Source organism: Acinonyx jubatus, chromosome C1 (assembly GCF_027475565.1).
Source record: "Acinonyx jubatus isolate Ajub_Pintada_27869175 chromosome C1, VMU_Ajub_asm_v1.0, whole genome shotgun sequence".
NCBI lineage: Eukaryota > Metazoa > Chordata > Mammalia > Carnivora > Felidae > Acinonyx > Acinonyx jubatus.
The window spans coordinates 190,433,514-190,721,871 of record NC_069381.1 but is presented as its reverse complement, the minus strand read 5'-3'; the positions used below and the strand labels follow the sequence as shown (position 1 = coordinate 190,721,871).

At 39.0% G+C, this 288,358-nt stretch overlaps 3 protein-coding genes and 1 non-coding gene across 20 annotated transcripts; 1 reads left to right on the top strand and 3 right to left on the bottom strand.

Moving 5' to 3' along the window:
* Window positions 1-45,923: 45,923 nt before the first annotated feature.
* On the bottom strand, window positions 45,924-174,784 carry PTH2R (parathyroid hormone 2 receptor). Of its 9 annotated transcripts, none has more exons than XM_053215712.1 (14): window positions 171,637-174,784; window positions 158,927-159,015; window positions 104,965-105,073; window positions 96,439-96,549; window positions 96,209-96,330; window positions 87,724-87,821; window positions 83,933-84,122; window positions 82,595-82,748; window positions 74,209-74,269; window positions 66,352-66,418; window positions 57,415-57,509; window positions 49,715-49,853; window positions 48,210-48,251; window positions 45,924-47,157 (listed from the first exon to the last, which is right to left on the bottom strand). In XM_053215712.1, exons 1-14 carry the CDS (start codon window positions 171,659-171,661, stop codon window positions 46,762-46,764), a joined length of 1,698 nt encoding a protein of 565 aa, XP_053071687.1. In that variant the 5' UTR covers window positions 171,662-174,784; the 3' UTR covers window positions 45,924-46,761. The 9 variants fall into 9 exon arrangements, with proteins under 9 accessions (XP_053071687.1, XP_053071688.1, XP_053071685.1 ...); XM_053215713.1 differs by lacking the exon at window positions 171,637-174,784 and adding an exon at window positions 160,760-161,879; XM_053215710.1 differs by lacking the exon at window positions 171,637-174,784 and having other exon boundaries at window positions 158,927-160,748.
* A 149-nt stretch (window positions 174,785-174,933) lies between these two features.
* Window positions 174,934-260,952, bottom strand: PIKFYVE (phosphoinositide kinase, FYVE-type zinc finger containing). Of its 7 annotated transcripts, none has more exons than XM_053215707.1 (43): window positions 260,806-260,952; window positions 251,117-251,297; window positions 248,678-248,830; window positions 248,380-248,415; window positions 245,080-245,198; window positions 244,201-244,372; window positions 239,074-239,281; window positions 236,804-236,893; window positions 234,168-234,306; window positions 232,713-232,870; window positions 231,415-231,526; window positions 230,336-230,483; window positions 229,627-229,794; window positions 221,910-221,969; window positions 220,146-220,275; window positions 219,524-219,704; window positions 218,801-218,875; window positions 216,739-216,846; window positions 212,189-212,329; window positions 211,441-211,567; window positions 209,999-211,158; window positions 206,382-206,482; window positions 205,041-205,112; window positions 204,199-204,370; window positions 202,009-202,187; window positions 200,055-200,168; window positions 199,002-199,110; window positions 198,737-198,891; window positions 197,079-197,169; window positions 194,055-194,115; window positions 192,789-192,926; window positions 191,604-191,724; window positions 189,576-189,671; window positions 187,808-187,891; window positions 186,637-186,734; window positions 184,734-184,898; window positions 182,248-182,307; window positions 181,423-181,597; window positions 180,357-180,462; window positions 179,488-179,616; window positions 178,137-178,398; window positions 177,658-177,732; window positions 174,934-176,535 (listed from the first exon to the last, which is right to left on the bottom strand). In XM_053215707.1, the coding sequence occupies exons 2-43, from the start codon at window positions 251,286-251,288 to the stop codon at window positions 176,420-176,422; spliced, it is 6,336 nt and encodes a 2,111-aa protein (XP_053071682.1). In that variant the 5' UTR covers window positions 251,289-251,297; window positions 260,806-260,952; the 3' UTR covers window positions 174,934-176,419. The 7 variants fall into 7 exon arrangements, with proteins under 7 accessions (XP_053071682.1, XP_053071678.1, XP_053071681.1 ...); XM_053215703.1 differs by lacking the exon at window positions 260,806-260,952 and adding an exon at window positions 254,748-254,885; XM_053215706.1 differs by lacking the exon at window positions 260,806-260,952 and adding an exon at window positions 254,604-254,740.
* A 305-nt stretch (window positions 260,953-261,257) lies between these two features.
* Window positions 261,258-279,201, top strand: IDH1 (isocitrate dehydrogenase (NADP(+)) 1). Of its 3 annotated transcripts, none has more exons than XM_027052212.2 (10): window positions 261,258-261,396; window positions 262,505-262,570; window positions 265,162-265,346; window positions 267,885-268,176; window positions 270,743-270,848; window positions 272,358-272,535; window positions 273,557-273,708; window positions 275,648-275,788; window positions 276,904-277,066; window positions 278,255-279,201. In XM_027052212.2, the coding sequence occupies exons 3-10, from the start codon at window positions 265,225-265,227 to the stop codon at window positions 278,343-278,345; spliced, it is 1,245 nt and encodes a 414-aa protein (XP_026908013.1). In that variant the 5' UTR covers window positions 261,258-261,396; window positions 262,505-262,570; window positions 265,162-265,224; the 3' UTR covers window positions 278,346-279,201. The 3 variants fall into 3 exon arrangements, with proteins under 3 accessions (XP_026908013.1, XP_014918767.1, XP_014918768.1); XM_015063281.3 differs by having other exon boundaries at window positions 261,310-261,447; XM_015063282.3 differs by lacking the exon at window positions 261,258-261,396 and adding an exon at window positions 262,197-262,336.
* Window positions 269,080-269,184, bottom strand: LOC113598323 (U6 spliceosomal RNA). The gene has a single exon (XR_003419000.2). It is a non-coding gene; the product is annotated as a U6 spliceosomal RNA (small nuclear RNA).
* Window positions 279,202-288,358: the final 9,157 nt, after the last annotated feature.

Genomic DNA, 288,358 nt, shown 5'->3' with positions numbered 1-288,358 from the left:
GGAGGTATTGGGCTGCTCTGAATTTTTATCTGTTGGTCACTTTTCAGGCTTCAGTGTACGGCATTTTATTGTTGTTTTGTTGTTGTAAGTGTTCTGATTCGTTTTCTTGGGTGGAGAGGGGATGGAGATACTCTTCATTACCTTGACCACTCACATGTAGTTTTGCTGCGTTTGGCAGGGCACTTACTTCTCTCTACTGGAGTCAGAACCACAAAGGAAACTCAAGCCAGGATGCCATTCACAACAGAATTTCTATTGTAAGACCCCCAAGATTTCATCTTGGGGTCACAGGCCTATTTAGAAGGTTGTGTCCTCATTCACTAAAGAACCTAAGTCTTCTGTTTCAATAAAAGGATGAAACAAATGAAAAGCGAAAAGTAAACACGGCCCTTAGATTAGACTAAATTCAAGTAATGGATGACTTCTCTGAAGCAAAATCACATTGCCCAGCAATGCCTCACTTCCCTCAGGTTCTTTTTTCTTCGATACAGACCCAGAGTCCAACAGTTTTTGAAGGTCATTTTCTTCTTACCAAATGTCATTCGATGAAATCTAATCTTGAATTTTACTATTATATAGACAATGTCTCATTTAGGACTCAGAAAAAACACAAAGATTTAAAATAATTTTTGTGATGCTTTAAAAAAAAACAAAAAATAAATTAACTGTTAAAAAAAAAAAAAAAAGCAATGGGCCCAAAATGTGTGGCACTTGGGCTAGGCCCACAACATCAACCCAACATTTAATACCTGACCCAACCGCAGTTTCAACCTTTCCCCAATATGTAATCCTAACCAGCCAGTTGGAAATTTTCTAGCTAGCATCAATGAGGTAATCTTCCTCATAGACCCTAACATTCTGCCAAAGAAAGGGGACCTTGCCCAAAATAATCCTTTTTTAAATTTGTGACTTCCTTGTCCCAACTTTTCTCTGCCTTTAAAACTCTCTCCCCTTCTGTAGCCCTCTGGAAGTCCTTTCTATCACTACTGAGCCTATGGCCTGATTTGTGAATTATTCAATAAAGCCCGGTGGTTCTGCTGATTTTTGCTGGGCTGGTTCACATGTCTAGAGGAAGTCCAGCTGTCAACTGATCTAGGCTGGTTGTTGTGGGTTGAACTGTGTCCCCTCAAATTTCTACAGAAGTCCTAAGTCTTAGTACCTCACAATGTGACCTTATTTGGAAAATTTTATGCAATTGTCTTTTAAATCAGATAGAAGAAAATAGTTTCAAACTTCCTGTTTGATAAAGGACTTGTATTCAAAACATACAAAAATTCTGAAACTTGACCATGAAAAAATTAAGAACCCAATTTTTAAAATGGACAAGAGATCTGAACAGACACCATACCAGAAAAGATACACGGATGGCAATCAAGCGTATGAAAAGATGTTCGACAACATTTGTTACTAGGGAAATGCAAATTAATACAACAATGAGATAGCATCACACACCAGTAGAATGGCCAAAATCTACAACACCTGACAATACCAATTGTGTGTGGCAATGAAGAACGAAAGGAACTCTCATCCATTGCTGGTGAGAATCCAATATGTTGCAACCACTTGGCAAGACAGTTTGGGGCAGCAAGACAGTTTGCTTACAAAGCTAGAGTTTATCTCACCATATGATCCATCAATTGTGCTTCTAGGTATTTACCCAATGTTCTCTATTAAAACAGAGGTATATTTGAATTATTAGCCTTTATTAACATGAAAAAATAGAATCATCAGGCTCTGAAAAGTGTTAATAATCCTAACATGCTTAATGGACATGGTGAAAACATTTATAATGAACTTAGAAGTCATTAGAGCTTATCTAACCCAAGTTATACATAACACCATTGCTTCTCTTCCTTTCATTAGCAAACTCTTTTCCTTACATCTTATTAGCACTATCTCTAGAGGGGAAATGAAACTTTTTTCTTTTGTTTGTTTTAATACAGTCTTTGGGGGAAGGAGGCTATGAGTACTACTGACAAATTTTACTGATTGCCACTAGCATTTCCAAAGTTTGGTCTTTACTTTCATAAGAATCATATTTGAAGGGCACCTGGATGGTTCAGTTGGTGGAGTGTCCGACTTCGGCTCAGGTCATGACCTTGCAGTTTCTGGGTTCAAGCCCCATATCTGGCTCTGTGCTGACAGCTCAGCCCCCTCCCCCCCTCAAAAAATAAAATGAAATAAAATAAACATTTTCAAAAAAGAGTCATATTTGAGCTGCTTGTTAAAAATTCAATTTTACACAACCCATATCACCCTTCCTAAATCATATTTTTTAAGAAGCTGAACCCTAGGGGCCTGCATTTTTTTATAGGCTCCCAGCCAATTTCAAAGGACTTACATCTGAAAATCAGTGGCCTCTACATTCTTTATGTCCCATACTGCCCTGAATAAACAGGACTTGATTTTAACACAATGATCCTAGGACATACTGAAAATAGACCCTGCTTATAAGTTACTGAGAGAACCTAAATCAATATTTCTCAAATGTGAGAGGACAGTCTTCAAAATTTCCTGGGTCTTCTTGCTAAAAATACAAGATACTAGCCACCACCCCATATCCACTAAATGGGAATTCGAAAACAAGTCTCCTGAGTGAAGTCTGGTGCATACAAAACTACTTTAACTCCTATATTATTAAATGGTACAGTGAAAAGAATTAAGTTTAGCTTTGCTGGGTTCACGGTACTCAAGGAAATTGTCTGGTACTGCGACTCTCCCTTGTAGAGAATTACAATGTTTAAAATCAGGCCAATGCATGCGAACACTTGCCCAAAGTGACATGATAAAAACAGAAATAACAAAAGAGAGATTTAGGTAAGAATGATTAGGTAAAAAAGATTTAGGTAAGAATGATCTAGAGAGGTCAACACAAAGAATGACAGCTTGGAGGATCTATTTACTTGAAATCTATTTGTTACCTCTATATCCATGACCTGATAGGAAGAAAAATATCCAATTGGGAAATAAGGCAAATGTAGGAGGCATGTCCTCCCCGTGTCATCCTGGGACACTGTTTAATAATCCTTAAGGATTAGTTACTTAGGGGATATACCAGTGTTTGACTTTCCTCTTTACTTTTACTATAGCTCAGACCCTGAAGTTACATGTAAACTTGTAGACTTCTGTCCTTTAGAAAAAGATAGCCACACAGGTTATGGTTTTATCATCCTGTAAAACATTAACTATTTTGTATAAACTTAGCAGTCTCATTCTAACATTCTTTTGTTAAAAATGTTTTTCCTAATCCACATATAAATCCTTGTCCCTCAAATGCTCTGAATAAACTTACCATCATACTAGTCTCCTCATTCATTAGCTGAAAAAGGTCTTTGATGACACTGCCCATTCTATATTTGTGTAAGAACCACATATTTAACTTTTGAGAATTACACTTGGCAATTCTCTTAAATGTTATTGTAATGTATGTAGAGGTATTAGTTTTTCTTCCTCTCTCTTACCTGACACTCCAAAAATATTCTCATCCTGAGAATATTTTTTAAATCCTGAGAATCTTATCCTAATCATTCCTTCAAATGTTTTCATTTCTCTGTGTTCTTTACCTTGCCTCTTAGCACCCTTTTTACCTATATGCTGGCACTTTACGTCATCAATATATTTAGATTTTCTTTTATTTTATGCATTCCTCTTGCCTTCTGAGAGACTGCTAATCTTCCAAGTCACTTATTCTTTACCTGTGTCCCTCCCGCTTTTTGTCTTATGCTTTATTTTTACCAGGAGATTTTTCCTAAGTTATATTTCCATTTCCCTGTAATTTCTCATTGTCCTTAAATTTCTTGTTTTCATTTGCTAATGTCTTCCTTATCTACTCAAGGATTCTTAATATGCTTTACTTTTTATTTTTGTTCTGTTTCTACCATCAATCCAGCTTGAGAGGGCATATGCTACTTAGCCGTTATTCCTTCTTCATGATAGCTGTAGTCCTCAGGTGTCTTGTCGTTTGGGATGGTGAGCCTGTGTTTTCTTCTGACACCACTCTGCCTGGTACTTGCCTTTTGTAAAGTGGAGGGGCTAGAGATCCAGCCTAGCAAGGTTTTGCACCGTCCTGATTTTTCCCTGCCGGCAACATAGTGAAGAGGCAGATAATGACCGCACCAGAGCAAAGTCAGGGAGAGAGGCAAGAGCACAACTCAGAAGTTTGTCTCCCTTGACTGCCCTTGTGGAAACAGGTCCTCACAGCTCTCCACTCATCTCCAGCTTCCCCAGGGCTTCCTTCAGTATTGTTGATTCTGTTACTCTGAGTTTCCAGAATTTATACATCTCCTTTACTTCATAGTTTGTTCAGGGTTCATTTGGGGGCAGAGGAGCCAGAAGCCCACCAGCCAGAAGCACCGTCTTAACATGAACCTATAAGCTCCATTCTGTGAAGAGCCTGCTTCTTCAGGGTATTCACTGCCTCACGGAAGCCTTGTGAGTTTGTCTGATTGACAGACCTCAGATCACACGTCTCTGCTCATACGAAAGTGACTCGGAGAGACTGAGTTGGCTTCTAACTTCAGACAGCAACACGAACTGTGTGGGAAATATTTTGTGAAAAGTATTCACAAAAGGGTCAGCAGCTATGAAGTTGACAAAAGTCTGCCGCACTGATGATGTATCTTACAATAAAACTAACTGTTGTATCAGCTCAAAAGTAGACATTTTATTTGAAGAACTTCAAAGAAACATATCTGGAGGGGATGAAGAATATAAAACACCATATATTTGCTAGCAAGAATGAAATACCTTTTTTATAAAGAGACTGACTATTCCAATAATAGACTACCATTTTAAGATAGCATGCAATGAGCTGAAAAAACTAAAAGGTATCATTTTTATCAAATGCAGAATTAACACATACAATTAAAAATTAAAACATTAGTGTGATTAATCAAAATATGTTCCAATTTCTTCCACCTTTCTATCACCTTCTATTTCCTGAATTATTTATTAAATACTTATTTTATGAAAACATGTCATTGTACCAACCAACAGGTGTTTAGAACAAAATTAAGCAAATGATGTAGTATGAATTTCCTAATAAATTTTGTCTCCTCTGAGATTTCTCTTACTCTCTCATGAATTCAAGTATTTAAAGGATGTTAGCTGTATTTTTCAGCACTTCTGGAGCCTATAGCATGTCTAATCTACATTAATGGCACAAAAAGAAGTCATTGTATTGTTTTCCTATATGGGACAGATAATTTTCCACATCTCTCACTGCAAGGTTCCTGCTGCTGTCTCATTTCAGCCATGTATTCTGCATCTTTGTAAGGCCTCAAAAAATGTTTTCTAACATTTTTGTTAATCATAGCAAGGCACTCTCTGAGATCAAGCTTCTCTGGATGGTTTTATTCATCCATTCTAGAACGAGGATAGCCCTATCCAGAGTCAGTATTTGAGAACCGAGTGCCTTCGTCTCAGTTCCCTCTCTCATCAACTTAAGGGCTTAAAGATACTTTCTTCTTAAATCTGTGAAGTGTAGCTTGATTTATACAGCCCTCAGGTCAGTTTGATTGTGATTCATTTATCTGGGCAGGTTTGCTGGACAAAGGTTGGATATTTCCCGATCCAGCTGTCAGAAATTACAGTGATTTGATCATTGCAACATCTGGGGATTCAGGTACACCCAATATGGCAGTGGGTAGGAATTTACAATGACAATTTAATAAAGCAAGAGACAACATGGCTAAGAGAGGAAGAGTTTATACAGAGTTTGTTCAGACGAGTCTAACGAGTCAGAGATCCTACCACTACAGTCTTCCCTTACACCATTTGGAGTGCCTCAGGAAACAGAAGCAGGTGGGCTGCAGCAGACATAGTAAGCCTTAGAAGGAACACAGTGATTTAGAGTCTTTGGGCTGATATAGCCCAAAGAGAAAACAGTGGTTGCCCCTTACCCTCCTTGGTTGTATAACAGAGGATTGGAAGAGAAGGAAGGTCATTGTAAGTGAGGACACAGACTAGGTACATAAATTTAGTTTGCCCTTAGAATTCTTTTTTTTTTGGGGGGGGGCAGGGGGATAGGGGGTGCCTGAGTGGCTAAGTTGGTTAAGCATCCAACTTGGGCTCAGGTCATGATCTTGCAGTCTGTGAGTTCGAGCCTCGCCAATGCGGGGCTGACAGCTCAGAGCCTGGATCCTGCTTCAAATTCTGTGTCTCCCTCTCTTTCTGCCCCTGCCCAGTTCATATTCTCTCTCTCTCTCTCTCTCTCTCTCAAAAGTAAGTAAGTAAGTAAGTAAATAAATAAATAGAATTCTTTTTTTAATGTTTTTTTTAATGTTTACTTATTTTGGGGAGAGAGAGACAAAGCACGAGCAGGGGAGGGGGAGGAAGACACAGAATCCAAAGCAGGCTCCAGACTCTGAGCTATCAGCCCAGAGCTCAATGCAGGGCTTGAACCCATGGACCACGAGATCATGACCAGAGCCAAAGTCGGACACTTAACTGACCGAGCCACCCAGTCACCCCAGTTTTTTATTTTGAGAGAAAGAGAAAGCAGCACACATGTGCACTGGGGAGGGGCAGAGAGAGAGAGGGAGAGAGAGAATCCCATGCTGTCAACTCAGAGCCTGACATGGGGCTCGAACTCACAGACTGTGAGATCATGACCTGAGCTGAAATCAAGAGTTGGATGCTTAACCTCACTGAGCCCCTGCTCTTAGAATTCTGATTGGATTTTTGGATAGAGTAATAATTTTGAGTTCTTCAAGTCATCATCTGATTCAGCCCCTAGGAAACTTGCCAAAGTTCTGGATAACAATGGAGGTAGAGACAATGTGGAGAGGGAAAGTGACAATAAATTAGATCAATCAGTGTTTGAAGAGAACAACATCATGAGAAATATCTGAGAAACTGAAGGCCCACAAACCAAGTCTGTTTGGGCTGGGAGGTGGTTTTATACAAATGGGGGAACAGGGGAATGATTCCCATCTAGTTCGATGCGGTGACCGGGGGAGCACGGCAAAAGAATGGCCACCACAATGAGAGAAAGGTGCTGAAGCAGCTTTAGGAAGCACACACTAGCCATTCAGTGATTATTGGAAAGAAAAGGATGCCCCAACATGGTCAGGAGGCAGGTGCCATTCAACAACACAAAAAAGACACCTCCCAGGATTCTAAATGGCAAAGAATAGTGTTAAGGGACAGGCCATGAGTCAGATGACTGAGGTTCTGGTGACGTTTCCAGTTACCCCTGGGTCAGAAATTGGTTTATGTTTAATCACTACTACTTTCATGTTTCTTATCTGTTCCTCCTCCTGCTTAAAATGGAATCACTGGCTAACTTTTGAGAAGATATGGAGGACAGGTTTTATTTTAAAGTCTGAGGACATCAGTGTGGAGAGTTTGCCATTGGCCTAGGATTTTGGAGTGTTTTATTCACAGCACACTAATGAGAGGCTCATCAAACTCAGAACCATTCACCATGAGAAAAGGATAATATGCCATGAAACAGACTAACTTTGGAGAGGCTAAAATAGAGTAAGAATAGTCAAAACTATGAAATTATGCAATTGTGATTACTGTCCACTGAAAGAAGACAAAGGGGAAAAATCATAGTTTGACCTATGTTGCTCATTAGGAATATAATTTATTACAGTAGGTAATACTACTCTCTCCAAGAAAACAGAATGACATTATAATTACATGCAATAGAGAAGAGATCCCTTTGAACCTGTTCCCAGATGTTCCCTCTGACATGTTAACCTTGCCACACAGACATAACATTTGGTTCAGAAATGCTTATAAATGAAATAAGACATCAACTTCAAGTCCACCCTGATTAATCCTTGTTTGAGGATATTTGACTCAGCATTATTAGTATAATATTATAATATCCTGGGTAATAATGACAAGAGAAAGGGGAATTATGGGTGCTACTAGTTCTCTATTAGCCTAGACCCCAATTTACTATCCATGCAAAATCAGAGAAAATACCTGATGTAGGCAAAACTTACTAATGGTATAAGAAATTTAACTGGTGTCTAAGATCACCATCTTTCCAAAAATGAGTAAGCAAGTTTACTTATCATGAGCCCTAATGTCCCCTAGTTTTTCCTTTCTGGAGCTTAAACACCAAACACATTAGTTAAAATGTTACCACTCCTTTGGAGGGACAGCATGGTGAAATAATATGGTTCCTGGACCCAAAGTCCATTTCCAGGGGTGCCACTTACTGTATCTCCCTGGACAGCTTGCTTAACCTTGATCGACCTTGTTTTCTCAACTACAAAATGAGAAAAGGACACTCATAAGGACTCCAGTAAATTGTAATAGTAGCTGCAAATCTTCATTTCCAGTCCTTTTGCCATATGATTTTTGCAGTTCCTCTTAAAAAACAGGATTCATTTCCTACTCTTTGCATCTGGTCTGGGTTTCTGACTTTCTATGACCAGCAGAATGTAACAGAAGGGACTTTATTCTCTAAATAATGGTAAAGATGTTGACAATATAATTTAAGACAGTGACTTTTTCTATTCATATTTGACAATACTCATAACTCTAAATATTGAGTCAGTAAGTTATTCCAGATTTGGACTATTTACATTAATCAAAAACACAAAGATCTCAAAGCCCTCATCTTCAAGAATCTATTATGTTACACAATGCAAAGCTTTCCCTGGACTCTTGGAAATGATCCATTTCCTTGTCTTTTTATTTCTCCTGAAAGAAAAAAGCATGAAAGACTTTGAATCAAATTTCAAATGGAATGATGAAATCAATGAATGAAAAATCATCCCTTTGGCATAAAAACTTACTGGTCTTGTAGTTATCAAATGCTCAAGAAATAATGAGGATATTATAAACTTAACCAAAGACATGAAAGGCCTGTACTTTAAAAACTATAAAACAATGATAAAAGAAATTGAAGATGACACAAACAGATGGAAAGACATTCCATGCCTACTGGACTGTAAGAACAAATACTGTTAAAATGTCTATACTGCCCAAAGAAATCTCTACATTTAATGCAATCCCTATCAAAATACCAATAGCATTTTTTGTTTTTAGAACTAGAACAAACAATCCTAAAATTTGTATGGGACCACAAAAGACCCTGAATAGCCAAAGCAATCTTGAAAAAAGAAAAACAGGGGTGCCTGGGTGACTCAGTTGAGCATCCGACTCTTGATTTCGGTTCAGGTCGTGATCTCACTGTTCCTGAGTTCGAGCCCCATGTTAGGATCTGCACTGACAACACGGAGACTGCTTAGGATTCTCTCTCTCTCTCTCTCTCTCTCGTTCTCTCTCTCTCTCTCTTCCTCTGTCCCTCCGCTGCTCACACACTCTCTCAAAATAAATTAAAAAAAAAAAAAAGAAAAACAGAAACAAAACTGGAGGTATCACAATTCTAGACCTCAATTTGTATCACAAAGCTGTAGTAATCAAAACAGTATGGCACTGGCACAAAAACAGATACATAGATCAATGAAGCAGAATATTAAAACTAAAAATACGCCCACAATTATATGGTCAATTAATCTTTGACAAAGCAGGAGAGAATATCCAATGGAAAAAAGACAGTTTCTTCAGCAAACAGTGCTGGGAAACTGGAGGGCTACATGCAAAACAAGTGAAACGGAACCACTTTCTTACATCATACACAAAAATAATTCAAAATGGATTAAAAACCTAAATGTGAGACAGGACACCATCAAAATCCTAGAGGAGAACACAGGCAGTAACCTGTTTTACATCAGTGATAGCAACTTCTTTCCAGCTATGTTTCCTGAGGTAAGGGAAACAAAAGCAAAAATAAACTATGGAGACTTCATCAAAGTAAAAAGCTCTGCACAGCTAAGGAAATAACCAACAAAACTAAAAGGCAACCCACCAAATGGGAGAAGATATTTGCAAATGACAGATTGGATAAAGGGTACCAAAATCTATAAAGAACTTCTAAACAAAACTCAACACCCAAAAACCAATAATCCAATTATAAATGGGCAGAAAACATGAGTAGACATTTTTCACAGAAGACGCACGGATGGCCAACAGACCCATGAGAAGACGCTCACCATCACTGATCATCAAAACTACAATGAGCTATCACCTCACACTAGCCAGAATGGCTAGTCAACAACACAAGAGACAACAAGTGCTGGAGAGGATGTGGAGAAGGGGGAACCCTCGTGCCCTGTTGGTGGGAATGCAAACTGGTGCATCCACTCTGGAAAACAGTATGGAGTCTTCTCAAAAAGTTCAAAATAGAATTAACCTATGATCCAGCAATTGCACTGTTAGGTATTTAAGCAAAGGATACAAAAATACTGACTCAAAGGGATACATGCACCCAGATATTTACAGCACGAATTATCTACAATAGCCAAATTATGGAAATGGCCCCAGTGTACATCAACTAATGAATGAATAAAGAAGATGTGGTATGAACATGTGTGTGTATGTGTATGTATATATATATATATATATGTATATATATATATACATACATATATATGTATGTATATATATATATACATATATATATATATATACACATATATATGTATAGGGACATTATTGGGACATTGGGACATTATTCAGCCATCAAAAAGAATGAAATCTTGCCACTTGCAATGACACAGATGGAACTAGAGTGTGTTATGCTAAGCAAAATAAGGCAATAAGTGAAAAACAAATTCCACATGATCTCACTCATATGCGAATTTAAGAAACAAAACAAATAAACGTGGTGGGGAGGGAGGAGAGGCAAACCAAGAAACAGACTCTTAACTATAGAGTGTAAACTGAGGATTACCAGAAAGGAGGTGGTAGGGGATGGGTTAAACAGGTGATGGGCATCAAGGAGGGCACTTTTTGTGAGCACTGGATTTGTATGTACATGATGTATCACTAAATTCTACACCTGAAACTAATATCACATTGTATGTTAACTAGCTGAAATTTAAATTAAAATGTAAAGGAAAAAAATAGTGAGAAACAAAACAAACAAAATAGTAAGAATAGCTCTTATGTTTTTATAAAATCTATTTAATGTCTGGGTTTTAATACCTGCTTTTGCATCCAATTTATTGTGATGTGTTGTTTTGGGGTGATGCATATGAAGAAAACCAGCCTCACCAAGATACATGGTTAGAAAAACCAGAACCTCATGGACCTGAAAAAAAGGTCTTGAGGACATTCCAGTGGTCCTGGGAACTCACCTTGAGAACAGCCACTCTAAAGCCAACTGGTTGACATGGAGGAGTTACCCTAGTTATACAAAATAAAAGAATGTTTTCCATACCTATAGTTCTGACTAAGCCCTTAAAATTCATGCCTGAGAGGCAAACTGTTCCTGGCAGCAAAATTAGAAGGGCCCATATTTTCCCGTATTGTAGTGTCAGTTGGGAATTTTTTTTTACATAAGTCCTGCCCCTTTAGTAAAATGCTTGCTGTAAGAGTGCAGTCCCTGAAACAAAACAAATGAAAAACACATCTTTCTAGCTCCATTCACTTTCTCAGGAATGGGAAGCAATGTGGTTGCACCTGTGTGAATAGAAATAGATGAGAAGAAAAATACATAGAAACAAAACAACCCACAGAAACGGAAAATAAAATCTATAATTTGAGTTATTGGACAATTTTACCTATTAGGGAAAGTGTATTTCCCTGGGAGCATGATAAAATATTATAATAGAAGTATACAGAATAATAGATATTTCCAGCCCTAATAATACCAAAATCTCCTCTTTGTAATGCAGGCTCTGCTCGCAATGATATAATGAACAGCATCATCCCTAAGACTTCTTTGGCTGGTTCATAGTAAGAAGTTACAAACAAAATATTCAGGTATGCTTAACACAGTGAGCATTAAAAGCCTGCATCCATGTACCCTAATTTCATGAGACTTTCCATTTTCCCTACACTTTTAAAATCTTTCTTCCTTGATTTAACAACTATTTTAGAGATCTACTTCATTTTAAAATGTGAGGCTTTTAAAAGATGGAGAGGGGCGCCTGGGTGGCGCAGTCGGTTAAGCGTCCGACTTCAGCCAGGTCACCATCTCGCGGTCCGTGAGTTCGAGCCCCGTGTCAGGCTCTGGGCTGATGGCTCGGAGCCTGGAGCCTGTTTCCGATTCTGTGTCTCCCTCTCTCTCTGCCCCTCCCCCGTTCATGCTCTGTCTATCTCTGTCCCAAAAATAAAATAAAAACGTTGAAGAAAAAAAAATTTTTTTTAAATAAATAAATAAAAGATGGAGAATACATTTAGTCTTCCTCCATGTTTGTAATAAAACATTACTCAGGAGAGCAACACCAAAATACAAACGGCTTTATTTAAAATAGAGAACACATACAATTACATTAACACATAACTTGGTCTTATGAATCCAACTACAAAATACTAAGCTCTTATTTGCCAAGGACCAAATAAGGGCCTGATTGGAGTAATATGCAAATTGACAACAAAGATAAGGGAAACCAAGCTTATCTTCATCCCCTTGAACCTAATATTAACTGGAACCACTTTGCTTCGACATAGAATCTTAGTAGCCCCATATTCCAGGAAGTGGTGTCAAAGGTTTTGTCAGTGAGTTTTCTAAAGGAAATCACTTCTTCTGCATATTTTGTCACAAGAATAGATTCACTGCTTCAATAAGTATAATGTATAATGTATAAATGTATAAAATTATATACAAAATGTATAAATTATATGTACTAATAATATCACATTCATACCTTAAGAATTATCATTGATCCTTTTTTTCATTTTTTTAATCTTTTTAAAAAAATTTTAAGTTTATTTATTTTGAGAGACAGAGAGGGCAGAGGAAGGGCAGAAGGAGAAGGAGAGAGAGAGTCCCAGGCTGACAGCATGGAGTCCAATATGGGGCTCAAACCCACAAACTACGAGATCGTGACCTGAGCCGAAACCAAGAGTCAGAAGCTTAACCAACTGAGCCACCCAGGCACCCCTATCACTGATCCTTTTATCAGGAAATGTTCTAATTAAATTATATTTTATTAATTCATGATTTAAGGCAACCAACAATTTCTGACAAAGTGTTTAATTATTGCTCATCTGTGGAACACTGGGATCATCTAAAAACTAGACAAATGACTGCCTACACGAGAGCAAACCACATATCTAAAACCAGTGCTATCGTGTGATCACTGCCTGCCAGCGTCAAAGTGCCCTAAAAAAGAGGCAAATTGTGCTGCACAGAGCTCCTGCTCTGGGCCCCCACTCCTGGAGGACCCACATTCCACCCCGCTGTCCACCACCAGGGTAACTGGTAACAAAAGTCAGAGCAAGATGTGGAAATAGTCCCCCAAAAGTCATGACAGAACAAAACAAAGCCTCATTAAAAATACATCACTAAGTCCAATCATTTACCGAATCATTTTCCAAATGGAAATATTAGGTATTATCCAGATAGAATATTCTTAGACATGAAGTTTCAGATAAAAAGCTTGAAAAGTGACCTACCTGTTTTAAAATAGAATACCTTGCGAGCTCATGGCGGTTGAATAGCCAGCTTGCTCCAGAGCTGAATTAGAACACAGCCTGTGGCTCCCAGCCCTGTACTGTTTCCACTTAAATGAGGTTAATTCCCTGGCGTTCTGATTTAAGTCCTGTTGAACAAGGAGATTGCAATTAGAGCAAGTCAATTATCATTAGCAATATTATTTATTAATAACCTATGGGTAATGAAGTTTAAATCCTGCCTGGTCACACGGTAGGCATCAATTTCATTATGTGAAGGGGGGTTGTGAAGGATTAGTACCCAGAGAGCACTGAGCCGCTGGCCTAAGGTAGTTTCATAAGAAGTGGTGTTATTTATTGTTCACAAAAGAAATATTTCATTCAAGCTATAGATAGAATGCAATTGTAGTCATATAAACAGTGATGGAAAAGAAGGAAGTTTTTAGGTCTCAGCAGCAACTCCTTGAAACCTTGAGCTTTTATGTAGAGCATAGAACTTTAAACCCAGTGAGAATCCAGTAAGGACTGATCAAAGCAACATGGTAAAAATATTGTTTTCCTTTCCCATATAGACCCTGATTTAGGGACTTTCTGCATTGGGCACTCATTGGTCATCTCTCATATTTAAATATATTTCATGTTTTGCTCCCCCATTCATGTTCAGGCCCTCATGTCCCCCCAAGGTTTCATCATTTTCTTGAATGAAAGGACACCATGAAAAGAAGTGACCAGTTCTCACTGGATTAGAATTCTGAAATGTCTTAAATCCCCTTATTCTTATTCAGGAATAATGATTCTTTTTTTTTTTTTTTTTTTTTTTTTTTTAGATTCTTAATGTCACTGTGTGTGAACGTGCACAGGTATTTGAGTATTGTGCTTTAATATCCTATTTTTTAACAGTGTCTTTCAACAAGCCACTAATTTAACATTATGCACCTTATCTGAGGAGGACACGTCACTTCCCAATACAGTGTCATTGTGACATGCTCTGGGTGCTTCAGGTTTTTAAATCTATGCAGAAATTTTAAAACTAATCACAGTACTTACTTATTTGTTACTTATTTGTACACACAGTTACTGTGGAATATTTTTACTAAATGTGACATCTTTTAAATAAATTCGAATGTATTTCTGTGTTAATTAAGCTTTCTTTGATTAGTTTTTTACTTTTCAGCTTTTAATAAAATCACTACATATTTACCATGTTTATCTAAATGACACTGCATTTGGTAAGTTATGTAAAACTTCCTTATCTATACTTATAACTCTCTCACCAACTTCATTCAAAAGCATACAAATACAGGGTGCCTGGGTGACTCAGCTGAACATCCAACTCTTGGTTTCAGCTGGGGTCATGCTAGGATTGTAGGAATGAGCCCCACTCTAGGCATGGGGGCTGCTTGGGATGCTAACTTTCCCTCTGCCCCTCCCCCGGCTTATGTGCTCTCTCTCTTAAAAAAAAACTAAAAATAAAATTAAAAGCATACAAATATAGACAGCCACACACACACACACACACACACACACACACACACAGTAAAAATGAGAAAGAGGGAAAATGGTTTATGACTGTTTCCTTTGTATCTGAATTCAGGTCTTCCTAATTTAGAGTCATGGCTTTTTTCCATTACTGTAATGATTATGTGTGCTTTTTATGTTACTAACAAATAAGTACATAGGCTTTGAATATGAAACACCACTAGATTTAGAGAGTAACATGATGCTCCCTGACATTTCCTCAAACCTCTTAATCACCTATCCTAACTGATATGGAAATCACCATTCAGTTTTAATACATGATGTACCTACTGTAATATGAATTACACATCCTTTGTAGATGAATTATATACCCATGTTCATCCTCAAGTTCTAAATGCACCAGTACAAAGTTCAGTCCTTCACTGTAATGCAGCTCAGGACACCTCTAACTCACTATTAATCATGATGACATTATATTTGAAGAAAAGAAGAAAACGTCTTATCTTGCCTGTTATCCCTAAGTGAGAGTTGTGGAAAGATTAGTAGACAAACCATCTTATATTTCTTTGAGTTGCAATTCCATGCTTCACTACATCCAATTCCTCTCTAATTTTCATTTGGATGTTTCAAAGAGATATTTTGTTGGTTACATAGCCATTTTTGCTACTTTCTTTTCAGGAAAATTATGCTTTTAAAAAGGTTACCATGGTTACACACGGGTCAGTAGCCAGCTTATTGTGTTTTTCTTAATTTGCTATAAACCAAATAACAATAGGACTGAAATTTACGAAGTGGATGGGTCCTTACATGTTAGAATTTTCAGGCAATGAGTGTTTCTCTTCAAAATGGATGTAACTGCTTGCTGCTTATCTAACTATTCCTATTCTACAATACCTACCTAAACTCCTACTTCTTTCAGAAAGCGTCCTCCCTCTTTGGAATTTTTTCTGTCCATTATCTCTCAAAATGTGAGCCACAGAACTATCTTCAAAAGAAGCACCCAGAATGATTGCTAAGCATGCCAATTCCTAGGTTTTATGATAGGCCTAATCAATCAGACTCCCAGAAAATTAATGCGCACAGTAAGGTTTTAAATTTTTTTATCATTTTATACTTATTTTATGAAGTAAAATTCTACATGTTGTAAATCTTATAATATACTGGGGTGTTTTTTTTTTGCTTTCAACAAATATGTTTTAAGAAATCTTATATGTACAATTTTAACAAATATATACACCTGTATATACCTTATCATGAACTAAAATATTTCCATGTCTCTAGAAAATTCTCTCATATTCATTTCCTGTCAATCTCCCCTCCCCAGAGCACTGCTCTGGTTCTGGGTTTGTAAAAATATTATTTTATGTGGTTTATATTAATGCCTATGCCATGTGAGATTACGTCTCTTATTGAGGCATGACATAAAGGCCACTGTCACAGTTTCCAAGCATATGGCCCTAGCTTTTCCCTAGCTGGTAGGAAAAACTGTTTCCACTCAAAATAAGAATTTAATTAAGGACAAAACCATTTTTAGCAGCTGTGGTGGATTTGGGTGCAAATTGAGTGTGACTACACTGCTCTTCAAATATTCAAAGACACCTGCTTCCTTAATCATTTCCAGATGAAAATCACATGGATTATTAATTAATCCATGGGTGCACCTTAAAATTAAAAGCATCTCCTATGAGAGCCCCAAAAGTCCCATCAAAAAATGTTAATAATGAGTGCCTCAGTGACTAATATTACAATATTCTATGCCTAACCATACAACGTTGATTTAACTCCATATTCACTACAATTAATTCTTTAACAATGGCAGAATTTACATTGTTTCCAAGTGGATGTGGGATATTAGCAAAGATAAGCCACATGACGTTTCATAAAATAAGTCAATAAATTTAAAAGAAAGGAAGCAGAACACATGTTCACTGATTACAATGAAAGTAAATTAGAAATTAGAAATATATCTGAAAAGTCTTCCAAATACTTGGAAGTTAAACAGCACATTTTTAAGTAATCCACTGGTCAAACAAGGAATTACAAGAGAGGGGCACCTGGGTGGCTCAGTTGGCTAAGCGTCCAATTTAGGTCATGATCTCATGGCACGTGAGTTCGACCCCACATTGGGCTCTGTGCTGATGGCTCAGAGCCTGGAGCCTGCTTCAGATTCTGTGTCTCCCTCTCTCTCTGCCCCTCCCCCACTCATATTCTGTCTGTCTTTCAAAAATAAATAAACATTTTTTTAAAAAAATTTTTAAAGAAATTGCAAGAGAAATTACAAAATATTTTTGTTCATTCTTTTTGATATATAATGATAAGTGTACTCTTTAATCCCTGTCACCCATTTCAGCCATTTCCCCACCCATCTCCCCTCTGGTAACCATCACTTTGTTCTCTATGGTTAGAAGTCTATTTTTTGGTCTCTCTCTCTCTCTCTCTCTCTCTCTCTCTCTCTCTCCTTTGTTTTGTTTCTTGAATTCCACATATAAGTGAGATCATATGGTATTCGTCTTTCATTTACTGACTTATTTTGCTTAGTATTATATTCTAGCTCCATCCATGTAGTTGCAAATTGCAAGATTTCATTCTTTTTTATGGCTGAATAATATTCCTGTGGTGTGTGTGTGTGTGTGTGTGTGTGTGTGTGTGTGTGTGTGTTTACACATACATACAAACAGTTTATCCATTCACCTATTGATGGACACTTAGGCTGCTTCCACAGTTTGGCTATTGTAAATAATAGTGCAATAAACATAGGGGTGCATGCATCCCTTTGAATGAGTGTTTTTGTATTTGGGGCATAAATACTCAGTAGTCCAATTACTGGATCATAGGGTAGTTAATTTTATTTTTAATTTTTTGAGGAACCTCCATCCTGTTTTCTACAGTGGCTGTACCAGTTTACATTCCCACCAACAGTGCAAGAGTGTTCCTTTTTCTCCACATCCCTGCCAACACCTGTTGTTTCTTTTGTTAATTTTAGCCATTCTGACAGATTTGAGGTGATACTTTATTGTAGTTTTGATTTATATTTCCCTGATGATGAGTGATGTTGAGCATCTTTTCATGTGTTGGACATCTGTACGTCTCTTTGAAGAAATGTCTGTTCATGTCTTCTGCCCATTTTTAAATTGGATTATTTGGTTTTAGGGTATTGCATTGTATCAGTTCTTTATATATTTTGGATAATAATCCTTTATTGGATATGTCATCTGCAAACATATTCTCCTATTCCATCGGTTGCCTTTTAGTTTTCTTGGCTGTTTCTTTACTGTGCAGAAAATTTTTATTTTGATGTAGTCCCAAAAGTTTGTGTTTTTGTTTCCCTCGCCTCAGGAAACATATCTAGAAAAATGTTGCTACAGCCGGTGTCAGAGAAATTACTGCCTGTGCTCTCTTCAAGGATTTGTATGGTTTCAGGGCTCACATTTAGGTCTTTAAGCCATCTGGAGTTTATTTTTGTGTATGGTGTAAGAAGATGGTCCAGTTTCATTCTTTTGCATCTAACTGTCCAGTTTAGAAAATGTTTTTAAAGAAGAAACTCATTCTAAAAGGCCAGCAACACCCTAATACCAAACCAGACAAAGACATTATGGGAAAAGAACACAGAGCAATATATCTCATGAAAGCAGATGCAAAGATACTCAACCAAATATTAGCAAACTGAATCCAACAATGTGTAAAAAGAATTATATACGAAAGCCAAATGAAGTTAATCTCAAATATTCACAGCTGGTTCAACACTGGAAAATTGATTAATGTAATCTATCATATCAACAGGCTAAAAAAAAATCACACAATCATATCAATAGATGCAGGAAAAGCATTTGACAAAATCCAAAACTCATCTATGATAAAAATTCTCAGTAAACCAGGAATAGAGAGGAACTTCCTCAACTTGTGAATAATAAAAAAAACCTACTAACATCATACCTAATGGTGAGAAATTAGAAACTTTCCCACTGAGATGAGGAACAAGGCAAGGATGTCATCACTCCATGTCAATATCATATCGGAAGTCCTAGCTAATGCCGTAAGACAACTGAATGGGACAAAAAACATAAAACTGCCTTTGTTCACAGATAACGTGGCTATCTATGTAGAAAATCTGAGAGAAGCCACAAAAAGCAGTCTTTGAAATAATAAGCAATTATAGCAAGGTTATAGAATATAACCTTTTGTAGATACAAAAGTCACTTTCCCACATCCATCAATGAACAAGTAAAATTTCAAATTGAAAACACATTGTCATTTGCATTAGCACTCCCAAAAATGAAATACTTGGACATAAATCTAATAAAAATATACAAGGTCTCTACAAGGAAAACTATAAAACTGGTAAGAGAAATCAAAAAACTAAATAAATGGAGACAGGTTCTATGTTTATGGATAGAAAGACTCATTAATGTCAAGTTGTCAATTCTCCCAATTTGATCTACAGATTCAATGCACTCTCAATCAAAATCCCAGAAAATGATTTTGTAGATATTGCCAAAATGCTTCTAAAGTTTATATGGAGAAACAAAAGACCCAGAATAGCCAGTACAATATTGGAGGAGAAGAAAAGAGTTGGAGGACAGATGCTACCTAACTTTAGGGCTTATTATAAAGTGACAGTAATCAAGACAGTGTGGTATGGGCAGAAGAATAAACTAATAGATCAATGGAACAGAATAGAAAGCCTGGAAATAGACTCACACACTACAGCCAACTGATCTTTGACAAAGGAGAAAAGACAATACAGTGGAGCAAAGATAGTCTTTTCAACAAATGGCACTGGATAAACTAGACATCCACATGCAAAAAATACATTCAAACACACATATTATACCCTTCATAAAAAGTAACTTAAAATGAATCACAGACATAAATGTGAATGCAAAACTATAAAAACCCTGAAACATAGCATAAGAGAAAATATACATGACCTTGGATTTGACAATAAATTTTTAGATACACCACTAAAGGCATAATCTGTGAAAGAAGTAATTAGTAAGCTGGACTTAATTAAAATTAAAATTTTCTGTCTATGAAAGATACTGTCAAGAGACTTAGAAGACAAGCCATAGGCAGGGAGTAAATATTTGCAAAAGGCATATCTGAGAAAGAACTGTTACCCAAAATATACAAAGAATTCTTAAAACTCAACAATATGAAAGCAATCCAATTTTAAAAATGAGTCAAAGACCTTAACAGACACTTCACCAAAGCATACAGATAGCAAATAAACATCTTTAAAGATGCTCCACATCATATGCCATCAGAAAAATGCAAATTAAAACAATTAAAAAATATATAAATAAAATAAAGTAACAACAATAAAATAACACTACACATCTATTAGAATGACCAAAATCCAGAACAGGGACAATATCAAATGCTGATGAGGATGCTAGTGGGAATGCAAAATAGTATAGCCACTTCAAAAAAGAATTTGGTGATTTCTTACAAAACTAAACATACTCTTGCCATACAGTGCAAAACATCGTGCTCCTTGGTATTTGCCCAAAGGAGTTGAAAACTTAACTCCACACAAAACCTACACACAGATGTTTATAGCAGCTTTATTTATAATTGCCAAATCTTGGAAGCAACGAAAACATCTTTCAGTAGGTAAATTGATAAGTAAACTGCTGCATCCAGACAATGAAATATTATTCAGAGCTAAAAGGTAATGAGTTGTCAAACCATGAAAAGACACGGAAGGTTTTAAATGCACAATAAGAGGTAAAAGAAGCCAATACAAAAAGGCTATATATACTGTATGACTCCAACTATATGACATTCTGAAAAAGGCAAAATAAGGAGACAGTAAAAGGATCAGTGGTTGCCAGAGTTTAGGCAGCAGAGGGTGGCATGCACAGGCATCACACAGAGGATTTTTAGGGTAGTGAAACTACTCGGTGTTATACTGTGAGGGTAGAAACATGTCCCATATATTCTATGGGTTTGGACAAATGTATAAACACCAAGACCAAATCCTAGTGTAAACTATGAACTTTAGGTGACACTATGTCATTATAGATTCATCAGTTGTGACAAATATACCACTCTGGTGGGAGATGTTGATAATGAAGGGGCAAAGGAAATAGAGGATAGCTCTGAATCATCCTCTCAATTTTGCTGAACCTAAAATTACTCTACAAATTAAGCTCTTTTTTTAAAGAATAAAAATAAGTAAAATACAACATATTAAAATATATGCAGCGCTAATAAGCAGTGCCTGAAAAGAAATTTGTGACCTTAAGTGCTTATTTAGAAAAGAAAGTTCTAAAATGAATGTCTCTACTTTATGAACCTACAAAAATAGGAATAAATTGATCCCAAAATAGAAAGAAAATAATGAAGAGCAGAATTCAATGAAATAAAAAGTGGTCAAAAGATAGAGAAAAGTCGAGGAAATTAAAAACTGGTTCTTTGAAAGCCTTGAAATTTTTTGTTAACATCTAGCTGTACTAAGAATAAAGAAAGAAAATACAAATTAGCAAAACAAGGAATGAAAGAGGGAACATAACTACATAATAACTACAGACATTAAGAGGATAATTAAGGAATTATGAATAAAATTATGCTAGTAAATTTGATATCTTAGATAAAGTAATAAATACCTTAATATTTATTAACACAATTTATTAATAGACCACAAATGATCAAACTGAGTCAAAAGGAAGTAGAGAAGCCAAATTGTCCCATATTGAATATTAAAATAATTGAATTCGTAATGTAAAACATTTTCATTAGTAAATTTCACATGCAGAGACTTAATTAGTAAATTATATCAGACATTTAAGGAAGAAATAATACCAAGACTATACAACTTATTTCAAAAAACAGAGAAAGAAGGAAGACCTTGGCTCATTTTATGAGGCCTATATTGAGTGACCTGATACCAAAACTAGCAAACATAGTCCTCATGAATTCAGTTGCAAGCGTCTTTAAGAGCAAGCTATAAAAATAATAATATACCATGACCAAAAAGGCTTTTTTCAGGAATGCAGTACTGGTTTACCATTAGGGAATTGATTAATATAATTCATCATATTGAAAAACAAAGATGATACACATCTCATTGGAAATAGAAAAAATATTTGACAAAATTTAAAAACCTTTTGCAATAAAAACTTTCAGCAAGGGATTCATTCTGTTAAGCATGGGACTCTGGATTTCTGCTCAGGTCATGATCTCACGGTTCATGAGATCAAGCCCCATGTCAGTCTCTGCAGTGACAGCACAGAGTCTGCTTGGGATTCTCTCTCTCCCTCCCCTGCTTGCGAACATGCATGTTCTCTTTCTCTCTCTCTCAAAATAAATAAACTTAAAAAAAATAAACCCTAACACGTCTAGAAGAAAGCATAGGAGAAAATTCCTGTGACCTTCGAGTAGGCATAGATTTCTTCAGGCCACGAGACCCATAAATCATTAAAAGAAAACATTTTGACAAATTGCATTTCATCAAAATTGAAACCTTCTACTCTTCAAAAGACATCATTTAGGAAATACAAAGGTAAGCACCGACAGAAAATATTCACAAAACCACAAATCTTTTATCTAAAAATGAGTAGTATATAGAATATATTAAGAATTCTTGGGGTACCTCAGTGGCTCAGTCAGTTGAATGCCCAACTCTTGATTTCAGCTCAGGCCATGATCCCAGGGCCATGGGACTGAGCTCAGGTGAAGAAAATATTGCTGAGGGCGGTGGTAGTGGACAGGGCTGAGCTTTTGTCAAAACTCACTTTGTGGCATAATGAAAATAGGTGAATTTCATTTTATGTTAACACAACAAAGTCCTTTTTAAGGAAATGAAGTCACTGGAAAACAGCCTAAAAAATGTGGATTTTCAAAAATTCTGCTTTTGGTTACAGTAATATGGAGTCAGAGACTTTTAAATAAAATGTTACAGGGCGACTGGCTGGCTCAGTCTGTGGAATGTGTGACTCTTGAACTCGGGGTTGTGAGTTGGAGCCCCACGTTGGGGGTGGGGGGATTACTTAAAAATGAAACCTTTAAAAAAATAAAAATAAAAATAAATGTTGCTACAATCACAACGATATCATTTGGCGAGAGTAACAATTTGACCACAAACAAAATAGGTTGTAGTAGCTCATTATGAGTGCAGGAGGGGGTTCTGATCACCACCATGTTCCCTCACCCTGTTACACATGTCCCCACCCGCACCCTAGTCAAGTCACAAGCAGAGGCTGATTATAGCTGCACAGTCCATATGCCTGGCACACTGTTGCTAGGTCATGCTATGAGAGGGCATATCTTTGTTTATCTTTGTTTTTTCTCTCCATCTTGACATGCAGTGTTGATGTTTACACAAACTCCCTATCAAACTGCAGCTTGTGTCTCACAGTTTACATGGTTGAATTTATATGCTATATTTCATGCTTAATCGTTGTTTAGAACGTTATTTATTTCTTTTGAACATCACAAATTTTCACTGTAATGTTATGATGTGCCCCTACTAGATTCCAGTAGAATCAAGAATAACGGAGGTGGCAAGATAGATCACATACTGGGTCACAAAACAGCCCTTCATAAGTACACAAGAATTGAGATCATACCATGCATACTTTCAGACCACAATGCTATGAAGCTTGAAATCAACCACAGGAAAAACTCTGGAAAACCTCCAAAAGCATGGGGGTTAAAGAACACCCTACTACAGAATGAATGGGTCAACCAGGCAATTAGAGAAGAAATTAAAAAATATATGGAAACAAATGAAAATGAAAATACAACAATCCAAACACTTTGAGAGGCAGCGAAGGCAGTCCTGAGAGGAAAATACATTGCAATCCAGGCCTATCTCAAGAAACAAGAAAAATCTCAAATACAAAATCTAACAGCACACCTGAAGGAAATAGAAGCAGAACAGCAAAGATACCCTAAACCCAGCAGAAGAAGAGAAATAATAAAGATTAGAACAGAAATAAACAATATAGAATTTAAAAATCTGTAGAGCAGATCAATGAAACCAAAAGTTGGTTTTTTGAAAACATAAACAAAATTGACAAACCTCTAGCCAGGCTTCTCAAAAAGAAAAGGGAGATGACCCAAATAGATAAGATCATGAATGAAAATGGAATTACTACAACCAATCCCTCAGAAATACAAGCAATTACCATGGAATACTATGAAAAACTATATGCCAACAAACTGGACAACTTGGAAAAAATGGACAAATTCCTAAACACCCACACACTTCCAAAACTCAATCAGGAGGAAATAGAAAGCCTGAACAGACCCATAACCAGCGAAGAAATTGAATCAGTTATCAAAAATCTCCCAACAAATAAGGGTCCGGGATCAGATGGTTTCCCAGGGGAGTTCTATCAGACATTTAAAGCAGAGATAATACCTATCCTTCTCAAGCTATTCCAAAAAATAGAAAGGGAAGGAAAACTTCCAGACTCATTCTATGAAGCCAGTATTACTTTGATTCCTAAACCAGACAGAGACCCAGTAAAAAAAGAGAACTACAGGCCAATATCCCTGATGACTATGGATGCAAAAATTCTCAATAAGATACTAGCAAATCGAATTCAACAGCATATAAAAAGAATTATTCACCATGATCAAGTGGGATTCATTCCTGGGATGCAGGGCTGGTTCAACATTCGCAAATCAATCAACGTGATACATCACATTAATAAAAGAAAAGATAAGAACCATATGATCCTGTCAATCGATGAAGAAAAAGCATTTGACAAAATTCAGCATCCTTTCTTAATAAAAACCCTCCAGAAAGTTGGGATAGAAGGAACATACTTAAACATCATAAAAGCCATTTATGAAAAGCCCACAGCTAATATCATCCTCAATGGGGAAAAACTGAGAGCTTTTTCTGTGAGATCAGGAACACGACAGGGATGTCCACTCTCACCGCTGTTATTTAACATAGTGTTGGAAGTGCTAGCATCAGCAATCAGACAACAAAAGGAAATCAAAGGCATCAAAATTGGCAAAGATGAAGCTAAGCTTTCACTTTTTGCAGATGACATGATATTATACATGGAAAATTCGACAGACTCCACCAAAAGTCTGCTAGAACTGATACATGAATTCAGCAAAGTTGCAGGATACAAAATCAATGTACAGAAATCAGTTGCATTCTTATACACTAATAATGAAGTAACAGAAAGACAAATAAAGAAACTGATCCCATTCATAATTGCACCAAGAAGCATAAAATACCTAGGGATAAATCTAACCAAAGATGTAAAAGATCTGTGTGCTGAAAACTAGAAAGCTTATGAAGGAAATTGAAGAAGATATAAAGAAATGGAAAAACATTCCGTGCTCATGGGTTGGAAGAATAAATATTGTCAAAATGTCAACACTACCCAAAGCTATCTACACATTCAATTCAATCCCAATCAAAATTGCACCAGCATTCTTCTTGAAACTAGAACAAGCAATCCTAAAATTCATATGGAACCACAAAAGGCCCCGAATAGCCAAAGTAATTTTGAAGAAGAAGACCAAAGCAGGAAGCATCACAATCCCAGACTTTAGCCTCTACTACAAAGCTGTAATCCTCAAGACAGCATGGTATTGGCACAAAAACAGACACATAGACCAATGGAATAGAATAGAAACCCCAGAACTAGACCCACAAACGTATGGCCAACTAATCTTTGACAAAGCAGGAAAGAATATCCAATGGAAAAAAGACAGTCTCTTTAACAAATGGTGCTGGGAGAACTGGACAGCAACATGAAGAAGGTTGAAATTAGACCACTTTCTCATACCATTCACAAAAATAAACTCAAAATGCATAAAGGACCTGAATGTGAGACAGGAAACCATCAAAACCCTAGAGGAGAAAACAGGAAAAGACCTCTCTGACCTCAGCCATAGCAATTTCATACTTGACCCATCCCCAAAGGCAAGGGAATTAAAAGCAAAAATGAACTATTGGAACCTCATGAAGATAAAAAGCTTCTGCACAGCAAAGGAAACAACCAAGAAAACTAAAAGGCAACCAACGGAATGGGAAAAGATATTTGCAAATGACATATCGGACAAAGGGCTAGTATCCAAAATCTATAAAGAGCTCACCAAACTCCACACCCGAAAAACAAATAACCCAGTGAAGAAATGGGCAGAAAACATGAATAGACACTTCTCTAAAGAAGACATCCGGATGGCCAACAGGCACATGAAAAGATGTTCAGCGTCGCTCCTTATCAGGGAAATACAAATCAAAACCACACTCAGGTATCACCTCACGCCAGTCAGAGTGGCCAAAATGAACAAATCAGGAGACTATAGATGCTGGAGAGGATGTGGAGACACGGGAACCCTCTTGCACTGTTGGCGAGAATGCAAATTGGTGTAGCCGCTCTGGAAAGCAGTGTGGAGGTTCCTCAGAAAATTAAAAATAGACCTATCCTATGACCCAGCAATAGCACTGCTAAGAATTTATCCAAGGGATACAGGAGTACTGATGCATAGGGGCACTTGTACCCCAATGTTCATAGCAGCACTCTCAACAATAGCCAAATTATGGAAAGAGCCTAAATGTCCATCAACTGATGAATGGATAAAGAAATTGTGGTTTATATACACAATGGAGTACTACGTGGCAATGAGAAAGAATGAAATATGGTCCTTTGTAGCAACGTGGATGGAACTGGAGAGTGTTATACTAAGTGAAATAAGCCATACAGAGAAAGACAGATACCATATGTTTTCACTCTTATGTGGATCCTGAGAAACTTAACAGGAACCTGGGGGAGGGGAAGGAAAAAAAGAGAGAAGTTAGAGTGGGAGAGAGCCAAAGCATAAGATAGACTCTTAAAAACTGAGAATAAACTGAGGGCTGATGGGGGATGGGAGGGAGGAGAGGGTGGGTGACGGGTATTGACGAGGGCATCTTTTGAGATGAGCACTGGGTGTTGTATGGAAACCAATTTGACAATAAATTTCATATATTTAAAAAAAACATTAATAAATATACAGGTCACCCTCAAGAAAAAAAAAGCATAACAGAGGTGGCAGTTAGATAAAGGGCCTATTCATTAAATCCATCTATCTACATGAATATAAAATTTATAGTTACAGAGCTAAATGCATACTACTACTTTATGACATTTTTTAGAAACCTAAAGACAGTTAATAAATGAGGGAAAGTCAGGTGAAGCTAATTAAATTCATATTCATTTTTACACTTGGACAATGGCTACATTGGGGTGAACCACTTGTCTCAGCATTCTGAATGACTACATGAAATCAAATTTGGTATTCCAGAGCTTTCAAACTTTTTCAACATTTGGATTTGCCTCATGATTCTTCAACATTTTGTCTTCTAAATATTATTTTCATTATTATAAAATTATGTCCATTGAAAGGCATGTATCACTTAATCTTGCTCAAGAACTTTGCATAAAGTAACAACTGATAATTGTTTGCCAGTGAAGATTATCTTGTTTGTCTTAATCATCGCTTTTCTGATATTCTCTCTGATATTAATATATAAAGCTGCTTCTAGCAGTGCTAAAACCATGAAGGCTACTTTTTCTGGGCCTCCCCATTTTGATGGCAGATTTATGTGCATATGCAAATTTCTTTAGTTATTTTTCATAATCTGTCAGTCTGGCTTTAAGTTGCCTTAGAAAATCTATAGAAAATCTCATAAACATATAATCTTCATTAACACCATTAGAATAGTTTTAGATTCTGTATGGAATTCCTGAATTTGTTGTTAAAAACGTGAGACAACCTTAAAAAGATACGCATAATATATATTACATTGTGAAGCATGTGTATGCTAAGATCACCGACCACTATGACAACAAATTATATGCCATATTTGGTTGCATTTGTGCTGAGAGCACATCAGTCTTTGCATTAGAAAACTGCTTACAAGTGGGGAAAGTGGGGAGCTCAACTGTAAGGAAAGGTTTAGGTATGAGAAAGTCACACAGAAGATGTAATAGGATGTGAAGCAGAAACCACAGTGCTTGGCAGAGCTAGTGAGGAATGTGAGGAGACAGACCTCAAGTTACAAACCCTGGGCTGTTAACACTGAACAGCAAAGTGCATGAGATTCTAGAGGCTCTGGGTGAAAAGAGATTTTAGAGATGATGAGATCCTCTGAAACAGGAATTCTGAGTTATTAATTCCTTTATTTGTTGTATGTATCCCAGAACCTGGTACATAAAAGGCATAAGTATTAGTCAAATGAATGACTTATGAATGAAATGGAAATCCATCAGGGTTAAAAATAGAGGGTCATTTTTATTCATTAGAGGAGTATACCAAGCCCACCTCTCCAGTCACGCCTTCTCTCTTGCTTGCTCATTATCTTCAATTAATACTGATTTTCATTACATTTTTAGAATACTGAAAGCTCTTTCCTGATAAAGAATTTTTCTCTTGCTATATGCCATCTCCCTCAAACATATTTCCATAGCTTGCTTTTTTGTCTCAACCCAGAAACTACATCCTCAGTAAAAGGCCTTGTCTGACCTACTGTATCTTAAGCATTTCCCCCAACATTATTCTCTATCACATCACCCTGTTAATGTTCTTCATAACAGCTAACTCAATCTGGGGTTATCTCGTCTGTGCAAGACTTCATTTATTTGCAGTCTGTGCTATCTTTTCCCAAAGAATATAATTTTCTTGAGAATAAAGAGCCTGTCTGTCTCATCCGCTGCCTTAATCCCAAGTCCTGGGACACAACCTGGCACATGATAAATATTTGCTGAATGAATAAATTAACCTTCTAAATAAAGTGTGACTTTTCATATCAACATAACTTTGGGTTGAAAATGGCAGACAGCCTTCAACTGGCAAATAAGTAAATAAAATCAGGCACTGATTGGTTTCAGGATTTAAGAGATTATATGTGAGGTAAAGGAATTGCTACCTGAAATAAAGCCACCAGGATACATGCGTCAGCTTTGCCTCTTCGGGGCTGGCTTTACTGTCAAACTATGCTCCCGGCACATGTCTTAACAATCAGTCCAGTAAGGGAGACAGCTTCTTTTTCCTGAGAGCCCAACCGATTTCTCCCTGGTTATACCCTCATCTGGCCAGATGGGATGGCCAATAACCCAATAACTGGCCAGGGGGAAGAAATAAGTTGTTTGATTGTAGCCTAACAGGTCCCATCTGGGACTTGTAAGTAGAGTCAATTCCACCCAAATCACATGACTAAGGATGCAGGAGGGGGTGGTTTCCCAAAGGAACCTGGGGGGTGTTATTACCAGAAGGAAAGAGAACAGGTGATGGGCGTCAACCACAGGATGCCCTCTACAGTATCTTTCTTCTGATCCATTAACTGGAACCAATCATAGCTTGATACAAACCTCTCCTTTTTATGTGAATATTATTTAGGCTGACACAGATCTGCTACTTCTGATCAGAATGAGGAAGACAGAAAGGAGTGCAGGGGCTATGTTATTCAATATTCCTTTGGTTGTTCATGAATATTCATACAGCTCCTAACAACTGGTTGCTACTCTGCCCAAGCCTCCAAAGGGAGGCAGATCATCACTCCCATGGAGGCTCGTTCCCTCCTCTGGCAGCCTTGAATTATTAGACTATGGCTCTTTTTTTTGAGCTGGAACCTGATAGATAATACTTAGAAAAGCCTCAGTGGCATAGCCAGAAGAACTCTGGAAAATGCTTGCTCAGCAGGCTGGGAGGTAGACTTTTGCTGCTGAGGATTGCTGAAGCCACGACAGAGAGTCATGTCGCCACCTTAGAGGACTTTCCTCTGTCTTCTCTTCTGCTTCCATCCACAGGCTCCTTTGACTTACAGAGCTCTCGAACTCAGCACATCCAACTCTGGAATTACCAGTTTTCCTCTTTAGTTCCTCCACCTGCCTTCTACCTCTTAAATACCTTCTCCCCCCATTTCCACTGATCTCCTCATACCCCTGTATCTCTCATACCCCTCAGACTCCTGTATCTCACCTCCTAACTGCTTTTCCTCACACTTATTTAAACTTTTCTAGTTCATCTCATACAGAGAGTTATCTTAGAAATATATACCTGCTCCTTTCCTGCTTACCTCTGTTAGGGATTCCTTTTAGATTATAGATAGAAGGAACAGAAGTCCTTACCAGTATTTTCCCTGCCTCCCTCTGCAGCCACATCTCTGATATCTCTGTCTTCCCAGCTTATACTTCATGAAAGATCCCCAAACGTACCACATTCTCCCACACCTTTGTAGCTTTCCACCTGCAAGTTCAACTGCCTGGAACACCTTCCTCCTCAGAGAAGTTTCTAGCACTTTTACTCTTCTTTAGACTCTGCTTTACTTCCCCAAGGAGGCCTGCCTCTTATTCCATGTCTGAACCAACTACTTCCCCTTTGTGGCCCCATAACTATCTTCTCTCATAACAGTCTTTACATTTGATTGTGAGCTTCTTGAGAGTAGGGACAGTCTGTTATTTCCCTATCTTAAATGTATGGCTTTCAATCAGAGTTCAATGGATGTTGATTAAACCAAAGAGCTGACGTATATCACTGTCGCTCAGGTGGAAATTTCCAAGATTGCAAGGGCACAGCCTAAAACTCTACAAAGAACTTCTACACATTACTTAACTCCAACAGTAGTCACTGAATGTATAAATGTAACTTTAATAACAGAATGTATAAATGTATGTATAAATGTTTTCCTAAGTATTATCTATCTATGAGAATTATAGCAAGAGGAAAACAATGGAATTCTTTTGACCACTTTATTCCAAAGGGGAATATGTGATCTAGATTACAATATAGAAATGGATACCTTCACAAAAGGGGACTTGTCAAATAGGAAACACACAGAAGAATGCGTGTTGTATGCTTGATAATGTTCCAACTGACACAATAAAACTACAGGAGTTGAGTTCCTTTCCAAGTCTCTTCAATGTAACAGAAATTCAACTAGAATAAAGATAGCATTCAAAAGGTTGGGGGAGGGGAGCTTTACCAGAGAGGAAATAGTAACAAAATGAATGACTACTCCAAAAATTAAGGTTTCCAGACCACACTTTCAGCATTTGCTATTTTTCCCCAAGGGTTTCAAAATCCTAAGACTGAATTATAACTAGAAAATTTGCATTATAATTAGTGAATGTGAAAGAGGTAGAAGGTTTGTTATGGGAAGAGCTAAAAACAAATATTTAACATTTTCAGGTAAAGGCATTCAGTAATTATTATTCTCAAAAGTGGGATTAATATTAGATATATGTGTAAACCAAAGATGCTGGTGTGTGCTTTTTGTTATAGTTCAATGAAATCATATTAGATATTTGATATGGAAAATTTCAAGTGGAATTAGATAATATCCATACTAATTTCCTAAATTGATTCCTAATTTATTAAAATGAGATTTTTTGAGAATTTGATTTTGGAATAGCTTTATATTTACAGAAAAATTCACAAAGATAGTACAGAGAGTTCATGTATAGCCCTCACCTGACAATGGGTTTCCCCTTTGTTAACATTTTATATTAACCACCATTACAGAATTGTCAAAACTCAGAAACTAACATTGGCACATTTACTATTAACTAACCTCTAGACTTTGTTTGGATTTTACCAATTTTTACATTATTGTTCTCTTTCTGTCCCAGGATCCCAGTAAGGGTGACACATTGCATTTACTTGTCATGTTTCTCCAGTCTCCTCTGACCAAGACAGTTTCTCAGTCTATCCTCTCTTTTCATGACCTTGACAACCTTGAGAGGTACTTGGCCACATACACTGTAAAATGTCCCCAAACTAGGTTTGCCTATTGTTTTTCTCATGACCGAACTGAGGCAATATGAGATTTTTAAGGGAAATATTACTTGCTTAAGTAGTCCTATTTTAAGAAACCGTTTTCTTTGTGTGCAAAAAAAAAAAAAAAAAAAGACTGTGAAAATCTTCTTGGTTTCTGGTTTATTCTGTCCATAATGAGACCCCCCCCCAAAACGAGATCCAACAAGATTAAATCACACATTGTTATATTTTGATGCACAAATTCTAAAGAGATCTTATGATTTACTGAGGCATTCTTACAACTTACAGTAATTTTGAAAATGTTAGATGCTATGATAGCCAACTGGAATGGAAGGGAAAGCGTCCAGTGCTGCATAAGTTAAGGCAACTCAGGGGTACCGACTCTTTTTGCCTTCTCAGACTGGCATTTTTCTGAGACAGAGATCTCTGTTGACATGCTCTGGGGAGGTTAAGGTGGGCAGACTTAAGAAATGTCTTTGATCAGCATGAACCTGCTGAATCCACTGGTCCTAGAGAGGTGGAAAAAAAGGTTACACAAACTCATGGCTTCATATACTAAATTTGTTTTCCTATTCAGCCATTTAAATCATTAATCAAATGAGCCTGTAAGCTCCCAAAATGAAATGTGGCATTGGAAGAGATTATGGGTCTAAGTAGGAGCAAAATTGAAATGCTAACAACATCAAACTAAGAGTCAGTGAAAGAGGACGTTTGCCATTGTGCCTGGCTTCTGCACCATTTATAGATAGTTCCATTGCTCTGAGTGGTTTCTGTAATAGTGAATAAGTGGAAACCCACATAAAAGCTATCTTTAAATGCCATAAAGATGAGTAATTTGAAGATAAATTGTTCAAAGTCATCTTACAACAATATGTGGGCAAGTTTTCCATGGTCTCATGAGGCAGCTTAAGAACAGGATTGAGATCTCCATATCTGTACTTAGAGATTCTGGCTAGAATTAAAAAAAGAATTGAGACTAAAAAGTTACTTTTTATTCTGATAGCCATAAGATACTGGGAAATTAAAATGTTCTTACCAAAAACTATAATCATGCTATTATTTTTCACATTTCCATAACTATTAATAATTTGCTATCACAACAGTTAAAACGAATTCTTATTTATTCCTTGGTTACTTGGCATACTACTAGTTTGTTGATAAAGAAAGTAAAAAGGTCCATATGCATGAGAGAAGAATCAAAGCCCTTGGAGTCAAACTGAACTGGGTTCAAATCCAGATTCAGCCCCTTTGATCTGGAGCAAATCATCTAACTTCTCTACATTTTTGAAATGGTGGTAACTTCACAGCATGTTATGATTATACAATACAAAATACAGAAAAGGCTGAGCTCAGTTCCTATGCTATTTCTAAACTACCCACAGGGTGGGCCATCTTTTCAGCTTTGAACATCCCTAAATGAGCAGGTGAGAGCTTTACTGAGCAACTGAGTCCCTGTGTGTCTCGTGGAGGGGGACTGAAGGTGGAGGACATATGCAGAGCAGGTCCAAAGACAGACAACGAATGAAATCCAACTCATAAAACAAGATACTTGGCAACTCTTTAGAAAAGATGAGAATGTCCTTTATAGATTAAAAAAAAAAAGAAGTATGTTTCTAAAATGAAAATCACTGGTAAAAAAAAAAAAGAGTTATAATTAAATGGCAAAGAGACAACTTTCCTCCCTGTAAGTGCAGCACATAAAACACCATAAACACTAGCAAAATAAGTGATCTTCATGAAGCAAGCAGACAAATAGCAGTTATTCAGCATAATTCTAACCAACCATTATAATTCTTCCCAGGCAGGTCATCTATATAAAGCTCTGTAATAGGCTTCTATGGGTGCGCCATAACATATCACCACAAACTCAGTGGCTTAACACAATGCGAACTGATTATTTTACAGTTCTGTAAGTTAGAAGTCCAACAAGGGTCTCACTGAGCTAAACTCAAGGTGTCAATACGGCTGCATTCCTGCAGTTCTAGGGGGGAATTTGTTTCTTTGACTTTTCCAGTTTCTAGAGATTGCCTATGGCCCCTTCTGCTATCTTCAAAGCTGTCAACAAGAGGCAGTCCTCATGTTACATCACTCTGACTTCCTCTTCTGCCTCCCTCTTCTACTTTTAAGGACCCCCAAGTAATCCATTTATTTTAAGGTTAACTGATTAGCAATCCTTATACAACCTAATTCTTCTTTGCCAAGGAGCCCCACTTAGTCACAGATTCTGGGAATTAGTGGGCAAATATCTTGGGGGGAGGGGTTATTCTACCTGCCATAATCTCCAAGGAAGATCACCTCTGAATTATATACTTTTAATCTCTAGCTGTAAATAATAGACCCCAACTCAAACATACCTCGTGCATTTTCTTCCAACAATTTAAAAACCGTGGAACTTTTCAGCAACTTTAGCAAAGGTATTTCCATTCTATTTAACAAGAGCAGAAAGAGACGATGCCATGACAGTAAGAGTTATGTGACCAGAATCATTCTTGTTTACACTAGACAATGGAATTTTGTTGTCTCTGATATCAGACTTCCTTCGGCTACAGGGAAAACAGGGTTTCAAAATATAATATCCATGTCAACAAGCCACCCCTGTAACCTACCATACAATTTAGTCCTTTTTGCATCTAGAACTTACTGTATTTCCAAAGAGAAAAATATCTGTTACATTGGCCACAAGTCAGAGAGATGACTTAGAAAATGAAGCTATAAATAGTGTGGTTGGGGTATGAAAGCACAGAAATCGTGGAATGAATTTTTCTTTTAATAGACTCATCTAAACACAGCTGTGGTTTCAAGCCTAAATACCACTACACATAAAAATACTTGGTTGCAAAACAAACAAACAAACAAAAACACACTTGGTTGCTTAACTTTATTAGACAAATTAAAATGATACAGAATTTCACTCCCCAAGAACACTTAAAAATTTTTTTAATGTTTATTTATTTTTGAGAGAGAGAGAGAGAGAGACAGAGTGCAAGCAGGAAAGGGGCAGAGAGAGGAAGACACAGAATCCAAAAAAGGCTCCAGGCTCTGAGTTGTCAGCACAGAGCCCAATGAAGGGCTCAAATTTATGAACCATGAGATCATGACCTGAGCCGAATTCGGATATTTAACCAACTGAACCACCCAGACACCCCCACAAGCACATTTTTTTTAATTTTATTTTTTTAATTACATCCAAATTAGTTAGCATATAGTGCAACAATGATTTTAGGAGCAGATTCCTTAATGCCCCTTACCCATTTAGCCCATTCCCCCTCCCACAACCCCTCCAGTAGCCCTCTGTTTGTTCTCCATATTTATAAGTCTCTTATGCTTTGTCCCCTCCCTGTTTTTATATTATTTTTGTTTCCCTTCCCTTATGTTCATCTGTTTTGTCTCTTAAAGTCCTCATACGGGGGCGCCTGGGTGGCGCAGTCGGTTAAGCGTCCAACTTCAGCCAGGTCACGATCTCGCGGTCCGTGAGTTCGAGCCCCGCGTCAGGCTCTGGGCTGATGGCTCGGAGCCTGGAGCCTGTTTCCGATTCTGTGTCTCCCTCTCTCTCTGCCCCTCCCCCGTTCATGCTCTGTCTCTCTCTGTCCCAAAAATAAATAAAAAAAAAAAAACGTTGAAAAAAAAAAAAGTCCTCATATGAGTGAAGTCATATGATATTTGTCTTTCTCTAATTTTGCTTAGCATAATACCCTCCAGTTCCATCCACATAGCTGCAAATGGCAAGACGTCATTCTTTTTGATTGCCGAGTAATACTCGATTGTGTATGTGTGTGTGTGTGTGTGTGTCTGTGTGTGTGTGTGTGTGTGTATATATATGTATATGTATATATATGTATATGTATACATTATATATGTATATACATACATATGTATGTACATATACATTGTATATGTATATAGTGTATATGTGTGTGTGTGTATATATATATATATACACACAGACACACACACACACACAAACACACACCACATCTACTTTATCCATTCTTCCACTGATGGAGATTTGGGCTCCTTCCATACTTTGGCTATTGTTGATAGTGCTGCTATAAACATGGGGGTGCCTGTGTCCCTTCAAAACAGCACACCTGTATCCCTTGGATAAATACCTAGTAGTGCAATTGCTGGGTCGTAGGGGAGTTCTATTTTTAGTTCTTTTGAGGAACCTTCATACTGTTTTCCATAGTGGCTGCACCAGCTTGCATTTCCACCCCACAAGAACATTTTAGAAAACTGTTGTTAAAGTCTGATGAAAGGTACTGCCTACATCAGGAGATGTAGATTAAAGGGGTCTGGAGCCCAGGCAGGTCACAGAAATAATGGATGAAGCCAGGTGGACATCTGGTGCACTCGCTCCATTGCTGTCCCGTCTGTAGAGGCCAGCCACCACCCAGCTCTAGCAGCTGTTGGCTCATATGATTGTCTGATATTTTCATAATTCAGCAAACATAATTTTTATGTGGAATCATTCATATTTTCAAGGTCGGCAACTTAATAATGGGCCTCTGAATGTAGATAAGACAATCCTTAATAACTACCTGATATTTTAGTTGATAAAATCAAGACTGGTATAACCTATTGTCTAAGTGGATGCAAACATCAAAACCTAGAAGAAACATGTGTGTACACAGATGAGGCAAAGAGCCTTAGCATGTACCTGAGGGGTTCTTTGTTCCTTCCAGGGAATACATTGTGCCTTATGTTCTGTCATGGCCCCAGCACACAGCATAGTATCTGTCACGTAATAGGATTTAAGTGAAGGCTTATTTAATTAATGAGTACCTGAACTTTAAAGAAAACATTGGTGGGACACCTGGGTGGCTCAGTCCGTTAAGTGTTTGACTTCTGCTCAGGTTATGATCTCACAGTTCATGAGTTCGAACCCTGCATCAGGCTCTGTGCTGACAGCTCAGAGCCTGAGGCCTCCTTCAGATTCTGTGTCTCCCTCTCTCTCTCTCTCTCTCTCTCTGTCCTTGCCCCGCTTATGCATTCTCTCACAAAATAAAATAAGTCTCTCAAAAATAAATAAGTAAACATTTTTTAAAAAATAAAAATTTTAGAGGGAGGAGACAAGATGGCAGAACAGCATGGAAGATTTTTGTGTGTCTCGCGTCCATGAAATATAGCCAGACCAACACTAAACCATCCTGCACACCTAGAAAACTGAGTAGAGGATTAACACTACAATCTACACAACCTGAACCACAGAATTCAGAAGGTACGCGGCGTGGAGAGCTGAACTTGGGGAGCGAGAAGGAGCAGGAAGGGAGGTGCTTTGGGCGAGGACAGAGGACAGAGATGGGGTGCGGGGGGAGAATACGGGAAAAGCACCTCTCCCCAAAAGCAGCTGGAGAGAAAGTGGAAAATCGGAAACAGCCGCAGGGGCTAAACTAAAAAGGGAGAAAGGAGAGGGTTTAAATTCCATTAAGACTGTAAACAAGGCGAGCGCAAAGGCTGCAACTCCGCAGCTCCATACCTGGCGGTGCTCTGGTGGGAAGGGTGAATCCCCAGGAACAGAGTGCGGTCCGGGAGGTTCTCAGGCCACACAGACAAAAGTGGTTCCACTGCCGGAAGGACATTTGGTAGAGACTGTTGAAGCCACCTGGTTCCAGCAGACCCCAGAAAACGGCCACATTTGCTGGTGCTGGAACAAGGTCCTTAAGGGTGAAGCCTGGTGCCAGATGTGTGTTGTGATTTTCCATAATCCCTGAAAAGCTGCTACTACACTGTCTCGTGAACTTTTTCTGGGGCGGGCTGGCACCTGGCCGCAGTCTCAGGGCACTGGCAACAGCAGGGTCCAGCGGGCGTTCCTGGGTGCAGCTGACACTCGGCCATTGCTCACTCAGCCATTGCTCGGTGAGACCCTCGCACAGAGGGGCGGAACGGGTCAAAGCCACAGTCCTTCAGAAGTAAGGGGCCAGGGAAAACAGCCACAGCTGAGACAAAACTTGGGCGAGAGGTACTGTCTGGGGCCTGGTCACGGAGAGTGAAAAAGCAAGGAGTGGACGAGAGCTGAAGACAGAGGACAGGTGCACAACTGCTGATCTTGGAGAACAGAGTGGGTGGCTGGGTGACGCCATTTTCATGCTCCCGCGCATGCGCATACCCACACGCACCTACGAGCACTGCAATACTCCGCCCCAGTAGGCTAGCAGCGCCATCTAGTGGAGAGCGGAGCCTTTACCCTGAGCCCCGCCCAACTGGGCCAACTTCCGCTCTTCAAGAACACAAGTCTCCCAGCCTGCTTAGTTTATGGACTATAAAGAGCTACAAGACTGACTTCTAGGGAAAAATGAAGTAATCTCAGTCCTACATCAATCTGTTAGCAGGCCCATCTATACAATTTTCTTTTTTTTTTCTCTTTTACACTTCTTTTCTTTTCCTTGAATACAAAAAGAGAAAAAATTCATTTTCATTTTCAATTTTTATTAAAAATATTTTTCTTTAATTTTTATTAATATATTTTTTACTTTTGGGTAATTTTTTTCAAATTCTATTTTACTTCCATCAGTTTATTTTAGTCTACTTCAGTCTATTCACCGTTTCAATATTTCAAACGATTTCCTTTTTTTTCTTTTTTTCTCTTTTGTTTCTTTTCTTGAATGCAGAAAGAGAAAAACTTCATTTTTACTTTCAATTTCTATTAAAAATATTTTCCTTTAATTTTTATTACTGTATTTTTTACGTTTGTGTAAATTTTTTCAAATTCTATTTTACTTCCATCATTTTATTATAGTCTACTTCTACTTTTCAAATTTTCAAACGATTTCCTTTTTTTTCTCTTTTTCTTTTCTTTTTCTTGAATGCAGAAAGAGAAAAACTTCGTTTTTACCTTCAATTTCTATTAAAAATATATTTTTAATTTTTTTATTATGTTTTCTGCTTTTATGTAAATTTTTTCAAATTCTCTTTCCCTTCCATCATTATTTTAGTCTACTACAGTGTATTCACTTTTCAAATTTTCAAACGATTTCCTTTTTTCTTTTTTTAATCTTTTTTCTCTTTTTCTTTTCTTTTTCTTGAATACAGAAAAAGAATAATTCATTTTTATTTTTAATTTTTATTAAAAATATTTTTCTTTAATTTTTTCTACTATATTCTTTACTTTTGTGTATATTTTTTCAAATTCTATTTTACTCCCATCATTTTAGTCTACCTCAGTGTATTCATTTTTTTCAAATTCTCAAACGATTTCCTTATTTTGTTTTTTTTCTTCCCCCAACCCTTTTTTTTTTCCTGTCAAACCACGTTCAACACCCAAACCAAAACACACCTAGGATCTAGCATCATTTATTCAATTTGTGTGTGTGTGTGTGTTTTTAATTTTTAAATTTTAATATTTTTTAATTTTAATTTTTCTACCTCATTAATTCCTTTTCTCCCTTCAAAATGACAGAACAAAGGAATTCACCTCAAAAGAAAGAGCACAGAGAAATGACAGCCTGGGATGTAACCAACCCAGATACAAGCAAGATGTCTGAACCAGAATTTAGAATCATGATAATAAGAATACTAGCTGGAGTCGAAAATAGATTAGAATCCCCTTCTGCAGAGATAAAAGAAGTAAAAAGTAGCCAGAATGAAATTAAAAATGCTATGACTAAGCTGCAATTACAGATGGATGCCGCAGCAGCAAGGATGGATGAGGCAGAACAGAGAATCCGCGATATAGAGGACAAACTTACAGAGAATAATGAAGCAGGAAAAAAGAGGGAGATTAAGGCTAAAGAGCACGATTTAAGAATTAGAGAACTCAGTGACTCATTAACAAGGAACAACATCAGAATCATACGGGTCCCAGAAGAGGAAGAGAGACAAATAGGGGCAGAAAGGTTATGTGGACAAATCATAGCAGAAAACTTTCCTAACCTGGGGAAACACACAGACATCAAAATCAAGGAAGCACAGAGGACCCCCATTAGATTCAACAAAACCGACCATCAACAAGGCATATCATAGTCAAATTCACAAAATACTCAGGCAAGGAGAGAATCATGAAAGAAGCAAGGGAAAAACAGTTCCCTAACCTACAAGGAAGACAGATCAGGTTTGCAGCAGACCTATCAACAGAAAGTTGGCAGGCCAGAAAGGAATGGCAGGATATATTCAATGTGCTGATCAGGAAAATATGCAGCCAAGGATTCTTTATCCAGCAAGGCTGTCATTCAAAATAGAAGGAGAGATAAAAAGTTTCCCAGACAAACAAAAATTAAAGGAGTTTGTGACCACTAAACCAGCCCTTCAAGAAATTTTAAGGGGGACTCTCTGAGGGGAGAAAAGATAAATATATATATATATATATATATAAAATATATATATATAAATATATATATATAAAATATATATATATAAATATATATAAATATATATATATATAAAGCAACAAAGATTAGAAACGACCAGAGAACACCACCAGAAACTTCAACTCTACAAGCATCATAATGGCAATAAATTCATATCTTTCAGTATTCACTCTAAATGTCAATGGACTCAATGCTCCAATCAAAAGACACAGGGTAACAGAATAGATAAGAAAACAAGATCCATCTATATGCTGTTTGCAAGAGACCCACTTTAGACCTAAAGACACCTTCAGATCAAAAATAAGCTAATGGAGAACCATCTATCATGCTAATGGTCAACAAAAGAAAGCCGGAATAGCCATGCTTCTATCAGACAATCTAGACTTTAAAATAAAGACTGTATCAAGAGATGCAGAAGGGCATTATATCATAACCAAGGAATCTATCCACCAAGAAGATCTAACAATTGTAAACATTTATGCGCCAAATGTGGCAGCACCCAAATATATAAATCAATTAATCACAAACATAGAGAAACTCATCGATAGTAATACCATAATAGTAGGAGACTTCAACACCCCACTCACAGCAATGGACAGATCATCAAATCAAAAAATCAACAAGGAAACAATGGCTTTGAATGACACACTGGACCAGATGGACTTAACAGATATATTCAAAACATTTCATCCTAAACCAACAGAATATACATTCTTCTCCAGTGTACATGGAACGTTCTCCAGAATAGACCATATACTGGGACACAAATCTGCCCTAAGTAGGTACAAAAAGATCAAGATCATACCGTGCATATTTTCAGACCACAATGCTATGAAACTCGAAATGAACCACAAGAAAAACTTTGGAAAGTCAACAAATACTTAGAGACTGAAGAACATCATACTAAAGAATTAATGGGCCAACCAGCAGTTAAAGAGGAAATTAAAAAGTATACGGAAGTCAATGAAAATGATAACACCACATCCAAAACCTCTGGGACACAGCAAAGGTGGTCATAAGAGGAAAGTATATAGCAATCCAGGCCTTCCTAAAGAAGGAAGAAAGATCTCAGATACTCAACCTAACTTTACGCCTTAAGGAGCTGGAAAAAGAACAGCAAATAAAACCCAAAACCAGCAGAAGACAGGAAATAATAAAGATTAGAGCAGAAATTAATCCTATCGAAACAAAACAAAACAAACAAAAAACAGTAGAACAGATCAAAGAAACCAGAAGCTTGTTCTTTGAAAGAATTAACAAAATTGATAAACCCCTAGCCAGTTTGATCAAAAAGAAAAAGGAAAGGACCCAAATAAATAAAATCAAGAGTGAAAGAGGAGAGATCACAACCAACACAGCAGAAATAAAAACAATAAGAAGAGAATATTATGAGCAATTATATGCCGATAATATGGGCAATCTGGAAGAAATGGACAAATTCCTAGAAACATATACCCTACCAAAACTGAAACAGGAAGAAAAAGAAAATTTGAACAGACCCATAACCAGTAAAGAAATCAAATTAGTAATCAAAAATCTGCCAAAAAACAAGAGTCCAGGGCCAGACGGCTTTCCAGGGGAATTCTACCAAACATTTAAGGAAGAGTTAACACCTATTCTCTTGAAGCTGTTCCAAAAAATAGAAACGGAAGGAAAACTTCCAAACTCTTTCTATGAAGCCTGCATTACCTTGATTTCAAAACCAGACAGAGACCCCACTAAAAAGGAGAACTATAGACCAATTTCCCTGATGAACATGGATGCAAAAATCCTCAACAAGATATTAGCCAACTGGTTCCAACAATACGTTAAAAAAATTATTCACCACGACCAAGTGGGATTTATACCTGGGATGCAGGGCTGGTTAAATATCTGCAAAACAATTAACGCGATTCATCACATCAGTAAGAGAAAGGACAAGAACCTTATGATCCTCTCAATAGATGCAGAGAAAGCATTTGACAAAGTACAGCATCCTTTCTTGATAAAAACCTTCAAGAAAGTTGGGATAGAAGGAGCATACCTCGAGATCATACAAGCCACATATGAATGACCCAGTGCTAATGTCATCCTCAATGGGCAAAAACTGAGAGCTTTCCCCCTAAGGTCAGGTACAAGACAGGGATGTCCACTCTCGCCACTGTTATTCAACATAGTATTGGAAGTCTTAGCCTCTGCAATCAGGCAACACAAAGAAATAAAAGGCATCCAAATTGGCCAGGAGGAGGTCAAACTGTCACTCTTCGCAGAACACATGATACTCTATATGGAAAACCCAAATATGCCACCAAAAAACTGCTAGAATTGATTCATGAATTCAGCAAAGTTGCAGGATATAAAATCAACGCACAGAAATCGGTTGCATTCCTATACACCAACAATGAAGTGACAGAAAGAGAAATCAAGGAATTGATCCCATTTACAGTTGCACAAAAAAACCATAAAATACCTAGGAAGAAATCTAACCAATGAGGTGAAAAATCTATACACTGAAAACTATAGAAAGCTTATGAAAGAAATTGAAGAAGATACAAAAAAAAATGGAAAAGATTCCATGCTCCTGGATAGGAAGAACAAATATTATTAAAATGTTGATACTACCAAAGCAATCTACATATCCAATGCACTCCCTATCAAAATAACACCAGCATTCTTCACAGAGCTAGAACAAATAATCCTAAAATTTGTATGGAACCAGAAAAGACCCCGAATAGCCAAAGCAATCTTGAAAAAGAAAACCAAAGCAGGAGGCATCACAATCCCAGACTTCAAGCTATACTACAAAGCTGTAACCATCAAGACAGTATGGTACTGGCACAAGAACAGACACTCAGATCAATGGAACAGAATAGAGAACCCAGAAATGGACCCACAAACGTATGGCCAACTAATCTTTGACAAAGCAGGAAAGAATATCTAACGGAATAAAGGCAGTCTCTTCAGCAAGTGGTGCTGGGAAAACTGGACAGCGACATGCAGAAGAATGAACCTGGACCACTTTCTTACACCAGACACAAAAATAAACTCAAAATGGATGAAAGACCTCAATGTAAGACAGGAAGCCATCAAAATCCTCGAGGAGAAAGCAGGCAAAGACCTCTTTGATCTTGGCCGCAGCAACTTCTTACTCAACACATCTCCGGAGGCAAGGGAAACAAAAACAAAAATGAACTACTGGGACCTCATCAAAATAAAAATCTTCTGCACAGTGAAGGAGAGAATCAGCAAAACTAAAAGGCAACCAGCAGAATGGGAGAAGATATTTGCAAATGACATATCAGATAAAGGGTTAGTATCCAAAATCTATAAAGAACTTATCAAACTCAGCACCCAAAAAGCAAATAATCCAGTGAAGAAATGGGCAAAAGACATGAATAGACACTTCTCCAAAGAAGACATCCTGATGGCCAACTGACACATGAAAAAATGCTCAGCATCACACATCATCAGGGAAATACAAATCAAAACCACAATGAGATACCACCTTACACCTGTCAGAATGGCTAACATTAACAACTCAGGCACAACAGATGTTGGTGAGGATGCGGAGAAAGAGGATCTCTTTTGCACTGTTGGTGGGAATGCAAACTGATGCAGCCACTCTGGAAAACAGTATGGAGGTTCCTCAAAAAAACTAAAAATAGAACTACCCTACAACCCAGCAATTGCACCACTAGGCATTTATCCACGGGATACAGGTGTGCTGTTTCAAAGAGACACATGCACCCCCATGTTCATAGCAGCACTATCAACAATAGCCAAAGTATGGAAAGAGCCCACATGTCCATCAATGGATGAATGGATAAAGAAGATGTGATACATATATACAATGGAGTATTACTCGGCAATCAAAAAGAATGAAATCTTGCCATTTGCAACTATGTGGATGGAACTGGAGGGTATTATGCTAAGTGAAATTAGTCAGAGAAAAACAAAAATCATATGACTTCACTCATATGAGGACTTTAAGAGACAAAACAGATGAACCGAAGGGAAGGGAAACAAAAATAAAAACAGGGAGGGGGACAAAACAGAAGAGATTCATAAATACAGAGAACAAACTGAGGGTTACTGGAGGGGTTGTGGGAGGGGGATGGGCTAAATGGGGAAGGGGCACTAAGGAATCTACTCCTGAAATCATTGTTGCACTATATGCCAACTAATTTGGATGTAAATTTTAAAAATTAAAAAAATAAAATTAAAAAAATAAAAATAAAATAACAAAAAAATTTTAAATACGGAAAACTTAGGTTACTCTCACACTTGTTAACATAAAGAATTATACTCACACTTGTTACCATAAAGAAGTAGTGACATAGCTTTAGAATTTTTTTAATGTTTAATTTTGAGAGAGAGAGAGACAGAGTACGAGCAAGGAAAGGGCAGAGAGAGAGGGAGACACAGAATCCAAAGAAGTTTCCAGGCTCTGATTGTCAGCACAGAGCCTGGTGCAGGGCTTGAACTCATACCGTGATATCGTGACCTGAGCCAAAGTTGGATGCTTAACCGACTGAGCCCCCAGGTACCCCAAGTGATGTAGCTTTAGAATGTGGGGTTGGCTTAGAAAGTAAGAACCCTTAATATTTTCCATGTTATCAAAATATATGTATTCTAAAATTTATTATGTCGCACTGACCAAGGAGGTCTTTTATAATGGGGCAAAGACAGATTTTAACTTGAAAGTATAATATAACAACAACCCAAACCACGTATTTGTATGATATTTTTATGTTACAAAGTGCTTTCAATATATGATTTCTCTTATCATCAGAACATTTCTGTAAGGTAGACAGGTATTATCTTCATTTAATTTTTTAAAGAGTTTATTTTTTTATTTATTTCTTTTGAGAGAGAGAAAGAGAGCACATGGGCAGGGGAGGGGCAGAGAGAGAGAAGAGAGAGAATCCAAAGTAGGCTCCATGCTGTCAGCCCAGAGCCCAACCTAGGGCTTGATCTCACAAACTGTGAGATCATGACCTGAGCTGAAATGAAGAGTCCAACGCTTAATCAACTGAGCCACCCAGGTGCCCCACCTTCATTGTAAAGATAGAAAACTTGAACAAATGAAGTTAAGTGACATTATAAAGACTTACAGAAAACTAGCTATAGAACTGAATCTCTCAGCCCATGATGGTTCTCTCCTGACAAGGAGACAGCACGGCGTGTGACATTAAAGCATAGACTCAAATAAATTAAATCTGCAAATGGCACCTCCATAAACAGGATGAGAAGGAAATTACCTCTGTGTGGCACAGAAGAGGAAGGCAAGAATGAACATAGCAGGAAAGTATATTTTTGAAAAAGTGTGTGGACCTCAGCGTACCTTATTCATCATGACACTAGTGGCATGTTGGGTAAATCATTCAGCAAAATGAGATAGATCAGCTTGACCTGTGTTGTTTCACTTAGAAACGCATTGCTCTGTAATATTTTCATGTCCTACATACATTTGTCTCCTCCACTAGAGTGGAAACTTCATGAAGTTCAGAGGCTAAGACATAATAAGGGTTCTTAAGCACTCTCTACCCAGAAGAAATTAATTGAATGTTTTGATTGGTTAATGGGCAACATATATATTGGTTACAGTGGAGCATAATGGTCATGAACAGGGGTTCAAGTCCGTAGTTCTGTATCTGAAGCCACGTTCTGTCATGACTAGCTGTGCCACTTGTGGGCAAGTTACTCCACCTCAGTGAGTCACATTGCCATCTGTAATAAGGGTGACAGTGACACAACTTAACCGTAAGTTTGTAGTGAGGATTAAATTAAGTTAATGCTTGTAAATAAAAACCAACGGGATGCTGGGTACCTAACATACACTCAATCAATGTTCCACTGCTGCAATATACTGAGGTTTCAAGTTCAGGGACGTGCTGGAGGTACATGCCAGTCTCCATCGATTTGAAGAAAGAACGTTGGGTTGGTTCTCAAAAACAAAGTTAGATGCCGAGGGAAAATTTTTACAATTCACCCAAAATGTATTTTTAAAACAAACTTTTAATTTATCCCACATGCCATTTGGAATGTAGCAACAGAACAAAGAACAAAAGGCACGGATGCTGTGTGTCTTACCAGCGATACAAACGATTACAAACACAATCAGCCTGCAGACACAAGCTAACAGGGAAAACCGTGTGACATGTCAAGCTTTACAGAGGAGTGAAGAAGACCTGAGATTTGGCTGGTCACAAAGGAGACATTCAAAAGAAGGAATATGTGCAATACTTTTTTGAGTAATTCTCCTTGTTCCTAGAAAGAAACAAATATGTCACAAATGTATTATCTTACCAAAGCCCAGCCCCTTATTTTCCAGTGTGTGTGTATTCTTAGCTCACGTTTCAACGTACATCTTCAGACCCTAATTGCTCCCCTGCATCCCCCAAAGAAATGCAACGGTAGAAGTACCTTAAAATGAGAAAGAGAAAAACAGAATGCTCATATCTGAAAAGGGAAACGACACATACTGAATGATCTCTATCATACTTAGGGTGATATTTATGAGAGAAAACCAGAGCCAAGTGAGTGAAAGAAACGTTTTCTACCCAAGAGCAGCAGAAAAATGAACAATCACAGAGCAATTTGTCGCACAATTTGGAAGAGAACTTGATGCCAACATTAAGAGAATAAACTACTCCACTGACACTTCTTCTTTTGTGTCTTTAGGATTTATAGGATCAAATTCATGCAACCTGAAAATTTTTGTGAAATAACACTTTGAACCCTGAATTTTCAGTTCTGGGGCGCAAGCAGAGGAATGCCAGCCAAGCTTCTCTCACACAACCTGAGGGACCAGCTCTTTAAAGTCACAGATGTTGACTCAGAGAACATCCTCCGTTTCTCCTCTGCTTCCTTCAGGGTCTGGGTTGAATTCCAACCGCCTGGGAGACTCCGCCATTGGAATCTCATCTCCTCGCCTGGCGTTCCCTTCCTTGGTCTCCTCGTGGATCAAGTGTGGCAGGCAGTCCTGCTCCGAGTTACTCCAGACATAGCCGGGTAACGTCATGTGGCTGTCGGGCTGGTGGCCGGTTGTCTTGGTGGCTTTGCCAGAGATGAGCACCATGCGAGCGCTGGCAGCCACCTGCGACTGGCTGCTGGTGCTGTGGGTCAAGGTGGTGAGCACGGAGCCGTATCGGTGGCCGCCGCATGGGGGCGTCCTTTTCCAGTCGATGGAGAGATTCCACCGGCCCCACAACTTCTTCACCTCGGACTGAACCTGTCACAGGAAATATTGTGCGTCAGAAACCATCAGGGAGCCTGAAGCCTTGTTAGACGGATATTTGCCCTTCAGTGATAGTAATCGCCGAGTTTCCACTGTGTGCCAGGGAATGATGTACATATTCTCCCTCAACCTCAGAAAACCTCTACATGTTATTACTGGCTCCGAGAGAGGTAAAGGGTCTTGTCCAAGATCAGTATTTTAATATAAGCTGACATGCAGCCCATAGAAACATCTGACTTGTGGGAGAGGGAACAGAGGATTCTGGGTGGAAGAGGAGGGGGGAGGAAAATAGTGCCAGCTGTGCCCGAGGAATGGCATGGAAGGTACTCAACTTGAAATGTAATACTGTGACTTTGCACAGGCATACTGAGGGAGGAAAAAATGGGAAAGAAGCCCGTACCACGAAAAACAGGCACTGCAAATGACTTCTTAATAGGGTGGGGCTCTTGCTCCCAATCCTGTGGTTGAGGTTTCAGTTCCCCTGCTATTACCATTTACCAGAAGAGAGCTTAGTTGGAATTTCCATGGAAAGCAGTGGAAACCTGGTAAGCTGATAACAGCATGGCTAATGCTCTCCAGCCAACCCCTCAATGAACGAAAAGTGTCCCGTCACCATCGTGTGGTTTTTAAAATATCAAAATATTCTCATGGACTTGTCCCAAGAAAACTTATTTTTTAGCTTCTTATGGGACTCGAAATTGAATGTAAGTTTATGTGTTAACTGGAATATGAAATTCACTGTCCTTCCAAGTATCAATTTACATTCCAGCGAGTTGCATGGTGTTTGGGTTTTTGTTTTTGTTTCTGATATCAGGGTTTACAACTGCATTAACATTGAAAAGTGCTAGAAGAGGAAGACTTTAGCTTATTTCCATTCATTCTTGCTTTCTCAAAATAGTTTATGATGGAAATATCCCCTTTCTCCCTGCTCATTTTTTCCTGTCACTCCTGGGGATCCTGAAGAGATTCAGGCCACACTGTGATGGCCATTTACAAGCTGACTCGGACCTATACCTGTGGGGTGTCCGGGGCTCTATCAAACCTACCTCCCCATTGCAGTAGCAGTAGATGATAGACACAAAGAAACCCTGGGGAACAAAACAGAACGTTAGCATGCTGACAATTCATGAAGATCACAGCACTGACGTGTCTTGTGTCAAAATATATAAATTGAAAAACTGGGTGGTGGTATGATTCCTTCAGAAAATTATATGAACTACTCTCTCCTGATGTTTCCAAATCTTTAAGTTTATGTTATATTTGTCTGAGATCCTTCCTTGGTGTCAGCTGAACCAAACAAGTAACTGAATAAAACGCTGTAAGATCCATAAAGAATTGATTCCCATTTTATTAGCTTCATGTATGTTGTCACTCAAGGATCACAGAATAGCACCTGGTGAGTACGAGGTATTTATACATTGTGAATGCTGGAAACTACAGACATAGGCTATCATATGGCAAAAAGACAAAGAAACTTCTGTGTCACTCATTCAAAAGTATTTATTGAGCCTCTACAGTGCAAACTGCTCAGCATGCCAGGGGTGAACAATTTAATCAAGACAAACAGGGTCCCTCTTCCCTTAGAGCTTACATTCTAGAAGGAAATACAGATGGATAAAACATAAACACCTAGCCACGCTGGAAAATTGTAAGATAATAAGGGCTATGCAGACAAAATGTGAAAGAGAGGAATGGAGAAGGTATATTGAATGGGTAACTCAATGAAGAGCGCTTTGAAGAGATAGCATTTAAGATGGTTTGAGCGACAAGAAGAAGCCAGGCCTTGTGAATATTGGGGATGCTGTGGGGAGAGCCCTCCAGACAAAGGCAATGGCAAGTATGAGCCCCTGAGATAGGAATGAGTTTCAGGAACAGAGAGTGTGGAAGCAGGAGCGTGACTCAAACTCAGTGGGTGACAGGGAGCACAGTGTGACGCAAGGTCACAGTCGGGCAGGATCCCTGCCACATAGGGCTGTGCACACCAGCAAATGGCATTTGGATGTTATTCTGAGTGCAATGGGAAAACTCTGGGTACTTCGGGTAGATGAGTGACACGATCAAATTTATTTTTAAGATCCTCCAGACTATATAGGGAGACTAGATTTAAGGCGACCGGAGGTGGAAGCGAGCGAGTGCCCCGGAGGAGGGAGGTGTCCGCAGTAAGCCATGTAAGCGATGACAGTAATCGTATTTTCAAATGAGATAAAACGGGTAGCAGCTACTTCTCCTTTTTTGTCTCCCTTTCCCTTTTTTGCCTCCTCCCTGCCTTGTTTTTCTTTGACTTTCGTTTATTTTCCATACACACACGCAGAAGTCCCTGCTCTGTACGTGTTCCATATTTTACAGCAATATGCTTTCTTGTCTCAACACCCAGACTTGGTGAGAAGCAGCTCCTGCTGTGGGCAGAGGTTAAAAGCATAGGCTCCAGAGAATAACGCCCTTCCGTGGCCCCCTGGGAGACAGGTGCATGAAAGTCTGAGAGAGGAGCAGAGAAAAAAGTTGCGGGGTGGGGGCGGGGGGGTACCACAATGCAAGAGCCGGAGCTGTCTACCTGAAAGGAATTGAAGAAGAGCTCACAGTGCATCCGGACCTCCCAGCCCAGCCCGGCGAAGGAGTGGGGCAGGCACAGGAACACGATGTAGTGCACTCCAAAGACCAGCACCAGGACCAGGGTCGATTTGGCGAGTTTCCTGAAAGAAGCCTTTTTATTAACCAATTTAGAGTGCCGGTCCGTGGAGATGGCTTGCAAAAAAAACCAAGCTTAGGAGAGGCTGACTTTTTCCCCGTCTCTTTAGATCCCGTGGCTTCTGCTAGATATTTTTCCCCCTCCCTCCTCTTCCTGTCACATTTATACTAAATAGAAAAAACGGAACGATTAATTCAAGCTCGAGAGGGACTGAGAAAGGCATAAGGGAAATAGTACTTTTTTTAAAAGCTAAATTTTTTATACTAAATCAAATTGTTTATTCTTACTTCCCATGATTATTATCCCTTAATTCTCTCTAATCTCATTTCCACTCTCCTGGATTAACAGATATTGTTTTCATAAAGCTATGAAATGCCCTTTGTTGCTGCCCTAAATTTACTGTAACTTCTATGTTTGAGACTTAAACAAGTATTACTTCCATTCATGTTGATTATCTTTACTTTCCACAGACCACATTTTGATTTGTTTTGTTCATTTTAAAATTAACTACTCCCAGGGCACGTGGGTAGCTCAATCACTTAAGTGTCCAACTCTTAATTTCCGTTTAGGTCATGACCTCACAGCTCAGCTCAAGAGCTCACTCCCTGCCTCAGATTCTATCTCCCTCTCCACCCCTCTCCTGCTTGTGCTCAGTCTCTCTCTCTCTTAAATATAAATAAACACTAAATTTTTTTTAATTAAAATAAAATTAACTACTCCCTAGTTTCTTCATCAGTTGGATCTCCATTAATCATTTCATATTTTCTTATAAGCTGCATATGGCCAATGTTTTTTGCTGTCTGTAAATATTCTACAAATTATCTACAGTTCTAGGTTTTGTGCCTTTATTTGGCAAGCTAAGCAATTTGACTTTATTTCCCTTAACTACTTTTTTCATATATATTTTCTTGTGTATCTGGAGGAACCCCAGGTTTCCAGTATGTTGGTTGACTCTAAAATGGCCCCCAGTGATTCCCCACCTAATATTTACATTCTTGTTAATCCCCTTCCTTTGAGTATAGACAGAAACCTAGGACTTGTTTCTAATTGACAGACTACAGGCAAAATGATGGGATGTCACTTCTGTGATTACATTTCATAAGATTGTAACTTTCATCTTAATAGCAAAGCTCTCCCTTGTTTGGTCCAATGAAGCAAGCAACCATGTTGTGAGCTAGTCTACTGAGTGGCCCATGTGGCAAGGTGGGGTGGCATCAGCCAACAGCCAAGAAAAAACTGAATTCTGTCAATAATCTCATAAACTTGGAAGCAGATTCTTCCCCAGTCCAACCTTAAGATAAGCCTGTAGCCCTGATTGACATCTCAGTTGACCCTTATAAAAGATCCTGAGGGAGGAGGTCCATGTAAACCATGCTCAGATTTCTGACCTACAGAAACGTTAAAATAGCAAGTTTTTTTTTTTTGTTTTAAGCCACTTATGTTTGTGGTAATTCATTTGCACAGTAGATAACTAGTACACCCCAGCACATCATTTTCTGGTGTTTGGCTTTGGGGTTTTGGGGGGGAGGGGGTTCTTTTGTGCTTTTTATCCAAGAATCTGCCAAATCTGGCTTCTTCTTTCTTTTTTTTTAATTTTTTTTAACGTTTATTTATTTTTGAGACAGGGAGAGACAGCATGAATGGGGGAGGGTCGGAGAGAGAGGGAGACACAGAATCTGAAACAGGCTCCAGGCTCTGAGCTGTCAGCACAGAGCCTGACACGGGGCTCAAACTCACGGACTGCGAGATCATGACCTGAGCCAAAGTCAGATGCTTAACTGACTGAGCTACTCAGGCGCCCCTGGCTTCTTTCTTATTCCTCAAATATTCCCTTATTTGGAAATCATTTATGCCCCAGTAATCTCAAACAATTGTAACCTTCTCCCTTTCTTACTGGTCTTTCCTCCAGCTACTTTTCTTTCTCCCTCCCTCCCTTCCTTCTTTCTTTCCTTCCTTCATTCCTTCCTTCCTTCTTTATTTGTTTACTTATGTATATACTTACCTAGTTTCCTTCTTAGAAATAAACAGTGTGGATAAGCAGAGATCACAATGGACTAAAACTAAACAGAACTGGATTCAGATTCCAGATTTGCCATTAACTTCCTAAGTGACTGGGATTCGGTTTTCTTTCCTCTAAAATGAGTTACAGAGCCCAGAAGTTTATAAGAGCTATAATAGTCTAAGGCTTTCATAGGGATCATCTTCCAGACACATCCACTTTCCTATCATAACCATCTTATCAGTTCCTGCAGGACCTGGGTGTCCCACAAAATCATATTCAAAAGCCTAACTTAGACATTTAGAGTTGCATATGTGTCCCATCTCATTCTCCTCTGCCTCTTGTATCTCTCAGTAGTGCCTAGACCATCTGCTCCTCTTGTCTCAGAGCCATCTGCTCTGCCTCAGGTTCACAGTTTCCCCAGTGGCCTATGGGCTTTCCCCTGTGCTGTTCTAGCCCCACACTTCATACTTTGACTCATTTACAGTCTACTTAGTTTGAAAATTCTACCTTAAGTCTGTTTCATTCAAGGCAGCATCCATGGTAAGACCATGGATTTCTCTGACCTAACTAAACCTTTCAACTTTCAGAGGCTCCTTGGGATATGCCTGTCCTCCTGAACCCTGACAAGTGACTATCCTTTTCCATCACTGCATAAATGAGCAAGACAGTGTGAGTAACTTCATGACATCGGAATTCAGTCTAATCAGATAAAGGGGGACAGCACTAACTACATTTGCAGAACTTTACAAGTCTTGTTTAACATGACCCTGAAAAGGAAATTGCATTTCCTCTTTTAAGATGATTGAATAGGGGCACCTGGGTGGCTGAATCCATTGAGTGTCCAACTTCGGCTCAGGTCATGATCTCACAGCTCGTGAGTTTGAGCCCTGCGTGGGGCTCTGTGCTGACAGCTCAAAGCCTGGAGCCTGCTTCAGATTCTATGTCTCTCTCTCCCTCTGCCCCTCTCCTGCTCACTCTCTCTCTCTCTCAAAATAAATAAACATTAAGTTAAAAAAATATTTTTAAGATGAATGGATAAATCCCCCTGGAGATATTCTCAAACTCAAGCTAACTTTGATTGTTCCTATTGTGTGTGACTAGGAGCCATAAACTAGGTTAAAACAGGAAAGAAAAAGAAGAAAGAAAGAAAGAGAAAGAAAGAAAGAAAGAAAGAAAGAAAGAAAGAAAGAAAGAAAGAAAGAAAAAAGAAAGAAAGAGAAAGAAGAGGAGAGGAGAGAGGAAAGAAAGGAGAGGAGAGGAGAAGGGAGGCGAAGGGAGGGGAAGGGAAGGGAAGGGAAGGGGGAAGAAAGAAGTGAAACACATTGTGAAATGAGCACAAATATAAAAATTTAGGGACAGTTTGGTTCAAAGCAGAGCAAGAAACAGTTGTCAAAGACTGCAATTTAGTGGGAATCCTGCTAGCTCAGCCATCTGTTTTTTCTCTTTTTCTATGACTAGGCTCTTTTACAACTCTGTAGAGGTAAAAGTTAATTTGTAGCAAACATGATAATTGAATTTATTTTCTATTGCTATGTAACATATTATCACAAGTTTAGTGACATAAACAATATCCATTTATTCACTCCCAGTTTCTATATGCCTCACGTCCAGGCATGATGTACATAGATCTTCTGCTCAGGGTGTCACAAGGCCAAAATCAAGGTGTCAGCCACCAGGATTGTGTTTTCATCTGGACCTCAGGGCTCTTCTCCAAGTTCATGCATACTGCTAGCAGATCTCAGCTCCTTGAAGTTGTAGGACTGGGAGCTGGCTATTGGCCAGGGATCATTCAGTTCCTACAGGCTGCCCTCAGACTGTCCTCAGGTCCTAGCCATATGCCTTCACAACATGTGGGATTACTTCTTCAAAGCCAGCAGGAGGATCTCTCTCCAGGCTGTCACTCACAGGAGTCACTACCCCATCACTTTTGCCTTATAATGTAACCTAAGCAAGGGAGAAACTGTCCTATCACAGGTCTTGCTCAAGAAGGGGTATGGAGGATGATTATAGAGGCATGTACACCAGGGGGAAGGTAATCTTGGTGGAGCAGGGGAGGGGGTGGGGAAGGTGAAGTATGTATCTTAGAAATTGGCCTACCGTAGTAGTGCAAATAATTCCTGTCCACAGAAATGTAAATTGTGCCCAGTGGAACGTCACTAATTTTAGCCCTGTTGATATTAACAAGTTTTACTAATTTGCATCCATTTGTAAATTCATTTCAGCCTTCATGATTCCCTTTTAAGCGTGTGTAATGTCTTACCAGTTCCTTCATTAATGACTTAAATAAGATCTTTGAAGTGTGTTCATTTATATTTGTATAAAAGTTATGATTACATCCTCTTTGAAAATTTATCCTCCAGTGCCAGGGGTAAGTTGAAGCAGGGGCATGTACCAGGCCGATGGATACATGGGTCATCTGTTCGCTTAAAAGATGGATTTTTGCACTCGCATCAAATCATTCAGCAATCCTGGGCACTGATTTGTTCGGCGTCCATCTGGTCACTCACGCACACTGTACATCTTCGCAGCCCGGCTCTCTGAAAAGGCACAGCTGCCTAGTGAGATGATCAGGGACACACCAACTGAACGTGGCCTTCTGGCTTGCTGAAAACACGGTGGCGGCTCTGCCTCCAAGGGCAAAGCCATGAGAGGAATGTAAAGGAATCGAAGGGTCTGTGGGACTCAGTGTCCTATTTAGAAAATAGATACTCAATTCTTGCAACAGCTCTCTCCCCAGGTGAAAAGTGTTGGAAGATCTCTACTTTCCTTGTCAGAGTCAACTTAGCTTTTTGAAAAAAACTACTATTTCCCTGAAGCCTTTTTCGATCCCTCTTGAGCTTGAATTAATCTTCTCCTTTTATCTATACACCTAACACTTTGTAAGTGCATCTCTACTGGGTACTGTCCTCACTTTGTTTAATTAAATCTCTCTCTCTCTCTCTCTCTCTCTCTCTCTCTCTCTCTCTCTCACCACTCACTCAAATTTTTTGCACACAGAAACCATGTCTTCTTATACTTTGAATTCTTGTGTGGCACAAAAAGGGCACTCAATCAATGAAGCTGTTGCCTATGACGCCCCTGTTACATACTATACTGGCTGCCTCCTTTTATTCTGCCAACCATGTAAAAGCCGTTATCATCCCATAGCCTGATGAGGACAGAGGCTCGGAAAAGCAAAGTATTCGCCTAAAGTCAGACAATGACTACAGGATTCAGCCTTAAAATCTGCCCTCTTTACTATCATACTGCATAATAGACATTGGTTGAATTTATTCCAAAAATAATAAACAATAAATACGATTTTTGTCTAACATTGAATGGAAAGTCAAATTAGCCAAAACATTCCAATGTTCTTGTCCGTTCAATCTTGCATTTCTCATAGCTCATGTTCTTCCACTTCTGGCAATCTTTTCTTACTTTGCAAGGGGATTGAGTTCTAATTTAAAACAAAAAATGCAGGGGTGCCTGGATTGCTCAGTCAGTTAAGCATCTGACTTCAACTCAGGTCATGATCTCACAGTTTGTGAGTTTGAGCCCTGCTTCAGGCTCTGCGCTGACAGCTCAGAGCCTGGAGCCCGCTTCAGATTCTGTGTCTCCCTCTCTCTCTGTCCCTCCCCTGCTCATGCTCTCTCTCTCTCTCTCTCTCTCTCTCTCTCTCTCTCTCTCTCTCTCCCTCCCTCTCTCTCGAAATTAAATAAACATTTAAAAATTTTTTTAAAAGCAAAAAATGCATCAGCCTTGCTGTTAAATCTGATATATTATTTAATTTTCTACACACCAGTCTTGTTTTAAAATAACTGATGTGGTAAATAAAAAGAAAGACAGAGCCTTTCCTCACCACATTTTGAACTTTGGACACTAGTAAGAATACGAAGGGTGTTTCAGTTATTAAAAAAAAAAATGTATGTGGCTGGAAAATACTTTCCCTGACTACCTGACATTAGTCTAGACTCTGTTCAAATTAATCACTTCAAACTTAAAGCACTTCTGGGCCCCAGATGATTTAAAAATTTGTTCTGAATTCTAAATAGATTATTTTAATCCTTGATGAATTTTTCTCTTCCATTGTTTTGAGAACTACTCCCCCCCATGCATGAACTCAAAATATTGTCTATTCAAACTATGTTTTAAGATAATTCACCCTTTGTTCTCTCCAGAATTTTTTCTCAGGTCTCTTTGGTAACTTTTAACTGAGAGTTCAAGTTCACATCATTTAGAACTATAAAAATAAGGAGCTTTTATTCAGAACTGGAGAAATAAGCAGCTTTCAAAAAGCTTTGTACTTTTCCACTTTATGGAGAAAATTGAAGAGCTATTTACATTTTCCACTGTTCTGTCATCCCCTGGCCTTTGTCTTCATCAGTGGGATGTGACAGGAGACAGGCTATATTAGTATGGCAAAGGTCCTTCACTGTAAACTCTTAGGCACAATTTATATTATAATAATACCGCTTGCAGCACATTAAAAATAATTGGAGCCTGCAGCTACTGGTTTGTTCAGTGTGTGTCTTATCCCAGACTCCAGTCTATACCCGTCATCTTTTCTGCCTGACAGTGAAAGTTGCCTACACAGTAGAGGGAAATAATTCAACAAAGGGCTTCGAGAACAGTTGTGACACTGAACCAAAATACTGACTATGGTTTCTTCCTTTCTGTGTCTCAGACAGCATTTCCTAACAATCCAAGACAGAAAGAAGTGGTTATTACTTTGGGATTATAAAGATCAATCCACATCCACCTGACCACTGGATGTGTGCACAATTGGATAGAGGCTGTTATTATTTGGGACTCCCAAAATTGTCATTGGGAAAAGTGGGAATACCCTTAAGATAGCTTGATAATGATCATAAACATTCAATTTGCCCTTTTCTTCATGAAAGACTGAATAATGTGTCTTGCTCAGTGTATTTGAACGTTCTTAAAAATTTATATTTGGTAGGGGCCAGTTTGATGGACAGATTGGAAACGATACAGCAAACCCACCTTCTTGATATTTTCAGTTATGACATATTATTTTAAGAACACAGAGGGGCCCCCGGGTGGCTCAGTCGGTTAGATATCCGACTTCAGCTCAGGTCATGATCTCACGGCTGGTGGGTTCGAGCCCTGTGTTGGGCTTTGTGCTGACAGCTCAGACCCTGGAGCCTGCTTCAGATTCTATCTCCTTCTCTCTCTGCCCTTCCCCCACTTGCTCTCTCTCTCTCTCTCAAAAATAAATAAACATTTAAAAAAAAAAGAACACAGATAAAATTGTCTGCTAAGATCATCAACAAGAGATTTTCTGGGTAGTCACATTGTTTATGGGAAAATCCCAATCTGCTAAGAACAGATAAAAAAAATTATACTTAATACTTAAAATGTAAGCACATTAGGAAGGTTCTGGATTACTTAGATTTTCCTAAAATATATCTATGCATTTCTGATAAATGGCATAACTAAACCAAGTGAAAATTCATATTCACAAATTTATCTCTCAGAGACATTTCAGATCAATCAATACCTGTTCTTTACTCTAAATAGTAACCAAAATATTTCCTCTGGTAGATGCCTGTCCTGGAATTACCTGTATTGCTTTTTTGTGTCATGCCCAACTGCATTGGTCTCCCAGATTTTGGTAGCCAGAACTCTAACCGTATTCAGAAACAGAATAAAATTGAGCTGAAAGAGAAGGTAATATTACAAAGAATTATTAACTTAGCCATCAAGATGTTTATAAAAAGTTATACAAATTGAACTTCTTTGTATTCAAAAACCATAAATTACCCATTCCATATATGTGAAAGAGGGACTCTGAGATAAGATACTGGACAGCTAGTGATTCTTGAGTTGCCCTCATGAAAACACAGAGATAAAAAGTTGCAACAGCACTGGAAACTAAAAATGCCAGAGGATGATCTGCCAGAATCCATAGGGAATTTCCAAACCCAAGTTCAGATGAAGTCCTGTGGCAGACTGGCAGAATAAAGGATAATAGTTATACAAATGTAACTACCTGCCCTTTTTGAAATGAGTTCCCAGCTTCTGTATAAAGTTGTTATATAGTTGTTATACAGTTCTGTATAGAGTTGTTTGGGGGATGCTGTCCTTCTTATGACATATGAAAAGTATTGAGTGAAGTATAAAGGTTTAAAAAAAAAAGCAAATGATGTGGGGCATGGATGAAATAGATAAAAGGGATTAAGAGCACACTTATCTTGATGAGCACTGAGTAATGTACATAATTGTTAAACTATTAAGTTGTACGCCTAAAACTAACACTGTATGTCATGTACACTTCAATTAAAACAATATTTTAAAAACACTTCTCAGGCACACACAAAACAAGATGCTGTCTAAGAATAGGCCCCCACTGGAGGCAGTTAGATTGAATTTGAAATATTACAGGTGTGAGAACCCCAGAGACAATCAAGTTCTGGTTTTAAAAATGTTGGGGAGGTGCTGGTAGGATAAGCCCTTTTATGTCTGAGAGCCACAAGAATCACAAAAGAGATCCAAAATGAAGAAAAAGAAAAGATCTCCAGGTCTAGGGTCATAGGCAAGTAGAAGCCTGAGGCCCTGGAGATGCCTGCAGTCCAGAAAGTGTCACTACTTAGGAATAACGGTAATGTGGGTTGCCAAGAGTGGGCTTGTGTTAGCGGCAGATGAACAGCAGGAAGAGAGGACTGATCAAGTTCTGGATCTTGGAAAATAAAACTTGCCGAGTTTTCAACCATTTCTGGAATTCGAAGAATTTGGGTTGTGGGGTGATTCATGTGCCCCTCTCCTGGGTCCAGCTGATCGTCTCCATCAGCCCTCAGCCCCCTGCCACCTTCTTTGCCATCCTACCTACTGACTATGCTCTCACCTCTCACTGATTTCACACTTCTTACAAGAACTAGGGGCTGAGACTTGAGCCCCATACCCTGGAGGAAGGACACAGGTGCACTGTGAGCTGGTGGAAGAATAAGGATTTTTCAGGCCAGTAACAGCTGCCATTTATTGAACACCTGAGTTTAAATGCTCACAGGAATATGGGACAAGCATAGGTCCCTTTATTACGGATGAAGAAACTCCAGCCCAAAGAGATCAATTGATTTGACCTAAGCTACCCAGCTATCAGGGGAATCTGACCCAGGTCTGTGTGGGTCTGTACTGTGAATTCTTAACCACTATCTTATACCTTCTCTTCAGGAGGATAAAAAAAATGCAAAACATGAGAGCTGAGGACCTCCATTCATCCTCACCCACCGCAACACCTGGCTCCAGACGTAAAATCATTTTCTCTTTTTTTTTTTAATGTTTGTTTATTTTTGAGACAGAGAGAGAGAGAGAGAGCATGCATGAGCAGGGGAGGGGTAAAGAGAGGGGGACAGAGACTCCCAAGCAGGCTCTGTGCTGACAGCAGCAAGCCTGATGAGGGGCTCCAACTCCAGAACAGTGAGATCATGACCTGAGCCAAAGTCAGATGCTCAACCGACTGAGCCACGCCGGTGCCTAAGACACAAAATCTTTTTCAATAAGAGGGTGAGAGCTGCTCACAGATGTCACATGAGTGCTACTTTGTGAACAGCCACTCATGTCAGGCCTCATTAATTCTACTCTCCCTATGACTACAGCCCCAGGCGATACAGTGCAGCTGGGAGTCAAACTGGTGAGAAGCGATGATGTGTAATTACCCTTAAAGGACGAAGTGGTAGGAACTAAAGCTGGCATAGCTATGGAAGCAATGCCAACTGGGGACTATCACTTGTCATTTCCCGTTCCTGGAAAAGGAAAAATTGTAGATGGCTTCAGGCAGGCCAACCTTAAACTCCATCCATATTAAAAAGCTCACGACCAGGAATTGGCCAGCGGACCACACTAAATAAATACTGAAAACTCCCAAGAATTTGACTACAGAAAATACACACATCCAATACATCAGTTTAATAACTAAGACGATGCATTTAAGGACAAGGAAGTGGATTATGGAAAGAATTAAGAAAAACTAAGATTGAGTAAAACGTGCTGCCTTAAAAGATCAGCTAACGAAATATGCCGATACCTGCGACAATAGTTGGGTGACATTCCAAATAATTACTGTGAATAATTTAGGAAAGTATAGAATAAAGGGTAATTAGAAACTAAGTTATTGACCACTTAAGTGTATTACGCGAAGTGACTCAGTCTTCACAGGAGATAGGCATATTATTGCCCCATTTTACAGATGAGGAACCTGAGTAACAGTTTACACAAATTATTCCCAGTCACACAGCCAGCACGTGACAGAGGCCTCCTGAGGCCCTTGCCGCCTGGACGCAATAGCATGCACTCAACCACTGCACCGTACTGTCCGTAAAATAGAGTTGAGTTACCGCAGATTGAGATGGAGACAGAAACTTAAAGAGCAGGGTGGATTAAGAAAAGATCGTAAAGAATCTAAACCATAATCAAGTTTGGGGAGCCTGGATGGCTCCGTCGGTTAAGCATCTGACTTCTGCTCAGGTCATGATCTTACGTTTCATGAGCTCGAGCCCCACGTCAGCCTCTGTGCTGACGGCTCAGAGCCTGGAGCCTGTTTCGGATTCTGTGTGTGTGTCTCTCTCTCTCAATCCCTCCCCCACTCATCCCTGACTGTGTGTGCGTGCGTGTGTGTGTGTGTGTGTGTGTGTGTCTCAAAAAATAAATAAACATTAAAAATTTTTTTTAATAAATTGATTAATTAATTAAAACAAGATATAATCAAGTCTTAAAATCAGTATTTGAAACAGCAAACAGCAGATCTAACAAAGCAGGAGAACACATCCAGCAATGTGGAAGACCACTGAAGACGCTTCCCACACCGGAGGTAAAGAACAGAGAGAACCACCCACACAATGAGGGGAGAGGTGCCTGTGTGGACGACAGGGAATTGCAAGTTATCATGCAGATTTATTTCTCCTTCTGCAGAAAAGATAATGATAAATTGAACAAACCAATAAAAATATAAGAGGCAGAAGTCCCTGCGCCAAAGGAAGATCTGAGCCTGTGGACAGAAAAATGACGTTATACGCGGGGCAAATGGAATGATAAAAGAACGAGACCAAGAAGAAGCGTCCTGGTGAGATTCTTCAATTTTATTTTAGAAGATGAAGACACGATTCTAAGAGAAAATTAGAGAGTCCTCGCATCTCTCATGTGAACCTCTTGTAAAATTTTGCTTAAAGGTCTACTTCAGGCAGAGCACAGATAAAACAAAGAAAAAAACCAAAACCGAGAAGGTGAATAAAATGACCCCCTCGTCAGCATTAAAACCAGTCACATATAGAATCAATTTTATGCAAATGTGGTTTTTAAATAATGCAAATGTAAACATTAGATTCTCTCTCAATTAAAAATTTAAAGATGGATTCAAAGTGAAGCACAGATGAATTAAAACAAAGAACTCAAAACTTCAGCCTGGAAACCTCTGGCCCCGCAGGCTATCTCTGAGACTTTGTTCCCAGAGCCCTCTTGGCCGGGATCCTTCTCTCACTCCCTCTGCCTCCCCTCCCTCACGAGGGTAGCTCATTTTCCTAGGCTTCAGGCTGAATGTCAGCTTTCCTCTGAAGCTGTTCCAACCTCACCCCAGCACTTGTCACGTTTAAATGTTTGCCTCACCCACTCTGCTTGAGCTTCAGGAGGAACTGGTGTCTGTCGCCCCACCGTATCACCGCCATTGCCTCACCCAGCACCCGCAATGTTCTCGGTGTTTAATCGGGACTTGTTAAATGAGTGAATGAATAATTGCATGAGATATGCCCTCTCCAAGCCCTGGTTATATTCTGGGAAATCAGCATATCCCCCTTTCATGTAGAGTGTTCACTTCTATGTGTCTATCATAAAAGACATGCTCAGAGAAAGAAGTCAGAATTTATGTATAGGAAAGCCCACTGTTGTAAAACCTCTATAAACCCATCTCTGGGCCCCTGCAATTTTCATCTCTGCCTTTGGACACATGCGGGGGAGGGGTGCTTTCTCCTGGTCCCGATTGTCCCTGCCAGGGGGCGCTGCTCAACTGACGTGCACTTCCGTTCTCCCCTTCACTCTCTCCAGCCCTGAAGGAGACAAACCTAAGTATTTAATGAGCAAATGTGGGAAGAATATGGACTTTGTTTGACCTGGCCCAACCTTCTTTGCCTTGGGAGCTTGCCACAAGCACACTTGCCCTGCAGCATCTCCAGGGTTAGGAGTCTGCCCCTTAGCCTCCTGTGTGAATGTAGGTCCTCCTGTCTCCGGGGGCGGTGGCCCCCTTGGTCAGGATGGATTACATCCGCCAACTAAACCTTTACCACTTCTTCCAGGCCATGCTGCCCTGCGTGCCCTCTTCTTCCTTCCATCGATGTTCTGGAAGGCCCAGCACCAAAACAACGCTCCGTCTCTGCTGTCGACCAGGAAGTATTCCTTTCAGAGTTTGATGTTATACAGAAGAATTTTTTCTTAATCATCCTCAAATCAACAGCGTGTTGCAGGTGAATAACAAATTGTTATATTGGCAGATGTTTATTTTCAGAACAAAAACATGAATGTTTTCTAATGTTTTCTGATGTTCTCTTAAACATGGTTTTAACACTTGTGAATAAAACAAAGCCAACAACAGTGCTATAATTTTAGATTGTGTGATTCCAAAATACAGTAGTTCATCCTAAATTTATACTAAAGTCTGATGATCTCTAAAATTCGATTCTCTCGATATGACTTCTTCAAGTTAGAACCTATAAATGCTTATTCTCTATAAACTCCTATGTTCTCTTAAATTCAGTTTGCTTTATATATAGCTTAGAACTTCTGATCACATTTACTCCCAGATTTTACTCCCAGATACACAAAATTCCAATTAATAGAATCTCTGCTATTCCAGTATCCAAAGCCAGAATTAAGTGAGGGATCCAACCTATATTTAAAATTCTTGGCAAATAATTTCTGATAGTGTATATGGAGCATATCTAATTACATAAAACCCTGCCACATGCAATGCAAGTTTGAAAAACAAATATTTTATCCAAAGTTAATATATAAAAACTATAAATATTGCCTTAAAAATTGAAAGACCTTTTTCCCATAAATTCAAGAAACAATCTTGACACGTTTTGGAGTGCAAGTGACAAGAACATGGTCAAAACCGTGCTTAGTCTTATTTTGTCACACTATCTGTGACCTTTATCTGCGTGCACTCTAGTTACCTTCTCTGGAAATGAAAAGGTTACAGGAAATGCAGAGGTTCTATAATTACACAGCACTTTGCTTGGTGCTCTCATTTCACTTCTTGCCTCTTACCAGTTCCCCAGGGCATCTACTTCGCACACAGTTTTATTTTTTCAACAAATATTTATTGTGTGGCCACTCTGCACCAGGAAACCTGCTAGGCACTAGAAATATAGAAGTTTAGGGAAAATATGGTTCTTGATCACATAATCCTTGTAGCTTAGAGGGCAAGATGGACGCTCAACAATTAGGAGCTTCATACATTGTGATGATCTTGAGAAGGAAAAAAACCTCACCTTGCTCTGTGGGTTATGACAGGTGTGACCTAATTTAGACTGGAGGCATCAAGGAAGCCACAATGAAGAAGTGGCATTTAAAGTGAGGAACGGAAGAAAGCACATCCCCACCTTCCAGGGGTACAGAGCAGAATGTGGGAAAGCCCTGAGGAGGCAGAGGTGGACAAGTTCAAGGATCTGAAAGGAAAACAATGTGGCTGAGGTACTGCATGTAAATGGTGCAGGCATGAGTGACCGGGGGCTTCTCTAGACTATCAGCAACATTAGATTTTATTATACGTGCAAGGAGTTCATTGGGTAGAGACAGTGGGCCTGAAGTTAGAATCCCCACTTACTAGCCACTTACTCCATCACTTACTAGCTGTGTGACCTCGGGCAGTTTCCTCTTCTAGAAGATTAGATAAATCTATGTAAATAAAGCACTTAAAACAGTGTCCACTGCAAGGTAAGCACTGTGCAGTGTTTGCTGTTATTTGTCATGCTTCCCAGCTTCAGGACACTGAGGAGCTGAGAGGAGGGAGCCTTGTCACTCAGAACACGAGGACAAGGTTCAGGCACACCTCTTTCCTTACAGACTGGTTCTACAGTGAAATGAGAGGATCTTAAAGGGAACTGTGATAACTGAATTGTAATACTAAAACAAAATGGTCGCTCAAAGAACACAAAGCTTCTCTTGAATCTTCTCTGATTCATGAGAATAAATGGGTGTTGTGATATTGGAAAAACATTTAAGAAGTCTTGCTTTGGAGCTGTCATAATTTTAGTTCGAGAATATGAAAGTGGCTTCCCCCTAAGTTTTCTTCAAAATGCATTGAGTGTACCATCATTTCTAGCTCTCTTTCCCCAATGGGGAATCTTCTAAGAACCTCCATAATCACCTAACTTTACTGTTTTACTTTTCAGTTTAGAAACCTCAGCAAATAAACTTCTCATCCATGTTGACAATGTAACTAAGATCTGCAAACAAACACAAAAACACAAAGCTTTGGCTAAAAAATCAATGGTTTTGGGGGTGCCTGGGTGGCTCAGTTGGTTAAGCATCCCACTTTGTCCCAGTCAGTTAAGCGTTCCCAGATCAGGTCATGATCTCACAGTTTGTGAGTTGGAGCCCCTGGTCAGGCTCTGTGCTGACAGCCTGGAGCCTGCTTTGGATTCTGCATCTCCCTCTGTCTCTGCCCCTCCCCTGCTTGTACGCTCTCTCTCTCTTTCTCTCTCTAAAATATAAATAAACATTAAAAAAATTTTAAATCAACGGTTTCAATGGAAGACGTCCTATGATTTACTTGTCTCCACTGTCCTCTGCTTCAGTTATTAATTTTGCGAGGATCTCTTAGACTTTTCACAGGTCTTTTCTTTCCAGCAAATGAAAACTCACACTTGATGTTCTTAAACTCACCTACATTTTCATATAATGTTTAATTATCTCTTATTTCACAATTCTAGTACAGAGCACTGAAGACACTAAAAGTAAGAAGACCCCTTAAAAAGAGGATGGTAAGTGATGGATGAGCGAACCCAGTAGAGGAGGAACTAGGAGGAAAGAAAATGAAAGGTGGGGAAGCACAGATGAGGATAGAGTATTAGAGGATAAAAGGGAAATCAGAGTGGTAAACACCAGACCCTACTTCATAAAGTGAATTTGTATCTTTAACTTCATTCATGTTCCCCCAGGGATATAGTTTATCACCAAATGGTTTGATGGGGTGGTTTATCCCCAGACTAAGAAAGCAGCCCTTCATTAAAATTAAAATTAAACGATAAGAGTTTATAAATGTAAGTCGTTCATTCATTTACCCACAGTCCGTTTATAGCTTCTCCTATGACATAGAATCTGTTCTACTTTGCTAATATGCTGTTTTCTCAAGGATACAAACTGGCTTCTCTAAAAGTGTTCTACATTTTATTTCCCCCATAAGCACTTACACCAATGGGCTTTTGAAATGAAGAGTCCTTTTCAATCTTTTCTGTTTTTCTTTCTGCATTTTTCCTATGAGATAAACAAGCTTTTCTCTGAGTCTGGATAAATACTACAAAACCTCAGTCCCATTAATAGCTGTCCCTCTGTATCCAGTGTGGCAACATAATGACAAACTGGGTGATGCATTGTGCTACAGAAAACAAAATGAGAAAAGTAAGAAACTGGAGAACAAAGAAAGACAAAAAAAAGAAAATCATTAAGAATTAGACTCCTACATTACTTTCAAATGATTTAACAGTTAATATGGGAACATAAGTCATTGTATTAAGATGTTTATAATCTTGAATTAACACAAGAAACATGAGATGGTATAATTTCTTCATCAAACCACAGAGAAGCGATAAAGCCTTCAAGGGAAGTCAAGAGTAAACATTTTGGTGAGTTTTGTCAGACACAAAGAAGTGTAACTTTGTTTTCTTTCACAACACAGATATAATACACCCGTGAAATATTATAGGCAGATAAGGTCCATGCAATACACATTGCCTACTCCAGTCTTTTTCTATTACATATCAGACAGGATTCTGTGGAATATGTCTCCACATAGCATCCTCTTAACTACTGGAAGACATTATGCCAAGGAAGAGGTTTAGTCAATGCTTTATAATGAAGCGTCCTATCATTTTTCTTTCTCCCAGTAATTCCTCTGTTCTCCCACTATTTGTCCTCTCCTCCTGACCTACTTACTACCAGGTGATCAGAACAGTAAAGTGGAGCTATAATATAACAGATGTAAAGAAAGAAGAGTTTTAGGACCTTCCAACTCCTTGAACATGTAAATGGTCACAGATATCTTGAAGCCCTGGAATTTAACCATGTGCTAGCTGATTAAAGCAAGGTCTGTGCTTTCTGCATAGATCTCAGCATCAGCCACAAGTACTGGTATGATCCTAGCCCAGACTCTCCCAACAGCTATTGCTGTAATGTGCGAGTCTCCTAAACCTTTGTAGAAGAAAGAGACAGACACACTCTCTCTCAGTTTTAGCAGCAACTTAATTATGCATCCTATTCCTTTCTTTCTACTACACAGGCTTTTTACACTCACCCCGATAGCTGCTAAGATTGGAGCTTGATAAATCCACTTGATGTTTCCAGCACTAAGTTCCCAGCATCTGAGATATGAAAAGAATTTTCATGAATAAATTGACAAGCAAATAGGCAGTGAGAACCAAGCAGCATTTTAAGTTTTACTGAACATTCCTGTCCCAAGCTTTTTTTTTAATGTTTATTTATTTTTGAGAGGGAGAGACAGAATGCAAGCAGGGGAGGGGCAGAGAGAGAGAGGGAGACACAAATCTGAAGCAGGCTCCAGGCTCTGAGTTATCAGCATAGAGCCTGATGTGGGGCTTGAACTCACCAACTGTGAGATCATGACCTGAGCCAAAGTTGGATGTTTAACCAACTGAGCCACCCAGGCGCACCACCCCCCCCAGTCCCAAGCTTTTGATTGAAAGATAAGTAGACACACACACACACACACACACACACACACATCTCATTAAATACCCAAACTAGTGAAAAAATGTGTAATGGGTCTTGGTTTCCATATGATGAACTGTGGAGCATTATAAATATTGTTTAATTTTATATCAACAAGAGTCAAAACCACAGTTCCAGAGCCACAAAAAATTATTGTCTTCTAAATGTGGTACACCTGATACTTCATTTTCTTATCACTGGAATGAGAAAGTCTTCTCACTTCCGAAAGTTCCAGGAATTCTGTAACTCCACATGCTGTAGAATACTGACAATAATGTGAATCATTCTTATCCATCGAAATGCAATAAAAAGCTGACAGTGGGTGGCTCAATCAGTTAAGCATCCAACTTTGGCTCACGTTACCTGCTCTTGCAGTTCGTGAGTCTGAGTCCCAAGCTGGGCTCTGTGCTGACAGCTCAGAGCCTGGAGCCTGCTTTGAATTCTGTGTCTCCCTCTCTCTCTGTCTCTCCCCTGCTCATGCTCTTTCTCTCTCAAAAATAAACATTAAAAACTGACAGTAATGCAAATGATCCTTGTTGACAGATATGCGTTAGAAAACTAGAAGCAAGTGATTTTTATACATAGAAATGAAAACTAGTTGTGTTTGGTGGAATATGATTGATTATTGCCTTATGAAGACTGAATTTTTGCATGTATTTATAAATTTATTCAGTGTTCATTTTGCTAAATATAATACGCGTGTGATTCCTATATTTCTTCTTTGAACCAGTTATAACATCTTACTCATTCCCTCATTAATTAGTGAATTAAAGATCTTTGACAACGCTCATTTTACATTAGCATAAAATCCATGATTTTATCTTTGACTGTAAAAAGCTTGTTTTTAGCAGTACTTAATAAAAACACTATATGATTTACCTATTTGTTATGTTTATCTTCTGCTCAACTGCCATCCCAACTAGAATTTAGTTTCTACATGAACAGGGAACGTTTTTCTTATTTTCTGATGTAGTATAAGTGCCTATAATAATATGGAGCATGTAGGTAGTTGACAAATATTTTTGGATTGAATTGAATCGAAAGTAAGTTCACTCAGTCTCACCCAGGCTGGTTTGGGATTGGGTGAAACTGGAATAAATGGAACAGTGTTGAGAAAAACTAATTCTGCTTGAAACTTTAATGTAGCACTTTAAACAGTTTTTATACATTAAAGATACATAACTAAAAGCTTCTTTCTTGGGTTTTCTCTCCTTAGACAAAACCTAGCATCAATTGTAGGGACAATAAATGAAATTATATAAAAAATATTAGGGATATAAGGATAATTTTTTAATTCTAGATGATAAACTTATCAAAAAGTTACTTTTAAATTAATGAATAAGTTATGGATAATACAAAGCAATTTCAACTACTTCTTGAAGGTAAAACATTTTCAGTATATATGTAATGACCATATAGTTTTAAATTTTAACATTTTCATACAGGTGATACATTCCCATTTGAAAAATCAAACTATATGAAAAGACAGCCATTGAGACATCTCAGTTCTTCCCATCTTCCTATTTTCCTCTGCCCGTCTCTCTCCGTATATATCACATCTTTTATTACTTTATTGTATATGTTTCTAGTGTTTTCTTATGCATATTCAAATCCAAATATTATATCTTATTTTCCCCTACCCTATGAAAAGTGCAACGTATACTCTGTTCTGCAACTGGCTCTTTCCTTTTAACAGTACATTTTTTATTTCTTTTCCTATCGGTACCAAGACAGCTCAGTAGCACAGCATTCCATTAGAAAGATGTACCGCAGTAGAATCAACTAGACCCCAAAACCAAAGTATAATCCTGACCCTGATACACTGCAATCTGCAGAATCAATGGACTTGAAGTTTGAATAACATGGAAATCAAAGACAGGGAGATTTTGCACTCGCACATTATTAAACCTTTCCTAGCATTATTTGCATGCATGTATTTTTCACATTATTCAACCATACAGGAAAGATAAGCGTGACTGAGTTGTGCAGAATGTCTATCACGCTACCCGAAAAACGCTTCCTACTAAATGGAAAGTGGCATATATTGTATGAATATAAATTAAACACTGATTCACTAGCTGCAAGGCTCTTGAATTCTGTAAATTTTCTTTTTGCTTTGACTTTTGGTAATATCTCCACAATCTTCTTTCTTTGCCTCAATGACATTTCATCACGGTGTCTCCTAACACACTTCAGTTCAGTTGTACAATTGCAGCTCTATAAAATACTTCTATTTGGAACTAGGTCAAAACCAGCTACCTCTAGAAACGGGAAAAACTTGACTTTGATAATTTTCAATGTCAAAGTTTCAAATTCACCCTTTGATATGAAAGGCAACTGAGATGTCAGATTTTTTTTTTAAGAAAACACTATTAATCCTTGCTTTTCATTCATTCATTCCTCAATGTCCCAGCTCATGCTGTGTTTGTTAACATGGCTCAGAAACTACCCTCTGTTCAGACTTCACAAATTAAATTTTAACACTCTCAAAAATGCGGAAATGAATGTAACTAAAAATGCAGTTCTGAGTAGTGAGCATGAGGCACAAGGGTCTGACTAGAAACTAGGAACTAGGACTTCCTGGAGCCAGAACCGGGAATAGGAGAGGCACTGTTCTGCCAGAACAGATCCAGGGAGTTGTGCTGACCGAACACCACATTGTACCCACAACTCACAATGTGACAAGAGCAGGGGAAGTGCAGAAGCCCTGGGAACCATGCAGATTTCCTCGAAATGGTAGAAGCTATCTTTCTTGGTTCTTTGCACCACTGGGTCCCACCTTGCCTGTTGGCATCTCATCTCCTTTGAATGAGCAGGGAGAAGGTAATAAGGTAGCTAATGGGGGGGGGGGGTTGCTTTCATTAAGTAAAAAGAAAGAGAAACAAATATACTCACTTTTTAAGCTCATTTGTCCAATCAAAACTACTCAATTATCTTACCCTAGCTTAGCCAAATAACTTGATAGAATTTTAGAACTGTAAGACTTCTTTTGTGTATTCAGTAGCATTTAGAGGATCTTCCAAAACTGAGTCTGGTCGGCTTACCTCTAATAGGCAAGGCTCCAGAGAAAATCAGAGTTCTAGCTTTGGAAGGCCAGATTAGAAAAAAAGAAGAATCTCAAATATTAGAGACAGGAGCAGAGATCCCATTCATCCTTTGAGGATGCCCCAAGCTGGCTCCAAAGCTGAACTTTGTGGCAGAGCACTCTCTGTAGGTCAGATTACCCTCAAGAAAACCCACAAAAACTTTCTATCCAGAGACAAGCTGAATTTCATGAAAAATCAAGTTAGGCAACTTTGAAATCATGCTATGTATGTGATAATACAGTTTTATTTTATATGCAAAATAAATATAAAATGACCCCTTAACCCAATTATCACGTTCAGATCAGGACACTATAAAATTCAAAATTTTATTCTGAGTAAGGCAGGAATAAATGTTTTGCACAGAGGAGTCACATGATCTAACTTATATTTAATTTTTTGGCATTAATTCAACTGTTTCAGAGCAATATTCAGTATCAGTTGTACTTTTTGAAATATTGTGTACCTAAAGGATGTTTTGCCTCAAAAACAATAGACGTATAATTCTTTTTTTTCTTAAAAAAAATACATATGACTGTTAATGGTGTATGATTCAGTTTATGATTTTCAAGAAAGAATAAAAGATCGCTAAGAAAACTAATTATCTAATTCAATATAAAATGCATTGTGAATATTTTTGCTTGCTTTCTATGCTCAAGGCTTGGAATATCTGTTGAACCGATGAATGAGTCAAAATTGCTACAGGCGGACCGTAGGTTTTGGAGATGTAACCTGATGTCTCTGGGAGGCATTTTATTCATCTCTCAAATGAGAGGATTGAACGAAAAAATATCTTAGGATCTATTTTCTCTAAAATTCCGAATCTAATTTATATGGTTACACATCTCAGGGTAAAATTATTTAGCATTATTTAGTACCTCTTTACTGACTCAACCCACCCCGCAAGAAATCAAATAGCAGACACTGTAAGTTTTCTTTGACATTTCCAGTATCATCGTATACATATAGCAATAATGATAATGCTGATAACATTAACCCTCAATTATTAGCAAATTTAATGTTTGCATAGAAGTTGGAGTTTGCAAAGCCCTTTCATAAACGGGCTCTCATCTGATTTTCAAATCTACCCCCTGCAGACTCACAACCTTACTCATCACCAAGAATATTTTCATTTTACAAATGGGAAGTCTGAGGCTAAGGGAAATGGCCACAATTAACAAACGGACAAGAAAATGCATCTCCTGGTAACTCACAGTTTGCATCGAGTCAGACTTTATCTTGCTTAAGAGACACTTAGCAAATGGAGGAAAGTGGCCAAATAGATCCATAACAACTGATCAGCAAGCATTGAAGAGTTCTCTATTATAAAACAGAGACATTCACTCCTACCCATTTGTAATTCTTAGGTTTTTTTTTTCAAATCTGACAGTTATACATGCACATCAAGAGAAATAAGATAGTATGTAAGAAAGGGAAAATAACAGAATATACATACAAAATGCTACAGGAATTTGATAAGGAAGATTTTACATGGTGGGATAGTGAGTTCAAACATACTGAAGTTGCAGACTACTTGTAGTTATGGTTTTCCTTTCTGAACACCATGAAATGTAGATTTAATCGTATCATGTGAATGAGAGAAACATGTGCTAGTAAATAGCTCTGTATGTTTACATACAACACCGATGCCCCAGCATGAGCTCATACCTTGCAAAAAAATGTGAACTATTAAAAAGTCCATCATAGGTGATGAATTATTTCTGATTTAGAGAATAGAACTACAAGTGGTAGAAGGACAAAACGCAGATATAATGAAGGCATGAAAAACTGCCCAGGGTACAATGGGCATTGTCCCCTCTGCATCCCTCATTACCAGAGGTGTTGAAGCAACTGAAGGGTGAGCAGCTGTCAGTGATAATGTAAAAGGAATCCCTCTACAACACTCCTCCCCCACAGAAAATAAAAATACCACTAGTCTTAAAAGAAACATCTACTCTGCTCATGGTATTTATTGACAGCCTCTGGAGCCCGACTGTCTAGACAAATTCCTTCTCTACCACTTGTGGCTGTGCAATGTTGGGTACAACTATTCTGGCCTCAGTCTCATAGAGTTGTTATGAAGTTCAATTAAACTAATAGTTACAGAACCCTTAGAAAGTGCCTGGAATGTGGGTATCATTCAAAAATGCTAAGCTACTGGAGTGCCTAGGTGGCTCAGTCAGTTACGCATCTGACTGCTGATTTCAGCTCGTGTCATGATGTCACGATTTGTGAGATCGAGCCCTGCGTTGGGCTCACCCTAACATGGAAACTGCTTAGGATTCTCTCTCTCCCTCTCTCTCTCTCTGCCCCTCTCCCCACTCCCCTCAAAATAAGTAAATAATTTTTTTAAAAAATGCTAGCTGTCATCTTTATTATTACTTTTCTCCCATTTTTCCTTTCATGCTGGTAATGATCTTTATAAAATGCAAATCTGTTGTCATTGTCACTGAAAGGAAAAAAAAAGAAAACAACCATCCTAATGTAACCTATAAAGATCTGGAAGATGTGGCCCCATCTCTTCTCCAGCCTCATTTTTAAGCTCTAACTTTAGCAGAATCAAGGCTCCGCTGGCTTGATAGGATAAATACCATCAGTTAGGATTAATGAAAACATAAGTCCTGCTTTCTAATGGGATAACATAACAAAAACATTATTTTTGGTCAGACATTACATATAGGTATAAATTAATGAAATAAGGGAATAATACTTGCTAATAAGTATTTAGTACTTACTATTCCAAACTCTTTTCCAAAACTATAGGTATTTTACATACATTCCCATTCAATCTTACAACAATGCCGTGAAGAGTAATATTCATTTTACCTGCACTTCATTGATGAGAGAGGCCAGGTAGTACATCTGTTGTCACAGACCAACAAGTAGTAGAACAGGCCTGTGAGTTACCTGCACCTGAACCCTTCCTCATTATGTCCGCATTTAGTGCCTGTCAGCTACCAGGCTGTGCTAAGCGTTTTGTCTGTATTAATGTCATGTATACATTATTATCTCTGTTTTATATTAAGAAATGGATGTACAAAGAGGTCATGTGTGTTTCCCATGGTCTTGAAGCTAACAGCAGCTAAACCAAGATTTGAACTCAGGTCTGTGTAAGTCTAAAAATAAGGTCTTTTACCATCATTCACCATCACTGCACTGTACTTTAAAATGCTACTTCAGGGGCACCTGAATGGCTCAGTTGATTAAGCATTCGACTTCATTCAGCTCAAGTCACAATCTCATAGTTCATGAGTTCAAGTTCCACATTGGGCTCACTGCTGTCAGCACATAGCCTGCTTCAGATCCTCTGTCTTCCTCTCTCTCTGCCCCTCCCTCATGCACTCGCACACACTCGCGCTCTCTCTCTCTCTCTCAAATAAACATTAAATATTAATAATAATAATAAATAATAATAATAATAAAATGCTACTTCAAATTAGCCCCAGGCTACTTGGTAATCCTAGTGAATCACTTCCAATGTGCATTTATTTTTTGAAAACATTTAATTATGCTATAAAAGACCAAAAAAACCCAAACGGGTTGGATGAAACCCATAGTTTGCATCAAATAGAGATAAGTATGTAATAAGTGGAGCCCATGCATGTTAAACATAAGTATAACTGGGCACTATATATTCATGATACACCATATATATGAGACACAAAATACCCCTGATAGACAGGAAGTGCTCAATATCCTTGACATCTTAATTCCACCACTGATTGGTGAAACCCGTGCCCATGTATTTTTTGCCCAAGGAACACAAATAAAACCCAAAGCTGTTTAGCAGGCTAACTGGCCAGCTATAACTATGAACAAGTATACTTTCTTCTCATCAATACGAGAAAGCAATTGTGTGTCATTGGCCCAGGGCACCTTCTGTCTGTGGGTCTCCTTGCTGCAACCACATCTCTGGTCTTCAAAACCACACCATCAAGTGGGGACGGCTGACATGGACAGATTGAGAGAGGAGATCTGAATATTGCCTGTCCCATGACTCATGTGGTACGATCCTTCCACATGCTTGCACCATTATCTTAAGCATGTTAACATACCTATCTCCTTCCCCCTTGAATTCTTACAATATGTTTTAAAATGATATTACAAACCAGAGAGGTCAAGCATCCTAATCTGGTCTGTGAGTCTTTCTGTCCCAAGACCTCTGGGATGGATAGCTTGCTGGTAATGTATCAAAGGCTATAATTCCACCAAGGTAATTTCCTACATGATGTCCATAAAAGGAAATGTGGTCCCCAACAGCAGCCAGTGTAAATTCCAGGCAGGAAGACTGAGTCTTAGGAAATTTTAGGCTCTCTCTTTACCTCTTCTTTTTCACTCACCTTGCGTCAGCCAGAGTTGCTCGCGCCACAGCCCAGGTTGCAACAAATGCTGCCGGGAACCCTGTAATCAAAAAGGGATTCAGGGACCATACTTGCTTTAAGATTAAAGGAATTTTTAATCTCATACTCAGCACACATAAAAATATACTACTAAAAGTTTAGAGAGGAAAACAGACACGAAAAAATATGGGTATATCAACACAAAATTCTTCTTAGTTTTCCTCTTGACCCCCCTGAGAAATGAGCCAGGTACATTGCTGTCATTTGCCCCTGAGAGTGTGAAGATTTGAAGATTGGCCCAATGTCCCCTTGAGGGATGTAGGATCAAGCCATATGGGGAGGGGACAGAAGTTCCTGGAGTCAGAAGCAGGTAGCAGTTGGAGCTTTGGACTTTGATTCTTGCCAAACTGATAGCTACAAGCCTTCACGGAGGAATGAAGCCACAGACTTCATGAGATGCTACAGGGAGGCTATTATTGTTCAAAATTAGAGCTTTGCCATTCTAAATGTGCAAGCCATTAGAGAAGCTATACTGGGAAGTTTTAATCTGTGTAGCCTCTTCTTTTGAGGGGGGGTCATGTTGGCTCAAGACAAGCATATGTATGCATTAAGACCATAGCGAAGGGTGAACCCTATGTTACTTTGAGGCTTTGAGCGCTGAAATATGTGTCCTTCATAAATGATAAACACCTCGTGAGCTTGCAACGTCAAATCTATTACACTGACTTTCCACAAGTGTATAAAGTGTGCCCACAGTAAAGGCTGACTGTTCAGTCCATGTAATAGTTGATTAGACTCTGACATCACAAAAAAAATCGCAAACCATAACTTTTATGGAACATGACAAAACAGGACCAAAGGCTTGGATGGACAGCTTCTCATTCTGTGGAATTTATGAAAGTGGTTTGAAGAAAGGAAAGACAGAGCATAATGAAAACATTGCAGAAGTTAGGAAGCACTTTACAAGGGGAGAGAAAAAGTTTTAATCTAACTTAGGACATTTTTATTAAACACAATATTAAATTCTTTACTTTTAAAAACACATTTGTAATTTTTTGAGTTTTCCTTTTTAGCAAAAAAGTGAAAAAGAATAGGTTCAGATGAAGAAAAATGCCATTAAAAGTGAAAATAAGATGGTGCCCTGTAATAGAGAAAGTTTTGGCCTCCCTGGTGATCATCTCATTGAATTTAACCTCAGCACTGCAGCCTGACTGTGTGGTTATTTAATTTTATAACTCCGTATTCCAATTTTATTTATTGCTTGCATACAACATCTAAATTTCAAATTCTATGTTCCAGAAAATTGTTTTTATCAAAATAGATCTACTCAGGGGGCACCTGGGTGGCTCAGTCGGTTAAGCTTCCAACTTCAGCTCAGCTCATGATCTCATGGTTGGCAAGTTCGAGCTCTGCGTCAGGCTCTGTGCTGACAGTTCAGAGCCTGGAGCCTGCTTGGGATTCTATGTCTCCGTCTCTCTCTCTCTGTCCCTCCCCTGCTCACGCTCTGTCTCTTTATCTCTTTCTCAAAAATAAATAAACAAAAAAAAATAGATCTACCCAATTCTGATTATTTCTTAGGTTCAGTTCACATATTTTATCTATCTCTCCATCCATCTATCTACTCATCTACCTATCCATCCATCCATCCATCCATCCATCCATCCATCCAACCATCCTTCCAACCATCCACCCAGTAAGCATTTATTAAGTGCCCATGTATGTGTCAAGGATTATTCTACTTTCAGAAAATAAAACAATAAACAGATCAACAATATTCCCATTTTTCTGAGGCATATTCTGTAGGGAGATGCAAAATCAATAACATAACTTCAGTTATCAGTCAGCACCCTGAGGAGGAAACAAGAATGATGCTGTGTAACGAAGACAGCCTGGCCCCTTCTACCAGGGTGGTTCAAAGAGCCCTGACATAGCTCTCTTTACTGTTCTGCTGCCTTGGCTATTTTAAAAAAGTGTCTGCCTTTGATCAGAATTTTCACATTTTCTCATTTACAGGTCTTTATCTTTTGCTTCCTTTACAATCTCCCAATCAAGCAATTTCCTGAATAATGTTCTATACACATCGATCAAGGACGATTGAGCTGGAAATCTGCTTTAGATGATCATTATAACAAATATCTTCTATCAGACACTATGCCCTCATGAAATTACTTTTCTCATCCTCTTGGAAGACTCTCACTCACAATGCTAGCACAGAGGCAACCATGGAGGAAAAAAGAATTGAAACCATTTTGGGGATTTAAGGATTTTTGATTACCAATCTTGGTATCACATCATTACATAATTGGGAACACATAAGTATAGAGGAAAATGCTTGAAATTCAGATGTTATTTTGAGTCTGAATGCCAATTTAAGTAAATTTACTGTAAATTCAAATGTTACTCAATATATACATTTACCTTGAGAGCTGAGTAATCTTCATAAAATGTCAGTATAAATAAGTGACTCTGAGAGGGAAGCAATCTCTGGTCTAAAAATAAGTAAACACAGGGGTGGAGGGCGCCTGGGTGGTTCAGTAGGTTGAGTATCTGACTCTTGATTTCAGCTCAGGTTCTTGAGTTCAAGCTCAAGATTCCTGAGTTCAGCTCACAGTTCTTGAGTTCAAGCCCTGCATTGGGCTCTATGCTGACAGTGCAGAGCCTGCTTATGATTCTCTCTCCCTCCCTTTCTCTCTGCCCCTCCCCTGCTCATGCTCTCTGTCTCAAAATAAATAAATAAATATTAAAAAATTTAAAAAAAATTGACATGGGTTCTCATATGGCTCCATTACTATTCCCCTTTAAAATGAAGTTTTGGGGGCACCTGGGTGGCTCAGTCAGTTGGGCAACAGACTACACTCAGGTCATGATCTCACAAATCATGAGTTTGAGCCCTGCATCAGGCTCTGTGCTGAGAGCTCAGAGCCTGGAGCCTGCTTTGGATTCTGTGTCTCCCTCTCTCTCTGTCTCTCCCCCACTCACATTCTGTCTCTGTCCCTCAAAAACAAATAAACATTAAAAAAATTTTAATAATAAGAAAATTAAAAAATTAAAAAACTAAAATGAAGTTTGGGACTAATTAACAGTAGTCAAAAATGCTTAGGCAATTTAAACCTTTCTTCAAATAAAAACTTGGGCAGCAGTCCACACATAAAACAGGGAGGCTTTGAAGCCAAAGGCAGTAAATAGGATCTTCTCGTCTTGGTCTATGGAGTTTCATCTCGTTTTGGATACTTCATAGGCTTCATAAAGCCCTGCCTCATCCTTATTCTCCTCCTGTGGTGCCAGTACTATTTTACAATAGTAAAATAGGTTGATCATAAAGTGTAAAGTTAGTTCTAAAAATTAGAGACCCATCGTGACATGGGATTCCTGGAATAGCTATAGACGCACAATATCTTAATAACCAGAAATCTTGATTCCCAGGGAATCTAGTCAACATATTGACTGCTCAGACATGAAGTTCCAGGCTATACTTCCAGTTCCCACTCTACCCACCACAGAATGCTGGAATTCCATTTCCATTGCCTATCTATCTCTTTAAGGAACTTAGAAGTGGCTCCATTATGATTTTGGCAGAATCGTTCTCAACTCTGAGGAGATTTGAAGCCAATACTGAATGAGCACATCTTTTTGTCAGGAAAATTGCAAAACCTTTGAAAGTCTTCCATTGTTACAAGGAAGAGTGTCTACTTCTGAAACTTTAGAAGAGCTACCTCCTCCTGAGATGGAATTGCTACAGGAAACAGAAGAATTTTTTTAAGTATATTTTATTATTGGGGCGCCTGGGTGGCTCAGTCAGTGAAGCGTCCGACTTCACCTCAGGTCATGATCTCACAGATCGTGAGTTCAAGCCCCATGTCAGGCTCTGTGGTGACAGCTCAGAGCCTGGAGCCTGCTTCAGATTCTGTGTCTCCCTCTCTCTCTGCCCTTCCCCTGCTCATGCTCTATCTCTCTCTCTCTCTCTCAAAAATAAATAAAAACATTTAAACAAAATTAAAATATATATATATTATTGCTAAATATATATAAAAATATATTTTATTATAATCCAAAAAATGCAGTAATGTACGGCAGGAAAGGACAGTCTGAAATAAAAGAGTTACAATAAAAAAGAAAATATGCTTACTGAATTAAATATTGCCAGTGGGCAGAAACTGTAGATCAAACTGGTGGAGATGAGGTGAAATCTTAAAACCAGGTGAACCCACTGAGATAAACCTACATAATCGCTACGTACGGAAATCTAAACTTGACTATAATTTGTTTTCTTTTAAAGAGGTAATCATCCACATAATTTTAATTTTTTTTAATGTTTACCCATTTCTGAGAGAGAGAGAGAGAGAGAGCCAGGGAGGAGCAGAGACAGAGAGAGGGAGACATAGAATCCGAAGCAGGCTCCAGACTCTAAGCTGCCAGTACAGAGCCCGACGTGGGGCTTGAACTCACAAACCATGAGATTGTGAACTGAGCTGAAGGTGGAAGCTTAACCAACTGAGCCACCCAGGCGCCTGTAATTTTAAATGGTTAGGAGTAAAACTTCAAATTACATCTGAAAACCTTGTTCTGTATCTTACATAAGGTAAGGCTAAAATATAGATCTTTTATTGACTCTGTTAAATGTAATTTTAAGACAATCTTCAGTAGAAATAATAAGGAAATTAAAAATCATGAAGGATGGGAGAAATGGCTTTTCTAGATTTTTAATTGTGTAAAGGTATCATTTGACTACAAAAATAATTTTTGTGGAGAACAGGTCTTATAGATCAAATATTTTGAATATAATACATCTGATCAGAACAGGCAAACACAAAACAAAATGACCTACTGGTCAGACTGCATGTTTCTTGTGTAGTCTTTACGACATATCTCTGTATTTCAATTATATTTACTGCCAACTGGATAATCAAAAAATATTTGCTGAATTGACATCAGCTTATACAGACTATTCTCCTGATTGTTTTCAGAGAATACAGAATATGAAAATATTCTACATGAAAGCTTGGCAAAAGAGACATGACTAATTGGTAGAACCAGGATAGGTGATCTTATATGATAATATGTACATCCTGGCACCTTATCTAACAGTTGAAAATTAAGAATGGTTGCTACTAGGGCCACCTGGGTGGCTCAGTCAGTTGAGTGTCTGACTTCAGCTCAGGTCATGATCTCACGGTTTGTGAGTTCGAGCCCCACATCGGGCTCTGTGCTGACAGCTCAGAACCTGGAGCCTGCTTCCAATTCTGTGTCTCCCTCTCTCTCGGTCCCTCTCCCCCTCATGCTCTGTCTCTTTCTCTCAAAAATAAATAAACATTAAAAAAATTTAAAAAAAAAAGAATGGTTGCTACTATAGAGGTAAATGACTACATTCAATAAGGATGAATGAATAAGACGGATACCTTTTCAATATAGAATTAAATATATAGAAAAATAATGCATTCATGAAAGAACAAAATGGAACCAAGAATAAAGCGCCCAGTTTATGAGAAAACTGAAGCAGGAATAGGAAAAATTACAAATGTGGTTGGCTGAAAGAAAAGAAATATAGTCATCATCAGAATTTGCCTTTACTCCTTGGTATACATCTTGTTTTGTGATGAAGATGTGTAAAAACAGTTATTTTAAACATTTGCCTTCAATTTACTAAAGGTCAGATATGGCATCTCTTCTTCTTTAGACTGTAATTTCCTTCCTTTCCAATTTATTCTTAAGAATCAGCAAAATCAATGTAAATGATAGAGCTGCACACATCACCATAATGTGAGCAATAATGTTCTGAGTATTTATTTAGCCGAAGAGAGCTTAAAGTTATAATGACTGGGTCCAATGAGTAACATAGGAATCCAAGCAAGTTCTCTTCTCTAATGAAGCTCATAAGTCACATCAGTGGAAGAAAGCACAAAATTGGATTCACTCTAAACTATTTCCAGCCAAGGATCCTGCAAAGCAGCTATGATGTTGTTGATCATTGTTTTTCTTATAGGAATTTAGAAAAATGAGTCAGAAATAAAAATGATATTTTCCAATCAGACTGTCAGCGCTAAGGGAAAAATAGTCTATTACTTAAATGGTCTTAGTCATTTACTTCATTAAATGGTAACTGCATTTAAGTATTGGAGAGAGATTCTTAAAAATATACACCTATAATTATATATGCCCTAGACTAGAGCATTTTTTTTATTATATATTATTGAACAAGCAAGACGAGTGACAATGAGGAGAGCATTTTGAGGGTTAGAGCATTTTTTTTAAATGGAGTTGCAAAGAGAGTCAGAAGGTAGACTAAGTGGAGAACTATAATTCTATAACGATTGGTTATTAGTGTTTCAGACTGTGGTTAAGTGCACATGACATATCCATGTAAAATGCTTTTCAAAGAAAGTTTCCATGTGAAGCCTACTTGATTTCATGTTTGTTCTTAAACCATTCGATAAAAAGAAGATTTCAAGTAATGATGCTTCTCTACTGTAGGTATAATTCCAATGTCAAAGTTCTTGTGGACAATTGAATAAGAGTTGTAAAGGAAGGTATGAAATTCATACTTGCATGGAAGCTCACTGGACTGTTTTTTAAAATTCTGTTTTTTAAAATTTTTTTAATGTTTATTTATTTTGGAGAGAGAGACAGAGACAAAGACAGAGCATGAGTGAGAGGGAGAGGGGCACAGAAGGAGACACAGAATCCCAAGCAGGCTCCAGGCTCTGAGCTGTCAGCACAGAGCCCGACACGGGGCTCAAATTTACAAACTGCAAGATGTTGCTCTGAGCCATAGTTGGAGGCTTAACCAACTGAGCCACCTAGGTGCCCCTGACCAAATAAGAGTTAATGGGGGAGTTAACCATCAAACCAATAAGTAAACAGAGAAAAAGAATTTATTATGTGTGACCAGTGGTGTTGAAATCCAAAATATAAAATGTAACTCAGACAAATGTTTTCTATCAACACCTTTACCAACTTCTAGTAATTATGTACGTACCCAGATGTAATTTTGATTTGAAGGCAAACTGCCGAACACTATTGAGGAAATTTCCAAAGTACTCTAAAAAAATAAAATGGCATCTTTTTTTTATTTTTAGTAACTGCTAGTCAAAGGGAGAGCTTTAAAACAGACAAGCTTCCTTCAGAAATAAAACTTTATTCACAACAATCATTTCATAATAAATGAAATTTTATAGTAAATAGACCCTTTGCTTTCTTAAATCTTATTCCTTAACTAGCAGGAAATTCAATATTCCTTACTTCACATTTTCAAATGTTAAAACAATATTAAGGCAAAACAAGCAAAGAAATATTCTTATTTTGGACGAGGGAAAAAAAAAGCCCTTCAAATGTAATCTTGAACCACCTAGTTAATTTTTTTCCAATGCCAAGCACCTCATAATCTGAATATTAAAACAGCAATTGAAGGACGCCTGGGTGGTTCAGTCGATTAGGAGTCCAACTCTTGATTTCGGCTCTGGTCATGATCTCACGGTTTGTGAGTTCAAGCCCCACATAGGGCTCTGCACTAACAGTGAGGAGCCTGCTTGGGATTCTCTCTCCCTCTATCTATGCCCCTCCCCCACTCTCGTGTGTGTGTGTGTGTGTGTGTGTGTGTGTGTGTGTGTGTGTGTGTGTGTTCTCTCTCTCAAAATAAATAGGCTTTAAAAAAATAAAATAAAATAACAATTGAGATCTGCAATTGTTGATCATGAGGTTTCTTAATTGCAGCCACATAAGAGTTTTAAGTTCTCTTAAATTTGGACAAAAAAGCAACATCCTTTTCCCCATGTCATGTTGAGTTAGTGCCTAGTCCAGTCTAGTACTGATAAGGCATTTTTGGAATGTGAGCTGATTATCCTTTTTTTTTAATTACATATGCATAAAGTAATTTGAATATTTTTTTCCAAAAGATATGGTAAGTCCACATAATTAGCTTGTAATTTGTATCATTAAATGCAATGGAGATGCCATGTCATAAATCCCTTCCTGGAATTCTCACCAACTTACCAATGATGTATCAGTACAGCTTCGAAATTTAAAAATCAAAATATTTAGAATGAAATTATTGCTAAATCAGGACATTGACATAAGACATGAGCATAGCAGTTCTAAATGTCTATGGCTAACAATGTGGTCTTTTATATTCCTGCCAAAGAATTCTCTCAAGAATCTGGCCTAAGAACACCAACCATAAGTTAAACACGAAAAGTTTCTTACCACTGAGGGGCTTACAGACTTGATCTTAATAACTTTCCCCAATGAACAATGGAAGAGAAAAAAGGAGGTATAAAGATAAAATGGGGAGAGATTTCAGGAAAATGGCTGAAAGTATGCTAAGGATAGGCTTAACAGAAAGTCCTCAAATCCACAATCCAGTTTAAATGGAAAGGAGACATAAATACCTTACCCCAGCCTATCAAGGTGAAGCCCCACAGGTATTTGGTGTCCGAAAAGAATGCCACAAAGATTAGACTATGCAGGTAGAGACCTTCCACCAAGATCCAATAGTAATTTGTAGCCAAGAAGTAAATAAACATCACAACAGCAATCTTGCACCCAATCTGTTACAAATAAACCAGAATTGCATCATATTAGAACCCTAAACTGTGCTAGATGCAATATCAGACCACCAAAAACAGTTCTCCATTTCTTTTTTATAATCTATTTCCTGTGTCTAGGAAAGCCAAGACCGCTGGAAGAGAGAACAAAGTTATTTTAAGACCGCATCTCTAAGACTATGGGCTTGATTCTATTTTTTTAAAATAAGATTAGAAGTTACCAAAAAATCACTTTTCCTTAATTTCTCCTGTTTATCAAAATAAGACTTAATCATCAGAAAAAATTAGGAAAGTACAGAAGAGCATAAAGAAGAAATATTAGCCATTATTCTACCATAAGTTTATTTTATTCTTGTCTTTTTTATGCCCCAGAAGTCAATGGCTAAAACAATAAACATTTAATACATCTTATGATTCTGTGGACTGACTACGTGATTCTGCTGATCTGGGCCAGGTTCAGCTAATCTTGGCTGGGCTCACTCACAGAGCTCTACCCTCGACTGTCACACTACCACGTCTACTTCATCCTATTGGATAAAACAAGTCACAAAGCCAGCCCAGAATCAGAATCAGGAGGGCCTACAAAGTTACAGGGCAAAGGCCAAAGACACAGAAAAGGTATCAATTCATACCATCAAGGCATATAAACTAGTATCCTTGATTTCCAGATATATTGCATCAGTGATCTAATTAACTGAATTATTGTGTAATATATTGTGTGATTCTGGTCACTAAATAACCCCGGGACATTTGAGAACAGAATCAAGTACTCTGTCGTCTTATATTTGAACAAGTCTTTGAGTCTACAATAAAGAAACTAAATGTTGTGGGCTTTTAAATCCCACACTTCTGGTTTTGCAAGTGGGCTTTTTACTTTTGAAAGCCACGACAGCGGCTAGAAGCCATACACCGAATGCACTCCAGTCATGTGATTTTTGATGTTTCCATGCCAGAATGTTCTGGAGGAAAGAGCCCAAACACTTTTAATAGTCTAAGATGATGAGTAACTAGGTGTGAAGCTTGAGGACAGAACTGAGGTAGTAAACATTATACAAATTGGTCATCTATTTTTGTTAACTCAGAGATGAGATAAGCCCAAACAAGTTAATATTTAGTGGACTATAAAATGTAACGTATCTATAACGTTACATGAATCAGTAATGAGAGAAGATGGTGAAAACACTTACATACTGTGACTTGTCCACAGAAGGCACTTCCATGGAACTCTGCAGGTCACCCTGCATTACCAGAGACTGCAGCTCCTTTACTCCTATGTGAGTATGGACCACTTTGTCCTTGACGAAGATGCTTACGGCTCTCAGCATGAAAGACACAAACAGGTGCATGTGGATATAGTTCCTAGTGCAATGTAATCGTCTATGGAAAAAAAAATATTCAGTACTTCGATTTGGATGAAATTAGAAATGGGGAAAGAAAATACATAAATGAGCCCACACTCCTCCACAAAAGGATAAAATATAGTACGCGTGAACAAAGACAGAAACCCATTACTATATATTTCCAATAGAAACAACTGGGATCAAAAACTAAAATGTAACTTTTTGAGATAATGATTTCAAATTTATCCTGATCTGCTACCATGTTTCTTCTGATCTAGCAGTTAATTATTATACTATATTATACTGTAGCATTATACTAAACTATATATTAAAGTAATAAATGGTTAATGAAGAACCATTTTGAAAAGGGATAAATATTAACAGTGGAACTTTCACATTCTCAATACATTCTCTGTAAGAAAAAGTAAAATATTTTGCTAGCATTACACAACTTTATTTCCAAGTAATGTTAAAGAGTAAACAAGCTTACTTTAATAGAAAAAGCTTTGAGTTCATAAAAGAATCTTAGACACAAGTCATAACTTACTTAGAAGTAGGTACCGTACTACTAATTTCCTTTGCAAAAAGCTAACTCCAAAAGAGACCTTTTTTTTTTAAGTTTGATGGAGAAAAAAAAACGACACTTAGGAAAGGATGTATAATCTGGCTCAGCTCTACCATTGCTTGACTGTGAGACAGTACAATCTCCCTGTACAATGGACACAATCCTACTTCTCTTACAGAAAAGACAAAGTACACAAAGGTAAGGTAGCAAGACATTTTTAATCCAATAACATATTTTTATATTTCATAACATAGGAGGGGGTAGGCCAAATAAGAATGAGCTAAATTTGGACATTTTGGAAGTGTTTTGTTAGGATGTTAGGGACATGTATGCATGTCCTTTCTGCCCAGATAGTCCTCCTCAACTGATTCTTTTGGGAGAGTTTGTTCACAAGCAAGTGGGATTTGACCAGATAGGTTTTCAGGTGTCTGTGGAAACCACTGACTGAGAATAGTGCCATCAGAGTGTATAAATAGGTATTGACTTTTAGAAGACTCAACATGATTTACTATCCTATAAAAAAGTACTTTGTTTTGTGAGACAGAGTTTCTCAAATTTTTGTATACCATTCTATACAGTACAGTAACTGTATAAAAAGTACTATCTAGAAAGAATTTGTTAAATAGAGTAATAAATTACCATGTAAATTGGAGAATTACTACTTAGTGATTTGTATCCTCCCGAAATTCTATGTAGCTTTTTTCCTCATAAATATTCACCTATTATTCTAAACAACCAGAGCTACACTTAGTATAATGGAATGGACTCTGGATAGGAGTTGGAAGATGAAGGTTCTGGTTCCAACTGGACCACCTGTGACCTTGTGACCTTGGACACTGAGCTTCAGTTACTTGGTCTCTAAAATGGGATAATACTGCCAAGCCAATTTCACAAGGCTGTTTTGAGAACCCCTTCATAATTTTACAGATCTTATTGTGTTCCCTTTCTACTTTAAAATTGTCATTAGCTCCCTATTCTCTACCCTTACAAGACAAAACTCAAAGCCTTTGACAAGGGCCTGCAAAACCCAGTGCCACTAAATCTAGTTTCTTCCTGGCCATTGCTACCTGGCCACTTCTCCCTATGAATCAAATGCTGCAACACATTGGACTCTTCTATGTTCCCAGCATCTACTCTGCTCCTCCTGTCTCTGAGTTTTGCACATTCCGTTCCCATCTTCTGGAATGTACTGAGTTCCTTCTCATCATTGCAATATCAGTTCACATGTCAGTTGTTCTGGGAAGTCTCTCTCTGTCATCTAGTCAGTTTTGGACTAGCTCCTTGGTGTTCCCAATACCCTTTATAAAAACCTGTATTATAGTATTAACGTTATTTGATTTGATAATCATTTCATGAGTCAGTCTCTCTCAATGGTGTATATACTCCTTTTCCAGTCTGCAACATATCTTAACTTGTCCCCCATCAGTACTAAAAAGAGTCTATCATATGGTAGAGAAAAATGCTTGTTGAGTAGATGGCCTAGTGAATCAATAAAGAAAAAGTTTTGAAAATGTAAACTATACTACCATAATAGGAGTAATCATTTTAGAAGAAGTAGTTGGAATATTAAACTAGTCATTTATTTATTAATTCAACAAATATTTACTAAGCACCACTACATATCAAGTACATCGCAGCTACTAAGAATGCTACAATGAGCAAACAGAAAAAAATTAATGCTCTTATGTAGCTTTACATTCTAGAGGAAGAGATAAATAAAAGATAAGTAAAACATCAGATAGTACATTAGATAATGATAAATCAAAAGAGAAAGACAAAAAAGGAAATACATATGAGAAGTTTCAAGGAAGAGGGGATTGTAAGATGGTCAGAAACATAAAATATTTTGTTTTTTAAATATGTCATCTACCTTCATCTCTTTTCCCACACACAACTTAGCACTAAATTCTTAAAATCGTATTGTCTTAATGAATGTACCTCAAAACCTTCTATTTCTAGCCAATCCTCAAAGCCACTGCTGTTGGCCAGGCCACAATCTTCTTGTCCGGAGTTATTCTGACAGCCTCTTCCAAATGAGCTTCCTATCTTGCTTCCCACCAACTCACCCTCCACCTTACAAGTGACCTTTCATGTCACTCTTCGGCTTAAAATTCTTCAATGGCTCCTCATTGGTCTTTGGATAAAGTTCAAATTTCTTCATATAACCTTCAGGTCTCAAAACATCCTCAACCCTGCTTACCCCTCCTGTTCACTCACTGCCCATCACTTACCTATACCACAACTCTGAATTCTCAAATATTCCATGCTTTTCTTGATATAATCTTTTCTTGATAGAAACTCTGTTCCCCAATGGTCCTTTTTGGTTAAATCTTATTTATACTCCTGTGTCTTTTGAGATTTCACTTCATTTGGGAGGTCTTTCCTCCTCTTCTTACTCTGCCCTCCCAAATTACCATCCACCACCTGAATCATAGCACTTCTCACACTGTATACTAGTTGTTTTCTCAGCTACTTGAGTCACAAACTAGCTGCAAACATCATGAGTATACCTTTCCCATACATGCTGTGCACTGTTTAATCTCCATACTGGTGCTCAAAATTTTGTATTGATTTAGATTAAGTTGAATTGAATCGGGCAAAAGTCCCAGTGGATAAAAAATAAACCACAACAGAAGCAATAAATATGATTATCTCATCAGATAATTTGGGAAATCATTTTAAATGAATTTCTGTCCAAAGGCATGAAAATCATTTGGGAAAAATGAAGTCTTTGCACCAGGAATGAAAATTTTTGTAACTCATTCTGCTCCACTTTGCATGCATCACTTTGCAAACAATACACTGTCCTGCAGATCTGTTGGCTTACTGGTTTCATACTGCTTTGATGCTTTTAAAGATTTTTTTAGTTTTTAAACAATAACAAAAACAAAAACCCTGAACTTCCTCATAAAAATAAATCTTCAAAGCCAAATGATATCATAACACTAGCCTGAATTCAAAAACTTGCACTGAGAAAAATATTTGGGGGCAGAAATTTTGACACCTTTACATCTTCTATACATAGGAAACAGAACCTGTCCCTTCACAGAAAAAGGGGTAAGGGATCACTCACCTGAAGTAACCAATGATGAGAATAGCCACAGCCAAGGAACCGAAGGAGACAGAATATCCAATTGTGTACATGACATAGAGGCGTTCGAAGAATTCTTGCTGAAGGGGAAGAGATTTAATTAGAAAAACAGGTTTCAACAAATAAGTAGATGTGCATAAACTTAAGAATCATGTCTTCCCCTGTTTACAGACAGGCAATGTGTTATCCCATTTACAGAACATTGATTATCCATCTGATCTTTCTTTTACTTCCTAAATTCAAGTCAGAGTTAAAGATACAATAATCTTTGACATTTCTTGCTTAATTGAGGGAAAATTAAATGTTGCAATATTTACTTCATGAATTTTTGTGCTGTCCACTTTAATTAGTGGAGCTGTATATCTAATGTGATATTTGAAGTAAACAAAACACATATTACATGGCTATTCTAAGAGGAAACTGGTAAAAATGATGTCATTTTTGGAATACTATTTCTAGCTTTCTTTAAGTTTTTATTGAGCTGTCATTTACATAAAATACAGATCTCAAATGAACTGTTTGATGGGTTTGACAAACCAGCTGTGCTGTGCCCCTTGAGAGTCCAGAAACCCACCCACCATTCATCCCCTTGTAACTACTGTTCCAATTTCTGTCATCACAAATTGGCATCATCTGTTCATGTACTTCATGTATTTTTTGACCGTTCTTAGACTAAGAATTAAATAGTATATACTGTTTTTGTCAACATACTGTTTTTTATATTCACCAATATTGTTACATGAATCAATGATCCATTCCTTTTTAATTTTTTTAAATGATTATAAATTCACAAAAACTGGAAAAGATAGTAAAAAACGTCCAATGTATCCTTCACTCAGTATCCCCCAGTGGTTACATCTTAACGTAATTATATTAAAATGTCAAAGGCAGAAATTTGACATGGTGCAATGTGTGTGTTTATAATTCTACATCATTTTACCACATATGTAAATTTTTGTAACCAGCAATGCAATCAAGATACAGAACTATTCTACCACCACAGAGTGGGGTCCCTTAGAGTCACATTTACCCCCCTCTTCCCCAGCATCCCTGACACCTAGCAACCATTAATCTGTTTTCTACCTTTATAATTTTGTCATTTCAGGGGCATCTGGGTGGCTCAGTCGGTTAAGCCTCCGACTTCGGCTCAGGTCATGATCTCACGGTCTGTGAGTTCAAGCCCCCGTTCAGGCTCTGCGCTGACAGCTTAGAGCCTAGAGCCTGCTTCAGATTCTGTGTCTCCCTCTCTCTCTCTGCCCCTCCCCAACTCGTGCTCTGTCTCTCTCAAAAATAAATATTTAAAAATTTTTAAGTTTAAAAAATTTTGTAATTCCATGAATGTTATAGAAATAGAATCATACAGTGTGAGACCTTTTGAGATTGTTTTTTTCACTCAGAGTAATGACCTCAAGATCCATTCAAGCTGTTGCATATATCAAGTTTGTTCTTTCTTATGCCAAATAGTATTGTATGGTACGTATGTAACCTATGTATAGCATTATATTTGAAATGTTCCAAACTTTGTAAACAGCATACATTTGGATCGTGTTTTTTAATAGATTTCTTCAATCTCTGTTAATTGGTATATTTAAACCATTTTTCAAATATAATATTGATATGTTAAGGCTAAGTCCATTATTTTATTTTTTTTGTTTTCTGTTGTTCTATTTTTCATTTCTCTGTTTTATTTTTCCTGCCGCGCTGTGGGGTTACTTGAAAATTTTGTAGAATTCCATTTTGATGTCTCCTTTTGTTGTAGGTATTACTGTGTACAGTTTAATGTGGAACTTTTGATTATTGAATGGTTACCTTTCTTCTTTTCTAATTAAGCATTGAATGCTATAAAAAAGCTCTGTTTTTACTGTTTCCCCCAATTTTTGATATATTCAGCTTTGATAATTATTCAGTTTAAACTTTTGCCATGGGTCACATATTTCCAACACATATTGTCAACTGTCTACATATTTTATTTTAGTTGAATTCAATTAGTTCTTTTGTGTTGAGAAAATAGACTCTGTATGATTTTAATCTTGAGATTTATTGACACTTGAACCTTTGGTGTGTAATTTAAAAGAATGTGAATTTTGTAGTGTTTGGCTATTGTATTCTATAAATGTCATTTTAATCAAATTATTTGAAAGATATTCTATGGAAGTTTTTACCTAATTGTTTTACCAATTACTGACAGAATGGCATTTTTATAAATTCCAATATGATGGGATTTGATGATGTCTCCCTTTAGCTTTGACAATTTTTGTTTTATGAAGCCCCTAGATGCATGCATATTTAGGATTGTTATTTCCTCCTGGAAAATGGATTCTTTTATCATTCTTATATGTCCTTCCACATAGATAATACTGTCTTAAAGTCTACTTAGTCACACTCTTAAATATGGAGAATAAACAGAGGGTTACTGGAGGGATTTGGGGAGGGAGGATGGGCTAAATGGGTAAGGGGCATTAAGGGACCTACTCCTGAAATCCTTGTTGCACTATATGCTAACTAATTTGGATATAAATTTTAAAAATAAAATAAAATAAATTAAAAAAATGTGTCTGAAAAAACCCTGACTATAAACACATTCAGCATGAATTTGTGCTGGGTCTTTACCCATAGATATGTGTCAACCATTTGGGAGGCTACAAGGTCAAATGCAGAGTGAGGAGAAAAGAACCTTTAAAAACAAATAAAATTTTGTTTGGTTAAAAAAAAAAGTCTAGTTAGTCACACCAACTCTCTTATGCTTAAGGTATGCTCTGCATATAACTTATCCCCCTTTTTGATACCAACAAATCTATTAAATTCACATTCATCTGTATCTTTCTATTTAGAGTACATTTCTTTAAGACTGTATATAATTAAGCCATACTTTTATTACCCATTCTGCCTTTTAAGTGACTGTTTACTTCATTTACATTGAATACAATCATTGCTAAGGTTGGGTTTAAATATAACACATTGGTATTTGCATTCTGGATGTCTTACCTTTTCTTCGTGCCTCTATACCTACTTCCTTACCTTCCATTTGGGGAGTGGGGGTCCAATTATTTCTTAAAACTGCACTTGTGTTATTTTTTAGCAATTATGCATCTGGAACTCATCAGAGCCTACATTACATAATATTGAACTATCTCACAAACTAAAGTTTCCAATTGTATACTCAATTTTGCTTCCCAGACTATGTCCCTTTTAGATTTTGTCTACGTAATTTATAAACCCTAATAAGAGACTATTATGTTTGCCTTAAGCAGTCAATAGACTTTTAAATGAATTAAATTATAGATACAGATACAAAGATTAGATATAAAACAGCAATAAATAAGAATAGTTTTGTTTATTGATTTAGTCTGTCATTTTAAAAAAAAATTTTTAATGTTTATTTATTTTTGAGAGAGAGAGAGAGAGAGAGAGCAAGTTGGGGAGGGGCAGAGAGAGGGAAACACAGAATCTGAAGCAGGCTCCAGGCTCTGAGCTGTTGGCACAGAGCCCGACATGAGGCTCAAACTCATGAGCTGTGAGATCATGACCTGAGCCAAAGTCAGACGCCTAACCAACTGAGCTACCCAGGTACCCCTAGTCTGTCATTTTTATCCACATTTATACCCATTCCGGTACCTCTCATTCCTTCCTACCTATCTATGCTCCCGTCTGGTAAGGTTCTCTTTACCCTAGAGAACTTTCTTGATTATTTCCTATACTGAAGGTATGAGAAAGATTCTCTCATATTTTTTGTCTGCAATGTATCATTTTCTTACTTTTATCTTAATGCATATGATCACTTTAAAGATGTTATCCCATTGTATTCTGGCCTCCATTGTTTCTGACTAAAAGGCAGGCATCTTTTTTATTGCTATTCCCTTGGATATAATGTGCCTTTTTTCTTTTTCTGCTTTTAAGATTTTCTTTTTTTTTTTAAGTTTACTTATTTATTTTGAGAGAGAGAGAGAAAGAGAGAGAGAGCAAGTGGAGGAGGAGTAGAAAGAGGGAGAGAGAGAGAATCCCAAGCAGGCTCCATACTGTCAGCACAGAGCTCAACTTGAAGCTCAAAGTAATGATCCCCTGAGATCATGATCTGAGCCAAAATCAAAAGCCTGACGCTTAACCTATTGAGCCACCCAGGCACCCCTAAGTGCATTGATCCTTTACCATGCTGTATCCAGTATGTTGTTGAATATCAAATGAATTCATTTTGGAACTGAATATTTCAATTTTAGAATTTGTTATTTTTTTTTAATTTTTTTTCAACGTTTTTTATTTATTTTTGGGACAGAGAGAGACAGAGCATGAACGGGGGAGGGGCAGAGAGAGAGGGAGACACAGAATCGGAAACAGGCTCCAGGATCCGAGCCATCAGCCCAGAGGCTGACGCGGGGCTCGAACTCACGGACCGCGAGATCGTGACCTGGCTGAAGTCGGACGCTTAACCGACTGCGCCACCCAGGCGCCCTTAGAATTTGTTATTTTTTAAAGTTTTTATTTATCTGATTTTTCCATCTGTTATGTACCTTTTTCACTAAATCATCTAACATATTTCTAATAGTTATTATTAAGTACTCATCTGCAAATTCCAACATCTGGATCATCTGGGGTTTTTTTCTTCTGTTATTTTTACTAGAGATTTTGGGTTCCTGCCTTATAATTTGTGTTACATTCCAGGCCCCGTAAGTAACTGAATAACAGGTACTAAAGTATATGATGGTAACAGCCTGAAAAGGGCAGGCCTTTTCCTCTGTCAGGGCTCTTTAGGGAGGCTGAGTTACTCTGTTGCTAAGCTGAGTTGAGCTCTGTTGTAGTTTTTTGTTTTATGTTTTTTGTGATTCCTTTTTATCCTGGTTTTAGGTTTCGAGAGCAGAATCAAGATTCCTTCAGCAGACCTGGAGATCTTAGCACCAGCAGCCTCTAGTGGCCATTATATGGATTTTAGCACACTTGACATTTTGCAAGCCACAGAACTTGTGCAGCTATTTGAACCATCCGTCAGCATTTTGAGTTGCTAGCGATCTTGCTTTGCTCTCCTGCCCTTCCCTGGCATATGGGCGGTACAATTATGCATCTAGTGAAGGCCCCACGGGGCCTCTGTTCTGTCCTATGCCTTTGGCTAACTGCTGCCTCTCATTCTGAGAGCCCTATACACTCTTGGGGGATCTCCTTTAGCCCACTTGTGCTACCCCCAGCCTTTGGCACACAGCCTCCACACACTCAGTGAAGCCCCATGGGAAACAACTGGTTGCTTGCTGGGTGAAAGCTCACTGTGAATGTGGCTCACTTCTTGGAAATCTAAGCCCTCGTGCCAACCCTTGTCTGTTAAAAGTTGGTTTAAAAGCCTGGCTCTTTTCTTTCTGTCCCCTTCGATGGTGTGGTTGTTCTTCTTCTGCTACAAACCCAGCGATAAACAGCAGTCACAGGTCTCTTATAGGAAGGGCTTTCCCACTTGCAGAATTAGGATCATTTAGAGTTCTTGGCATCCGTAGCTCATCATGAGTTATTACAAATTAACAATTTTGCATCTTATTCAATATATTCCTACATCCTACAGCTTCCTACATCCTAACTGGAAACAAAAGATTTTGCCTCTTGTTCCTTTTTAAAAATGTTTACTACATTTTATTATCAATTAATAAAATATTAAAACCTTCTATAGAAAATATTTGGATAATGTGTAAAATATAAAAGAGAGGGGAGGAAAAATCTCCTGAATTCCTACCAACCAAAAAGAAGCATTGTATTTTGTGTATTTCTTTTCATTCTATCTCTATGAAGCATTTTCTATTGTTTTGAACATCTACATTCTTAATATACATACAACTTTATTACCTGTTTTTTTTTTCTGTGAACTGTATAACAAAGGAACTTCCTAAGGCTACAAAGTCTTTACAAAAAACATTTATATAAGCTTATTTAACCTTCTCTGGAAGGTGCTTCACTGAAAGCTTATATTCTTCAGAATATTCACTATAATAATTAGCGGTTCAATGAACATTTTGTGCATTCAATTCCCCCCAGTCCAAATCTTTATACTCAAACCTTAGACATAACATTATAAGATGAAAGGTTATGACCACTTTGAAGTGTTTTTCATATATATTGCTAAATTGCTTCCCAGAAGTTCATTTAGCCTTTAGAAATGAGATGTATTATATGGTAATTTTTAGAGTATACTACTATTTTAAGTATAATACTCTCAAAAATTTAATAACCTTATGGCTTATCATAAGAGTTCCTTCCCATCTTTTTACTAATAGTAACTGTCTCATTTTGTCAAGCCAACAATAAGGAAATTATTTAAGGAACAAAACAATAGATGTGTAAAATATCTTCATCTTATTTTCCTCAATAAAAATGTTTATTCTTAATGCACACTCTTTTGGTTTTTACTTCTTATTCCTTATAAAAAGCTCTCCTTACAACCATTAAGAATTAATACCTCATAAATAAGTAATATCACTTTGCCCTAGCGTATATCAAAACTTCAGGAGATATCCAGTTTTCTTAGTAGGAGATATTTAGTTTTCTTAAGTTTTCTCAAATTATTGCTTAAAGGTTGTAAACAATAGAAAACACTCTTTATATTTTTAATTAAGGAGATAAAATTATTTATGCTAACAAAATTCATCAAGATTTTTAGTTAATTTTTAAGCTTATTTTTTATTTATTTTGAGAGAGATAGCAACCAGGGTGGAACAGAGAGACAGGGAGACAGAATCCCAAGCAGGCTCCCCACTGTCAGTGCAGAGCACAACATGAGGCTCGAACTCACAAACATTGGAGATCACTCCCTAAGCCAAAATCAAGAGTTGGATGCTTACCTGACCGAGCCACCCAAGTGCTCCTCAGTTAATGTTTAGATCATTTTCACATGAACTAGTACATAGTTGGGTGTATTACCATCCTTGGCTACTTTGATTGTAGGAATATATAGTAGTCACAAAGAGTGGTTGTAAGAGTAGAGTTCAGTGTAAATAAAACCATGATTTAACTGAATGGCCATTTAAAACCTGTGGAAGATTTGCATCATAATTTAATGCACAAATAAATTCATCACAGTAAATACTGTTTACTTGTGTCAATGAAATTAAAATTATTTTGAAGCATTTAATATTAACTCATTGTTAGTTTTAGCTCCATAGTGGAATACATCATCTCCTCACATTGACTAATTTTATGCAAGAAGCTTGTCAACAATGAAATATAAAGCTGAAGTTCTTTCAGCAACTTACTAGAGTTCATTAAGGTGATAGCACTATGTGTCAGAAAAGAAGAAAGTTAAGAAAGGAAATCCTAGTAGTGCAAAATCAAAGACATCTTCAACTCACCGCTTCCCTTACTGCTCTCCCTACTCACCACCCCCGACCAAAAAAAAAAAAAATGAAGCATAAAGGAAAATGTCTAATGCTGGCAGTTTATGTATTATAGACTGTTCTCAGGTCCACCATAGAAATAATTTATACATCCATTTATCATATTCACTCCTAACATCATATGCATATACGTCAAGAATTTTACTTACGAGGGCTGAGTGATAGGAATTTAAGCATGACTTTTACAGCATATATATCACTTAAAATTGATTATCTAGAAGTTTCCAAAGTTTACATATGATTGCTATACTGTAAACAGCACTGATGAGAAATCTGGAGAACAGGATTCCACTTTAGATCCTGTCATCAGCGAGCTGGGTCAATCTAACACCCAAAGTCTCTGCTTCTGAGTTGACTCACGTGTAAAATTAAGGTGTCGTCTGGAAGACCTATAGGATGCCCTTGCTGCTCCGTAATTCTACAACTCTAATCTTTCATATACTAATGAAATCATCTACTGGCTAATCTTATGAAATGAAAAATACACCTTAAAAATACAAATCTCCTTCAGGAATATAGAGTGAAATGAGATGGAACCATTCATAGGTAACAAAACAAGTCATGAATCTTGCTGCTGACTACCTATCTCAATTTTTACACATAATATAATGTAATATAGCATAATACAATATAATATAAACATAATGTGCTATAACATAATAGACACCGACACATATTTATTAGTATATATGCCTGTATCTCAGCCAGATAACTCTAGCCTAAAGAAAATACAGAATGTTTTAGGTCCTACACCTTTCCTTAACTAGATATCTAAAAAGATTCCAAACTTACTTTTATCTTTTATAATCTTTGTGTCCCAGAATAAAAAGGTTTTTACATATAGTAGTTGACAACCAAGAACTGCATAAAAATATTATTCTGTTTTCCCTTAGGGGTTTGCAAATACAAAAATATGATTACCTTTCCCTTTTTTTTTAAGTTTATTTATTTTGATAGGATGGGGAGGAGCAGACAGAGAGGATCCCAAGCACACTGACAGTGTGGAGCCAGACACAGGGCTCAAACTTAAAAACCGTGAGATCATGACCTGAGCCGAAATCATCAGATCCCTAACCGACTGAGCCACCCAGACACCCCAATATCATTACCTTTCCTATGCTGATATCTGGCTGCAGAAAGCGAAGGCACTCTGAATAATTAGCCCATGTTTTATTTAAACTGTACATAAAATCCCATGTCCCATTGGGGTTACAGTGTCGGAAAGCAACTCCTGTAAAGACACGAAGAAAAACATTGAGATTGCTCAGTTCCCTTGGCATCCATTAGGGGGAAAAGTACATTTCTATTCCAAATTAATCATTGCAGAAAAATTCAATACCTTTATGATTGAAGTCATAAATATAAGGAGGGCATGGGACAGCCAATATTTTCCCCACTGTTCCTCTGGGCCAACAAATGAGTCCATCCCATTCTGGGAAACAATTTCCCTCTAATAAAGGAAAAAATTAAAAAGCAAATAAACAAAAATGCAATTGGAACCAGACACTAAATGCACTCAAAATACCTGCAGCAAAATGTAAAACAAATTAGTAGTTGTGAAACTAGGTGCAAATGTCCTAAGATTCATCCACACAGCCTCCTTAAAGGTCCACTAATAAGAACATTTGGTTTGCATAAATTAAAAATATTTTAGTGATTCCAGTATATATGAGTTATAGCAATTACTATATATAAGAAACATTGGAATTCATTGTGAACAGCTTCTACAGTTGTAGCTACATTTTTTTACCCTAGATTTTAAAAAATTGATGTTAAAAAATATGATATATGAAACAGATTGAGCTTCACAGATAAGCTCCAAGATTTGGATTTGCCTTTTTTTTTTTTTAATTTTTTTTTTCAACGTTTATTTATTTTTGGGACAGAGAGAGACAGAGCATGAACGGGGTGGGGGGAGGGGGGGCAGAGAGAGAGGGAGACACAGAATCGGAAACAGGCTCCAGGCTCTGAGCCATCAGCCCAGAGCCTGACGCGGGGCTGGAACTCACGGACCGCGAGATCGTGACCTGGGTGAAGTCGGACGCTTAACCGACTGCGCCACCCAGGCGCCCCTGGATTTGCCTTTTTACCAGTGATCCTTTTTTTTTTTTTACCAATAATTCTAGACATTTGTTTAAGTCTAACACTCATCTTAAACAAAATACTCACAAAATCTACTTTCTTCAAGAATCAAGTATAAAGATACAGAGTGGGGTGGTGGGGCGGGGGGGGGGGGGGGGGGGGCAGGGAGGGGATTGAATGGACAAAATGCATCCAGAACCCAATCACTTCTCACAATCTCCACTGTCACACCCATGGTCTAAACTTGTCAAGCCATGATATTTACACAGAACAACCTAAAACTTGGAAACTCCTGGGGCACCTGCATGACTCAGTCAGTCAAGCGTCCAACTCTAGATTTTGGTTCACGTCATGATCTTACAGTTGGTGAGATCAAGTCCTATGTCAGTTTGTGCTAACAGTATGGAGCCTACTTGGGATTCTCTCTCTCCCTCTTTCTCTGCCTCTCTTTCTCTCTCTCTCAAAATAAATAAATAAACTTAAAAAAAATGAAATGAAATTTGGAGACTCCAACTTTCTCTTTTCAGTTCTATAGTTACTCACAACACAATATAACCACACATTAGTGAAGTCAAACTGGGATCAATATTTGGGGTTTTGCTTTTAACTATTTCAATCATTTTATAACTAGGTTTTTGCATTTCCATTTTCTTTTCTTTCATACACATGAGGAAAATGCTTGTTCTCTATTACAATTTTTTTCATAAGTAAAGCAGACAATAGTGTATATATGTGTGTGTGTGTGTGTGTGTATACATACATACATACATACATATATACATCACCTAGAATTAACACTTGCTAATAGTTTACCGTATTTATTTCATCTAATTTATTTTTTGCTATGGTATTTTAATGTAAATTGCAGACAGCATAACAGCTGACTCCTAAATATTTTAATATGCATCTCAAACTTTAAGAGAATTTAAAAATTGAAATTTCTTAAATTAGCTAGTGAATTCAAAATGCCATTCTAGTTTTTTACACATAAATTGAAGAAATTTTTCATTGAAACATAAATCTGGCTTCCAGATTCGTTCTTCCTCTCCTTTCAGTTATTCTCAAAACAGGCCAAAATCTTCCAAAAGGCTTCCCATCTCACTCCCAGCAGAAGCCAAGTCTTATAAAGACATTATAAATGTTTGAAAGCCCCTCAAGATCCCACTATTTATTTATCTTAGCTAAAGTCCTCCTGCTCTCCTCTCAGTTCAATTCCCCCATGGCCCCAACACTTAGCACCCTCCATCCTACCGACTTTTACTCACATTGTTACTTCTGAGTAAACTTTCCCCATTTAGAATTACATTCAAAACACTCCTTATCCCCTTTCCTGCTATATTTTTGCCTGAGCTGTCATTGCTTTCCAATATGAAGTGTTATTTTATTTATTTTTTTTAAATTTTTTTTTCAACGTTTATTTATTTTTGGGACAGAGAGAGACAGAGCATGAACGGGGGAGGGGCAGAGAGAGAGGGAGACACAGAATCGGAAACAGGCTCCAGGCTCTGAGCCATCAGCCCAGAGCCTGACGCGGGGCTCGAACTCACGGACCGCGAGATCGTGACCTGGCTGAAGTCGGACGCTTAACCGACTGCGCCACCCAGGCGCCCCTGAAGTGTTATTTTAGTATTGGTTTCTGAAACCACAGGGACCCTGAAGGTGGAGAATTCTGTTTTATTCCACGCATTAGCCACCCAGCACTTGACATGGACTTGATAAAGTCAGTCAGTGCCAACTCTGTGTTCTTCAGGACTCCTCTCCATTACCTGTGTGGAAACTTCCAAGAAGAGAACATATCCTCCATTTCAAAATAAGAGTACTTTTAATGAGTGCTGTATTCATTTTTCTATTGCTACCAAAATAAATTACCACAAGCGTAATGGCTTCAAATAACCCAAACTTACTATCTCACTGTTTCTTGAAGTCAGAAGCCCAGTGAGTTCAACTAGGACTGAGCTCCCCCTTTCCTTGCTGGCTATCAGCTTCTAGCAGCGACTTGCATTCCTTGGTCATGACCCCTTCCTCCATCTTCAAAGTCAGGAGGCAGGTCAAACTCTTCTCACATTTCAAGTGTCTCCTCCACTCTCCTTTTCCCTTACTTATTTGCCCACCTTCTCCTGCCACTTTGAAGAAACCATGAGATTACACCGAGCCCACCCAGATAATCTAGGATAATCTCCCTATTTTTAAGGCCCGTAACCATAATCCCACCTGCAATGCCCCTGTGCCATGTAACATAGCACACACAGGCATAACACCAGATATTAGGGTATGGACATCTTTGGGTACCCTTATTCTGCTACTACAGGTACTATCCATTATAACTCTCTCAATTTTTCAGTTACCAGTTGCACTAACTGTAGCTGAGGAATTTTGTTCTAGCTAATGTTCATGATGTCAACTTGTTTGTTCAGTTTTGAATAGTCATGCAAACACTGATCTGTACAGAAAAGAATCCAGCATAAACCTGAAATTATCTTCTTAGTGTCCTCCATATCACATGGAAACAAATGACTTGATTTGCTTTGGGGACCGCTGAAGCAAGAAGAAAAAGAAAATGTCTTCCCTCGCCCACACTGTTCCTATAAAAGAGAACGTTTTCTTGGAAACAGCCTCACTTTGTTCACATAATAAAAGCCTGGCCTTTACATGTCACAAGCAACCCAGGAACCCATCACACTGGCTCCTGCTTCTCGTGCACAGCTTCACCGGCTTCTTTCTACCATTACCTGCATTTTGTTTTCCTTTCTTGTGTAAGCAGAGTGCAATGAATCAGTCTGTTTTATCAACTTTACCCTAAGCACTCTTCTGTATTTTGATAACATTCCACATGGCTTCCCATCCATTCACTTTGTCTTTAACGAGTCATGCATCCTTATTTATCTGGACTGTCCGATCCTTTACTGGATATCTATTGTGCAATCTACATAAATTGGACGTGGACAAACATTTCTTGTGCGTTCCTGTGTTCTGGTAACAAGTTGTCCCTATAAAATGTATGCTGCAATGCCATTTGATATTTTCTGGCAAGAGTTAGTCACATGATGGAATAAGGTCTTACTATAAGTTTAAAATCCAATGACCAGTTTATTCTATAATTATGTAGTTTTTAAACTGCTATGGAGCCAAATCTGCTGACATTTTCTTCATGCTCTAAAGGGGACACTTTTCTAGTTCCCTGCAAGATACTACCCGACACACATACACACATACCCCCCAAAATTCAGAAAACCAACATCCCCCAAAAATAATGTTTCTGTAGATTGTGTTCATCTCTCTGGTGGCCCTTTGACAAAGATAATAATAAATATTCACAAAGGTTGAAAGGATTGGGGAAGCCATGACCTCACAAAGATAATACAGAGAGATTTTAATTAACATCTCCTCTTTGATCATCAGTTCACATTTCATGTGAGTAAATACTTTCATTAGTTAGCAAGAAACTAATTAATTGCCTGATGACTCACTTTACAAATTACACCATTAATTACATTCCTCGTAATCTTTTCTGTATGCCAGGACAAACTACTTATTAGTGAAGCTCCTCAAACCGTGATATTTACACAGAACAATCTAAAATTTGGAGACTCCAACTTTGTCTCTTTTCAGTCCTACAGTTACCCATAACACAATATAACCCCACATTTGTGAAATCGAACCAGGACCATTAATATTTTGAGTTTTGTTTTTAACTACTTGAATCGTTTTATAACTAGGTATTTGCATTTACTTTTCCTTTTCTTTCATAGACATGGGAAAATGTTTCCTTTTATTACAAAATTTTTTTCATAAATAAAACAGGGAATATTGCATATATATACATTACCTAGAACTGACCTGTTAATATTTTACCATATTTATTTCATCGAATTTATTTTTTGCTGTGGGCTTTTTAAAGTGAATTGCAGACAGCATAACACCTCACTCCTAAATATTTTGATATGCATCTCTCAACTTTAAGAGAATTTAAAAATGGAAATTTCTTAAATTAGCCAGTGAATTCAAAATGTCATTCTAGTTTTTTATACACAAATTGAAGAAATTTTGAGTCAATTTACATATAATTACACATAATTTTTCACTGAAAAGTAAATCAAAGTTTGACCAGATTTAATTCTATCCTATTTGTATGGGAAAAGGTCTCAAAGAAAGGATCTTTTCTCTTCTGATATTTATTCATCTACATGTTTCACATGATTCACACCTTCAGAAATTTTAGATGTTACATAAGTTTATATCCAGATCATTTATTCTTTTTATGTGTCACTCACGTGATATGTCACCAATTCATACTTGCTTGCCTTTGCCCATCCTATTCCCTCTGCCAGGAATGTCCTTTTACTCTCCTCTACACATCTAATTCCTGCTCCTTTACTCTTAAAATGAGATGATTATTCCTCCAGGAAGCCTCCTCCATTCATCCCCAATCAATTAAGATACTTTTTCACTGGTTCTGTAGTTAGGATGCTTCTGTTGTTAAACTCACACACCATACTGAAAGATGTCTACCTCCCTTACTAGGTCATCATCTCATGGGGCAAGGACATCATCATGGGGAAGGACAGAAACAATTCATTGTTTCCAGTGCTTACTACAGAAGCAATACTCGGTAAGCACATAATATATTTCTTGAACTCTTAAAGGGACACTGAAGATAACAATGTTGGACTAGCTAGTCTCCATCTTCCAGCTCAAAATTTCATGAGACTCCATAGAAAATAGCTCATTTAGCCTTGATAGATAATAATCTTTATAAATCCCTTTATGGTGATGTCACTTCTTGTTAGTAGCCCCGCATGTTTGAGATATCAGAATCAGTGTTCTTCACAGGTGGCATGAATAAATCTCTTTTCTGACACTTTTAGTGTCAGAGAGCTCCTTTCTAGTATAAGGCAACTACAAAGACTGGATTAATACAAAAACTTGCTTTCTTAAAACACAGTTTTGCTAGCTATAAATGAATGGAATAAGGGGCACCTAGGTGGCTCAGTCGGTTAAGCATCCAATTTCAGCTCAGGTCATGATCTCACGGTTTGTGGGTTCGAGCCCTGCGTCCGGGTCTGTGCTGTCAGCTCAGAGCCTGCTTTGGATTCTGTGTCTCCCTCTCTCTCTGCCCCTCCCCCACTTGCAGTCTGCCTCTCTCTGTCTCTCAAAAATAAATAAATGTCAAAAAAATTTATAAATGAATGGAATAACACTGAGGCTAGAAATTATTCCATAGGCTCAGCAGGCATTGCATTTGGGGCTTTACCCTGGAGGCCTCTACTGATTTGCTGGCTTACAGCTTGGATTATGATTGTGTTCAGGTAACAAAAGATGAGCCTGAAGCCTGATGTAGTCAAAAAATTGAACAGAAAACCCCTGTATAACAGGATCCCCCCCCCAAAAAATGACCCCTTTAGTGAAGGAACAAGAAACAAAGCTTTCCTTCAGAAAGAGATTGGCTTGTTTCACTCCTGGCTCCATTTAGAACTCGAATAGAAAACTATTATAATAATTTAAAAAAATGAATAGAAAACTATAGAAAAAAATCTTTGAAAATTTCTAACCACAAGCTCACACTCATGTGTAGCCTAAATATATTTTAAAATAGACATAGGTAGGTCAATAGGCACCTCACAGAAGCAGACAGAAATTGTCTCTGGAAAAATGTGCTTTAAATGAGGACCTCATGAGTTCTTTATCATAAATCATTGGACACACAGGAAATAAAGCCACCATGTATGATAATACGCATTGACAAGCAAAGTCTATGGATATTAGAATTATCAAATGCAAAATATAAAATATGTTTAAGAAAAAAAGAATAAGTTGAAAAGATATTGAAGATAAAAAGACTATCAAAATTAAATATGAAGATTCTAGAATGCGAAAAATGGATAATCAAAATTAACTTAGTAGATGGATTAAACAGCCATTAGACAAAGTTGAACAAAGAGTCAGCACACTGGAAAACATATCTGAAGAAATTCCCAAAATAGCAGCAGAGAAACAAAGAAAAGGTAAATACATAAGACATGAAGACACAAAGAGTAGCATAAGAAGGTCCTACATTTGTCTAAATAAGGAGAACGGGGGAAAACAAAGTTTCAAAGACAAAATAGCAAAATATTCCCACCACTGAATAAAGACACAGACCCTCAGATGCTAGAAATCAAATTAATCCCCAGGTAGATACAGAATAAAACTGTAGAACATCAAAGTCAAATAGAAGCTCTTAAAAGGAGCCGGAGAGGAAAAACTAACCATCATCAAAGACCAAAAACTGATTTGTCACCAATAACAGTGGAAGCTAGGGGGAAAATGAAATAGTATTCAGGTGCTAAAAGTAAATAATTCCCAACCAAGGGTCACATGTCCAGAAAAAGTGTATCTTTGAAGACTGAGACTGAAATAAACACCTTTTCAGCCAAACAAAAACTGAGAGCATTTGCTGCAAGTAAGTTCTAACAGAAAGAAATTTTGCAAGACATATTTCAGCTTGAACAAAAATTATAATATACAATTAATATAAAATCATATGACTTTATTAACATAAGATAATATGACAATACGGGGCGCCTGGGTGGCTCAGTCAGTTAAGCAGCCGACTTCAGCTCAGGTCATGATCTCACAGTCTGTGAGTCTGAGTCCCGCATCAGGATTTGTGCCCACAGCTCAGAGCCTGGAGCCTGCTTCAGATTCTGTGTCTCCCTCTTTCTCTGCCCCTCCCCCATTCACACTCTGTCTCTCTCTCAAAAATAAAATAAAAACATAAAAAAAAGTTTTAAAAATTATATGACAATAGCATACAATTTGGAAGCAATTAAAGTATTTCAAATTGCTTATATTATTCAAGCAGGAGAAGTTATTGATAAACTTTAAACTTTCTTAAATATTTGGAGACTAGAATGAAGTAGATCAAACCAGATATTTCCTATAGGGCATAGCTTTAAAGATATTACCTGCTGCATTCAGAATGTTGGGAATTTAGGGAAGCTCAGTAAACTGCAGCTCCCTTTATTAAAAAAAAAAAAGACTCTTTAAATATATTCAACTATTAAGGCAAGGCATTTTCCCATATAAAACATTATAGTTTTCCCACTCCTCCAAATATTCCAATAAACAGCTTTTCTCAATGGCCCCAGTGTAAACTATGAGTGACCACCAGGCTGTGAGGACCACCATGAGCCATAGTTCCTGTACAGCTCCAACAGTAGAGCAATCCAAGAGCGTCAAAGCCACTGCAAGCTCACCTGTAGTGTTGTAGTTCTGTTTTTTCAGTTTCCCACTTGAATTTGGAATTAATTGAGAAATTGCATAGTCAGGCAGATGGAAATTAAATGATCACCTTATTAAGGAGAAAATGTTTTTTGAGAACAGGGCCTAGGTACATATAAAAGGGCCTGCTTGTTTGTTCTTCTGATCTTTATACGTACTACCTAAAACTGCAAGCAATACCCACCAGAACAGAGCCTGCCCCTCCAAGCTTACGTTAAGGGCAGACCAGTGAGCACACTCTCTGCAGGCAAACAGATCCCAAAGAGAGGCCTGAGAAAGAAACCGATGTGCACATGCTCAGAGGCTATTCTGAAATTCAGAAACCAGGCAAGTCACTCCATCCATTGGAAGGGAAGAGCTTGGAGTGAAGGAGATGAGAAGAACACGATTCTGCTACCACGCCCTTCCACATAGAAACATGCAATGAGTGATGAGGAACTCCCTACTACCAACTCCAAAGGGGAATTTGAAGTCTTTGGGAGGACTGAGGTAGGGACACAAGGAGACACGATGTTTTCAGCACCTTTACCTCCTCCCTGGGGCTGAGCTGTGATGTTGAGCTCACATTGTACTTTAGCTTTCAGGACAAGGACAATCTGCTCCTCCATGGTAATGGTGCCACCAGAATCCAGCTGTAGAAATGAACAAAATACAAACAGAACAATATTTCCATTACATTTTTTAAGCCATGATATAACCTTTCATTATATACTGATACAGTTGAAAATTAAAGTTTTGATAGCCAGCTATCTGAAATAGTCTTTTATCTGAGTCAAACTTTCTACAAGATATCTTTAATCAGTTACATTGATACCGATTCCCACCCTGAAACATGCTTCTAACCTACAGCAAGTGAATAATAAATTCTTCTTGGATGAGTTCATCTAGATTTGGCTTTAGCACCACCAGTAATGGAGAGGAAATTCTACTATTGGAAAACCTTATTTCAATGAAATATATTTTAAATATGACCAAATATTCATAATTGTTTGTTCAGATTCTATTGCTTGGACAACCTGAATCTGATGCATATATAAAATGTAGATCTTTATGCTGCACATCAGACTCAGTGAGTCAGAATTTATTTCTGGAGGTGGTGGACTGGTAATCCTTGTGTTTCCCAGGGACACTTTGTGGTTCTTGCACTAACTTTAATGGGTTTGACAACCAACATACTTGAAGGTACAAGATAATGGTGAAGATCATTCTATTAGTCAAGTTTCAATCAGAGAAGCAGAACTATAAGAGATTAGGATTTATAGAGAAATAGAAGTAAAGATAGAATAGAATAAGTAAGTACTTGTTACAAGGATTTGACTAAACAGTTGTGGGAGGTGACTAAATAGTTTCTAGAAGGCCTTTTTTTTTTTGGTCTGATGCTGGAGCTAGAAATCTGCAGGTCAGGCAGTTAAAAAGAGATGAATATAAAGAGAGGGAGAGAGTAGGAAGAACTTGGAACCATGAGGACACAGTAGAATGCACGTGAGTTCTCGGGGCCTCCAGCCTTCATGTTGTAGGTGTCCCACAGAAACTGGCATTCTTTATCATGGACCTAAACACACTTAGCCCAGGAATCAGAGAAGTTAAAGAAGAAGCCAGGAAAATATGAATCTGCTGCAGGCCTGGCTGCTATCCCCCACAATGAGATGAGCCAATAGAGAGCCAACAATGCATGTGAGATACAAAAGCACCTGCCTTGACCATCTGAGTGTAAAAAACAAAATGGCTGCTGCCTCACTTCTGCCTTCCAACACTCATGAAAGCATGTCTTGTGTGTCACCCTAACCAGAAACATAAAGGGAATGGGGATTCTGGGAAATGCAGTTTAAACAGCTAAGCTGACACATTACAAAGCCACCAAAATCTACCTCTGTCAACTTGGCACCCACACATATCTCTTTAAACCACAATTAATTTCCAGAAAACTCAATACAAAGTCACGCTCCATCTAACATGATACAATTCGTTTGGTACTGAGAGTGATTCCAAAAGAACAGAATTTAAGGAGCAAAAAAATCTGTATTGGTCATCTCTAGCTGTATAACAAATTGACCCAAAACTCTGTGGCTTCCAACAAGCATTAATTATCTCACAGCTTGGGATAAGCTTAGCTAGGTGGTTTTGGACTCAGTCTCTTATGAGGTTTCAGCCAAGACTTCAGCCACAGATGTGGTTACCTAGACTTGATTGGGACTAGAGGATCCACTGCCAAGGTGGTCCACTCACACAGGTATTGGCAGAGGGCTTAAGTTTCTCAACGGCTGAGAGGAAACATTAGTTCCTCACCCTACGGTTCTCTATGGGTGCTTAAGTGTCTTTACAACATGACAATTGGCTCCCACCAGATGAGTGAGTCCGGAGAGAAAGCAAGGAGAAAGCCACCATGCCTTTTATGATCTACTCTCAGATGTCACTCATGGTCATTCCCATCATATTCCATTAGCTAAAAAGCAAGCCACCAAGTCTCACTCAGGGGGAGAGGAATTAATCTGTACCTTTTAAAGGGAGGTGTCAAAAAATTTATAAATGTATCTGTAGTCAACTGCAATTTTCTGCAGGTGCTCATCTATTTTCCAGAATGAGAATACTGAGTATTGTGGTTTTTGTAGATTTATTAACAATAGTAGGGTCCAGAACTTTGCATTTCTGTTTTCTCCTAGGGGCTTAGAGATTTTATTTATTTATTTATTTATTTATTTATTTATTTATTTATTTCAAGTTAATTAACATGCAGTGTAGTATTGGCTTCCAGAGTAGAACCCAGAAGTGATTCTTCATTTACATATGACACCCAGGGCTCATCCCAACAAGTGTCCTCCTTAATGCCCATCACCTATTTAGCCCATCTCCCCCGCCCCGACAAGATGTTAGTAATTTTTCCTGGGCAAGTGATCATTTACAATGTGAAAGAAAACGATGTATTTTACTGAAAGTACTTAACGTTCTTGTTACAGATACTGACTGGTTAAAGTCAGAATATGCAAATCTTCATAATTTCAATATTCACATTTATTCCATTTTTAAGTAAACATGCACCCATAAATTAGATGTTTTTGAAAAGAAGCATTCTGGAACTTCTACTTCTGGCATGATGGGGTAGATATACTTTTCTCTATTTCTTTCAGTAAGTACAACTAAAAACCCTAGACATTATACATAAAATGAACATAAGATAAAATTCTGAAATGTGAAGAGCAGAAGGCAGACCAGCTAGGGACCTCAGATCCCAAAGAACAACACAGTGGTGAATTCTCTGGGTTTTCTTTTTGCCTCATGTATTTGGGACTTGGAGGTGAGAAGCTGGTAACTCAGAAACACCAAGAGACACTGACCAAAAAAAAAAAAAAAAGAAAAGAAAAAAGGCCTCCAGAAAACCTTGCTCTCTATAGCCAAGAAGGAAAGGAGGAGCCTGACGAGACAGAAAACTCTCACACAATAATAGCCCAATCTAAGCCAAACACCACAGAAGAAAAGCTGCAGTTTTATCCTGACACCTCAAAGGCCAAGTGGAGCGCCTAGTCTTCTACCCTTGGCAGGCTGTAAGGAAGTGACCCTACACTCTCTCCAGAGATAGTTTCAGAGCAAAGTAGAGAGCCAGGACATTCACCCACACTGCTCTGGGACAAGTGCCTTCGCCTTTCCAGTGTTACTGGGGAGCCTGGACTTCCACCCCCTGCTGGCAGTAACAAGGTATCCCTCCATCCGCCCTCTGGGGTGCTGTCAGGAAAGACTGAGTAGCGAGTAGCAAGTAAGTCAGCCTGCAACGAGGCCACTCCATTGTGGTGTCAGTGGAGACCACATGGGGCCTACAACTCCCATCCCCACCCATCAGTAACAAGGAGCCCCATCTTAGGTGCCAACAGCAGCTGGCTGGGGAACCTTAACTTCTATTGACACCCTTATTTCCCCAACTATATTAATACCAGATAAAGTATACTTCAGAGAAAACAAACTTACCAGAGACCAAGACGGACACTGTATGAAGACAAAAGTGTCATTCCACCAAGAAAACACAGCTATCGTAAAAGTGCATGCATCAAAAAAAAAAAAAAAGTGAAGCAAAAATTGATAGAATTGAAAGAGGAAATAGACAAATCCACAATTACAGTTTAAAATTTCAATACTCCTTTCTCCATTGATAGAACAACTAGACAGAAAAGCAACAAAGAGATAAAAGAACTCAACAAGACCACCAACCAAGAGATCTAATAGACATTTATAGAACACTTCACTCAACAAGGCAGAATACACATTCTTTCCAAGTGCTCACAGAATATGTATCAAGGCAGACCACATCCCTGGCCATAAAACAGATCTCAACAAGTTTAGAAGAACTGAAATCATACAGAGTATGTTCTCAGACCACAATGGGATCAAACTAGAAATCAAAAACAGAGAATAACAGGAAAATCTCCAAACACTTGGAAACTAAACAACACACTTCTAAATAATCCATGGGTCAAAAAGGAAGGCTCAAGGGAAATCAAAACAATACACTGAACTAAATGAAAATGAAAACACAAAATATCCAAATGCATAAGGCATAGCTAAAGCAATGCTGAGAGAAATTTACAGCACTAAATACCTACATTGCAAAAGAAGAAAAGTCTCATAACACAATGTTCCACCCCAAGAATCTGGAAAAAGGAGAATCTGCAAACTAACAATAAAACAAGTAGAAAAAAAGACATAATACAGATAAAAACAGAAATCAATAAAATTAAAACAAACAAAAAAAACACAGTAGAGAATGTCAATGAAACAAAGAGCTATGTCTTGGAAAAGATGATAAAATTGACAAACTTCTAGCAAGCGGACAAAGAAAAAAAGAGAGAGGACACAAAGTGAATTATAGAAATGGAGAAAAGATTAGTGGTTGCCCCAGGGCTGAGGAGAAGGAGATGTGAGGGAGGCTATAGAATGGCAACAAAGGCAATTCTTTTGGGGATGGAATATATCTGTATCTTGACTGGATCAATGTCAATATGCTGGTTGTGATATTGTACTATAGTTTTGTAAGATGTTACCACTGGGAGAAATTGAGTAGAGGGTACAGGGTTCTCTCTGTATTATTTCTTATAAATGCATATGAATCTACAATTATCTCAATAAGTTAATATTTTAAAAAAGAATCCACCTAACTTGAAAAAACACAATATAATATTTTAAAATATTACCTCATTCTAGTAAATGAAGATTTGCCACAAGGTGGTTGCAAAAAACAAAGGTAAGTAAGACCTGTTAAAATATGATGATTTTATAATTTTGCAAAAATATCTCCTTTATAAAATGAAGTTTCCTTAATGTATATAATGCCTTCTTAGGAAGTTATTGTAATATTTATATACCAAATCTGACTCTAAGTCAGAAAGGATTGAAAGAATGTTTAAAGAGAATGAATTTCTTTAGACATTCTACTTTCCATACTCCAAAAGGAAGGTGAGCTTGTCTATAATAAAAAAATTTGTTTGGAATTCAGGACTTTTCATATAGTCTAGTTTCCTGGGCCAAATAATAAATCAGTTTTATTAACTTTCTACTCCGTGTTTTCACACAGGCCTCAAAAGAGTTCATATAGACCTATTAATATTTTATTTTACTTTCTTAAATACTGATTTCACTCTCAGGAGTGTGCGTCCCTGAGAGCAGGCAAAGTTTTTATTTTGTGAAGTGAGATGGAGAATGAAACATGTTTTTAATTATTTAGAATTTATTGTCTGTAATATTGGGTTCTAACAAAGAAAAGGAAAATGATAGCTTTGAACCATCCACCTTTAATTAAAACACCAACTATGAAAGCGTTTCCCCATTTGTCCTTTTTTAATTCAAAGTAAAACAAGTTATATGGATAAAATACACAGAATAAACACACACACACACACACACACACACACACACACACACACACACCACAACATAAGCGTCCAGACTTCTCAAGATTTTTGTTTGTTTATTTATTTCAAGAGAGAGAGAATGAGAGTGAGCATAAGTGGGGGAGGGTCAGAGACAGAGAGGGAGAGAGAGAGAATCCCAAGCAGTCTCCACACCATCAGCACAGAGCCCAACACCGGGCTGGATCTCACACCATGAGATCATGACCTGAGCCAAGATCAAGAGTCAGACGCTTTGTTGACTGAGCCACCCAGTCACCCTTCAAGATTTTTAATCCTTTCACAAACTGTCCTCTAACTCAGAGCTAATCCAAAGTCCAGTCCATTTTTCACATTAGGCAATAAACCATAAAACTTCCCATGACTCTGTTCATTCAGGAAACAAACTGAAAGCAGTTTAAGAATATAATGTATCCAGGAACACCTGGGGGCTCAGTCAGTTGAGTGTCTGACTCTTGATCTTGGCTCAGGTCATGATCTCACAGTTCATAGGATGGAGCCCCACATCGGGCTTTGTGCTGACAGCAAGGAGCCTGCTTAGGATTCTCTCTCTCTCTCTCTCTGTCCCTCCCCTACTCTTTCATGCTCTCTCTCTCAAAATAAATAAATATTAAAAAAGAATATAATGTATCTATCTGTGATGTGGCTCAAAATCAGTTAAGAAGGCAACACTAGAAATGTGATCACACAGAACTGTCATTTTTCACACCTGTCATTCACCCTTTCTCTTTCATTTTAACCACATGAATTTATTAGGTATTTGTAGAGTCCAATTACTACTTAGAAAAAGCAATGTGAATTTCTTAAGTAATTTCATGATGATAGAGGTAAAGAACAGATCAGCCATTGCTAGGTATTGGGGGAGGGAGGGACAAGGGAAGAGAAGGAAGAGGTTGTGGCCATAGAAGGAGAGCAGGAGGGATTCCTGTGTTGAAACTGTTCTGTATTTTAACTGTGGTGGTAAGTCTCATGTATCTGCTTTCGTGTGATAAAACTACATAAAACTGCCCCCCACACGCACATGCCCAATGAATATATACAAAACCAGTGACATCTGAATTAAAGAGGCAGATTCCATCAATATCAATTTCCTGCTTAGGTTATTGTACTATAGTTATGAAAGATGTCACCACTGGGAGAAATTGGGTGAAAGGTATACAGTATCCCTGTATTATTTCTTACACTGCATGTGAATCTACAATTTTCTCAAAATAGCTTTTTAATTCATATAATAGTTTTTAGTGAATTGTATTTAGTTTATTAGTGATTATAACCATGACAGATCAACTAAATGTTAAATGAAACATAATAGAATCTATTAATTTGAGGAAATTAAGTTCAAATATAATAAGACTACTTGGCAAAGAATGTGAATGCAAAAGAAACCACGCATTAGGTAGCTCCCCATAATTTACAGACTTCTATAAATATGAAAGGTTCCCTATTATTCTCAATGAAACCCAATTAGAACTGAGAATTTTTAAATTCCCACCCATTACCAGATCTCCTAAGCAAGAAACTAATTGTCAACTATTACTCATCAACTAATTTAAAATAACTCCCTTGACAATCAAATGAAGTAACTATGTGTATCTTCCTCAAAAGTAATTTACTTATTTTACGCAAAGTTGCCATCAAAACATAAATTCAGAGGTAGCCAAGTTAAAAACTATGCACATAAGATCAGGCAGGTTTGTGCAACATTCAATCCTCAAGGCAAAGGCTCCCTTTTCAAATCTCAGCAAAGTTGGCTCAAGATTTTTAGTTATTTAAAAACCTAATTAGTTAGTTACATCTGAAATGGCTTTCAAAATCTTTCCACACTAAGAATTTGAGAAGTTTTCTATGAACATAGAAAAGCTGAACATTTCCTTTGAATGAGGTCTCTGCAATTAGGGGAAAACACATGATTTCAAATACAGGCATACTTCACTTTATTGCGCTTCTCAGATACTTTTTTTTTTTTTACAAATTAAACGTTTGGGGTGACCCTGCATCAAGTGAGTCTTTCAGCACCATTTTTCCAACAGCATTTGCTCACTTCATGTCTCTGTGTCATTCTGGTAATACTTGCAATATTTCAAACTCTTTCATTTATTATTATATTAGTTATGGTTATCTGTGATCAGTGATTATGACTCACTGAAAGCTCAGATTATGGTTAGCATTTTTTTATTAATAAAGTATTCGTAATTAAGATATGTACATTGTTTTTTTCAGACATAATGCTATTATATACTTCATATACTACAGTATAGTGTAAATATAACTTTTATATTCACTGGGAAACCCAATAATTCTTTTGATTCACTTTATTGCAATATTCACTTTATTGCAATGGTCTGCAACCAAACCCATAATATCTCCAAGGTAAGTCTGTCAATCTTAAGTGTTTCACCATAAAAAATAAAAATAAAAAAAAGAATGAACGAAAAAGTGAGTGATGGGTGTGCTAATGACCTTGATAATGATAATCATGTCACAATGTAGACATACATGAAATCATCATGTTGTACACCTTTGAAAGAATCACATTGTACAACCTAAAAAAAACAGTACAATACAAAATAAATAAGCTACCTTCACCCAAAAAAACAGTGTTGCCCTATTTGGGGACATAACAAATCATCAAGAAGATGACTGTTTCCTTCAAGCAGTTGGCAACAAGAATTTGAGATACAGAAAATCAGGCTGCAGGCCAAATTGCATTGGCCAACATTCCATCCATTTGCATCTATGGTGTCACCACCCAAGGCAACACATCTGTCATGCAGCATAGCTGTGGATTCCTGGGAAGGAGTAGTGATTGGGAAAAATACATGGTTGATATCCAATGAGAATGAGAAGGCTAATTTCCAGCAAAAGCAATGAGGTAAAAATCACCATCAATAATAAGGCCCACAAACTATAAGGTAAGTTTCACATAGTAGAAACTCTGTGCACTCATTAGCTATAACAATTATGCATGTACATTAAGAGAATAAAGGAAAATTACTATGAGAGCTTGTAAATGAAACCATCTATGACCCCTCAAAAAACAGGGGGGATGAATGTTGGAACTAAACTCTGGTTTCCTTGATTTCTGATACAAGGATGTAACCACCAATCACATAATAGCTGGCTTTATGGATGAAAGAGAGGAGGCAAGGTGTGACTGTTCTTAGTTGAATGAGTAATAGTGGGGAGGAGGAGGAGGAGGAAGAGATAACAAGTAATGAGGAATTTACTCAGCAGATACGGGAATAATAAAGGGTTTCTAAATCAGGAAGAAGTGTGAATCCACATGGTCTTATTGGAGGTAAAGTAAAATTTAACCCAGTGGGGTGGGGGTGGGGGGATAGGGGAGTGGGAGAGAGCTATATTTGACAAGACAGTGTGAGATCAGTGTAGTTTGGGACACAAACATTTGGACAGATAAATGGAGAGACAGGCGGAAGGGCCAAGAAGGCAGAGCAGCAAGGAAGTTCTTGGCTTCTCTCATCCCTGAAATGCAGTTAGATCATCACCAAACCATTTTGCACACCTAGGAAATTGATCTGAGAATTAATACAACAATCTGCATAACTTGAGCCACAGAACTTGGCAAGTATGCTGTGAGGAGAGGTGAACTGGGGGAAAGAGAAGCCACGGAGGGTAGGGAGCTGTTTCGTGTGGGTTTTTTTTAACGTTTTGTTTTTTATATTTGAGAGAGAGAGAGAGTAGGGGAGGGGCAGAGAGACAGAGACAGAATCTAAAGCAGGCTCCAGGCTCCAACCTGTCAGCACAGAGCCCGACGCAGGGCTTGAACCCATGAACCATGAGATCATGACCCAAGCCGAAGTTGGAGGCTTAACCGACTGAGCCACCCAGGCGCCCCAAGTAGGGAGCTGGTTTTGCAGAGAGAGAACAGAAAAGGGGAGAAGAGTGCAGGAAAAGCTCTCCCTCCAAAAGAGTGGAAAGAGAAAGAGTGGAAACACTTACCAGGGACTGAACAAGAAATCTGTTCCCCAAAACCATTGACAGGGAGAAAGAAGAGGGTTTCAATACCATTAGGACTCTATAAACAGGGGTGCACAGAGTCAGAAATTTCAGAGCTCAGAGTTCCTGTGCCAGAGACTAGGAAGCTGGGTGAATCCATTTTCACTTCTCCTGTGTGTGCGCATAGATGCATACGCACACCTCACTGATCCACCCCAGTAAGCTAAGAAGGGCCACCTAGTGGAGAACAGAGCCATTACACCAAGCCCCGCCCAACTGCACCCTCACAGCAAATGCCCTAGAGGACCATCACAAGTCTCTCTGCCTGCTGAGTATATGGACTATAAAGTGATTCATAGCTTGAATTTTAGGGGAAACTAGATGTAACTTCATTCAGGTTTCATTCTGTTTGCTGGTCTATTTTTTTTTCTTTGTTCTCCTCTCTTTTCTTTTTCTTGGATACAGAAAGAAAAAATTTATTCTTTTCATTTTTTTTAATAATTTTTTAAATTCTACTTACTATGTTTTTGTTTTTGGTAATTTTTTAATTCTATGTCACTTTCTTCATTTCATTTTATTCCATTTTATTGTATATACTTTTTTAATTTTTAAACTTTTTCTTCCTTTTTTCCTTTTCTTTCCCTGTTTTCTCTATTCTATCAAGTTTCTTTTAACAAGCAGACCAAAACACACCTAGTATTTAGCTTCCTTTATTTGATTTTTTGTGTTGTTTTTAATTTTTTAATTTTCATTTTTTATTTTATTAATTCTTTTTCATCTCCAAAATGATAAAACAAAGGAATTCACCCCAAAAAAAGAACAGGAAGAAATGACAGCCAGGGCTTAATCAATACAGATATAAGCAAGATGTATTCTAGAATTTAGAACCATGATAATAAGAATACTAGATGGGGTAGAAAAAAAAGCATAGAATCCCTTTCTGCAGAGATAAAAGAGGTAAAATCTAATCATGACTAAATTAAAAATGCTATAACCGAGATACAATCTCAAATAGATGTCACAGTGGCAAGGATGGATGAAACAGAGCAGTGAATTAGTGATATAGAAGACAAAACTATGGCGAATAATGAAGCAGAAAAAAAAAGAGGGAAACTAAGGCAAAAGAGCATGATTTAAGAATTAGAGAACTCAGTGACTTATTAAAAAGGAATAACATCTAAGTCATAGGAGTCCCAGAAAATGAAGAGAGAAAAAGGGGGTAGAAGGTTTTTGTGAGCAAATCACAGCAGAAAACTTTCCTAATCTGGAGAAAGACACAGACATCAAAATCCACGAAGCACAGAGAACTCCCAGTAGATTCAATAAAAACTGGCCATCAATAAGGCATATCATAGTCAAATTCACAAAATACACAGACAAGGAAAGAATTATAAAAGCAGCAAGGGGAAAAACATCCTTAACCTACAAGAGAAGACAGATCAGTTTCACAGCAGACCTATCCACAGAAACTTGGCAGGCCAGAAAGGAGTGGCAGGATATATTCAATGTGATGAATCAAAAAGATATGCAGCCAACAATTCTTTATCAAGCAAGGCTGTTATTCAAAATACAAGGAGGGATAAAGAGTTTCTCAGACAAACAAAAACTAGCAAGGGGAAAACTTGACAGTGACAAGCAGAAGAATGAACCTGGACCACTTTCTTACACCATACACAAAAATAAACTCAAAATGCATGAAAGACCTAAAAATAAGACAGGAAGCCATCAAAATCCTAGAGAAGAAAGCAGACAAAAACCTCTTTGACCTTGGCCACAGCAACTTCTTACTCAACATGTCTCTGGAGGCAAGGGAAACAAAAGCAAAAATGAAGTATTGGGACCTCATCAAGATAAAAACCTTCTGCAAAGTGAAGAAAATAATCAACAAAATAAAATGCAACTGATGGAATGGGAGAAGATATTTGCAAATGACATATCAGATAAAGGGTTAGTATCCAAAATCTATAAAGAACTTACCAAACTCAATGCCCAAAAAACAAATAATGCAGTAAAGACATGGACGAAAGACATGAATAGACATGTCCATTCCAAAGAAGACAACCAGATGACTAACAGACACATGAAAAAATGCTCAACATCACTCATCACCAGGGAAATATAAATCAAAACCACAATGAGATACCACCTCACACCTGTTAGAATGGCTGAAATGAACAACTCAGGAAATGACAGATGTTGGTGAGGATGTGGAGAAAGGGAACCCTTTTGCACTGCTGGTGGGAATGCAAACTGGTGCAGCCACTCTGAAAAACAGTATGGAGATTCCTCAAAAAATTAAAAATAGAACTTCCCTACAACCCAGCAATTGCACTAATAGGTATTTATCTAAAGGATACAAAAGTACAGATTCAAAGGGGCACATGCACCCCACTGTTTATAGCAACACTATCAACAATAGCCAAAGTATGGAAAGAGCCCAAATGTCCATTGATGGATGAATGGATGGATAAATAAGATATGGTATATATATACACACACACACACATATACATATATGTATATACATACATATGTACATATATACACATATACATGTATGTATATGTGTGTGTGTGTATATATATATATACACACACAATGTAATATTACTCAGCAATCAAAAAAGAATGAAATCTTGCCATTTGCAACAACATGGATGGAAATAAAATGTATTATGCTAAGCAAAATTAGTCAGAGAGACAAATATCATCTGACTTCACTCATGTGGAACATGTTGTATTAGTTCCAGGTATATAGCATAATGATTTGTCATTCCACAATATATACAAATATCAAATCATACAGTTAACATCCATTACCATACATTTACAAAATTCTTTTTCTTGTGATAAGAAATTTTAAAATCTATCCTCTTAGCAACCTTCAGATATTCGAGACAGTATTATAACTATAGTCACCATGCTATACATTACATCCTCATGACTTACTTATTTAAAAGACTTTTTTTTTTTCAAGTAGGCTTCATGCCCAGCACAGAGACCAAGGCAAGGCTTGAACTCACAACCCTGAGATCAAGACCTGAGCCAAGATCAAGAACTGGACCCTCAACAGACTGAGCAACCCAGGAACCCATGACTTACTTATTTTAAAACTTATTTTAAAACTTTTAAAACTTATTTTAAAACTTGTTATTTTGACAACCTTCACCCATTTTGCCCTGTTTGGGGTTTTTTGTTTGTTTGTTGGGTAAGGTATTTTGGTGTGTTTTTTTTTTTTAACAGCACTATTAAAATACAAAGAACTGCATATATTTAATGGGTACAATTCAATGGGTTTGGACATATGCAAACATTTATGATACCATCACCCAAATCAAGGTAATAGACGTAGCCAACATCTTCCAAAGTGTCCTTGTGATTCTTGTTTGGTTTTTGTTTTTTGTGGTACAAAGAGTTAACATGAGATCTACCCTCTTAAACTTTGAAGTGCACCATACCATGTTGCTGACTATAAGCACTATATTGTCCTGCAGACCTCTAGAACTTGTTCACCTCACATAGCTGAAACTTAAATAGAAAGATGTTGTTCAATGGATAAGGTATTCTTTGTTTTCCTGTATCTGTATAATTAAAGCACAAACCTTATCTTGCTTTCAATGTAAAATTGTGCCAATATACATCTGACTAGATAACCTAGGGAAATTTCTTGGCACATATATCTGAAACCACAGGTAGAGCAGGCTTCAAAAGAATGACAGAATGTAAAGTTCACAAGGGTAGGGATTTTCAGGTTTGGATTTTTTTTTCCACTGTGCATCCTTCCTCTACCACTTGTCTTTGTTTGCCACAAAGTTGCTGAGGAATTAAATGGATGTTGGAAAGGTAATAATAATGCTCCTTGCCAGGGCGCCTGGGTGGCCCAGTCTGTTGAGCGTCCAACTGTGTCTCAGGTCATGATCTTGTGGTTTGTGAGTTCAAGCCCCACAATGGGCTTGCTGCTGTCAGCTCAGAGCCTGCTTCCAATCCTCCGCCCCCCTTTTTCTGTCCCTCCCCAACTTGCAGTCTCTCAAAAATAAACACTTTCCAAAAGTGTTTCTTGGGGCGCCTCAGTGGCTCAGTCAGTTAAGCGTCCAGCTTCAGGTCAGGTCATGATCTTGAGGTCCATGAGTTCAAGCCCCACATCAGGCTCTGCACTGACAGCTCAGAGCCTGGAGCCTGCTTCAGATTCTGTGTCTCCCTCTCTCTCTGCCCCACCCCCACTCACACTCTGTCTCTCAAAAATGAATAAATGTTTAAAAAATGTTTTAATAAAAATAATTAGTTAAATGCTTCTTGCCTTCCTCTTAAAGTTGTTGTGAGGATTAAAGAAAGTAATCCATATAAAGCATCTAGTTAAAGGCCTTTATATGGTGAACACTGCATAAATATTAACTAGTATTATGAAGCCTATACTTTTTTAAAAGATTTTATTTCTTAAGTAATCACTACACCCAATATGGAGCTTGAACTCACAACCCTGAGATCGAGTCACACGCTCCACCAACTGAGCCAGCCAGATGCCCCACCAAGTCTATACTTTTATCACTTTCTACATATATTTGACCAAAATAAACTTAATGAAGCAAAAAAGAAAAAAAAAGTGCTGAACATGAGAACCTTTGGCAGAGATCGGCAGGCCTTTCCCATCTCTAGTTGAGGACCTTCTGTCTACACTGCACAAACAACTGAAGTCAAAGACAAATACACGCGAGAAGGAGAATGGACAGATGCCACCGGATGGGAGACAGAAAGCACAGAACTCCTCTTTGCATTGTTGGCATTCAGTCTCCTCTAGAGTGGAAGCTCCTTGGAGAACGAGGCCATGTCTTAATCCCTTTGAGAGCCTGCACCATAAAGGTAATACCTAGTAGCCCACTGTAATTTTGCTAAATTGAAAACAAGAAGACCTAGGGAAAAAGAATTTTATTTGGAGGGTACCTCCTTCTGTTCACAGAAAAGAAAAGATGTCAGACAGTTTTCTCTACTCATTCGACACCACTCATTGTGCTGGTTTTGCAGCGAGGATTGTTGAGTATATTTATTCTACAAGTATCTACCAAGACCTTTCATGGAAAAAACACTACTTATAGACACTGTGGCAGAAGATAGAAATAAAAGAAACCCTAGCCATGGATCTGGCCCTCAGGTAGGTCAGGAGCTACAGTGTGGCTCTTGGGCACTTACTACACAATTAGCATGAGTGGTAAAAAAAAAAAAAAAAGAAAGAAATGTGATAGACCCACAGACAAAATGCCATTACTTATATATGACCAATCTGGTGAGAAACAGAAGTATATTGCATTTTGTGGATTGATTTTTAAAAGGCATTTTTAAGACTGCGGGAAAGCCCCATGTGTCCACCTATGGTTTCTTCTAATTTTTAGATATCTCTAACTTCAATTAATCCACATGAAAACTGTGCTTAACTTTCACTTACATGACTACCCAAAAGCTTCCGGATGTCATGTCTTACTGATTTTATTCGTCTAGGAAATAAGATGCCAGAATATATGCTCAGAGGAGAAGTTCCACCTTGGGCTCATTATATGCATGAGTGCCTTTCTGAAGGTAGATTCTCTTGTAGTGTGGGCAGAAGGATATGCAAGCTTAGACATATCTCATGCCCACAAAATTGGTTTAAATGCATTGTTAAACATAATCTTTGCTCTCAGAAAGTGTATTTTTAAAAAATAACTGAATTTTTTTTCTCATAGAAAACAGCACTAGCCTCATTATATAAGTAAGGAAAGTGACAAGTAATATAAACTATTCTTATTCAAGAAATTGCCACCAGTTTGCAATTTGATGTAAATGGTTTCATAAAGGAAAGACAGAAGTTTGCCTTAATGACACATAGAAGTCCATTCCAATCTAGTCACACGAATATTTGGCCAGAGTGTTAAGCAACACTTTTGTTTGTTTGCTAGGTGTTTAAATATATTATAGCTACGTATCTTGTTTTTTTTATTTTTTTTTATTTATTTATGTATTTTGAGAGAGTGAGAGAGAGAGCGAGCACCAGCAGGGGAGGGGCAGAGAGAGAAGGAGAGAGAGAGAGAGAGAGAGAGAGAGAGAGAGAGGAGAGAATCGCAAGCAGGTTCTGTACTGTCAGTGCAGAGCCCAACGCAGGACTCAAACACATGAATTGTAAGATCATAACCTGAGCCAAAGTCAAGCGTCAAACACTTAACCAACTGAGCCACACAGGGGCACCCAATACATATGTTATCATTAACAAGAGTATTTGACTTATTTGCTAATTCAAGTAGCAATATATAATACTTCTTCTATCTACGATCATGCAAACACTTACCAATATTCAATGAGTATCTACTAGGTACCATATTCTGTAGAAAGTTACTAAGAATCAGTTCTTGCCCTCATGTAGTCCACTATCTGTGGCAGAACATCAAAACAGCTATTTTTAGACATTTTTTAAAGAAATAGCATATCATTTATGATTTTAAAACAAAAATCATACATGATGTAATTCAGAACTTTCTACATGAGCCATACATTTAACAAACCAATAAAATTAGCACTGATGAACACGAGCAAGTATTATACTTGATAAAACTTTAGAAGAAGTCCCAGTTGAAGTAATAATAATAAAGATAGAATGCCTATAATAATTACTACCATTCAATATTACATTGGGAGTTCTAACTAATGCAATAAGACAAAAGACAAAAAGAAGTAACAGATATAGTTATTGGAGAAAATTGTTACTGCTCCAGAATAAACTTGGTAGGTATGAATCAATAACTAAAAATAACAGTTTCTCTATACCAACAGTAGCTAATTAGAAAACATAATCAAAATGATGATGATGATGACGATGATGGCAGGGACAATGAGCAAACTCTGTGACATGTACTACATTAAATGCTTCTCCTGAGGTTTTCATGATGTGTAACCCACACACCAACTCAATAAATTTGGCCTTAGGTCATCCCCATTTTTCAAATGGAGACACTGAGTTTTTGAGATGCTAAGTGATAGCTAGAGAGTAGGAAACATAGATTCCAAATTCAGTTCTTATATCAAAGTCGATCATCTTAACCATTTTATATACTTTTGTCCCCCTCCAAAAAGCTATGATTTACTTTCTTTGATCATCTATAAAATTCCATCAGCCAATGGAATAACAGTCAGACTCAACACTGAGCCTGCTTGTTTATCACTTATTAGGACAAGAGAGCTCTGGAAACATTGAACTCTCTTAGAGACCAACAGCACTTTTCTCTCCATCTCCATGACTAGAAAGATGCAGGTTCTGTGACATCCTTTGTACCCAGGGCAGTTACTTCTGTCCCTTAGAAGAGAGTGATTAATTTTTAAAATTAAAACTGAAGTAAATGCTTAGAGACTTCAGTTCCAAGTGGAATCAAAGAGGATGAGTTTTCTTAAAATGAAAGAAATACAAATGATCTCATTCAAACATGTATGCTACCCAAAGGCACCATGCTAATTGTCACAAGGTGTTCCAAATTGTTTATTAGTCCCTTGTCCCCTGTGAGTTTACAATCCAGGGGTAATCTTACAAAAAAACCTATCTGCATACCCTCTTTTAAACAAGTTAGCCGGCCCTTTTAATTCCATTGTAGTCTCGTTGAGAATATCATTCACACATGTGGTTTCAGGGACCCCCTATGAAGTGCTGATGTTAATCCAGAGCTTTTCTTAAGCTTTATAATATCCAACCATCTACTAAATAACTCAGGTACCTCACACACAGCTTATCTAAAAATTTCACTCATCATATCTGCCCCGACCCACTCTTCCTTCACCTGAATGTACCTTCTAACTACCTCTTGATTCCCTCTGCTTACTTGCATCTCCAATTCTACAAAGACACACCAGTGTTATCAGAATGAGTGCAACTGCCTTCTGATTAGCTGCTCTGTCTTCAGAAAGGTTTCTTGAAAGGGGAAGACAGATATTAATCAAGTACTCACATTAATAAATACTCAGAAGATAATTTGTTAATAAATTAATAAACACTATGAATAAAATGTCCAATTGCTGTCAGAATGTAATTGGGTTCTGAAGGAGAAACTGAATAGAAGGAACAGTGTTGGAGGCAGAAAATAACCTTGAAAAATTCACACACACACACACACACACACACACACACACACACACACACACGTAAAGCCTTTAGTGGCTCCCAGTCATGTTTAGAAATAATCTCAATCTGGGGTGCCTGGATGTCTCAGTAGGTTGCTCAGGTCATGATACCGTGGTTCGTAGGACTGAGCCCCATGTCTGGCTCCACTCTGACAGGGTGAAGCATGCTTAGAATTCTCTCTCTCTGTACCTCCCTGACTTGCGCTCCTGCGCTCTCACTCTCAAAAATAAAAAATAAAATAAATTTTAAAAATCTCAATCTAATAATTATCCAATAAAAAGCCCTTAGCCAATCTACTTATAGAAAAGATCTGGCATTTTCATTATTAGATGCCTTAAGGCTTTTGCATGTTTGCATATTTTTCTTTTTTTTCTTTTTTCAAAGAAAAAGTTTATTTTTTTGAGACAGAGAGAGAGACAGAGAGAGCATGCGCAGGTGAGTGGCAGAGAGAGAGAGGGACAGGGAGAGAGAGAATCCCAAGCAGGCTCTATGACGTGGGACTCAATCTCACACCGTAAGATCATGCCCTGAGCCAAAATCAAGAGTCAGTTGCTTAACCAACTAAGCCACCCAGGCGCCCCGGTTTGCATACTTTTCAATTCAATATTCTCACATCCCATGAGATAAACACCATTATTGCCCATCACTTTAGAATGGAGGAAACGAAGACTCAAAAGGTACAATGGGCTGCCTAAAGTCACATTGCTGTTAAAAGATATAAAGAGTAACTCAGGAAGAAGGCAAAAACCCCAGAAGAAAGAAAGAACATGGATTCTAGTACATGACAAAACCATCTGAAGCTCAAGACGGGAAAATAAATGGAATGTGTGAACGTCAGTGAAAGATAGTATTTTTATTCACAAAGAATTGAGGAAGTTCCAAAGACATGAAACCTCTCTGTGCATTGGCAGGAAAAGGCCGTATCTAGCTCCCTTCCATCTTGGAGCTTCTGGGCTGCCAGGGCTGAAGATTCTACCCACAGTGCAGCAACAGAGAAGTCCACCGCCTTAGGGCTACAAGGCTTCGCCTATGACTAGAAGACAATGAAACCATCCTGGCTGTCAACAGGACAGAAGGAGAACCAACCAACCACTGGATCTTTAACTACAGTAGTGCTTATGGAAATAAGTACAATGCAGACATAATCCAGGCAAGTTTCAGCTTGATTTTGCTAAGAACAGTCCCTTAGCTTACCATCTTGGAGAAGCTGCCTATGTCCTCATTCTGTCCTCCTTCTTAAATCTACCAATGATGGCTTCTTGTAGTTACATCTGTTATCACCACAATCTCCAACTGACACAGAGATTGACATACAGGCTGTAGGCTTACTCATTTTATTTATTTATCGATCTATCCCCTTTTACCTCTATACCCCACTCCTACTTCTCTACCTTCCCAAATGCAACCACTTGTGTGAATAGACATATACACATATATCTTTTATCTCGATGTTTATACAATATATATTGCTGCTTCGTGTGCTTGTATTTAAACGTATGTAAATGGAATTATGTCATAGATCTCATTGTTTATATGCCATATCTTATCCTCTTTGAAAGGATCTCATATATGCTATTTTGTGTACCTTGAATCTACTGCTTTTTAAGTTTCACAGTATCCCATTAAGAACACCCAGTTGACCCCAACACCACAGAATTATTGCCATAACCACTATGGACTTATGTGAGAAATTCCTTGGGATATATACACAGGGGTGAATACTGTTGGGACAGAAAGTATGAATAGACATAATATAGCTAAGCAGCGCCAAACTGATCTCCACAATGAGAGCATCAATCTGGGGGGAGTGAGAGGGAGAATTTCAGAGTAGAAGCTAGGGTCTAAATCATAACTACTCTACTTGTTACCTGTGTGACTTGAGAATATTACCTAACATATTTTAGCTCCATTTTCTCATGAAATGGATAATTACAGTGCCTATCTCATAAAGTTACCATGAGAATTAAATGAGATTATAATAGATTAAAATGTTTAGCACAGTATTTAGTACTTGGTAGGTAAATAAATATTATCACTGATTATCATCCCCTCCCCACAAGTAAGAGATTTGATTCCCCAGTAGACTCTGAATCTTTACACTAGAAGGTCAGTACAGCTTATCCTTCTTAGTGAACAAAATAAGAGTAGAAAGAATAAGTTTCATGCCCAAGGAGGTTTCATGTTATCAGAGGAGGAATTTGAACATGGTTTTTGGGTTCCGAGGCTACTGCTCCTTCCCCCACACCAGAATGTCCCTGAAATGATTACTGAAAAATAAAACCTGCCCATTGGTATCTGCTCAAACCTAGTACTCTATAGAACATATATACTTCCATCTACTATGTCATGATCTTCTAGGAATTTTCTCCAGTTGTGATGATGGATTTGCATTCACTTCCCTGCCCATACACTGTCAGAGCCACACTGATCTGCAGCCATGGAGCCTGGTGTAGGTGACTGAATCATGTGGAGTCAGCTGACTCTCGAGCTCAGCAAACCCAATGTTGTTCCTTGATAATTTTGTAAGGAAGGCAGACACTGAGATAGTCATTCAAGAAAGAATCAACCATTTGTCTGTAAGAAGTATGGTTGCCTGACAGCCTCCAGCTGCCGGACTTTCAAACGCGCCTCAGATCTGGGGCCAAGTATACAATTACACAAACAACCCTGAGCTAGTAAATAAGCAACAGTGGGAGTACTAGGAGCTGGCCACTTTATCACCACGTGGGACTCCTCCGATGGGCAACCTTTACCCCTGAGGTCTGTGTGAGGTTGGCCGAGACTCTGGCAGATTTGCATCCTGATGTGAAGCTCTCCCTGTGCGATCCTACTTTCTCACTCCCTTCTCTTTCAGAGGCATTATCCCCCTACCAAATAAATCTAATTGTAACACTAGTTCCATCTCAGATCCTGTGTCCAGAAGGACCCACTGACACAGTAAACAAAATACTACACATATTTATACAGTGCCCCCCATTGCCACATGATCAGCTGCCTTTAGGAAAGGCATTACTGGGCACTGTAATAACACCTGGGGCGTGAATGCATGGGTTTTGAACTGTGCATTCAGGCCAAGGCAGCAATTTCACCAACCAAAAATCACAGAGATATTTAAAAACAATTGACAGATACTAGTCTATATTATCTATTTTGGGATGTGATCCAATGTTTACTGAATGTTAAACATTTGTTCTACACAAGCTTTTCTGCTTTGATGCATTCCCTTCAATATATTCTCTAAATTCAATATACATATTAGCTGGGAATGAAGACGAAGAAACTGAATATCAGAGAAGGTGTCAGTGTGTTGACCTAAATCACTTTCTTTTCACTTCCAGATTTCGCTTAACCTTCAGATTTTGCTTAAGGGGCCAAAAATGTAACATATTATCACAAACTGTCATTTCATACAATTCTTAATTTATAAATATAAACTGAAGTCAGTTTAAAGCAATGTGTCTTAACCAGAGCTAACTTTGCCTCCCAAGGGACATGTGGCAACATCTAGAGACATTTTTGGTTGTCAAAACTGGGCAGGTGTCAGGGGATGCTACGGGCATCTAGTGGGAAGGACAGGGGCGCTGCTAAATACCCTACATGAACAAGACACTCCCCACAACAAGGAATTATATGGCTCAAGATGTAAATAGTTTAAAATTACAGAAAAAGCATCCAAATGTCCTTATTGTTTTATTGAAAGCTAAAAGTAAAGGAAAAATTCTTCCCACAATCCCATAGTGATTGGGGGTGGGGGTGGGGGGTTGTGCTAATCGATATCTCCCCATTCCCTTAGAAAAAGCAATCTAGAACACTGAATAAAACAAATGGTTAATTTTTCCTTTATACAAGGAAGCAATGTTTTTAAGCACATTATTCGTATTTTATGAGACAGAAACACAGGAAATATATTAGAGATCACCAGAGTTCCATAACTGTCACCAAATTCTTAGCGTGTCTTTTTTTCCCATTTGCTCATATTCCTTCTGTTGTGTTAGTGAAAATTTTCAGGTTTGAGCATACCCTACAATTGCTAATAGTATTAGTCAAGATAAAACGCACATATTGTTTGACTGATTTTTTAACATAAGTAGTTTGCATTAGACATCCTGGTCATGCTAGGAAAAGCCCAGTATTTAGCAGAACACTATTCCCTTTACCTTAGCGCTGTTAGGATAATTGACATATAAACTGGTCATCTGAAAGCCAAAAACATAGTAGTAAGTTTGGACAGTATCAGTACATAAATCAATGCCTTGATTTTCTCATGGTTAAAGAACGTAAAACAAAAAAACTAACAAAAAAAACAAAACACAACACAGAAACACTTGGGGCTCCATTTGATGGTCAAGGTGCGCCCCCTGCTGAAAAGAAGAGAGAAATAATGTTGATACAGCTTAAATTCACAGGGCTCTTCTGCATTACACCCACAACTACACGCATCTCCTTACAGTTCATCTGAAAAGCTGAGTGTAAACCCTACATTTTATTTGACTCAAAAAAATGTGACGTTGAATTGTAATTTGCACATTATAGAGGTTCCATTCAAAAAATTCACCCAGAAAATCTCTAAACAGTACTAGCGGTACAAACTGACAACTATCACTGATTCTTAACATTAGCAAACTGAGCCTTATTTAACACTGTATTTCTCTTCTATCTAACATCTTCGCATTAATGATACGTGATTCTCTATCAGGGAAAGCCGGTTATCCCGGCTTTCAGTAGTAGTTACTATCAATCCTAGAAGTTTAAATTCTCCAAAGTGACAGTAAATTGCCAGCAGACAAAAATAATTTGGATTAATTAAATGAGAACCAAGGAGTGTAAGGGGAAAAAAAGTTCATTCACCTCCCAGCGTCGCTTCCTGATCCAGAACCCGTGAATATCCCTTCACCTTGCATATGCCAAGACGGTGGTCTGAATAGTACCCACCCCAGGACCCTCACCTAAAGTAATTCTTTGCAGCTCCACTAAATGCCTGTCAAACCCTGCTGGGTGCACGTGTGTGTGTGTGTGTGTGTGCCCGGATGTGTCAGCGTGAGCCCAGCGCGCCTCGGTCTCCGTCTCCCTAAAGCCTCGCCGCGAGGCTCCGGGAAGCAGGTGCCCCGGGGCACGGACTCTTACCTGGGCTCCGACGAGAAGGCAACCTCCGAGCAGCAGCCACCCCCAGACGTGGGGCGACGCTCCCGGCCCGGCCATGCCCGGACCAGCCCGAGCGAGAAGACGGACGCTCACCCCGGAGCCCGGAGAGGCTCCCCACTCGCAACTTGGCCAACGCGGGGCAAACTTGTGGCCGGGAGCGCGGCGCAGCTGGGGCGGCGGGAGCGCGTCTCGGATCCCCGTCCTGCGCGCCGCCGCCCGCGCCTCGGTCGGGTCTGCCGGGGAGAGCGGCTCGGCTCCCGGCCTTGACTCACCGCCCCGCGAGGCCCGCGTGGGAGAGGGGGGCGCTCTCGGACCACCACCACCCCCCTGCCCCCGATCCCGGCGCGCCCCGCGTGGAGGCAGGAGGGGAGGGGGGACGCTCGCGCTCCTCCTGAAAGTCTCTGCGTCCCGCAGCCCAGAGGACCCGAGGGCCTCGGACCCTGGGCGCTGCTGCCGCCACCCGCAGCTCCCGCCGTCTCTACTTCTGTCCACTCTACCGGCTTCCAACCCGCTGTCTCTTGGGGCGCCCTGGGTCCTCGGGGAGTGGTCTCAAAGTTCCCTGCTGTCCAGAAGAGCCACCAGCCAAGGCAGGCCCTGGGTAGTGTGGTGTGCTGCACCTGTGTGCTAAGCACTGTCCACAACCCTCTCAAGTTCTCTGCTTGCCTTTCTCCTAACCACTGTTTATAATAATTGTGGGGGGGTGGGAGGGGGAGGGAAGGAGAGGGAGGGAGGGAGAGAGGGAGGGAGAGAAGGAGAGGGGGGGAGAGAGAGAGAGAGAGAGAGAGAGAGAGAGAAGGAAGGGGGAAAGGAGGAAGAGAGGGGGAGGGTGTGGGAGAGATTCTACTCCAGCAGAAATCTCTGGGTCAAAATTTCTTTGCATCATTTTGAGTTTTGGGTCCAGACATTAAAGAAACGCAACTGACATTCGTTTATAGTTGTGTGTGTGTGTGTGTGTGTGTGTGTGTGTGTGTGTAAACATCTTCATCTGGGACAAAACCTGTTCCTTATTTTTCTTACAGGCATAAAAGATGCCAAAGACCTTGCTTTACAGACATTGAGTTCAGGAATATTCAGTCTCCCAGGATCTGACCCAGTTGAGAAAGAATGATTCTTATAGAGGAAACAAAATAATTCCCTCTCCTCTTGACAATGAAGATCTCAGATTTGTCACAATTGGCTTTCACAGGAGTGCCAAAGTGAAAACTGGGTTTGCTTTTAAAATTTGTAGATTATTAATGGTTGACCACTGTAAAACACTAGAAAGGGATAACTTTTATGTCTGTTTCTACATGTCTAAAAATGTTTACTCCTATCTATTTTAATAGCACTGTTTATATTATGTATACGTATTGTGAAAAATCTCACGTGCTCTTCAGAAGCAGCAAAATCTAAATTATACAACATACACACAGGCACACACCTGTAAAATTACCAAGTATAGTTCACTTCCTATTTATTCTATCAAAGATTTATTCACTCTCTGTGGTGATTATTATCTAACATCTTCAGTTTGATTAAATTATTTAGAATTATTACCTGTTATATTATCCTACTCTAGCAAGAAATAATGGCAATAGCAATAATACTGATAGATAGCATTAAGTCATTTATTCCATTCCCATTATTCTTCTAAGAACTTTACCTAAAACTAATCTTTCCATTAACTGTGAGAGATAGGCATTATTGTTAGCCATATTTACAGATAAGGAAACAGACAGTAAGTCATTTGCCCAAGGTCCAAATATTCTTATTTTCTTAAGTGTATTTATTTACTTTGAGAGAGGGAGAGAGCATGAGTGCAAGCAGGGGAGGGGCAGAGAGAGAGGGAGAGAGAATCCCAAGCAGGCTCCACACTGTCAGCACAGAGCCCAATGCAGTGCTCAATCTCAGGAACTGTAAAATCATGATCTGAGCCGAAATCAAGAGCCAGATGCTTAATCGACTGAGCCACCCCAGTGCCCCAAGGTCCAGATATTCTATTGTTGTGTCACTACTAATCATGTGCCCCTCTATTTGTGCAAAAGTATTATTACAGATTTTTTTCCATATTCCTTAGAATTGACAAAACCAGAAACACTTTTCCAGCCAGATTTTATTTTTCTTTGTTTGCCCTCCCTAAACTTGAAAATGATTTACTGCACATTACAGCAGTGGTTCTGAGCCAAGGATAATTTTGCCCCCCAGGGGACACCTGGCCGTGTCTGGACACATGTTCCGTGTGGCACACTACACAGTACTAGCATGCAGTGGGTAGAGGCCAGGGATGCTGGCACACATCCCACAATCCACAGGACAGCTTCTCGTGACAGACAAATCCCTGTCCCCAAACGTCAATAGTGACAAGGTTGAGAAACCCTGCATTACAGTAAAAAGGGTACCCAAAACTGTCAGCTGTTTATTAACTAGATGTTCAATAAAATAAAACAGGCCTATATATTGGAACTTACAATCAATTTGTGTAAAACTTATGCTATTTAAATGGTTCATTCATACAAACAGGTAAAAATCCCCAGGCTCTAGACTAAATTTATTCAAAATTTTGAAGATATTAAATCATGCTACATGAAAAAGTTAGGTAAAATAAAAAATAATAACACAAACTGCTATGAGATCATCAGGATATTTGTGACCCTTGCTGGAAAATATATAATTGCTGATATTGTGGGTAAACTAGAAGCAATTAGTTAAGCTCAGTTGTAAACCAATAACTTAAAAAAAAACAAAAACAAAAAACAAAAAAAAACCCTTTATGTTGAGTTGATGGAGTGACTTACCCAACAAATCTCTTTGCAAATTATATCTTGTCAAGCCTTAAAATCAATGAAAGGTAAGTGACAGCTCTGATCATCCCACAATGAAAAACAGGGTCTTGATCATTAAAGGGATTCAATCCCAAGCAAATCATAGCCCCAAGGAAATGATCTGACTTCTGGCAGTTTTGTTTTGTTTGTTTTTGCAGTTGTTCATTGTTGTCTTTTGTAGGTCCCCTATGTCACATACTGACCTGTGTCAGAATTAGCTGGCATGCTTGTTAAAAAATGCACATTCTTGACTTTACCTCAGACCTGCTGAACCCCTATCTCCAGGGATGGCACTTGGAAATCTACATTTTTACAAGCTCCTGGTAATTCTCATACAAGATAAAGTTTCAGCACCACTGTTTAGACTGGTACATGCAGCTGGCGCGGGCTCCCCGGGGCAGTTGTGAGGTCTGATAGCCCAATACTTACCTCTCTTCCATGAAAAGCGCACTATCCTCTGCGACAAAGGGGCCGGGGTGGTGGCTCAACAGCCTACTTTGTTTTGTTTTGTTTGTTTGTTTTTTAATTTACAGGGAGGGGGACAAAACAGAAGAGACTCACAAATATGGAGAACAAACAGAGGGTTACTGGAGGAGCTGTGGGAGGGGGGATGGGCTAAATGGGTAAGGGGCACTAAGGAATCTACTCCTGAAATCATTGTTGCACTATATGCTAACTAATTTGGATGTAAATTTTAAAAACTAAAAAAATAAATAAGTAAAAAGAGTCTCTTATGTTTTGTCCCCCTCCCTGTTTTGATATTATTTTTGTTCCCCTTCCCTTATGTTCATCTGTTTTGTCTCTTAAAGTCATATGAGTGAAGTCATATGATTTTTGTCTTCATCTTGTTTTGCTTAGCATAATACTGTCCAGTTCCATCCACATAGCTGCAAATGGCAAGATTTCATTCTTTTTGATTGCCGAGTAATACTGTGTGTATATACACACACACACACACACACACACATATATTTATATATATATATATATATATATATATACACACACACACATACATACCACATCTTCTTTATCCATTTATCCATTGATGGACATGTGGGCTCTTTCCATACTTTGGCTATTGTTGATAGTGCTGCTATAAACATGGGGGTGCATGTGTCCCTTTGAAACAGCACACCTGTATCCCTTGGATAAATGCCCAGTAGTGCAATTGCTGGGTCGTAGGGTAGTTCTATTTTTAGTTTTTTGAGGAACCTCCATCCTGTTTTCCAGAGTGGCTGCACCAGCTTGCATTCCCACCAACAATGCAAAAGAGATCCTCTTTCTCCGCATCCTCACCAACATCTGTTGTTGCCTGAGTTGTTAATGTTGCCATTCTGACAGGTGTAACATGGTATCTCATTGTGGTTTTGATTTGTATTTCCCTGATGATGAGTGATGTTGAGCATTTTTTCATCTGTCGGTTGGCCATCTGGACGTCTTCTTTGGAGAAGTGTCTATTCATGTCTTTTACCCATTTCTTCACTGGATTATTTGTTTTTTGGGTGCTGAGTTTGATAAGTTCTTTATAGATTTTGGATACTAACCCTTATCTGATATGTCGTTTGCAGCCTACTTTGTAAAGCGGAGATATGGGGACAGGAGGGTGTTAGCCCGACTTCCTCAATTGCACAAGAACAGCCTTATTGTAAGGAAGACCACTTTTGTTTTGGTTGTTGTTACTCCATTTCTGAGTGTAGGTGTCTTCCCATGTTCTAACGCTGTGCTTCTGTCTTTGTGTTCGTGGAGGAGGACCACAGGATCTGAAGCTCTGCTCTGCTTGCTCAAGCTCCAGTGCTCCTTTCTGAGCTGCTCTTGAGCAAACCCACACACTGTCTCTAGGGACTAACTGGAAAAGCTTTATTCTAGGAGCAAAGATCCCTGCTATCAGCTGCTCTAGATTTGGGGAAAGGGCAACGAAAGTGCTAAAATAATTAACTAAATTGAGATTAATTAATGTGATTTAATTGCCTTAATGACTTGTTTAAGTCCCTTCAAGCTTTTTGATCCCAAGTTTGTGTATGGTTTTTGCTGTTGTTGCTGTGTCTCTGATTGTGTCTGTGTCTCTGTGTGTCTGTGTGTATGTGCGTGTCTGTGAGTGTGTGTGGGTCTGTGTCCGTGTGTGTATTTGCAGTTGTATCTGCTTTCAGCATTCCAGGAATTTCTCAAAAACTCTAGTGTACCAATCTCAGTCTTTGATGTTTTCCAGTAGGATGAAGTTTGATTCTTTAAAAACACAGGGGCACCTGGGTGGCTCAGTGGGTTAAGCGTCCGATTTTGGCTCAGGTCGTGATCTCATGGTTTGTGGGTTTGAGCCCCACATCAGGCCCTATGTGGACAGCTCAGAGCCTGGAGCCTGCTTCGGATTCTGTGTCTCCCTCTCTCTCTGCCCTTCCCCACCCATCATCTGTCTCTCTCTCTCTCTCTCTCTCTCTCTCTCTCTCAAAAATAAATATACATTAAAGAAAAACAATTTTAATGCAGAGTTCACCCCTGTACAATGCAGGGGTTAGGGGCACTGAACCCTAGTCAGTCAAAAATCCATGTATAACTTTTGACTTCCCCAAATTTAACTACTAATAGCTTAAACAGTCAATTAATGTGTATTTTTGTATATGTATTAAATACTGTATTCTTAACAATAAAATAAGCTAGAGAAAAGAATGCTATTTCACAAAAGAATGCTATTGAGAAAAGGAAGGAAGAGAAAATACACTTACAGTACTAAATTGGATTTACCAAAAAAATCCACATATAAGTGGACCCTTGTAGTTCAATCATGATGTTCAAGGGTCAATTATATATATGTTTTCTCTCGTTTCAATGAGGCTTTACACAGGAAGTAGAAACAAATATATATTCCCAGCCTACTATCGTTTTCTGGAAACCCAAGTTAAAATATATTTTAAAATTCTTGGGGCACCTGGGTGGCTCAGTTGGTTGAGTGTCTGACTCTTGATTTAAGCTCAGGTCATGACCCCAGGGTTGTGGTATCGAGCCCCATAACAGGCTCCGTGCTGAGTAAGGAACCTGCTTAGAATTCTCTCTCTCCCTCTTCCCCCTTCCCTGAGTCTAATAAATAAATACATATATACATACATACATATTCTTAGTCACACTTTTTTAAATAATATCTGCTCCAAAAGCAAATTTTGAGAATGCAGAAAAATCATAAAGAGAATAAAAATCAACCAAAATTCCTTTATCTAATTTTGTGTCTACACATAATTATTTTAAAGTAAAATTGGCCTTTTAGTGTATATAACATTTTTTAAAGGAGGAGAAACAAACAGACTCAATAAGAATGTTGGGCTGGATCAGTTTTATTATTTAATTTTCCATACTTTCTATATGTTTATTGTATGATAACATATTCTGGAAGCAAAAAGTTATAAAAAATATTCTAGAAACAAAAATATCACTGTGGTAACTTCCTTGAACAGGTATTTTAATGTAAATCATTGAATATTATCTTAAAATTTTAAATCAAAGTTTTTGTTAACCATATGCTTAAATTTAAAGTTTATCGTATATACATGTATTTACAAAGTGAACTTATTTGTAATCTCAGTAGAGCATTTTCCTACACTCTTGCTTTCATTAGTATTATTATTTTTTTAGACTCCCATCCATTTAACAAGGATGATATGTCATTATTGCCTTAATTCTATTTTTTAGTTTGCTAATACAGTTGACTGTTGTATATATTTATTGGGTAATTAATTGCATTCATTCTTTTGAAAATCTTTTCTTTCCTCTTGATGGAAGAAATGAAGTGGCATTTATCTGAAGCCAGATAGCCTGCGTTTGAAATCCTAGCTGTGTCTTAGCTGTGTAACCCTGGGCAAAAGTTTGTTCGAAAAGTTAAATGAGTTAACAAACACAAAGTATGAAAAGCAAAGTCTAATCCAGGGGAAATACTTAATAAATGTTAGCTATTATGAGTAGTATTGTATTAGTATTGATTAGTATTAATCATTATTGTTATCAATGATTTGTCTTGTGACCATAGTTTCAGAATGGGCAAAGGACTCTGCTGAGTCTGAATTTTCCTACTTATGTAGAAAACCACTGTCTATATTTAGACTATTGAATCTTTCTCTGGTATAAATAGCAAAATATTGTTCTAACGCTATATTCAGCCTAATTATTTGTACAATTAAACACTTATAATGCTTAATCAGTGCAGAAATTTTTAAAAAGCTTTTATGTATCTGAATCTATCAATGTTTTCTTTGATAGTTCCTTCCTTAGTTTCTATGCCAAGAAAGAAATTGCACACTAAAAATTAAAATATCTTTTCATCAGGGGTACCTCGGACACTCAGTCAGGTAAATGTCAGACTTCGGCTCAGATCATGATCTCATAGTTTGTGAGTTCGAGTCCGCATCGGGCTCTGCACTGACAGTGAGGAGCCTGCTTCAGATCCTCTGTCTCCCTCTCTCTATACCCACCCCCGCCCCCATCCCTCTCTCTCAAAAATAGATAAACATTTTAAAAATAAATAAATAAAATATCTTGTCATCAGGTTTTTTCTAGTTCTTTTTCACTATTTCATAACTCTACACTTAAACTTTTTTTTGAAGTAGCAGATATTTTAAATGGTGATTTAACAGTTTTCCCAGGTACCTAATCTGTTAACATAGCATGATGTGTTCAAGAATCCATCTTTTTAATGGGAAAGACATTTCGAAGGGGGGACAGAGGGTGAAAGTTTGCTGATGGCTCTAAAATCACAACCTCAGCACCACATAAGGCTGCTATGTTAGAAGGGGCTTAGAAATTAAAGCAGAGCTTGCAGAGAGTTTAAGAGAGCATCTCTCCATTTTACCCAGGATAGAATCCCATTCATCAAACCCAGATGTCAGAGGCCCCTGTCAAGCTGTTCGCAGTGTTCCTTCTGAGCATGTAACAGTTCGATTTGGGAAGCTGGAAGAAATGAAGCCTCCAAGGTTTAGATCAGGGGACTTTCGGGCTGGCATTCAGGCAGTAGGCAGATAGCAGCAAGGAAAAGCCTGACCATCTATACACAGGTGTAGGTCAGCTACTCAGAAGAGAAAAAATGTTCCACAAGGAGGGAGCCTCTGCCTGGACCCCAAGCTGATGTGCAAGGGCTCATATGCATGTGGCTTTCCGTCTGTTTAATCTGGGATGGTTGTTATTATTAATAACTGGCTTCAAATGTTCATGTGAGAATTCAGTGAGGCAACGATGTCAAAGAAACTTATCAGCTGTACAAAATTACACAAAGGACAGTGAGACAGTATTTACAGGACACTTTCATACAGCGATCACATTCGAGTTACAGTTGTTAATATGCAAAGTCTTCTAAAATATTCGGTAATTAATTTGTAGCTTAAGGGAAAATAATGAAAAGGAAGCAACAGCAAATCTTAAGTTTTTCCTGCTGAGGATTAAAGGGAGTAATTAAAAAACTCAAAGCCCACCTCAGTCAAGATTAAGCCTAAGGAAAATTAAGAAGTTGGACAATTATGTGTGTGGCACCATCCCACTTCCTCTCTCTCAAATTTCCCTTTGCCCTCGCTTGTTAAATGCCCAGTGGTTTTCACTTGTTTCTTGAAAATTAGATGCGAACCTCTTTCCCAGTATCTAACTCATACCCCGAGCTCTTCCTCCAAGACTTCTGCCCTCTGTTTTTTCTTTCTATATGCTCTATCTGTAGAGGTTTTAAAATATGTCCCCAAAATTCTTTGAAACATCTGAGAGGTTGGGGGCCGGGGGGGTGGGGTTCTATGTCTCCTTCCCTTGATTCTGGGTTCTGTGACTGTTCAACAAATACAGTGAAAGTGAACCCTAGCCTTAAGAAACTGGAAGCTTCCACTTCTAAGGACTCCCTTTCACTCTTGGAATTTAGCCACCATGCTCTGAGGAAGTCCAAAAAGCCCACAGCGAAACTCACATGGAGACAACTGAGGACTTCAGCTCTCAACTCTGACTGACACTCCGGGCAACAACTGTCACCAACTCAGGAGCCACAAGAGTGAGCCGTGTCCGAAATAGATCCTCTGGCCCAAGGCGAGCTGCCTCAGCTACTGCTCTGTGAAGCAGAGATGGGCCCTGATCAAATTACAGATTTCTGAGCTCATTAGTGGTGGTAGTTCCTTTAAGTCATTAAGATTTGGGTTCGCCTGGGGCGCCCGGGGGGTTCAGTCAGTTAAGCAACCGACTTCAGCTCAGATCATGATCTCACTGTTCGTAGGTTCAAGCCCTGTGTTGGGCTCTGTGCTGACAGCTCAGAGCCTGGAGGCTCCTTCAGATTCTGTGCCTCCCTCTCTCTTTCTTCCCCTCCCCCACTCATGTTTTCTCTCTCTCTCTCTCTCTCCCTGTCAACAATAAATAAACATTTAAAAAAAAAAGAAAGATTTGGGTTAGCTTGTCACAAAGCAATAACTGAACACGATGCCACCATCAACTGACCCAGAATAGCCTACAAGATATTGAAGGAGAAAAAAAGTTGGAGAACACAACTTTAAGACCTACTGTAAAGCTACAATAATCAAGACAGTGTGGTATTGGCAAAGGAATAGACAATACATCCGTGGAACCCAATAGACAGCCCAGAAACAGACCCCCACAAATAGGGTCTCACTGATCTTTGACAAAGGAGCAAAGGCAATTCAATGGAGCAAAGATTGTCTCTTCAACAAACAGAGCTGGAACAACTCAACAGCCACATGCAAAAAAATTAATCTACACACAGAACTTACACCCATTTCAAAAATTAGCTCAAAGTGGATCATAGACTTAAATGTAAAATGCAAAATCATAAAACTCCTAGAAGATAACATAGGAGAAAACCTAGATGACCGTGGGTATGGTGGTGGCTTTTAGATGCAACTCCAAGGACATGATCCATGAAAGAAATAAGCGATGAGCTGGACTTCACTAAAATTAAAAAGTTCTGCTCTGAAAAACCAATATCAATGTCCTTAGGAAAATTCAGGGGAACCTGGGTGGCTCAGTCGGTTAAGCATCCAACTCCTGATTTCGACTCAGATCATGATCTTCCAGTGTGAGCCCGCATCAGGCTCCAGCTTTCTCCCTATCTTTCTGCTCCTCCCCCGCTCTCACTCTCTCACATACATAGGTACTAAAATAAAATAAAATAAAGTAAAATAAAATAAAATAAAAATTATAACAATGAGATAGTCAAAGTATAACAATGAAATACATCTTTTAGAATAGCCAAAATCTGGAACACTGAAAAAACTGAGGCTATGCATGTGTGGGGGAAGTGGGCATAAGGGAGATCTCTGTGCCTTCCTCTTAAGTTTGTTGTAGACCTAAAACTGCTCTAAAAAAATAATAAAGTCTTTTAAAATTTTTCATCTAGCTGCCGGCATGGGATATGAGAACAATTTGGTTTCATTGTTAGCTCACTTGTGACCATGACTCAACCCTGGCCAAATGTTGACTGGACAGGTAACCCCTTCTGCCCTAACACTCCATTTTGTCTTTTCAAAATCATATGGCCTCCTCAGAATTGACTCATTCTTTTGTCAAGAATTTCTAAGAACTGAGATTCTTCTTTAGAAATGCCACAGAATATGAGTAGTTGAAAAATCTGAGAACTTCATCCTAATATATAAATCACCTCTACAAATCTATAGCCATATTTCCTCAATAAAAGGATACCTGGGGTAGTGAGATTTACATGGAAAACACCTGACTGGACTAACCAACAGCATAGATTAAATGGCCACAAGTGACGATGACAAGGACTTGTATTTTATAGTGCTCTATAAAATATCTACACATTTTATAAATTCCCTTCATACATCCATATCTTGCAAAATGTTTGTGTCAGCAAAACAGCCCAAACAGCCCTGCGGGCTGTTGGGACCCCAAACAGCCCTACGAGATGAGGACTAAGGCACCCATTTTGGTGACGGTACCATTTAAACCAGGAAACTGCAACACAGAGAGAGGTTAAGTGACTCGCAGAAGGACACACAGCAGGAGGTAGAGACCACAGCCCAGGTCTTCTGTTTCCACATCCATCACTTTGCCTACCAGCTACCCTACCCTTCTGCAATGCACTTTAGTATCTGCATAAAACTCCACAGACCTACTAAGTGCCTCCTCATTCATCTTCTCATTTCTCCCACAAAGACAATTTTTTACGAGAATCACATTGTTTTTAAAGAGATGCTGGTTAAACTAAAGAGTTAGTCACACTTCAGGCAGTATGTCATATCTATGAGTGATTTATTTTTTGAGTCTCTCAGCAGAGGGAGCCATATGCTCCCAAGAATGTACAAAACAACACTTAAAAGAGAAATTTAACCTTGATAAGAAGAAGAATGACCCTTTAATTTGGAGACGGATTAGGAAAGAACATTGAGATGTTTCATGTAATTGTTTCTCTATTTATTTAAAAAAAGGGGGGGTGCTCAAAAAATCTTGAAGAAGGTAATCTCATTAAAACTTTTAGGCCTTCAGGAGTCATGACAGTTTGTTAGCAATCTACACTACCTGCTTTCTAGACACTGATGCTCACTGTTAAGAAGAAAATATTGGGGTGCCTGGATGGCTCAGTTGGTTAAGCATCTGACTTTCGTTCAGGTCATGAGCTCACGACTTGTGAGTCCAAGCCCCATGTCGAGCTCTGGGCTGACAGCTCAGAGCCTGGAGCCTGCTTCAGGTTCTGTGTCTCCCTCTCTCTGCCCCTTTCCCTCCCTCCCTCCCTCCCTCCCTCTCTCTCTCTCTCAAAAGCAAAGAAACGTTAAAAAATTTTTTAATAAAAAAAGAAGTAAATGTTGATAAAGAAATAGAACATATTCTTTGTGGCCTAAAGAATGTATATAACAAAGCAAAATATCAACATAGCCAAAATAATGTCTTACAAAAATAACTACAGGCTACAGAGCGAGGGAGTAATCGGGTTGGGGCTAAGGATACCTGAAGAAGGTTTCTAGGAGGTGCGAAGATTTGCAAAGCTTCTGAGGTGATATGACAAAGAGAGAGGACATTTATGTGTTTCCCATGGCATGAACTCACCACGAAGCTGGGTGGATTTATAATATTTATATCATATAAATATTACAGAATAGAGCCATATTATAGAATGTGTACAAGGAAACAAGAGGAAAATGGCCTTGCCAGTAAGGACAGGAAGATGAGAAGTAGCAGGGGCTGGGAGTCCCTCATTACCTGGCTAAGACACGGAATTGGGAATGGCATGGCAGCCAGTCACGTGCCACTGCAAAGTTAAGACACAAAAACGTTTGCGTGGGAGGGGTGCCTGGGTGGCTTAAGCCTCCCACTCTTGATTTCTGCTCAGGTTGTAATCTCATGGTCATGAGATGGAACCCTGCTTCTGGCTCTGCACGGAGCATGGAGCCTGCTTGGGATTCTCTCTCTCCCTCTCTCTTTCTGCCCTTCCCCACTCATCCTCTCCCTCCCTCCCTCCCTCCCTCTCTTAAAATAAATAGTTTTTTTAAATGTTTGCATGGCAAAAGTTCCGTTTGCTCTGTGTAGAACGGATGCAGTGAGGGGGAACCATGGACTGGTGTCAGCGGGCCATTCCTAGGAGGAACTAGAACAGAGCAGGCACTGTGTGTCGGGCACGACAGCTTCAAAGGAAACAATCCTGTTGTCTCCAATGCTTTCCCAAGAGGGACACCAAACCCTGTGCAGGTGACAGAGGATTTCAGAGGAAACATGGGGACTGAGCGTGCAGAGTGGCTATGCCTGAGTTAACAGAGGAGGCCGAAGAGGGTAAAAAGGATGATGGGGTTAAAAACAATCCCCTTCAGCAGGAGAAGGAGCCAAGAGGGCGGAACAGCATGGAAGTTTTTTGTGTGTCTCGCGTCCATGAAATACAGCCAGACCAACACTAGACCATCCTGCACACCTAGAAAACTGATTGGAGGATGAACACAACCATCTGCACAACCTGAACCACAGAATTCAGCAGGTACGCGGCGCGGAGAAGTGAACTTGGGGAGCGAGAAGGCACAGGAAGGGAGGTGCTTTTGCAAGCGAGAGAGGACCGAGAATGGGGTAGGGTGGGGGGAAGAATACGGGAAAAGCACCCCTCTCCAAAAGCAGCTGGAGAGAAAGTGGAAAATCAGAAACAGCCGCAGGGGCTAAACTAAAAAGGGAGAAAGGAGAGGGTTTAAATTCCATTAAGACTGTAAACAAGGGGCGCGCAAAGGCTGCAACTCCGCAGCTCCATACCTGGCGGTGCTCTGGTGGGAAGGGCGAATCCCCAGGAACAGAGTGCGGTCCGGGAGGTTCTCAGGCCACACGGGCAAAAGCGGTTCCACTGCCGGAAGGACATTTGGTGGAGACTGTTGAAGCCACCTGGTTCCAGCAGACCCCAGAAAACGGCCACATTCGCTGGTGCTGGAACAAGGTCCTTAAGGGTGAAGCCTGGTGCCAGATGTGTGTTGTGATTTTCCATAATCCCTGAAAAGCTGCTGCTACACTGTCTCGTGAACTTTTTCTGGGGCGGGCTGGCACCTGGCCGCAGTCTCAGGGCACTGGCAACAGCAGGGTCCAGCGGGCGTTCCTGGGTGCAGCTGACATTCGGCCATTGCTCACTCAGCCATTGCTCGGTGAGACCCTCGCACGGAGGGGCGGAACGGGTCAAAGCCACAGTCCTTCAGAAGTAAGGGGCCAGGGAAAACAGCCACAGCTGAGACAAAACTTGGGAGAGAGGTACTGTCTGGGGCCTGGTCACGGAGAGTGAAAAAGCAGGGAGTGGACGAGAGCTGAAGACAGAGGACAGGTGCACGACTGCTGATCCGGGAGAACAGAGTGGGTGGCTGGGTGGCGCCGCGTCACCCCTCCCGCGCATGCGCATACGCACATGCACCTATGAGCCCTGCAACAATCCACCCCAGTAGGCTAGCAGCGCCATCTAGTGGAGAGCGGAGCCTTTACCCTGAGCCCCGACCAACTGGGCCAACTTCGCTCTTCAAGAACACAAGTCTCCCCGCCTGCTTAGTTTATGGACTATAAACAGCTACAAGTCTGACTTCTAGGGAAAAATGAAGTAATTTCAGTCCTACTTCAATCTGTTAGCAGGTCCATCTATTCAATTTTCTTTTTTTTTCTCTTTTACACTTCTTTTTCTTGAATACAGAAAGAGAAAAAAATTTTCATTTTCAATTTTTATTAAAAATATTTTTCATTAATTTTTATTACTATATTCTTAAATTTGTGTAAGTTTTTTCAAATTCTCTTTTACTTCCATCAGTTTATTTTAGTCTACTTCAGTCTATTCACCTTTTCAAATTTTCAAACTATTTCCTTTTTTTCTTTTTTCTCTTTTTTTATTCTTTTCTTTTTCTTGAATGCAAAAAGAGAAAAACCTCATTTTTACTTTCAATTCTATTAAAAATATTTTTCTTTAATTTTTTTCTATATTTTTTGCTTTTGGGTAATTTTTTTCAAATTCTATTTTACTTCCATCATTTTATTTTAGTCTACTACAGTGTATTCACTTTTTCAAATTTTCTTTTTTTAAAAAAATTTTTTTTCACGTTTATTTATTTTCTTGAGACAGAGAGACAGAGCATGAATGGGGGAGGGTCAGAGAGACAGGGACACACAGAATCCAGAACAGGCTCCAGGCTCCGAGCTGTCAGCACAGAGCCTGATGCAGGGCCCGAACCCACGGACCGTGAGATCATGACCTGAGCAGAAGTTGGACGCTCAACCGACTAAGCCACCCAGGCACCCCGGATTTTTCAAATTTTCAAGTGATTTCCCTTTGTTTTTTACTTTTTTCTCTTTTTCGTTTCTTTTCTTGAATATAGAAAAAGAAAATATCCATTTTTATTTTTAATTTTTATTAAAAATATTTTTCTTTAATTTTTTTCTACTATATTCTTTACTTTTGTGTATATTTTTTCAAATTCTATTTTACTTCCATCATCTCATTTTAGTCTACTTCAGTGTATTCACTTTTTCAAATTCTCAAACGATTTCCTTTTTTTTCTCCCCCACTTTTTTTTTCTCTAATCTGTCAAACCACTTTCAACACCCAGACCAAAACACACCTAGGATCGAGCATCATTTATTCGATTTGTGTGTGTGTGTGTTTTGATTTTTTAATTTTAATATTTTTTTAATTTTAATATTTTTTTAATTTTTCTACCTCATTAATTCCTTTTCTCCCTTCAAAATGACAGAACGAAGGAATTCACCCCCCAAAAAAGAACATGAAGAATCGACAGCCAGGGATTTAACCAACACAGATACAAGCAAGATGTCTGAACCAGAATTCAGAATCGTGATAATAAGAACACTAGCTGGAGTTGAAAATAGATTAGAATCCCTTTCTGCAGAGATAAAAGAAGTAAAAAAAATAGCCAGAATGAAATTAAAAATGCTATAACTGAGCTGCAATCACGGATGGATGTAGTGGCGGCAAGGATGGATGAGGCAGAACAGAGAATCCGCGATATAGAGGACAAACTTATAGAGAATAATGAAGCAGAAAAAAAGAGGGAGATTAAGGCAAAAGAGCATGATTTAAGAATTAGAGAAATCAGTGACTCATTAAAAAGGAACAACATCAGAATCATAGGGGTCCCAGAAGAGGAAGAGAGACAAACAGGGCAGAAGGGTTATGTGAACAAATCATAGCAGAAAACTTTCCTAACCTAGGGAAACACACAAGCATCAAAATCCAGGAAGCACAGAGGACCCCCATTAGATTCATCAACAAGGCATATCATAGTCAAATTCACAAAAGACTTAGGCAAGGAGAAAATCATGAAAGCAGCAAGGGAAAAACAGTCCCTAACCTACAAGGAAGACAGATCAGGTTTGCAGCAGACCTGTCCACAGAAACTTGGCAGGACAGAAAGGAGTGGCAGGATATACTCAGTGTGCTGAGTCAGAAAAATAGGCAGCCAAGAATTCTTTACCCTGCAAGACTGTCATTCAAAATAGAAGGAGAGATAAAAAGTTTCCCAGACAAGCAAAAATTAAAGGAGCTTGTGACCACTAAACTAGCCCTGCAAAAAATTTTAAGGGGGAATCTCTGAGGGGAGAAAAGATGAAAAAAAATTATACATATATATTATATATATATATTATATATATATATATTATATATATATATAATATATATATATATATATATCAAAAGCAACAAAGATTAGTAAGGACCAGAGAAGACCACCAGAAACTCCTACTCTACAAGCATAATAATGGCAATAAATTGATATCTTTCAGTATTCACCCTAAACATCAATGGATTCAATGCTGCAATCAAAAGACACAGGGTAACAGAATAGATAAGAAAACAAGATCCATCTATATGCTGTTTACAAGAGACCCACTTTAGACCTAAAGATACCTTCAGATCAAAAATAAGGGAATGGAGAACCATCTATCATGCTAATGGCAACAAAAGAAAGCCAGAGTACCCATACTTCTATCAGACAATCTAGACTTTAAAATAAAGACTGTATCAAGAGATGCAGAAGGGCATTATATCATAACCAAGGGGTCTATCCACCAAGAAGACCTAACAATTGTAAACATTTATGTGGCGAATGTGGCAGCACCCAAATATATAAATCAATTAATCACAAACATAAAGAAACTCATTGATAGTAGTACCATAATAATAGGAGACTTCAATACCCCACTGACAGCAATGGACAGATCATCTACTCAAAAAATCAACAAGGAGGGGCGCCTGGGTGGCTCAGTTGGTTGAGCAGCCGACTTCGGCTCAGGTCATGATCTCGCAGTCCGTGAGTTCGAGCCCCGCGTCGGGCTCTGTGCTGACAGCTCAGAGCCTGGAGCCTGTTTCGGATTCTGTGTCTCCCTCTCTCTGACCCTCCCCCATTCATGCTCTGTCTCTCTCTGTCTCAAAAATAAAATAAACATTAAAAAAATAAAAAAAAATTTTTTTTTTTAAAAATCAACAAGGAAACAGTGGCTTTATATGACACACTGGACCAGATAGACTTAACAGATATATTCAGAACATTTCATCCTAAAGCAGCAGAACATACATTCTTCTCCAGTGCACGTGGAACGTTCTCCAGAATAGACCATACACTGGGACACAAATCATCCCTAAGTAAGTACAAAAAGATTGACATCATACCGTGCATATTTTTAGACCACAATGCTATGAAACTCAAAATCAACAAGAAAAAATTTGGAAAGGCATCAAATACTTGGACACTGAAGAACATCCTCCTAAAGATGAATGGGCTAACCAAGCAGTTAAAGAGGAAATTAAAAAGTATATGGAAGTCAATGAAAATGATAACACCACAACCCAAAACCTCTGGGATGCAGCAAAGGTGGTCATAAGAGGAAAGTATATAGCAATCCAGGCTTTCCTAAAGAAGGAAGAAAGTTCTCAGATACACAACCTAACTTTACACCTTAAGAAGCTGGAAAAAGAACAGCAAATAAAACCCAAAACCAGCAGAAGACAGGAAATAATAAAGAATAGAGCAGAAATTAATGCTATCAAAACAAACAAACAAAAAAAAAACCCAAAAAACAGAACAGATCAACAAAACCAGAAGCTGGTTCTTTGAAAGAATTAACAAAATTGATAAACCACTAGCCAGTTTGATCAAAAAGAAAAAGGAAAGGACCCAAATAAGTAAAATCAAGAGTGAAAGAGGAGAGATCACAACCAACACAGCATAAATAAAAACAATAATAAGAGAACATTACGAGCAATTATATGCCAATAAAACGGGCAATCTGGAAGAAATGGACAAATTCCTAGAAACATATACCCTACCAAAACTGAAACAGGAAGAAATAGAAAATTTGAACAGACCCATAAAAAAGGAAATTGAATTAGTAATCAAAAATCTGCCAAAAAACAAGAGTCCAAGGCCAGATGGCTTTCCAGGGGAATTCTACCAAACATTTAAGGAAGAGTTAATTCTTCCTTATTCTTCCTTATTATTATCCTATTCTCTTGAAGCTGCTCCAAAAAATAGAAATGGAAGGAAAACTTTCAAACTCTTTCTATGAAGCCTGCATTACCTTGATTCCAAAACCAGACAGAGATGCCACTAAAAAGGAGAACTATAGACCAATTTCCCTGATGAACATGGATGCAAAAATCCTCAACAAGATATTAGCCAACTGGCTCCAACAATACATTAAAAAAATTATTCACCACGACCAAGTGGGATTTATACTTGGACTGCAGGGCTGCTTCAATACTCACAAATCAATCAGTGTGATACATCACATTAATAAAAGGAAGGATAAGAACCATATGATCCTGTCAATAGATTCAGAGAAAGCACTTGACAAAATACAGGATGCTTTCTTAATAAAAACCCTCAAGAAAGTCCGAATAGAAGGAACATACCTTAACATCATAAAAGCCATATGTGAAAAGCTCACACTAATATCATCCTCAATGGGCAAAAACTGAGAGCTCTCCCCCTAAGGTCAGGAACAAGACACTCTCACCACTGTTATTCAACATAGTATTGGAAGTCTTAGCCTCTGCAATCAGGCAACACAAAGAAATAAAAGGCATCCAAATTGGCCAGGAGGAGGTCAAACTGTCACTCTTCGCAGAACACATGATACTCTATATGGAAAACCCAAATATGCCACCAAAAAACTGCTAGAATTGATTCATGAATTCAGCAAAGTTGCAGGATATAAAATCAACGCACAGAAATCGGTTGCATTCCTATACACCAACAATGAAGTGACAGAAAGAGAAATCAGGGAATTGATCCCATTTACAGTTGCACAAAAAACCATAAAATACCTAGGAAGAAATCTAACCAATGAGGTGAAAAATCTATATGCTGAAAACTATAGAAAGCTTATGAAAGAAATTGAAGAAAATACAAAATAAAAAATGGAAAAGATTCCACACTCCTGCGTAGGAAGAACAAATATTATTAAAATGTTGATACTACCAAAGCAATCTACATATCCAATGCACTCCCTATCAAAATAACACCAGCATTCTTCACAGAGCTAGAACAAATAATCCTAAAATTTGTATGGAACCAGAAAAGACCCCGAATAGCCAAAGCAATCTTGAAAAAGAAAACCAAAGCAGGAGGCATCACAATCCCAGACTTCAAGCTATACTACAAAGCTGTAACCATCAAGACAGTATGGTACTGGCACAAGAACAGACACTCAGATCAATGGAACAGAATAGAGAACCCAGAAATGGACCCACAAACGTATGGCCAACTAATCTTTGACAAAGCAGGAAAGAATATCCAATGGAATAAAGACAGTCTCTTCAGCAAGTGGTGCTGGGAAAACTGGACAGCAACATGCAGAAGAATGAACCTGGACCACTTTCTTACACCATACACAAAAATAAACTCAAAATGGATGAAAGACCTCAATGGAAGACAGGAAGGCATCAAAATCCTCAAGGAGAAAGCAGGCAAAGACCTCTTTGATCTTGGCGGCAGCAACTTCTTACTGAACACGTCTCTGGAGGCAAAGGAAACAAAATCAAAAGTGAACTATTGGGACCTCATCAAAATAAAAACTTCTGCACAGCGAAGGAAACAATCAGCAAAACTAAAAGGCAACCAGCAGAATGGGAGAAGATATTTGCAAATGACATATCAGATAAAGGGTTAGTATCCAAAATCTATAAAGAACTTATCAAACTCAGCACCCAAAAAACAAATAATCCAGTGAAGAAATGGGCAAAAGACATGAATAGACACTTCTCCAAAGACGACATCCAGATGGCCAACCAACACATGAAAAAATGCTCAACATCACTCATCATCAGGGAAATACAAATCAAAACCACAATAAGATACCACCTCACACTTGTCAGAATGGCTGACGTTAACAACTCAGGCAACAACAGATGTTGGCGAGGATGCGAAGAAACAGGATCTCTTTTGTACTGTTGGTGGGAATGCAAGCTGGTGCAGCCAATCTAGAAAACAGGATGGAGGTTCCTTAAAAAACTAAAAATAGAACTACCCTACGACCCAGCAATTGCACTACTGGGCATTTATCCAAGGGATACAGGTGTGCTATTTTGAAGGGACACATGCACCCCCATTTTTATAGCAGCACTATCAACAATAGCCAAAGTATGGAAAGAGCCCACATGTCCATCAATGGCTGAATGGATAAAGAAGAGGTGGTGTGTATATATATATATATATATATATATATATATATATAATGGAGTATTACTCGGCAATCAAAAAGAATGAAATCTTGCCATTTGCAGCTATGTGGATGGAACTGGAGGGTATTATGCTAAGTGAAATTAGTCAGTCAGAGAAAGACAAAAATCATATGACTTCACTCATATGAGGACTTTAAGATATAAAACAGATGAACATAGGGGAGAGAAACAAAAATAATATCAAAACAGGGAGGGGGACAAAAACATAAGAGACTCTTAAATATGGAGAACAAACAGAGGGTTACTGGAGGGGTTGTGGGAGGGGAATGGGCTAAATAGGTAAGGGGCACTAAGGGATCTACTCCTGAAATCATTGTTGCACTATATGCTAATTTGGATGTAAATTTTAAAAAATAAAAATTAAATCCAAAAAAAATATATATATATATATACACACACACACATACATATATATATATGTGTGTGTGTGTGTAAATATATAAAATCCCCTTCGGGGATGCCTGGGTGGCTCAGTTGGTTAAGCATCAGATTCTTGATCTTGGCTCAGGTCATGACCTCATGGGTTTATGAATTCAAGCCCCACATCCGGCCTCATGTGGAGTCCCAAATCGGGCTATGCACTGTCAGTGCGGAGCCTGCTTAGGATTCTCTCTGTCCCTCCCCTACTCATGCGCATTCTCTCTCTCAGAATAAATAAAAAATTTTTTCAATACCTTTTGCAAGTCTTGGAGCCCAAAAGTATGGGAAGAGTGTTGAAGGCAGGAAAGGATACTGCTTTGCCAGGGGAGAAATGCTCATCTTTAACACTTGATGTTGTGTTTTGGGACCATTGGAACATACGGGTGGCAGAAGGGGGAGAATGGCAACAGAGGAGAACGTGGAATCGGAGTGGGGCCACCATGACAGACCTGAAGACAGATTTAGGGACAGTCCTGATACAAGCGGAGGCTGAGACCACAGAGTGGATGAATTACTTGAAGAAACTCAATGTACGCAAGAACACAAATGACTTCCTTGTATAATTTGTATACACACATCCAGTATACCCAAGCGTGGCATAACCCTGTTATGCATCGTTCACACACCTGGGGTAATGGACGGGCGAGCAGAGTGCTACAAAAACAGGCCCACCACCTCTTGTATCCTATCCAGTTGGTTTCTACTCTACAAACACGAAGTCAACACTTGTCAAATATTTATTAAGATTTACTACGAAATGTGCATTTATCTTCTCCAAAAAACTTTGTTTTGCTTTTTAGGAAAGATACGAGAGATACAAATACATGTAGTTAAATATCCATTTAGACACCAAATATCTTTTGATAAAAGACTACCTTGCTCAGATGAACATAACACACATACATCCTATTTCCAATAAAACATAAATAGGCTGAAAAATTAAAGAAATTATTCTTAGCAATTATTTATTGAACTCTCATTGGCTTAATTTGAAAATATTTAGATAAAATTAAGTTATTGTCTGATTTTTTCCATATCTAAAATAAGTTTCCCTAAATTAAATCAATGGGGTCTGTAGAAAAAGTTATAGATAATATAATAAACCTAATACCAATGTAACCACTAATATAATTTATTCAGAGCCATCCCTTAGCAATCTGGGCAATGTTGCTGTTTTTACTGCATTACCAGGCTAAACTAATATTAGGGGGAAAAAGGTTCTAATGAGACATTCAAATAGCTCTTGCCATTTTTGAAAATTTAAGAATATCCCACTGCAGTATAAATAAATGTATCTTTTCATTTTAGGTGGTCCCAAAGATAGGTACTGTTGACTAATTTAATAACTAAGCAGATTTTTTGGGAACTGCTTCTCAGGATATTATATTACTAAAGAGAAAAGTCTACTGAAGTCAATTCTATCCCCTTACATTTCGGGAAATTCGAACATTACTATTTAGAATTCATATTTTGTTTTGTTGGCCATAAGCAAGTATGCTACCAGCCTCTGGACATATAACCACCATAATATTTATTTTAGTAGGCTATAAAAAGCAGCATTGTCTGCAGAAACAACATGGGCCAAATAACTAAAAGTAATAGCTAGAGATTGAGGATCTATTGAAATAAGTGCTTTTTTTTTTCCCCCTATGGGATTATTAATGAAGGTTTAGTCTCTAGAGACAGAGTGAGTAGAATGTCAATATAAAGGGCTGGAGGGATATTACACAGGGATTTGGAGCTCCACGCTGAGAAAGAAAAGGTTAAGTTGAAGGCAGGCAAACTTTCTATCAGAAAAGAAAGTCGGGGGAACCTTGGTTAAGTGTCTGACTTCGGCTCAGGTCATGATCTCATGGTTCATGAGTTCAAGCCCCAAACTGGGCTCTCCACTCTGAGCAGGGAGCCCGCTTCAGATCCTCTGTCTCCCTCTCTCTCTGCCCCTCCCACGAGCTCTGTCTTTCTCTCAAAAATAAATAAACATTAAAAAAAAATTTTTTTTGAAAGAAAAGTCAAACCTCAACTCTCTTTCAAATGTGCTGTGTTGGGGGTCTCCAAGCACACCATCTTCACTCTGGATGATTTGCTAGAAGGACTCAGAGGACTCAGAAGCTGTTATACTCATGGTCTCAGTTCATGGCAGTAAAAGGATACAGATGAAAGTCAACAAAGGGACACAGTGCAAAACAAAGTTCAGGAGGAATCAAACACAAGCTTCCAGGCGTCTTCTCCCAGTAGAGTTGCACAGACAAGCTTACTTCTCCCACAAATGAAACGTGACAACTCATGAGGAGCACTGGACACTCACCCAAGGGCACTCAACCAAGGACACTCACCCAAGCTTTGGGGCCCATGGTTTTTACTGAAACCTACTCCAGCCTCCCACCTACTGAAGCAAAAATAGGCATTTGCCTGGGATCACATTTTTAGCATAAACTATCTGGTCAAACTAAGGCATACAAAACCACTCTTATCCAGAAGAACATTCCAAAAACTCAGATCTCATCTCCCAGGAACTTTTTTGGGAATGTGCAGGGTTTGAGCACCCCAAGCCTACTGAGTTAACCCATTCCTGCACATACACTGATGACCAGACTTCCCAGTAAACTTACTAATGGTACTTACTAGGAGTGGAAAGATGATGATCTGTATCTGCAGAATGTTTTGGGAGGACATGTCTTAATTATGTAGGTTGTCTATTATAAATACACTTAGCATTTGCAGATTTATTGGTGGCACAATTCGTTGCAAAACAAGGGCTGTTCATGCAAACAGTTAATCAATGGGCTATGAAGAAGAGATGTTCCCTAACCCAAATGACTCCCTTTGTTTGAACAATGTTTCTACATACCCTGCTTAGGAAGAGTCTTGTCTATTACATCTAAACCAAAGCTCCTCCTACTGCATAAGAGTAGGACCATTTTAAAAGCCATACTGAATGGTCTCAAACTTCTCCAAGAAAAGACTATTTTATTTGTGCCTGGTGTTCGCCTGATCTTTTGAATCATTGGTCAAGTTTAGTGCCGGTTAAGAGCTAGTATTCAAGACGGTGTAATGTGATAATTCAAGCCTTTGCTATGTTATCACAAGGGACACAGGTCAATGAGACAACTCTTCTCTGCCTTAAGAACCAAATTGTCCCAGGTATGTTTCAAATGGCACAAAATCAAGATAGCAAATTAATTAGTAATATAATAACTTTGGGGAAGAGAGAAGTCCCCTTAAATATTTTTAACAGAGCAGTCTAATTATGTTCCTAAACCACGTCCATATACCTCATATACTGGCTCTAAAAGGACTCCCTTAATAATGATATCATGAGCCTTAAAAAGCTTTTCTTTTTGAATGCTTTCTTCCTTTTTTCAGGCTCTATGTCTAAGGACATACATCTAACCCATCCACTAAATCACCACAGTAATTGGAAATGGGTGGAACACTGATCTAGCTGCAACAAACAAATAAACACTTCCAACCAAGCATTTCTATAAACCCACAGTGAATTTGTCAGTCCATTTCTTGCACAGGACGTGTTTGGCTTTCACGGCCATCCGGCAACAGATCCTTCTAGACAATACCAAGGAGTGCTAAGTGTGGGACCTAAATGCTACATATTAAAAATTAAGTAAACATTACCATTTCAAGAAGATACATGTGCACTGAAACTTAAAATACATCATTCTAAAAGAAAAAGAAACTAGTATCTTTGAATGAAGTGCTTAGGGTGGTAAATTCAGTGTTTTCCAAGATTTCTATGGCTTAAAGAATCTTAAGAAACAAAGACCCCAAAAATTAAGTTTCTATTGTTGAGCATTATTTTTAGACTGGATGAATAAATTGCTTTCTAGTCATAAATCACATGTATTACAATGATTATTATTCATTGGATAAAAAATATTTACTTTCAACAACTATTTTCTGGTACATGGTATTTGGAGACCAAGAAAAATATTAGTACCCTCTCAAAGACAGGACTAAAAGCAATGTGTTCATCTTTCCAACAAATATTTCTTTAACACCTACTATGTGCTGATGGCTATTCTAGATTATTGCAATATAGCTATTTTTTTTAAAAATCTTCTTTCAAGAATCTTAAAATTTTTCTCTTTGATGATTTGCAATAAAACATCAATGTTAGAGGCATGTGGGTGGCTCTGTCCGTTGAGTGTCCGACTCGATTTCAGCTCTGGTCATAATCTCGGGGTCATGACTCAGAGCCCCGCATCGGACTCCACACTGGGCGTGGAGTCTGCTTAAGATTCTCTCTCTTCCTCTAGTGCTCACGCTTTCTCTCCCTAAGAAACAAATACATCAGTGTTGAGAACACTATGTTAGCCAGAGTCACCTTAACCCTGATACACTAACTTCTCCTCATGGGCCACATACAGCTTAGACTTTGAGGAAAGTGCCACTCCAGAGTCAACCTGCTTTCCATTGACAACCTGCAAACTAACATGCGCTAAATTGTATTTGTAGGCTAGAAATTAAAAGATGCATTTAATTATCAGTCCTCCAGTGCTTCTGCTATCTTTCGGCATTTATGAGAGTTAATAAACTGCCATGGTTTCTGCAAACAGAACTGGCAGTAATCCACAATTGATTGAGTTAATTAAGCAGAACAATTGGCAAGAGCTAAAAATAATGAGAAGAATTTTAATGAAATGGTGCATAATGCTGTAGACCTACACTAAGGAGTATAGACAATCTATTTAGAGATTTTTTTTCCTAATAAATTATGTGTGTGCTTGCTTTTAATGTACCGCTGTAAAAAGCATGGCATATTTCTAACATTCTTAGTGATGGAAAATAGCCTAATAGAAATTTAGTCTTTTCTAACATCTTGAATGTGTAATATTCTCTAATGCTTAAATTCAGATATAATGAGACCATCTCCATTATGAACACCCTATAATTATTAATCAGAATCTCTTGATTCTAAGAAGAAGGGGGCAAGGATGTTGATGCTAAGGCTACTTAATTCAATTCAACATATTCATGAAATGTTCAAATAATCTTCCATTGCTTTTCTAAGTGTGTGCTATGCTCCAAGGAGTCTGTGCTACAGGATTTTGCTGGTTATGTCCATGAGTACCAGACTGGGTACCAGACCCTGGGTTTGTATTCTCTCCTCTAAAAATTGCATTTGAAACTGCTGGGGGTAGAATTTCAACCAAACATCAAGAGAAGCAGAAATTTAAGGATATTGAGCAGTAAGCTGCAGTATCTTCTCCTAATAGTTTGGCCACGGTCTTTGACAGCTTTCTTTCTTCTTTAAAAAAAATTTTTTTTAAATGTTTACTCATTTTTGAGAGACAGAGCATGAACAGGGGAGGGGCAGAGAAAGAGGGAGACACAGAATCTGAGGCAGGCTCTGGGCTCTGTGCTGATGAGCCCAATGCAGGGCTCAAACTCACGAACCATGAGATCATGACCTGAGCTGAAGTCGGACGCTTAACCAACTGGGCCACCCAGGCATCCCTTGACAGCTTTCTTTCAAAAGTCGTGTTTAGTACACCATTTCCATTTTGCCTAAATAATGCGATTCTTATGTCAACATGTCTGTAGCAGAGAAATTACTATTACTTGGACATTCAAAGCACACAATTTATAATGATGCATTTTATGCAAAGATAGAGGACTTCAGGATTTACAATAGCTATGTACCCACATAGTAGTAGGTAGATAGGAAAATAAATACGATCTAACAGGTTATTTCAAGCCTTGATGGAATGGAACCCAGGAGTGGACGCAACAGAAAAAAAGCTATCTATGACAGACAGTGTTGAGCAATGGCCCGGAACATCACCCAAGGCAACACCTTACAGAAATCATATGTGGAATTGTAGCTTCGATGGTGTTGGGACCAACGCAGACTGAAGGGTGAAGTCTTCAACTGTTACGAGTTCACTCATGGCCTCCATCCCCAGCCGTGTAGCCTATGTTCTGAGGAAGCATGGCATGGTATTGGGGGACTGACTTTGAGTGGGATAGCCCTGCACCCACATCCAGGTTCTGCCACTGCCGGAGTCATCTGTGATCCTGGGAGAAGTTATTTAACACCTGTCCACCGGTTTCCTGTTCTTTGTAAAATGAAGGGGTGAGGGGGTGGGGAGGGACGTCTGGATCAGAGTTGTTGCAATGATGTAATTAGTGACTGAGACAGATGTCGTTAATTCCCCTTCAGAGAACAGTCAAGTGAAAAGATTTCAATAGTGTGACATCCTCTAGGTAATAACAGTATGATGGCAGAATAAAGAAGCAAAAGCACCTGAGCGATATTTTGCCTCAGTCATTTTCATTATGGAAAATGATCATCTAATTGCAAAGAATGGAGCCACACTTTTAAGAGGGGGATAAAGTTCTAATGTAATTAAGTGACTCCTCATTTCTGAGGCCCTTTTCTAAAGGAACTAGAACAGTAGTCAGGGGCTTCAGCAATCAGGAAGGTAGGGACAAAGAGTAGAATAGGGTAGAGACTTTCAGGAGGGTGTTCCTTTGAGGGTGCAATGTACTGCCTCATGGGATGGGGACACACAAATGTGCATTGGGACAAAGGCCTGTTGATTTAGGATTTAGCACCACTATGTTCTAGCTGTGTAATCTAACGCACCCTGGACTCCACTGGGAGCTTATCTGTGAAATAAATATATATGTCTTTTCTACCTCATAGAACGTTTCATGAGAAACCAAATTTGACACAACATATAAAACTGTTTTTCGGGGCGCCTGGGTGGCGCAGTCGGTTAAGCGTCCGACTTCAGCCAGGTCACAATCTCGCGGTCCGTGAGTTCGAGCCCCGCATCGGGCTCTGGGCTGATGGCTCAGAGCCTGGAGCCTGTTTCCGATTCTGTGTCTCCCTCTCTCTCTGCCCCTCCCCCGTTCATGCTCTATCTCTCTCTGTCCCAAAAATAAATAAACGTTGAAAAAAAATAATAATAATAAAAAAAATAAAACTGTTTTAAAAATACAAGGTGCCATCTCTGCAAATATAAGACTATAGGATGCTCATGATTATAGTAGTCCAAATAACAATCCAGATCTCAAAAAGCAGAAACATTTAGTCAAACTGTTGTTCCTTTGCCTATGGAAGTTCAAGAACTGAAAAGTAGAAGAATTTTTTTTAAAGAGAGAACACAGACTACAAATTGCCATTTAACCTTAAAATTAAAGCCTTATCTGCTATGGGTTTGAATGTTTGGTCTCCCCAAAACTTATATGTAACCCCCAATGTGATGTATTTGGAGGTGGAGCCTTCAGGAGCTAATTAGGTCATGAAGGTGGAGCCCCCATGATGAGATTAGCTCTTAGACACAAGAAAGCTGATATCCATAGATAGACAGATTAGATTAGATTAGATTAGATAGATAGATAGATACATGATCATTGGTGAACAGATAGATAGATATCCGCCATGTGAAGATACAGCAAAAAGGTGGCCACCTACAAACCAGGAAGAAGGAACCAAATCTTCCAGCACCGTGATCTTGGACCTCCCAGCCTCCAGAACTGAGAAATGTGTGTTGTGTAAGCCATTCATTCCATATTTTATTGCAGCAGCCTAAATTAAGATATGACCAAATCAATTACGTTTATTAGCAGGTTCTCTCTGTGTCTGTCTCTCCCTGCCTCTCTCTGCATCTATCTTTCGGTCTCTCACTCTTTCTCTAAATATTATTGATTGCAATGTGCCAAGTGCTATGCTAAGAGCTTCACATGCATCAACTTATTTATGCCTCACAACTCAATAAGGTATTGGCGTGGATACAGTCTAGATGTATATGAAATACATATGTAATTACACAGTTGTGCTGTATCTATGTCAATACTATGCCTACATATACTTGTATCATCATCTGTGTGTACCTCCATCTAAATACATCACAATACAAATACAATGTCATATATGTATACACATGTCAATGTGAGTTAAGTGAGTACACCTCATCAGGGCTTAATTCATATGTCCAGAAGATGAATACAACAATGAACATAAGTCTAAATCTCACTCTCTCTGGCATAAGATAATGAGAACACCTCTTTGTGCCAGGTATATGAAATGAATCAAAGATTTGATGATTCAAATATTTTCAGGAACTTTCTGTATCTGAAGAGACACAGGAGAATCGCGAGTGGGGGAACAGTGATCTAGCTGCTAAAAGTCATTACTCACAGAATCTGGTGAAAATGAATGCCCAGAAATTTGGGTCTCTGAGTCAAGGCAAAAGGGTGGTCGGTTTCTTCACGTGTGTTTCAAATGGGTAGAGTTGTTTTGTTTAATAAGAGAAAGCTTGTTTACAGTTTGTCCTCCGTTTCGCCCTATTGACCAAGTATTTAGTAATTTTGGCAATAAATTATCTGTCAAGGATTCTTGTTGGTTTGTTTTTTGTTTTTGTTTTTTTATCTTCTGTGTCTAGCTCTTCAGAGGTTTTTTACAATGAAGCCGGGAGAAGCCACAGCACGTTTAAGAGCCTGATTCGACTTCAAATCCAGAGTCCTATAAAAAGATCTGACTTAGGAGCTTGACTGGTATTACTGAAAATTAGAGGATCAACCACTGCAAAAAAAGATTACAGCCCAGGGGAGGGAAGGACTGCTTTGCTCTGACACCTCTGGACCTCATCAGGCTTTCTCCCAGATGACCACAGAGCAAAGTCTAGAAGTAGGAATGCTGAGTCAAAGCACAGGAACATCTTTAGAGTTTTTATTATGTGCCTCCATTGCCCAAAATGTGTTGGCTTGCAATCCTAGCCATAAAATTTATGCAACAATTTTCAGAAATATTAATTTGACAGGCAAAAATGGCATGTCATTATTTTAATTTGCATTTCTTTGAGTATTAGTGAAGGAGCGTTTTTTAACACGTTTATTAGCCACATTTACTGCTTGTTTTGTAAGTGACCTGTTCATATCCTTTACTCAATAGGCCACTTTAAAAATAATCACAGCACACACACAGTTGAGTTAAAGGACACCGTTTCTTGGAACAGGTCACTTCCCCTGTATTTTTTAAAGAAGGGTACTAAACAAAAGTATTAACACTATCAGGTAGTGATTGTAACTTGGAGAACGGCAAGTACAAATAAAATTTCTCTATCCAATATTTTAAAGCACAAGTCTTTTATTTCTGTTCTAGGAAGGGAGTGCCGGAAGAGAGATGTGTGGTTTTCAAATGTTCCTGCTGTTTTCACTTACGCTCTTTTATTTCAGTCCAAAACTCTGAACCAGAATCCGTTTGCCATACAGACATAACAATAATCTCTCCTTTGGGGGTGAGCACCTAACTGCTTCGTTCTTTTATGGGACTATGTCACTTTTTAATTTAAAAAACAATTCATCTAAAAGAAACATTCTCAAGAGAAAAATGTGTGTGTGTGTGTGTGTGTGTGTGTGTGTGTGTGTGTGTGTGTAAATAAAGAAACTGGGAGACTCAGCAGTAGCACTGAATCAACAACTGTCTTTACACCAACTTGTTATCAGGGGTGCTATTCCTCGTGGGAGAGGTAACAGAAGGGGCAGATGTTTGGGGTTTACTCATTCTGCTGACCAACTTCAGACTTTGAAAAAGCTTTCACAGGTCTCTCTTCAGATCTCCAGAGCCCCTCGTCAACATGCCTCAAACTGGATATCGAGCCTCCCTACTTTCAAGGATTCCATATCACCATGCCCTACTTTTACTGGGTTTTCTGACACAAATAACTACTCACTTGTCCTCAAATCCACTGGCATGGCTGGGTTTTGGCATGAGACACCTACCCTTTCTTCCCACCAATCCAAACCCTGGTCAAGCACCTGGCCACGCCCTACCTGAACCAAAACACCTGCTCATACCTGTGTGCCCCACACAGAGCTCACTCTGCTAACAGGTTTGTGCACTTATTTCCATGCGACACGTGCAATTGCTTGGTCAGATGCTCTCTGGTTTGGACAGCTAGTTTTCACAGTAAATGTTAGGTGGAAACATTCATTCCTTACTATTAGCTGACACAGAAAGGGTCCTAATTAGGTGGAAAAGCCTGACTTTTTCCCATGTCTCACTCTCCATTTGCTCCTCTCAGAATACTACCTTCATCGCGGCAAATAGTCATTCAACATGGAGGAGATCAGTCTTGCCCCGAGCATGTGGGTCCCCCCTGAGGCTCAGTATGGGACTGGGATGCGCCCCGGGTCTCAGCAGGGAAGTGACAGCAACCCGTTTTCACAGGGATGATGAACACCAGTCCTCACACTCATATAATCATGCTCAAGTTTAGCTGTTGGCAAGCTACATGTTCCCGATTCATTACTTCAGTGGAACGTTGTATTTCTAGATTGCTTTCCTGGGATCATTTATAGGTCAGAAAAAATTTTAGGTAAAGAGGTTAAAAGTACCCGTGCTTTTCTATGCTGCAAAATGTGGCCAGAATAAAATCAAGCTTTAGAGGTGTTAGAGTCATCACAGCATGAGGTATGAGTTTCAGAAGAATCTAAGCATTTCTACCTTTTGCAGTAATTCTACCAGAAAATTTAAGGAATTCCTTACATATTCTAAAGTGCCGTGGGGTCCCTGATAATGTTATCTCTCTTCAGCTGTGAACACCACTCCCCTAAATTTCTCTTCGTGGTGACCAGTGAGCAGTTCAACAGAGACAGCAAATCGCTGGAGGAGGTCATCGAGACCACATGACCACCGGCTGACATGCAAGTTGGACCCACAAAACTCACCATCTCTCATATCCTTGAAATGTACATTCTGCCCCCCATTCCCATAGCTGGAGCCATTTCAAGGATGCAACCTTGAGAGAATAATGTGTGGTTGAGAGCATTTGGGTGGTATACACGACCGAACCCAGTTAAGGCCTCTATATAAACTTTTAAGATTCTGGTGGGCACGGTGAGAGTGGGGAGTGGGGGGCCAGGCTGTAGAGATCCACTCATCTTGCAACTGCCCAAGAGAAGCCCCCTATGTAAGTTTCCTCGAGTATCCAAACTGCCACCTACCAACGTGAAGTGGTCTGCCCCTTTCTTCAGTGTCTTCTTGTATCCCATGCACGGGGCCAGGTTCAGATTCAGATAGGGAACTCCCGAGGCTGCAAACCAACACAGACACACCTTCATTTCACATCCGTACCCTCTGACAAATTTCTGCCCAAGGTTTAAAAACCAATTGATAAACATTACACTTAAAAGAAAGAAAAATATTTAGCACCTTACAGCTTCTGACTACTTCCCTTCAGGTATTTTTCTCACTGATGAATTTCTAGACGACCTAACAGTTTTACTGCAGAAAGGTTTCCATACTTCCCTAAGTCTGCCCATCAGGGTGAAACAGAAAGAGGGAACTGATTAGTGTGTAGGTGCAGTTCTTGGGCAGAAGAGACTAATAATAATGATAAGCCGAAGCCCCAGGCCTCCCAAGGGGACGGCAATGGGAAGGTGCAGCAAGGAGCTTGGCATGGAGTCACTGCTGAGGACCCAGCCTTATGACCCAGGGCACACACCAACGGCAGGAAGCGAACCTCAGACAGTAACAGAATACTAGTCAGCACTGAACTAATAAATGTCCAGCTGAGTTGGCAGCTGGGGTGACCTGTACAGCCATCCAAAATTTCCCTGGAAGAGCTTACGATCTTCCTGCCTCCATCTGATGGTTCAGTTACTAGAGCAGAAAAGGGCCTGAAGGCTGAAGACCCCGTCTGCTTGTGAGTAGAGATCTGACTCTGGAATGCAGCGGGATAAGGAAACTAAAGCAAAACTTTCCAGCCCAAGTTTCCTGTGCACCTGCTTCGTCCATCCACACTCTCCATGCATTTCCCACACAATTTCCCACACTGATCGGGAGGCTATTTGATTCTCTAAGGTGGTGGACATACAGCATCAAAATAGCTAATCTATGACTTCTTTTAAAAATCAAGTGTGGTAAAACCATTGTAAAAAACAGTTTGGTAACTCCTTCTCGTTATAAACATATACTTAACCACAGGACCTAGCAATTCCACTCCTACGTATTTACTTAATAAGGTAGCTATTATTGCCCCCATTTTATAAACAAGTAAACCAAGGCTCAGGGAAGGTAAGTGACTTGCCAAGGCCACAGCTTTCATCTGTGGTGGGTGCTGAAATCGAAACCCAGGGGTGCTGTCCCCTCCTCCCTACCAAACCTGGCATCCCATCATGCCATCCCGTCCCATCATGTTATGGTGCCTCCTTAGGAAAAAAAAAAAAAAATTTCAATCTAAGTTTAGCTTAAGAAGGAAGTAGTCAGAAAAATGAAAGGAGACGTCCTTTTTAATGCTTCATTATCAAGTAAACCATATTTTTCTGAAGATTTTCAGTGTACTGATTTTAACACCATTCATGTTTGTTATTTTATTAAAGCCTGGAAATATTTAATATGCCTAATCAATTTTCTATGATGGTGACTTCATGAAAATGGAGGCTGTACAATCATTACTGGAAATATTCTGCTCAAGCTTAATGGAGACCAAATTCTCCTTTCAAGACTGGTTTGGGAACAAATAGAACACAGTTACTTGGGTCGATGTCATAAGTTAAACAAGACCTCCCCCCTCCCTCCCGGAAAACAATTTTACATTCACTTGTAATTTGTTTGCTAGCATAATATTATACTGTAGAACCTACCTTCAGTAATTTTACTATCCTCTAGACAGGTTTATGTTTATGTCTACAGAATAGAGAAATTACTAAAGGTAGGCTATACAGGTCTGTAATATTATGCTAGCAAACAAACAGCAAATGAACACAAAATTGTTTTCTAGGAAAACAACAAAATAATTATACACTTTGATTAATATAAATAGGCCGTGATTTTACCTCTAATTTAAGATGGAAACTATCTTAATGATTTATGAAGCCGATGGTTGGTTAGAACAAAAATCTTGATTGCACCAAAGGAATCTTTTGCATCCTTTGTAGTAACAACTGGTTAGAATCCAAAGAGAATAGCTGAGAACAGGTGTCTCTATAATGTACTGCTAGCATTACTCCTGTTTGAGAGGAAGTAGCTATTATTGAATTTTATTGGAACAGAAATAACTTTTCATTGCAGAAGAGGGTCTTCCTTATATGTGAGTCATTATTTTCAGTCAGTAAAGATTTGACAACTAGATGAATCAAAAACAAGATACCAAACAAAAAAGAGAAATGCCAAAATCTACACAATGATAGATTGGGCTCTATTTAGAACGTCCATAGTCTTAACTTAGCCGTAAATGCTTGCCTGGGATTTCAGGATTTAAGCTAATTTAGCAGGAGCCCAATACAAATCTAGGAGCAACTCTTAATAATTTGGCTACCTTCTTGCCTTCCTGTATTTTTTTTTTAATGTTTGTTTATTTTTGAGAGAGAAAGAGAGAGTGTGTGTGTGTGAGTGGGGAAGGGGTGGCAGGGGAGAGGGGAGGGACAGAGGATCCCAAGAGGGCTTGCCCTGATAGCACTGAGTCCAATGCAGGGCTGGAACCCACGAACCGTGAGATCACGCCCTGAACCGAAATCAGACACTCAACTGAGCCACCCAGGCACCCTGCCTTCCTGTATTTTTCCATGTCATTATGAAATTCTTAAACTTCCATGAAAAGGCCACTATATTTCCAGTGTATATACTTATATATTTTTTAATTTTTATAACATTTGCATGTGAAAAGCCTGGGTTGATCATTTTTAAATGTTTGCTAAATGTTTTTAAATTCACAGAGCAGTGGGGACTAGGGAAAGCACATACATTATCAGATGCCTTGCAAAGTCAATTCTACCTGGAAGCCCTAGAATGTCATGGCCACTGAGTTGGCTCTATACTTAAATTAAAAGAGATCTGAATTCTGTTAGAGTTCAAGTCAGTCTTTAGCACTAAGGAAGGATACCAGCTCTGTCTGGGAGACCAGATATAGCTGAATAACTGAATTTTCCCTCATTTTACTCTGAATTCCTGGTTTTATGTTCATGGATACTGCATTAAAAAAAAAAAAAAGGGTGGGGGCGCCTGGGTGGCTCAGTCGGTTAAGCATCCGACTTCAGCTCAGGTCACGATCTCGCGGTCCGCGAGTTCAAGCCCCGCGTCGGGCTCTGGGCTGATGGCTCAGAGCCTGGAGCCTGCTTCCAATTCTGTGTCTCCCTCTCTCTCTCTGCCCCTCCCCGTTCATGCTGTGTCTCTCTCTGTCTCAAAAATAAATAAACGTTAAAAAAAAAAATTAAAAAAAAAAAAAAAGCACATGTTCTCAAGTTCCTGAGAGAGGAGGCGTTAGGTGCTGAACTGAAGGTAGTAATCAATGAAATGTAATTTAGATATTTGAAAGAGGCATTTTTATTCACAAGGAGGTGGGAGGGAATGGGAGTGCAAAATAAGGAAAGATAGAAGGAGAATTGGAATACTGCAGAAAACAGAGCCCATACATGTGAATATGACCAACACATATGCTAAATATTATGAGATCAAAAAATAAAATGTTGTGTCTTAGAGTGGAACCTAGACTTTAATAGAGGATTCAGATGAGTGTTTCCTTTTTTTCTTACTCTTACTTAATTGCCTGTGTGGGCTGGGAAGCAATTCCAAAAATAGTTAAAACCCTGCGGGTACTCTTTTACAGATCAATTTCCTGATTGTACCTGAGCTTCTGCTGATCAATTCTTACAGAAACATGAAATTTCAATTTCAAACAAGGACAAGTGTTACAAAAGCATTTTCCTATCTGATGAAAATCGTTAGATTTTCCAGTCCTGATTTAAATTTTTTTAATGTTTATTTATTTTTGAGACAGAGAGAGGGAGGGAGAGAGAGAGAGAGAGCAGGGACCGGGGCAGAGAGAGATGAAGACACAGAATCCAAAGCAGGCTCCAGACTCTACGCTGTCAGTACAGAGCCTGATATGGGACTTGAACCCACAAGCCAGGAGATTATCACCTGAGCCAAAGTCGAATGCTTAACTAAGTCACCCAGGCGCCCCCAGTCCTGATTTTAATTAAATGTACAAAACGCATTAAAATAGAACAGCAGGCATTTTGATTTAAATAAAACTATTCTAGGGGCGCCTGGGTGGCTCAGTCAGTTGAGCGTCCGACTTGGGCTCAGGTCATGATCTCACAGCTCGTGAGTTCAAGCCCGGGTCGGGCTCTGTGCTGACAGCTCAGAGCCTGGAGCCTGCTTCTGCTTCTGTGTCTCCCTCTCTCTCTGCCCTAACCCATTCGCATTCTGTCTCTGTCTCTCTCAAAAATAAATAAAAATATTAAAAATATTTTTTAATAAAATAAAACTATTCTAAAATAAGATGGACAATAAAATCCTTTCTCAGGCTTACCTGGTTAATTTTGTAATACTTTTTAAAGTGCTAGCTTACATTAAAATCACAGTATTTCAAGCAATACAGTTTAACACTCTTTTAAATTGGCAAAAATGCAAGCATTACTGATTTGCAAACACAGAGTCAGCATAAGGCTAAATGTGAATAGGATAGAGAGGTCGGCATGTTGTTACAATGTGTAGTATGGTAATGGAAGCATTAATAATTCCTTTTAGAATTATCACTGCCTAAATATTGTGTTAGCCTCTTACAGACTATGAGGAGTAGGCAATGCCCACCTCATCTGATGGGCATCTGTTATGCACATGCCAGAAAGAAAGGAGACCCTAGGATCTTTATGGGCTTGCAGAGCTAGAAAAGTCATCCTTATTCATGAGAGAGTGGCCGCTCAGACAACTCGAACAAGTGCTCGAGACACAACATCCAGTCAGCCCCTCAGAAGCCAGCTTTCTCTCACCCCCTCCTCTACTGAGCCCACTATATTCATGACCCAGACGCCCTCTCAGTTTCCCCCTCTGCTGCCTCAGCTCACACACAGTCCCTGCTTCCACTGCCTCCTCTGCAAATCAAAATGACCAAAAAAGAGAATCTGACTGAATCCACTGGGTACCATCCAACATGGAGTCTTTCTACTGGGTAGACTCCTCAAACTAGATCATCTCCTAGGCTGGTGGACTCTGTACATGTAGCCTATTTGGAGAGTTGCTTGGGGCATAAAGACGTGTTGGGTCAACCGGTAAGGGTCATGATAAAAACCAAGTCAAACCAGGGGAGCTCACACGGAAGAAACCGTGGGTGCATATTTAGCGCTCTGTCCTGAGAGTGCCATGGCCTTGTCTCCAGTTCAACTATGCAGAGAACTGCTTTGGAGGACACAAGAAGCAAAGAAAGGTCCCTGCCTTCACAGGGACACTTAGGCATCTTCACAAGGGTTTTGAGTTATCCTCCTGCGTTAGCCTAGAGAACCTTCCTCACTGAGCAACTCAGGTTCCATGACAGATGCTTAAAATTAGCTGTTCGTGTTAAGCTTTCTCTTCCTTGACATTCACATGGGGAAACGCAATACTTTACAAGGAAAACTGCCTCAAGTGTACATCTTCAAGAAAAAAATAAAATATTTTTGTAACTAACATTCTCTAAAATTAAAAAAGTAAGGGGTGCTTGGTGGCTCAGTTGGTTAACCATCCGACTCTTGATTTCAGCTCAGGTCACGATCTTACAGTTCATGAGTTCGAGCCCCACGTCGGGCTCTGGTCTGACAGAGCAGAGCCTGCTTGGGATCCTCTCTCCTCTCTCTCTCTCCTCCTCTCTCACTGTCCCTTCTCCACTTGCACACATGCACTCTTCCTCTCTCTAAATAAAATAAAGTCATTTTAAAAAACAGTAAAAACAAATCTCTTCTCAAGTCACTTAAACATAGCATACCTCAAATCGGCAAATTTGCATGTAGCCAATTGAATAAACATTCCCAGAGAATAAAGTTCACCTCCACTAACAAAACAGACATTTATCCGACTTTACTCCAAGTAATCATCTGGTTATTTGTTTTATATCCATTTCCACCACTGAACTGTAAGCTCCTTGAGACTGAGAGTGGGGACTCTTATCTCCGCAGCAGCAGGAACCAGTCCAAAGTACATGTTCCATGCAAGTTTCTTGACTGAACAAGCGAAAGTATTAATTACCAGCAGCAGACAACAGAAATGTGTGGCTGATTCACTATTGTGAATTGCACACACCACGTTCATGGGGACTAGCAGATAAAAGTCCCACTCCTGCAGCCGCCAGACAGAATGTACCGGACAGCAGCTTCCAGGCTTGGACTAAGACGAAGGTGGTGAGTGTCCACCTTCTGTTACAATTGAAGAGCTTGGATCTCTCAGAGCCATCACATCCATTTTATTTAGCATTACTTACAATGCATTCACTTCTGAAAGGCAGGAGGAAAAGGCAAGATCTCTGATATTAAGAGCAAAATCTCTCCAATTTCCGCCGATGGGTCTTTAGAGGTGGGCACAGAGAAGATAAAAGAAGGCCCCTCTACACTGGTGGTGTGAAACCAGTTGAAACAGATGTTGCTACAGGAATCACTTCTAGAAAATCAGGGTGTTCTCTCCCGCTAGCAGTTTGAGCTGGTCTCTCCTACGGAGCACTTCCTTAATGGTATGTTATAGTTTGGCACTTTATGTGATATTACCGTAGGCAATGATGACAATCAGAGTATGGGGGCGGGGGGGCTGGCTGGAACTGCCAGATGGGTTTCTTTCCGATCACGCGGCACGTTAGCAATAGAAATGCCCATGAAATTCTCTGTGGAAAAATCTAGAGGTACCTACCAAGGTCTGTGGCCAATAAGCTACAGAGCAATTAGTTATGCCTATATATTCTTAAACAACCTTGAAGTTCCCCAGCATTTTCAAGATGAGAAGCTAAAAGGCAGACATGGTGGCAACACCAGGAATCTGGCTCAGGTTTCTTTGCTCCCCGGAACATGCTCTGCCCAGGTGATAATGCGTACCTGTGTACAGGATCACAATTATCTGCTGGTACCTCAAGGCATATAATTGCACACTGAATTTAAATCTTCTCTCCTAGTTACATTATTATCTCTCTATTTTAATTTGTTGCAGATAATAGGACTTCAATTAGAAGAGATAGGGTTTTTTTAAATCATTTTTAAAACAGTCATAAATAGGGTATTACTTTTTACTTTGACAGAGGAACATTGTATCAATTTCAACACAGCACTTAGATATAATCTTTATAAATTCCATCTGCTTTGGGCTCCTGCTTCCACCAAAGTGAGGTAGGAGGGTCCAGATTTTCTGAAGCCATCATGAAAACCAGGAAAAATACATAGAACAATGTTTTTCAAAACTGGTTATCAGCCAGCCAAGGAAAAGGAAAAAAAAAAGTGGATCCTTTTTTGTTTTTAAACCATTTATTTAGAATTTTTAAACATATTGAATGGTTTTTTATGAATATAATTTATTGTCAAATTGGCTTACATACAACATCCAGGGCTCATGCCAACAAGTACCCTCCTCAATGCCCATCACCCATTTTCCCCTCTCCCATACTTCCCCCATCCACCCTCAGTTTGTTCTATTTAAGAGTCTCTTATGGTTGGCCTCCCTCCCTCTCTGTAACTTTTTTTTTTTCCTCTTCCCTTCACCCATGGTCTTCTGTTAAGTTTCTCAAGACCCACATGAGTGAAAACATTTGATATAGGACAGCGGATCCTTGAGAGGTGAGAAACAAATGAGGTTGAGCCCAGTTTATCCCAGATTATGCTCAAAAAGCTTTTAGGTCAAAGCAGAGAAAGGGGCAACTGAGGAGGATCCTGTTCTAGTCCTTGGGGGAAGACCTAAGGCAGCTGAGTTCATGGGACAGAGTCTGGAAGGGAGAGGGCCTCGCAGCGAGAGAGCCCCAGAGATCTGCAGTTGATAGGTACCCAGCACAGCACTGCTCTTACCTACACGAGGAAACTGCCCATGGCAAGATGGTGGGAAGAAGCCATCAGAAATGGAAGTGTATTCTCTTTTCACTTGCCTATATCCTTCTAAAGAACAGTTTAGAACAATTCTTTGAATTGGGGAAGGAAGAAAGTATTTTAATAGGATAATAGCAGTAAAGGACAAAAAGACCTCCCCTCCCCATTTAATTTCATTAAGATCACATCTCTAAAGTGAGGTTATTCCTATCTACAATATCATCACTTATTTGTTTTGGATTTTTTGGTTTTTTGTTTCAGAAAAATAATTACAAAGGTAGTATAGACAGTTTCCATACCCCCAGCTTCCCCTACTGTTGATATCTTACATTTACTAAGGGGCGATTGTCACAATGAACCAATACTGATATTCTTATTAATTAAAGTTCATATTGTGAGATTTTCCTAATTTTTCCTAATGTCCTTTTTCTGATAGTCACTCATTTGTACTTATGACTCTATTTCAGTGGTGTATGGACAGCAAATTTATCAAATACGTGCTCTTTCAAATGAAAAGCTGTTAATGCTACCTTCATTTGAAAAAAAGAATTACAATTCTGAGTAGAAAATATTAAACTATTTCTAACTTACACCTCCATCTGAAAACTAAATATTCTAAGATATAACAGACTCTTGTCAAAAAGTGGCTTAGAAGGCACTTGGGACTCTGGTAAAGATTTTTGGGACTTGGGTCCCCTTGTCTCAGGGGTTTCCTATTGCTCTAAAGAAAGAATTCAGAAATCTTAGAACCAAGTACTTCAGAGCCCTCTACTGGCCTCTCCTCACCATTGCAACCTCATTTGGGTTCATTTCTAACCCTAGCCAACTCCCTGAAAATACCTTCCTCCCTCAACCATAAAAGCAGGGGCAGCTTTTATGATACCTTGCTAAGAGCCATATAAGTGCAATCAATGTCTTAAAGGTGAGAATTTATAAAGTTAAAAGTTTTCTCAGTCCTGTTACACATATTCTGACAAACTTGAAAAGTTTAAATGTAATCAGTCAGTAAATAATAACCGATCAGAGCCAAATTCAAGACAGCTAACTCCAAGGATGCATTAAAGGACATTTACTACAGTAAAATTATCATCTCATAGCTTTTGTTTTCAGTTTTAAAAATCAGGAATAGAGGGGTGCCTGGGTGTCAGTCGGTTAAAGCCTCCAGCTTCGGTTCGGGTCATGATCTCATGGTTCGTGGGTTTGAGCCCCGTGTCAAGTTCTGTGTTGACAGCTCAGAGCCTGGAGCCTGCTTCAGATTGTGTTTCCCCCTCTCTCTACCCCTCTCCCACTCATGCTCTGTCTCTCTTTCTCAAAAATAAATAAGTATTTTAAAAAAATTTTTTAAAATCAGGAATAGAGATTTTAAAAAAAGGAAAAGAAACTTCTTTCAATAGGTGAAGACACTGGGGAAAATTCCTGGGCTAACAACTGGTAATTTAGTCACTTTCTCACTCCATGACATTCAATTTCAAAACACTTTCCTTGGATATCTACCTTCTCTTTTGTTTTAACCTAAGACATCAGAATACATGTTCTAGAACAGAAGTTCTCTTTTGGGCACAAATTGTTAAGATTGGAATCATACCAAGTATCCTTGTCAACCACGATGGAATAAAACTACACATCAACAGCAGTAGGGAAACTGGAAAATTCATAAATACACAAGAATTAATAAACAGCATGCACTTGAACAACCACAAGTTCAAGGAAGAAATCACAAGAGAGATTAGAAAATATCTTGAGACAAATCAACAGGCAGACACAACATACCAAAACTTATGGGATGTAGTGAAAGCAGAATGAAGAGGAGGAAAGTTCACAGGCATGAACATGTACACCGAAAAAGGAAGGTCTCACATCAACAACATAGCTTTACATCTCAACGAACTAGAAAAAGAACAACTAAACCCAAAATTGGCAGATGGAAGGAAATAAGGATTGACAACAGAGATAAAGTAGAGAATAGAAAAAACCCCACAGGGGTGCCTGGGTGGCTCATTCGGTTAAACATCTGACTTCAGTTCAGGTTATGATCTCACAGTTTGTGAGTTCAAGCCCCGCATCGGACTCTACGCTGACAGCTCAGAGCCTGGAGCCTGCTTCAGATTCTGTGTCTCCCTCTCTCTCTACTCCACCTCTGCTCACGCTCTGTCTCTCTCTTGCTCTCTCTCCAAATTAAATAAACATGAAAAAAAATTGTTAAGAAAAAAACAAAAGGGCTGGGTTTTGGGAAAGATCAACAAAATTGACAATCCCTTAGCTGGATTAAGAAAACAAGAAAAAAGACTCAAATATGTAAAATCACAAATGAAAGGAGGGGCATTACAACTAATGTCACAGAAATGAAAAGGATCGTAAGCGAATACTATGAACAATTATAGGCCAAAAAACTGGGTAATCTACAAGAAATGGTAATTTCCTAGAAATATATAATCTACCAACACTGAATCAAAGAGAGTCTGAACAGACCTATAAATAGTAAAGAGACTGAATCAATAATCAAAAACCTCCCAACAAAGAAAATCCAGGACCAGACGGCTTCACTGCTGAATTCTACCAATGATTCAAAGAAGTAATGCCAACCCTATACCAACACTTCCTAAAAACTGAAGAAATGAAAATATTCCCAAACTGATTTTATAAGGCCAGCATTACCCTGATGTCAAAGCCCAAGAAAGACATAACAAGAAAAAAAAAAAAAAGCTATAGGCCACTATCCCTGATAATATAGATGCAAAAATCCTCAACAAAATATTAGCAAACTGAATTTAACAGTACATTAAAAGGATCAGACACCAGGACTAAATGGGATTTATCCTCAGGAGGCAAGGATGTTTTAATTAACACAAAAATCAATCAACGCACTATACCACATTAATAGAACGAATAAAAACCACTTAACCATTTCAATCGATGCAGAAAAAGCATCTGACAATACTGAACACACTTTCATGATAAAAACACTCAACAAACTGCAAATAAAGAACTACCTCAACATAATAAAGGTCATATATGAAGAGTCCACAGCTAGCATCACTGAAACCTTTTCCCCTAAGGTCAGAAACAAGGCAAGAATGTGCACATTCACCATTTATATCCAAAATAGTACTGAAGCCCTGGCCAGAGCAATTAGGCAAGAAAGCAAAAGAAAAGCATGTTAATTAAAAAGGAAGAAATAAAAAGATCTATTTGCAATTGACATCATCTTATATGTAAAAAACCCTGAAGAGTATATACACACACAAAACATGTTAAAATAAATTCAGGAGAATTGCAGGATATGAAATCAACACACTAAAATCAGTTGTGCTTCTACACACTAACAATGAACAATCTGAAAAGGCAATTAACAAAACAAGTTCATTTATAACAGCATCAAAAAGAATAAAATACTAAGAATAAACCTAACCAAAAAGTGAAAGCCTTGTACTCTGAAAGCTACAAAACACTGGGGAAAGAAATTAAAGGCAGCAAAAAAAGGGGAAAGACATCTTATGATCACAGGTTGGAAGATTTAATATAGTTAAAATGTCCAGGGGAGCCTGGGGTGGCTCAGTTGGTGAAGCGTCCAATTCTTGATTTCAGCTCAGGTCATGAGCTCACGGTTCATGAGATCAAGCTCTGCATCAGGCTCTGCGCTGACAGCCTGGAGCCTGCTTGGGATTCTCTATATCTCTCTCGGCCCCTCCCCAACTCACACTCACTTGCACCCTCTCTCTCTCTCAAAATAAATAAATATTTTTAAAAAGAAAAAAAAAAAAGATATCCATATTACTCAAAGCAGATTCAACATAATCCCTATCAAAATGACAATGGCATTTTTTTTACGTAAAAATAGAAAATTTCATCTTAAAACACATTTGGAATCTCAAAGGACCTCAAATAGCCAAAAGAATTTTGAAAAAGAAAAAAAAGTTGGAGATCTCACACTTCCTTACTTCAAAATATATTACAAAGCCACAGGAAGCAAACAGTGTAGTACTGGCCTAGGGACAGATACATAAATAAATGGGATACAATAAAGAGTTCAGAAATAAACCCTTGCTTATATAGCCAAGTGATCTTCGATAAGGGTGCCAAAATCACTTAATGGGGAAAAGACAGTCTCTTCAACAAACGGTATTAAGAAACCGGATATCCACATGCAAAAGAGTGAAGTTGAACCCTTATTTTACACCATATAAAAAAGCTCAAAAGGGTTGATAAGACCTAAACGTTAAGACCTAAAACTGTGAAGCTAGAAGAAAACAGGGGGAAAGCTTCAAGATACTGAATTTGGCAAAGATTTATGGGTTATGACACCAAAAGCACAAGCAAGAGGAGACAAACGGGACTACATCAAACTTAAAAACGTTTGCATATCAAAGGACACAATCAACAGATTGAAATGGCAGTCTATGGGGTGAGAGACAATACTAACAAATCCTATGTCTGGTAAGGGGTTAACATCCACAACATGTAAGAACTCCTACAACCCAACAACAACAAAAAATCAAGGAGTCCAATTAAAAATGGCAAAAGGACTTGAATAGACATTTCTCCAAAGATAATGTACAAATGATCCACAAGCATATGAAAACATGTTCAACATCACTCATCATGAGAGGAATGCAAATCAAAACCACAATGAGGGGCTCCTGGGTGGTTCAGTGGGTTAAGTGTCTGATTTCCTCAGGTCATGATCTCGTGGTTCGTGAGTTCCAGCCCTGCATCTGGCTCTGCCTTGATAGTGCAGAGCCTGCCTGGGATTCTCTCTCTCTCCCTCTCTGCCCCTCCCCAACTCACAAATGTGCACATATACGCGCGCACACACACACACACACACACACACACACACACACACCCTCAAAAATAAATAAATAAATTAAAAACAAAACAAAACAAAATAAAACTTAGAGGGGCACCTGGGTAGCTCAGCTGGTTAAGCATCCAAGTTCAGCTCGGGACATCATCTCGTGGTCCGTAAGTTCAAGCCCCACATCGGGCTCTGTGCTGACAGCTCAGAGCCTGAAGCTTGCTTTGGATTCTGTGTCTCCCTCTCTCTCTGCACCTCCCCTGCTCGTGCTCTGACTCTCAAAAATACAGAAATTTAAAAACAAAAATTAAAAAAGAAAAAACTTAGAAAAAGCACATGAGATATTATGTCACACTCAGGATGGCTACCATCAAAATAAGTATCTAAGTGTTAAAAAAGGATGTGAAGAAATTGGTACCCTTGTGTACAGTGGGTGGGACCGTAAAACAGTAGGGCTACTAGGGGAAACAGTGTGGAGGTTCCTCAAAACATTAAAAAAAAAAAAATAGAACTGCCTTGTGATCCAGCAATCCCACTTCTCCATATTTATCTAAAAGAAGTTTTTAAAAGAATGTTGCACATACATTTGAATTTCCATGTTCGTGATAGCATTATTCACAGCAGCCAAGAGGCAGAAGCAATTTCAAAGGTGCACTGATGATGAAAAAAGAAATGTGGTGCCTACATACAATGGAATATCATTCAACCTTGAATAGCACTTAACAGAGGGAGGAAATGCTACAACATGAATGAATCTTGAGGATAGTACACTAAGCAACATAAGCCAGCCCCAGAGAGACAAATCCTGTCTGATTTCTCGTAAAGTACCCGAAGTGGTCAGATTAACGGGAACAGAAAGCAGGATGGTCACGAGAGACCAGGGTGAGCAGGAAGAGTTGTTAAATGGATACAGTTGCAGGCCTGCAAGATGAGTACGTGCTGGGGGTATAAAGTGCAACGTGAGTATAGTTACCACCACTAAAGTATAAACTTAAATGCGGTGAAGATGATACATTTGGGATTGTCTTAACCACAGTTTTTAAACATGGGTTAACAATCTTAACTTTGTTAAGCACTGACCCAGGAATTGTGCAAGAAATGAATTTCCAACACAAGACACTTCGTTCACGTTAGTGGGAACAGAGAGCACTGGCTGGCAGGTGCCTGCACCGTCTCTTTACCCGCAGGGCAGAGGCGGGGCCGCAGGAGCCGACGCGGCGGCCGCCAGGTGGCGACGCTGTGCCCCGGGGGAGCCCAGGCGCGGTGAAGGGGAGCGCGCTTCCACAGCTGCGAGCTTGCAGCACAGCGGTTCCACCGCAGGCAGGCGGGTCCTGTCTGAACACTTCTGCGAGCAGCCAACAGCTGAGAGCCTGCCAGAGAGGCGAATTCGGCCCTCCCTGGCTTTCCTGAGCGTCCCGCCAGGAAAACGGAAACACATGAAGACCAGGAGGAGGCCAGAAGAGGCGAGGCCATTAGTGGTAGACGCAAACACACAGGTTTAAGACCCCCTTTCTGAGACTTAAGAAGGAAGGGCTATTTACTAGTGAAAGACTTAAATTCTCCAGGGGGAAAAATGATGGGGAAGAGAATGATCAGAAGGCAACGCTTTGAGGCTAGAGGCCAGGGGCGAGGGGCGAGGTTTGGGCCCCAAACTCCATCTCCCCTTGTTAATTTCCTGAAGCCGATTCAAAACAAACTGAAGTTGATTCTCAGTTTATTGTAAGTGTTCTTTATTTATAGTATGTCTCCAAAAGGTCAAGGCAGTTTTATCTCTTAAATAACATATCATATAAAACAGCTAGAACCAAGGTAGAGAAATATATACAATATAATACAGTAAGTATTTTCAATATTGTTAATTGAATTTTTCATATTAAATTAAAAGAGGATATTGTGATTTACAATGTCATTTCTCTAGTTAAAATTAAACCTGTCAAAAGGCATAATGTACATTTTTTACAAAACCAGCACAGCAGCATTAATAAAACTGCTCATGATTGTAATCTTTATTTTTCTATAATACACTGCACCCGTGTTACAAAAACAAACAAACAAAAAGGCATTGCACTAGATGGTCTGAATACTGCATAAGTCAGTATGTTAACACTTGAGGAATAATGAATGGCCTGACCTGTTTCCCCACCAGGCTCATTCACAACAGTTTCACTCTGCTAGCTAAGCAAACTTTCTACAGGTAGGTTACTTTTCCTTGGCAGTTTTATACAGGCCCACTGCTAATGGGTAAAATGCCAAGGAGACACTGATGCCACCAAAACCAATACGACCCTATTTACAAAACCCAATAAAAGCCAAGGCTAGAAAAGCACTCACAACTGGATCAAGAAAAAAATTATAAGCAGCATATTTTGTAGGAAATTATAAATGTCTAGAAATTTAAATTATTCAACAGACTACAAAAGGGCTTGCAATAGCTGGTTCCCCTTATTTTTCTCAGGCTTGGATAAGAAAAAAGGAAATCCTTTTTATTTTTCCATAAAGTTTTGATGGCATCAACAACCTTCACATTTATAAATAGTATTTTTATACAATGCAACACATTCACATAGTTTTCTTGTGCTACTATCAGTTATTCTTAGGATTCATATTTTATTCTAAGGAAGAAAGTACTCTGGTATCTTCCTCAGTCGTAACTTTCCAACATTAACATCCTCCAAGCCTCGAAAGGGAATTCAAGAGAGGCAAGCAGTCATTCAATGCTTACCACTGAAGAGCATGCTATTTGAAACACCTTATATATATATATATATATATATATATATATATATATATATATGTATATATATGTATATATATATGGTAGTGGCCTCAACAAAAGCAGCAAGGGCTGAGGATATAGTTCTACCACTCATGACAAATTAATTTCCCTTGCATTAAGACAGTTTTAAAAGGACAGGTCACCCTTGCAAGGCAGCAAGTATTGCTTCAAGATTATATTATCCTGGAATTTTTTTAGCCACAGAATTATCTAAGAGGCAGCAGTGCTTTAAAAAATAATCTTTCAAGTCATGAGCAAGCCAAACAAAATCAACATGACATATTATTATCAGGAGTTATTCCAGTGAAGGATCCAAGCTACACATACACATAGTGTTGAGACTAAAACTGAGAAACAACCTCATTACAGCTGAGGGAAGATACCTTGTGGAGGTGTGCGTGACTGGGGGTGCAGGAAACGGACAAGATAAATACTCCCAAGTATCCTGACAGAAAAAAAGAACAGAGACAAAACGTGTTTACATTCAGAATGAGATGCACGATCCATTGTTCCTGGACTCACAAGAAGTTAACAATGTTCCAATGTTTCTCTTGCAGGACGCAGTCCTTTTCTCCTCTAAAACCACCAGTGTTCTGTGTGTTTTCAAAAGGCACACCCAGGTTTTTGCGGGTTTGTTTTTTTTTTTTTTAAGCTTATCATCAGTTTTAAGTCCTTGGCCAACTTGTTTCTAGTTCAAAAGAAACCACGTTTCCAATAAGCACCAAACACCAAACTAATGTTTTCATTCTCTAAAGCAAACTTTCCAAAATGTTCCTATTTCACATACTTATAAGTCTCTGTAACCGGAATGTACCCAGATTCCTTTTTCTTGTTTCGTGAAAGTTACAATAGAAATGTGCTCTTACAGGAAAGCCTGAAAAGAATAGAACTTTATATAAAACTTTATAAATCCCCCAAGTATCCTTGTTAGGGAAAGAAGCCACGAGGAAATATTTGGCGTTCTGTTATTTCCCCAAAGATAGTTAGTTTAGTACTCTATCTGATCATATTTTAAAACAAACAAAACTCTATTAAACAAGAAGTTCCTTACTACAAATATTTTATCTCTTAACATTTCTCAATAATCAGAACTGGCCTAGAAACTGGCACAGAAAGTTAAGAAACAGGGATGTCCACACTACAAACCTCTTAGTTTTATAGATGCCACTGAAATTGCTTTCTGTATTGAAAAAGACACTTTACCTTTACAAAAAACAAGCAAGTGCCTACCTCTCACCCAATTTCTTGGATAAGGTCTAATTCATTTTTTACATTAAAAAAATCCTTAGTAATTCTCCCTTTGGGAATTTAGTCACTATAGACTCATTTACTGTTTCCCTGAAAGTGGAGGAAAACCTACAAGATGAGCAGGTGCAGATAAGTGTAGTTGAACATATTAATTGCAAAAAAGTTACAAACAAGCTTAAAAAACAGCTCCAAAAGAAGGCTTCGAGTATTATAATAGCTATAGTCTCCTGTCATCCACAGAGAAGAGAGAACCTAAAAAACATCAAGCATACTGAAAACCAGAGCAAGATAAGAACACACAACAGGGTTCCCAATTTAAGTCAAATTCTTCAATAAAACAAGAACAGATTGTGTCAATCTGTTTGACTGGCCATTAATAGTATAATTTGGAATTTTTTAAAGATTTCATAAATTCTGATAATACATAACATTATATTGTCACATAAGAAACACAAAGTCACCAGCTCTACAAATGCTTGCTAAGTAAAGAATACGTCCAACATGATGCCAGGAAACTCACAATCTAGGAGACGTTATTTTCTTAACAGGATTGTTAACAAGTCTTACAACCCGTTTTTTACCCTATCTCATCTCTGACCACACGTTTGTCTTTAATCCTTTGAAATGGGTCTATATTCCCGCTTAAGTGGAAAAATGTTCATGCAACCTCCCGGCCTAAGGACAGCTAATTTGTACGTATCAAAATCAAAGTGCAAATCCATGGAGTTTTAACACTTCAGGTACACGGAGCCCACACAACCACAGAACGGAAAGGCCTTGGCATACTGTGGAGAATGTGATGAAGAAATAAAACATGTAGCTTATTTTTGGTCCTTTGTTCCAGGCACCTTTTCACTCATGGTCTATTTCAGCAGTTCAGACCTAAGCCTGTCCAGTGGTCTGGTACCATCAGGAAGTACTTGTCCATTGCTTCACAAAATCTAGTCCTGTACAACTCTGGAGAGACCACGGTGGGCATTTTACCTGAGATTATGAAAAGAGCAAAGGGAAAAAGCTGTTACATAGTTGATCAACAACTGATCTGAACAGCTATGTTCTTTCATGAAAACTGCCATAAAGACACACACACCACAGCAGTCTCAGAAAGGACAGAGGGGTGTTCACTGTGCCCCATGACATGGGACAGGTCCTTCCTGCTAGGGGGTTCCATTTTAAAAGACTGGCTCTTGCCTAGAGATGAGAAATGTTTGAAAGCACAAATGGAGCTGGCAGTGCTCAGAGAACTTTGAAGATTGAAGCGTTAATTAGAGACAACCTCTTATTCAGAATCTATGGCCTTTTTTGGGTAACTTCTCAACTTGAGAACCCTTGGCAACTTAACACAAATTTAAAACCAATTATTCCCCCACCTACGCAATTCCCTTTATTATTTCATCATCTGGGAAATGATAAAATCAGAGATAACCAACTTACTTTTTTAGAATTTAAAAAAGTACCCACTTTTTATTTCTGGGGGGTTTAATTTATTTTTTTTATTTTTTTTTATTTTAGAGAAAGAGTGAGCATGAGCAGGGAGAGGAGCGGGAAGAGAAAGGGAGGGAGGGAGGCAGCGGGGGGTGGGGAGAGAGGGAGAGAGAGAGGAAGAAAGAGGAAGAGAGAGAGCGAGAGACAGAGGGAGGGAGGGAGAGGGAGAGAACCTTAAGGAGGCTCCATCCATGCTCAGCACAGAGCCTGCCACAGGACTTGATCCTACAACCCTGGGATCATGACCTGAGCCGAAATCAAGAGTCAGATGCTTGGGGCGTTTGGGTGGCTCAGTCAGTTGAGCATCCGACTTCGGCTCAGGTCAAGATCTCATGGTTCGGGAATTCGGGCCCCGCATCAGGCACTGTGCTGACAGCTCAGAGCCTGGAGCCTGGAGCAGGCTTCCGATTCCGTGTTTCCCTCTCTCTCTACCCCTCCCTGCTCGTGCTCTGTCTCTCAAAAATAAATAAACGTTAGAAAAGTTTTTTTTTTAAAAAAAAGAGTCAGGTGCTCAACCAACTGAGGCCACCCAGGTGCCCCAAAAAAGTATCCATTTTTTAAATGTTAACTGATAAGGAAGGCAGAAGAACAGTTTAAAGAATAAACAAAAATTCTGCTCACCTTGTCCCCCTAAAATTCCTGTTGATTTCACAACCATCTCAAGCTTTTTGTCCCATGTAAATGTTCGAATATAATCTGTTACAGGAGGCAATATTGGCAGTAAAGCTACGTTAGTAAGTGTGAGAAAATAACGACAGGAATTACTATTACTTCTACCATGTTTACTGAGTGCTAACAATACTGCCAGGTGCTGTCCCCAAGGTTTGTCTCCATATTAATTCATTCAATCCTCATTACAACTTCACAGCGCTTCATTTACAAGTAACTTTTTCAATACAGATTGTTTTTGGTAAAGATAATGAAAATGAAAATGAGGACACTGAATAGAAGGTAACTAGAATTTAAAAGCTATTGACTGTGAATTTTCAAGTGTAAGTTGGTGAAAATATTTAACAAGCTATTACGAGACCAGGCTGAGTATAATCTTCAAATATACTCTGGCTTCAATCATGAACTAGAAGGTATGCTTGCCGACTTACCTATAATTCCAACTACCAGCTCATTGCTGGTATCATCTCGTCCAACCAGCAAAGAATAATCTATAATGAGGTGGCTAGAAAGGAAGTGGGAATCACTACGGATCGAGGCTCTCAGCACGGCTTTGGAATGAGAACGGATATACAGGGGGTTGTCTCGAACCATCTTTAAGAGATTTTCATCCAACAGGACTACATCACAGCTCTCTTTCCCAGTATCAGTTTTTACATTTCTATTCCTAAGTGAACCCTTCAAATCAAAAACCTAGCAGAAAGGAAATTCTCTGTTATTTATGCATGAGTTGTGCAATGAATTAATGTAATTAAATTGGAAATGCAGAAAGACTCTTTACAGCCCATACCATTATATACACTGTTAAATTTAATTTTAAAACTTAATCATAACTTATAGAAGCCATTAAATGCATGCACTATAACTGTTCAATACATAAAATAAATGGTGATATGATTCATCATTGAAAATTAATACCTAGGTAGTCAACTACTCAAACATTTCAGAAATATACTAACACACTTAATCAACTTTAAGAAACATTAACAAATAACTCCAAAAGTATATCACTGAATCGTAAAGCAGTTAAAATACAGATGCAAACAGTCTTAGGAAACTTACAGCTTTGATACCAAAACCCTATGCAATACTTACGGCAATGTAGAAGCAACAGCAGGTCTCTAGAAATTTTGGGGTAGTAAAAGCCACACACTCAAAGGTCAGGGGACTTAGGTCCTAGATCAGTGCAACATGAAGTGTATTCTGCAGACTAATGCTAGTCAATTGTCGCTGGCTCATGACAACATAAGGAGCTAGTGCTAGAGTGTGAAACAGTTGCATCATTAAGCACACTGTTCATTCAGCACAGCACCACACTCTCAATGAAGAAAGCAGTGCATTGAATTATATTCTAGTATAAGCTCCTTACCTCACCAGACTAGGGACAAACAGTTCAAGGACCAACACTCTTGAAAGGTACTTTTCTAGAATCTAAAACAACCTGAGTGCTGGTAGTATCTGTGTGACTGTCAAAAACTTAAATTTTTCTGGGTCTTAGTTTCTTCATCTTTAAAACAGAGATGATGGAAACAGATCTGCCTTCTAATTCTGTAATTCTGTGTTTCTAGGATATTGGAGAGGTTAAATTTTAGGACCCATCTACAATATTCCTCTTTATTCTTTCCTACAGGGTTCAACAATTCCAAAGTTAACAAACTTTGGCCTAGCAACAAAGGCTTAATACTATTAAATAAGATGTTATTCTCTAACTCCTTATAATCAGGAACCAGAAGTGTCAAAGTTTCCAGTAGCTAAGTGGCTTGCATAGTTCAATATCCTTACCTGTGCCATCTTTCTCCCATAGAAAAGATTTTCCATGACAAGGAGATCTAACTTCTTCTCAGTATTGTTCTGAGAATTCTTATAACCAATTCTGTAAACTCCAAGAATTTTGGCCAATGCAGTGGGCCTCTGATCAAGAAAAAAAAAAAAAAAATGAAAGTCAACTCTTATCAAAAATGATTATTTGTAATTTAATACCCATATCTGGATTATCCATGTAATATCCAAACTAATGTTCTATTAATAGGACCAGAGGGCCTTGAAAGAAACTTAAACCCTTGAATCTCAGAAGCAAGTGAAAAGTAAAACAGCAATGCCAATAAAAATATTAATGATCCTTAATATTTGCCCAAAGGATAAGGCTTTACAATTTCTCAAAATTACAAATTTTACTATGACATATAATTTCCCCTAAAATATGCAATAAACCATAAGTGAAAAACAATCTATGTGACTCCCTTATACACTCACTGGGAAGATCATGGCTAAATGTCAAGTGGGCAAACCTGAACCACTGGTTGCCTCTCTTTCTACCTAAGGATCCATACACCTGTCTTAACAAACACTTCTAGTTTCTGTCTTAACAAAATTACAAATTCTAATGTGCAGGCATTATCATTCAATCTTAATGTTTCTACACACACACACACACTAAATGCAACCTGCTCAAGATCTCTTGGTTCCTGGCTGGCAAAGGTAGGAAAGAGGGTTTGAAATGACTACATTCTCTCACACTTTAATAACATAACAGAGATCCAGTCATGTCCTGTCCCTATTTTAGCATGGAAAAGACTGCCATTGGGATGAATTCTCAGGATATGAAAAAGCCCAGAAAACTCTAATTACGGACCAAGGTTTGGGATTTCTACCTTTTGTTGAACAGCATTTGTAATATAATTGAAGTAGTGTGGTGCAAAGTCAAGGAAAGACTGGACTTCCAGACGAGGCATCTGCTTCAAAATGAATCTATCATCTAAAAGGTAGAAGTGTCATATGTGTTTATTCAGTCACAGTATTTCCTGAGGTAATCTATAATAAATCATTCCAAAGATCCCAAATGATTTGTTTGCTTCATAGCTTTAAGGGATATTTTCTAATGTCAAGAGAAAATTTTAATCAGAATATAGTTCTCAATGGGGCGCCTGGGGTGGCTCAGTTGGTTAAGCATCTGACGTGAGCTCAAGTCATGATCTCACAGTTCATGAGTTCGGCTGTCAGCATAGAGCCACTTCGGATCCTCTGTCTCTCTCAGTCTCTCAAAAATAAATAAACAAACAAACAAACAAATAAATAAATAGAATATAGTTCTCAAGTAATTGAGGGCTCAACAGGTTCCTGAGGATTTATGTAGTCAAGAACCACACGTAAATTCGTAACTAGATACTAAGTAAAACTACTTACTGAGTGCTAACTACTAAGTAAAATTTTATAAACTCCTTTGTTAACAGTGCAGTAAGTCACAGTTATGAAGCTTGTATCAAGCAACATTCCCCCTGCGGCATTTTCTCAAATAATTTTGCTCCCAGAGTATGGAGAACGGAACATAAAGTACAAACGGTCATCACCTTCTATAATACCTCTGCAGGTGAAGAACCTGGCCTTCCGATTTTCAAGTTAAGTATTTGTATTTTTATCTTTCTCTCACCAGCTCTGAGGTACCCCTTTTGACTCTTCTAGAAATTCTCTGTTACTATTTACATTTGGAGAAGTCAGGACCAGATCAGAGTTTAGCAAGGATCGGATCAATGTCTGTCTCTAAATACACACCACACATATGTACACTCTTAAAAATTATTACATCCTTTCAACCATAAAAAAAGAAACCCTTGCTTGACGACTGGCAGTATCATACAACCTCAATTTAAGTGAGTCCTAAATTATCTGAGGGCAAAAGATAGCTACTACTCAGTCAGTAGAAGATAAAAAGACTTCCCTTCCGTGGCATAGAAGGCAGCTCCTGATTTGCCCCCACGGGCCTGCCAGGGCGACGAGTGGGAAAGAGAACGAATGAAATCTTCTTCACTGCTCCCCAGAATCACCTCACGCATCTTATGAAACTCTCCCGCATAGTAGAGCCGACAGTAAAACTTGGCATTCGCGTCAGAAAATTCTATAAACAGAAGTGTTAAAGATAAAAGGGGGGTGAGGGGCTTTTATGAGCCAAAAATCTCTCTTCCTTCTTGCTCACTCCCACCACCAACAAATGCGACCATTTGGTTTTCTTCATGACGGCATTTCTCACGCCACATCTACATCCCTGTTCATCACAGTTCTGTTAAAGTAACCCTCAAGGAAAATTAAAATGCACCTTATGACCTTACAGAAAAATCAACCATGAAATAAGACCCATTTCTAACTTTATAGGTTACTGTATTTTCCTCATTGTGCTTTTACATCTTAAATTTTACTACATATTCTGGATGATACGTTTTTGGTGCGCGTGCACACACACACACACACACACACCAGGCTAGACACCTGGTCACGGCTATAGCTCTAGACTACATAATAATTACTTAAACGTTAGAAATCAAATCATTATAAATTAAATTATAATTTAAACTAAGTTTCTGTATAAACTAAATAATGTTTATTTTATAAACTAAATCTAGATTAAATAAAGCTTATGTCAGGACACAGACTTAATATTTATTCTAAGAAACAGGATATTTATCTAGTATAAAACTAGAAGCCTTAAATAACAGTTTGCTCAATTACAGTCCCCATCCCTGCACCATCAGTATTTTATCTCTTACTTACGTAGCTCCACGTGAGGATTTATGAGTTGTTTCTTTTGTGTATCTCCTCCATCTACCTCATCTACAAGGTTTAATATCGTTAGTTAAGCCAAAGTTTTAAATGGGTTACCAGTTCATTTTGCTTCCCCCCCTCCCCGACATAATAATAAAAACTAACAAGTCAACCCCCTGTTATCCTGGTCAAATCACTCTCAAGCAAGTATTATATGTACAATTAAGCTTGTGTAGACTATTACAAAAATATAGGTACCTTTGGAAACATCAATTTTCATATGAAAAATAGAGAAATTCAGGTTGAAGAATAATTTTCTTGTATTTGATGCCTCTGATAGTAATATACTAACTCTGCTCTTACATCAAGTTTCCATTACTTCTTTCTCAGTTTATGACTGTCTTCCCTGTGTGTGGAATAATGCTTCTCCAATAGCCTGAGATGCTTTTTTTTTTGATGGATAATCTTTTTTTAATTCCAGTGTAGTTAATATATAGTGTTATATTAGTTTCAGTTGTACAATATAGTGATTCAACAATTATATTACACAGTGCTCATCATGATAAATACACTCTTTAATCCCCCTCTCCTATTTCATCCATCCTCACACCCACCTCCCTTCTGGTAACCATCAGTTTGTTCTCTATAGTTAAGAATGTTTGTCTTTTTTCTTTCTTTCTTTCTTCATTTGTTTTCTTAAATTCCACATGTGAGTGAAATCATATGGTACTTGACTTTCTCTGACTTATTTCACTTAGGATGATAGCCTCTACATTCATCCATGTTGTTGCAATATATACATATATAAATGGTATAGATGCTACTTCTTTATCCATTCATCTGTTGATGAACACTGAGCTACTTCCATAATTTGGCTATTGTAAATAATGCTGCAATAAACATAGGGGAGAATATATCTTTTAAAGTTAGTATTTTTGTATTTATTTTGTTTTTTATTTTTTAAAATTTACATTCAAATTAGTTAGCATACAGTGAAGCAATGATTTCAGGAGTAGATTCCTTAATGCCCCTTACCCATTTAGCCCGTCCCCCCTCCCACAACCCCTCCAGTAACCAACCCTCTGTTTGTTCTCCATATTTATGAGTCTCTTCTGTTTAGTCCCCCTCCCTGTTTTGATATTATTTTTGTTTCCCTTTCCTTATGTTCATCTGGTTTGTCTCTTAAAGTCCTCATATGAGTGGAGTCATACAATTTTTGTCTTTCTCGGACTAATTTCACTTAGCGTAATACCCTCCAGTTCCATCCATGTAGCTGCAAATGGCAAGATTTCATTTTTTTTTTGATTGCCAAGTAATACTCCATTGTATATATATCCCACATCTTCTTTATCCATTCATCCATTGATGGGCATTTGGGCTCTTTCCATACTTTGGCTACTGTTGATAGTGCTGCTATAAACATGGGGGTGCATGTGTCCCTTCGCAACAGCACTCCTGTATCCCTTGGAAAAATGCCTAGTAGTGCAATTCCTGGGTCGTAGGGTAGTTCTATTTTTAGTTTTTTGAGGAACCTCCATACTGTTTTCCAGGGTGGCTGCACTGGCTTGCATTCCCAGATGCTTTCTTTGTTATACGCTAAGATATACATATAATACATAAAATATACTAGTGTCTACCTCAGAGCAATTTTTTATATTTGATTTGTGTGTCTAGATCTACTCTAATTATTGCAAGTTTGGAACATACTTTAATAGTTAGAAGAAACAATCCTCTATGTCTCACATTTCAAAATTAGTTTTCTAAGCACCAATGTCTTCCAAGGATTACAGCCCAACAGAAGCCTACAGAATCCTAAACAGATAGCTTAAGTACTAATGAAAATATATTATGCTATCTTGTAGACTACTAATTCATGATCTAACCCAGGGTCACCGAACTATTTCTGTAAGGGCCAGATGGTAAGTATTTTATTCAGTCAAAACTATTCAATTTTTCAATATAACACAAAAGCAGCCAGACAATAAGTAAATGAATGGGTGTGCTTATGTTCCAATACAAGTTTACTTACAAAAACAGGTGAGCATGATTTGCCTATGTCTGGTCTAATCTCATATCCAAACACAATCAAGCAGACATATTTTAAAATATCAAAATGAAGGCAGACATCAATGCCCTCAACCCTATAGAGACTGGAAAAGAAAGGAAATGTCTAAGGGGGTAGTGGAGTGAAAACATTTGAATAGATACTGTGACTTACATGTTTTACGTGTGTAATGTCACTCAGTCCTAGTAAGCCTCAGAAGACATTGCTTTTGCCACCTTACAGGTATGGAAACTAAGGATTTCTGATTCTACCACACAGTAAGTGACAGCAATAACATCTGGCCTCTATCAGCACCATGCTTTTTCCACTCTGCCATACTGAGGCATGAGAAGACAGCGAATGTCTGAGTTTCAGCAGTAAGAATTAACTACTTAAGGCTAGAAAGAACACAAGCAGCTAAAATAAGCTCATTTGGTTTCCTTTAACACACCTTGAGACTCAGCACCTTGATTCTCCGTCCCCTCCTTGCCCGTCTGCCCAACCTGGTAGTAAGCACTGTCTGCTCCACGTAAGGTCTCTCTTTTCTGGGAAGAGAGATCAGGGCTTTTCCCTGCTGTCCCTCGGAAGAAGGACAGCATTCCAGAAGTCTTTTTGGCTAAAAATAAAAGGTAACATATTCAGTACAGGTCACTACAGGTGAAAAGAAAAAAACGATTTTCAACTCATTCCTTTCTTAGCAAGAACCCATTACACGAAGGTAATAACATTATTCCATATGTTTTATGGGTTTGGGGGGGAGGTGGTTAGTCAAGCACGTTTATTATCAGAAACATAAAAGAAGAGCAATGTTCAGGTAGCTATATATCAAAATGAGAAATTCTACAGAAAAACAGAATTCAGAGTTAAAGGTAATATCTCTGTACCATTTGTGTTCCTATATTTTAACACAGCAAAATATAAGATTTTTTCAGCATTTTTCAGAAATTAGTATAAGATGGCCAAAGCTTACATACCTTTTTTTAATGTATTTACTTGGGGTGGGGGGAGAGGAAGAGACAGCGAGGGAGAAATAGAAATAGAGAATCCCACGCAGGCTCTGCACCATCAGTACAGATCCCAGAGGCGGGGGGCGGGGAGGGAGGGCAGGGGCTCAATCCCACCAACCATGAGATCATGATCTGAGCCAAAATCAAGAGTTGGACATTCAACCGACTGAGCCACCCAGGCGCCCTAGCTCACTCTGTAATTTTATTCCTAGTTTTGAATTTGGTATATACATATATATCATCTATGTATCATGTCTGAGCTTAGCATATATGATTCTAATCTTGTTCAATTTACCATCTATAAAATCCACATAAAATGTCATTCATAAAGTGCTTATTAGTTTAGGGTGGCAGACCCCATTTTGGCCTCCTTAATATCCAAGCCCACCTTGTTCCTTGCTGAAAGAACTGCAATTCTGGTTGGGGTGGCAATGTGGAGAACCCCAGAAAACGAATCACGATTTGTATAAGCAACCAGGACAGTGCTGTTGTTCCTTCCAGGAAGGGGTGGTCACAAGACTCCTCACTAGCCAATGAGACTGCAGGGGAAGCCTCTGTATTCCTCATCACAGGAAACAGCTGCAGCTTATACCTACTTCCCTTCTCTCTGCCTTAAATGGAGACATGAACTGGAACATTCTGATCATGAGGAAAATTTAAGAGAATCATAAAGAAACTACCCCCTCTACCGTCATGACAATGCTGACTAACTGAACCAATGCCAGCAACTGCCTGCCTCCGGATGTTGCTTTTTTAGAAAAATAAACTGTTATTTGGTTAAGCCCAAGTAGTCACTTGAGTCTTCTGCTATTTGTAGTGAATAGATTCCTGACAAAGCCAAAGAGATCCATGCTCAAATCCCACCTTCCAGCTACTTCTGTAATCTTGAGCAAGGTACTTAAGTTTAACTTTCTGAAAACTGAGGATATATACAATAATTCTTAGTAGTTATTATGGGGATTAAAGGACATGACACATGAAAAGTTCTTTTCACAATGCTAACAATACTGTAAAAACTTTTTTAAATTTCAAAACACAAAAGTTTAAGTTTTTTAAAGCCACTCTTAGCTTGTATACTTCAAACTGAAAACTCTAAGGCAGATTCTGCTTCTTTTTGCAGAGACCTATGAGTTTCTAGAAGTTTCAAATCCAATAATCAGGTAAAGATCAAACAAAAGCAAAGTATGTATAAAAGAGGGCATACAAAAATTTATTAACGCATATAATACTGTAAAGACCAGAAGTAATAAATTCTTGCCAGATGCTATTTCTTATTTAATGTTTTCTTTTTCAAACCATAATTATAAATAAAACTAATAATAACTACTCCTCTATGTATAATCTTACTTGGCTGTGGTTCTGCTTCTGCTGTACGGTTTGTCTGTCCTCCGCTGACCTCAGGTAATCTAATAGGGCTGCTGCTCTTTGGTCGGCTGTCCAAAGTACTGAAGAAAAAAAAAAAAAAAAGGAAAAGTTAGATTCATACTACTCACATAGAAAATGGTTCCTACATTAATTGACTCCCCACCTAACCCCACCCACAGTATCCAAAATTCAATTCATAAGTCATACAAACACAGGTTATAACACAGAAGAAAGATCTTCCTCTGAAGCAAAATGTTGTAACTATGAAAGTATACAGAAAATATATGACAGCAGAGCCTTTTATAATACTTTCCCCAAGTCCATTAGAGCTATATTAGCACCTGTAAGTCAAACAATTACAGAAAATACCAATTTCGTATTTCTCAGTCTAGTTACCACATTAATAAATCAGATCAAATTGTGTCACATTAGTGAAAGTCAAAAACCTATTTCAATAAGAAAATAATGAGCCTACGACAATTTCTGTCTACATGTGCAAAATAACGAATATACTAAAAGAACCAGTTTGGGGGGGGGGGTTTGTTTTTGAACTATTAGAACGTTTAATTATTATTGAAAATTCACAAGTAGTTTAAATTACAAAGTAAAGCAGTGGGTTACTAATTTCACAAGTTACTATTATTTAAATAAAAACAATAAGGAGAATTTTAAATGCTGAAAGTTTAAATCTGCAATATACACTGAACGTCTATGGCCATGATCAGAAAACTACTATCCAAAAGCACCGCTGAAGGCCTTTTGCTATCCTTGAATTTTGTTCTGTTAATTGTTGCCTAAAGTTTGAATGCCACTGTTGGTATCCTAGAAACTTTCATGCTGATAATCTATTACAATAAAATTGAAGTATGAGCATTTAAAAAATGATGACATAGGGGCGCCTGAGCGCTTCGGTTGGTTAAGCCTCTGATTTCAGCTCAGGTCACGATCTCACACTTCGTGAGTTCAAGCCCCATGTCGGGCTCCGTGCTGACACCTCAGAGCCTGCAGCCTGCCTCTGATTCTGTGTCTTCCTCTCTCTCTGCCCCTTCCCCACTCGCATTCTGTCTCTCAAAATAAACTTAATAAAAATAAAAAACTAAAAAAATGATGACATATAGCCAAATTAAATAAATTCTACTCAATCACAGATTACCTATTTGTTGGAAGCCCTTCTTCGGCACTGTTCCGCTGAGTCGCTTTGGATAATTCCTCTAAGGCATTTCGGTATTCTTTACAACTTAGGGTAGAAATAGGTTGCAACATGTTGAACATTAAACTTCTCTTCAAAATAAATCATATACTTTAGAATAAGCTCTGCATTACAGAAATACAATCGTTTTGTGTACCCATAACTAAACATGTTTGAGTCAACTAACAAAAGTTATCAAGTAGAAGCTTCATGAAGAAGGTCATCTTCACAGATAATACTGCAAAATACAAACCAACACACCAACCAGTATCAATATCCTAAACGGTGATTGTGAAAGCCTTTGTATTAATATTTAGACCAAATATCTTCAGGAATACAACAGGTAATTTAAAGTATAAAACTTCAGACTTTAGTGTAACTGTGAAAAGGGACGTGAGAATGTTTTTCTACTTAGAGGTACTAAACTTGAAGAAAAAAAATTCAACTCTTAGACTAGCAGTCTGGGAGCCCTGATTTAGACAGATGTCAGGGAACAAGATAAGCATGTATTATTTTTCCAAGACATTAGAAGAAAGTGACTTCTACTAGTATACTCCATTCCTAACAGTACAATAGGAATTTTTTATTTAGTTGGCTTTCTTACCTTTCTATCTATTAATGTAGCAAGACTAAGCAATAAAGTAAGAAGCAAATACTAACTTCATAAAGGCCAAAAGGCAAAACAAAACAAAAAAAATTGTCATATGGAATCTCCTAAAGGAAAGAAATTCCTCATTACCCAAACGTGTGAACTCTAATAAATGCTAAGGCATATAAATCTACCTTGTTTACTTCTACATATCCAATACCTAGTATACCACATCTTATAGACATTTAAGTATTTGTTGAATAAGCAGCCTTCTTGTAAATAATATATAAAAAGAAAATTTTAAATTTCAGTGCCTTCCAACAGAAAAAAAATTTTTAATTAAACATCTTAGATTATACTTAAACTAAGTTCTGTCACTACCAAGATATTGTCTGTGCTGTCTTTTTAGGGGCGCCTGGGTGGCTCAACGGGTTAAGTGTCTGACTTCGGCTCAGGTCATGATCTCCCAGCTCTGTGCTGACAGCCCAGAGCCTAGAGCCTGTTTTGAATTCTCTCTCTCTCTCTCTGCCCCTCCCCACCTTGTGCTCCGTCTCTCCCTCTCTCTCTCTCTCAGAGATAAGTAAACATTAAAAACATTATAAATAAATTAAATTAAATTAAATTAAAAGTGCTGTCTTTTTAGACAGAAGATATAAATACTTTTATAGAGGAATGCTTGTTTAAAACACATGATAACTGTGGGCATGTAAGTGGGTTAAGGCATAGGAACGGCATTACTCTAGTAAGGAAACTACCTGCTACGTGTGGGAAGCAAGAAGGAAATTGAGAGCACAAAAAGGAACTCAGACGACATAAGACATTCTAGTGTATCAGTAAGTAAATGTAAGGAAGGAATACACAGTAGAACAGAGAATGTTTAGAGGATATAAAGGTGAGTAAATAACTTGCCTAGTCAATTTACTAAGTAGAAGCTTGCTTAAGAATCACCCTGTTATTATCTGGGTACAGAATACACTTTCATACACAAAGAGAACAAGCTATTGTGCCCTAAGAATATGTATTTTTGTTTATATTTAACCATTCTTCCCTACTCTCTATAAAAGAACTCAACAATAAGATGGTTAGTAAATATACATAAAATATAAAGATCTAATCACAGGTGAAAAGTCCCATGAATAATACCTGAGAGCAAAAGCAATGATGGAGCTGGGCTCCTTCTCACAAACAGCAATGGGTACCCGTTCGTGTTCATACATTAAGTAGTGTTTATCTGGATCACTGTTCAAAATTTTCAAATAAAGAAGAACAAAATTAGCATAAAATCATCTACACAAACCACTAACACATTATAAGTAAATCTCATGACAATTTTAAGTTAGGTAAATACTGCATAATTACAAGAATATAACTAAATAAGCCAAAATGTATGTAGAATTTAACCAAACAGCCAAGGAAAATGTTATCAACAGAAAGTTTTTAAAGGTAATTGGAAATTGTCAGATCGGTTTTCAAATCGGAGGGTTCCGGAATAGTTACTCTATACAACGCTTTCCACGTTTCCAAGAGGAAATAATATAACACAGTTTCTACAAGACTTTTTGTTCAGGCTTATAGTAGAACAAAATCTTTCACACTTCTGCTATCCATTATAAATACTTTTTGAGATGAACACAGCTCCAAGTCTAGTAGTAGTCCAACAAGAAATAATTTAACACAGCCATTCTCCTATTTATCATATGGAAACTCAATGGTGTGACTCCATTTTAACCCAAATCTTGATCCCCTGACCTCCACCCTAAAGCTCCTAGGGAGGCATTCATTTATTCGTGTTAACAGCTATTTGCTGTGCCAGAAACACAATATTAAGAAAAACTATTACTGGGGCGCCTCGGTGGCTCCGTCGGTTAAGCCTCTGACTTCAGCTCACATCATGATCTCGCGGTTCGTGAGTTCAAGCCCCGTGTCAGACTCTGTGCTGACAGCTCGGAGCCTGGAGCCTGTTTCAGATTCTGTGTCTCCCTCTCTCTCTCTGCCTCTCTCCCACTCACGTTCTGTCTCTGTCTCTCAAAAAGATAAATAAATGTTAAAAAAAAAAAAAAATTAAAAAAAAAGAAAAGAAAAACCATTACTAAGCACCTAACATGAACAAGATGTGAAAGCATCAAATAATCCTGCAAATAAATACAATCACTATCTGTGGTAAGCGCCACGAGGGAATCATGAGAGCATGTAACAAGGAGACCTAATCTGGCTGAGGCAGGGAGCTAGTGGGGACAGTCTAAAGTTTCCCTGAAAAAGAATTCAGAGTAATGACAAAAGAAGAAAGTGAGGTCATGGGCAAAGGTCATACAATAGAAGGAACAACAACCTAGTCAAGAAACTAAGTCAAGTCTGAAGTAGAGAAAACAGGGACTTTCACAGACTGTAGTGTAAATCTCTACTTGTCTCCTCCCTGAGACGGTGAGCTCCCAAGAGCAGTGATTTTCCTTATTAATCTTGTTCTACATCCTGGGGCACGAGAACTGGCACTCAGTACATTTAAATATTGACTAATAAATTAATACAAAGTTAAGAACAAAGGTCTTATGAACAAATGTCCACCTTTTGGATGCACTTGCAGCAGCATAAAGGAGCAGCATCTGATGGCTACACAGATCAACCAGTGGGGAAAAAACTCACAGCCAAACTGTTTTCTTTCCTACTCAGTGAGCCCAGTACAAACAAGATCACATGAAAACTTGTACAGGTCATTGTAATTCATTGACCGAAAAGTACCATGTCCCAGAAAGTTGTAAGTCAGTACTGTCATCTTCATACACAACCAGCAGTATGTTTTTATGACTATGGGATCAATAGATGTAGCAGTACGTCTTTAATATAGACAGATAGATAGATATAGATAGATATAATATTTATATATAGGTATAAACAATTATTTTCAGAACTAGTAATCTTAAGCATTAAGCAACATTAATGTTTTTCTCACCCATTCATCTACTATATGATGATGGTTGCTATATAATAATTCTATAAATTACATTATACCAAAAGACACTTCTTTTACTATGATGGAAATGTAATTTGAGAAGTATGCATAATGTTAAATAAATATATTTAAATACATAAAGAATAAATATTTGGAACAAGGTGTTTAAAAGTAAGTGAAAACAAAACCACCCAACAACAGCCACTGACTTTTATAGTACTTACAATGGAAATGGAATAGGGTTGTAGCTATTTCCTGGAAGCAAATTTGCAAAGATGGCTTTCATGGTTGATTTTTCCTTCACCTGGCTGTCTGTGGATCCCAGCAAATGCCCATCAAACACATCTAGGATAAAAAATATTCTACTTATAAGTTAATATTCAGAACAAGTAAAAAACAGTATAAAGTATCAACATTATTTCTTGCCAGTTTTGGAATACAGACATGTATTCACACCATAATTACCAATTATGGTACAAAATGTCTGATCTAGGAATAAGGACTCTTTGGGGATGAAAGAGGAAACAACAGTGAAGCATACATAGCACTGACTCCAAAGATCACACTGTTTTACATTTCACCCTCTCTGAAATTGGAACCATCCCATAATTGATGCTTTATCATTGCAGGGGCCGGGCAGCAGCCATGATGAAATTACTGCCTGAGCATTCGTGAACGTAGCCACAGCTCTTCTTATTATCACTTCAACTCAGTTATATGCACTGTGGCTGTGACATCAGAGTTTAACTGCAGTTTAAAAGTTATTTTGGGGGCACCTGGGTGGTTCGGTCAGTTAAGCGTCCTACTCTTGATTTCAGCTCAAGTCATGATCTCAAGTTCACAGGCCACGAGGCCTGAATTGGGCTCTGCGCTCACAGCATGCAGCCTGCTTGGGCTTCTCTTCTCTTCTCTCTCTCTCTCTCTCTCTTCTCCTCCCCCAGTCGCACACTTGTTCTCTCTCTCTCTGAAAATAAGTGAACTTTTAAAAAAATTAAAAACTAAAAGTTATTTTTAAAGTTTACACTACTTAAGTAGTTACTGCTTTGAACAGAAAGCAAGGAAAGAGAGAAACGAGGCATAAATTTGCCATTAGTGAAATAAACAGTTGTTGTGGGAGAAATGGCTGCAATTTCTCCTATTTTCTTACAAGGCAAAAACCATGTGCTTTGTGGGACTCAAGAAAGTAATATTCCCAGAAAACAGATGAAGCAGAATAACATTCTGCTCCTTAGATATTCCTATGTCAAGGAGCGCCAACTGAAGAAGTGATACGGTAAAAAGCTGGAACTAAAATAGCACTTCCAGGAAAGATAAAACGTACAAACTCTAAGAGATAAGAAAGCGTCGTATCAAAGCATTCACAGTGTTCTCTTTCAGATGAAGTACAGTAAAAATGACTTCAACTGTACCTTCGGAACTGCTGGCTGTATCGAGCTCAGGGGGTGCTCCCGCCAGCTGCTCGGGCAGGGCTTCCGGGGGGGTAGGCAGCTGCAGATGCGCCGAGCTGGCGGGGCTCTGGCTGGACAGGGTGGTCAGGAAGCGGTCCTCTAAAGAAAAACAGACTTCAGTGAGTCATTCAAAAACGCTGAGCCCATGTCTACCTAATAGGAATATTTTTTAAATGCCAACTCATATTTCTGCCTCCTAAACCAAAGAATTTTAGCTTCCTAAAAATGACTTAGGCCATTTTAGCACACATTTTACAAATAGATACAGGGAATCGCTTCTCGGCCTTTTGGCTAAGATCAAGTGTAGAAATAGATATAGGGGCGCCTGGGTGGCTCAGTCGGTTAAGCCTCCAACTCTTGGTTTTGGCTCAGGTCATGATCCCGTGGGTCTGTGGGTTCAAGCCCTGCATCAGGCTCTGCGCTGACAGTGCAGAACCTGCTTGGGATTCTCTCTCCCTTTCTCTGCCCCTCCTCTGCTCATGCTCTCTCTCTCTCTCTCTCAAAATAAATAAATTTAAAAAAAAAATTTTTTTTAATAGACATAGCTACAAATATCCAAACAGGTTACATGAGTTGACCTCAGTCAGCTCTTAGTGACAGCACTGTGGCTGGCCACCCAAGTCTGATTCCTATCAATATTCTTTACGACTAGACCATAACTGGTTACCTAAATCTCAGTTCATTCAACTTAATAGGGAATAAAATCAAGACACCATTGGAAGAAAAAAATCACGTGCTCATTCTCAGGGGGAAAGTTTACTGAATCATAATAGAAAAATATCAAGAATTATGAGTTGAGCTCACATTCCACAAAGACGATCCAAGGTAATGTCCCTACAAATTTTCTAGGATGGCACCAAGTTATTCAACGAAATACTGTGAAAGACAGCTTAGGTCTAGAAAAAGATTTTAGTGACATGAAAACAGAAATTAAACTTTCTAATATTTTTGCAGTGAAACCTGCTGACTTGGGAACAAGCAAAACAAAAATTCAATTTCTTTCTTTTCTTTGCTCTTCCCCTAACAGATTGTGTTATTTCTACCTCCTCATTGATCTTCTTGCTATATACTCTAAGATACACTGACAGTGCTATAATACAGGAAAGGAGAAAAAAGTCTGTAACAACTGCATCAGAAAATCTTCTCAAAATTAGCCATGGAAACAACTTCTAGACTAAGGAATCTCTTTAAATCCAGTGGCAAGTGATTACAGAGTCAAGGACCCACCTTTTTCTCCATTTTGAAGTCCTGGAGAAATATTTCGTGGAGCCGCATCCATTGCACTTATCTGCAGAGAAGTAAATACCTTACTCTTAAGGAAACATTAAAATCACATTTTTAAAATTTTCTAACCTTAAGCCTCTTTTTTTGTCTAATTTCTTTTTTTTTTTTTATTAATTTATTTATTTTAAGAGAGAAAGAGAAAGAGCACAAGGGGAGGGGGCAGAGAAAGAGGCAGAGAATCCCAACCATGCTCCATACCACCAGCACAGAGCCTGATGCAGGGCTCAAACCCACGAACCATGAGATTGTGACCTGAGCCAAAACCAAGAATCAGATACTTACTTACGAGGGTCAGATGCTTAACCAACTGAGCCACCAAGCGCCCCTTATCTTAAACCTCTTAAGAATTAAGATACTCAGCTTTTGTTTATGTGAGCTATAGCTTTTGATTTTTACCTTATTAGAAATGAAAACTGGGACACCTGGGTGGCTCATTCGATTAAGGATCTGACTCCTGCTTTCAGCTCAGGTCATGATCTCACAGTTTGTGAGTTTGAGCCCTGAATCGGGCTCTTTGCTGACAGTATGGAATCTACTTGGAATTCTCTCTCTCCCTCTCTCTCTCTCTGACCCTCCCTTGCTCTCTCTCTCTCCCTCTCTCTCGAAATAAATAAATAAATAAAACTTTTTTAAAAAAATTAAAACGGAGAAAGTTTTAGAATATACATTTATTAGTTCATTTTAAAAATAATAAACCCTTACATGTTAATGTAAACATTTAATTAAAAAATACCTATCAAAAAATTGGTAAAAATGGCATTGTTTGACACTTTTACAAATACTTTAATGTCTAGCAGACAGCTAGATATTATCTCTGGCTTCTGCACTTCATCTATTGAGCTATATTATCATGACTGAAAAATATAAAGAAAATCTAGCCTCACACAGATACATAATTGAAAAAGGGAAATCTTGCAGAGGCCATGGAAGGAACTTAAACCCTCAGGAGTCCTTTAACTACACTCTGTGAACAGTGCTCTAAACAGTGGCTCACTTCCTAGCATTAAAGCATCTAAGAACTACTTAGGATTACCCATTAAATTTAGTAATCTTTTATTTTCCACTGGACTTACTCAAGTCCCATTACACATAGGTGAAATATATTTAGAATCACTATAAATCCTGTGTACAATTTGTTTACAAAGTCATTTCTTAGATGGCTATTTAGAACATTCTTAGATTTGCTCACCATTCCAGAGAGACCCCCGGCCACCCTATATAAAATAACCCACCACCACCCACTCCCTTAGCAATACTCTCCATCTCCCTTATTTTTTTCTTCGTAGCCTTTTTTCCATTTTTTTAAAAAGCTTATTGTCCACTGGTTTATCATCAGTCTCCTCCTAATCAGACAAATGTTCCACAAGGATAGTAACTACGGCCTTTGTTCATAGCTATACGTCTTGAACCTAGAATAGTGCCTAAGGTATTCAAAAACTAGTTATCAAGTGAAAATACAGGCAGTGCTACAGACTTTCAAATCAACTTTCAAGTCTTCAAAAAGATGATCATCTACTAAATGATTTTGTATTTTTAATTCTGCATGTACATATTATAATCAAAGGTCTTACACAACTAGCTTTGCAGTTTCTTCTGTGGGCAAATGGGAAGGCCATTAACAGTCTGTGTTAGCCATTAATAGCCCCAGATTACTTCGCAAATACTAATACACAAACCATCTTCAGTAACCCTCACTCTTACTCTCACCTAACTTTAAGGGAAAGTAATTCCTACACAGCTATGAGACAAAAAGGAAGAATTCATTTATGTATTTCTAAACAACACACAGATCTAAGGCACTTGAATTTATCATTCCATGAAAATACTTCTCTACAGATATTATTACACACTTGTACAAAAAAAAAAAGTTCTTTCAAAGTCCCTCATCGTATTATTAAGTCCTTATACTATACTAACATTAGTAGCTTATCTGAAAATATGGTTACTTAGTATGATAGGCAGAATTCTAAGATGGCCCCGGAGAATCCTGCCCCCCCCCACCATACACATCCCCCATCCACTGTTATTCACACACTAATCTAAATACTGCTGTGAAGGGATTTTGCAGATGTAGTCAAGGTCCCAAATCGGTTAACCTTCAAATGGGGAAAGATTATCCAGGCAGTGATCTGATCACACAAGTCCTTTCAAATCTGTATCTAAAGGTCAGAGAAGAGGAACTAAGGAATCTGAAGCATGAGGATTCCATGCATTGTTGAAGGTGTGAAGATGAAAGAGGGCTCACGGCAAGGAAAGCAAGCAGCCTCTAGGAGTTGAGAATGGGCTCTGGTCAACTGCCAGCAGCAAAAGTGAGACCTCAGTCCTAAAACAACTAGGAACTAAATTTTACCAACAGCCTGGATGACCCTGGAAGATGACCCTGAGCCTCAGATAACGGCCCTGAACCAAATCTTGTCTGGAGCTATGTGAGACTGAGCAGAGATCCCAGCCACACCGTGCCAGACTCCTGACCTCCATGAAGATAAATTTGTGTTTTAGGCCACAAAGTTTGTGGTCATTTGTTATTAACAAGAGAAAACTAATACAGTTAGGAAAAGCCAATGAAATCAATGTGCAAAACTACCCCTCATGAAAAACTTCCCACTTAAGCACAGAAATAAAGAACACACAAAACTACATATTAAAATAAATTAGGACTCTATTATACACTCAGGACGTCCAAAATCTCTCCTTTAGAGACCTACTGCAACCATGATGCTCTCTCCAGTGAAGCCCATAGACAGTAGCTTTTGACAAATGTTTGAAATGAACGAATTATAACAATTTTATTTCAAGCAAGATAAAAAAATTCATCCAGGTCATGTCTCTTGGAAACCTCACAACTGCAAAATGAAAAACTATTTAGTATTATTAAATCTACGTATTAAATTACTACTTGTGAGCGTCTTAAATGAAATTAACTATAATATTTATATCAATGGAAGACCAAAGACTACATTTCATTACCTTGCTTTCTTCCCCCTGTCTCAGTCTTCCAGGACTTGGAGGAACTGAAGGTCGCTTTCTACCCTTTTCCTGCTGGAAAAGGTCCTGCAATCTATAATTAAAGGGGTTGGGGGGAAGAGAATAGTTTGTTTCTAATATCCTGAATAACATTTACAAATTTTGTGAAACCAAAACAATTAGATTTCCTACTTTGACTGCAATAGATATGAAAATTATGTATAACTAAGTTTCTGGTTTTTTTCTAATCAACTAATCAAGAGCTATTAGTGATAGGACTATAGTTATAAAAGAACAGCAAGTTATTATAAGAAACAACATAATGTAACCAAAACACACTAGCTTGAGTGACCAACAGACCTGAGCTCCAAACCAGCTCTGATAATTAGTGACTACACAACTTGGGTAAATGCCTTGGTCTCTTAGAGATACTGTTTCCCCCTCTGTAAAATGGAAACAGTATATACACACTGCAGGATTCACAAGACCAAAAAAAGATTAAACGTCCACCTAGTGCCTTACTTATTGCTTAGCATAATGCAAGTGCTCAATAAATAAATGCTATAATAATCCAACTCGACTTTTAAATAAGCATTAAAGGGAAATATCTCCCCAAATAAACATTTAAATAAAGGTATAAATAATAACATACTTGAGGGGCACTTGGGTGGCTCAGTCGGTTAAGCGTCCGACCGGCTCAGGTCATGATCTCACAGTCCGTGGGTTTGAGACCCACGTCAGGCTCCGTACTGACAGCCTAGAGCCTGGAGCCTGCTTCGGATTCTCTCTCCCTCTCTCTCTGCCTCTCCCCTCTTTGTGCTCTCTCTCTCTCAAAAATAAATAAAGAAACATTAAAAAAGAAAAATAATAACTTGGGGCGCCTGGGTGGCTCAGTTGGTTAAGCAGCCAACTTCGGCTCAGGTCATGATCTCGCGGTCCGTGAGTTCGAGCCCTGCATCGGGCTCTGTGCTGACAGCTTGGAGCCCGAAGCCTGTTTCGGATTCTGTGTCTCCCTCTCTCTGACCCTCCCCCGTTCATGCTCTGTCTCTCTCTGTCTCAAAAATAAATAAACGTTAAAAAATAAATAAATAAATAACATACTTGAAAGTCCTGGCCTAAAAACCAATAATCACTCCATGGAATACTAATTCAGTTACATCACATGCAATAAGCACACACACTCCTCAGTATCTGAAACAGCACTGAAAGCTGCTCTCATCTTTGTTTCTTTATCTTTACAAACTACCTAAAGATAAGCATATATATTTTTTAAATTTTTTTTAACATTTATTCATATTTGAGAGATAGAGAGCATGAGGGGGGGAAGGGCAGAGAGAGAGGGAGACACAGAATCCGAAGCAGGCTCCAGGCTCTGGGTTGTCAGCACAGAGCCTGACCTGATGAGGGGCCTGAGCTCACGAACCGCGAGATCATGACCTAAGCCAAAGTCGGACACTTAACCAACTGAGCCACCCAGGTGCCCCATGACTAGCATATATATTTTAAATAGTGAAGGGGGGTGGTGACAGAAAAACAAAACCTTCTACAACTTGAGAGCAAAATGTAACATCCCTTATTAATAAAGGCCTTTACATTAAAAACATCACGGCAGAGCAAATTTTGCACAAACATTAAAGAAGCCCCAGGCGCGCAAAGCATACCTGTTGTTCCAAGCCTGAAGCACTTCACACAGACTCTGCTTCTTGGCAATGAGGGACTCGAAGATAGACTGCAGCTGCTGTGGGGCGTCCGCGGAGGAGGACATGAGCCTGGCTTGCATCTTCTCCACCCAGTTCTTGAACTCGCCTTCCTCCATCTACACGGAACAGAAACAATTCGGGCAGGTGAGGACACACACCCCCAAAAGAAACTTCTGATTAACAGTTAACAGTTAACCTTTGAGTTTCTGTCAGAGAAACGAATTACCTCTTTTTGTGCAAAGATATCTTCCATTTTTTCCTCTCTTGTTTTGCTAAACGTATCGGTTTTCAAAGATGCAAGTCTTTCATCAACAGCAAGATATACCTGTGAAACTCTGATAAAAACACGGATGTTAAACACTTCAGAAAAGTTGGAATTAAATCTTCTAATCTCTTATCAAAAGAAAAATCACACACACAAAACTTTTTTTTTTTTTCTTTTTAACGTTTATTTATTTTTGAGACAGAGAAAGACAGAGCATGAAGGGGGGAGGGTCAGAGAGAGGGAGACACAGAATCTGAAACAGGCTCCAGGCTCTGAGCTGTCAGCACAGAGCTTGGCGCGGGGCTCGAACTCACGGGCCGCGAGATCATGACCTGAGCTGAAGTCGGCCGCTCAACCGACTGAGCCACCCAGGCGCCCCCACACACACAAAACTTTAACTATATTTAACCTAATTAAGAATCATATACAATTCTGCAAAACAAAAAAGACCTAAAGGGATGTACATCAAAATCTTAACAGTTTTTATGTCTAAGATGGTTTGATTTTTTTTTTATACTTTTATGCAGTCTTACTTCTTTTTTGTAACAGGCATATATGCAACATGTATTTAGAAAAATATTTATGTTGGTATTATGCTAAGTGAAATAAGTCAGAGAAAGACAGATACCATATGTTTTCACTCATAGGTAGATCTTGAGAAACTTAACAGAAGACCATGGGGGAGGGGAAGGGGGGAAAACAAAGTTACAGTGAGGGAGGCCAATCGTAATAAGAGACTCTTGGATACTGAGAACAAACTGAGGGTGGATGGGGGTGTGGGGGAGAGGGGAGAGTGGGTGAAGGGCACTGAGGAGGGCACTTGTTGGGATGAGCACTGGGTATTGTATGGAAACCAATTTGTCAATAAATTATATTAAAAAGTAATAAGTAAATAAAAACTTTAAAAATATTTATGATTTCAAAAAAAGCTACATGAATAAACCTGACATTTTTAAATATTTACAATTTTTTTTAAATCTGTAAAAAAAGATGATCGAAGAAACTAAAACTTACTTTTGAAAGAAGTCCTTTAGATCCTGAAGAAGGGACACTTTTAATGGGGCCTGACGTTTAATGAATATCTTAGGGAGTGGAACACATACTTCAAGAAGCCGAATGGGAGAATAACTGAGAGAAAAAAATACAAGTAATAGTAGATAAGTAAAAAATACTTTAATATCTTGAGTAGAGGTAATCATAAATCCTATGAGGCAGAAGAAAAAGTTTCTGTAAAATAGCATTTTACAACAATTATAAAAATACTGAAGACAACTTCATCCATTATAATACCCTCCCCAATTCTAGAAGGGTTTTTGTCTTGTTTATTTCTTCACTGTACTGTGATGTCATCATTTATCCCCTGAGGCTAATAAAAAACAATGGCTGGGAAAGAAACTTTATGAATGAGAGGAATCCCTTTCTACAATTAGCTCATGAGCACATCACTTTCCCAGCTCCTGAGGATTCCTCATCAGTCTTTATTCTCATGAGTCCCTTAAGAGTCTTTCCACCCACGAGTTTATGTTGTCTAATAAATGCTATAACCTGTCCACACAGTAGGTTCACGGTTAAAGCTCTTGCTCCCAAAGGAAATAAGCTCTAATTCTAAGTATTTCCTGAAGGCCTATTTTGTGTCAGATGTTATTTTAGATGCTGAGGATACAGCATTGAACAAGGGCCAGAATTCCTGCCCTGATTCAGAAATAAGGAGATTCAGGAATAAACAAATACTTAAAATATACATTATTGCAGATGGTAAGTGCTACAGAGAAAAATAAAGCAGGAAAGGGAGACAGGGAGTGCTAGGGGTGAGGAGTCAGCTCAGGTAAAATATGAACAAAGACCCAGGAAGTAAGGAAAAGCAGGCAGATATCTGGGGAGTAGGCGGTTCAGAGAAGGAAGGGCAAGCACCAGGCTCCCAAGCAGGATCCTCCCTGGTACGAATGAGGCTGCAGTGAGGGGACAGGAGGAGGAGGTGAGAACCCAGAGGAGGTACTGAGCAGTCAGAGCTTGCAGGAGCTCACAGGCCCATAAATAGGCTCTGGCTTCCGCCCTCACTGAAACAGACACCCAGAAGAAGGCTCTACAGCAGAGGAGTGGCCTAAGCAGATTTTCACTGAGGGAAATCACCTGACTGCTGTTGAGATCAGACTGCAGGGGGCAAGGCCAGAGGGAAACTGGTTGAGGCCACTGCAATCATCTATCAAAAGGCAACAGAGGCTCAGTCCAGAGCGGGAGTGGCGGAGATGGTAACAAGTGTTCAGATTCTGGATATATTTTGAAGGCAGAACCTGAAGGCTTTCTCAGATCATTCAGCACCACAGTGGACCCATTCTTTGAACTGGTGATTTTAGCTCTATCTGGAATATCCAATCAACCTTATGCTAGTTAATGTCTCAACAAAAATTCTGACAATGCTTCCATGTAAAACAGTGGTTAAGATTAACATGTACAGGGGTGCCTGGGTGGCACAGTTGGTTAAGCGTCCAACTTCAGCCAGGTCACGATCTCGCGGTCCATGAGTTCAAGCCCCGCGTCAGGCTCTGGGCTGATGGCTCAGAGCCTGGAGCCTGTTTCCGATTCTGTGTCTCCCTCTCTCTCTGCCCCTCCCCCGTTCATGCTCTGTCTCTCTCTGTCCCAAAATAAATAAACGTTGGAAAAAAAAAAAAAAAAAAAAAGATTAACATGTACAGCAGATCTACTAGTTCACATCACAACTTCATCCCTTGCCAGCTCTCTAGGTGACCTGTAAGCTCAAAAGTGAGGTTAATAATAATACCTATTTCTTAAAATAAGGATTAAATAAAATGACAACACTGAAAGCTCTTAGCACAGAGTATGACCCCCTGCATTTGCAAGGGTGGGAGTGGGGAACAACACACACCACAAATTAATTCGATCTAGTTATAGAAGAAATGTTACAAAGCCTTTAGGGACTAGGTGACTATGTATAAGGTCACTTTCCTACCTGAAAGATGCCACCATCTGATTATAGGAGAAATACTGGTGATAATCATGGTGGATGGAGTGACCACATGGCTCAGCATTGGCTCTGCGAGTGTACTGGTGCCCATAAAACCTAAGTTCAAGGTATTTTGCAAATGACATGGACCAGGACTCGTTGGAAAGAGCAACAACTGGTGTTACCTGAAATTCATATAAATCACTTGTTATGCAACCACATACTGAGAATCTCTTTTTTAAAAAATAATTTTTCTTTTCTAGTACAAATCTAATACATTTTGACTGCAGAAAACTGGAAAAAGAAAGAAAGGTTTAAAGTGGGTAGAGTTAGGGATAGCTGGACATGCAGTATCATTGGTGATCCCACCACCATCAATATGCTAGTATTTTTACTTTCATGATGTATATACGTACAAATACACATAAATGAATTCATAGAAGGTACCCAGCCAGCATATTTGTAAATAAAAAGTCTTTCCTATAATTAGTTTCAAAACCCTGTATTATTTTTACTTAACAATGTATCATAAATATTTTCCCACATAAAATACTCTTATACAACTTGATTTCAATGGCCACAGAATATCCCATTATATGGACACATTAAACCAATCCCTATTGATATACATTTAAGACATTACAAGATTTTCTTTATTCTGATGATGCTCCGATGAATGAATGAATATATATATACATATATATATATATATACACACACACACACACACACACATATATACACACACACTTACAAATATCCATAATTATTGCCTTGGAATAAATTAAGAAAAGTGGGGGTTGGTAGGTCAAATGGCATGAATATTTATGCAGTCTTGGAGACTTTTTGCCACACTGTCTTCCAAAATTGGTGCACTGGTTTACACAATCTCCAACAGTATCTGAGAATACCAATTTCCCCACTTGCTTACTAATCTCAGGAATTATAAATCTTTGAAATGTGATTTCTTAAAAACAAAACAAAATAAAACCGCACTTCACTGGTTTTATTTACACTTCTCTACTAACAACTCAAATTTATTTGCATACGTCTACTGGCCATTTGTGTGAAACTGCTTTGTGCCCCTTTTTTATCATGCCTTACAGGAGTTTAATATTAAGTATATTACTGTTTGGTCATATTATAACTTTTTTACACATGGAAATCTTTCATCTTTGTGTAACAAAAACTGTTTACCTTTTCCTTTCTAACATAGCCCCAAAGGCAGAAGTTTTTGTTTTAAAATGAAGAATATACACCAAAGCATGTAAGATATAAAAATCAAATTTAAGTTATTCATTTAATTCACTGCTCAATCTATAGAAGTTCACATATTCCGCAAATATTACCAGCTGTCTAACAGGAACCATACTTGTTCCTGTAAGAACAAGTATAAAAAGTAAGATCATTGCAAGAAATGATCTCACGGCTATATGTGTGCTACTGCAGAAGGAAAAGACTTTGATTTTGGCTTCCTCAACCACTGATGCTGACATAGGTCACACTATTATTTTATCTGTAATTCTCATATGTGTCTTCCGAAAGCACACTCCAAAATAAGCCAATGAGGTTAAAGTTGGCATAAGCTTGCTGCAAATAATTTGGATAAAAAGTAAATACTGAAAGTATAATATTGTCACCAAGTATTTCCTCCAGAGTTAAACAAGAAAAGAAGAAATAAAACACATGCTCCTTTTTCTCAAAAATGGTCCTTTTCACATGGCACATGAAAACCAGCAGAGAGCAATTTAAACATGGTCTCAGCTGTATCTCTTAAGATAGAAATGTTGATATAGGCTCAAATAGCCACAAACATCCTGGCGTGCTGTAATTACTGTGTTACAAGTCTTTCTCCTCCCCAGAGGACAGACGCCATGCCAAGCCCTTACACAGTCCCTGGCACATAGATGGTGCTTAAATAAGTGCTGAATAAATAAGCATAATTGAGAATTGTCAAAATATAATCTCCATAATTTTACCAAACAAGGTATTCATATTTTGTATAATGACTGATAAATTCTAAAATGGAACCTTCAATAAACAAACACTAAATGGAATACACAGCACGGGAAGATAAAATAAATAAGAGCCCAATGACAAATCCAAAGTAATACAGACCACCCCCTCCCAAAAGAACTATGCAAATAAAAAAAAAAATAATGTTGTATGAAATTTACAGTAACAGGGCACGTTTACCTGTTTGCAGATTCTGCACCAGGAATAGGTAAGAATTGTATGTTGATATCCAGGTACTGGAGAATCTAACTCCTTCAGAATTATCTGCACACAGCCTTGGCCATGGACAAAGCGCCGAATATGATGCACCATGGGGGTATCACAGAACATGCTAGGACACTGATAAGAAGGCCTTTGACAAAAAGAAAGTCCTCACATTAACCATGAAACCGAGGAGCAATGTAGAATGAATACTGGCTAACTGGACCCCATCTCCAGAAAGAGCAGCATCCTCTCCGGAGTCACGCTGACCGGTGGACGATCCGCACGGGGTGCCACCCACACTGCTTGGAGCCTGCAGCCGAGCATCCTGTCTTCAGCTACAGCTCAGTGATAGTTTCCAGTTATTGAGCACCTTCTATTTGCTTAGCATTTTTAAAATAGCAACTCATTTTTTTACCTAGTCAAGCCCATGACATATCTGGAGCTTGTTATTCCCTGTAAAGGGGGCTGGTAAAAATCACTTGTTCTTGATCATGTTAAGTGGCAGGTGACAGCACTAAGACTCAAACCCAGGTCTAGCTGTTCTCATGCTTCTCCTGCCTCTCATTTCAATCACTCTCTAGATAAACATCCTAAAATAAAGTCTTAGGGATGGCAGTGTAATTAGACAAAGACTGAGGAACAAACTGGATAAGATATCCTGGAGTTGAATGTGAAATAAATTCCTTCTCTGTAGGGTATACAGAGTGTGGTATCACAGTGAAGGCCACACAATACTCCAACTAATGTTCACGTTTTAGGTTGAAATCCTGGGCATCTGAAAAGCATACATGAAACATAAGGAGAAAATTTGTTCTTACCTGAAACAGTATCTCTCTAAAAATATGCCTAATGTAAGATCATTCTTTCCATAAAATTCCATTGTTACAATCCTAAAAGAAGACAACATTTCTCAGGAACATATCGTAAGAATTGCCACACAGCAAAGATACTTCATGAGACTACGAACTGATTACTTGTTAGATGTGACTAGAAGGCAGTATTAGAGCAGATAATATTTTGCTGTTCTTCTAGAACAGGTTTGACCTCAGCTGATAAAACAGGTTTGGACTAGCTCCTTATCCGTTCCCAGTCCATTAGCATCTTATCAAACTACATCAGGATGCATAAACAATAACATTAAATGAGTAAAATAGATATGAGTCAGGAATAGATAAAAGCTTCCTTCACAGAGCCCTCTGCTCTATCACCATAAAACAGAACTCCTGTCTCTTGCTCTCTGGTCCTCATACCTTTACTGAGCAAGAACAGCAGCAGCTCATATTCTTCCGGGAGAGCCAATTCCTGACTTATAAATGCCCACAAATAAGAGAATTTGGTTATAGCCCTGCTGTAGCCTAAATCTTATTCAAGCCTTGACCTAAGGAGTCCGTAAACCCCCAGAGAAAATTCCTGTGGGTTCCCCAGCCCCAAGTCAGTCTGCTAGAGCTATACGGGAACCAGAAGGATCCCTGATCTCACTGGAAGCAATAAGTGTTTCTGGAGACCAAGATTAAATACAGAACACATTTTGTCAAGGAAACGGTGCTCCACAAACAAGCAGCTACATTCCAGAGTACTTTTAAAACTAAAGATAAAACTATGCAATAACTAGCCTTTTTCTATCAATCTACTTAGAATTAGGTTTTAGAACAAAATCCGTTAATAAGGCAAAAGACTGACCACTTCTTTGAAAATGATGCCTTATGGAAAACTTGCCTAAATTGTACATTATCATCAAAATGCTTAAAACTAGCTTTTACAGGCACACCTGGTGGGCTCAGTCGGTAGAGTGTGTGACTCTTGATCTCCAGGGTTGTGAGTTCGAGCCCCATGTTGGGTGTAGAGATCACTTAAAAATAAAAAATCTTAAAAAAAAAAAATAGCTCTTATGTATCAACTTTCTCACTTTTACAAGTACAAATGTCCTTCCATCCCTCACATCCTTTTCACTCTTACTCAAGGTACCTTTCATTTACTTCTCATGAACCAACACAAATTTCATATTTAATTCACAAGTTTAAAAGTTCTCTCAATTCATATACAACGAGCAGCATGCCATGAACCTAAAAACAGATCGTAATGGCTGATTTTTTTTTCTTTTTAAGTTGCTGGAATTCTGTTCTTAAATACAATGCAACAGTGCAAGAGGAAAACCCTACCAAGGGCTGACACAGGCACTGGGGGCATTGCTGGACTGGGCAGAAGAGCTGCTGAAGAGCACGCACAGTCTCTGGTGGTTAACAGGGTTCAGACAGTCCACCTGAAAGGGAAGAAACGGATGAGCACCCCAAGTGGCACCACGCTCCAACCCCAACGCAAGCTTCTAATATCCAACACATTCCTCTTGACTTGTGAAGCCTCCAGTCCTCACTGTAAGGGTTCCACAGAGGACTGAAAACTACCAGAAACTAAATATAAGGAAGAAGAGCAGCTCATTTTTGAGACAAACCAGTGCAAAAACCTTAAGCTAACTTAAAAATACACACAGATGTATAGCTTGTTTTCTTCAATACTCTTTTTTACTTATAAAAGTGCATTGAATTATTTTGGAAGTAAATAGTTGACTAAATAGTCCATATGATACAGTCTAAACTGGGGCACCTGGATGGCTCAGTCGGTTGAGCATCAGGTTCTTGATTTCATCTCAGGTCACGATCCCAGACTCATGAGATTGGGCCCGTGTCAGGCTCTGCACTGAAGCATGGAGCCGCCTGGGATTCTCTCCCCCTCCGCCCCCGCCCCTCCTTTGCTCACGCTTGTACCCAAGCGCATGCACTCTCTCTCTCAAAATAGATCAACATTAAAAAAAAAGTCTGAACTGATGGCTAGATATAACATCAATCTGAGAAAAACTCTCAGGTCTTTATTTACTTATACTTTATACCTGTTCTTGATCATTACAAAGGCAACAGGTGCTCTCTGTCAAAAATCAAATAGTACAGAGTTAAGTGAAGAAATTCATGAAGTACATAAAGCCTCTCCTCTGTTGAGGCCACCCTACCTCCCAAAGTGATTGCTTTCATTATACAGTTAAAAACATGACCTCTTTTTGCTAGCTCGCACGCATGTACACACAAAAACACCCACATAAGAATACACAGGTGATAGTGTTTTTATAAAAATGAGAGGATTCCGCATATAACACTACTTGCTTTTTAACCCTTGAAAATGTATCACAGGCTCTACCTGGGTTATTCAATGAGATCCAACTCATCCTTTTTATTGCAAAAAACTAGAAACAAGGCTTCAGCAAACATCCTCGCATATATATTCCTACAAACTGTAAGCATCCTTACATAAGATGCTTACTTATATCTGCAGAACAGGTTATAGAAGATGGGAATCCTGAGAATGGCTACAATTAACAACACAGGAAACAACAGGTGTTGACAAGGATGTGGAAAAGGGGAACCTTCTCACACTGTTCGTGGGAATGCAAACTGGTGCAGTCACTCTGGAGACTAGTATGGAGGTTCCTCAAAAAGTTAAAAATAGAACTACCCTACGACCCAGCAATTACACTACTAGATGTTTACCCAAAGGATACAAAAATATAGATCTGAAAGGGCACATGCACCCCAATGTTTATAGCAATGCTATTAACAGCCAAACTATGGAGAGAGCCCAAATGTCCATCGAATGATAAATGGATAAAGAAGATGTGGTATATATACATATATATACACATACATATATTTATATATATGTACATATATATGTGTGTATGTATGTGTATATGTGTGTATACATGTATGTGTGTGTATGTATATATATATATATATATATATATGTATATATAAAATGAGAATGTTACTCAGCCATCAAAATGAATGAAATCTTGCCATTTGCAACAACATGGAAAAGCTAGAGTGAATTATGCTAAGCGAAATAAGTCAGAGAAAGACAAAGACCATATGAGTTCACTCATGTGTGGAATTTAAAAAGAAAAACAGATGAAAACATGGGAAGGGGGGCGGGAAGAGTGAGCGAAACAAACCATAAGACACTCTTAACGACAGAGAACAAACTAGGGTTTGATGGAGGGGTGGTGGGTGGGGATGGGTTAGATGGGTGACGGGTATTAAGGAGGGCACCTGTGATGAGCACTGGGTGTTCTATGTAAGTGCTTAATCACTTCTGAAGCCAATATTACACTACATGTTAACCAACTAGAATTTAAATAAAAATTTGATAAATATAAATTAAAATTTTAAAAAATTGGAATCCTGGACCATAGGTATGTGTATGTGTGTATGTATATACACATACATACACACACACACACACACACACACACAGAAACTAAAACAGATCTCCCTATCATTTTCTATAAATTTACATAAATGTATATAAACACAAATTTACATAAAATTTATTATAGCTATTTTCCACACCATGTTAACCATGACTCTTACCACTTTCTTTTTTTGCCAATCTCACAAACAATAATGTACCGAACAGAAAATAGTATATACCATTATTATTTAGCACTTCCCTACCAGTGAAATTAAACATCTTCTTATTTATTCTATTAAACAACCTCATATCCTCATTTAGAGATGGATGTTTTCATTAGTTTTATTACAACCACCATCAGTATGTCCATAAGCAAATCTTAATTTCCCCTCAATTTCTGTTTAAAAAGAATAAGGGCATAGGGCGCCTGGGTGGCCCAGTGGGTTAAGTGTCCAACTTCAGCTCAGGTCATGATCTCATGCTACGTGAGTTCAAGTCCCACGTCAGGCTCTGTACTGACAGCTCAGAGCCTGGAGCCTGCTTTGGATTCTCTGTCTCCCTCCCTCTCTGCCCCTCCCCCATTCACACTCTATCTCTGTCTCTCAAAAATGAATAAACGTTAAAAAAAAAAGGGCACTATCACAGTTAAATAATGCAAAGTGTTTTATGCTAAATAAATAAATCTGACATTTTCTAAAAACACATCAATTTTCTATAGTAACCTTCATCTTGCTCTCCCTCATAATCATTAAAAGGATCAAGGATGCATCACACCACACCCAAGTTACCCTGCCACAAATTTGACATGGCTCCACCCTTCTCCCTACAGCAAAGCTCTTCCTACTTTATTGTGAGCTCAGCATGAAACGTTCAAAACTCAAGTTTCATTACTTTATACTCTTTTTTTTTTTTAATTTTTTTTCAACGTTTATTTATTTTTGGGACAGAGAGAGACAGAGCATGAGCGGGGGAGGGGCAGAGAGAGAGGGAGACACAGAATCGGAAACAGGCTCCAGGCTCTGAGCCATCAGCCCAGAGCCTGACGCGGGGCTCAAACTCACGGACCGCGAGATCGTGACCTGGCTGAAGTCGGACGCTTAACCGACTGCGCCACCCAGGCGCCCCTACTCTTATTTTTTTTTATGTTTATTTCGAGAGAGAGAGAAAGGGAGAGAGAACGAGCAGGGGAGGGACAGAGAGAGAAGGAGAGAGAGAATCCCAAGCAGGCTCCACACCCAGGACAGAGCCCGACCCAGGGCTCTATCCGATGACCGTGGGATCATGACCTGAGCCAAAATCACGAGTCGGATGCTCAACCAACAAGCCACCCAGGTGCCCCGTCCTACCCTATACATTTGAAAGCAATACATGACCCAACAGACTCCAGGCAAAAAAAAAAAAAAAAAACGAAACTAAAAGAAGAAATACATAATAAATCTGCAGGCAATCTGTCATATTCATGGGTTTTTTTTAACCCTGCCACAGCAAGTTTTTCAACACTTTCTAAATTTGCACAAGCTCCCAAAGTGGTCTGCCTCACCTTTGTTGACCACACTGCATCACTCGGAATCAACCCTTTCTCCTCGTCACCATCAGTTTTGCTTCCTGATCTGCCACTTGAAGTACCAGGTACATCCTTTGAATGAGCAAAAGGGTCTACATTTTTTTGCTGAATTCTTCCTCCTCTGGCCCGATAATCAGCCAGCATTCTACCCAAGCTCTGGCTATCCCCAAGATGCTCAGCAATTCTAGTGCTCACTAGCTCGTGCGAGGGCAAGACTTGAATAGCCTTGGCCTGAACACTTCCGTTCATGCCTTGAAGACCAGAGAGATCCCTAAGCAGCTGCTTCTTCCGCCTGCTTTCCACTTCTTTGAACTCTTTATTGAGGAGAGGAGACCAGTAAACCTGCTCTGCGAAATAATCTCGGGTAGAGCATCTCATCCCTTTTTCAGTTAAAAGGAAGGGCTCCCGGAATGTGATTACTGGGGAGATACAGAGGATCACGTCTTTCAATTCCTGTTTAAAGGCCAAAGAATAAGTCTTTCGTTTATCTTCAGAAGAGGTAACCTCCTCAGTAACATACAATCCAGTGTCATCCTGCAAAGGGTCTCTAAAGGCTCTCATCTGGCTTTTGGGATCCTGTAGCTCATCTGGGTGCTGCAAAGCCTCCGGCTGCTCCAAGCCCACAGCATCCTGCTGGTCGTCCACGTGCAGCGGCAACAACGATTCTGGGACCGATGGAAAGAGAGCACAGGGGATCCCTGTGGGGCAAGCCGTTGTGGCATACTCTTGATGCTTCAAACAGGCAACATCCTGTGGAATGCTTCTATTCTCCTGGTCACCCTTCTCAAACACAATCCTTGATTCTAGCAAACTGCTATCATCGGAGGACAGAAATTCTGAAGGAAAGTCAGGCTCCCGGGGGAGGGGACTTCCGCTGAACGGCTCTTGTGTGGTCCCTTCATCCTCCCGCCCCTCAATCAGAGAATGGAAGGAAGGGTTTTGTGTTAACGTAGGAGGCATAGCAAATTCATCCATGAGGAAGGAGATTTCTAGTTGAGAATGATAAGCTACACAGATCATAAATATTAGGATCTCTTTAACTCGAGCCAGCTCATAATCAGAGCCTCCTCTAAGCTTGATTGTACAGCCCAGGTGCTGTGGACAGCCTTCAAAAAACATCAGTGTTTTGGTTTGCTCTACAAATAAACATATAAAAAGTTTAAGAAGACATAGTTGGCATTCCACAAGCCCAGACAGAATTATTTCATTATCTTGACCTCTACAAAAGAAAAACTTTCAAGTAAGACCAAAGTTACCAATCCTCATTTAACAAACACTGCTAATAGATATTAGTATTATAACTAAACACTATTAATGGATTATTAGAAATTAGGACAAAGTAAACACTGTAGTACTGATGAGTTTACTCATTTCTTCAATTCTCCAATCTCAGGTCAATCTATCTAACGATCACTCACCATTAGGCAACTGAAAGATCTGCATATAAAATTTGTGACAGGTGCCCAGGTGGGGTTTTGTAAGCAGCTGGTCCATCGACATTACTAAATCACCTTGGGTCATCCGACTGATTCGTTCTAAAACTTGCTAGAACACAGAAAAACGTTTTATTACAAAATTAGAGAATAAAATTCTTAGTAAATTTTATCTGGAAAATAGGAAAAATTTAGACATAAACTTCACAATTAATTTTCTTAATTTTAATTATATAATAATTTTTGATTCTAGATTACACTATAAGTAGTTGCTCAGTGATCAATATGTTCCCACGAGAACAAACCAGAGTCATATTAATAACATTATTAAAAGACATGTGAGCATTGTGCATTGGCACAGGACTGGGGGAAACAGGAAATTTCCTAGAAGTGGCCTCTATTCTGAAGAGGGTAGCTTTTCAGGAGAAAGAGCATCTTCTACTTGTACAATTCCCCAAACAAAACAAAGGCTCAACAAATACTACTCATTACCAATTATCTATTACATCTTTGGTGTTACAACTATAATGAGTGCTCTATAATTTATTACCCTTTCCTCCAGTCTGAGATTCTCTAGTCTTAAATAAAGAAACGACTGTCGTGCTTACTGTCCTACTTTCAATATATATGGAAGACCAAACAGATAATCAAAGATCCCTGCATATCAATATGATGCATATAAATTTAAAAACAGAGTTTTTTTTTTAAATGATAGAAAAATAGGAACACTCACTGATTTTACATTAATGACCAAAGTAATGCCATGTTCTAGTAACATGTCTTGGGCAATCCGAGACACTGTTTTTTCAACTAGAACCAATGTAGGTCGAACATCAACTATTCGCTGAACATAATTCTTCAAGAATTCCCTTTCCTAAGGAAAAAAAAACATCAAAAATATTATACCTGCTTCAATTTAAGATCTACAAATATTAAAACATCAGGAGGGTTTGACTAAGTCTCTTCATCTCCAAATAAGTCTATAAGCAAGTCACTTCAAACACAACCAAGAATATTATTCATAAATCTGAACTGTTGGTTATGCTAATAAAAAAGGGTTTTAGGAGAAATTCCATTTTCTGACTCACTAATTGTACTGTGAAGGATTTTCAATTCTTAATAACTAATAATGTGAAAGCCAAGAATCCAATTAGTTTGCTCTTAGAGATTAAAAGAAAACAAACAAACCTAACCTCAGTGAGCCTAACTCCCCAATGAAAGCAATTTCTCATTCTTTAAATATAGAATCCCCCTACTACATTCTGAAATTAACTAGAGTAGCTCTTCTTTGGTATTGGAATAAATAACTCTCTAACAGATGCTATTTCAGCTTCTTCCTCATTTCAATCTCCCAGAAGATCATCTTCTACTTAGAACAGCTATAAAGACCTAAAACAAACGACTTAATACAATTTCTTGACGAAGGCTTATTTTCAAAGCAAATGAATACTACCAACAATGACCAGAGTTAAAACAATACAAATCACTGACTGTTTCATAAAATTTATGGGCTCCAGAAAGGAGACACTTGAATGTGTGTGCATGTCTGTCACTTCTGCTCCACACGCCCGAAGTGTCTTTTGAGCAAGTCTGTATTCATGGTCAGTGCCGCCAGCAATGGATGAGCCTACTCCCTGCAATGAACCCACCACTATGAAGTACATTTCTACTGTCTTCTGTTTACTTCTGTTTACTGTATGTTTTCAACATCTCCAATTATTAACGAAATGGATTTTTTCCCTTGAAACGTGTTAATTTCCTACTCTACTTACCAAATGGTCATTTAATGGCATTTTCAATGATTTTATCTGTGCAGCTTCAAAAGTGCAACTATAATAAGTTGATTTTTTTTTTTTTTTTTTAATTTCTGGCCTTTGGCACAGGGATGGCAAATACACTTCCTCTCAGTCCCAACTATAATCAGCTATCGTGACTGCACATGAAGCACCATGTTCAAAGGAGGCCTGGGCCAGGCCCAGCAAGGACAGAATATCAGGAAGTGGGCCATGAGCATGGAATGGAGCAGAGGCACACCAACAGACCTAGTAGTGATGAGGGAAACAAAGGCAAAAGAACTGTAACTTAAATTAAATTTCCTAACAGCTTACAGCACACTGATACCTGAACATGCAGAGTGTGACCTTCTTCAAGGAACTCAGGGCTACCTTAGTGCCTCAATGTTTATGGTTTACTAAAGACTAAATGTAACCTTATCTTAACAGCAACTAGCCTGTCAAGGTCCAGAAAGTCTTGCTTCCAAATTCCTTAGAGACTTCTGCTAACCCTAACCCTCACTAATTAAAAAGTATATAATCAGTCACTCCTCACAATCCCAGGGCAGCTCTTTCTGCTCAGTTACTTTTCTTTTGCCTCTGTTTCCCTCTTTCTCCCCACGCTGTAAGAAAATCACCTCTTTACACCGAAAACGTCTCAAGAATTCTTTCTTAGCCGTTTGTTCTCAAACCTAAAACTTCCAAATATCATAATTTCACCAGTAGTGCCAGCTTTGTGAAGACACTGTAAAGCCCCAGGGTAATTACCTGCTTGGCCTCTGTCACTCATCCTCTTTCTAATTACAGGCATACCTTGTTTATTATAGTTTGCTTCACTGTGCTTCGCAGGTACTGCACTTTTTACAAATTGAAGGTCTGTGGCGACCCTGTGTCAAACAAGTCTATTGGCACCATTTTTCCAACAGCATTCGCTCATTTCATATGTGTCACATTTTGGAAATTCTCGCAGCATTTTACACTTTTTCATTCTTACTATATCTGTTATGGTACTCTGTAATCAGTGATTTGGAACAACTCACTGAAAGCTCAGATGATGGTCAGCATTTTTTAGCAGTAAAGTGTTTTTAATTCATGTATACTTTTTTTTTTTTTTTAGATATAATGCCATTTGCACACTTAAAAGACTACAGTACGGTGTAAACATAACTTTTATATGCACTGAGAGACCAAACAAGTCACCTAAGTTGCTTTATCGCTATACTGGCTTTACTGCAGTGGCCTGGAACCGAACTTGCAGTATCTCTGAGGTACACCTGTATGAACCAAAATTTCAGCTTCTTCTTTGCTTATTCCACATTGATTGGACCAAACAAAAAAGGAGAAAAAAATAAGCTGATGCTTTATATTAATTCAAACGAAAAACTTCTATAGGGTAGGTATTAGAGGTATAAGAAACTATGTTTCAAAGCACAACCAAGATGCTTTAGGTTATGTGAATTAAATCATGTCTCTTAGATACATGTTTGCCCAGAGCAAACTTCTCTAACACAAAAAGACTTTAGTATGTTAACCTACTTGCAAGAATGGAGTTAAAATGGAGTGAACGAATTTAAGTATAAATGTTCTGTAAATAATTACCTGTGGATTTCAGCTACCCAATTCATCAATTACAAGACCTATAATTTTATACATTTTAACAAATGCAATCAGGATAAGCCTTACAATCAACGCAGTTGTGATCTGATCCTATAAAAGTTTTCCACGGACCGCTTCATTGAGATCAAGAAAATTCCCAGCATTAAAGAATCTGAGATTCCACAAACAGTAATTGTGTTTCCCCTAATTCCTTATTTCAGGTCACCACTGAGAAGGCACAGTACATCAGAGCTAGTAGGGAGGGTATGATATAGGCAGAACCCCTGATTTGCCCTTATTTCTAACTGAATTCTAAAGAGGAAAGAGCCCAAGTAACAGAGTTCATCAAGCAATAGAGCAGAGTTCCATAAACCACAACGAAGTTTCTTCTGTTGGTGTCTATGAATTCAGTACAAAAGTGACTGCTCCTACCACTCTCAGAAAAATGTGCCTATCACCCACGAATTTTCAAGTTTCTCTAAATGTTTCTGGAACTGAATGTGTTTCTACTATAATATTACAGACACATTCCTGAAAACCTCCCATTTTGAACAACTGCTGATTAAAATTAATAGTACTTATGGTAGAAAAGAAGTCGGGGCAAAAAACTTTTTAGACCAATATAACTTCATATCCAGTGCGCTAACAAAAATAATCAGTACTTTGAGAGCGAATGTGGACAGCCCCAATGGGTAGCTCAGCACAGCTGGAGGCTGCCTCATGCCTCAAGGGAAATTTTAAGTGTACAAAAGCAACTGCAACAGTACAACCACAAAAGGAGCTCTGAGCAGTGGAGCCATTAAGAAACACCCAGGGCTAGGGGTGCTTCCCTCCAGGGAGAGTCCTTCCAACAGCAGAGCACTTTGAATTTCTTAAAAAGAGCCAAAAGGGTTCCTGCCTTGGTAGCAGCCAAGCTGAGGCGGATTCTTCTTTCCAGTTGAGGGTTATGAGGGTTATGATCCTACTGCAGCCATGCTGGGTCCCCTTAGCTAAGAAAAATCACATAGAAACCAACACAACTTCCATCTGATGCTGCTCCCCTTTACCAGCTGTGTACAAGGTAACTGGTGTTCCAGAAACAAGTGTTTTAGTAGAACAGACTATATGAAAAGCCAGGTATTGCCACTGGGAATCTGGTAAGTTAGAAAAATACTTGAAGTAAATCAACAACCCAAGTGCACACAGAGGCCAGAATTCATATTTTCACTTTTTCTTCCGTATATTCCCAAAAAGTTCTAGGTTCCCCTTAACACTTTGAAACTCTAAAAATAAGGAATGACAGGGGTGCCACAGTGTCTCAGTCGGTTAAGCATCTAACTCTTGATTTCGGCGCAGGTCATGATCTCATGCTCACATGTGAGCATGTGAGATCATGCCCAGTGATTAAGATTCTCTCTCTCTCCCCTCTCTTTCTCTCTCTGCCCCATCCCCCGCTTGCAAGTGCCTGCACTCTCTCAAAATAAATAAACATTTAAAAAATAATATAAATAAAAATGAGGAGTGACAGAGGTTTTGGTAAGCTTCCAAAGTAATACATAAAAATGTCTTTTATAATTATTTAATAAATTTAAAAAAAATTGTTTTAAGTTTATTTATTTATTGGGCGGGAGGGGAGGGAGCATAGGCGGGGAGGAGCAGAGAGAGAGAATCGCAAGCAGGCTCCGCGCTGTCAGTGCAGAGCCATACAAGAGGTTTGATCCCATTACCACGAGATCACGACCTGAGCTGGAATCAAGAGTCAGATGGTTAACCAGCTGAGCCACCCAGGCGCCCCTATAAAAAATGTTTTTAATGAAACAAATGCAATCGAGTTTCTTTGCCCCTCCAATTTAAGCAGCTGGAGAGTTCTAAGTGTTTGCAGGCACTACAGTACACAAACATCCCTCCAGATCACTGTTCAGTGAGAAGTTCTTACCTGAAGCACAATAGGATCAATGCAGGTAAATTTAGTTTCTTCTCTGTAGAGATACTCGATGGAACATTTCAACAGAAGAATTTTGGGATTTTTAATACAAGAATTCATCTACAAAAGATGAAGTTTGTTAAAAGATTTTAAAGTCTATTACGTTACAGACCTCCTTTAATCACTAAACTCACACTGTTTATAATTCCTCCTAAATAGATTATTTCCTTATATTTGTAATGAAATACTCTCATTTAGTTCTTTTGTGGTATTCTCTTATATATTTTTTCAAAACAAATAATGAGCTCAGAGCAATGCAGACTTCTAAAAACTTGGCTCTATACTCTCTTAAAAGGTTTTTGTTTTTTTAATATTGCAAGAAAAGATATCAAGCCCTGGGTATGGAGGAGAGGAGCTTAAAGACAGGATACTTTATAAACTCATAGAAATCAGCAACTTTGAAAGCCTAACTTAACCTTTCTAAAATTCAAGGACAGAGGAGGGAGAAAAGAATGAAAATGCCCCCTGAATAGATTCCAAGAAAGTATAAACTGGCAAGCCAAAGTGGGTAAAAAGTTTAAAAAGGAAAACCTTAAAGCATATCCAGGAGCACAGATTCCAACAATACACCCTATCCATGTAACTAAAACCACAGGCAGAAGAGCCTGGGTCCCGCAATGGAGGTTTCAGACTGACTGTGCTTATAGACTCCAAACTGGCAAATGATCTTGAAACAGTGACTCATCAGATGGGGAACTACATTTAGGGATTTTTTACCAACTACAAATTAAAGACTACCTCTAAATATGGTCAGTGGAGCAAGACAGTCATTCATGCCTATGTTTCTACCACACCCACATATAACTTTCAATTCTGGAGATAATCTCAACATACTTACCTTTTAATTCAACACAGATCATTTCATTTGGCTTAAATTACTACTTTGGTGGGTAATGTGCCTGATTTAATAAGATTCTATGTAGAAATACTGACAATAGTTCAAATCCAAGCGTACTTTTATTTATCGATGGTCACTAATAATTTTCAGGAGCCTAATGCCTTTACCAAAAATGAATTAGTCTCTGCTTAGAAAAGAGTGAAGATAGGACTGCAGTTCACCCACCTAGTCGTTCAGGCTAGAAATCTGCCTAAGCTCTCATAGTAACCAAATCAGTATTCCCAGAGGTGGGGGGTCAGGTTATCTCTATTTGCAGTAAGCTCCCATAGTGATTCAGAAGCACAGCAAGTTTGAGAGCACTGCTAGACTGATGGCTTCTCAAAATGTGAGGAGCAACAAATGACACTGGAAACATCTGGAACACCTACTTTAAAAGCAACCCCACCTCCCCACCCCACCAACTCCCTTATACTGAATGAGAATTTCTAGGGGTTGGGCTTAGGACTCTACATATTTAACTATGTCCACAGGTGACCCTAATGTACTATGCACTTGGAGAATCAGTGGCCTTCAGAATAAAGTTCAAGGCCCCTACTGGGATACAAAGCCCTTGCCTGCTTCCTCCAACTTCATCTCCTTTCTCATCTTGCACCTTAGGATCTCAGAGATTCTTTAGCACACCAGGTTATCTCACCCCATTTCTTTGTGTTAGTGCTAGAAAGAGGCCTCAGGCCTGAAGGCAGAGATAGAAGGTAAGAAAGATAACAGAATATCAGTGATAATTCTGCAGCTCAGCCCTAAAACAGCAAAGTTTTAAAATTCTAGGCCTCTGGAAGGACTCCAGGCTATTAGAGAAACCTTGTCTCCCTAAGATGTGGCAGGGTCAAGGGAGAAATGATACTAGCATCCTATCATTCTGTTGGTCTGGAAGCCTGACCCAGCCTCCCCCTACCTTCTTTTGTCCGATGAGTTCCTATTACCCAAATCCTAATCATCATCAGCTCTGGGAGACCTTTCCTGAACCTCCAAGATTTCACCCCTATAGCAGACACTGCTAAACTACTCCTTGATATCCATTCTCCTTCTCTTCTATGATTAGAAGTTAGTACCCCAACTTGTTGGCTTGGTACACAATCATAGTTTGCTGACCTTCACTGTCGGAAAAGATCACATTACCTTTTTATGTGCAATATTTTTGGTACAAACAAATCCATTGACAACCACAGAATCAAACTTCTTTCCACCTGGAATCTAATGAAATAAAACAAAACTCAATAATATATCCTTAGAATCCAGTCATTTGGATGTTATTATTTAGTTCCATTTTTAATTTTAACTATTATGTAATCAAATCAGAACAGAAGTTCCAGAATATAGCTCTTCCTTTCAACCAATAATTAATGGCATCTAGCACGACTGTCTATTTACCCATTTCCCACTCTCTACAGTATTAGCTGGTGCTCTAAAATACTAATCTGACCGAACAAATTGGCAAGTAAAACCATTACTAAGTCAAACGTCATAGGCAAAAAATAGATACAGGACTCCATTACCAGCTAAATAAAGCAATTACACACTGCTTTTCCTCAGAACAGTGACAGTAATCTGTGGGAAGAGGTCTTCTCATAGACGACACATCAAGCAAAAGGAAGCAAGAAAGGAAGAAACCGTATTTGCTTGGTTTCCCAATTCACTCCATGCCCAACTCACCCCTTCCATTCACCTCTCACTTCCTATGAGTGGCTTCCATGACCACTGAGTTCATTGTTAACAAACATATCAGGCAGAAAAACCTTCCCCTCCTCACCGAGAACCCCCTTTAGATGACCATTAAGAGCCAAATTACTGCCAGGCCCCCCGATCAGCACCTAGCATTAGAAAAGCATTAGCGGAACTCACTTTTTTAATATGGACAAACTGACGGATGTCCATGTCATCATCCCGGTTCTTGACATCAGGTCGGACTGTCTGAACAACCTGGCAGACCAGTGATACAATGATGTCCCTCCAAGATGGTGACAATGACTCATTATGGAGCAACTGTTGGAGTAGTGCCATCATGTGGTTATGATTAGCTGAGCTACAAAAATGTCACAAGAAAGAAGTTTGCAGAGTTAATACCGCCAGAGACAAGAATTCTGAAAATCTACAGGCACTCTACAAAGAAATAAGCATGTGAATTAGGGCTTGAAGATCTGTTTGAGTCAATCTTATTTTATCTGCGCCTTAATGATCTTGCACATGAATGAAATCTGTGAGTATATTCAATTAAGAAATCTGTGAGTATATTCAATTAAGATAACCCCTTTAATTCAATGAAATTTTACCCCACAAATTACAGTGGGCACAGACAATCACAGTTGAGGACTCTTACAAGAAAGTTCATCAGAATAGGCTTTATTTCCTAAGTAATCTTAGTATTTTTGATTTCATGAGGAAGAAAAACTACTATGCATATGCCCACCAAGTCACCGAACATTATAAAAATGGAAAATTAAAATCAAAAAGCTCACTGCCTTACAGCAACCTCTCCATGGCTTGTTTCTCTCCATTCTCCTCCCTCAGCAGCTCCAGGTTGTTATGATGCCAACCCAAAGGTGTGAAAGGCAGCTCTTTGGATTTTTCCTCAACTCGACGATTAAATAAGGATTCTGAGTATAAAATAAGAAATTGTATTTCGCTGTTGCATTTTATACCATATACTTACAGGTTTAGAAAGTGCCAAGTCATCCTTTAAAATTTTTTAAAGTCTGTCAGTTCAAACTATTGGTATAAAAAGGCAAGGACGTGTCAATACACAAATAAAAAAATTAAGTCTGACTTAGATCATCAACTCATAACAGCCAAAATCAGAGACAGAACACCAGAAAGCAAATTTACGTAAGTGACTAGGACTCTTAAGCCAACAATTTTAAATATGGCTTCTGAGAAACAAATGAGATTTTTTTATAGTCCTTTTATTCAGCTGGGGACATTAAAAAAGGAGGCCAGCTTTCCTTATAATAACGCAAACTAAAAACTACATTCAGCACAACTCTGAATGCTGGCAGAACAACATGTGACAGTGTGGGTGCTGAACTTGAAAGAGAAAAGCTCAGCTCTGATACGTCTGAACCAGCATGTGACAGTGTAGAAAGTTTATCCAGACAATTCTTAATAGTGTTTCTTTCTCAATATAAAAAACAAAGGCCTTTTTTTAAGCCAAATTTTTATAAGTCAGACCCAAAAATGAACTACAAAGAAACATTAAAACATGGTAACAATCTATGTAAAATTTGTAAAATCTTTAAATTTTTAAAAAGAATGAAAGTGGATCTAAACAATAAATAGGTAACATTAAAAGTTTTGCAAAAAAAAAAAAAAATGCTCACTATATAACTACTGAAAAATGTGACTGAATAAATGGAGAGAGGTGGGAAACGTTTACAAAAATTCTCTCATCCTTCCCCCCTCTTAAAGCCAACCAACCAAACAAAACAGCTTCCAACATAACGATCCAGCACTATGAAGTAAAGAACATGTCCACATGCAAGGAACAAAAACTGTACATTTTAATTATGTAAACAGCGGGCCTATCAACTTCTGGTTGAACCAGGTGTTCAGAGGTGAATATAGAAACCCTGCTAAATTTTGAGATCAGCTGCGAATGGCCCCCCGTGCACCAGTCTGCCCCACCTTTTCTCTTTTATTTGAAGCCCTCCCACTGTCTAAGGTCTAGGCTGTGGAGGGTTATGAACTAATTAAGCATGTCAGTACTCCACAGTAAGCTAAGTAGGGAAGGTGTAAGAGAAGACTGTACTCTTCCATACTGCCTTCCGTCCCCAAGATATGGACCAGCAGAATCAGTTCTTTATCTCCTCTGCCCACTTCTCTTCCCAGTTCCACAGGGCAAGCAGCGTCCTCAATTGGATGAGATCTCCTTGGAGGCTTTCTGACAGGTTTGAGAATCCTTGATGATATGTATGTCAATACTTAATATTATATCCATGATTTGGAAAGCATAAGCTATGTATGCCTTTAAAAGAATAAAATGCAAATTCTATTTAAAAGCTTTTAAACAATTACCCTTCAGATCAGATAGCCTGTCTCAAACCAAGTCCAAGTTTATATTCTTCACTCCCAACATTCTCAGAGTCACCATACATATCAAAAACTGTGTTCCCATTATATTAAAACAATCAAATTTATTTGCGGTACCTACTCTGTGCCAATCAGTGTGCTAGGCCCTAAGCACATCCTCACAAACAAGACACAATATCCCGTGTACAGCTTTTGAGAAAATTACCTTTGATGAAGGCGTCACTTATTGAGAGTTGTTGTCCTCCATTGTCAGATATCAAATACTCTGCATACCAGGGAGAGAGCAGAGAGAGTGGGAAGAAAAGCAGAGACTTATGACTGTAACTTGCCAGCGTAATTATACAGAGAACACACCTACACACGAAGTATTACTCATACTAAACCCAACACTGCCCAGCCAATTCAAGAGAGCGTTAGGCTAAAAAGCATCTTTAGACTTATTCCACACACTTCATACTAAACTTAACAGACTTGAAAGACTTGAATTAACTCAAAAGAACCATGAAGCAGTAAAGTCAGATAATCTTTTAACAGATTGCTTTTTCCTTATCAAAGCTGAACCAGTTTACGAAAATTGAGATCTTCAGTAATTTAGGCATGAAAAGCCAAAAAAGTTACACTATTTTTCTCATGAACAGCTGTATGATTTCACAGATAATGACTCTGTCTATACACAAAGTAGTTCTTGGGTAGAGAAGCCACCTGAAAAAATATATAAGGTGTTTTTTTTTTTTTAATTTCAGACTACAAGCTATAAAGCAAATTAATAGACAAGTGACACTGGCAGGGAATAGAGATAACTCATCAGGATTTCTAGGAGTTTATGAATTAGAGTTTCAGTTTTTCAAAATTCTAACCAAACACTGCCAAATAGTTGCCAGAAGATAACTGAATACACGCTGTGTGCTTTTAGAACTTTCAGAATATTAAATACTTCTCTTACAAGTGAAACTTATTCTTCACTTCCCCTGTAACTTTTCTAGGTTCTTTCTACTATGCAAACTAAACCACAACGTATTTTAAGTGTTTTAAATAGATTTCACTTATAACAAACAAGCTTCAGAAGTCATTATGTTTATAAGCCAATATGATCATCCTTTGAACAAGAAAGCAGAGAAAAAGTTTTACATAGAAAATTCATGTGTGCCAACTCAAATACAATAAATCAAGTATGTGGACAAATAAAAATAGATGTTATACTTCATTTCTGTACCTCCCACACAGAATGAATAATGCCAACCTGTTTGTTCAACTAATATGTTGGCTTTGCAAGCTTTACTTTTCATATACATTTACTTTTATATATACGTACGTATGTAATATATATTTCCTAACCCCTCCCAGGAGTGATCATTTTCAAACATACAGAATATCCTGTATACCCTTCACCCATATTCAACAACTGTTAACTTACCACATCTGATTTCTTTCTACATATATGTATGTTTTTCCCCAACCATTTGAAATTACACACATCATGACACTTGACCACTAATACTTCAGCGTGCATCTCTTAAAAATAAGAGCATTCTTGGGGGCACCTGGGTGCCTCAGTTGGTTGAGCATCTGACTTTAGCTCAGCTCATGATCTCACAATTCAGGGGTTCACATCGGGCTCTGCACTGACAGCGCAAAGCCTGCTTCAGATTCTGTCTCCCTCTCTCTCTGCCCCTCCCCTGCTCGCTCTCCCTCTCTCTCTCAAAAATAAACACTAAAAAAATGTTTAACATAAGGGCATTCTTCTCATAGCCACAATACCATTTATACACTCAAAAAAATTGACAATGTCTTAATATTGTCAAGTTAGTGAGTTAGTGCACATTTGAATTTATCTGTTCCTAAAATGCTTTAATAAATTTTTTGCCTCAAACCTGGATCCACTAAGATTCACACATTGCATTCCCTTCATTCTCTTTTAGAACAGAGCAAACTCCCTACCTTTTTACTTAGTCATGATATTAAATTTTGAAAGAACCCAGGCCAAAGGTCCTGTGGAATGTCCCATATTCTGGATCTGATCGGAATGCTTCCTCATGGGGCAGTTTAACTTGCTATGTTCTCCTGTAAATGGGAAGTTAGATCTAGAGGCTTATGGAAGCTATGATTTTCACTTCTCTAGGTTCTACTCACAAACTTGTCAAGACTCGTTCAGAATCCTGCTTCAACACAAAATAAAATGTATTTTAATTGTACTACTCTCCAAATTTTACCACCAGTGAATAATTAATCAAACAAGATCCCACTGTTTCAGTTTTATGAGCTTATGAAAATGAGGGGTTTGCTTACATAAGATAAAAAAAACAGCAGATAGTTTTTTAAGTGCAGATATGTCAATCAATTTTAGAAATCCAAATTTCCTTAGCCTCAGAAGATAGAGGATGATTCCTAAGAAAAGAGTTAATAAATATTACCTTTAACTTCAATGGAAAGCTAAAAAACCACCCATTCCCATTTGTATTTTTAGAGGAATGAAAACCGGAGGCAGAGGAGTGTTTTATTCTTTCACTTTACTACCAGTTCACTCTGACGATATTTACTTTCTGGTAATCAGTGTTAATCTTAACCACAATGCAGAAGAAACACAATACTGTATTTCAACTTCACAAGAAAAGCAGACAAAGGATAATTCTTGTTAGTGTGCTAAAAACTAACAGGAGAGAACTGTGAAAGCCAGAAACATTTATTAAGTCCATAAACACCTAGAAAGTCCTTAAATTTTAGACTCTCTAGGTTGCAAATGACCTTAATAATTACCTTCTTTCTGATGCTGAATCTCTTCTATTCTGTTCTTACTGAATAGGCTGAAGGATTCCTTACATTCCTTACCATTCTTTTAAAATGTCAAATCTAGATTTCTCTTTTCAGATTCAGAATTAAAAGGAAACTTAGAAGTCACCAAGGTACCTAACCTTTCATCCAATGTAGGCATCGATCCTCAATAACTCTGAAAGGTGGACATTCAACACCACCTGGGCACCCCCAGCGCCCAGCAGCAAGAGCTCACTACTCCTAACTCCTGAACCTAGCTTCTCCTTCAGCCATATACAAAAGAAATATAATTTCTCTCAGACAACATCACACGAACTATTAAGAACAACTTTCGGGGTGCCTGGGTGGCTCAGTCGGTTGAGCATCTGACTTCAGCTCAGGTTATGATCTCACGGTTCGTGAGTTTGAGCCCTGAGTTGGGCTCTGTGCTGACAGCTCAGAGCCTGGAGACTGCTTCGGATTCTGTGTCTCCCTCTCTCTGTGACCCTCCCCTGCTCACGCTCTCTCTGGTCTCTCAAAAATAATAAACATTAAAAAAATTTTTTTTTAAAAAAAGGACAACTTTCTCCAGAGTATGAATAGTAGATGTTTTAAGCCTAATTACATTATTTTTTGTTTAAAGGTGTTAAATTTCATCTTATTAGCCTCAGTCGATTGCTTAAGAAAATAAAGATATTTAGATTTCAATTCTGCTATCCAATGTGCTAGTTATTCTTTCCATATTTTAAAAATTTGTGAATCTGGAAAACATTAAAAGTGCTGACCAAAAAAAACAAGCTTGTTGAGCAAGAACTGAATACAGATAGACAGCCCTACAGCATAACCTATGAGCATCCCTTTTCTGTTGATATCAGGTTACTCTTTCAATATCTGGCACAACCATTAAAGTACAAATCCATGTGTTATATTAAGAGTGACATCCTTAAGTTCCTACATTTGCCAAACACACTAATCTCTTTATGTGTGTTTTTTGTACAGAGACTCATAGAGACTCGAGTCTGTGCTATTAACAGGTAAACATGACTATTGTCTATAACTACCTCCTTAGTATATAAGTGCAAAACTGTCCTCTTTGTCCACAAAGTTATTGAGACCGTTAAATGTCTTATTAACATCAAAGACAACAGGATCCACCACAGTCTCCTGACCTACCAATCTCCTACTACCATAAAAGAAGGAAATAGGGTTGTTTTGAAAAGACTTATTATAGTAAACCAACACTGGTGCCCACTCACCACCACTCCCCTTTCTAAATACAACAGTACATTCTTTTCATTAAATTTTTCTACAATTTTGCCAACTTTTTTTAAAATTTTTTTTTAACGTTTATTTATTTTTGAGACAGAGAGAGAGCATGAATGGGGGAGGGTCAGAGAGAGAGGGACACACAGAATCTGAAACAGGCTCCAGGCTCTGAGCTGTCAGCACAGAGCCCAACATGGGGCTCGAACTCACGGACACTGAGATCATGACCTGAGCCGAAGTCGGACGCTCAACCGACTGAGCCACCCAGGCGCCCCCAATTTTGCCAACTTCTAATGTCAAATCAAGAACCTACTTTTTCAAAAGTTTATTGCCTCTGTCACTACAGTCATCCTTTTCTCCACCCTCTCCTTTTCTCCACAATTCTAAGATAACGAACTCTGGCCCCCATGATCACAGCTCTAAATTCTTTAAATAATCTGGTATATATTTTGACCGAACCTGACAAAAGACTAAAATAACCAGGCATTCTTGGGGCACCTAGGTGGTTCAGTCTGTTAATCATCCAACTCTTTATTTCAGCTCAGGCCATGATCTCGCAGTCTGTGGGATGGAGTCCCATGTCGGACTCCGCGACTACCTCACTCTCTGCCTCTCCCTTGCTTGTGCTTGCTCTCTCTTGCTCTCTCAAAATAAATAAACTTTAAAAAAATTTTTTAAAAACCTGGCATTCCCTATATTCTCATTATCTTGGACTTCACTTTCCTTTTAACCATGTAAGTTCTTTCCTGATAAGATTATCTCAATGGAGGCGAGGGGGGAAGCTTAAATTAATATTACATAAACTTCCTCGTATCACTGGCATTATTTTTTCTTTCTTTACACCACAACTTTAAAAATCTTTTCTGAGGGGCACCTGGGTGGCTCAGTCAGTTGAGCATCCAACTTCAGCTTAGGTCATGATCTCATGGTTTGTGAGTTTGAGCCCCACATCCAGCTCTCTGCTGTCATCGTGGAGCCCACTTTGGATCCTCTGCCCCGCCCCCCCGCCCCTCCCCCCATCCCCCCCCAAAAATAAAAAATAAACATTAAAAACCAAATCTTTTCTGAGATGTCCTTGGCATTTAGTCCATCCATCAGCGCAATTTAGACTTCTACTATCCCTTTTTTTTTTTAAGTGCTAGCCCCCACTTTCAGATTCATCCTCATATAAAGGTTATGTCTCACAACTTTTGCAGACCATCTTTTTAAAGGGTTGAGAGCAGAGAGGTTGCAAAAGATTCATGGTGATTTTTTTCAACTGCAGATGCTTCCCCTTTAAAATTCCTTAGGGATACAATTTGAGGTTGTAAAAATACTCTACAAATTTCATTATCGAAGTTTCTTATTTCATTCCTCTCCCAACATTTCAAGGTCAGGCGTCTAAAGCAAATTGTCTAACTGCCCAGCAGTCCACCTTTTGCTATAATGAAATCTATAATGACCGGTAACTTTCTTCATGGTTTTCATAATTTCCTTAACTTTCCAAGATGTGAAATCAACATCAAGTCAAACATGTATTTCACATTCTACTTTCAGCAAAACAAGACTGCATCGCCAACACACTCGTCCAGAGAAGAGCTATCCTCCGTCACAACAGATGCCACCTCTGACCCACGCCTGTCATTTCCAATACAAAAGCATCACCCAGTGTGCTCCAGGGGACCAGACTACCGTTCATGTCACCAGAATGTCCGTGTCTAGTGGACTGTCCTTTCACACCTCGCCCAAATGCTCTCCACCATTTTTATAATTTTTGATGATTCCCATAAAGACCTGTATCTTACTCATGTTCAATGCCAGTCAGGTCTCCTCTTTTACCGCATCCTCTCTAAACTTCTATTTTTGAATAAGACAAACATTTTTATTAATGTAACTTTTTTGTTGTTGTTTCAAGTTTTTATTTAAATTCTAGTTAGTTAACACATAGCGTATATGAGCTTCAGTAGAATTTAGTGATCCGTCACTCACATACAACACAGAACGCTCATCACAACAAGTGTCCTCCTTAATGCCCATCACCATGTAGCCCATCCCCCACCCACCTCCCCCCACCAACCCTCAGTTTGTTCTCTATCGTTAAGAATCTCTTATGGTTTGCTACCCTTCCCCCCCCATTACTGTAACTCTTAAACGCTATTTTACCACTCCTTGAGGATAATGGTTAATACTGACAACGATGAGGGGCATGTAGGTGGCTCAGTCAGTTAAGCACTCAACTCTTAATATCGGCTTAGGTCATGATCTCACAGTTAGTGAGTTCAAGCCCATGTCAGGCTCTGCACTGACCGCACAGAGCTGCTTATGCTCTCTCTCTCTCTAACTAAATAAACTTGAAAAAAAATATTGACAACCATGAGAAATTTGTTGTAGAAATGGGGGTTTGTTTCCAATTATTTTAGCATAGATGTTTAGGTTCAAAAATTTCTCTTTTCTGACCATATTTTTACACTCAAAATAAGAAGTAGCAAGGAATTACACAAGCATTTCCAATCTGAGGCAACAATTCAACTTCAGAGAGCTAAATGTTAAAATCCAAACCTCAGGTGAAATCATAGAACAAATTGTTTCATCTTTATAATAATGATTTTTTAGTTACTACAACATAATGAAACCTCACAATTATTTATTTACTTACGTATTTTTTACTTTTACATAATTTATTTACTTTTACATAATGCCTCTTTAGGGCTAAAATTTAATTTGGCTTTAAAAACATTTTTTAATGTTTGCTTATTTTTGGGGGGGGGGGGGCAGAGCACGAGCGGGGGGAAGGGCAGCGAGAGAGGGAGACACAGAATCTGAAGTAGGCTCCAGGCCCTGAGCTGTCAGCACAGAGCCCGATGCAGGCTCGAACCCAAAAACCATGAGATCATGACCTGAGCTGAAGTCAGATGCTTAACCGACTGAGCCACCCAGGCACCTCAAATTTGGCTTTTAATTATATCCAAAAGAGTAAACCTCAACATCCATTTTAAAAAAGCATTTCATTTCTTAGGTACTGCCACTAATGGATTTTAGCAATGCTTTACCTTATTTTTCCTTTTATACCAAATGTCTTTTGAATATGGCCATTATTGTTTGTGAGTCAGTAGAATACAGCTTCAAATAAGACAGCTAAAAATAATGCATTCATTTTGTATCACTCAGAGAAGAAAACTTTTTCACAAATATGGCATAAACATAACAAGCATTTTTTCTGAGGTGGACACAAGAATGATATTTACTAACAAAGGGAAATAATAACTAGTACGTGGCCTGGAAGTACACGTGCGAGTATGATCAACACAATCCTTCCCCGCAAACAAATATCTGTGAGAAGCTTCTTCACAGTTAGAAACCATGGAAAAAATACAATGATATCAGGAAATAAATTTGCATCCTCGGTCTGTTCTTTCCATAATAAGCATTTTAAATTCTAGTAGAAAGATGTTTTGGAATGTGTGAATATCCCCCCGCCCCCCACCGAATATAGTTCAAGCACCTGAAAAGGTTTAGTGAAATACTACATTACTGGTTAATAGCACAAGCATATAGGCTTTAAAACGTTAAAAAAAGAAAGAGAAATGAATAGAGCAGAACGTCCATGTTATAAATGCCAAGAAATGCCACCTTGGAAGTTGCACATTATGCTACAGGGAAGAGCAGTCTGATGTAGTTCCTTTGAAAGACTACAAGCTTTATTTAAATTGGGTGTGGTGGTACTGAGGGAGAAAACGAGAAATAAAAGGAACCGACCAAAAAAAGTGTGGGGAGGGGGTGTGGGGAAAATGAGAAAGGGTGGAACAAAACCCACACCACGTCCCCTCCGCCGTGTGGGACCGACGAAGCCAGAAGGACAGGCTGGCGTGAGATCCTACGGCCCAGCTCTCCAGCCTGTGCTTGGATTCCAGACGGTGACTACCTCCTACCTTTTTGGTCAGCAGGGTGAGGGGGCACATGTGGGTACTTGGAGGGCTTCTTGATATGGAAGTTCACGTTGTCCAGCTCCACGTTCAGGCTGATGGACGCGGCTGAGTCACTGTCCACTGTGGACTGGAAACTGCTGACTGATGTGCGCTTGCTAGGACTGGCAGAATCTTTTAGTGTTGGGGAGGGGAAAGAAATATAGGGAGAGGAGGGGAGTAAAAACGGGTTTCATCAGGGTATTGGAGGAAAGGAGAAAAATGTTTTTTTAATATACAAGCCCAATGTGCAATACCAAAATGGATACAGTATTTTCACGTACTTCTGTGTAGCCTTAATAAAATTTGAACATATTAAATATAAAATGAATTTTTTAAATGGAGAAATATATTGGAGGTTCTGCAGAGAGAAAGTCTGATATCATAGTGAAGAGGTGAGAAAGTTGTCTGCTGCGATATTATTAGCTCAGAGTTATTTTTAAGCTGCTGCAAACTAGAGACTATGGCAAAATCTGAAAACGCCAGTAGCCTAACAAGTTGGTTTCTTAAGAAAATACTGTATCTAGAACAAGGATTGCTATCAGATGTTTACGTTTAGTTGGAGCCAAAATACTTAAAGTAGGATTCTTTCAACTAAACAAACAAAACATTCATTTTATCAGACATACACAGTAATGAGTCATAAAAATTAAAATGTTAGAAAGTTTAAACTCACTAGTCAAATTATCGTCACCTTCTTCAGCTATCTGTTCCGTGTCACTGTCATCAAACTTTATGTCTTTAAACCATGATGGCTCAGAGTGTCCTTCCACAGAGTTCACGGAGTCACTGTCTGGAGAAGGGGTCTCGGAAAATTCTGTACTCTGGAAAGATCAAGACAAAAGCCAAGTCATTCACTTTCAACGGCAACGGTGTGAGGCTGTCACACTACAAATAAACACTAGCCCAATACTTCTACAAAGCTAACCACTAAAGAGATTTACATAAAAATAAGCTAATTAATACAAACTAAGTTGCAAACCAACATTATGCTGACAATTCCACTCTTAAAATTATAATTCTCATTAATCAGTAGATTTAGGCAGCACATTATGAGCAGAACATAATATACAGATTTTACAGTGTTTCATTTCATCCTTTTTAGTCCTGAGAGTGAACATGGCTTAGAATTTATTCTAATCCTATGTCAATGCTAGGACATATTCTGGAAAGCAACTGTTAAATTTTAACAAATAATACCATACCTTTGTCTTTTCTGACCTTTGAGTTTCCACTTTTAGCTCACAAAGGTACGACTAAACATTATACACAACAAATTAACATAAACCAAAAGTGAAAGCTTATCTGCTTAAAAAGTTCTATTTTAAATAATTTCCACTTCCCTAATTAAAAGACATATACACACCCATCATTTTACCATTGCTATACAATACTGCTAATGCGTCAAAATCTACTGCATGGGTGATACTAAATTTTTTCAATCATTTAATTACATATACTCTCTCTTAGTCCTGAAACAACAGGCACAGTAAAACTGAAAACCATTAAAGGTAAATAACAGGCAACGATAATACAGGGTCAAGCTTAAGAAAAGCCATACCAATTGAAAAGTGTCTCATTCCAATTGGTTTTTCATACCACTGCTACCAAGTAAACCTGTGTTTAACTTTCAAACAACAGAGAAAACATGTTAGGAAAATGTATCTGTGAGTAATTCAACTACTTTTTATTCCCACTGATCAAGAAAGACTTCCCAAGCGAGCTATGTGCTCACTGGCGGACACGGAAAACTACCTGCAATGGCCTGTACAGCGCATACTCATCCCTGAAAAGCTGGTCGTGATGACTGACACAGTCCAGCCAACGTCCATCGACCATGGCTTGTCCGATTGCTATAGCTTGTGCCCTGAATTAAGACCAAAAAATTAAAACTTTTAAAAGTTAGGATAATTTCACAGGTACAAGATGAGACACAAGATGAATTTTCTTTCCATTCTAATCATTTGAAATTTCAGATGGTCCATGGAGAGGTGAGGGGTAAAAGAAGCAAGACCTGGAGCTATATTAAAAGATTTTTCCAGATACCAGAATAAAGGAGAACCTGCTGATAAGGCAGTCCTACCAAAAACTAATTTTATTTACAACAAACACGTATGAAGTGCTCAAGTGCTCAGTGCGAGCATACCTCTGTACTTACTAGAATAAAAAAAAAAAAGGATAACATGGTTCCTGCCCTCAAGGAGCTTACAGTCTTGATGAGATGACAATACCATGTATTACAGACATTGGTATTTCATAGGTATGAAATATATATACATAAATGCATGAAATAGACACATTTTATTTATATGGCATTTCACAATTTATAAAGCTCTTTAGCCCATATTATGAAATAATATCCTCAGGGCTTCTTCACAGGACCATATATTTTCCTCACATTGGAATTGAGAGCTCTAAGTCTCAGAGAGATTAAATAAACTGAGTAAAAGCACAAAACTAAGAGAAATACAGGCACAACTGGAACCCAGGGCTTCATTGCTAACCCTTTTACTCTCTCTTCCTACATACTTGTTTCTTCCCAGGAAAGGAGCAACAGCTAATCTAATCAAGTAGAACAGCTTAGGTATGTGATATCTTGAAAGGTAACAGGACCTGTCTCTTCTTCACAAATGAATCATGAGGCGAGCTAGGACACTCCAGGCATGACTTATGGCCTCAATTCCCAAGATAGGTTGTAATGTCCAGATTAGGGAACAGTAGCAGGAGAATCCACTGTGCTTTTTAATATCTAGCTACATTCCCCCATCCTGCTTAATCAGAGAGCTTTGTGTTGTGGGAATTACTACAAACTTCTGCTTTTAATAAATAAGGTAAATTGCGACCCCATTTGGCTCCTTGCATCTATTTGCTACTATCTAAAAGCCAGGAGGGAGAAGGGGTGACTAATTAGCACCCTAAGCACCAAATGCAGAAATAGCACCCTATTCACAAAACACAACATTTGCTCCTCTTACTTATATCTCAATGTTATAGCCTCATAATTAATAAATAAATAAATAAATGTCAAAAAGTCTTTCTTAAGATTACATTACCTTGTAGCAATGTGCCCATTTCGGATCAACCAGTTGACTAATTCTTTTCCCACAATGCAGTTGGGATGCGTTCTCAGCCAGTAACGGTGATCCTGAAACTCCATTCCACTACTGTGATGGCAGATTTTCTTCCACAGGTCCTTTAACTGAACACTGTCCTAAAATCACATTATAAGCAAATAATTACTCCTGAGAAGGATATGACATACCTTTTCAAATTCTCTCCTGTGATTTTTAGACTCATAAAAGGAAATTCAACTTGAATTTGTCAGAGCTAACTCCCTTGATTTAATAGAAATGACATGTGCATGGGGAACAGCTTGAACTCAGCTCATCTAATTTCAAACATAACATTTTCTCTTAAAAGCCACCATTCCTAATCAATTTTTTCAGTCAATGGCGTGTATGATCAGTCCCCTAGTTATCTAAGTACAACACTGCATACTCCTCGCTGGAGACAGGGCAAGGGAGAGGACACAATCATCAGTCACACTAATCTGTTTCTTGTGGCCTTCACTCCACCAGCTTCTCACCATTCTCACCTATACCTAGCTGTCTGGTGAATTTTCCTGAAGAAAGGCCTTCAGTGCATTACTCCCTGCTCAAAAACACTCCCAGCACCTACAGATTCAAAAATAAACTTGTAAAGGCTGAATTCACCCACCATGTTCTACCAGGTGACCCCAAGTAACTTTCATTCTCACTGCCCACAGACTCTAACTTAATCTCTCCCCCAACCTCACCTAACTAATAAACCCTACTTTGGTCCATGGAAAATGTCATGTTCCTTTTCACCTCTATACTCTGTCACACCTTTAAATAAGATTTATTTTCCTCATTGTCTTACCTAAATCCATTCCATCCTTCAAGGTCCGGGTCAAGCCCTTCAGTTGAAAGCCTTTCCTGACTCCCTCACTACTAAGGATCTTTGTATTTCTTATTATTAAAGTATTACTTGTTTTACTATTCGGGACCTGTCCATCAGCCTCAATTCTACCTTCTGAATTGTAAGCTTGAGAACAGAAGCCATTTTCATTTCTTTAAGTCACTCACAGGATGAAACACGGTTATCTGACACACAGATAAGTTCAATAAACAACTTATTATTATCTCATATAAACATACAATAGTAAATGTACGCAAAGCATTTCATGTGTATGCAAAACATCTTTCAAAGTTTAAAAGCAATCTGGGACCTAACTAAAAGTGGAACTCTTATTATATAGATACCTGAATTCTGATCTTCCCAGATGAAAGGGGTCAAGCAAATATTAATACAAATATATGAGCATGCAATGCTTAACCACTTTCTTAGGTGAGTATAATAAAAACTTTATTTCCTCTATTAACTTATATGCTAAGTAGCTTTTTGTAGGTTTCTTAAAAAGAAAAATCAATAAAATAAACAATCTTCATGCTCAAACTAGCAATGGGTCAAAGATACTGGACCAGTACCAGAAGAATTTTGCGTTCATCCTCAGTGGTCTCTGTCCTAACGTATGTCCGGTTAGCCTGGGGACTGACAGATGTCTCATATGAAGACACCATGGGAGAGCCAGATCGATCCAGTGACAGGTTAGTAATGCTGGCTGATCTGGAAATAAAAACAAAAAGTGAAAACACAATTGTAAATTTTTCATCGATCAATTACAGCGAAAATTCATTTTTAAATAAATGCTTAGTTGGCAACATTAAGGGTACTTTTAAATGCAGTTATGATGGCTATGTATGATATTATCATTGGGAGAAGCTGACAGAAAAGTTATCTAAAAATTCTCTATACTGTATTTCCAACTTCTATGTTAGTTTAAAACTACTTCAGAATAAGTGTAAAGGAAAGGCACTATGGAAAGATTACAGGAGAGTAATGACAAATGTAGTTCATATATCAGTAATATTTCAAAGAAAACATATACAAATTCTTGTTAAAATGCTGAAAATTCATGTGCGGTTTTTTTGTTTGTTTTTGTTTTTTTAGCTGACAAATATAAAGAATCACAGACTAAATGCAAAAATAATATTGCAGATCAGCGACAGCAAACTATGGCCTACAGACTAAATAGTTTTTGTTATACCTGATAAACTAAGAGCGTCTTTAGATGAACATCTATAATGTTCTTATAAAATACTAATTTGAACCCCACTAAGCAAATGTTACCCCCCAAAATAATTCCTTTCTTCTTATTAGACCTGCGTTGTTATCCTCAATTATATTTTGAATTTGATCAATTAAAAAATGAGTGAAAATTTGTTTCCTCTCTTATTATATTCTGACATAATATCCTTAATTTTGTCTCTTGGCAAAGTTACCAGATAAATGATTTGTAAGTGGAATATCAACAGCATCAAGCAAGCTTCTATTTATTAAAAAATTATAGCTAGAAATTTAGTTAGCATCTACTTAGAAAAACTGAACCCAAATTTTAGCTTCTATGTAAAGGATAAAAAGGCAGGAGCATCTACAGTAAGATAGATACTATATGACTCATTTAATCTGCACAGGCACACTATGGAGTAGGTACTAGTAAATCCATTCTACATATAAAGAAATCAAGAATCAGAGATTAAGTAATTTAAGAGAACTCAGCTAATAACAAGGCTGCCATTCAAAACCAGGTGTTAACTGAAAAACTGCTCTCCCCAGGTCAAAGATAAAGATCCTTTCAAAATAACTTAAGGGGTGGAACGCCTGGGTGGCTCAGTTGGTTAAGCTCCAACTTCTGCTCAGTTCATGATCTCAGGATCCATGGGTTTGAGCCCTGCATTGGGCTCTCTGCTGTGAGCATAGAGCCCGCTTCAGATCCTCTAATTCCTTCTCTCATTGCCCTTTCCCCACTCATGCTCTCTCTCTCTCTCTCCCTCTCTCAAAAATAAACATTAAAAAAAAAATTCTTTTTTAAGTTTTTTAAAACAGACTCTCCAGTAGCTTCCCATTTCACCCAGAGTAAATGACAAAGTCCTTACACTTAACTGTAAGAACACTGTAGTCCAGGTACACGGGACCTCTTGTTACCCTTTGCCAGGTGTGCTCCTTCTAGGAATTTGTCGTTTCCTGTTTTTGCGGTACATTCTTCTACATGGTGAACATTCCACATGGTTCATTCCCTCACATCCTTGAGTTTTTGCTCAAATGTCACCTTCTCAGTGAGGTCTTCCCTGACCTCACTATTTAACATCTCAACCTCTACCCCTATGCTTTATTGCTTATTTGTGTTTTCAATTTTTGTGTTTGACTCTCTGCTGTATTCCACTATCTAGTTTATGGGTACTTAATGATACTTGTCGAAAGAACAAATTGAAAGTATGTTAAACCATAGTCATTCAGATGTCTAGTTCTCCAGGTTTATAACTACTTAGTCAACACTTAAGCTTGTAAAAAAAGAAAGCATTTTCAGTGAAGAGGTGTGAACATTAGTAAGATCTAGTAAGGTGAAAACTGAGGAGGAAGTTTGCAGGTATAGAATGACTACAGGCAACTATTTCAAGGACTTTGGCTAAGAAGAAAGGAAATAATTGAGAATATAGGCCCTAGAGATGAACCATAAAGGAGAAATTTTTGTTTGTTTTTAACAGGTGACCTGAGTTTGTTTAAATGCTAACAGTAAGAAGTCAGCAAAATGACTATTAATGTACAAACATCAATAGGATAATTAATAAAAAATGAGCAGGGATGGGATCCAGAATACAAATGGAGAATTAGCTTGGTCAAGAGGTAGAAAAGAAAAAAAAAAAAAAAATGAGCTCTAAATGTAATCAAGTTGGTAAGTGGTGGTAAGAGTTAAGGAAGTGCCCATCTGTTACCTCCTCTCTTCCCTATGAAATAGAAAATAAGGCCATCTGCTAAGCTAGAAGAAAGAGGAGGCTGTGGGTTCCAAGATCTGAAGCCAGTGGAAAATACTAGAAAAGAGATACTGAAGAGAATGCAAGCCAGAGCTAACTAGCAAAAGGGAAAACAACAGTTTAATTCCGCTTTTAGAGCTAAGAAAGTATAACAATCAATCTCACCCATTTTCATCTGTTTGTTCTTCTCATTACTATGAAAAAAAGAAAAATTCAAACACAGAATATAAAGCTTTCATTTGGCAGCTTACCTATTTCGAGCAGGAGATTTCCCAGCATCTTCTTGAACAGATACAAGCCTTGTTGAAAGAGGAGTATTTGAGGAGTCTGGATGAATCAAACTATAAAGAAAGTAGAAAAATATGGAGATGCTTTTGTGTTTTGGGACAGTAACAAGCAAATCCAATTTCAATGAAGTGCTTAAACATTTAAAGGCTGATTGTGGGGCGCCTGGGTGTCTCAGTAGGTTGGGCGCCCAACTTCGGCTCCGCTCAGGTCATGATCTCGTGGTTCGTGCGTTGGAGCCCCTCATCAGGCTTCGTGCTGACAGCTCAGAGCCTGGAGCCTGCTTTGGATTCTGTCTTCCTCTCTCTCTGCCCCTCCCCTACTTGCGCTCTGTCTCCCTTTCTCTCAAAAATAAACATTAAAAAAAAATTTTTTTTAATAAAAGCTGATTGTTTTCCCCTGCAATGATGAAATTATGCATCAGTTTTATTTTATTTTAATTAAGGTAGAAACTATGTTTTTTTACATTAAGTGCATCAAATGCCAAAAGACTGGTAGTTTAAGTATATAGTATGCCCTTAAAATAATACATTGCTTGGATGGGTACTCCCAGCACTCCTTCATCAATCATATACACAAAACTGAAGTGACCTTGGGGGGAAATCCTGAATTCAAGTATTTTATTCTCAGTCCCCATAACCCGCTGGAATAGCACTGCAGAATCGGAAAAACCTAGGTCCAAGTGCAGGCTCTCCATCTGACTAGCTGTATGAACTTGGGTCCATCACTCAATCTCTCTGAACCTCAGCTTCTACATCTGTCAAAAGGAGAAAGCAGTGCCTATCTCAGAGATGAGAAAACCAAAAAGAGAATGAACACCAATCAGCACAGAACTAAAATTATTCTACCTTTGACATTAATCCTACATCTCTCAAGAAGCTTTCAAAATCTGGTTTATTAGATGATACTTGCCAATTCTGGGCTCACACAATAGGGCCAGGTACAACTAAAAGGCATTACTAGCTAATGTAAGCAAGAACTAAGAATTCCTACATTTTTTATTGTTCTATTAAGTGTAGAATCAATCTTTAAAATTTATAAAATACATGTAACGTATAAAGAATCATGATGCCACAAATAATAATGCACCATTAGCACTGACTCCGAGATGCTTATATTCCCCTACCCAATCCTGTTACCCTCTGGGCTCTGAATGAAACTATGGTTGTAAATTTTGTATATAGCATTTTGTTCCTTTTCTTTAAGTTTACCACGTTTGTATACCTAGAGAGTGTGGTTTTGTATATTCTTGAACCTCATAAATAATCACTGTTATATATGGGCCTTTCTTTTGTGCTCCACATTATGTCCCTAAGATTCATACACATAGAATGTAGCTGTAACATAGTAATTCTTGACTTCTGTTTAACTTCATTAGTTATGTATTAATTCCTCATACCTTTAAGGGGTGATTGACAAAATAACTTGTAAGAAAGAAGTTAATTAAAACTCTAAGCTATTTGACATGGCCAGATTTACTGTTACGCATAAGAATATAACTTAGCTAACAAAAAACAATCAGAAACTGATGAATTTATGATTCTAATTCAAACAATTCCAGGTAACTTCTAAAAGTTAAAAACATCCTTCACTAGCAGACGATGTAGCATATTTAGACCTATGGAAAAACATGAAATGTTCCTTAGGAAGGCAATATAATTCCATTTACACATATTATAAAAACAAACCTTAAGAGCATTCTCTTTCTCTAAGAAAGCTACATTAGAAATTAATCTCAGGGCGCGTCTGGGTGGTTCATTTGGTTAAGCACCTGACTTCTGATCTGAGCTCAGGTCATGATCTCAAGATTTATAACACAGAGCCTGCTTGGGATTCTCTCTCTCTCCCTCTCCCTGGCTCGTGCTCTCTCCCCCTCTCCCTCTCTCAAAATAAATAAACTTCAAAACAAAAAGAAATCATTAATCCCAATAACTTCTGTTGCCTATTCAAGAAATATTATCAAGATCACATATACACCTTACACTGTTCTCGGTGCCAGTGGGTAGAACAGTGAGCAAGAATGATACAAAGTCTCTCCTCTTGCAGAGCTTACATCCTAATTAGTCAATATAATCACGATAAACATTCTGTGATCCTTTTGAAGAAAGCCAAAGAAAAAGGTGGGGAATTTGTAGGAAATAATAAAAGGAGATAAATATTAACTGAAGGCTCTCATGGGTCACAAGACTATCTGTAGCTCTCAAATATAAATAAAACTGTAGTTAAGTGATAGTACCTTTGCCAAGCAAAATCATCCTCCAAAAATATGTTGCGGCTGGCTTTTCTACTTCCAACAGGTGTTCGAGGTTCATTTGGATCAAGTACAGACACAGAGGAAGCGGAATCTGAAAGAGCATTCAAGTCTTCCCCAATGGAATTACTGTCTGTGGAATGAGCATAACTTAAGGCTATTTTTCTACAGTATGTGCAAGCTCGGAGGTCCCCTAAGAGGGAAAACAAAAAAAGAAAATTAACTCAAAAGATAACAATAACAATTTAACACAACACATTAAATTCTTGGGTTAACAGTTACTGGAGTAACAGGAAAACGTCTTCAAGTAAAGACCACCAAAAAAGAGGTTTTAAAAATGCAAAATAATTTTGTTGGCTCATTTATACATTTTAAAAACCATCATTATGATAAATTCACCCACACATCCAAATTACCCCAAATATTTATTAATGAGTTAAGAAAATAGCACTCTGATACTAGAAAACTCTATTTTTAAAAGAGTATTTTTCGGGGCGCCTGGGTGGCTCAGTCAAAAGCGTCTGACTTTGGCCCAGGTCATGATCTCGCAGTTCGTGAGTTTGAGCCCCGCTCAGACTCTGTGCTGACAGCTCGAAGCCTGGAGCCTGCTTCAGATTCTGTGTCTCCCTCTCTCTCCGCCCCTCCCCAGCTCATGCTCGCACTCTGTCTCTGTCAAAAACAAATAAACTTAAAAAAAAAAAAAGAGTATTTTTCAAAAAAAAAAAATGTATTTTTCAAGATTCTAAAAGTGAAACAAGGGGCAGTAGGCTCAAGGAAAAAAAAATTCAAATAGAGTAAATAACCAATACAAATGAAAACAACATATTTTTCCTCGGCAAGAAAAGAGGAAAAGAGGAAAAGAGGAAAGCATTACGGAGGTCTCCATTGTGAAGTCCTAACAGGGGCCTCCACAAGGGGGCACCATTGTAAAAACAAACAGAAAATGGGCTTACACACAGTATGAAGCACACAGGTGAAACTATTACAGAAATTCTTATAATGAACGTTAGTATGGAAATGAAATATTCTTCAGAGAACAAACAAGGTAATTTAATACTCTCATACATTGTAAATTTTTTTAGAACACAGCCCCACCCAAATATGTTTTCATTTCTACCCAGATTTTCTGTAACCACTATTCATGTGATTTTGTAACAGTTTAGTGTACTAAAAAAAAAAAAAGTCAGATAACTAAACTTCACAAATAACATGTTATTTAACAATTCTACCTCAATTTTTTTTACCATTAGCATTAGAAAACTGAAGTGACATGGAACAGAAGATTTCTTAAAAGCACCTGTACTCTGTTTTTACCATAATTACTACCAAGTATAGTAAATGGTGTTTTATGAGGCACCTGGATGGTTCAGTCAGTCAAGCGGCCAACTTCGGCTCAGGTCATGATCTCATGGTTTGTGAGTTCAAGACACGCATCAGGCTCTGTGCTGTCAGCTCAGGGCCTGGAGCCTGCTTCAGATTCTGTACCACCCTCTCTCTCTGTCCCTCCCCCACTCATGCTCTCTCCCTGCCTCAAAAATAAATAAACATTAATAAATGGTGTTTTAGGTTTTTTTCATTTTAACACTATAACTATGTAGTACTCAGTTTTTGTTAAGTTATGCATATATTTTAAGCAAAATTAAATACCACTTGTTGCATTAAAACTAAAGAAAAATATATCCACTGCAAACAGGACTACAAAAAGTGACCTCCAGTCTGGGATAAATGACAGTGTTAGGACATACCACCATCAGCTGACCAAAGTAGAATTGCAGTAAGGAAGTGAAATCACATCCTGCAGAAAGGTCTTTAAGTTCCCACAACAAAGGCTTGGTTTGTTTCTTACTCTAAGGAGAGCTCCCTTAACCAGTCAGCGATCAGAATAAAAATGACCAGACCAACACAGTTCAGCCAAACCTGAACTTGAAAGTTTTCATTTCATGAAGAATCTTCATTAGCAAGTGCCTGCTGAACACATGCCTGTGTTATGTGATGGGATACAAAGATCGATGAGACAGCTCTCCCACCAAAGAACTGTCGGCTGTGGTGAAAGGCACATCTAATGAAGAAGTTACATGACAGATACAGAGATATTACTGCTACTACACCAATAACTGTTTGATATTCATTCATCCCTTCCCATGTGCCATACATTATTCCGGGTACTTTTACGTTTATTCACAACTACAACATACAATTGCATCTAGCATGTCTTATCCCATTCGCAATGAGTTGGTTAATTTTATGTGTCAACTTTATGTTTGGTCAAATAGTAGTCTAGTTGTTGCTGCGAAGGGTTTTTATAGATATGATTAACGTACACAATCTGTTGACATTAAGATTACCCTCCATAAAGTGGGTGGGCCTCCTATCTTAAAAGATTTTTGTCAATTTAGCAGGTATAATGAGATAGACTGGTTGCTCCTAACTGCACTAGACAAAGTGGGGGAAAGAAAAGGATGACCTCAGGAAGTCAAATTCCCAGGTCAAGAACTGTACAAATTACCCAGAAGTTCCTATGTCTTCCCTGAAAGAAACCACTATTTCCTATAGCAAAAGAGCTGAAAATCAAACTAAGAGTTTCATCCTGCAAGTGGCTAAATTACAACGCACACTGAATTATTAATCTTGTAGTATGACTGCTACTAAAATAAAGGCACTGATTAGGAAGGAATGGAATCCTGAAAAGTAGAATGGGGATATATGAAAAGATCCTGATGAAGTGGGGAACACTAAACCCCAAAATTCTGCTGAGTCTTCTTTGCCTTTCTTAGCCTTCACACCCTGTCAGAGATTAACCCTGCTTTGCCTGAGAAATCCAAAATGGCCTGAGTTTGCTACCTTACCAAATACTGCTTATTCTCCTCAGGACCCACTCCCACTACCCTCTTTGCTTCTAGAGTTATAACATGACTCAAGTCCCCACAAGCCCCGAAAGGTAAGGTATAGTGTGACCCATGAGAAGGTGCACTACACTCCAAAAGAACTACATGATTTTTCAAACTTACAGGGACAGAAACTCAGGGAATACGTGTGGAAGCACACATCAAAGATATAGAATAGTGGAAAGAACATAAAGTAGGACCAAGCTGATTTTTGATATGAGCCCACTAAGCAAAGATTCTGGATGGAATATCGTAGCTTGAGGGGTAAAAAAAGGGCTCTAAGAGTCTGGTTGGTTGGTTGGTTGGTTGCCTGGCTAAAACATGGACCAAAAGCAGCCTATACTAAAAGAAGCTGAAAGGCCAGAACTGCCCTGGTATACAATGAAGGAAGGGATGTAAAGAAATAGGAAGATTATAATGTCAAGAGTGAGCAAGACCTGCTCACTCACCCAGGAGGATCTGGAGCCTATGCCTTTCATGACCATGAGAAATAAATTTGTGAGGAGAGCCCCAGCATCCCTGTAGAGCTTTGTGGTCACTGTTCTCTGTAGGTCAGAAATTACAGTGGGAAAACTGCTGCCACTGAATTGGAAAACCTAAATGCAACGGAGACCATTAGATCCCAGGGTGGCGGGGGCCAAGTGATGGCACTTCATCGCCAATGACAAGGTGGGCATGCATACCACAATAGACAGTAGAGTCAAAGCAGCAATCAGAATAGTCTGACTTATAGTGACCTGTGGCATTGATCATGGTGTTCCTAGCAGCGAATTCAATGGGCAGTCTACTAAATTCTTACTTGATTTGTAGAAGAACTCTAGATCAAGTGGACAGTAGTCTAACTTAAATCAAAAACAGTCATGGCCCTTCAATTCTCAGACTTGAGCCATTTATAGACCTAGAATTCCATGAATGAAGCAGGAAGGCTGGGTCCCCTTGAGGAAGAACTCCACTACACTGCCAAAAATGTATACAGCCTTCCCCAAAGGGACCTACAGCCTTTTATCAGGGTGACTGTGCATTGAGAAAGAGGTTAACAGTCAAACTTTGGGGAAGTTACTGGACTTTGGCTCTTAAGTGACACTAATTCCAAGGGACCCAACATTTTACTGTAGTCTGCCAGTCAGAGTAGGGGCTTACAGAGGTCAGCTGATCAACAGCATTTTAGCTGAGATCCATCTTCTAGTGGGTTCAGTGGTTATTCTGTCGTTATTCCTCAGTTCTCAAATATATAATTGGAATAAACATACTCAGCAAATGGCAGAATCTCTACATTAGTTCCCTGACCTGTGGAGTGAGAGCCATTATGGTAGTTCTGGCCTCCAGAACTGTGAGAAAGTAAATTTCTGTTGTTGTAAGCTGCTCAGTTTGTGGTATTTTGTTATGGCAGCCCTGGGAAACTGACACACCAACCATATTAACAAGACTGGATTTTATCCTAAGGGTAATGGTCGCTCTGAAAGGGTTTCAGGCAGGGGAATATCCTGACATGATCAAATTAGCATTTAACAAAGAATAATGACCAGAATGTGGAAAAGGAATTAGACAAAGCAAAAAACTAAAGGTAAAAAAAAAATCTTTTAAAGGCTATAGCCATAATCCTGATGAGAGACAACTGAACTCTGAAATCTGTAGCAGTTTAGTGATGGGAAAAAAAATGAGTAAAGCTAAGAGGAAGATCTGCATGGTAACAAAAATAATTTGAGAGACGCCGAGAGGGTTTCTCTTTTTGGAAACTTCTGTCCACCTTGCACTCCCAAATCACTGTATAAATCCACACATCATTATTTTTTTCTGCTTCAACATATAATTTTAAATCTCCATATTGCTACAACTCATGAAAGAACATGAGTAAGATGCAATTTTCTAAAGCACAGTATCATACAACTCAAGGAAGATGTGCACTTTGTAAAATGAAAACTCTTGTGGTAATATACATTAGTAATGTCCCCTAACCATCTTGTCTAACAAATATTAACACTCCTATGGTCTTTGCTAGCACCTATGGCACACTATCTTTTACCCTAGTTATTTATGAACATGTCCACCTACTTTATTATTTGACTGTAAAGTCCTTTAAAACAAAGCTGTATCTCCCTCACTTGTGTCCCCCATGTCTCACACATGAAGCTCCAAAATAAAAACTGGCTTCACATTGGTCCTGTATTATAACGACTTACAGTTACAATCTTTAAAAACTGTAAAACTTTCAATGAAATGCATTTACCCGTATAGCCCATAAATTTTCCAGGGATTTCTTGATTACAGCAACGACTGCAAAAAATCTGCCCACACAAGCGGCAATGGTGTCTGCGCCTAAAGGTTGTAAATTTCTCACTACAGTCGTAGCACTCTTTACATTGGCTGTCTGGCATCCAGTATTGCTTCAGGTCGCTATCCTATAACAATAAAAATATGCGAAATCGAAAATATGAAAAGATGCAATGACAAATATAGTGCTAATCAATACCCTACGAGGTTTCTTTTGCAGAAACTGACAAACCATTTCGAGAATTCATGTGGGAATGGAAATGGCCAAAATGACCAAGGCAATCTGAAACAAAAACAAAGTTGAAGGACTTACATTACCAGCCATCAAAATTTATTCTGAAACTATGGTAATTTTAGACAGAAAATCAGTTCAAGGATAGAAAAAAACAGGAGCTATGTAACAGAAAAGAGAGCCCTGGTACACCTGCACACATGTTATGTGGACTCGTGACAAGATTTATAATGCCATCAGTGAAGAATGGTCTTTCAAAACCAAAATTGGTGCTGGGTCCCTCTAGACATCCATGAGAAAAAAATAAAGCTTGACCCCAAAACTTCACATGAATAATGAAGTTTCTTGAAGAAACTATGGAAGACTATTCACTGACGGTGGGCTAAATAAATACCTCTTAAACAGAAAAGCACTAACTTAAAACAAAAAGCACCCCCCATAAAGGAGAAAAAAATTTATAAAATTAAGAATTTACACGTAAAAATACACATTCATAGCTGAAGGAAGTACTAACTGGACATTCTTTCAGGCGGCATTATGCCAGTTTTAGTGGGTATGGCATGAGGCCCATAGAAATATTTGATAAATGATCTTCTCAAGTACCTGGCTTTTCCCCTCCATGATTTCCTTGAGGCGTTTTAATACTGTGCTGAGGCTTCGAAGCTGAACAGCTGTACGAGGGTCATGACCTCCAAAGGCAGGCTCTGCTTTCCTTCTTGTGTCTGAGTCAGATTTACCAAAAAAAAAAAAAAAAAAAAAAAAAGCAACCTTGTTATTAGTCCTTACTGTCTATGCAAAAACAAGGCATATATGAAGATATATATGTGATGTATAGTGCCTTTTACTATTAACATAAATTTATGTTCTCCCAGCCAGTGATATGGATTGAGAGTTAAAACTAGTCTTTTTAGGGGGTGCCTAGGTGGCTCAGTCGATTAAGCATCCAACTTCGGCTCAGGTCATGATCTCACAGTACATGAGTTCAAGCCCCGTGTCGGGCTCCGTGCTGACAGCTCAGAGCCTGGAGCCAGCTTTTGATTCTGTGTCTCCTTCTCCCTCTGCCCCTTCCCTGCTCGTGCTCTGTCTCCCTCTCTCTCAAAAATAAGCAAACATTTAAAAAAAAAAAAAAAAAAACTAGTCTTTATAAAGGTAAGAGGCTGTTGGAAGTATTTCTTACTACCATGTAAAACATTGCTTCATAGGCAAGTAAGGGCTACCTAACACAAGCACTGTCTAAAAAGACCACTGAGAGTTTTGAGGCCTCTGCCAGATGTACTGCTTAAATGGCCCCAAAATTCATTAATGATTTATTGGGCTCTTTGGTCCCAAGCCATAATCAATACCGGCTACAAATTTAGCAGAAGAAAAGGTAACCCCTGTGAGTTAACCTAGCTTAGCCTCTATAGTCAAACAGTAAGCAACAGTCCAGTTCAGTCTACACACAAACCACCTAAGCCTCATTGAGCAGATGATCAGAAAGTTTAATAACCCAGCCCCCAAAGACTCTGACAGAGTTCAGAACATCCAGGGTGGTAACTTACCCACAAAAGTCCCTCCATCAAGTCTAAACAGATAAAAATGCCAAAGAATTGCTAGAACTCCAATCCTACCCTTTCCTGCCACCTCCTTAACCCTGCATCTCCAACTGGAAGGGATCACTTACACTTTAAATAGCAATACTTATGCCAGTCCTATCAATAGTAAAACAAACCCAAATTCAGTTTTGTAGCCAAAACGGGTATGCCCACCAAAGCTGTCATGTTATTTCATTTTGCGGCCAGATTACCACTGAAGCTACCACCTATTCCTGGCTCTGGCAGTTACAAAACCTAAGTCAAGCGAAGGTGGCTTGACAAAAAGGCTGACATCTCTGTTAGCTTAAACTCATTAACCTAATAACCTATGGCAGATCAGGATGGAAAATACACCACCTTAAATCTTCTCAAACTCACTTATTTGCTAGTTGCCTTAGCTGTTCTTTGTCTGGGCTGGATGGGACAGAAAGGATTACTAAGAAATGAGAGGTTGGCCTCTAAACTGACAAAGAACTCCAAAGACAACTGAATCACAGAAGTGATTATTGAAACTGTACCTGTTAGAAAACTTAAAAACTTTACCTTTCTATAAATAGTATTACCCTAATTTCAGCAGATAACTCAGATGTGTTGTTACTAGAATAAAAGGTACAAGTATTAGAATGACCAAAATTTTGAATATCACAATAAAAAGCAACTCTCCGTAATTTGAGTTGAAAAAAGAGGCAGACGAAGCTGTTAGAATTCCAATAGCTGTGCTCCCATGCAGGAACAACAAATAATCGTGAAGCCCCTTCTAGCTGCTTAGAGGTATAAGAGAGTACTAATAGCATCATTCACTGGAGAAGGAAGAGCGGCACTGTTCCTGGAACCAACAGAATCACAGGTATCCGATGGAGGTGACAGAGATCTGAGAGGAAATCTGGTCTAGCACTCTGCCCTAAATAACCTTAGTTGTTTCTCCTGTAAAATGGATATTGCATAATTAAATGACTTTCCTAAAGTCACATAGCAAGTAAATTGTGGAATTGCAGCCTTTTGTTAGAAAAAGGAACTTGAGGGCACCTGGGTGGCTCAGTTGGTGAAGTGTCTGACTTCAAATCAGGGCATGATCTCACAGTTCGTGAGTCCAAGCCCCACATGGGGCTCTCTGCTGTCAGTGCAGATCCCGCTTCAGATCGTCTGGCCCCCACTCTCTCTGCCCCTCCCCACTCATGTTCGTTTTCTCCCTCTCTCTCTCTCTCTCTCAAAAATAAGCAAACATTTAAAAAAGAGAGAGAAAGAAAGAAAAATGAACTTGATCGGTCAGTCTCAGGCTTCTGAAGCTTAAATGCTTCTAGCAGCTAAGGTACAATCAAAGAATCAAACGGAGTTGAAAGAAAGTAAGGAGTAGTGGGGACTGCAGCAAACTAGACATTACAAGCTCCACCTTGTGATATTTAAATTCAAGTTCATCAAAACACCATGACAAGGTGTGGTAGGCTGTCAGTTTGTAACCCCTAAGAGATTAGATTCTAGCCCAACTCCTCAATTTGACAAATAAAGAAATTCTATGCTTAATTCAGCATAGGATTTAGTCAGACCCCTCCACAAAAACAGTAGTGTTGCCAGAGGTCAGGTTCAAAAGCAAAGGAGCTTACTGAGCTTAAAGGTTAAAGTAAGGATGGCCTCCTTTCTCTCTCCCCCACTTCCCACCTTCTGATTCTTCCTTCCAAGTGGCTGATGTAACCCAGGCAGAGGCTCACTGCTCTGGGAAACCTGCAGTGGTGATGCAGCCCGCCCCACTCCAGTCCTTAGGAGGTCGTAAACTGAATCTGAACTAGCTAGAAGAGCTCTCTCGCCAACCACCATTACCTGTGCCTGCCCACTTTTCACTGGAGGATCTCACGGGGAAGACTGGCCAGACAAGACAAGATCTGGTGTTCAGGGACACTTGACTTCCAATGCTGCCCCCCCTCTATTATGTCACCTCTCACTGCCTTTCTTTTGCCCCCTTGAGCTGGGCAAGCCACTGTGCTGAGTTTAATAATCTAACAGAAACTGATTAACATAGAACTCTAACATAGAATCTAACATAGAACTGACTTTGTCTAGTCTCTCATTCAGACACTGATCCCCAGCCTATACTCATCAGAAAAGCATGAAAATGAAGGAGATGACTACAGTAGACCAGGACAGAGAACAAACAGGCAAGAGCTCAGCTTATCCAGCCACAATGACAGTCCGCATCCCAACAAGGACAGAAGGACAAGAGCAAGGGGCAGCCCACTAACGGAGTTGAGAGTTCTGCAGCCAGAGGCATGCACACCACATTACACCAGCCATCCCAAGAACAGATGCAGAATTAATTCACAAAGTTGAAACTAACCTGTATTCTCCTGGGGATGTTGCAAACTGTTTTCTTCTGAAACCCAAGCAAGTAATTAATCAAAAAGACAGTCAAGATATCTGTGCTTGGCCTAAGTTAAAATTTAACAAAATGCTTAATAATTTTTTTTTTCGGTATCAACAAATTCTTTCACTATCTAGGTAACAGTTTCATGAATTCTGAAGAGCACCTGACTATTCCAAACAGCAGAAAAGTTAAGTCACTAAATAACCTGGGAAACACAATGTCTAGAAAAATCTAACACACAGAAAGGAATGAAATAAGAACACTGTCTCACCTAATACTGCTGAAGATCGCCGCTGGAGTTCCTCATTAAGCTGTTTTTTATAAGGTGTAGGTGACCTCACAGACTGTGTTCTTGAAGGGAGCTGAGGGCTGGCCCAACTTCCACTTAAAGACGGCTGCTCTCCCTGGCCCCCTTCCACTCTCTCTGTAGCAAAGGAAAGCTTGGCATTATTTGCAAAACTAAGACTCAGAGTTCAGCAAAGAGAAGGAATAGATAAAACTGCTCTGAAGATAATGTATATATGTAATATATGCATAACTAAAAATTAGCTTAAAAAAAAGATATTCAAGAAAGTGGCAAAATTATGGGCCAATATTTCTTCCTTGGCATGTGATCTTCAGTTTGTTTCACTTTTTCATTAGAAGTACCTTGAGCATATTAAAGGAAATAGAATGTAAGCTTCACACAAAGGCGAAAATTTTTTTTATCTGCTTTGTTTATGGGATAGATCCCATGCACTATTAAAACAGTGCAACAGTGGATAATAGGTACTCAATAAACATTTGCTGAATAAACAAAAAGATTATTGTCTTATGATGACTAAATATAATGTGTAATCCCACATGAGATCCTGGAACAGAAAAAGGACTTTAGGTAGAAACTGAAGAATGAATAAAACACATACTTTAGTTTATAATACTGTGTCAATAATGGTTCATTAATTGTAATAAGTGCACTATACTAACGTGAGATGTTAATAACAGGGAAAACTGGGTGTGGGGGTATATGAGAATCCTGTACCATCTTCCCAATTTTTCTGTAAATCTAAAAGCAAACAATAAAATTTTTCTAAAAAGTCATTACCTTAAAAATGGACTAACAGGAGGAGATTTCATAGAACTTTAAATTGACTACTAATAAAAGTCAGTTAATACTGGAGCACCTGGGTTGGCACAGTCAGTTCCAACTCTTGGTTTTGGCTCAGGTCATGATCTCACAAGTTCATGGGATCAAGTCCCCTGTCAGGCTCTGTGCTGACAGTGCTGAGCCTGCTGGGATTCTCGTTCTCCTTCTCTCCTCTGCCCCTCCCCTGCTCTCTGAATGAATGAATAAATAAACAAACTTAAAAAAAAAAAAAGTCTGTTAATACTATTAAAATTTCTTCTGAACTAATTAAACTATTAACCCTCAAGTTCCTTACAAGAGGGATTACTTTCTAATGCATTTCAAATAATACAGCCAAATATAAAGCAGAGATAATAGGCCATATTTTTTTAAATTTTTCTTTTAATGTTTATTTACTTAATTTGAGTGACAGAGAGAGAAAGAAAACACCAGCAGAGAAAGTGAGAATCCCAAGCAGACTCCATGCTGGCAGTGCGGAGCCCAACGCAGGGCTCCAACTCAGGAACCGTGAGATCATGACTTAGGCTGAAGTCAAGAGTCAGATGTTTAACTGAATGACCCACCCAAGGCGCCCCTATTTTTTAAAATTTTTCTTCCAGGTAAAAAATACCTTACTTCAAAAGAGCTCACTTAAAAAGTACTTTTTCCCTTCTAGTTATGGCATGAACAAGTCATGGATATAAAAGATACAGCATAGGGAATATAGTCAATGGTACTGCAGTAAAGCTGTATGGTGACAGATGACAGCTACACTTGGGGGAGCGGGGCATAATGTATAGACTTGTCAAAATCACTATGTTGTACACCTGAGACTAATGTAACATTAGGTGTCAGCTATACTTTAATTAAAGAAATAAAAATAAGCAAGATCCCAATTAAGGAACAGTTTGTAAAATATTTGGCGTGTTCTCTACAAAAATGTCCATCTCACAAGACAGAGAATAGGAGACAAAAGATAGATGAAAACTATATGCAGTATGTAATCCTGGACCTGACCCTGGAATGGAAGTTTTGAGGGCAATGCATTTGTTTGGAATAGACTGTTGATTAAATAAAAGTCCTGCATGATGTTAAATTTCCTTATATAAATAGGTAAAAAGTATCTTTTCACTTGATATTATTACACTTACATCTTAATCTAACAGGTTTAAGTCAAAAAGTGTGCTAACAGTTTCAATTTTGGAAAAATAGGAATCTTTCCTCCCAGGTGCTGAGTCTTCTAGTTTTATGGCTTTAATTAAAATCTTTTGGCTATTTACCCCCATAAAAACAAAGTCCATTCTGTGAACTTAAGAAAGTTGAACATATTAAGAAAGGAGAAAAAAAAATGCTACCTTCAAAGAGGGATCTCCTTTTAACATTATTTTTCAATTCAGATCTTCAGTTACCAATAACTAATAAGATTACAGGGAAAATTCTAGCTTTCTTCTCTTGAGCAGCAAACCCCAGTGACCGATGATTAAAGCTATCTCCTTGTTGATATTTCACATTCTTGCAAAGACACAGCATGAAAGCTGAGCTGAACAAGAGAATTTTAGAAAATCAAAATTACAGGTTCTCTGATCCGTTAAGAACAAGTCTTACCTTTGTTAAATCGAAAGAGATTTACAAAAGAACTATACGCTGATTTAAAAGGAGGTTCGTCCTGATCAGGAGTCAAAGGTTTAAAGTGTGTGAGATGAGAAGGACTAGTAGGAGATCGAGGCAAATCATTAGCAGAGTCCAATGTTGGGGAAGTCTTATCATCTGTGGCCATTTCATGAGTCTAAAAAACAAAAGATAGGAGTTCCTAAGGAAGCCCAAAATTTGATTCCAAACAGCATACCTAAATATCTGGAAATCTGACTCTGAAAACTCTGATCTCCGAAACCAAAGAGTAAATAAATCTAGTTTAGTATATATTGCAAATTAAGGCTTAAAAACACTGCAGTCTAGATCATAAGGAAGGGTGTCAGACAACTGAAACTACGATTACACAGCCAATCTAATTTTCAACATTGCTATTTAATCTACAGAAAATATAAAAATTATTAGTAATTTGGAGGTAAGGTACAAATGTGAGCAGGAAAAAAGAAATAAAAAGCATTTTCACATAATTTATATCTTTTCCATTTTAACATTTTTTTTGGAAAAAGAGATAACTCAACAGCTGTTTAAAGTTATAAGGAAAACTGGTTTTACACAACCATATTAATTCCTCAAAAAAAATTTTTAATTTATTTCAATTTTTCTTTTAAAAATATAAAACATAAATATTTCCAAGAAAAGAAAATGAAACAGTCATCCCTTAATGACATTTCTGTACAACCTCAAAGATTTCTTCAAACTGTGCCTCATCTCCTCAAGAACTATTCAAATCAACAAGCTGTTCCTGTCATCTCTCCTCCTAGGCACGTGAATCTGGTTTTTCTCCTTTTAAGCATAACCTCATATAGACATTAAAATGAAGATCTTAAAGAGCTTTTTTTTTTAAATAACCAAAAATGATAGTTCAACCAAAGTAGTAAAGGTAAGCACATCACCAGATGGAGGGTAGAGAAAAACACTGATGTCTCTTTAACACTTCAAATTAATGACAACCATGAACTATGCATAACTGTAGTCATTAAAGTACTACAGATGACTTTTGATTTTTGTCATCTACTTTATATCTTACAAAGAGGACATCACACTCCCACAAAACACTTTTCAGTTTCAAAATCGTATCTACCACCTTGTTTTAATTTCACAAAAATCCTGGAAAGCGCACAGAGCTGGCCTTACTACACTTTGCCTTTGAGGCAACCAATGCACACTGAACCTAAAGTGACTTTCCTGAGGGTCACACAACTCGTCAGTCAGTGGTAGAACTGTAATTACACCCCAAGTTTTATCCCAGAATTCCTCTTTAGATCGAAATTATTATTGTAGCTCTTCACAGACTTCAATTCCAGCCTATCTAAATTCCTGATTAATAATTTAATTGATTAAAGCAGAAATGAAACCATGGACTTGAACATGATTTGGCAATAAATGTTTATTGGTATGGGGGGGGGAGTAGAGGAGGAAGAAAAAGAGGAAGGAGTGTTGAGGAAAAGGAGGAAGGAGAGAGATGGAGAAGAGAGAGGAAGGAGGGAGAAAGGAGGAGAGGGTGGGAGGGAGTGAGACAGAAAGGGTCTCTAATACCACCTTCTATTGGGGAGAATAGTCAACAATTCTAAATCATCATGACAATCCATATTCCAGCATAAAAGATTCTGAAGCAAGCTGCTAAACGAATTCGTGTCAACTCAAAATGGGGGGGGGGGGGGGAAGGGGGAAGAAGGGGAAGAAAAAAGAGTACTAAAGACAAAGGATTGTGTGATTGCAACAACCACCCTCAGGCTTGGAAAAACAGTCCACATTCTACTGTGACATAAGTAGCATCTGAAGCAGAGTTAGCAATCTGCATGAAGAATCTCAGCGTTACTACTGAGGGTCACCCATATACAAAACTATTAATAAGCTTTGGAGATGCGAGCATAAAAATTACCACGAAAACGCTCAGCAAGTGCAGTCTCTGAAACATAAACACAATCACATAGCTAATCTTAACAATTTCATAATGACACCAGGATCTTGAAAAAACTGCCTTACAACTCTTATTCTCTGGCAGCTTAATTACTGTCTGGGATATAAACTAGGCCTCCTTGCTGACAGGCAATTAGAAATATTAACCTGGCCTTCCAAATGCCAGTACTTTGCCTCTTATTTGAAGGCTACCCCACCACACACTATCTCGGTGATGAAGCCAATGTGAAGGCTAATCAGGTATTACATGTAGAACACAGGCCAGATCCACTAGCCAATTTCAAAATATAGTGGATGAAAAAATCCAAGTATCAGCTGAATAATTTCTAAATACAGTTTTTAAAAATACTCAAGACATATCTAATAATGCAGGCCAGCTGAATACTAGAATTGTCAGTTTCCATCAACAAAGATTTTGTTGTTCAATTTTTTACCAACATGCCAACAGAAACACTAAAGGAAGACCACAACGTGATCCACATTACTCTTCCCAGAAAACAGAAAATGGGAGCCCACAGCAAAAGAAAAAGGGAAAGTTGTTTTGCTCCACAGAACAGATCACCTGCCCAATCTTTGTCAAAAGCCCAAACCCAACCAAAACAAACAAACAAACAACTAAGGTTATTTTTGAATCCTGATAGAATGAAAGTTTTGGAGTGGCAGAAAAGGAGATTCAAATAAGTTTGAAATAAGAGAGTGCAAAACCAAACCACTACCTCTGGTTTTAAAACAGAGCATGCACTGAATCAATAAATGATAATTTAACACATACCTACACATCTCTGATAAACATAAATAACTTGCTTTCTACAGAATTCTAGCACTTCTCATATCTCTCGAATATCTTAAAAATAATCTCTATATTGGACATATCTTAATTCTCTAAAAACATCCATCGCATTTCATCCTCACCCTTTTGCTGGGAACATTATAAGCAAAGGTAAAATACTAAATGGGAAATCAAGTCTCCTCCTCAAGAGACTTTGAAACATAGGTAGTAATGGGATGGACTCAAGTAGAAGAAACAAATATTTTTAAAGAGGTCTGTTCATATTTGAAAACCCACTACTGGTGTCGTTTTCTGCAGCTCAAGAACTTTCTTTTTCAGTCTACGGATGCACCTCTGACACAAAGACTAGGAGCTGATCCATCAGAGGAGGAGGAGGAACGGGACTGTGCACCTCCGAAATAAGCTGAGAGACGTGGGACAAGAGAGGGGCAAGAGAACTTCAAATGTTTCCAAGGAAACCTCTTCAAGAACAGCCGCACCCGGCTCCCAGACCAGGGGCAACCGGGGAATCGGGGAGCCGGCTTGCTGCGGGTACCGGTTCTCTGCCCTTCGTTGCCCAGCCTCGGCCACAGTCCGGCCTCCAGCCACGGTGGTGAAGCTTCAGCTCTCGCCTTCACTTCAGCCTTCCCCGCCTTCACTTCAGCCTTCCCCTCGGCTCTGGCCCCGGAGCTCCCCAAACCGGCCTTCTTCCTCTCAGCGCCAGCCGGCCGCGCGCCAGGCCCCCTCCCTTACCTGCGCCTCCCGCCTGGGCCCCGCCGGCCACCCTCCACCCCGGTCGCCGCTTCACCCCGTTCAGGCGCGGAAAGCCAGCTCCGGAGCGCAGCGACGGGGGTACTCGGGCCGCCGGCGGTTGCTGCAGGAAGCAAAGCCACTTACATGGTTGATGCGGCTTCTCCCTTCCCCCGAAGGCTCCGCCCCCTGTCCCTCCTTCTCTCCAATCCGCAATTCTCCCGGCCGCCGGCCCCGCCCTCTTCTTCCCGTCCGCGCCACGTTTGGATCAGACGCCCAGGCAAAAAGAGTCGAGTTCAGATAGAGTCGTCCTCGACAGCTTGGCTGGTTAGGCCGCCTCCTCCTTCCCAGAGGAAGGCAGGGCGACTGCATGCGTGAGTATCACGCGTGTCGGGTCACCGGACGGGTGCTGGCTGGGCCACCGCGGTTACCGTATGTGTTCGATGACATGGGCTCTCGTAATATGTTACCGCGCTCAGCGTTCCTAGGGACTGACACTCAGGAGAGCGACGACTGTTGTCACACTTAAGTGACTCCGTCAATAACTGGCCAGGTGACCTTAAGCAAATTACTAACTTCCTTAGGCCCCTGCCCTCTTAACTGTAAAATGGGGCTGATAACAATACCCACTTCACGGACAGTTTTTTTGAAGATTAAGGAAAACATGGCACGTAAAGCCTTTGGCACAGCGCCTTACCCAGAGTAAGTCATGGGAGCTCTACAGCTAGTGTTTTCATTCAGGTTGTGTGTTGCCAAGACTGGGTGCCAAGAAAATTACCAAGCCTGGTCTTGCTCAGCCTGGCTAGCATTAATCCATCTTTTTGTCCTGCTGTGAGCGTTGTGCCCTTAGCTGAAGACAACACGCCAAAACCTGCTGACCCCAACGGTGGGACTTGGCAGGGAGGTCAGAAAGTTAATGAAACCCAAAGTGAGGTGCTATTTTAATTCAATTCTCCAGGCCCTTTCCTCAAGAGTTTTGGCAAATCCCTACCCAGTTTTCCTCGAGTTGCCCTCCTCAGCGGATGGAGAATGGCGTCAAAACCTGAAGGCTGATACCACTACAGGGAAATCCCGATCACCATCCTCAGCTGGGTCCCTCGGCAATCATCCTCAGAGTGGGTAGTCTGCTCCCTCTCCCCTCCGTCACTACTGTTCCACAACACACCATTCCTTGTGCCCCATTACCTTGACTATTGATCTCAGCAGAGAATCTCACCTACCTGAGTCAAAAGGCACAAGCTATTGGGTGTGACCTCTAACAAACCTCCCACATATTTATGATTCTGAGTCTATTATTATGATGGTACTATGCTTATATTCCTTCCTGTATTATATATTAGTTGTATTTGTACTGAAAATAGCTTTTCCTTTTCTTCTTTTTTATATTGATTCGTATTGTTCAATTCATTAAACAAGGAGGCCATCAGGCCATTAGTCTGAGACTTTTTTTCTTTTTTTTTTTTTTAGAGAAAGAAAGAGAATGCCCATGTGTTGGGGAGGGGCTGATGAAGTGAGAGAGAATGCGAAGCAGGCCCCAGTGCAGAACCGAACTCGGGGCTCAATTCCAGGACCCTGGGATCATGACCTGAGTAGAAATCAAGAGTGGGATGCCCAACCAACCTAGGAGGCCCCAGAATGAGATGGTTCTAATGATTTAGGCTACCAAAACCGAAGCCTAGAATGCCTCAAAAGTTATGAATTTGAAACCTAAGGACAACCAATCACCAACAGCCACCTAGGCTTTCCTAAATACGCAACCGCCTAAGATGTGGTCAGTCAAATAATGTTCTTGCTTTGCTTCTGCCTCTACAAGTCTTTCCCCTAGCTCCTGTCAGTGGAGTGCTTCCGATCATTTCACATTTGGCAATGTCCCATTCCTGCTCAAATAAACTCTTAGAAATTTTAATATGCCTCAGTTTATCTTTTAACAGTATCAGTACAGACTTGTGTTTTTTTTTACACTGTTATAATTCATTACTGCCACCACTCTTTTTGATAGTCAAGTTGTCCCTAATTTGCCCAGTGAGAGCCCCTTCAAGCAGCTCCTGTGTATATTTGACATGCCTTCATCACTTTTTGAGCACTTCCTTACTTTTTTACCCAATAAAATATGCCAGACTAATCTTGAACTATCCTTGATCTAAAATTAGTTCTGTAAGGATCCCTGATTCTCTTTAGTAAGAACACAAAGATATTTTTAAAAATCATGAAATTCAGGGGCACCTGGGTAGCTCAGTGGGTTGAGCTTCTGACTTCAACTCAGGTCATGATCTTGCATTTCATGAGTTCAAGCCCCGCGTCGGGCTCTGTGATGACAGTTCAGAACCTGGAGCCTGCTTCAGATTCTGTGTCCCCCCTCTCTCTCTGCCCCTCCCCTGCTCATGCTCCCTCTCCTTCTCTCTCTCAAAAATAAATAAACATTTAAAAAAAATCATGAAATTCAGTTCTGGCTAGGAAGTAATGAAAGTGGCACTCACATTCACTGCACATGAAAACATAAATACGTATATCCCGGGGCGCCTGGGTGGCTCAGTCGGTTAAGCATCCGACTTCAGCTCAGGTCACGATCTCACGGTCCGTGAGTTCAAGCCCCGCGTCGGGCTCTGGGCTGATGGCTCGGAGCCTGGAGCCTGCTTCCGATTCTGTGTCTCCCTCTCTCTCTGCCCCTCCCCCGTTCATGCTCTGTCTCTCTCTGTCCCAAAAATAAATAAATGTTGAAAAAAAAATTAAAAAATAAATAAATAAAAAAATAAAAAATAAATACTATTTAAAAAAAAAAATAGGTATATCCCTCCTAGAAAATGCTTTGACAGATGTAACAAGTGCCTTTAAAATGTTCATACTCCTTGATCCAACAATTACAATTCTATCAGTCGTGCCTAAGGAACGGAGTCGAGTACAAAGTATAGCTAAATATGTTTTTCACAATTATTCAAAACAGTAGTAAATAAAGAAGGAAACAAATTTCCAATGAATACAAATAACATGAAAGTAATATAGTCAAATGATGGGCAATTAGGCAATCATTAAAAATTATGCCAAGACTTTCTAGAGCATTCTTCATTTCATGATCAATCTTCTTGAAAAAGTTTTGTCTCCCTTCCCTCACCTCCCTTTCAAACTTCAATCCTCTATAGTAAGGCTTCTATCAGAATCATTCTGATAGATTTATGCTTCTTAAGGTGCATTCGTGAGGTCTTCCCACTTGCTAAAATTAATTTCAGGCTTTGTCTTCCTTGCCCTCTCTGTAGTACCCCCTCCTTTTTAGAAACTTTCTCTTTGTTTCCCATCAGTCTGTGCTGATTTTTCTACCACCTCCTAGATAATCCTTGCCATTGTCTTCTGGGGGCCACTTTTCCTCCACTTAGCTGTTAAAGGTATTGAGTATTCCACAGAATTCTCACTGAGGTAGACTTTTCTTCTTACTGTATACTTCTAGTTTATGACTAAATTCTATGGCTTCTTAAATTCTATGGCTTCCACTATCAACACATGCTTGTTCGTTTGCTAGGGCTGCCATACCAAAATGCCACAGATCGGGTGACTTAAACAACAGAAATTTACTTCTCACAGTTCTGGAGGTTGGAAGTCCAAGATCAAGGTGCCTGCAAGGGTTACTTTCTCCTGAGGCCTCTGTCATTGGTTGCAAATAAATGGCCACCCTCTTGCAGCCTCTTGACATGATCATCCCTCCGTGCATGCACATGTGTCCCAACTTCCTCTTCTTATAAAGACACTAGTCCAGGGGCGCCTGGGTGGCTCAGTTGGTGAAGCATCTGACGTCTGACTCTTGATTTTGGCTCAGGTCATGATCTCATGGTTTGTGGGTTCAAGCTCCATGCCAGGCTCTGCACTGATAGTGCTCTATGATAGTGCTCTAATACACACACACTCTCTCTCTCTCTCTCTCTCTCTCTCTCTGCCCCTCCCCCCTCAAAATAAATAAACTTTAAAAAAAACACTAGTCAGATTGGATTAGGGTCCACCAATATCACTTCACTTAACCTTAATTACCTCTTTAAAGGTCCTCTTTCCCAACACAGTCAGGTTCTGAGGTACTAGGGATCAGTGCTACAACATACGAATTTGAGGGAAAGAAGGACACACACTTTAGCCCATAACAATGCTAAAGAGTCTCAGATTTCTCTCTCTAGCCCAGACACCCCTCGTGAACTGCAGATGCAGCTAAATGCCTCCATAACATCTCTATCTGGCTGTCCCACAGGCATCTCAGATTTAACACATCTTAAACTCAACTCATGAAAATCTGTGACTCTGTCTGTATTTGTTGAAGGGCACCCTGTCACCCAAACCCCATGCCCAGAGATCACCTTTACTGTCCTTTCTCCCATAATCTTCATGGCCAATAAATGTCAATAAAGTGAATTTCCACAAGGTAGAATGTTTCACTGCATTTTTTTTTTAGATCCTCAAAATGAAAACACAAACGCCTTAGACTATTTCTGACAATCCTGTTATCTGGATGAGTGTCTCATAACCAAATACTGACAGAAATTTCATAGCCCATGTTTCTATTTGTGTGTACAACAGTAAATAGGACCAGCTCCTATTAAAATATCCAGATTTTTTCATTGGCCAAATGAAAAACAAATGATGTCAAGGCATGCAATATTAACAAAACAGAAAAATGGTGTGCTAAATGAATTCTCACACGACACCCAGAATAGGCAAGCTAAATTCAAAACAGCAAGAATGTAAGCAAACATCATGTGTTACGTTTAGTTAATGTTGTCAATGGGTAATGTATTATCTTATAGTTTTGTTTCTAGTCATTTTGTCTATAAATTTATTTTTTAGTTGTATAAGAGCTATCAGCATAAGGAGCATATATATACCTAGTTTTGCATATACATATATGCAGTAAAAAAATCAATTCTAGGGATCTACAAGAAAATATTTTCAATGAAAAAGGAGTCCCTGTGTTATTGGCTTAGGAAACACTGTTTTAGGATGCTGAGATTCCCATCCATAAGTGTCCCACAGTGGCTCAGAGCCAAATTTGCAGCCCATCTCCAGAAGTGTTTAGGATTTGATGGAATACATTTTGTGATTCAATTCATCTTGGTTCTGTATAATTTCCTATATGTATTCTATCTTTTCCTCGTTTTCCTCACATATATTCAATGTGTTTTATCGTGCTATATTGTGTTATTTTGAAGGCTTCCCTAAATCCTTTCTGAAACAAGAAAGAATATACTTTTAGTAGTAGGCAAAGGGTGAACCTGATATAAAATGAGAGTAAGTTTACAATCTCAGGTGACTTTGGGTCTCAGATTCTAGATGAAAATACAAGCTTATATACCTCTATAATCATTTCTACAAGAATAAATGGAGGTAACTGCTACTTTCCATTAATCCACCTCAAAAATCAAGTGCAGGGCACCTGGCTGGCTCAGTGGCATAGCATGTGACTCCTGATCTAGGGGTTGTGAGTTTGAGTCCCACCTTGGGTGTGGAGATTACTTGAAAATAAAATATTTTTTTAAAAAATCAGCACATGCAATGCTATGTATCCCCTCCCCCCCCCCCTTTACTTTTCTCTTGGGAAAAATACCAGTGCCCTCTAGTGTTCAAAATGTACCTTGTGTAATGACCTTCATACCGGTTTATCTTCAGAGTAATTGTAATCCGATATTAGAGAAAAAAATGTTTTATTATTTATTTATTTTTTAATGTTTATTCATTTTTGAGAGAGAGAGAGAACGACGCAGGGGCAGAGAGCTGTCTGCACAGAACCCAGCGCAGGGCTGGAACCCAAGGGACACAACCCCAAGATCATGATCTGAGCCTGAGCCAAAGTGGGCTGTTTAAATCGACTGAGCCACCCAGGCGCCCCAAGAAAATTTTTTAAAATAAGTTTTGGGACACTGAATCCTGGGCAGTAATATACAAGCATTACAACCACTACAAATCACTGTCTAAAATGCCCCTTCCCCATGTTTTCAAGAGTAAGGAATACACAAAAATAATTCCTGTAGCTGACAGAATTTTTTTATTCCAGTGTTTCCTAAGGCTTCGCATCTTTATTCCAACTTCACTGGAATCCAGACAATAATCTCCTATATTTATCTTCTAATGCAAATGACACCTGGGCTTATTGATAGTATGTACTTAGCAGTAATTAGAAATATAGGTACAGAAGTTCTGAAGACGTAGTAGCGGAAATTTACCGTGGCATGCCTACCTGTGTATTTAATTCTTTGCATTCTAGTTGCTCCGAGAAGCCCCCAAAGCGACCCCATACTGCCTACTCCCGCCCACACTCCTCCTTCTGCCAAAGGCTCGTTCCGGTCTACCGCACACCCAAGTAGCGCCGGAAGTCTTTCCTTTGCAGTCACTGAGAACCTGGAAACTCACTCCGCAAGGCCCTAGGCGGCGTGGGTCTTAGACTACAACCCTGGCGCTCCCTGGTCGCAAGACTGCAAATGGCATTCACGTCCTTCCGCGGCCGGGTTCCGGGGCCGAGTCTAGGGGGCGCTGCGACCCCTTCCCACACCGCGAGCGCAGAGAAGGCAGCAGCAGATCTCGCCCAGAAGTTCCGGGACCCGGCCCTGCCCACCCAGAGCGATCGGCGCGCGATGATTGGCGGTGTGGAGGGGGCGGGGCTCCAGGAGGATGGGCTGAGGGGGCGGGCCTGGGAGGGGACAAAAGCGTGTCCGTGCCAAGGCTCCGCCCTGTCGGCCGCCTCCTGGGTTGGTGCGGAGGCGGTGTCAGAAGCCGAAACAGCTGGGGCCCAGCTGGCATTACCAGTGTAGACCCTTGTGAGCTTCAACGTGTGAGTGGCTGTGGCGCCCCCGGCTTATCTCCCGCGTACCTTCTCCTGCAGGTAACCGCAGACTTCGAGGGGCAGCTCGGGCCCCTGGCTTTTGCGGGGAGGCTCTGAGAGCCCGCCAATAGCTGGAGTGGGGAAAAAAGGAAGAAAGCTCAGATCTTGGGTCTGGAGGGAGAAATTTAGCGGCGAGCCCTGGTCGAAAGGAAGCGGGGAAAATCCAGGCTGGGAGTGGGAAAGAGACGTGGGGAGGAGGAAGGTGCTGGATCCCTGTGTATGGGAAAGAGACGTGGGGAAGAAGGTCTTAGATGCCAGAATGTGGAGAAGGCCCGCTCTTGGTCTCGGAAAGGTGAAATTGAGCGGCACAGAGTTGCTTGCAGTGACACATAGAAGGCCGGGTTTGCATGCAGAAAGGAAAATCGAGCGGTGGGAGAATGCCAGTATGCGTGGAAGACTAAGTTTTGGGTTTAGGGAGAAGAAAACGTGCGGCAGTGGGGAGCTGCATGCAAAGAAAGGTGGAAGCCATGGACTTGGGCGTGTGCAGCGAACTCAGGTGGCTGGAACTAGCAGTGCGGTAGAGTGGAAGCGTCCTCTCGGGGGCGTGGAGGGGGTGGAGTGAAGGTGGAGGAGACCCCTCCGCCCCCAAGCGGATCTCCAGTTCCCCCGGCATGCTCCTGGCGCCAGAGGTTTAAAGGTTCCTGCGCAGCAGAAGGAAGGGGTGGGCTTGCAGACCTGGGGAGAGGAGCGGAGCAAGCGTGGTTGCAGCCCTCTTGTACAACGGCCACAAGGACGCATGCAGGCCTAGAGCCCGCTGGTCACAGCGTCACCTAAAGGACCTGCAAACCCCAAGACCAGCTAACGGACGACGAACCCGGGACGCGCCCACTGACGTGCCCTCCAGTGTGTGGGCAGGCAGAGATATTTGTGCGCTCTTAACCTTTATTTGGTAGGTGCCGCGCACCTAAAACTGGCCTTTGGTCCACTGGGTACACTCAACTCTGTACTTTAAACCAGATAAACTGGGCTGTCTGGCCGGTATTAAAAACAGCTAAGTCCTCCTGACAGGCGTATTTTGATCGTTAAGTTTTTCTATTCCTCTTTTGTTTTGTTTTAGGAAATAAACTGCACTCATCTGAGTCTGCAAGATTGAAGGAAGTTGGGGTGATTAGAAGTTGTAAAGGTGAGAATTAGTACTTTCTCCCCTTCTGTACTTCTTGATGTGGCAATGCTGCATTTAATTGGTCCTGGAGGTCTTGAGTAGGTGGAGGCACTGCAAGGGAATGAGTCGGGGATATTTCCAACAACAAACTGCAACTGCTTCCTTGTTTCTTTCAGCGCAGCTCTTCTCTGCAAGAGACTATTTTTGGCCGAGAAATTACTGTAGTTCATGAACTCTGCTTTTTTAAAAAAATGTGGCTAAAAATTTGGGGTTGATGCAAAGAAAATTAAGCTCAAGCAACTTTCTCCTTAAACTACTCTGTATTAGTCCAGGTGTATCTTGTGCAATTACACAAGTGTGTCAGGAGATGGGAATTCAGCTGCTTTCAGAGTCACTAAACTGGCCTGTTGGAAAAGTCCTTCCTTCTGAAGTCAGGGTTTGGGTGGAGAGGGAGAATCTGGGGAGCAAGGGTTAGAGAAATGAATCCAGTGGGGCCTGAAGCCTACCCGCATGGAATTTAAGTCTAAAAGAAATAATATCCGACCTTGAAAGAAACAATGGTCTACAAAAAAAACTTTACCTTTTTTTTTTAAGTTTATGTATTTATTTTGAGAGAGAGAAAGAGAGAACCCCAAGCAGGCTCCACATAGTCAGTGCAGAGCCTGATGTGGGACTGGAACTCACAAACCATGAGATCATGACCTGGGCTGAAATCAAGAGTTGGACACTTAACCTACTGAGGCACGCAGGCACCCCAAAAAGACTTTACTTTTTTAGTTAGGACGTGGTAAAATTTTAATGGATAATGTGAGGAACTCCTGAAATGTTTCAGTTATGCATTATAAGATACAGAAAAATTACTGCAGTAAATGTTTGTTTTGACTGAGAAGGAAGTAGTTTTAAAAATGCAATTACTCAGTATCAAAATTTCAAGGATGCTATATGACCTATCAATTGTATTTGCCATTAAGGAAAAATAGCCAAGTCATAACTCTTATATAATATTATGTAGGAATGTGGCCATGGAACTGTATCAAGACTAAGATAAGTTTGCTGCCTCTTGTTTTGTTTTGTTTTAAATACAAGGACAGATGTGACAGTGGGCTCAGCATGACTGAATCATATAAAGCTCCACTGTAAATTACACTTGTAAATTACATGCTGGCAATGTGGAGCCTGCTTGGATATTCTGTCTCTCTCTCTCTCTCTCTCTCTCTCTCTCTCTCTCTGCGCCCCTCCCCCACTTGTGCTTTCTCTCTCTTAAAAATAAAGAAACTTAAAAAAAAAAAGGTCAAATTACTTCAGGTCAACTTTGTCAAGTGATACCGCTTATAAGCCCCTTACCTAATAGTTACTTAAAACAGTTCTCAGGCGTCAGTCTTATTGATAACTTCAGAGGATAAAAGCAATTTTCAGTTATATTGTCCTGGGGAAAGAGTTTCCATTAGAGCATCATGAAAGGGAACAGATACCTACCTGCAGTGGACTCAGGGCCCCTCCTCCTCTCTGGAAACACACCCAGGACACGGTTTTCCGTTAAGCCTCATAGTTTGACTTCTTCCAGAGGGTGTACCCTGTTCCTTCTGGGAATCAGATTAATTTGCATTTGCTACCCTCACATCCCAGGAAGACCTCTCTTCCTGGAAAATTTCCATTTCTCTGTCCCACCTTCTGGCAGCTTACATTTGCCCAGGAACAGTCTAGGAGTTAGGATACTGAGGAACAGGACAGGACATGCTTGGGTCCTGGGCAGCAGCCCTTCTATATACAGATTTTTCTGAATTGAGAAATCACTTCTATATTTAGTGTGACATCCCCAATATCCATTTTGTCTCTAGGAAAACATAATTCCACAAGAAATTTTTCATATTTTACTTTTAGTCTTAAACGTGGTTTAAAGAACTCATTGAATCCCTTCAATCATAGTTGTTTTATTTTGGTTGGTTTGTTTTAATTTGTATTTATTTGTTTGAGAGCAAGAGAGAGCATGAGCAGGGGAGGGGCAGAGAGAGAGAGAGAGAGAGAGAGAGAGAGAGAGAGAGAGAATCCCAAGTAGGTTCTGCACTGTCAACACAGAGCCCGACATGGGGCTTGATCCCACAAACTATGAGATCATGACCTGAGCCAAAATCAAGAGTCAGACACTCAACCAACTGAGCCACCCAAGTGCCCCTGTTTTGTTTTGTTTTTAAATAAAACAGCCTCTTAAAGGAGGGGAAATAATCGCACCTATCATTTTGCTCATTTTGAGGGTACAGTAAAATGAGAAGTTGGATAGAAGGATTCAAATAAACATGGTATTGCAGAAATAATCTCATTTTATAAGATGACCCATCAGGAGTGATGATTACATCATTAAGGACATGTTAGAATCTGGTTCCCCCACGCTCTAGTGGGACGACCTTGAGAAAGTTATTTTCCTTCTGTCAAAGTGGGAAAATAATTTCCAGCTTACAGGGTTGTGAGGGCTGGCTCAAAAACCACACATGAAGCACATAACAGTGCTTTTTACAGAGAACGTGCTGAATTCTAATGGTAAATATATTATAGTTTTTTATGCAGTTTCGTGTTTAGGAGTCACCAAAATGTTTGAATTTGTTTTTATACTGTAGTGAAATAAACGAGAAGACCTGTGTCCTATCTTTTGTTCTTCTGAGAGGTTTCTTGAAGTCAAAATGTCTCAAAAAATCCGTGGCGGTTCTGTGGTAGAGATGCAAGGAGATGAAATGACACGAATCATTTGGGAGTTGATTAAAGAAAAACTCATTTTTCCCTACGTGGAACTGGACCTACACAGGTAAATGAATCAGTCTTCTAAGCAGCAAGCTCAGAAAGCATAATCTAAGTGATTTCAGGATATAACTAGCTGTTTCACAGAGCTAGCACTGTATCTTAGGAATAAAACTTGTGAGGGAGGGATGCCTATGCATGAATCTTCTGTTTTAATTTTAACATATTGCTAGAAAAACTGGACTTGTCATTGTTCCACAGAAGAGAATTGTGGTGGGAACAAAGATTCTCAGCTCTTTCTAAGCTTCTTCTATTTATATAAATCAGTGGTTAAGAGTAGCACAAGGTATCAGTGGAAGGGAAAATAATAGAGGTACATTCTCTACCGAACAGTAAAGTAAATGTAGTAAATTGCCCTTTTCACACAACTGTAGCACAGAAAGAACCCTTGAAATTATCTAACACAACCCCCACCTTTCAGTAGACAATCCCTTAAACCTTTCATGTTCTAAAGATTTGAGCCTTTGCCCTGTCTTTACCATGTTTGGAAATAGGCATGAAAGTCTCTGTGGAATTCTTTCTGCTTTGTTCCCTGTGATTTTCATAACCTTGCTCATGCTCTGTGTGCATTTGAACAAGGTAGAGACAGAATTTTTCCAACGGGGCCGTGGCTGAAGCCTGGCATGGCAAAATGTTGACCGACACAGTTCAGCCGGACTGCTGGCACTTCTAAGTGTGTTTGCGTTGACCCGGAATTATTCATAAGACTGTATCCTGAGGACCTGTTGTTTGCTTAGGTGTAGATACTTCATTCACGTGGTGTCACTAGACACCCTTTTTAATTATTCTAAGCCTCAGCCGTTGATAAGGTCTATATTGCAACCATGAGAAGAAGCAAATACCTGCAGAGGTCCACCAAGCATACAGGAAATGAAGCATAAAAAACATCATCCAAGTGGGTTAAAGAAGCATTTTATGAGCACTCTCCTGTCTCAGGACTTGACATGGCAATAAGTGAATTTACAGAGTTCTTGCAAATTGTATAATAGCTGCAAAGAAGCTTTAAGCCTCATTAGCCTTAGGGGCATAAGGACTTTTAAAGGACAGTCATTATGGGGGCGCCTGGGTGGCTCAGTTGGTTAAGCATCCGACTTCGGCTCAGATCTAGCGATTCATGGGTTCGAGCCCTGCATCAGGCTCTCTGCTGACAGCTCAGAGCCTGGAACCTGCTTCGAATTCTGTGTCTCCCTCTCTCTCTCTCTCTGCTCCTCCCCCACTCATACTCTGTCTCTCTCCATCTCTCAAAAATGAATAAACATTATAAAAAAGTTTTTTTGAGGACACTCATTATGCCTAGAAGGAGAACAGTGACTATCTGCAGAGTAAAGAATTTTGGGAGGCTCAAACAAGTTTTAAGTTGTTTCAAAATTGCTATTATTATTACATCATGGGTTCTTTTTGAGGGGAGTGGAGTGATTTGTTTGTTTTGTTTTCTGCAGGCTATACAGGGGTCCAGACCACTTACTCATTCTTTTCTGTTAGAAATACTAAAAGAGAAGCAAAAATTCCACTACTTTGCTGGTAGATGCTGCTGATGAAAAATGGTTCCTACGAACATGAAAAGTGCTGACTGCAGTCCCTAGTTGAGTTAGGATTAGACATTTGTAAACATTCAGCTTTTCCTATGCCAGAAGATAAGAGAGTCCATGGATTTGTTAGACTTCCGTGAATTACCCAAGGTCAAAGCAGTTTGGAATAATTTTTATTTGGAAATACCTTAAGATTGCTACCTTGGCGTTTACACTGTAAGTTGGGATAGCTAAGGAAAGGAAAACAAAAACTAAAAGGAACTGAAAAACAAAGTGTTAATGGTTTCACAAGTTCTGAAAGCTGAAAAACGTTTTTAAAGCCTCAGAAAACAACACGAATTGTTATGTCACCGTTTTGTCTCTCCTGTTTTTGACAAACTGTTTCGTACTTTAGATAAGCCTTTAATTGTTCTCTGTGCCTGATGAACAATCAGCACTCTTTCCAGTTCTGAATAACCTGCGGCCTGGGAGTTGGTGTATATTAAGCTATAACTCTCTGAGTGAGCTGTCACATGTATAGCTCCCAGCACTTGAATACAAAAAATCCTTTAAACCCTCTGACCCCTTTATTTTTACACACAATATTTACCAAGGAAAAAATAAGGTGCTTTGGCTTCTGTTTTTATGCTAATTTTATGGAAGAAGTCTGCTCCTGTGCTATTACTGCCTCTTTATGGTAAAGAGCACACAAAGGGCCAGAGCACAATGGTTTCTATTCAGGTGCCTTCTAAACGTCTTCCCACACCACAGGCAGGTGAGGCCCAGAGTCTTAGCCTCTCTTTGTGCTTTGTTTGGTTGACAACCATCTTCTGTGTCCAGGATGCACTGACCCGAAAGGTTGGCAGATTTGGGTGTGTTTTGAACCATCACGTTCTGCGGGGCAGGCTCCGCGTGCCATCACCATGCATAGAATGGTGTGTGGTGATAGAATGGTAACCAATGAGTTACCTTAGACCAATAGTGCCTCCATCATCAGTTTGCCTGGAGAGTTACACTTCACGGTTTTTCCCTCCCAGCTATGATTTAGGCATAGAGAATCGCGACGCCACCGGCGACCAGGTCACCAAGGATGCTGCAGAAGCTATAAAGAAGTACAACGTTGGTGTCAAATGTGCTACCATCACCCCCGATGAGAAGAGGGTTGAGGAGTTCAAGTTGAAGCAAATGTGGAAGTCACCAAATGGCACCATCCGAAATATTCTGGGCGGCACTGTCTTCAGGGAAGCTATCATCTGCAAAAATATCCCCCGTCTTGTGAGCGGTTGGGTAAAACCTATCATCATAGGTCGTCATGCTTATGGGGATCAAGTAAGTCATGTTGGCATGATTTGGTTTTCCATGCTTTTTTTTTTTCATGACCTGTGGCTGCCTAGAAGTTCTGGTTTTCTGTTTTATTCTTTTGGTGTCTACTCCCTTTAAGCGAGATGCCAAATTGAGAAATGGGTATGTGTATATCTGTATATCTGTATATTTAGGCATATTTAGGTATACCTAAATATAGGTAAACTTACAGATAGGTACCTGTGTCAACACAAGTGATTTTTTTTCAGATGGGTTTTTTTCTTCCTGTATCTGTTTTTGCACTTAAACTGTATTATATTGCCATTTTTGTGTCCTTTCCCATGGTTCAACCAGTTTAGTGGCTCTTCGCCCTGGCTATGCAATAAGATCCCTTTCTGGGTTTTTCAGTTTTCGTTTTGTTTTGCTTTTTAAACAAATGTGTTTTTTTTTTTTTTTTTAATTCCAGTGCATGAGTTTTACCCTACACCAACTGAATCCGAATTCCATGGGCTTCAGGCATTTTTAAAGCTCCCAGGCGATTCCAGAAGGCAGGCAGGGTTGAGAACACCAAAGATTGTACTGAGCATGACTTTATACATAAAAAGAAAAACTGATGCAGTAGTTGAAAGCATTCTCTTTAAAATATTCCTTTTCCTACATGGGGGACAAAAAAAGTATAGTTTCTGTGCTTTCACACAAGTCGGCTCATTACCAAGTTAAACAGAAAAATTGCCGACTGAATAAACACGGTGCTGAAAGAGAGGTTTCAGTCTTTCATAAAAAGCGGCTTAATGTCTTTTTTTTTTTAGCTTTATTTATGTTGTTGTTTTAAATTTACATCCAATTAGCATATTGTGCAACAATGATTTCAGGAGTCGATTCCTTAGTGCTCTTTACCTATTTAGCCCATCCCCCTCCAGAAACCCTCTGTAAAAATACGGAAGCTTCACGAATTTGTGTGTCATCCTCGCGCAGGGGCCAGGCTAATCTTCTCCGTATCGTTCCAATTTTAGTATACGTACTGCCGAAGCAGGCACAGCTTATGTCTTGAAAGAGCCTTTCAAACAAGAACCTCGAACACTGAGATCCAGAGGCTTCGACATAGCCATCCTCAAAAGCAGTGTGGCCAGGCTGACCACTCTGTTCCTGGGGACAGAGTCACTGGGTCAGTCCTTGAGGGTCAGTTCACTCTGCTCCACCCTGTGGTTCAAACTACCCCTTCGTCCTGGCCAAACCTTTCACAGATCCCTCCTGGAGGCCCCGGAGAGAAAATGTAGACCGCAGCGCTACAAACTCACCAATCCTGGGAATACTGCTCTTAAGTTCTTCTGAGCGCAGCGGTGTCTTTTTCACCTCCCCCATCCCCCTCCTCCCGCCTGTCTCAATTGTTTTGGTATCAGTCACTTGGAAGAATGGTCATTCTCTATTAAAGTCCAGATTGAAAATTCTAAGCCTCAGGTTGATTCAACCCTAATCATTTAACTGTACATAAACCTCTACAAAGTATCCGTGGTGCTTTGGTGCCTCCATGTCTTCCTTTTGAGAAATGGGAATAAATGACCACCCATAGGGAAGGACTTTACGTGGCAGAAACACACTCTCGGTAGAAAAGATATTTACAGCTCTTCTACCAGCCGTTGTCAGTGTTACTGTATACAAACGTAAGTAAGTAGGGTTGACTGGTACCTGACTGTGAAACTATTCTAATTTAAATCATCAAAGAGGGTACAGTGCAGCAAAAGTTGACAGATGCCCAGTATGGGCTGGGCACGTGTTTCCCTAGAGTAGCTCACTCTGGTGAGCCAAGATGACTGTCCTCGTAAGGTCCTTTCCTAAGGGCCACCAAAGTGTCGCAGCTACTTCCGCAATCACTGCTGCTTTTGGATAAATCCTGGACTGGTGTTGGTAGTAATAACAACCATGAATTATAGTAGACTGAGTCCTGTGGGTCTAAGGATCGAATCCCAAGTCTTTAGACCCTAGATGTGTTAGATGTGTTCTCTCTACCATATCACAGTTCCTTCCTTGTAGGACCAATGTAATACTCAGATGAAATGAGATAATTGTAGTCAGTCACTTAAAGCGCCTGTCAGTGAGGACAAAGCATTAGCTGTGTCTCACCACCATCAATGTTGTAGCTAGTGTGCTGTCACCCCCCGTGGGAAGACTTCCCTGACCTCCAGGTCATGGTCATTTCTTTCTCTCTGTCATCGTGTTGCATTTCTTATCTAAGTCCCTTTTCTGCCATTTGAAAGCTCTTATGTTGCTTCTCACTTTCGTATGTCTTTATTGAGTTATAAGCTTCCTAAGAGAAAATGCTTGATGTTATTCTCCTCTTTTTATCAATGCTCAGAAAACTGCCCTGTACATGGTAGGCAGCCAATAAATACTGGTTTTCAACGTACGCTAGGATTAACTTGCTTTGGGAAAGCTCTGGACCTTTTTTTCCCCATCTCTCAAATATATGAAGGTTGAGCCACACTGCCCTTTTTGTCCAGGTATCTTCCAGCTCTGTATTCTGTGATTTTTGTTTTTCTTATAATTCTTGAAAGGCTATTTTATTTTCTTTATACCTTTTCCACCCCCTTCACAGTATAGAGCCACTGATTTTGTCGTTCCTGGGCCTGGAAAAGTAGAGATAACCTACACGTCAAGTGATGGATCCAAAAAAATGACATACCTGGTACATAACTTTGAAGGTAGGTCCGTCGCGAGCTCCCTCTTTTAATTTTTTACAGATCATTTAGACAATGTCATTGCTGTTTCTTAAAACTTAGTTATGTGGCTGCCAAAAATACAACCTGGAATCTACAACATTTCTATAGGACCCAAAATCTAGCATGGAGAAGTAATTGACTTCCGTGCCTTCCCACGGTGTGGAATAAAGACACAAGAGACACTAGCCACTTAATTGGAAACGCATGTGGGCAAAGACAGGTAGATACTTGCACTTCTCTTAAAACATGGAGGGAAGGTTGGCAGGAATCTGTTGTGCATAAATTGTATGAATCAGACATTAATAATCCCATGTCACCTGTCATGTAATCTGCCTGTTTGCTCTGGTAGGGTTTGTATTGAAAATGGTTGCGTTATAGATGTGCTGAATTTTCTTCTTGGTCCGAGTATTTATTCAGTTTAAGTGAACGTTTGTCTTGTGCCTTTTCTTGCCCACCTGCTGTCTCAAAGGTTCGTTATGGCAAATGCCACCCAAAGTTTGCTGAAAGAACAGAGAACCCTCTTTCTCCACTATTGAAGTTGTTGAAAGCACTCACACAAACAAAAGCTCAAAGCCTACTTAGCCTGTGTTCTTGTTGCCTCCTCTAAATAATATTTTAATAGAATCTAGTCCTGCAGGATTTGGCCTTGCACATTTTGAGGCTAAATTGGCCCTGGGCAGTGGCACAGATTCAAGTTCTAACTTTCCAATAATTACAGAGTTCAACTAATAAAGAGTTGTGAAACACTAGTGGTTACATGTAACATAATTATTTCTGCCAGTGGGGTATGAATCTTCAGTGTCCTCCAGGAAATTATGAGAATTCTCATTCAGTATTTGAAATGCAAATTTTTTTCAGTGGCTGAGGATGGAGCACACACTTAGAGTTTAAAACACATGAAATTTTAAAAGTGTGAAACACAGGGGCACCTGGATGGCTCAGTCAGTTAAGCATCTGACCCTTGATTTCGGCCCAGGTCATGATCTCACGGTTCGTGAGTTTCAGCCCTGCATCAGGCTCTGCACTGTCAGTGCTTGGGGTTCTCTCTCTCTCTCTCTCTCTCTTTCTCTGCCCCTCCCCTGCTTATGCTCCCTCTCTCTCTCTCTCAAAATAAATAAACTTAAAAAAATAATAAAAGTGTGAAAGGCAGCCTAGATATTCACCCCCTCTTGAGTGTATCTCTGGTTCATACCAGTAGTTTTTCATATCTTGATATCTTCAGGATCCTATAGACCATGTTTTTCTCTCTTCTGTTGCCCTTTCAAAACAAGTTAGAATGTTCTTACTGAGAGGTGACTTTGTTCCAATCACTTGCCCCAGGAACTCATGGAATATTCACGTTTGAAGCCTGGCTGGGACTTTTGGAAGCCTGGGCCCAGACGCGGGAGCTGGGGATTGGGTGCTTGGGTGGTGGTAGGTGGATTTGGACTTGTTACAACTCTACCCCATTTACCCTTCTCCTTTCTCCTCTCATTGGTGTCCCCCCAACAGAAGGTGGTGGTGTTGCCATGGGGATGTACAATCAAGATAAGTCGATTGAAGATTTTGCACACAGTTCTTTCCAGATGGCTCTGTCTAAGAGTTGGCCTTTGTATCTGAGCACCAAAAACACTATTCTGAAGAAATATGATGGACGTTTTAAAGACATCTTTCAGGAAATATATGACAAGTAACTACAGTTCTTTCCTTTTTTCCTTTTTCTACAGTAAGCTGGCATTTGTAGTATAGAATTTGCATCCTTATCCCTTTGATTCTGGGACAAATGGAATGAAAACCATCTCTGTCTCATAAAGTTAAGGGCAAAACTAAGATTTAACAGACATGAAACAAAAGCACTTCTGAGTTGCTTTTACAAGGTAAATGTTTTCAAATAAGGGTCCCACATTTATTTTTTTCAGAGCCAGAATTGTTTAATATTTGAATGCAGGTGCCCTGTGACTGATAGAAAGTTCTAATTTTTCGGGGCACCTGGCTGGCTCAGTTGGTGGAGCCTGCAACTCTTGAACTCGGGATTGAGTTCAATCTCCATGTTGGGTGTAGAGATTACTCAAAAATAAAATCTTTAAAAAAAAGAATGAAAGAAAATTCTGATTTTTCAAACACATGAGTTTCTAAGTTGGGCACATTTTCACTCTTTCTGAAGCCTGTTGTGATTTAGAGCTCTGCGGGGGCTATTTGAACTCAAGTCTATTTTTATAACAGCTTCAGGTTCAACAACACGGGAGCATGTGTTAACTTTTAAGATGGCACAACTCCCTTTCAGGTGCACGTGTTGAGGCCAGGGCTTGGATTTTAGGTATCTTTCTTAAGACATCTTAATTCCTCTTCTGCTACCCATCCATACCAACTCCAGGAGCTGTCCTAGTTTCCCGAGAGACACATTATTACATTCTTAAAGTAAGCTATGTCTCTAGAATCTGATCAGCAGTGTAGTGAAAACTAAAAATAATGCTGGGGACATTCTCACATCTCTGCAAAGGAGGTGAAATTGCTCTGACAGGCAGGGGACTTGGGGGATCACAGCTAGAAAATGGGCAGGATTTGAGCTTAGGTCTATCAGCTTCTCAAGTCTGTGCTGCTGCCACTAAAAAATGCTGCTTCTAGCCCCATCCCACCCCCTTCGGAGAAGCAGGTGCTGTCCCTACCAAAACCAGTTCCTTTTTAATTCCCTTTTCTCTCTTGCTTCTTAGGCAGTACAAATCCCAATTCGAAGCCCAAAATATTTGGTATGAGCATAGGCTCATTGATGACATGGTGGCCCAAGCTATGAAATCCGAGGGGGGCTTCATCTGGGCCTGTAAGAACTATGACGGCGATGTGCAGTCGGACTCCGTGGCCCAAGGTAAGGAGCTGAAGGACCAAGTAGAGGTGGAACTCAGCCTGCATCACGTTGGTCATGCGGGATAGTTCTCTGCAGCCCATTGTTTGTAAAATCACAAAGTGTTAGCAGTGCAGGCCATTCTGTTCCATCTTCTCAGCTGACACAAGGAATTGAGCAGAGAAGCCCCCGGGCTGTTCACAGAAATTCCAAGAACCGGGGGCTCCATGCCAGAGGGAAGGGCCAGATCGGCAGAAACTCTCTCTTGCAGAAACTCTCTCTGCCCCGATTGCTTCAGTACCAAGTTGCCCTTCAATTTCAGTTACCCATGGCAAACTCGAATCTTCCCTGATAAATGGTGTGTTAACCTTAATTATGTTTGCTTTTCCCCAGGAAGTGCTACTTTTTCTTTTCTCTTATGAAAAGTTAAGTATCTCCTACCAGTTTGAAAATCAGTAGATGAACCCAGTTAAAGAGAAGTTTGATGTCCGATAAATGACTTAGACGACTCTCTTTACTCTCCTTCTGTTTCTCCACATCCTCCTAATCCTTTGTGCTGAGTACATAGAGGAAGGAGTGGTGCTTTACGAGGCTTCCACGGTGGATAAGGGAAACTGTTCCTTGTTTTCTTGGATTTCTTGGAAAGGGACCCAAATCTCTCCACTGTTTCTAAATGTCCTTGTAGCAGCGAAGAGTGTCTCTGGAGGGATGTTGTCAAGATATTTCAAAGGACTTTGGAATAGGACTTCTGAAGTGTATTGTCCATTAATGCACTGGTGAGATACCTGGAGCAGAGCCTATAGATAAATGAGACCTCAGTGCAGCTGAACAGTCAAAAGGCAGCAAGGCCGTCCTCACGTGCATTCTTTTCTAGAGTATGAACTACTTTGGACTCACCATTTCTTGTCCCCAGTTTTGACAGTGGTACTGAGTGTCTCCTAGTATTAAAGATCGACAGACTCACTATGGATATGGTTCCTGACCTTCTCCAACCAATAAACATTTGAGAGTCTACTAAAGCCTCAGACCAACACAATGATATGAAAGGAGCTACTAATCCCTTGCAGAAGTTTGTAACGATACTCAAAGATGAGTTTAAAAGAAAACAAACAAACAAACAAAACCACTGTTTGTTTATGTACTGTCAAGCCAGAAAACAAAAGTAACAGCCTATGATACATTTGCATTATTAACTCTACAGAGGCTATTGGGAGGTAGCAAAAATGGAGAAAAATATTCTTTGAATTCAAGGGTAAAAAAAATGAATAAAAGATGGAAAATCAATTTTCTGGACTTAAAAGTGGCAATGTCCTTCTCTGACAGAATAGGACTGTTTGTGGGGCTGTTACAGACAGCAAGGGCAAGAGGGATGTGCTTGGATCATCTCATCCTGTTTTCAACCTGCTGTTCTTTCCAGTCTCAGTGAATCTGAGCAGAAAGATGGCAGGACACAAATCCCATTAGTCTTTATTTTCCCAGAACGGCAGAGCATCTGCACATACGAATAGCAGCAATATACTGAGAGCTCTTACTCTGTGGCAGGTACTATTCTAAGGAATGTTAATATATAGTCTTTTCACATATATTCACAAATATATGTATATTCATCTAATTCTCACAACAACCCAATGAAGGAGGTGCTTTTATTCCCATTTTACAGATAAGAAAATCAAGCCCCAGTAGCGAGGAAGTCCCAGCACTAGGGTGCAGTATAAGCAGGTGGACCCTGAGCTCTCCATCATGGGGCAGGTGCTTCTGAGATAGATAAGTGAGGAAGAAATGCAGCCCCTCCAGACTCCCTGATCCTGGGGTGTGGAGCAGGCACCGTCTTTCTGAAAGGCAGAAGGATCGGTGATGACTACACATGCTTATGTTTATTTGCTTTGCTGAGACCTCTCCTCTCCGAGAGACCCAGTGTTCTTCCCGCACTTGTGCCCAGTACTTCACGCTCTGCCGCATACAGGTTATGGCTCTCTTGGCATGATGACCAGCGTGCTGGTTTGTCCAGACGGCAAGACGGTGGAAGCAGAGGCTGCCCATGGGACTGTAACACGTCACTACCGCATGTATCAGAAAGGACAAGAGACGTCCACCAATCCCATTGGTAAGATAGTGTTTTCTGCTACCTTGATTTCCAGCCAGAGAGTGGAGATCTCTAAAGGAAATCAGACATGTTCCTTTGGCTACCCAATGCTTTGTGTATAAAGTCCTCACCAAGCATCGGGTCTGTTCTAATAAGAGCTGTTTGAATGTACTATTTTTTTTTTTTAATTAATTTATTTATTTTGAGAGAGAGGCAGGGAGGTGGGGGTGGGGAAGAGAATCCTAAGCAGGATCCACACTGTCAGGACAGAGCCCGGTACGGGGCTCAATCTCACAAACCTGACCTGAGCCAAAATCAAGAGCCGGGCACTTAACCAACGGAGTCACCCAGGCGCCCATGAATGTGCTTCTTGAAATATACACAATGTAGTATATGCTTTTCCGTTTTGTGGTAGAATGCACATTACAGAGAAGAATGTTGTCAGCAAGCATTTTCCTTTTCCTTTGGTACAGCGAAACGTCCCAGATGGCTAAGAATCTAAAAGCCACACAGATAGATCCTTCTAACTGGGTTTCAAGGGCAGCACTTTAAAAAGAGATTACAGCTTGGAAAGAGGAAGGGAGGCCAACATAGACAAGAGAGAGAAGAGATTGTGACCTATTCCAAATTAGTAAATCCCTTAAGCTTCAAGTGCTACAAGCACACTGTGAAAATGTGCTTTAAGGCTCTAACAAAACCCAAGACATCTCCTCTACAAAAAGTCAGGCATTTTTTAAAGTTTCTATTCAGTAAAATATTTCCAATTCTTTTTTTTTTTTTTTTAATGCTTATTTTTGAGAGAGATGGGGAGACTGAGCATGAGCCGGAGAGGGCAGAGAGAAAGGGAGACACAGAATCCGAAGCAGGCTCCAAGTCTCTCAGCCCAACGCAGGCCTCAAAATCATGAACCACAAGATCATTACCTAAGCTGAAGTTGGGTGCTTAACCGACTGAGCCACCCAGGCACCCCAAAATATTTCCAATTCTTATAAAACTTATAGCCTATGTGGATAACATCTAATGGAATCAGTCACCTAAACAAAAAGAAAAAATAATTGTTCTGTTTTTGAGAACTGTGAAACATTTGGGAATCCCTCTTGGTCTGGTCTGAGTGCTGTTTTGTTTTGCTTTTTTAGCTTCCATTTTTGCCTGGACCAGAGGATTAGCCCACAGAGCTAAGCTTGATAACAATAAAGAGCTCAGCTTCTTTGCAAAGGCTTTGGAAGAAGTCTGTATTGAGACCATTGAGGCTGGCTTCATGACCAAGGACTTGGCTGCTTGTATTAAAGGTTTGCCCAAGTAAGTATGAGATTCCCTGAGCCCCGTGGCCAAATTACCACTTATCTTTATTGGGCTCAAAAACATCAGTGCTTTTCAGAAATATACAAATTGTTATTTACTACCTAGTTCAGAGGTCAACAGAAACTATATGTAAAGTGTCTACCGTAAGCATTTCAGACTTTGTGGAACATAGAGCCTTTTCAAAACTATACAGCTATTGAACTTTGCCACTGTGGAAGGAAAACAGTCACCAATGACACAAAAGCTAATGGATGTGGCAGTGTTCCAATTAAACTATGTACAAAACCAGGCTGTAGCCTGGATTGAGTCCATGGGCCAAACTGCAGTTTGCTGACCTCTGATCTAGTTGACAGTTATTGGATGACAAGGTTCCGTTTTTATTTAACAAAGTATAGGCGGTTGAAAGAAAGGGACCTCCAAGGCTATTGTTTTCTTTAATCTTTATTTTTGAGAGAGGGATAGAGAGAGTGCGAGCCAGGGGAGGAACAGAGAGAGGGAGGCACAGAATCCAAAGCAGACTCCGGCTCTGAGCTGTCAGCACAGGGCTCGAGACGGGCCTCGAACTCACGAACCGCGAGTTCATGACCTGAGCCGAAGTCAGATGCTTAACTGACTGAGCCACGCGGGCACCCCATCTTTGTAGCCTATCAGCATGATTATGTTAGCCAGTCCCTTATATAAACATTTTTTTAAAGTAAGACAATGATAAAAATAAGAGCATTAAACCTTTTTTCAAGACATGTAACAATTTGTGGGAATGTAGATAAAAGCATGGCTGTACCCTGAATAGGTTTTATTCTTTTTAAGGAGGCTCATGCCTTATCCAGTAAGTGACTGCGGCCAGTGGTTTTGTTATTTTTAAGAAGAGGAATAACAAGTGGGATGATTTCGGTCTCCCAAGCATTAGTCTGAACTGAACCTCTCTGATAGTTTCACCCCCAAAGAACTCAGGGCAAGAGACATCCCATGAAGGTGCGTGCTGGCCTGCTGTCTATAGCCTGGGTCAGCCCCATCTGCCTTGGGCACAGTCATCAGCCATGCATTTATAGCTTGTTAATATTAAATAGTTTTCTTCTAGACATAAATAAAATGTCACCTACGTAGCATTTCTAGGACTTTTCCTCTACTTGCTCCCAGATCACAGACCAACTAATTAACCTTCTTTTCTTTTTCCGCCTTTATTAGCGTGCAGCGTTCTGACTACTTGAATACGTTTGAGTTCATGGACAAACTCGGAGAAAACTTGAATATAAAACTAGCTCAGGCCAAACTTTAAGGCCGTCCCTCACCTAAGGAGGATATTTGGTTTTTTTGGTAACTAGGTCCACTGGTTTACATTTTCCTGTATAACACTCAAGGGTAAAGGTAAAATCAATTTTGTAATTTGTTTAGAAGCCAGAGTGTATCTTTTCTATAAGTTTACAGCCTTTTTCTTACACATATGGTTAGGCCACCCTCGTGAACGTGGCAGGGGACTTTTAAAAATTTTATTTTCTACTAGTAGCCTAGGAATTACTTTAATACTCATTTGTACTCATTGTCACTTTTTCTCATGTTCCCATACAAATGACCAAAATGAAGAGTGCTTGAAAGGGTAACCTCTAGTCATAGTATCGTTCCCTAAAACATATGTGAAGTAAAAATTCACTCCCTTCCCCACTCTCCATGGCCCGGGCGCTGGGTGGTTTTGGTGTATCAGATGTCCCATTACGGGAGGTAGAGCTGTTATGTTAAACTTGCCTGTAATTTGGGACGAAGAGCATAGGTGTGACTAAAACGTGTTGGAGATGCCACAGTCACTTTTGTAATGAGCTCTTCTTGAATGTTTGGAAAAAGCTAAATATTTTTGAGGCCACCGGAGCATTTGTAATCCAAAATAAATACTACCTGGGGGTTGTCCCCTGTGTTTGTCTCATCCTCCCAGCCTTGTGTGGCCTGAGTATTCTGCCACCCTGAGCAGCGTATTTCTTCCAAGTGCAATAATACAAGCTGTACCTTTTTTGGACTTCTGTTGGCCTGTTTTATTTCCCTTCTATAAAATGTGATTTTTCAGAAGTTGATTATTAAACACTATTCTAGTCTGTTCTTCATCTGAACTGTTAATGTTAATTAAAATCAAGTGCTAACGACTAGTCTTGGGTTTTTATTTACCGAGTATATTTTAGGTACCAGGCACCGTGCTAAGTCCTAGGCACAGGAATTTGATCTTAAAAAGTCTCTGCCCTGAAGGAGTTTACTGTGGGGAAAATGGGTGTGTGAACAGTAAGAGGTAGATCCTACCATGAAGGGGAAAGAAGACCAAAGACAGAACAAAGGGGCAACTGGAATATTAGGGAATCAAGTCTGGGCACATGGTAAGGAGTATAGGTATGATCATGTAAGTTAATAGGAAGCCAGTGAAGTGAATAGGAAGCCAGAGAGGGACATGATCATATTTTAATTAAAAAAAAATAGCACAGCTTTTATGAAGAACGGATAGTAGTGGAGGAGGGAGTGGTGGCCACAATCAAGGAAGGAAGGCCAGTTGTAAGGGTATTGTAATACTTCAGGTGGGAAATGATGAGGTTCTGAACTGGGGCAATGGCACTGGGGATGGAGGGAGCAGGGTCTCCAAGAAGAGGAAAGAATGGATGGGGATTGGTGGGTCCCAGGGGACGAGGGAAAAGAGGTTTCCCACCTGGAGAAAGGCTGGTCAGCATCCCAGCATTACCCATGTACTATGGGGAAGGAAACAGGCCTCCAGAGGCGCTTTGATCAGGCTTACACGATACATCAATGGCCATTTTGGTCTGGAAGCCAGGAATCCTTGTGGCAAAGCTCGGGCTCTTTCTCCTAGACCTGCCCTTTTGCAGGTTTAGATGGAGAAAGAAAGCATCACATGGAACAGAGTGATGACATTGGATTGGATGAGTCCCTCCAGCACTCACAAACATCCTGAAGATCAAATGAGTGATCATGGCTGCAAAGCCCCGCCCCCATGTCTATCTATCAGGATCTGTATTTGGCCATGAACCAGTTAATGTCCTAAAATAATTAGCAAATGAACAGCTGCTGACCAATACATCCAGAGGCTGATGGTTTATTTTGTAACAACATCAGGATCAGAACTGTTGACCTGGAAAATGACTGTTGGCTTTGCAGAACACTGAAGGCGGCAGGATGCAGGAACAGAAAGCAGGGGTTCCAGACTTTGAAACTCCCTAAATTGCAAGCACTGTTTCTTAAGTAGAACTTTAACTGAGAATACTTAAAAATTAATCTTCACAGTTAGAATCACAGCTCCCCTGTACTTTTCCCGGATACATACAGTCCTCCTAAGTCACTCCTGACGAGTGGTTTCCCATCCTGCACTTGAATATTTCTATCATGAAAAGTTCTTCCAAATTAAGGGTCTTGTCTGTTCCCGTTCAGGAGGTAAGATAGGAAACTAATATAAAAAATATTAAGAATGACTTTGAGTGTTTATACAAATACTGATAAAAATTTTGTACTTTTATTACCTGTCTACTATCAAATTTTATTTCATAGTCCCTGTTCTCAATATTAGGGAGACAGCATCCAAACTGCTAATTCCTCTGGAACAAGAAACTTGAATAACTGGATGGTATCTCAGACTCAATGTATGCAGACAGCATAGCATTGTTTGTAACTTTTCATTTTGATATTTCACACTTACAGAAAAATAGTATGAGGAAGTCCCATAATCTCTTGCCTATTTTTTACTTTTGCACCATTTGTTATTCTGTTTCTCATCTTCCTACACACACACACACACACACACACACACTTTTTTTTTCCTGAACCATTTCAGAGGGATTTGAAGACATTGTGCCCCTTTACCCTTAGATAATCCAGTGTGTATTTCCTAAGAACAAGGACATTCTCTTAATGTGACCACAATATGATTATCAAAGTCCGGAAATGTAACATTAATATAATACGATACAGTCCCTATTCAAATCTCAGCAACTGCTCCAATAATCTTTACAGGTTTCCTTTGAAGGTCCAATCCAGGATCATATCATTTAGTTGTCATCCCTTAAGCCTCCTTTTGCCTATGACAGTTCCTAAGCCTTCCTTTGTCTTTCTAGACCTTGACATTTTTGAAGAGTACAGCCTAGTTATTTTGAAGAATGTCCCTCAATTTGGGTTTATCTGATGTTGCCTTGTAATTAGATTCAAGTTCTGCCTTTCTGGCAGAAATACCATTGAAGTGATAATAGTATCCACAGTGGACTACAGTGGGAAAAAGGGAGAAGGACATATATTGGTTTGTCCCAATATTGGTGAAGCTGGCTTTGCTCATTAGGATAAGGTAGTCATTGGCCTTTCTTCTCCACTGTGAATTTACTATTTTCCCCTTCTTGAGCAGAAGTTACATGTAGGGAGATGCTATGTAACTATACTGTTCATTCTCACAGTGTGCCCATAGTTTAACATCCATTGATAATTTTATAACTCCATCATGTGTTCTGTAATTGTCATATATATTATAAATATTACATTTGACTGTAAAGAGCAATTGTCCCTTCTTCCCACTTATTTTTTTAAGTTTATTTATTTTGAGAGAGCAAGCGTGCATGCAAGCAGGAGGAGGGCAGAGAGGGAGAGAGAATCCCAAGCAGGCTCCATGTTGTCAGCACAGAGCCTGATGCAGGGCTTGATCTCAAAACTATGAGATTATGACCTGAGCCAAGATCTAGAGTCAGATGTTTAACCAACTGAGCCACCCAGGCACACACAGACATCCCCACTTATTTTTTCATTCAGTCATATCAATATGGGCTAATGAGCCCATAAATAAATAAAATGTTATTCAATGGGTTATAATCTAATACTATCATAATATATTTTGATATTTAAAGTGCCTCAGATTTGGCCATTGGCAATCTCATCAAACCAGGTCCTGTTGGCATTGTAACAGCATTTTGCGAGCAATTCACTTGAGTAGAGAAAGACACTGATATGGCTTGCTATGCAGTATGAAGACTTCTGTGAGACTGTCTCTGAGATGGGCCTTTAGATGAGATCTTCCTTTTCTACCAATAGAATGTATTGGTCCTTTCCTTCCTTTCCATTACCCCCGACCCCACAGCACCCCCACCCCCACTGGCTCTGTAGAATGTGTTGGAATACTGTCATTTTCAAAATGGCTCTCTGGATGCTAGAGACCTATTTAACAATTTAATACTAGCATTAATGGACAGGTGTGGGTTAGAAGCAAATGAAGGCAGTAGAGTGCGAGGGTCACTAATTCCTGGATCCTTTGGGGAGATGGGTATATTTTTAAATTCTGTTATCAAGGCTAAAGTATAGTGTGTGGGATGCACACTTGGGTAATAATTAATGGGGGCAAGGGCAGAGTATGATTGTGACAGGCACTTGGAGAGCTTGAAGGGTTCTTCCAGTGTCTGTTTCTTGACATGGGTGATAATTACAAGAGTGCCTTGTAATAAACTATTTGCTTTATGTGGTTAACTCTATCAACTTTATTTCACAATAAGAAGGTTAACAAATATATTAGGAAACCTGTTCTGAATCTCTTGGACAAATTGCACAGGGCCGCATTCTCCTGGGGCAAATCAAGAACTTTTTCTCCAGTGTCCACTTACCCTCCTGTCAAAACCTCTGGTTTGCCTCTGAGTGACATATGCTGGTCACACTGTCTCTAACCTTTTCAAACATAAGCTATGAGGTGTCTCTCTAAGAAGGTGCTCTTTCCCTGTAATTTCACCTGGATCACACACTAAGAATTAAGAGCAGATATGTGTGAGGATCCTTAGTTGGCTTTTGGGACCCTGCTTCTGTCACCTTGATGAATCCATGACACTTTCTTGTTAGGAGTATTTGGGTGTAAAGCGCTCATGTGATCTCTGCATAAGAATTCATCTCACCCTAGAGGCACCTGGGTGGCTTATTCTGTTAAGCATCTGACTTTGGCTCAGGTCATGGTCTTGTGGTTGGTGGGTTCAAGCCCTGCTTTGGGCTCTGTGCTGACAGCTCAGAGCCTGGAGCCTGCTTCAGATTCTCTCTCTCTCTCTCTCTCTCTCTCTCTGTCCCTCCCCTGCTCATGCTCTGTCTCTCAACAATAAATAAATGTTTTTTTTTTTTTTAAGAATTCCCCTCTTGGGGCGCCTGGGTGGCTCAGTCGGTTAAGCGGCCGACTTCAGCTCAGGTCACCATCTCGCGGTCCGTGAGTTCGAGCCCCGCGTCGGGCTCTGAGCTGATGGCTCAGAGCCTGGAGCCTGTTTCCGATTCTGTGTCTCCCTCTCTCTCTGCCCCTCCCCCGTTCATGCTCTGTCTCTGTCTCAAAAATAAATAAAACGTTAAAAAAAAATTTTTTTTTAAATAAAAAAGAATTCCCCTCTTGCTGGTGGGCCTTGCTCTGTTTTGCAAGGTGCTTGTGCACTATTTACATGTTCAGAGACTAAGCTTAGAGACATTTTCTAACTGAATCCCATTTTCCTATTTTCAAATCCCTAGAAATTTTTTTCTCCTTTCCTTCCTACTTCAAGAGCCTTTCAGGCATGTCCCACAGGGTTTTAATACTGTGATCTTCCCAAGCAAGCCTTGAAATGTTTACATCGTACAATAGAAACTAAACATTTAACCTTCACTCTGAACTCTGATTCTAATACCGTAGAGCTACTTTCACCCATTTAAAATGTGCCGTATCTCCTGGTTGCAGTCACCCCATTTGCTAGAATTACTCAGTGACTTTATTTTTTTCAATCACGTGGCTCTTTTTATTGTTTCAGGCAGCCTACACATTGCTGCAAATTAGTTACTTATACTATTCCATACAGACAACTTAGATCTCAGCCAAAGTTTTTCATCTGGTTCTGGCATCTGGATCAAATTCTTTATATGCCTTTTTTTTTCTTATATCTTTGAACACAATTCACCCAACAAACAGATAAGAGTATGTCTTCTAATCCTGACAATCTCTCGTGTACCAGTGTCTCCAAAGACCCACAACCTCTAGATGGGGGTACTTCCCTCCAGGTCAGGCTATACCAGGTACTCACATTGTCCTAGCTCTAGGAGCCAAGCAGTTTGGGTTTTGAGTCACTGACTTTGTTACTACTAAAATGGGGATGACTTTTAGAATTTATTTGGAGTTAACTTGGGTCTCATTTTCCATGAATATATTCTCCAGATTTCCTAAAGCTATGGCAGGACAAGCAATATCTTTATCTGGACTATGAGTGCTGTAATCCTTGCCCTTTAGCACAGTTGTGACTAACTCACCTGGTTTGGCGATACTTGCTTCACCTCTTCAGTCAGTTGCTGGAAAAGTGTCAGGCCCGATGCAATTGCTTCATAAACTCGAAGCTGAACATGGGAGGAGATTTGAGACAAAGGATGGAATTTCCCTGCCCACACATTTACTCCTAGTCCAATTCTCCAATTTTGGGAAATGGTTGCAGGCCACAGCTTTCTCAAAGTCTCCAGCAGTGGACTCATTAGTGATTTTATATACAGATGTGGCATTTGAATCTTACTGCTTGCATTGTACATGAGACAGTAACCCATTTGGATTCTCAGTACATTTGGACTGCTTTTAGTGCTTGCATAAGAAACAAAGACACGCATGGGATACCTTCTCAGAGTCAGAAGACGTAAGCCTTTCCACTTGAAATAGTTTGCAGGTGGTTATTTTAATTACATGAAGTGTCAGTCACCTTTGAGGTATAGCAGGCCACTAACTATTTTGCATGTAAATAGCATAGGAGGATCCGGTCAGTGGGTTATCTTTTACGCAGCTAATACCGTGTGCTTTTTCTGATGTAAACCTCATGTGGTTCAAAGCTGCGGATTAAAGATATAAGGCCACTGCAATAACTGTGAGGTCATCTGGTCCTGCAATACCTATAACCACAGCCCGTTAAGAAGAATCTATCAAAAGTCAGTGACAAGGAGAAAATCTTGAAAGCAAGAGAGAAGCTACTTGTCATGCATAAGGAAGGGATCCTCAACAAGATTAACAGCTGATTTCTCATCGGAAGTCATGGAGCCTGGAAGGCAGTGGATTGATATATTCAAATAGCCCTGATACACTTGAGAATAGTTGAATCTATATGTAGGAATGACTTTCAATTGGAATGATTTCTGAGGGTAGTTGGATTACTGTTGAACTCCCTTCTTTGCTACCAGAATCTGTTCAGCCTAAAAACCTGCCAATGGATATATCCCAATGAAACATCCAGCATCTATCTTATTTAGTTTATGTCTATTGTAAACATATTAGGAAGAAGTAAGTATTATATAGTCTAGAGCTCTGAACCATTTTGTTTAATCTCTTTATCAGCTTTGTTTTTAACCTTTTTTCTTTTAATGTTTATTTATTTTTGAGAGAGAGAAAGAGACAGAGTGCAAGCAGGGGAGCAGCAGAGAGAGAGGGGAAGACACAGAATCCTAAGCAGGCTCCAGGCCCTGAGCTGTCAGCACAGAGCCCGATGTGGGGCTCGAACCCACAAACCATGAGATCATAGCTGAGCTGAAGTTGGGTGTTTAACCGACTGAGCTCCCCAGGTGCCCCTCAACTGTGTTTTTAGAGTCAATATACAACATTCAGTACATCTTCTATCTTGGTAGAAGCTGTTTTACATGTCTTTGGAGTGGCAGTATATTAGATTCTACATTATCTAATCAGCAGTCAGAGATTTCACTGATAGTCTTCAAAATAAAAAGAAGAAAATGCATTTTAAAGATCTGTTTTTCTGAGGCTGGATGAGTGAGTCACTTAAGGGACCACCATCAAAAAAGAGAAGTCTCAAGAAGATGGCTGCTTCCAAACCAAAGACGAACTCAGTCATGGACAGTGAATTGGAGACAGGACACCCAGCGGGGGAGTTTCAAGCAGCATCTGAGGAAGGATTGAAGTCAGGGCCAGAGGTGCAGACAATAGTTGAAGTCTTGCAAACAGATCCTCTGTAGGAAAAAAAGGGGCAAAAGGGCAACAATAGATGGTCACTGGTTGGCCACGTTTAGGAAGCCAGAAGAAACATCTGTGAAGGACAAAGAAGGAACAATCTGAAAGACAGGGTAGGTCAGTGTCAAAGTCAAGGGAACAGCTAACTCACACAGAAAGGGGTAGGCACTCAGATGTTAGAGTTCGAGGTGAACATAAACTAAAAAAAAATCACTGGCAACTCTTGATCATCCCAAGGTTTTTATTTTATTTTATTTTATTTTATTTTATTGCAATTGAATAACACTTTATTTTATTTTATTTTTTCAATATATGAAATTTATTGTCAGATTGGTTTCCATACAACACCCAGTGCTCATCCCAAAAGGTGCCCTCCTCAATACCCATCACCCACCCTCCCCTCCCTCCCACCCCCCTGTCAACCCTCAGTTTGTTCTCAGTTTTTAAGAGTCTCTTATGCTTTGGCTCTCTCCCACTCTAACCTCTTTTTTTTTTCCTTCCCCTCCCCCATGGGTTTCTGTTAAGTTTCTCAGGATCCACATAAGAGTGAACACATATGGTATCTTTCTCTGTATGGCTTATTTCACTTAGCATCACACTCTCCAGTTCCATCCACGTTGCTACAAAGGGCCATATTTCGTTCTTTCTCATTGCCATGTAGTACTCCATTGTGTATATAAACCACAATTTCTTTATCCATTCATCAGTTGATGGACATTTAGGCTCTTTCCATAATTTGGCTATTGTTGAGAGTGCTGCTATAAACATTGGGGTGCAAGTGCCCCTATGCATCTGTACTCCTGTATCCCTCATCCCAAGGTTTTTAAATAAATGTTTCACTCATGTGTATGAAGCTTACAACATTCTCATCTTCAGAACTGACGTTCTCTGCCATCTCTGATTAGGAACGACCTTGAACAAAGGCAATGAAATAAATCATTATCGGTGTGGAAACAAAGTAAAGGGCATCACCTGAGCAAGTGAATAAAGCTCTTAAGAGAACTCCGGCTCCTACTGAAACTCTAAACTTATGCATTCATTCGACAAAACTATCTGAGGGCCCACTGTGTGCCAGGCACTGGCCTAGGCAGTGGGCTACAAAGTGACAAGGCACTTTTGAACTTTTAGTCTCAATTGGCATGATTATGTCTTAAGTATATGTGTTAACCTTATGGAAAATAAATCAGTTAATATTTTGGGAGATAGGGTGGACTAGGAAAGAAATACAAAGAAAAGAGTGAATCCCTACAGAGTTCTGAGAGGGGGAGAGGGTGACAAACTCCAGGCATGTGGGAGTGGTGGGGAGGCATAATTGGAAATACCCCATGGAAACGAGTTATGGAAAAGCAGTAGAGAGACAGTTCTTTGCAAAATAAATGCCCTCAGCATTTATGCTGACAATCTGTAGCATTAGAAAATGAGTTGTTTCAGGGTGCCTAGGTGGCTCAGTTGTTTGGGTGATTCTTGGTTTCGGCTCAGGTCCTGATCTCACAGTTGATGAGATCAAACCCCGTGTCGGGCTCTGCACTGACAGGCACAGAGCCTGCTTGGAATTCTCTCTCTTCTCTTTCTCTGCCCCACCCCCTGCTTGCTCGTTTGCTCACTCTCTCTATAAATAAATAAATACATTTATACATACATACATACATAAACATTTTTTAAAAAAAGAGAAAGTAAGTTGTTTCTGGACACATGGGATTCCATAAATAAGGTTAACCTTGTCCCAGGTTCAAGTAGCAAGCTTGCAATCAGACCACGTTTCAAAAGTTTGGATAAATCAGTTGTTTGGCACTAGAACACCATTTCTTGCAGAAGCAGTGGAGTAAGCCTTCAGTCTGTAGCTGGGGTAAAGGTTGAGGGAATTCACATTTGTGTGTGTGGTCTGTTACATGCATTTTTAATTCATTCCCACCACAATCTTTGACTGCATTTTACTCAGGAGGAAACTGAAGCCCAGAGAATAAAAGTAATTTAGGTGCCCAGGGTTAGCTAGTAAGTAGCAGAATACAAGCCAAACTACCATTTTCTCCGTGCATCTAGATAAAATGTTTCCCAAATTACGAGCCAAAGGCCCATAGAGGACTCACCAGGATGGGCAGAACACTCAATTGGAGAATTTAATTGGAGACTCCCAATAGGATATACAAATGCAGATTCCTGGGCCCCACCTAGTGAACCAGCCTCTGAAGGCAGCACTCCAGGAATCTCCAGGTTAACAAACATCTTAGGTGATTGTTATGAATGGGAAAATTCGAGAACTATGGAAAGGGTTTAGAAAAAGGCCACCAGCTAGAGTAAATTTACACAAGGTTTTGGTTGGCTAATAGCATTCCTTCTAAAAAGAGGATGATGAT

Bases quoted from the DNA above. Each gene is read 5' to 3' on its own strand.
- PIKFYVE (XM_053215707.1), bottom strand. From the start codon at position 251,288: ATGGCCACAGATGATAAGACTTCCCCAACATTGGACTCTGCTAATGAT. The intron at 239,282-244,200 runs GTAAATGCATTT...TTTCCCTCTTAG, and splicing joins AAAATTTATGGGCTATACGG to GGGACCTCCGAGCTTGCACA. The intron at 177,733-178,136 runs GTAAGTCGGCAA...CTCCTGTAACAG, and splicing joins GCTGGTAGTTGGAATTATAG to ATTATATTCGAACATTTACA.
- PTH2R (XM_053215710.1), bottom strand. From the start codon at position 159,103: ATGTTTATCAATTGGTTTTTAAACCTTGGGCAGAAATTTGTCAGAGGG. The intron at 74,270-82,594 runs GTAAGGTATTTA...TTTTGATTACAG, and splicing joins CTTCACCTTGATAGGCTGGG to GGTTCCCGGCAGCATTTGTT. The intron at 48,252-49,714 runs GTAGACAGCTCC...TTTGTTCCCCAG, and splicing joins TCTTCTTCAATTCCTTTCAG to GGTTTCTTTGTGTCTATCAT.
- IDH1 (XM_027052212.2), top strand. From the start codon at position 265,225: ATGTCTCAAAAAATCCGTGGCGGTTCTGTGGTAGAGATGCAAGGAGAT. The intron at 275,789-276,903 runs GTAAGATAGTGT...TTGCTTTTTTAG, and splicing joins GACGTCCACCAATCCCATTG to CTTCCATTTTTGCCTGGACC. The intron at 277,067-278,254 runs GTAAGTATGAGA...CGCCTTTATTAG, and splicing joins TGTATTAAAGGTTTGCCCAA to CGTGCAGCGTTCTGACTACT.